This window comes from Streptopelia decaocto (assembly GCF_964273445.1).
Source record: "Streptopelia decaocto genome assembly, chromosome: Z".
Lineage (NCBI taxonomy): Eukaryota > Metazoa > Chordata > Aves > Columbiformes > Columbidae > Streptopelia > Streptopelia decaocto.
Genome location: NC_138657.1, coordinates 70,111,433 through 70,399,790, shown reverse-complemented (window position 1 = coordinate 70,399,790; position 288,358 = coordinate 70,111,433). Strand labels below are relative to the sequence as shown.

General features: G+C 38.0%; 4 protein-coding genes across 9 annotated transcripts; 3 read left to right on the top strand and 1 right to left on the bottom strand.

Annotated features, from left to right (window-relative positions):
• The first annotated feature begins 48,693 nt into the window (after positions 1 to 48,693).
• RFX3 (regulatory factor X3) lies at positions 48,694 to 168,301 on the top strand. 3 transcript variants are annotated; one of them, XM_082075705.1, is made up of 17 exons: positions 48,694 to 49,075; positions 104,658 to 104,782; positions 112,708 to 112,805; positions 124,407 to 124,665; positions 133,788 to 133,862; positions 138,676 to 138,857; positions 139,386 to 139,505; positions 147,031 to 147,152; positions 148,362 to 148,474; positions 149,274 to 149,389; positions 149,880 to 150,034; positions 155,260 to 155,357; positions 155,657 to 155,806; positions 157,316 to 157,524; positions 158,486 to 158,639; positions 160,603 to 160,645; positions 161,467 to 168,301. In XM_082075705.1, exons 2-17 carry the CDS (start codon positions 104,666 to 104,668, stop codon positions 161,703 to 161,705), a joined length of 2,250 nt encoding a protein of 749 aa, XP_081931831.1. In that variant the 5' UTR covers positions 48,694 to 49,075; positions 104,658 to 104,665; the 3' UTR covers positions 161,706 to 168,301. The 3 variants fall into 3 exon arrangements, with proteins under 3 accessions (XP_081931831.1, XP_081931832.1, XP_081931833.1); XM_082075706.1 differs by lacking the exon at positions 133,788 to 133,862; XM_082075707.1 differs by lacking the exon at positions 158,486 to 158,639 and having other exon boundaries at positions 161,467 to 161,540.
• Positions 168,302 to 176,036: 7,735 nt separating this feature from the next.
• LOC309451394 (histone-arginine methyltransferase CARM1-like) lies at positions 176,037 to 229,093 on the top strand (the record flags this gene model as incomplete). 3 transcript variants are annotated; one of them, XM_082075029.1, is made up of 12 exons in its annotated part: positions 176,037 to 176,255; positions 193,991 to 194,116; positions 199,621 to 199,724; positions 199,957 to 200,034; positions 209,212 to 209,322; positions 217,356 to 217,533; positions 218,575 to 218,665; positions 222,346 to 222,427; positions 224,241 to 224,326; positions 225,702 to 225,791; positions 227,288 to 227,425; positions 229,000 to 229,093. In XM_082075029.1, exons 1-12 carry the CDS (start codon positions 176,087 to 176,089, stop codon positions 229,091 to 229,093), a joined length of 1,347 nt encoding a protein of 448 aa, XP_081931155.1. In that variant the 5' UTR covers positions 176,037 to 176,086. The 3 variants fall into 3 exon arrangements, with proteins under 3 accessions (XP_081931155.1, XP_081931154.1, XP_081931156.1); XM_082075028.1 differs by having other exon boundaries at positions 199,930 to 200,034; XM_082075030.1 differs by lacking the exon at positions 199,957 to 200,034.
• Positions 229,094 to 238,968: 9,875 nt separating this feature from the next.
• Positions 238,969 to 265,352, top strand: PUM3 (pumilio RNA binding family member 3). Of its 2 annotated transcripts, none has more exons than XM_082075801.1 (18): positions 238,969 to 239,037; positions 239,417 to 239,523; positions 241,406 to 241,588; positions 243,560 to 243,695; positions 244,419 to 244,494; positions 245,236 to 245,329; positions 245,565 to 245,631; positions 246,158 to 246,332; positions 248,392 to 248,495; positions 248,990 to 249,068; positions 250,766 to 250,864; positions 251,985 to 252,038; positions 253,641 to 253,721; positions 256,381 to 256,523; positions 257,307 to 257,529; positions 258,467 to 258,554; positions 260,491 to 260,581; positions 265,113 to 265,352. In XM_082075801.1, exons 2-18 carry the CDS (start codon positions 239,427 to 239,429, stop codon positions 265,240 to 265,242), a joined length of 1,920 nt encoding a protein of 639 aa, XP_081931927.1. In that variant the 5' UTR covers positions 238,969 to 239,037; positions 239,417 to 239,426; the 3' UTR covers positions 265,243 to 265,352. The 2 variants fall into 2 exon arrangements, with proteins under 2 accessions (XP_081931927.1, XP_081931928.1); XM_082075802.1 differs by having other exon boundaries at positions 239,000 to 239,025.
• A 10,645-nt stretch (positions 265,353 to 275,997) lies between these two features.
• KCNV2 (potassium voltage-gated channel modifier subfamily V member 2) lies at positions 275,998 to 282,128 on the bottom strand. Its single transcript, XM_082074668.1, has 2 exons — positions 280,685 to 282,128; positions 275,998 to 276,793 (listed from the first exon to the last, which is right to left on the bottom strand). Exons 1-2 carry the CDS (start codon positions 282,122 to 282,124, stop codon positions 276,518 to 276,520), a joined length of 1,716 nt encoding a protein of 571 aa, XP_081930794.1. The 5' UTR covers positions 282,125 to 282,128; the 3' UTR covers positions 275,998 to 276,517.
• Between the last annotated feature and the right edge of the window lie 6,230 nt (positions 282,129 to 288,358).

The following is a 288,358-nucleotide window of genomic DNA, read 5'->3' as shown; positions in this document are numbered from 1 at the left end:
GAGGCTTAATCCCCTTCATCTGACTTCAGCAAGAGGAGAGCACTGAAAGAAGTGACATCAGGTTCTGCCTAGGCTTTGCATTTGGTGAAGAAGGATCCAGGCCCCATACCTGTCTGTTTCCTTGGCGTCATGGGTTTCCAGTGTGTTCTTGGGAACCACAGAATCACAGAATGTCAGGGATTGGAAGGGACCCTGAAAGGTCATCCAGTCCAATTCCCCTGCCAGAGCAGGAACACCCAGATGAGGTTACACAGGAAGGCGGCCAGGTGGGTTTGAATGTCTCCAGAGAAGGAGACTCCACAACCCCCCTGGGCAGCCTGTTCCAGTGTCTGTCACCTCATTTAAGTGGAACCTCCTGTGTTCCAGTTTGCACCCATTGCCCCTTGTCCTATCATTGGTTGTCACTGAGAAGAGCCTGGCTCCATCCTCGTGACATATTTATAAACATTAATTTATAATGAATTTAAAAACATTTACATATTTATAAACATTAATGAGGTCAGCATGTCAGGGAAAGTGTCTTCATGATGTTTGAACTTCAGGGACACTTTGTTCTGTAAAACAACTTAAAAAGCATTTACAACAAAGAGAACAAAAGCACCTTCTGAGCTGAGATTTGCCACTGAGTTACTTCAATACTGTCTTGAAAACAAAAAGTTAAATTAGCAACAGACATGTTTCCAGCAGCAGATCAACTGTAAGCACTTCTTTGTTCTAGTATTAAGGGATTTTTTTACTTTGTGTAAAAACAAGAAAAAAAAAAGATGTACACATCAACAAAACGGCAGCTAAGGCCCTGGCTGTTTCAGAGTAACAGCGCTGGTAACAAATGTGGCAGTTGCACAAGACATGTAAAATGCATAGAAATTATTACAAAAAAATCCAACCTTATGCCAACCTAAATAACCTTGCTGAGTTATAGGATTCCAAGAAACCGCTCCGTCTCTCCTGAAATTGGTGACGTGCCTCATCTAACTGGTATGTGATCTTTCTAGATTTGCTGACCCTCTCAGTCCTGAGTGCTCAACAGTGCCGATTTTGTTTGCTGACTGCCTCTCTTTATGTGTGATGCTTCTGCTTTTGAGCTAAGTTACCCTGCTTTTGGAGTGGTGTCACTCTGCTTCCAAGGACTTAATTCTATGCATACACTGGTAAGACATGGACTGCTTGCATTGAGCAGAAATGGGCCGTATGCCTTATTGGTGTTTGAAATATTGCACTGACAAAAAAGCTTTGGAAAATTACTGTGATAGTTATGTGTACTGACAAACTGAAAGATCATTTTCCTGGAGGTGTTTAAAAGGCATTTGAATTAGGTTCTTAGGGACATGGTTTAGTGCTGGAGTTAGCTTCGGTTGTGGTTGGGCTTGATGATCCTGAGGGTCTCTTCCAATTGAAATGATCCTATGATTCTATGATTCTATGAGCATATATGTACTTACTTGCTTAAAGAGGGTGGTTATCATTGCACAGTAGTTTATCTGAAGTCCCTGGAAATAAGCTGATGTAAATCAGTATTAGCAGAGTGAGAATCAGGCAATGAGCCTCAGAAAGTGACTGTGCTGGAAAGCGAGTGCAGATCCACTCCCTTGGAGCACTGACACTAAGGGCTCAAAAGCACGTTCTTTCTGCTGTAAAAATATTTAGATGGATTTTGATCTTTAAGATGGCTGGTAGCAGTTTTATTTTGCTCTGAGAATCTTCTTTGTGATGTTATGAGTAAAAAGTATAAAGTATGGATAAAAAGTATAAAGAAACTTCAAACTACATGCAAATGATGTGTAGAAATTTGTCACAAATGTCATGTTCTTCACTTTCCAAAAGAACACCTGCCATAGGAACACATAGCAGTGTAAGATGACCTAAAAGTGAATGAAGTGAGAAATGTATTTCTTAGCAGCCTTGAAAAGTCAGATGAAGTGGGGATAAAATGGGATCATTTCCACAGTGAAACTATGGAGTCTACACTGATGTGATTATGTGCTCCTACATTCAGCTGAGAAAGAGAGCACATAGCAAAACAGTTAGTAATTTATTCTCAGAGACTAAAACATCTCTTACTGCTCCTTTAAGAAAAATCCTTACATAGAGATCCCTTACACTGTATTTCTTCTCATAGGTTACACCAATGGAAAACAGATTCTGAAGTGAGCACCAGAAGAAAGCTTCGTAACTCGTATACTTCATGACTAATCATTAATCCCATTTTTGTGATCACCATATGATAATAATGGTACATCTAAGTAATCCTTTTGAAAATGCTGAGAGAAACTCTTTGCACTGGGCATCTTTCATCTTTTTCTACTATCCATAATCTATATACTAAATGGATATGAAAATGCAGATGTCAAATCTGATGGGTTCTCATTGTGCCAAAATCTCTGTAAGAGACATTTAGAAAGAACCATAGATGCTTATGAATATTCAATTCACGCATCTTGGAGCAGAATTTAACACAATTGTTTTTTCTGAGAGCTGTTTAGATTTAATTCCAGGCATATTCTTGTACAGTTTGTACTGCAAAGCAGTGCGAACTGTCTGTATGTATTTGTAGGATGGCTGCAACTGGAAGAGAAGGCAAAGATAAAAATCTCCAATATGACAAGTGATGGGAAAAATATATTTTTTTTGTGAAATTTCTGGCTGATTTGAGTCATGATTAGCTGTAGTAAAACTGGGTCCAGATTTCATAGTTCTTTCGTTATGCATTCTGAACCTACTCCAAAACTTCCAAGAAATGCTGGCTTTTTATTTTATTGTATTATCTTAAAACTAGAAGCCTATTATTTTTCTTCTTTGTTGTAGTTTTTTAACAGTTGTAACTATTCATGAGCACATTTTTACAAAAATTGACCAAGCACACTTAATATGTTTTTCTCAACCATGAAGGATATCATTTGAGCTGCAATTAAATATTTTTCCTTTTCACTGTAAAAATCCTTGCAGAAACTTCTGAGGTAGTTCACTACCACTGGTCTGAAAGCATGACTCATGTTGATTAAGCCCCAAGACTAAATCCTACCCTAGACTTGGTCTTGTTTAATTGCAATGGCCTTTCCCATATGTTAGTTGCTTTCCCTCTGCTTCCTATACCATATACACTTTTTTAATGTTTACTCATTTAAACCACTCGAATGTAATTCGCATCAGTTCACTGTTTTTCTTAACTGATTTTCTTGGTGCAAAAGCCACAATCGTAATTCCTTCTCATATTTACAGTTTCCAATGGAAGAAGACTATTGAAACCATAGAGAATGTGTGTAATAATGGATCTTTGGATCAAACTTTCATACTCTGCTCTTTCACTCGTCTCTTAAACCCTTTAACACCTGATCTTTGTGATCTGTCCTTATAATACCAGACTGCTCAATTTTCTTGTGAGAAGAGGACATTTTTATTTGAGAAAAAAAGATATTAAAAAAAACCCAAGTCCCATGCTATTGAAGAAACTTCACAAAGAAGAAAAACAAACAAACAAAATTATAACTACTGAGATCTAAATCCCTGAAAAGAAATTCAGTATTGGAATGCATCTAAATATTAAATAAAGATTCTTTCCAGTCTTTGATTTGCAGAATCTTTTACTTCATGCTAGAAAATTACAGCACATCGATGGTTACTTGAGACGCTATTTACTAATCAATGTACTGGCATTTTTTAGTGACACTTGACTTTACACAAAGAAGAAAAACATGAGAAAGCAATAGAACTTTGTCTTTTCACATGAAACTTATTTACTGATTGTCTTTTAAATTTACTTTTCTGTTATGATTTTATACCTTGCAAAGTGCCAATGCCCTGTGGTTTAGTCTATGGTTAAGATACTAAAACACATTGGTACAGATCTCAGTTTAATGTGTGAAGAGCTTCAGAAGGAAAGCAAGCTGCCTTAAATCTGTGTAGGCTGTAGGTGCTTCTACCATTTTACCATAAGTTGAAAAGTATAGTTTTTCCTTTAAAAAAATAAACCAAACAATCAGCTCATCTGGTATAGCTCTGCTCTAATATCTTTGTAACTACAACAGGCCCAAACAGCCTTCTAAGCGCGCTGCTTACTGCTAACATGTTCTTCCAGCTGCTGTGTAGCACCTCAAAGAGTGGCCCTGCAAACTCCTTCAGAGTCCAGGATGGGCCTACCTGCTGACATTGGAATTCTTTGCCCACTTGTCAACCCCAGGATATCAAGCAACCTTTGGCAGGCAGATACCACACTGCAAGGTCTTCCCTGGACATTCCCTGAAACGAGCAACCCATGGCAGAGAGGTTTGGTCAGGATGCCAAAGTCAGATAATATTCATGCTGCATCACTATTCAGAATTATTAAATACAATCTGTATCCTAAAAATATAGTGGTCTTAAAAAACCTTTACTGGATGTAAGATGTGCCCTAGTCTTCAAGACACTCTCAAAAGAAGGCAGGATAGACCCAGTGTAATCAGAAACAGATGACAAAGTGAAGGCTTTTCTGGTTGGTTAAACTGGAAGCAGACAGCAGTGACAGATAACAGAGGTACAGCTTCTTCTGGATGGAGAAACACATAATGTGGCTAGCACACTCTGACAAAGGTGCCAAGACCTGTTTTTTCTGTGAATTGTAACTTGCCGTGTTGTGATTTTCCTTCCGTTTCTGTGAAATATAACTGGATGACAGTTTTCAGGCAAGCAGGCGGCTTCCTCCCACTGAACAGCTTTACAAGCTTCACTCCTGGTTGTGAGCTGGTGACTTCAGCTGAAAAGTGTTCACCTGCAACCTCATTCTCCAGAAGCTGGAGTTTATCATGTTTTTTCCTCCATTGTATCAATGGGGGAAATGTCTTTTAATTTTTTCTTAAATTCAGTTTTCTCTTTCTTTGCTGAATGGAACATCTCCTGGAGGTACATTTGCTGAAGAGATTACAAGTTTTGGCTGTGAAGTTGTAAAATATTGCTTAGCAAGTTTTAATGGGCAAGCTTGCACTATCCACCACACAGAGAAGTCTGGAAATGCCTTAAACAAGAAAGAAACAAACAGATTTTTCAAGTAATAGTAAAAGGCCAATGTAAAAGAAAAACAAACAAAACCAACCAACCAACCAAAACCATAAAAGTAAAAACACCCCGGAAACATCACCCACAAACAAACAAAACTAACCTAACACCCTGTGATCCCTCTGTAAAATAATTTAAATATGCAGAACAAACCAGTGCATTGTCTCAAGTCACATGGAAATAAAAATAGAATGTTAAAATCTGGGAAAGCTGAAGGTGAAGATCAAGATTAGGGAAGCAATGAAAACTTTTGACAATAAGAACAGGAAAATCACTCACTTCTTCTAAGTATAACATCAGGAAAATTCTTTAAAGCAGAATAAAGTAGCTGAGGTGAACAGCAGGCTAGATTTTTGATGCAGAACATCTTCTACTCTAGCAATAGTAGTAACATGGAGCATTGAATAGTAAAAAATCCTCACCACAGATATTTGGGATTCAAGAAAGCATTTGACAACCTGTATCAAATCTCTTATCATATCCCTGGCACAACTTAAAATGTTATTACATGCTAGCAAAACAAATCAACAACATCAAGGCTTGCATACAGGTACAGCAAGTACTCTTAAAGTAAACAAAATGAGCTTCAGTATAGTGTTTGGTATCAAACTTCCAGTCTCTCACTTCTCACTTCAGCCATTTGTTTTATTGTGAAAAACTTGCAGATTTAACACAAACAGTGCTTGGCATTATAACAGAAAATTAGGAATGACATTTTGAGTTACTTGATTAACAGCTTTTAAAAATAGAGATTCCATCAGCTAGCAAGCAAATAAGAAAGGACCCTGCAGTGCTGGAAAAATCCAGAACTAATAAATGTTTATTAAAAAAGCAATTCTAATGGACACTCCAGCAGATTCTAACTAAACCACCACTTAAAATAAAAGAAATACCATACGATGCCAAAGAAATACAATATAATGCCATACCTTAACAGTAAACTATCAGTCAAAGAGGACATTTGGGAGGGAGCAACAACACAGGTTTGAAAGGTACCAGCTACACTGACTATCTTAAATTGCTACTTAATGAATAAACTACTAATCTTTAATTCTAAATGCATTCCTGCCTCGGAAGTCAACTTGAGAAGCAGATAGGTCCCTCAATGTTTTTGTCAGCAAATGCCTTAGAAAATTACTTTTAAACACATTATGAAAACCCAAGATTTGTCAGAGTTCAGCACCCCTTATTCAAAGTTATCGGGAAAGGAAGGTAATGATGCATGATGCATGATGCATGTGAAAATGTGCTGCTGCACGTTTTCCAGGTGACAGCAGTCAGCTGAAGGAATTCCAGTACTGTATAGCACTTAATGAGGATAATTATACGGCACTTCAAGCAAAGGACATGCAAAAGATAGATAGCAGAATCCAGATTTACAGCACAAAAAATCTTCTCACCCTTTCTCTTTCTTTAAACCTTAAGAAGAGACTTTCAAACCAGAATTATGGCTTCTTAATGCATGAAATTAAAAGATTTCACAATTACTTCAGAGAACCTTGTAAATTTTTCTACAAATGACATAGGGGAGACAAAGGACAGAACAAACAAACAAACAAAACAAAACAAAACAAAAAAAAACCCAAACAAACCAAAAAACCCAACCAAAACCTAAAAAACAAACAACAACAACAAAGCTAGAGGGTTTTTCTGTAAGAGTCAGCAAAGATTGTGGATGAGAAGTGGTACTACGACTGCTCACTGTGTTTTGCTGTTATACTTTCTAGCATCATTCCTTACTTCTGACAAGAAATTTTATCTGTTTTGTCCTCTTGTATGCTTCAAAATGTTTGGCTTTGGTATATTTACCTGTGCCTCATATGCTGAATCCATATATAGAGTTAATGGTCTACTCAGTTAATTACTTTTAAAAAGCAAACTTCTACTCTTTTGCTTAATCTGACTTCCACATATATACACTCGTTTGCATAGAATTGCAGCGATGAATTTAGAGATTGCTTTTAGCCTGATTCCTTGCACTTAGGGTTATGTTGTTTCCCCAATCAGAAAAATTATGTGTATGAAAGGTAAAGTTGAATAATTTTAAGCCAGCAGTTTTCTAAAGGCAGTCAAGGAAAAGAGTCATGTTAAAATCAATACACTAACTGCTTTTTAAACAGAGCTTCAACTAAGAAAGCTGTAACAATTTCATTAAATAGAAGAAATAAATAAAAGCATACAAACATGTCCCGGTCTCATAGCATTGTTCTTTCTGCAAAGTAGTTTGAATTGCAGCATTGCTCTTCTGCAAAGACATGGCAAGGTATTGTGAGACACTTGCTTAGTCAGGGAGAGGCATTTATCATAGCAAGTAGTAGTCTGTGTTACTATCATAGTTTTCAGATTTATGTTCTAGTATAAACGACTGTGAAAGAATGTAAATGTTACTCAACTTTTTTAACAGAATTCAAAATAGATTGAAGAAAGAAATGAATCCTGAATCACTGACATCCATTCTAAAGACGGCAATAGGTGGTAAAGCCCCAAGCTGGAGCATCCTCATGCCTCAAATTGTCGACTTCTGTGTTATTGCACTTCAGATTTAACAGGTAATTTAAAAGTCAGAACACATTGTCTGCAACATATCTCATTGTCACAATGAAATAAATTTGAAAACCGATAACACTGATAGTGAATCAGTGTGCTACTTTTGACTTTTTTTGCTTTTTCATAAATGAAAGACAAATAAAGACAAACTTTCTGCCTGTCAGGAAACAAACCAACAAACAAATGACCAAACATGCCCTCCCACCACCAAAACCCAGATAACCTGCGTATTTGTAAATCAGGAATGTTTTGTAGATGTCCATATGCATATACATTGCCTTTAGTTCCTCTTAGGGCAGGGGTCAAATTTTTTGTTCCAAATTAGCTGTCTCAAAGATCGTTCCAAAGAGTAATATGAAGTCCTCACTTTGCTAAAAGAAAGTTGTTCCAACGAGTTGCAATTTTTCATTGAATTTGAATATAAAAGAAGGTGAGAAAGGAATATTTTGCAACTAGACTCAGAGACTTTTTTTGGTCATTCATTATATTTCTGACTCTGAGAAAAGTTTTTCTACAATATGTATGTCAAAGAATTCAGTTTGAGCTTTGTTAGGTCCAACAGAAGAGGCCTGACAGTATGACCCAAGTTTGGCAGACATACCTGTTAAATGATGCAATACGGATTTGGTTCTGCCAGAGACTGACACTATGGTAAACTTGGCGACCCTGATTCTGCAGACTGGCATGCAGGTATACATACTCTTTTTCTGTAGAAGCTCTTCAGGCATAAAATGAGGCAGGCGAAGATCTGAACTGAGTGCAGATACACCAACAGCTTGTTGCCTTGTCCCTATCCCCAACTTTTGCAACTCAAAGTTGCAAAAAAAAAAAAAAATTATAAGCAGTGACTTTCCATGGTTGGGCTGAGCAAGGCCTGCTTACAAAACATTAGACTAGCAGAATCTTCAGGTATCTAATTGCTGCTGTTACTCCTCAAGAGACAAAATTGCTTCACAAGTGTATAAGGAGTATTGACACCATTTTCCTTAGTGTTGCCAAGTAAATATTCTGAGATCTGAGATGTGAAACCAGGTAAGAAACGGCCGGTGAAACACTTTTTCCCGGGTGCCGTTTTGGAGTATTTCAGTGGTCTTTGCTCAGGGTTACTGTGGAAAACACTTAAGCTTACAAAGATAGCATTGTCTATCAACAATATCGAAGAAGGTGACCACCAACTCCAGACCATTAAAGGTATTAAAAGTACATTAATTAGTGTTTTCCTGTTTGGGAGCAAGAAACTGTATTGGTACCTTTTGTAGATATACACAGCGTAAGAGGGGCATTCTGAGCAGGTAAAGATCAGAGCATATGGGAGAAACTAATGGGAAATTCTTAAGGTCTTCTTATACACACTCAGTGTATTTCATGACAGCTACTCACAGAGACTGTATTTGCTGAAGCCTTTCTTGTTTATGTCTCTGATTACGTACATAGTACACACTAAGACAAATAGAATTAGAATCAGGAAAGCTCTAAATTTGTATTTAAACTTTCAATATATTTTAAAAAAACCCCAAACTGTTGGAAAAGGTATTGAGATGTGACAGTATCAGTGCTGGTATTTCACTCACTGCTGTATTCTGCCTCGGTTCTCTTATTCCTAGTCTAGCCCATTAAATAGATGCTTCTGTCTTGAAAACTACTTAGCACACTGTCCAGAAACAAGCAGTTAATAACATTCATTAAATAGACCTAAGAATCCTCTATTGAATTAGGAATGGTTAATCAGCTGGCCTAAATCAACACTGTTGCATTGATCTCAACCAAAGTATGTAAGTTTTCTGTCTGGTTACCTTGAGCCTGTTGTGTTCATCTTGATGAATCTTCAGTATATAATCTTATATAATCAAACCCCTAATCATAAAAGCATTTGAAGATTTTAGTGATATGTGTAGACAAATATATAAAAAAATAGCTAGATAAGGACAGAAACCTGAGGTGGTGACAAGCATTTATATGGTAATTGTTATGAATATGTTAAAATGAGAGCACAGAAGTGCCAAAAAGATGAGTGTAAATATTCCCTCTTGAGCAATGTGTGGCTGTGTTAGATGTCTCTTTCTTGAGGCATCTTTATGAGAATGATGACAACACTAAGTTTTACTTTTCTAATTTATCTATCTGTAAATGTTTGTGTCAGTAAAATCTACCTTGAACTTTTTTGGACTCTGTTGGTCAATTTCAAATGGATGTGACATAGCTACCAATGATAAAAGATCTTGCAGATGCACTTCAAATAATATGGAGAAAACATATCAGTGCACAGGATATGGCATGAACTCAGGTTGTATTTTAGAAATCAAAAATCTACAAAGGAGAGAAAAATTATCTTTATAGGACAAGTTTTAATATGAGTGCATCTCTTACAAGATATATTATAATGCAAGCATGAAACAGAAACATGAAACAGAAATAACGACTTACCACTCGAGGAACTGGATGCTTTAAAAGTGGGGACATTTTAGATGTGGCTGGTATCTCAGGAGGAAGACATGATTTACAGAGAATTTAGAGGTCCTGTGAAAAGAGATTAAACCATGTGACACAAGTTCTATATTTAGTCTTCTGGAAATAAGGTGATGACTAAATACTCTTATAATGGGAAGCAGTGGACAAGGTTTAGAGCAACCAGCAGTAACCTTGGGCTTTAAGGCATGACAAAGTAATGCCAGGACATTTATTACATTCTGAACACGTCAGGAATATTGCATATTCAACATGGTTTATCTACCTGACATGCTAATATGCATCCTTTAATTATACTACTTATCTCAGCCTTTTAAAAATAATTTCCTGTACAATAGACCCTTGGGGTAGGGAGTTGCCGTTACTCACTGGCAGAAATGGAGAGAAAAGCACTTCAGACCCAGTGGCTGGAGCTGCTGGTTTTGGTCTTGCCACCCAGCACTCACTTCTCACTGATTCTGTTGTCTGGCTCAAATTAGAAGGTAGATCCTGAAGCGCCAGGCAAAGTGAGGTAAACGGTTTTCAGTTTATGTCCAAAAGTCTTTGAAATTGAGGGAGGGCATATTTGCCCTGATATTTCATCATTGACAAGTTTTGTCTAGCAGAATAGGCACTTCTTATAGTGTTATAGTGACCTGAGCCTATAGGTAATGTGACTTACATTATACTGTATCTTTTACTCCCATCAGTAAACATTTTACCCAATGCTGAAAAAATAGTTATTATTATAGAAGTGCTTCATTAGGAAAATTCATATCTGCTTTCTTCATTGTTGCTGCCTTTGTGAGAGGCTATAATGCAGGCAGGTCTGTAAAGTTTGATTTCTCTGCTGTGTAAATAGTCCAGAATTCAGAGGAAAAACAGACTTGTACCTAATGCAAGTTTACTTTATCCTGTATTCGCTTGTACAAATATCTGCAAGGGACAAAGACTTGTTATTGCTCCCACTTTTGCTAATATTTTAACTTAAATATTATGCAGGGGAAATTTAAACTTACTAACAGGAAAGTAATAATATGTTAAAAAGTGACTCTCAAGCTAAGTTGTCTGCCTAAACAACCACTGTGGTCATAAATATTTGAAGTAATTCTTCAGAGTGCATTGTCTAGTTATCACAGACTGAGCAATAGGACTGTAAGAGAGTTCACAAACATTTCCAAATGCCAAGTCGTGAAGAAAGCTGTGAAATGTCATCGTTCAGTTCATTTCAGTAGACAAAGAAAATCCAGACCTTTGATGACCCCTGGTGAATAAACTAAGCACTGCATTGAAATGATAACTGAAGATGTACTTGGAAGAAAAGTTCAGTCAAGTCTCACTATTAAAAAAAAAAAAAAAAATCCCATAAAAATCAGAAAGAAAAGTACAAAGCTCTTTCATGGCATGCCAAAGAAAACAGCTCTTCTGTGGTCATCCCCCAACTTATACTGGAATTTATACTCCTCACTTCTTGAGGAAGCTGAGCTCACCTTGCATCTTTATTCTAGTGAGCACCAATTGCAGGAGAGCGGGTCTAGGGAACACGAGAATCTCACATTTCTGTCAAAAGTTCATTAAAATACAACATATTTGTATCTATCCTAGATACAAAAGGTTTCAGATTCAGAAAACCATGACTCCAAGAATTAACACTGAAGCCATTCTCAGGCATAAAATAAACCTTTCTAGATCAAGCTAGTCTGTTCAACTTCGATTAACCATTGAGTGTTCTCCAGCTGTGAGAGAAAAATAAAAGACATCCTGTGACGCATTGTTTGTCACTATTATTTTGGGCTGTAACTTGAAATTTTAGGTTATAGTTACAAATGATCCAACCCTATGTGTAAAATTGTTACAAGAAACCCTGCCAATGTCCTGAAGAACAGATCAGTAACATAATATGGGTGATGAAGAAACCTTTTCTCACTATATTTAAGGATTTTTTTTTTTTCCACCTTTAATCAGTTACATTATGTGACTAACAGTGACCTACTAGAAGTGGTACTGACATACCTAAAGGGCAATAATAAAGGCCTTGGAAAACTACCTCTTCAGTCAAAACACGAGAACTGCATTATCATCTGGCCAGTGGGTTAGGATACAGATGCACCAATGACCAATGAGAATATATTGTCCATATTATTATTTAACATGGATAGGCACTGAGCCATCAGAGGGTGATGGCAAAATCAGTGAAGATACAGGTCTTTGCAGTTTTTCTAACCAATAGAGAAAAGACAGAGGGATCCCAACCAGATCTCATTGCTGCCCTCACCAAAATGTCTCACCACTTTTAAATTAGATAAGCATTGCAGCCCAATGCCATGAGATAAGGTCCTAAAGGCTGGGTAGTCTTCAACAAGAAAAACTTCTCTATTTTTAGATTTGTGTCTATCCATACATGAGTTTTCTTTCATGCACCAGACACACTGTGATTTTCTACTTATACGCACTGTTTGGTATATATAAACACCAAGCACTGTTTTCAGTTACTCTGAGAAGCAATTTGATGCTTCTAGCAATAGGTATAAATATTATCTGATTGCTCAATAAGGCAGACATTACCCTGAATAGATGCTAGGCCACTCTTACAGCTAGAAAGGGTTTTTCTGTTGTAATTTGACAGAAGGTTTATTGTATTAAACATGTTTAAGATGCAATCTATTTGTATGACTTCTATATGACTTGTGTAGATCAGCTATAGTTTTTGCTTTTATAACCCACTGTAAAAAGAACAATTGTGTTCTCTCAGTTTCTTTTATATTGTGCTCCACTCAGTGCAGAAAAGTAAAATGTAGTATTTCAATCACATGGACGGTTCCTCTCCCTGAAACTTCTGGAGAATCATATGTGGAAAACCATTATTTCTGTAAATGGAAATCTACTTATCTTACCAATTGTCATCCTTCAGGACAGTGTAATTTGTGCTGATATTTATAAGGATGTGTAGGTGTAAGAAGTATTTTTGACTGATCTCACAAACTGAAAGGGCGCTGTTAGACAAAAAAAAAAAATAAAACAATCCTTTGTAAGGAAGAAAATATCTTCTATTTACATCACTTTTGCTGGCTTTCTCTTTTTCTTTTTCATTCAATTTGAACAATAAAAGCAGACCAGGCAGCCTCATTTTTGTTTGTATGCATTTTAACTTGCTGTATCACATGTAGTAATATAATATTGTGGTGTTTGAGCTGAAATGCCCTGCAGGAATATGTTTACTTTCAATACACTCCACTCTTACGAACTGCTTTTCAAACACTTTATACATACAAAATATAATGAATGCCCAAATGTTAACGTAAGTTTTTTTGTTGTTGCAAGTATCATCAAATATCTGGTAAAATAGCAAAGTAAGAAAGAATCTTTCACTATTGTGAAATATTTTATCCTACTTTGTTAGGTTGTTTCCCTCACTATTGGTTTCACTTTCCCCAGCTGATCGTACAGAACTTGTACAGACCACTTAAAAATTATAATAACTTGTTACTACAAAACTATAAGAATTAGTGGTGTGTTTCAACAGCTGCTTGTAGCACCTAAAACTACTTCATGGTTTTTCTCTCTCTTTTTAAATCTAGCTCTCTCTCAGGTTTTTTTAATGCATCTGGAATTTTTCTACATACTACTTAAGTGACAAGAAGTTTTTGACAAGACCAACAACCAATGCAATTTCTTTACTTTTGAGATACCACGATAAGGTGATGATATTTTTTATTTGATTGTCAGCTGCAACATTATGCATGCAGCTCCAGGATGAAAAGAAAAGTCATTCCAAAGTGATTGCGACATTCACATGTGCCAAGCAACATGGTTTCTATTATGAGGCCATTGCTCATGCAGAGGGCACCTTAATATTCACATGCAATGTTCTTGGAATACAGATAATACATGATCTTGTATCTCTCTGGGACATTGTTGTTACATACCCTCAGGGAGAGATCATCAAATATGTGTTTTCATGTGATGCATGCCAAAGTCTAAGCCAGGACTTCTATACATTATCTAAATGCTTTTCAGAAATCAACGTCAAAATTTGAAGGGATTTTTTTTTTTTTTAATAAAGAACATTCCAGAGATGCATAACACTGTTCTAGATAGATGTTTGTTATTTAGAAAAATATCTAGGTTCAAACTTAAGCCTGCATAAATTTTTCAGTGTGTATCAAAATACTTTTTAAAGTTTGGATTTTTTTCCTGTCAGTTGCTATCATTCAAGTTTGTTTTCAAGTAGTTTAAACATAAAAGTGTATGGTAGGCTGTAAGCCTAGTTCAAGAATTCACTACAGGCTACAGACTGCAGAATGACTCAGGTGCTATAGGTATAATTTACGACTGTCACTGATGTACAATGTATTTAACAGTATTAATTTGCATAAATTTCAGCTGTAGAAGGATCGTGCTGTGATAATAGAATAGGAGGATCTGAAGACAGAAGGTATATCTGATGGGTGGGGCTAAACGTATTGTTAGGACTACTGGGAAATTCTGCATCCTGTCAACTATCTTTATTAATGAAAAAAAAGATCCTTCCCTTCCCTTCCCTTCCCTTCCCTTCCCTTCCCTTCCCTTCCCTTCCCTTCCCTTCCCTTCCCTTCCCTTCCCTTCCCTTCCCTTCCCTTCCCTTCCCTTCCCTTCCCTTCCCTTCCCTTCCCTTCCCTTCCCTTCCCTTCCCTTCCCTTCCCTTCCCTTCCCTTCCCTTCCCTTCCCTTCCCTTCCCTTCCCTTCCCTTCCCTTCCCTTCCCTTCCCTTCCCTTCCCTTCCCTTCCCTTCTCTTCCCTTCCTTTCCCTTCCCTTCCCTTCCTTCTTTTTCTCATGTATCATTTTTTTTCATCAGTTTTTTGTTGGAATTCCCTCATCCTGAGTTTCTACCATAAACCTTTTATGATTTTTTTTTTTTAACTAAACCTGATTATTAACAGCTGATTATCAACTGTTGTGCCATGTGCTACCTGGACTTCTCTCATATTTAACATTAAATCTGTATTGCAAACCACGTGCTTTAATTTTAAGTGAGCTAAGATAAATTAGCTGCCTAAATGTTAAGTCCCACAGGAGACATAGCAAAGGCTACCTTTATCACAGTTTAGGTAGTAGGTTAAAATGCCATGTCTCAGGTAGGATTTATATTTAGATGGTCAACTTGTGGTGCTTCTTTTTAATACAAAATGCACTCTTTTTCTCAGTGAAGACAGTCTCACTCATCAAATATTGCACTACCAAGCTTGTATATATGCATGTATTTTTATTTATAAAATACATCAGTTAATAATTTACTGTTGTGAGAGGTGACAGACTGTACTCCAAAAGATGTAATATTTGTGTCTTCATTCTTAACAGCTTTCCTACACACAGCACTTTGTACACACATCAGCCCTGACTTGGAGGGGGTGATCCTCACTGCAGGATACTTTGACTGTAGACTGTTTGAACTGCTAGCCTTCAGGTATAGGACCCAGACCAAGACTGAGTTTTGTTTATTGAAGATTGGCACTTCTGGATTTGAAACAAATGTCACCCAAACTGCAGGTGTTAAGATTTAGGAGCAGCAGCTGGTATAACACATGTGCTGCAACTGACTGAGGTGGCAACCCTACCTGGTTTTGTTAAAACAGTGGAGAGCACAGTGAGTTTCTGTCCTCCTGTAACAAAAGACCCAATGGCATCTAGGCCATAATCACCTCTTCTCTTGGTTCAGGTCAACAAAAGAAAGAAGGTCTAAGGAAGACACTTACACAGGAGTTACAGTATCTAATTTAGTAATGTCTGTGTCTTCTGAAGGCCAAATATGAGGTGGAATAAGCATCTTAAGGTCAGGAGTCATGTTAAAGAGAGTGAAGAAATACTAGCACAATTGCTGTGTTTCACCCTGCAGACAATATGGCCAGATGTCACCATTTTGCCTATAAAAAGAATGAAAAACAAATTCTACCTTCTTGTTCCTCTTTCCTCTGGTCTCTCTTGAAGTAAAAGAAAGTACTTTACCTTATCATGTATTTTAATCTAGACATTCTTACCACTGTCTTATCACTTACAATTACCAAAACAAGTGTTTTCTTTTAACACTTTCATTTAAATGGTTGGAGAAATGGGCCAACAGGAACCTTATGCAATTTAGCAAAGGGAAATGTCAAACCCTGCACCTAGGGAGGAATAAACCTATGCACCAACATATGGGCAAGCTGCACAGACAGAAGCTTGGCAGAGAAGGCCCTAGGGCTTCAGAGGGATGCCAGGCTGGACAAGAGCCAGCATGACATCAGGAGAAGTGCTGCCAGCAGGTTGAGGTGATCCATGCCATTTTCTCAGCACTGGTAAGGCCACAACTGGAGTGCTGTGTCCATCTCTGGGCTGAGATGAGAAGCTACTGGAGAGTCCAGCAAAGAACAACTAAGATGTTGAAGGGACTCTCAGCATCTCCTCTATGAGGAAAGTCTGAGATAGCTGGGACTATTCAGCCTGAACAAGAAAAGGCTCAGGGGCATATTGAATAAGGATCCAGAACCTTTTCAGAGCATTTGTTTTACACACACCAAGGCTGCTAAGAGAGCTGGCTTATGTCTTGTGAGGCCACTCTCCATTATCTTTGGGAAGTGGAGATCAGGGCATGTCCCAGAAGACTGGAAAGAGGCTAATGTCAGCCCCATCTACAAGAAGAGCTTATAGGAGGATCCACGAAGTTATAGGCACATCAGTCTTACTTCAGTCTCTGGGAATGTTATAGAACAAATCCTCCTGGGGGCTACCATAAGTCAGACAAAGCACATGATTTGAAATAACCAGCACAGATTGACCAATGGTAAGTCGCACTTGACAAACCTGTTCACCTTCTATGACAAAGGAACCTGCTCAGTTGATGTGAGGCGAGTGGCGGACGTTGTCTACGTGGATTTCTGCAAGGCTTTTGATGAGGTTTACCACAGCCTTCTCCTAGAGTAACTGACGTGTTACAGTCTAGGCCAGTGGTCTCTGCAGTGCATGGGAAACTACATGACAGGCTATGGTGAATGGTTCCTTTTCAAAGTGGCAACCTGTCACAAGTGGAGTCCCCTACGGATCGATATTGGAGCCAATGCTGTTTGATATCTTCATAAGTGATCTGAGTGATGGCATCAAGTATACCCTGATGAAGTTTGCCAATGACATCAAACTGAGTGGGGAAGTAGACACTTCAGAATGGAGAGCCACCCTGCAGTACGGCCTGGATAGGCTGGAAAAGTGGGTTAACAAGAACCTTATGAAGTTCAAAAAGGACAAGTGTAAGGTCTTGAGGTGAAGGTCTTTTTACAAGGAGTCAGATAGAAAAGACAAGGGGCAATGAGTATAAGTTCCTCCTGGGGAGATTACAATTGGACACAACAGGGAAATTTTTTACAATGGACAAGCAGCCATTGGAATAATCTCCCCAGGGAAGTAGTGTATTCCCCAACACTGGACAGTTTTAAGATTTAGCTGGACAGGGTGCTTGACTAACTTGTCTAGACCGTGCTTTTGTCAAGAGAGATTGGATCAGATGATCCTCAAGTTGCCTTCCAACTTGGTATTCTGTGATTCTAAGATTCTATGAAAAACAAAGCACAAGCCACTGCAGGCAATGCTTTCTAGCAGACTCTCAAAGGTGTATGAAAGCAAAAGGGGAGAATGTCTAGGAGTTTGCTGTGAACTTCTTCAATGTATATCCTGCAACAGAGTCATTTTCACTCACATTCTCCCAGCCTCCCCATTCCAAGCACCAGAGTAAGGCTGTCCAAGTCCCTTTTCCATGAGCGGAGCTGCCTGTCCAGAAGCAAAGCTGGGTGTCGTGGACAGAGGTGATGCTGACAGCCCTATCCCTGCTGGGGCCTCCTTCTGGTGCCTCCACACCCAAACAGCCCCTGAGCCGTTCTCTGACACTTCTCTACAACAGCAGCACAGCTCTTCCAGCAGCGAACCATGTGGTCATGGCTGGGAGGCAGGTATGGGATTGCTGTTCTCTTCTGGGAAGAAGCTGCCTGCTTCCCAAAATTCACTGCAGGGGAATGACGCCCATCTGTTGATCTGCATGTCTTGGCTTGGTCTCTGTTGGGACACCAAAGCACCAAATCCCAAGCAATCTGGGATTTCAGGGACTGCCTTTCAAGCAAAAGACATTTGTGCCATGGGGTGAAAGACGCTACTTTCCCCCTCATTTTAATTGTACCCATCCCAGGCTCTGATTTTTAAGCCTTTCCCCAGTCATGCCAGCATGAGTGTTGCACATTTCCACAGCCCCCTAAACAGCATCCCCTCGTAACATCTGGGCAGCCCCATATACTCTTGCCTTGCATCCCACAAAGACCCCCAGCTGTGCTGGCAGAGACCCCTTGCAGCCTGCAAGGCCTCTGTGCAGCATTTCTGCAGGTGATCCATCTCACCTTTGCAGAAAGGGACCTTGGGGTACTGAGGGACACCAAAATGCAAAACACACCAGCAGTGTGCCCTGGTGGCCAGAAAGCCAACAGTCACCTGGGCTGCATTAGGAGGAGTGCTGCCAGCAGGTTGAGGGGAGGTGTTCCTTGCCCTCTCCTCAGAACTGGTGAGGCCACACCTGGAGTGTCCCGTTCTGGCCTTCCTAGTACAAGACAGACATGGAGCTACAGGATGGAGGCCATAGAAATGCCACAAACGTGATCATAGAATCACAGAACCATTTTAGTTGGAAAAGACCTTTAAGATCATCAAGTTCAACTGTTAGTCTAACACTGGCACTAAACTATGTCCCTAAGAACCTCATCTATGCATCTTTTAAACAACTCCAGGGATGGTGAGTTACCGATATCCCTGGGCAGCCTGTTCCAATGCCTGACAACCCTTTCTGTGAATAACGTTTTCCTAATATCCGATCTAAACCTCCCCTAGTGCAACTTGAGGCCATTTCCTCTTGTCCTATCGCTTGCTATTTGAGAGAAGAGACCAACACCCTCTATGCTACAACCTCCTTTCAGGTAGTTGTAGAGAGTGATAAGGTCTCCCCTCAGCCTCCTTTTCTCCAGACTAAATAACCCCAGTTTTCACAGCCACTTCTCAAAAGACTTGTGCTCCATATTATTCGCTAGCTTCATTGCCCTTCTCTGAACTTGTCCTAGTCCAGTTGAAGGACTCACTTCAGTTCCACATGGAGCATGTCTCCTGTGAGGAAAGTTTGAGGGAGTCAAGAGTGTTCAGCCTGAAGAAGAGAAGGCAGAAGGATTTCATCCATATTTATAAATACCAGATACAGTAAGTAAAGAAGAGAGACTACTCTCCATTGTGCTCAGTGACAGGCACATGACACACAGGCAGGCAATGAGCACACTGTGAAATGCACAAAATTCCATTGAAGAAAACTGTTTTACTGTGAGGATGGTCTTAGAATGGTAAGGGAAATTGTTGCATGAACTTCTATACATTTAATCATCATGTCTATCCCTCAGTATCATGAAGAAAATGACAAGCAGAAGGTAGGTCTTCTCTCTACAACATCACTAGGTAGATGGTGGGGAGGTCTTACACTGTCAAAATAAGCCAGGAACCAAGTATCAGACCCCTTACACTTCAAACAACAGCTTTGATGAAGTTATTACTAATTTGAGATTACCTATAATAAAATCTGAGTGAAAAATGCACTAAAACATAGAATGAAGTCAAATTACAGTTCTTAGATGGTGTGTTGGCTCTAAGCCAACATTACTGAAGCAATGCAACTAATCCTGTGTGGGACTCAGCACCAGTTCATGTCTTCACTCCTCAGATTCATGAGAAATTCACCCCCACAAAACTGCTCTCCAAAGTCAGTTTAATGCTGCTCTGTCTCAGCAGAAAAGCTCTGTACACAACTTAAGATAGGCAAGTAATAGAATTACTATTTTGTGCTTTAGGCACAGTGAAAAACAGTTTTGCCTTACAGTCAGGAACTCTTATGCAATAGCATAATTAGGTATTATTTTCAACTTTAAAATAGCCACTGATCTCTGCATGAAGATTCAAACCTAATTTCCATCAAGTTAATGTTATGAAGCTTCAGAAGATTTAAAAAAATCTTCAAAAATGCCCAGATATGTTTCTTATGTTTTTTTTTGTTTGTTTTTAAATTGCAGTCCCCCCATGTAGTTACAAGATCAGGAGAAAGCATGAAAGATTAAGTGGCAGATGAGATAATAGGATAATTACAGAGCATTAAAGCCTCAGATTTATTTTTAAGATGTTCAAGAACAATTTAGAAAAGCCCTTTGCTAACTTCTATGAATCTAAAAAGAATTATCCTCACATATTGAACAATAATGTGACTAATGGTGTTAAACCTTCATCATTCCCTATTGTAAAACAGTCTATACAATAACTGCCCACTGTTTCTCCAGCACAAAAAGAAGAAAACAAGGCTACAAGGGTTGTAGTGCAGCAAAACCTCAATATGCCACAAAAAGAGATTTGTCGTGCTCTGTTCTTTCAGTGTGGGAAGTGACAAGGGAGTCCTGAGTTTTCTCAACGAGCTAAGATGCAGAGGGAATTTAACCACACTTCCCCCTGGAGGCTGCTCACAAGCTGCCATTTTGCTGCTGTGGCAGAAGAGAGGTGATGCTAACTCAGGGTGAGAGCTGCTGTGAAAGGCAGGTAGATACTTCTCTGAAATGGACCTGCACCAGTCTGATAAGGAGAAAAGCAAACATAAACATGTGCTGGAGAGTTTGCAGGCAAGTAAAGTATGTGGCTTCACAAAGAGACAGAAAACTGGCTTCTGTATTGGCTTGGTTTTGAGTCTGTGGAGCTGTCTTGAGACTCCTCTGGTTTTGTTTCACCTTTCTAAGACAATGAATAAAGAAAAAACTGCTGCCTGTTGTCAAAGCCATCTGCACACCTTCTGGTGCTATTACACTACTGAAATCATCACCTCTTTTCAAGAAGCTTCTAGACTCTTCTGTTTGGGAATTCTTCTCTATTCTTTGTATTTTTATAGAAAATTATAAGATAATCATCACTTTCCTCCCCTTACGTTTAAAAAAAGAGTATACTTAAATTAGAACTTAAAAAAAATTAAAATAGGTATATACACATATATTTTAGGTATATACTTACATACACATTTATTAGTAGATATAATTATATATATGTGCGTCCATACATTACACAAAACTAGAAGGCTTGTGCTTGACTAGCCACAATAGATTACAAAGTGTAGGCAGCAGCACAACATATGAGGTGGTTTGTTTCCCTTCTCTTATTTGATGCCTGAAATAATGCCAATTAAATATATTAGCATTTAATTGCATTTTTAAAACCATGAATGACAAGGGACAATTCTACAGAGGTATTTGAAGATGTCCTTGGTTTCTATCACTACATTTGCAATGGAGATTAACCTTACATGCTTACTGAAAGTTCTTTCCTAGAACAAGGAAGTATGCGAAAATGTTTATTTGTATGGAGAAATAACAGACAACAAAGGCTACTACTGTGGGCAGATTAAAGGAAGGGGCTGAATTCCTGAGGGTGAACAAGTAACATAGGGGTTAAGACTGGGAGAAGCAATAAAAATGAAAATCAATATTTTATGGTTGGTGAAAGAGAGAGAAATTTCCAGTGCGGGAGGCCGCAGATAGGTGGTTAAACTGCAAGTTAGTGAAAGTGTGTTTGCCTAACACAAAATGCTGAAGAGGTATTAGTAGAGAGAAAAGAGTGTTGACATAATTACAGTTGAAAATTAGGATGGCTCTGAGCCCCAAAAGACATTTCTTATCTGTGCGGATAGATAAGAAAGGCCTTACCTTAGATATTATTCAGGAAGTATATACAAGAATTTGGGGATCTACACAGAAGACTATGTTGGAGATTATTATAGACCTTTATAGCAGTCAGTATGATCATTTGCTCTACAGTAATTAAAACAGGTATAAAGAAGGGCTTCTCTTCTGCAAAGCTGTAAAAACAGTAAAAAGAAATCAATTAGAATTACCATGGCAACAACCAGCAAAAATTACGTGCAAAAATTAAAAAAAATAAAACAGGAAAACAAAACAGAAAATCAAATGAGAATTTAAACAATGATGGAGTACACACTTTAGAGTGTGATTCTCAGTCACCTATTTCAAATATGAGTTCAGATTAAACAAACTAATTTCATGTTCTTGGTAGTTTAAAGATTCTCAAGAAACTGAGGCCTGGTAAAGTTGAAGTACAAGAAGAAGCCACAAAATCTTATGGTTTTTAGAGGTGAGAAGAAGAGAAAACAGAAAAAAACCTATTTTTACAAACCTATGTAGAAATAATTTTTACATGTTCATTTTCTTGTCATGTCATAAAATAACCCACACAAGATAAACTTAAGAGTTTTAGTCTTCATTATTTCTCTGTGCTGAATTCCCACCAACTTCAGGAATTGTTCAACAGCAAATGATGTAACTTTCCTGAGCTTTTCTGAAATTGCTGAATCAAATTGCTGTGGCAAATAGACTGCTGTCCTCATTGTCATTACAGTCCCTAGCAACGGCTCCACACTTTGTTTTGGAGCAGTGTCTTCCAGGGCTCAGTGGACCTATGGTAACTTACTGTATCTCACACTGTGGCTTAGTAATAACACAACATAAGCCAACAGCAAAATTCAAGTTCTTAACTCTCTTATCAAGACAGAAGAGAGGCCGTCCAGAGGGACTTTAACAGGCTTGACATGTGGGCCTGTGCAAACCCCATGAAGTTCAACAAGGCCAAGTGCAAGGTCCTGCATATAGATTGGGGCAATCCCAAGCACAAATACAGGCTGGGTGGAGAATTGATTAAAAATATCCATGGAGAAGATGGCTTGGAGTAGTGGTTGATGAGAAACCCACCGTGACATGGCGATGTATGCTCACAGTGAAGAAAGCCAACTATATCCTGGGCTGCATGAAAAGAAATACGACCAGCACGTGGAAGGAGGTGATTCTGCCCCTCTACTCTGCTCTCATGAAACCCCATCAGGAGTACTGCATCCAGCTTTGGGGCCCCCAAAATAAGAAGGACATGGACCTGTTGGAGAGGGTCCAAAGGAGGACACAAAAATGATCAGAGGGCTGGAACACCTCTCCTGTGAGGAAAGGCTGAAAGAGTTGGGGTTATTCAGCCTGTAGACGAAAAGGCTCCAGGGATTGGCCTTTCAGTACTTAAAAGGGGCCTATAAGAAAGATGAGGACAGACTTTTTACCAGGGCCTGTAGTGATAGGACAAGGGGTAATGGTTTTAAACGGAAAGCGGGTAGATTTAGATACAACATAAGGAAGAAATTCTTCACTATGAGAGTGGTGAGGCACTGGAACAGGTTGCCCAGAGAAGCTGTGAATGCTCCATCTCTGGCATAGTTCAAGGCCAGGCTGGATGGGGCTCTGAGCAACCTGGTCTGGCAGAAGGTGTCCCTGCCTGTGGCAGGGGGGTTGGACCAGGTGATCTTTGAGGTCCTTTCCAACTCAAACTAATATAGGATTCTATGATTCTAAAAGGAAATAGTAACACTGCACGAGACGAGAAGGGATAAAGAACTGGAAGAGATATAAGAGGCAGGAACCCAATGAGAAATTAATATGAAGGCATTCATTACATCTGATTTTTCTAAAATTAGTGTATCTCAGAAAGCATTTGTTAATATTCATATCCTTTATTCACATGACAGGAAATTTTTAGAGACCTGCAGGACAGTTTTCTGTTTTGATTGAAAACGAGTGACAAAATTTGATAAGCCTTGGTGAAAAATATTAATAAAATATATAAAAACCGTATTTTGTTGAGCAGTGGTGCTAGCAGACTTTACACAAATGACTCTTCTAGGGAGAAGCTGATTTTATTTTTTTACCTGTAGCTCCATGTTTTTATATCATTTATAATCTTACACAATCTGTTTGTCTGCCATCAAGGTCTGTCTTCATTCCTGGCACCCACATTTAATCCCTGTTTTCTTGAGTTTGATCCATTCTGAAGTTATTCTGAACAGCAGCCTTGCTTCTGTGAAACTGCTTAAAAAATTTGAAAAAACCCGCAATGTTGTTTTATCCTTCTGAACATGAATGCTTTAATTCAGTTAATCAGTTGAATGCATTTATTGCACAGTGACACAACTTCATTACAGAGGAGTTTTAACATTATTGTGTTTAATCACCTGAAAAACAGTAGACAAAATTGTTTTGCCTTTGGGAGCTGCAGTATGTATCTTCCAAGGCTTTGTGCTTACAACACGTGTAGTCTGTGTCCTAGAAAACAGATGGAACCACATCTGCATAACAAACTGTAAGTACCGAGCATTAATGTTATGTTAACACGTCCAACCTTGGACCATAATGAGTTCCTCTTGTGCTGAGCACTTGGTAAGTTGTATTCCAGCATGATGACGAACTAATACATATAGAGCTACTCAGCAAACAAACATCAGCAGAGTCCTGTGGCTCTGAGGCACAGAAACAGGATGTCTCTTTCAAACTTTGCTTTCAACAGCAGCATAGTTGAACCATTCTCATGCTAACCTGACAACACTTGTGATACTTCCCTGGTAGAAGTGCTGGCACATTTATCTCTTCAGTGCTCGAATTAGTACTCCTACAACTGCCACTGGAGCGCTATATGCACCCAAAACAAGCAGTGGCAGTGGCCTCTCTCAGGCAAGAGCTACCTATATATAGTCTCCAGCAGTGCTACCCTGGCAGGGCTGGGTCGCTATGACCCTGTTACTAGGAGGGTGAGACAGCCAGAAACAGGCGCCCCCGTATTCTGCCTGCTCACTCAGCATCTGCATCACTCTTTCACTGTTGCCCTTCTCCTCTTCTCTCCCTGCCCCACAGTGGGAGCAGCCAGGAATCCCAAGGATGGGGGGACAAGATGAAATTATGCTGTTGATGGTGCCAGTTCTGACAGGTGACATTCCTTCTGCTCAGGGGTTCAGGTCACCAGCAGCATTTTCAGTGAAAATGAACGAGTCACTTCCTCCAGTGACACATACTCCAGTGGGCTGATGCTCAGCATAGAGTCCCCATCAGATTCCTGATTGTCTGCTGTAACCTGCTCTCTTAAACAGTTTTATTTCTGTTTAGTGAGTTATTACCTTTAACCTGTTTCCCTGGACTCACAGTTGCTCTAAGTCTGCAAAGACTAGACGAGCTCCCTAAATCTAGCCTCCCAATGTTTTATTTCTCCTTATCCCCTCTTTTTCCTCCCTCAGAAAATGCTTCAACTTTCAGTAACTGCAGACTTCAGATAACCACAGCTAGAGATGTGCTGCGCTCTGATTTCTCAGACATTGGCTGAAAATGCTCCTGTAGTAAGGACACCTGCTGATGGTGAAGCTCTCAGGCATCTGCCCTCAATCTATAGGACAGTTTGCAGTTTTGATCTTTACGTATAGATCCAGTCTGAGAACTTTGTTTCTGCCTGGAACTGGGCCTTATACTAGTGGAAGACACATTCATAGCTACAGATTTTTTTTGGTGGTCTGTCAGGCACTGTTGTTTTTCCAGCTAACATTTACACCACCATATTTGGCACTGGGATACTCTCTTCTTTCCACCTTTGCAGTTCTTCCTTTGAGCAAGCAAGGTTCTAACTATTGGAAGCTGAGATCCATATGTCACTACTAATTGTCTGTTTAAGCTGAATAGCCACCTATTGGATATTTTATGGACTGACCAGAGTAGACTTCATCACTAATGCTGGATAAACTTTTTTCATCTTTGTAAGTGTGAATCAGACTCTGAAAGAAAGATTGAATTATTGTAAGACACTGCACAGGGAAGAAAAATCAGCAAGGCAAGCTTGGTTTGACTTAAAAGTTAACTTTTTTGAAGTGAGTGATTTAAGCCAAACTATTCAAAATTCAGCAAAATCCAGGGGCACAGCTGTGTCATATAGATTTTTTTTTGTTTTTTTTAAGATTCAGGTAAGTATGTGTATTTGATATCTGTAACAGTAGCCCTCTTCCCTACCCTCCCCCAGAAAAAAGCAGAATAAAGTTTGTATAAGTGCATTTTCTATCCACTCACTCAGTAGAAATCAGGTCAGCCCTATTTACAGCTACATTAGCATTCAGATCAAGCTCATCTAACTCTCATTCCCACCCAAACATCTTATTAGAGCGGTCCATCTAGGATCTTCACAGCACAACAGATTTTCTCATCCTTTCCACATTTGGCTGCTCAAGAGGTGTGTCAGCTCCTCTGACTTGCACTACAGGAGCCAGAAGCAGCGCTCGCAAGGTTGTGGACCAAGTCATGTGAGTCATCCGCATCCAAATCCTGAATCCACCCAAGCAGAGAGTTATCCTCCCCAATGGCATCGAGCATGCATATAGGTATCAGCCCCCCAAAACCCTGATGGACCAAATGCAGTAATGTTGCTTTGGAAATAACCATGAGAATTTTGCAGCTTGTGAAAAAAAATCCTTTGAAAGGCACTGCATGCACTAGATTCCAAAAATAAATGTTTAAGCACCTGCAACACCAAAAAATATTACTTGATCAGAAGTGAACAGATAGACATGTTATTTCAGGACAGAGCATGGTGAAACTCAAATCAATAGCTCATTTTAAATGCACTAAGGTACTGGTAGATCTCCTACTATTAGAAAGTTGTGTTTTAAGAAATTGTGAACCTACAGAATGGCTGAGTCCACCTAAGATAGAAAATGTGGACCTCTAGCTTTAAAGCTTAGGAATGCCCTCTCAGCGTTTTTGGGAACAGCATTTCCACCGGGAAATGACTAGATGCCACCTCTGAGTAATTCCTCCACCCTTTAAAGAGCAGACAGAGAGAAATGTCAGTAGGTGGAGCTGCCTTTCCCGCAGCCGACAGAGAAGTTTCTCTGCAGAAAGAAGTTGCATTTGCAGATGCTCAGTCAGCTCTTCACAGTCTCTGGCAGATGGTCCTCAAACAAAACATGAACATGCAAGAATGTGGCTTTTACATCATGGTACCGAAGTGCACAAGGCAGGAGAAGACAGAACACAGAATTGACAGTGTTTGTCAGCACAAGCTGTTTGTTTCTTCTTCTTCTTTTTTTTTTTCTTTTCCTCTTTTCTTTTTTTCCCTAGTCATGAGGAATGGTTTTATTTTAAAGCATTATGCTTAGCTCCAGAGCATTTTGTATGCAACAGTAAAGCACACTATTATTCGTGCATGGACTGGAGGTAGTGCTAATGTAAATATGTCTATTTTCATCGTCTTCAGTGCTGAGATGCATGAAGTACATCTTCGCAGATGACAAGCAGGCTGACAGTTTTTTCTTTCATTGTTGTTCTGCTGAAATATATGTGCAGATCGTTTATTTATTACTAAAGAGTACTTCAGCTTAGTCTCTCAACTTGAAGTTGTACAGCATATATAAGAAGGCTGTGATCAATCTATTGTGTTTATTTTAAAAGGGAGATTTAGGAATCTGATTAACTGAAAGAATGCATCTGGTATGAAAAATGCTGAGAATCCTTCATATAATGTGAAGAATAATCATGGCAGGAATTTATGACACCTGTCTGAATAGCAGTTTATTTTATATGAAGAATGTCATATCTGCTTTATTTCTGAGGTCCTGAATAATTATTGTAAACAAGCTTCTCTGACTACCATGTTCAAGTTTGGCTGAGTGACTACAGTTCAGTTTTTTCACAAGTCAGGCCACATGCCAAAACTTTAATATTAAAATGAGTAATTTTGGCTATGACTAAAGAGGTGATCTGGCTCTGGGAGTCATGAATATCACTGTAAAATCAGCTCCTCTGAGTGCTTACAAGGCACATAGAATATACGTCATCTTCTGATTTTATACATCTCCATATGGCCTTCTCCAGCATCCTCATTTCTAATTGTTTCTCCAATATGCCCATAAAATTCAGAGCGGTTGATGACCACATATGTGTCCATCTGATATGCTGTAAAAAGTTAGTCAGTCAAAATATTTGAAGATTTTTTATTGCTCCATGCAAAGTGTTTAATTGATGGCTATGGCAAGAAAAAATATACAAAGCATGCTACTTAATTTCGCCACGCTGGTTATGCCTGCAGTTCCTTTGGGCTCAAGTCCTCTGATACCTTTCTCAATCCACCATTTCCAAAATAACCAAGAAAGACACTTTTAACGAGGACCTGGAATACACACCCATGCGACAAGAGGTGGTGCTTGGAAGCAGCTCTTAGCAGTAAGGCTTTGTGGTGTTCAATAGACTGTGGACATGCAGGGTCCTCAGAGTGTCATTCAGCAGTTCATCTTCCTGGTCTTGGGAATGTGGTAAGCCACCTTCCACATGTTCGCTGCAATGAACACTAATGTGCAGCACTCTGCAGAGGATGGGAAATAGGAGGTGCCTGTGCTAGGCACTGCAGGACAGAATTGAACAGCACAACAGCCAGCCAGGAACCTGAAGGTTCAGCGATGTAGTGCATGACTGCAAGGCCATCAGCTAATACACCGCGCATCCCCAAACTCTGGCCATGTCAAGATCAGAAGGTGGGGACAACAATGAAAACTCTGCAGCTTTGTTATTTTTTCCTATAGGTAGCCTTGGTGAAAGGAAAACCTGTGCTCCTGATCTACAGTTGCCTTTGCTGTCTCTTTTGATCATACCAGGTTTTGGTTTCTCTTATGAATGCTTCAGAGCTGGGGCACCTGCTTCTTTCAGCCAAGAGCCTCTAACTAGCACTGACTTCACTAAACATCAAGATCAGCAGTTAGATAGCTGATCATTCATTCCAGCCCACGAGGTAAAACTTTTATTTTTGTTTTGGTGGATACACCCAGAGTTGCACACTTCTCAGAAGTAACTTCAGGTCCACATTTAACCTCAATCCAACTAGTAGTTACTAGAAAAGCTTCAAGAGGCCAAGGTTACTGGTCAAGGCTGCTCTTTGAGGCTTCTGGCTTAACACCTTCAGTTTGTTTGGATGGTTATTTAATTTACATGGATAGCCTGCAGCTAATACTTCTTTTCAGTTCCAGATGTTACTTGGCTATTGTTTAAACGTATCCCTGTGAACTGGGTATCCTGCGACAATGTCCTTGCAGCTATTATTCCAAATATTGGCAGCAATTTAAGAGAAAAGCACAGAAGATATTTGTCTTCATCTCTCTCTCTCTCTTCTGCCAGGAAAAAGCTGAACCTGGCCCCACAGCTCACCAGCTGACATTAGGATCTTTGGGGGATGTTGCCCAGTCATCTTTGTTATGCTGTGATAATGCAAAGCCATGGGCTTTATTTAAGTTTCTGCCAAATAGCACCTTATTATTCATGACTCAAGAAAATAAAAATTGCAGGATGGGATCAGCACTGAGGAAGATTTCAGATAAAGAAAATTTAACAACTCCAAAAACATTTGTTGCAAGGACCAACATTGTACAAAATAACATTTTCATTCCCACTTAGATTTGATATTTTTATTTTAACAATTGGAAAAGCAGATGGGGAAATATGTGGAGCTCTTTATTCATCATTGTTCAATACCCAAGTCTCCCTTGTAGACCTGCTGCTTTGCCAAAAGTCAGTTTTAAATGTGTAAATTAAATGCTTCAGTTTTGTAATGATAAATTTCTGGGGAAAAAAAAAAAAAAAAAAAAAGTGAAATTTCTTAATATCATGATTGATTTGCCTTCCTTTCGTGAGAGTTTTAGGTATGATATATGAAGACAGGATCAAAACTAGTATACCATCATACTGGATAACTTCAACATTTTATGTAGAGATCACATATTTTTGAGCAGCAAAGAGAGACAGAAGGCAATAGTCCCATGAGGTTTCCATTTTAGTTGGCTAGGTTAACTGCATTAACATAGAAGCCTAATTTCTGAACTTATTGTTATCTGTTTATGTTCCATGTTTTAACAAAAGCTCTACTACTACTTCTTAAGGTAAAGAGAACAGATCATGACAGAAAATGAAAAAAAAAAAAAAGAAAAGAAAAAGAGAGAGAGCGATAAGGCGGATAGAAAAAAATAATGTTTACTCTTAATGAAAAATTGTTTAGCTTGAAGACCTAGAAAGCATTGTGCATTCCAACCTTAGCCATACTTTAATTATTTTATTTTATTTTATTTTATTTTATTTTATTTTATTTTATTTTATTTTATTTTATTTTATTTTACTCCCAATTCATTCATTAACATGTGTCAGGAATTTACTTTGTTCTAATGTTTTTTTACCTTCATTTTCCGAATCTTGATGTCCAACTCAAAAGAGAGATAAAAATGTGAATTTCAGCCACTCAGTGTGAATATGATATGTGAAAGGTTTGAATTATTTCAGTTGCTATGCACAATACAGTAATTTTCATGAAGGCCTAGGCAGATTTCACCTAACCTGTAGCTGAGGAATAATTTGCACTAATGACAAGCTACTAGTTAATTTCTCAAAACAGTTTTGGCCTGTAGTTTGATATGTATACATCCTCCCAAGCTCTAAGGAATTTCCTTAAATACCCATAATCTATTAATATGTTCTAAGATGCCTTCTTTATTTACTGCATAGAATCTTTGGTAACTTAGGAAAGGCTGAAACGTTTCAATATCCTCATCACCGCTCTTCAGAGGTAAGAATAAAGCGTGATAAACAGAAATGAAAGAACAGAATTCACCTAAACGGCCAGATTCCAAGCGTACTCAGACTTAAATAATCCTTGTTCTGTAGACTATACTTTAGAAATTATGCATGTATCAGTATATTTAATGCATACAAGACTATCACTTTACCTTTAGGTCCTTTGGAACAAAACTCAGAAGCATTATAATATCTTACATGTGAATCTAACCCGCACAGATTTGTTTGGGTCTTAAATACCAATTGTCTATAAATCTGCTGAGGATTTTTGCACTTCATTATATTATCTTTTTGCAGACTTGCCTGTGTTCAGTGTGCCTTACTGTAAAAGGTAACTCTTTCCTGTATGTTAGAGAATAGGTTGCCTTAACTTATTGAATTATTTGGTACATCGCTTCTTGTAAAACTTGTTCAAAAACTGCTCACATAGAATTTGCTTAGCATAAGTAAGTTTGCATAGCACAACTTCTGCAAGTCATGAACTTTTGATACTTTCTTCTTTGTTAAATAAAAAAGGCCTCAGAGTCTTCAAGACAGAAGATAAGGGGAGATGTGTCCCTAGAGATAAATAAAGGAACAGAATGGCAGCGAAAAGAAGACAAAATAGAAGAATGTTTTGGTTTGTCAAGAGCTTACTTTTCTCTAGCTGCAGGTGAAAAATAGCAACTAGAGGTCAGGACTTCGACAGCACGCCTGATGAAAATGAAGAGATCCAATGAAGAATGGGGAGACCCCAGACTCTAATTTTGCAAGTGGCCCAGAGTGATGCATGGGGGGGTGGAGGGTATAATTGTCTACATTTTTTTCTGATGAGGATCCCTCTTCAGGAGGCAGCAGCTGAAGCTGCTCTATGCTGTATCTTGCAAATAAATCATTTATTTTTGAAGAATTTCTGAAACCCATACCTGAGTCTTTGCTGCAGGAAACCTAGAGAAAAGGAACTTCCCTGACACATATTTAGGCTTGTTTGGGGATGGCTGTATGATGTAGGAATAACAGCTGTAACAGTGTGCTATACTTCCAACACTGTTGATAAATTTGATACTATATATTTAGAGAATTGAAGATTACTATAAATACTTTGAGGAAAATTCTAAAATCAATTACAGGTGTCCAGGAATGAAAAGAGCTGTACTAGCTATATTTAATATATATTTAATACAATCTAATTTACCTTTTTCACACAGGAGGGCTGGATCTTGCTCTGTTACAAACAAACCAGCAATTCCAAGACAAGGTGAAGATGCTATTCAGCCAACCAAGAAGGTTAGTAAAGATTAAAAGACATATATATTCATTTAAACTGGTGAAGTTCCCAGTGACTGGAAAAGGGGAAACATAACCCCAATTTTTAAAAAGAGAAAAATGGAGGACCCAGGGAACTACAGGCCAGTTGATCTCACCTCTGTGTTTGGCAAGATCGTGGAGCAGAACCTCCTGGAAACTGTGCTAAGGCACATAAAGAATGGGGCGGTGATTTAAGACAGCCAACATGGCTTCACTAAGGGTAAACTGACAAATTTGGTGGCCTTCTATGATGGGGTTACAGCATTGGTGGGTAAGGGAAGAGTGTCTGACATAATCTACCTGGATTTGTGCAAAGCATTTGATACGGTCCCACACAACATCCTGGTTTCTAAAATGGACAGACATAAATTTGTTAGGAAGACCACTTAGTGGATAAGGAATTAGCTGGACAGTCACACTCAGAGCTGTGGTCAACAACTCTATGTCTGGGTGGAGATCGGTTATGAGTGGGGTCCCTCAGCAGTGTGTGCTGGGACCAGTATTATTTAGCATCTTTGTCAGGGACAGGGAAAGCGGGATCAAGTGCACCCTCAGCAAGTCCACAGATGATACCAAGCTGAGTGGTGTAGTTCATACTCTAGAGGGAAGGGATGCCATCCAGAGGAACCTTGACAGGCTTGAGAAGTGGGCCCATTCAAACCTCATTAAGTTCAACAAGGTAAGGTCCCACATGTGAGTTGGGTCAATCCCAAATATGGATATGTGCATTCAGCTCTAAGGCCCCAGCATAAGAAGGACATGAACCTGGTGGAGCAGGTCCAGAGGAGGCCACCAAGATGATTAGTGGCTGAAGCACCTCTCCTATGAGGACAGGCTGAGAGAGTTGGGGTTGTTCAGCCTGGAGAATTTTCAGGAAGGCTCTGGTGTGACCTTATTGCAGCCTTTCAGTATTTAGAAAGAGCCTACAGGAAAGACAGGGAGGGACCCTTTATCAGGTAGTGTAGTGGTAGGATGAGAAGTAATGGATTTAAACTGAGAGAGGGTAGACTTACATTAGACATTAGGAAGAAATTCTTTACTGTGAGCATGGTGAGACACTGCCCAGAGAAGCTGTGGTTGCCCCATCCTTGGAAGTGTTCAAGGCCAGGCTGGATGGGGCTTTGAGCAACCTGGTCTACTGGAAGATGTCTCTGCCCAAGGCAGTGGGGTTGAAACTAGGTGATCTTTAAGGTCCCTTCCAGCACAAACCATTCTGATTCGACAAGTGTACAAGGAAAATTAATGGATTTTTGGATCAGTCCTAATTAAACATTTGTATAATTTTCATTTTAAAAAAAGGACTCAGTCACACAGCTTAAAAAAATTTTGCAGGCTTAGTTCTGAAGCTGTGATTTAAAATATATATATATATATATTTTTTACTTTAAATACAACAGTCATTCCAGTGGATTTAGTTGAACTGTTCTTGTTCTTTAAAATACGCTTGTTCATGTTTTTGCAGGATTGATGACAGTTTCGTGATGGAGTTCTTCTGCCATGTGAGCTCACCAGGTGTGATGCCAGCTAGCTCACAGGTCTCTGTATAAGACTGCAGAGGTCAGGCTCCCTGGTGACAGCTAGTGCTTAGTTCAACTAGTTTCCCACTCTCCATTTTAATATAAAATCATGGCCTTTACTCTCAAATACTGAACTAACATTCATTTTAATACTGTGAAGGAAATGAAATAATGTCTCTGCTAATTATTTCATTATTAATTTCACATCTGTGGCCAAACAGTTTCCTGGCACAGTAAATCCAATATTAACTGTAACACAGAAGTAATTGGGAAAGATCAGACTCGCCAGGGCTCAAGGCCTCCTCTTTCACAGCCCCTATGGGAAATAATAGGAGCTGCTTGAAGGAGGGATTTTAGCTGCCCCTTGGAAGCTTCTCAGCTTCTTCTATGCACTCAGGGCCAGCGTGGACAGACCACAAAGGCTGTAAATTACAGCTTCATCTGCCCCCTTCTCCATGGTCTCTCAGGCCTCCACCTGAGTCCTTTGCTATGAAAAACTGAAATGCCAGTGAGAAATCTCATCATTTAGTGAACTCTGACATGCTGGTTTTGCTGGTTGTGTTAAGATCTCTTCTACCTCTCTCCACCCTTCCTCACTCCTTCAGTAATTTCCTATCATTATCTCCTCTATTGCCACAGAAGGAGAAAAATAACCATGCTTAGTTTAAAATTTAAGGGAAATTTATATCTAATTAAATGTGTGTATTGCAAGGGTAATAAAATGACAGTATTGCCAACGTTATGTAATTTTGCTTTGTCTATCTCCCTTCTCATCTTTTGGTTATGATTCGCCTTGTTTAGATCTTTGTGCCAAAAGGATTCTTTTAAATGCTGTGAAAAAACTGTGGTTGCATCTTACTGCAGTAGCAGTTACAATCATGGTAGTAGGTTTTGTTCCAGTCACTCCAAAAACTCTTATTTATTTCTTGGGAGCTAATGGCATTTAAACTAGTTAGGAGTGGACAGTGGGCTCCAGAGCAGTCTGCTGAGGCCCAAGTCAGGCTCAGCTGATGAGACATTCCTTTTACACATCACAGCTGGTAATGGATGACACAGATCAAGTGCAAAGGTAAACCCTTAGTGAGCTCTAGCAGGGCCTCCTCCAGCATTAATTTATATAATCTTTCAGCATGTAGAAAACCCTTTGTAATTTTTTTTATTTTCTGAACTATTTTCACTATTTCAGTGTTGTCCTTAGGCCTACATAAATGCTCTCATTTGTCTCCTCCCTCAGTCAATTTACATAATCCTCTTTGAAAAGATATGGTTAAATGCTTCTTAGTTCCACCTTGGATTGAATTTAAAGTGCTTTTATTATTATTATAATGCACCAGGTTTGCACCTGGACAGGCTCCAGCTTTTTTCCAGGGCATCCTAGCTCTTTACCTCCATTCGTTCATTTATGCATTGCAACCCTAATGACGAACCTTGGTGCATGCACTTTGGAATTTAACAGGTAATTTTCACCAGTCTCCTTTTCCACCCTGCCCCCACAAATGTCCACACATTTGCATTACTGTCTGAAGGGCTGAAGTCAACTGAATGGACAAGTTTTCTACACATTTTTCCAAAAGCGAAAACATTTGGTTTTTGATTAAGTTATGCAAGCTAATACCATCCAGCTGAGAATTCAGACTGCAAAAAAGCATGCAGGTTACATATATGAACTGAACTGAAAAAGATATCGTTATCTATGTATTATATCAGCAGCTTTTGAACTTTATGTCCTGATATAGATCTTTTAGCTTAAAAGCAAAGCATTGCTTGTCCTGAACCAGATCATTTTCATATGGACACCTACATGCACTAAATCAGTGTAGAGTTAAATTTTCAGTAAACAGGCCATTTTAGAAGTTGATCCTAAGATGCTCACTACCATTTTTTGGTTTTAATGAAATGAGAACCATAATTACTAGCACAGGCTGTGATTTTGTGCACAAGGGAGGACAAGGGATATGAACAGCGCACTGTGAAATGCTGCTAAGAAACAGGAAGTGTGAGGAGCAAAAGAGATGTTGGAAAGTGTACACTGGAAGCCTAAAGTGAGATGAACAGGTGAGTAAATGAGATACAGGAGCACGAAGAAGAAACGACTGCAAAATTATTAGAGGCAACACCAAGTAAAATGTTGTAAGGGACTAATCACGTTTAGGAGGCTGGAAAGGCAGATGAAAATTTTGTCTTGAAAAGGCTGAGAATTAAAAGAGTTGTCCTTCAGCAACATTAGGAATTATCTCACATGTATTTAAGGCTGTATGTCAGTCTTTAAAAGTTACTCCATTTTAGGGAGCATGTGGCTCAGGAAGAATATTTGCAAAGGTAAACTGAAGCTGCACAAGCATGGTCTCTAAAAATCCTAAAGATTTGAAACCCAGTATTTTTCAGGGGTGCTGATGAGTTATGTTCACTCGCCTAGGTTGGCAATATTGTTTTTTGAAATCAGCACACACTAATGCCATTATAGGGACAAGTAGCGTGTAAAAGATCTGAAAAAGCATTTTTTAGAATCTGTTTCCTTCATGTCACTTTGTCTCTGGAGTGACATGCTGTTACTTCTGTGAAAGTGGAAATATTACTACTAAATTAATGTTCTCCTGTTGCAGACACCTTCTGGCTCGTTAACTTATTAAGAAAAACATAATGATACACCGTCATGCTGCTAAATATTTCTTCCTACATTAGCTTTCCAAAGGTAAAAAGAGATAAAATTGTTCTAGCAGCATCAGGACTACTGAAGCTTAATTTCTGGATTGGTTGACTGAAAGTGAGTTAATTTTCTTCATGCAGTTAGAAACTTTTCTTTTTCATAGTTAGCATGGTCATTGCTTAGATTTAGTTTGAGAATAATAAGATAGCATCCCTGGACAGAATTAATGTTTTTTCTGCAAGTAACTTTCCAGTGGTTTTGAGGTGGAACAAAGAGAACGTAAGAGCTTGCTAGTATCTTAGTTGTTTGGGAGCTGAAGTCTTTCTGTCTCCAGGTGTGAGAAAGGGGGGCATAGACGAGACAGATTTTGACTGCCATCCAGACTGATCAATGAGAATATTCCATGCCATTAGCATCATGTTTCGAGTTTAATGGGTGTTGGGTTTTCTGGCTGGGAAGACCCACTCCACTTCTGTGGAGTTCTGATTGGGAGTTCCTTTAGTTTGACCTTTTGCCCTGTTGCTGTTTTGCGGAGGCCTCTGGGCCTTTCTGCCTCTTTTGGCTTTTTCTCTCTCTTCACAGAATCTGCTGTACAAGACCAGGGTGCTCTCTTTCTGTCTTCCTGGGACTGACTGCTCAGTGCAGATGGAGTGTCTGAGCAACTGCATTGAGTATCACTCATTTGATATTCTACTCCCATTTTATATATGTTAGTAATAGTAGTAGTGGTAGTATGTTAGTATTTTATTATTTTATTAAACTGTTTTTATTTCAATTAAAGAGTTTCTGTCTTTCAATTCTCTCCCCTATTTGAGTTGGAGGGAGGTGTGGGGAGTGAGCGAGCTGCTATAGTGGTTTTGATTGCTAGCTGGGGTTAAACCATGACAGTTTCCTATGTTGTTTTCCTGGAAGTCTTTTAAAATCTCTGCCACTAGTTATATTCACCTCATGAGGCTGGCATACATTTTTTTGATGCTGTCTCCTACAAATGCTGCCATTAGGGGCAAACAGGTGGCTGGTGGGCTGTACAAACACTGACCTGCCAGGCAGCTGGTGTCTCGTGGCTGCTGGTCTTGCCAAATGGGAACAGTCAGGACTGAGTTTCCCCCAGTTTCTCCCAGTAAAGGGATACAGTAGAATCCGCACATCCATTTTCTGAAGCTATAAGACCCTTATCGAGCTACCCGTTTTGATTAGTTCCATCCTCTGTCATTTGATGGCGCTGATCCTGGATACTGTAGCAGTATTTTTTTGTCCAGCTGTAAACCAGGTGTTAATTACAGCTCATATATGTTCCCAGTAGCGTTTTTGCATGAAACTGATACCTCGGCAAAACTGCAACTATGATATCTCAAAATGCTTCCTTACACCCTCCCTGCATTTTCAGCACTAGCTGGTGTTCAGCACTACCATTTCTTTAATGCCTGTATAGTACTGATATTTGCTAGTTACATACATCCAGCTATACATATAGATGCTGAAAATAACAGAAGATGCATTATTTCCTTCTTAGCCCACACAGAGAAATTACAATATGAGTTTTTGGTGAGGGGCAGAGGGGAAAGCTTTTCAATGTTTTATAAACAGCAGAGGCAGGACTGGCAAAAACCACCTGCGTCCTCAAGGACAGTTTTCCATGACTGAAGCTTCACATGCTATGGAAGCTTGATGCAGAAGGCTTTAAAGTTTTATGCCTAGTTTGCTTTGGACTGATCTAAGAACTCCAATTTTCTCATATTTGAAAATCAGCTCTCAGATCTCAGAACAACTTTGAGAGAGTATTAGAGCCCCCTGGGGAGGCTTAATGAAAGTGCTGAGCTGGCTGTTCTCCCTTTACTATTCCAACAACTACTGATTAGAGAAGGACTTGTGTGTCAGGTTGCAGTCACTCTCTGTAGAGATTTACTCACACAAATCCACCTTACAGAAAAAAAAAAATCCAGGCTACTTGCAGCATTATGCATTCAAAATTTCACTGCAAGTTTTTTATTCTCCAGTACTAACAGACAGACACAATAAGGCAATGGAGGGGGCTAAGAGAATAGCGCTTTCCCTAAAATAGCAGTCTGCAGGGGTAGCAGCATGCTACCATCCACAGTCCAGCTGCTCAGCCCTGCAGCACCACAGGTATATTCCTCTTCTGCTTTCAATTATTTGTGATAGCTCTTAAATGCTACCCAGCCTCTGCCTTCCTGCACTGTAGTCACTCAGGCTTTAGTTGCCATTGTCAAAAGGTTTCCTAAGAAGGCATAAACACATGCCAGTAAGGACAGAAAGCCAAGGAGCACTGGAGAAAGTCAATGCCTGGCACATTCCCTTCTGCAATGCCTAAATGCACCCGGAGCTGGCCCCAAGCCATTTGCTTCCTCTTGAAGCATAAAAACAAGCAAACACTGAAAAACCTCAGGCTCTCCCTTTAATCCTGTTCTCTTTTGGGGCAACAATCGCTGGGCTCTTCTTTCAGTGAAAGGACAGGAACCCCTACAGTGCTCACATGCACCTGCGAATGCTAGTTTTACCTCCTCTCTTGTTAAGTTCTTGCCCAGTCTCTGTGCTGCTTATGAGCTCTTCAGGGTTCACACCACATCTGTGTCTTGTCTGTACACAGAGCCTTCCTCTCATTAAAAAGGCTCCATATTATGTAGTCACTTTTCAGATTGGGTTGTACTTTAATTATCAGTATAAACTGGAATTTTATTTGGTCTACAGTGAAAATATCATACTTTGAAATTAACTATGGTGCTAAGTAAACTAATAACTTCATAGATTTTCTAGGAATGAAGCCTTGAGACTTAATCAAAAGGACCAACACTGGAGAAATTACTTTTTACATTTTGATTAAATCTATTTGAACCAATACAAGGAAAATGAAATATATATTGAGGGAAGAATCCAATAGAATAACATTGCTTTTGCATCATATATTAAAATAAAAAATAGAATATGTGAAAAATTTATTTTCAGCTGAAATTGGCTGAAAAGGAATAATCTTGAGATCTCCAAGGAATTCATCCTACCTACAACCCCCCCCAAAAAGAAGTGAGTGAGAAGGGAAAAATGGAAAGTAATTATAAAGGGAGCACTATTGTGTGAGAACTTGTAAAAATAAAACATTCTAGTATTGAAAACATGATGCTTTATAAGAAAGTACATAATAGAATTAAGGTATATTTAAGATATATTTCTACAGTACGTATAAGGTATATTTTTACGTACATTCTAGAATCCCACTATTAAGTATTTCCCTCAGCTACTGGGAAAGTACATAAACATGTAAACCTCCTGGCTCTTGGGGTTTGCAGACAAACAGAGAAATACATAGGATCATATGTGAGCATTTTAAAAACCAAAGAGAGCCTAGCTGTCAATGAATATACATGACAACAGAGTTATATCTAATGCTTATTCTTTTGACATTCCCTACTTAACCAAAAAAAAAAGTTGAAAGAATATTAAAATAATGAAGTAATGCTTAGAATTCCAGAAATGCCTGAATCAAACTTTACTTTTAAACTTAGATCTGTCTCAGTAGCTCATGTGTTATACCAAAATCTTTATATACAAAAGGTGGTGTTAGAGATACAGCAACAACCCCACACTAGATCATTTATAATCACCATAATGATGTCGCTGTTCACATCAACAGCAACATGCAATGTCAGCATCCTGCAACTAAAGGTAACACACAGCAGAGTAGTACCATGTACCAAAAGAGGCAAAGGGTAAGAAGCTTCAGTAAGTAAAACACCTGTCATAGGTAACAAAATTTGATTTTTTTTTTCCTTATTTATTGTCCTTGAAGTTACACATGCTACAAAATTATCTGCCAAGATCCTCACCATTTGAAAGCATTAGACCTGCTGCTGATGAGTCAATTTGTTGCTTTAGGGCATATTCTGTCCATCCCCCTACAGACCTCTTCATTCTGACCTGCAGAAACTCATATCTTAACGTCGCTTTTTCTCCCCTTCCCAGGATTTTGCTCTCCAACACCCAGTGAGTAACATGAGCAGGGGGAATCAGTCAAGTGCCTCATGGTTCTGCTGATCTATGTTGTCGCCTTGCAGGGATGAAAGACTTCAGTGCACAGCACAGTGGACTGTGCACAGGCTGGGAGCTGCATGAGTTTCAGCCTTCAGGAGGGACAGGGAATCCCTCCTGTGGCAACTAAATCTTCCTGTAAACTCTATGGGCGCTCCAAATGCAAGCTAACTCTAGATTCTGCACGCTCACTTTTGCAACACCTTTATACCTGTGTGGATCTAACTGCAAATGTCTTTCCTTCTACCACGACTCCCTTTCCATTGCCTAGACATGAGCTACCCACAATTTCAGCCAAATTCCTTCCTTATGTCCTCAGTGAGACAATGAATGTCCTGTAAAAGTTGAGGGGTTTTGGACTACATGCTAAAATTCCTTCTTGTCTCACTGCAGCCACTGAACACAACTCGCAGATTGTACCCTGTGAATGGCCATAGAGATGATAACAATGCCTGATCCTTGATATCATGAAACGCCAGAGGTGAAGTTTGCCATGAAATGTCTGCTTTTCGGTAGTGCCTTATAAACCGGCGTAATAATTATCCAGTTACAGGAGAAGTTAAATATTATTACCAAGGTGCAGAATACAAGAATCCAAATTTCTTTATCTTCTCTTGTCTTAATGCATGATCCTGGAAAAACCTCTGCACTTCCTCATGCTTCTGTTCTCCTGTTTTCAAAAACTGTGTTTGTTCTTCTTTGGATGATAACACTGTATTTGAATAGACACTGAAGTTGGCAGTGAGCAACTTGCACAGTCTAGATCTTACTGTTCCCCCTACATCTTGCCAAAAATAAAAGATAAAGCATGCTACAGTTACTTGAAATAACTTCTAATTCGTGATACGTGCACTTAATCACGGTCATTTTAAAATGCATTTATCTAAAATCTTAGATTAAATTCTGTAGAAGGGATGTCTAAATTCAGAAATTATTCTCTTGTTTTTATTAAAAGCCATGGAAAGTAAGACTGCATTCTTATCACATCTATTGCATTTAATATCTTGTGAAATACGGTCCAAGTACTAAAGTGTAATAGAATTCATGTGATTCACAAAGATGAAGAATATGCCTCAGCCATCATGAAAGTGACAGTTACTTGATGCTCAGAAGCACTAATAGGTAGTAAATATAAGGCCTGAAACAAGAACTGGTGCTCAGTGAGAATGTTGGGACAGCTCACACAACCAGAGTGCTGCAATGGGCAGAAACAGGGCTTGAAAGAAGGACAGACTGGACAGGTCAGACAGGGACATCACCTTTTACGTGAGAGAGCAGTGGGGATGCATGGATCTCTGCCTTGGGCTGGATGATGAGGTGGCTGGGAGCTGATGGGCAAGGACTAGTGGGCAGACCCTAATGTTAGGAAACGTGTTTATGAAGGGTTAGGAAGATTGACACTGATGAGGGATGTGGGGAGAAAAAGAAAGCTTTCTATAGGTAAAGGAAGGAAAAAGAAATACTGGGGAATATGTGGGTCCACGGCTGAATGGGTCAGGGATCTAGAACTAACAGACATGGGAATGGCCAAAGTAGTCAATGCCTTCCTCACTTCAGTCCTTAGAGATAAAGCAATCCCAGGTCACTAAGACCAGTGGGACAGACTAGGGCAAGGAATAATTAGCCTTGGTTGAGGAGGATCAGGTCACAGAACATTTAAACAGACTGGATACTCATACGTGCACAGGACCTGACCAGTTGCATCCACAAGTGCTGAGGGAGATGACCCATGTCATTGTGATGCCATTCTTAAGTATCTTTGGAAGGTCACTGCAAATGGAAGAGGTCCCTGAAACCTGGGGAAAAAGCAAATATCCACCCTATCTTCAAGAAGGGCCCAAAGGAGGATCCAGAAAACTACAGACTGATCAACCTCACCTCAGTCTCAGAGAAGGTGACTGGGAGCAAATAATCCAGGACACCATTTCCAGGTATTTTGAGGAAAAGGTGACTGGGAATAGTATGCATGTATTTATGAAGGGCAAATCCTGTGTGACCAACCTGATAACTTTCTATAATGAAATGACTGGCTTGGTGGACGAATGGGAAGTGGTAGTTGTTTATCTTCACTTCAGCAAGGATTTTGACACTGTCATCTGTAAAATTCTCAGACAACCTGACGAAGCATGAACTTCAAAATGGAGGCTGATTGACAGCTGCCTGAACTGCCAAGCCCAAAGGGTTGTAGTCACTGGCACAAGGTGCAGCTGGTGTAGGGTCATCACTATGGGTATGCTACAAGGATTGAGACTGAGTACCGTGCTGTTTAATAATTTTATCAATGGCCTAGAGATGGTGGGACAAGAGTGCGACCTCAGCAAATGTGCAGGTAATTCAAAACTGAGATGAGTGCTGATACTCAGAGGGACCTGGACAGGCTAAAGAAATGGGCCAATAGGAACATCATGATGTTGAAGAATAGAAAATGCCAAGTCCTGTACTTGGGGAGAAATAACCTCCCACACCAGCACAGGCTGAGGTCTGACCAGCTGGAAAGAAGCTTTGACAAAAAATGCCTGGACGTCCTAGAATTTGAGTATGAGCCCGTGACGTGCCCTTGCAGTAAAGGCAAACAGCCTCCTGCATTAGGAAGAATGTTGTCACCAAGAGGTGCAATGTCATCGTTCCTCTCTGCTCAGTGCTGGTGAGAGACATCTGGAGAACTGTGTGCACTCCTGGGCTCTCCAATGCAACAGAAACACAGACATACAGTAGTGAGTCCAGCAAAGGACCACAAAGATGATTAAAAGACCGAGGCTTCTGTCATACAAGGAAAGGCTGAGGGAGCTGGGAGTCTTCAGCCTGGAAAAGAGAAAGCTCAGGGAGATATTATCACAGTATATAACTACCTTATGGGCAGACTAAAGAAGATGGACCCAGACTACACCCAGTGGTACCCAGTGACAGGTGAAGCAGCAACAAGCACAAATCAAAATACACAAAATTCCATTTAAACATAAGAAGGAACTTTTTTTTTTTTTTATTGTGAAGGTGGCTGAACACTGGAACAGGATACTCAGAGAGGCTGTGAAGTCTCTATCTCTGGAGATAATAAAACTTGGGTGGATACAGCCCTGAGCAGTCTCCTGTGGCTGTCCTGTTCTGGGCAGGGGTGGGACTGGGCACTGTCCAGAGGTGCCAGCCAGCCTGGATGCTTCTGCAGTTCTGTGGTTGGAATCTTGGTGAGACCCAATGGTAGCACAGCACAGCCTCAGAACAAAAATTGGCCATGCTGTGCTACTGACAATGGGGTCTCAGCAAGAAGGAACAGCATCTGAAATCTGTGTTAAGAAATTATCAGCATCACGTGCTTTGAGCAAACTCAGACACCACCTGAGAAAAAAAAAAAAAGCCTAAAGAGGGATGAAACCAACATTTATTTCTGTCTCTGTTTTCTAATGGCAGTCTCAGCCACTTTTCTTGACCATCCATGTTTTGGCTTGAGTTTTGGCTTTTGCCTTTCCTAGTTGCTGTGTCAGGGGACACAGTGTTGAGGTATCCCCTATGCCAGCTTGGCTGCTGAGCTGCCACGCGCCATTTCTGCCCTGCAGTTCTGTGGCCAGCAGCCTGGTGAGAGGGGTCTGCGCACCCAGGGTACCCCTGCTTACTGTGGTCCACAGGCACCCACATGGCTGGTCGCTTGCTGAGAAATTGCATGTGGTGCTCCCAGTGGGGAAGGAATTCACACCCATGTTTTTCAAAGCACTGGAACCTGCTTCATCCCTAGGAGGATGAGCCAAGCTTATGGAGCAGGCTGCTGACCTGATTATCAGGCTCTTGGAAATCTTACTTCTTCTTGACTCCACCTGATTGAAAGAAGCACCAGGTTTGTTGCAGTTCAGCAGCCCAAGTCCCCCGATCAGCCTCTTGGGACAGCCCTTTCAGGCAGTCACAGCCCACCTTGTTTGACCACTGCTGCTGCGACAGACGTGTCTGCCCCCATTTCACAGCCCTGCAGCCACCACCAATAGGCATAGCCAGCATCTTCACCTGCTTCACACCTCCATGAACAAAGACATGCTTGGTTTGCTGGGGTGCAGCTCAGAGCCAGCAAGGAGCTGCAAGGGCTCCACAAAGACTGATGTCGTTGTGATAACCCAAGTATTTGCATGGCAGCCCACACGCCTGTGGTTTGCACACAAAGCAGTTGTGCCAACTGTGAGGGCTGTGTAAGATCATCCTCCAGAAGGTTACCCAGGACAGTGACAATGAGTTGAGGAACCCCATAGAGCCTCAGTCAAGTAAATGGGACTGTGCCTGTGCAGAAAGGGCCATGCACTTTTGAGTCTTTTTACATGCTTGTAATTTTGGATGCTGCCAAAAAGAAAAAATAAATCCCAAAATAGCCACAGATTTTAAGCTCTAGTATATAACAGGTTTTGACAGATTTGATTGTACCAATTAAGAAATAAATGAAAATACACATAAGAGGCTTGAATAAATGTTTTCTCTAGTCTCACTGTAAAGGGGAAAAAAATGTCATGTGAAACCTTACATATTTATACCAAAAGCAGGCCACAATACCCTTTATTGTATATCACAACTCCCACTGAAAATTTGTTTTTCCATAGCATTGTATGTGTTTCGCTAACTGACTCAATATGCAAAGTATTATATCACAAACAAAATTGTATACAAATGTCAGGCCTTCCTGGACCCTGGACTGGTCTACTCTAGCCCAGCCTAGTGACGAAGTATCCCCATTTGACTACAGCAGAGAGGCCAAATCTATGTAAACAAGGGGATGATTTTGTTTATGATTGCATGCTGAATTTAAATGAAGATCTACTAGGCATATATTCTTGAGGGTGGATGGTTGTATTAGAGCAGCTCTCTATCAGATTTTTAAAATTCATCTACAAAATGAACCACTCATGGGGTAGGTACCACATTTCTCACAGAGAGTCCTGTTGTGTGATGCGTTCTCAACAAATATTCATTTACTACTTCAGCCATCTGAACTTTTTTTTTTCCTAGGAAGGGCAATGCTTACTTGGTTTTCACAGCTGTTACTCAGTCCAGCCACAATCTGGTGAAGGCAAGGACTTGCACTAACCCAGCAGGACATCAGGGTGCAGAAAGTGACAATTAATTACTTTATCCTTTGTCACTGTCTTGAGTGGATTGATTTAATCAGAACTGATCAAGGGGATAATTCCATCTAACCCACAGACTTTCATGCCATGGCCTTTGAGCACAAGGGAGAAATTTTAAAGCCTCATGTGTGGCCAGACAGCTGAACACCTTCCCTGGTGTCTGTACAAAAGACAGTGCTTAGACTCCAAAACCTCTGGCATTGCCACATCTGCAATGGTCATCAATTCAACATAGTTCTCTGACATCAGAAAGTAGGGAGCAAAATGATTTTTTGTAGAAATTGTTTAAATTACTGTCCTAACTCTGATTAAACAACTACAAACCCTGAATTCAGTAATAAAAGGGACTTCTTCCATGATTAGGGATGGAGATTTCAGACATTTTCCTAAGGAGAAGTGGATTCTCAGTGGCTGGTATAATCTCAGATTTCATATGGCAACAAACAAATCTGTATCTGTTTATTTAAGATGCAATGTGGCTTAACAGATGCCTACTCACTGTTTTTTACATTTGTTACATCAGACACTGAAGAATGATTAATTTCTTTTATATTGGATTTTTACTCATTATATAGGTAAAACTGTTCTAGGAATATATCTCAGTGTGATTTTTAAAATCATGACTGATACTTCTGGTTTATTACAAACTCAGTGTAATGAAACTGTGAGAGACTTTAAATACCAATTAACACATCCAGCTTCTAAATGAACTATGGATATGCCTACTACAGCATTTTATTTCATATCTGCAGTGCATTGTCAAGGGAAATGTCCTATCACTCCCACTTATCACGTTTGGATTCTCTTCATGATACAGTCTTGGTGCCTGCAGACATCCTATGCTTTTTCACAGTACCTTTCCAATGCAACCAAACTGGAAAATGCATTCCTCTTTTCCTACAGTATCCAAAAGAACCATCACAAGCAGACAGACAGTGTAGCCTCCAGATGTGCACTAAATTGCCTATCCCTTAACATCAACATCTACATATATCTTTTTTGCTTTCTCCCCCTTACTATGAGCACTCACAAGAATGGAATTCAGAGAAAGTAAAAGGGCTTGGTTCTTCATATAACAGTTGCTAGACAGTTGGCTCTTTCTGACAAAAGATGTTGCAAATGCAAAGCTCATACATGAGTTTAAGGGGACACTGGGCAAATTATTGGAACCGATTCTCTGAAGGTTATAAAAAAGACATATCGGTCATGCAGGGTTCAGAAAATCCCTAAACTGAAAATGGTCCTAAGGTGGCAAAGTTAACAAACAATTGAAATCCAGGTACATGCTTGTTCTTGCACTTCTCTAGGCATAAACTCATACTAACTGGGCCAATAAGATTTATGAGATGTACCCATAGTCTTAATCAGTTTTCCTGTTCTCACACACTTTAATATTGTGTATTGCCTTTATACTGTTTCATAAGACATATAGATATGTGTTCAGTACAACACAGCTGATAAGAATGCCTTATTGTACATTTCAGATATGCTACAAATGACAGAATGTATCTGAAAACCATTTGGAAATGCCAACAACCTACAAAGTGGATTTAACAAAAAATGGGCTAAGTTGTGTGAAATTATTAGACAGACTAATTATGACCTCATAAGAAATACACTAACTCTATAACATTCTGTATTTTGGAAAAGTCCTGAGGGATGGCAGCATAATTTTCTTGAAGATCAAAAACTGAAAGCATTACATATCCTGTATCAGAAAAAAAGAGTTCACAGGAATAGCCTTTCTTCCACTGTCATTCTCGACATAAAAAAATGAAGGATAAATTCCTGCATGTGAAACCAATTATCTTTCAGAGGTGTTAAATTTTTGATTCTGACAACAAAAACAATACTTTTCAAAGTATATGAGCAACTTCCATCCAACTCCATTTTTGTTCAGTGGTGAAAAATTTCGATTATATTTTGATTAAGAAGAGGGCATACATTTTTTTTTTTTAGATATACAGTACATTCTGCATCTAAATATGAAATACAAGGCTTTTAACAGTACAACCACTTTTAATCAATAGCTTTTTCATATTTCAATTCCACATATTTTTTAATACTGCCATTAATTACAGAAGTTCTGTGATGTGACTGAACATTTTTATTGATTATCTTGCAATGGGTAAGTGCTTGCAAGTTTAAAAAATATATAATTTCTTCACAAATTAAGATGAGACATACATTGATAAAGACCAAATTGATAAAATATTGAGAGGAAAAATTGTAGAAACATATTTAAAATTATTTTGTATCCTTATTAAATTTCTTATGGTTGTGTATCATCTTACTGTTTCTGGCTCCTGTTGCAGGTGTGAGCTCTTGAAACACCCAGAAGCTGAAGATCCCAGCAGAGCATCTCAAGATTAGGTTCCACAGTGAGTAGTAAGACATAGCTTTGGCTTTAGAAGTGCTGAGTTTTATTAATTCAAAATTGTTGCTATAGGCCTAAAGCTTCACCAGTTAAGGTATTATTTTTATATACTTACAGATTTTTCACTATTGTTTTGTAAGTTGTTGCAGCTAGAATTGTTACACGCAGCCTTGAAAACCACAGGAAGTTTATTAATGTTTTGAAAATGCTTCAGTGGTTTGTAAGAACAATCTACATCTGTTCCTGTAGGGACAGGTGTAGTGGTGTGGTTGTAGGGTATGCAAAGCAAATGTCAGGTGCTTATAGCAACAGGCATGAGAAACATATCAACATTACCAACCCATGTGTTGGTAACACTTGTGATACAGACCAGTACACTGGAACAGTCATGAATGAACTATGGGGTTTAGAGACTATGGGCAAGCATTACTGGCTACACATGCAGCAACAGCGGAGCACGGAGCTGCAGAGATACTTGGCAGGTTAGTGAAGAGCTGCAGGTGCGAATACAAAGGGGCAAGAGATGCACTGTAGTGGCCATGGGATGTGCGGCCATTGTACACATGCAGAAAAACACCTGTGCCTCGGAGTCACAGGCCCCGAGCCCACACGTAGAACGAAGACTCAACGGGCCAGGCAGCGAGCAGCTGGTTTTCAGCGCTGTTAGCACGGCTCGTCGGGCAGGGCCGGTCGCTTGGCAAGGCCCAGTGCACCCAGGGCACGCTCTGCGCGCCCCAGGCCCCTGGCTCGGCCACAGCGTCGCCCAGCGCCTCCCGCCGGAGGGGCCGGGGAGGACGGGGCCACGCGGAGCCGCAGGCCCGGCTCCGCCGTTCCTCCCGCCTTAAAATGGCGGCAGCCGGACAGCACCACCAGCGCCGACGGCTCCTCACTGCCATTTTCCGAGGGAAGGAGGCGTGGGGGTCCTGTGACAGGCTGCGCTGGAAGGGGGAGGGCGGCCGCCGCCGAGCCCAACTTCCTGCTCGTCCCGCCCGGCGGCGGGGGCTGTGCGACCCCCGCAGCGGCCAGCGCGCCGCGGCCCGGCGCCCTCCTCCCGCCCGCCGGAAGTGGCGTCAGGCGGCCGCGGGCACGGCCCAGGCAGCACCCGTGCGGCCACGCCCCTCGCGCGGGCCTCGCACCGCCTCCCGCTCGCCCCGCCGTCCGTCCCGCCGCCTGCCCGCCGCCCCGCGTGCGCACGGACCCCCGCGCGGCAGTGGGGCCCGGACACCGCCCGGTCTGGCTGGAGGAGCCGCCCCCGCCCGCCCCGGCCTGTCCGTTAGGGCAGGCCCCGCCTCTTCCGGGCCTCTCAGGCTGGGCCGCCGCCTCCTCCTCCCTCGCTCGCTCTCCCTTTTGTGAGTTATAGCAACCGTTGCCTTGTGAATCAAGCGCCATAGTCACCGTAGTCCTGGCGACTGTTACCCATCAACAACAACCGCTCCTCTCCTGCTCCTCCTCCTCCTCCTGCTGCTGCTGTTCCTCACCCCCTTCCTCATCGTCACCCACAACAACAACAACAACAGCCACCTCCAGCAGCAACGACAGCGGGAGCACCGCCGCAGCCCGCCGCAGCCCAGGTGAATGTCCGTGTCGGGCGCACGCCAGCCCTCCCTCCGCTCTCCCTCCCCCTCCTCGCAGCATCCGGGCCGGGGCTGCTCCCTGGGGCTGCGCGCTTGGTTGCGGTGCAGCGGGGGGAACGTGGGTCGCCCTCCCGGGTCCCCCGCTTTCCCCCGCGCCTCCCCCACTTCGTCCCTCTTCCTCGTTCTTCTCCCCCCGGCTCCCCTGCACCCCGGGCCCGCTGCCCGGCCCCCCGCCCCGGGGGTGGTTTGCCGTTGGGTGGGGAGCGGCGTGCGGAGCGGGGCGGTTGGGATGGGGGTGTCTGTTGGGCGGGGAGGGGAGCTGGCCGCGGTACGGAGTGAGGAGGAGGAGAGGCTTGGCGGTGATGGGGACGGCGGCACGCTTCTGGGACCTCCAGACAATCGCTTGAATGCGGTGGGTATGCATCTTCCTTGGACTCTCGTTTGCACGGATGAGGGAGTGTGGAAATCGGGGAACGAGGCTCTGGCCGCAGTCTAAGGTTGCTGACTTTAAACCCCCAAAAAACCGTGGGGGTGGGAGGGAAGATGCAGCCAGAGACGGGTCCTCTAGCCCACCGGGGAGCAGGGGCTGTTTTTCCCCTTTCACTTGTAGGGGCCTTGTTCTGATTTGATGTGACTGCTGAATGCTGCAGATATTCGTGAACTCGCTATGTCTTTTAATGATGCTCTCACCATGTTGATCATATCAGTCACATTTCTGTGCTTTAAATTTTTCTTTTATTCATAATTAATGTTGCTGGTTATTTTAGGGCAAGCTGTATTTTCTTTGTACTGTGTTTTCTTGTTTACCCAATGCCTCCACCCGTACACACACAGAGTATCAGGGTTTTTTTCTTGCACTCCTTCTGCAGGGGGTTATTTTTTAAATGATGCTTTCATACTGCCAGTGTAGTATGGAACAGTGCATGTGTAGATCTAGTTTGTGCACAGTGAGTTATGTTCATGTGGAGAGAATCCATTTCCGTTTCCTTAAACTCTCCACAATGAAGGAAATCCAAGACATGGACTGTCAGTTTGTGTGCTGAACAGCGAAGAAAGGAGAAAAAAAGACATAGTATTAAAAAAAAAGTCTTTGTGATTTTGTTGTTACTACTATATTTCGAGAGTACATTTGGGAAAGAGAGAAGAGGCAGATCTTTACCTATCAAGGAGCTGTAGTAGAAATTTTATTATTAATGAGGATGTTTTGCATTTTTTTCATCAAAAATGCTTTTTTTTTTTCATCTTTTTGTGATTGCTTATTATGATCTAAAGATTTGTGTTGTCAGCAGTGTCAAATCATACTTTATATACTTTTAAAATTCTTTCAGCTAAAGTGAATTTTTGGCATCTGTTATGGGAATGGAATTCTCTTTTAACTCTCTGTATCCAGTTGCACTCTCCCTTTTTGACTTGTCAAACCATCTGTCATTGTGGCAAGCTTTTTTTCTTTTTGAAGTGATGACTTATTTACTCTCTTATTGCCTTATTTATTAAAACAGTTAGGAAAAAAGATATTCTTGTTTTTAATCTAAAACCTACATTTTAATGGTATATATGTTTTTTTTTATATCTGTAGAACCTGGTGTAAAATGCAGGGTTTCTCATTTCAGCAACAATATATTTGTCTGTCTCACGCTGGAACGACCAATGAGTTTGACAGGGACAATTTTTCCAAGAGGCTGTCAACTACAAAATGTGCTAAGTGTGCACTGTTAATATTTCTTGAGCTAAGGCATCTTGGCTCTGTTTTGGTTTGTTTTTGTTTTTTATTTTTTTATGTATATTTCACGGGCCAACAAAAACTTAGAAAATACATTATTTTGAATAATGACCAAAGGTCTCTACATTGTAATCTTTGAATGATTTTGCTCAAGATGAAACCACTGAGTGCTAATTTTCTAGGTCCTGCTGTCAAATAAGTTCTGAAGACATTAAGAATTTTCAGGGTGAGTTATAGTGCCGTATCACTTATATGGCACATTTAAATCTTAATGTATTTGTTATTAGTTTTATTGAGTAGTTTATGAGATTCATTGGTTGTGAAATCATTGCTGGCATCTTCTGTTGTTGAAAAGAGAAGATGTCAGTTCTGCACCATGCCTTTCTTGAGTAGCCCTCTTACAGCAGGACAGAGTACTGCTCGGGATTGAATCCTTCCTGGATGTTGAAATCTGTCTGTTCAGAACAGGTATCCTGACCCCTGGTAGCAAAGGAAAGTGTGTCCATAGGCTATGAGACAAACTTTCTGTTTTAACTGTGTGAGAAGACCTACAGAAGTTTCTTAAAAATTGGATTAAAAGTACATGATTCTGTCCAGAAACAAAGGCTGGTTTAGTACTATTTAGCCACATTTTATTTAGGCAATGACTGCAATTTGGAAAATAATAATGCGGCTGTAATCACCTCTTTTAAGAATATTGACTGTACTGAGAAAAGTATTGACTCTTTATTCTCTCTGAAATACTGTAATGATCACAGATGAGATCTGGATTATGCATTGTGATTCCCTGATGCCTTCAGCTATCAAGATAGTTGGTGTTTGTGATGGTAACCAGTGTTTGAATGTGAGGTGGCTTCTGATTTTTTTTTTATTCCTTGGTTTTCATGACTTGGACTATGTAAATATCTGATTGTGTTTCAGCATACCCTAACAGGCCTTTCAAGATCATATGCTCTGTTGTGGTGTTTGTGAACTAACCTAAATTGTGCTACTGTGGAGAAAGCCATTCCAGAATGTAGTGTAGGTAAACGAAATGGGAATCAAAGGCACAATGCTGTTAAAGAGTTTAAAGTTCGTGTGCTTTATTTGAGAATAGGTTCAGGTTTGTTAGCACTAACCCATTTCTTGTTCCTGTCTGGTAGAGTATGTTAATCACAAAACTATCTACAGAAATAGATGTTACTGTTTCTTTTTGTTTACTAAACTCTACATTGAGAGGGAAAGCTGTTACTGTTTTCCTCTCTTTTTAGTTAAAATGTAAGCAAGTATCTAAAAGGCAACAATCTTTTATCATTGTAGTTCCTTTTGGTGTTCTAGCTAGTATTGCAGGTTTTCATGCTTTACTTTGTCCTCCTATGAAAGGCATCCTTCACCCTAAAAATATTCCATATTAGTTGTATTTTTACCTGCAGTCTCCAAAAGCATATCAGCTGCAGATATTGTCATGTAGAATACTTAAAAAAATGAGTAGGTTGTTAAAAATATAAGATACATGACTCCTAAAGCCTTTAAAAAAAATTGTTTTCACTTGAAATGACATGTGAATGCATCACAAATACAGACAGCTTAAAAAATAAGCTTTCGGTGGTACTGTAGTGTCCTTGTAGTTGGAGTTCCATTTCAAAATCAAACTTTGTCAAATTAACATATTAGGATACCAAAAGCAGTGTATTTTTAAATTATGAATGAAACTACTTACTTTTTTTACTAAAAATGAGGGCTGAAAAATTAATGAGGCTTTTAAAATGAACAGGCTAACATTTAAAATGATGTTTTTCTGTTAGCCACAAGTTTATTATTTATGTATTGCTGGTAAAGTTGGTTGTCAATTGTAACTATATTTCTCTTTTCTCACAGATGCTATGTGTACCTGTATTTTGGAAATTTGAGGAGCAGTACATATATTGATTTGGCTCAATCTAGTTTGTTAGGGACAGATGGCTGATTTAAACAGGTGTCACTTTCATTTCTTGTGCATTGTGTTGAGACTTCCAGAGGTTTACAAAAGAGCTGCCTAAAGCAGGTGGTGAGCTCTGCTTCTGCCATTAGCAAAATGTACTTTTGTAGGCAATTATTTTCCCAGTAACTAGGTGCATTTTAATAGTTAACTTGTCATATCAGAGTTTGAAGTGTTCTATATAGTACAATCATGTTATTTTTTAATTCTTTTCTCACTGGACTTTTAAAAGAGATGTGACTGTTTGAGTGTAAAATTTAGTGCTTTATGACTGTGTGGTTAGCTGTAATCCTAATACTTTTCATGCTCACCCAGAGAAGATTCATTGCTTGATGAAATATTTTGTTTCACTAGATTACTTACCTTTATTTTTTTTCTTGAAGAATATTTAACTTAAGAATATTTTAATAAGAATAGCCTATTATTTATAACATGGGATTAATGTTTATTTTTAGTTAGTTTCTTTAAAATACAAAGAGGAAAGAAAATCCTAAAAATTCTGTCTTTGAAATACATTGATAATGTATATGGAAGTTGTTTAAATCTTATTGAAATATTTCTACTTTTTTTTTTTTTTTTTTTTTTTTTTCCTGCACATTGCAATATAGCAAACTTACTATTTTGGCAATATTGTGCTAAAAATGTTGAGATAAATGAGCTGCTCCATATCTGAGTATGTGTGTGTCTGTACACACATACACACTTAAAATATAATCTCTGAACATATAGTTACATGTAAATTGCGTAACTTATGTCTGTATAGCATATAGCTGAAACAGTTTTTACTGACTGAAATGAATTTTTGCTGATCTGAAAAGCTAGGTGAACCTGAGAAATGCATGCATTTTGGAGTGGTGTTTATTGTATGTTATACATTCTAGGAGATAAAAATATGCACCCCTCAGAATAACCCAAACCATCCAAAAACAAATAAAACCCACCAGTTTAAAAATTGTATCCTCTACATACGTATGAGTACCACTATGTTTAATTCCAATAATTTCTATATGGCTATACATGAACCCGACAGATTAGAAATTCATTCTTGTAAGTTCTGTAGTTTAATAATATCTATTATTTTGCCACACACTGTGAGGTTAATACAGCAATGCTTTTTTCGTGTGTATGGGTGGATAATAGTGTCTAGTTCAGTGTAGTTTCCTTTTGGAAGTATTTGCAAAGGTGGATGCCAGAATTGGGAGAGTATACCTAAATTGCTTGGTTTTGCACACTATATTCGATTGCTTTTCCTGTTCCATTGTGGTAAGTTTTTTGTCTTTGGTCCCCTAACTATCCAATATAGTGGCACAAAATCAAGAGGTGGTGGACTATATTGTAAGTTGTATTTAATAAAGTATTTTCCTGTTTTACTATGTGCATTTTAATGAGACTTAAAAGTTTAAATTCTAGCAATTCAAACTTCCTTTGTAAATTCCTAACTTAGTTCTAACTCTACTTTTTAAAATTCTTACATGACATCCATAACAATACTATGGGAACACTACAGATTGTATATTATTCACTAAATTTGAGTGTACTTGTAGCATTTGGAACTTTTATTCGTGAATTACAAGAGAAAAAAAATATCTAGCACTATTTTTAAAGGTCATTTCATCCACCCACGGACCCACTACATTGAGTATAGCTTAGCTTCTTGGATGTTCTCTGAGTAAATAATTTCTTTAGTTCTTTCATGTTGTTCGTATTGAAGTCTTATTTCAAATAAGTTTATAAGGTCTTTAAGACAAGAACTGTGTCTTTAGATTGTGTTCAGGCTTTGGATGCTACCACTACAACTTATGACTCAAAGCCAAGTAAATGGTTTCTCTCTTCTATTACTTCATAGTAATTAATCTGTGTTTTCTCTTACATACCACTTCAGGGATATTTTCTAAACACTTAGAGGTGTAGTTAAGTCATGTGACATTGCAAAGCAGAAACAGAAACAACCAAATCTGTTAAAAGGTACAGTATGTTACTTTGCAGGTATCATTGAGTCAGTTTATTCTACTTCAGTGAAGGTGTTCTCTTTTCTTGGCGGATTAATCATTTTTCTGCGTTGTTAACTATATTATCTTGAGAAGAATGAAAATGTTTAATACGAGCCAGAACTACTTACAGCACAGTTCCTAAGGCTATAGATAGTTATTTATTATGTTTCTGTGGAGCTAAAATTAGAAGATACATTTTTATCTCCAATGAGTTAGTTCATGTCTGCTGAATTTTGATGCATTGTATAATGTTTCTGGAGTACCCTTGGTCTGATTTTCTTCCCCCTCCAGGATAGCTAAATTCTGGAAGGGAAGCAAGGGAAAGCAGTCTTGCTTATGTAGCTCCCTTAATCTGACAATTATATTGGATGTTAATAGGCTATCTGAAGGGTTTACTTGCTAGTGGATTAGATGACCAGGATTGTGAATTTGAGTTAATGTCTTTTGGTGTGATCAACATTATCCACAAAACATTTACAGAACTTGCTATCGATCTGTGTAGCCTCATCTAAGCAAGAAGAGATAGTATCATCTGAGTGTTTTTTTCCTTATCCCTTGGTAGTGTTTTGGACTTTGAACAGCTGAGAGTGCAATTTGACAGTGCAAGTCTTTGATGACTGGAACTGCAAAAAGGAACTGGTATTTACTAAGGAGGACTAAATCTACTCATTATAGGTAGGTGAAAGCAAAAATAACAAAATAATTGTAGTTCTCTTACCATTGGAAGAAGTGGTAAATATCAGGATTTCTGTCTTATGTTAAAAGTCTCATAAATTTGAAGATTCACCTTCTATTTAACTGCTGCAAAATGTTTTCAGAATTCTCCACTAACTTCTTTTTTTCTAGAAAGGTGTGTGCTGTATTCCTACCTCTGTATTGTTCTGTAACTTGATGTAAGCAGGAGAGACAACAGAGTTACAGCTTTAGTGAAGGAAGAATGTTTCCCACGCGACATTGTTGTTGACAAGATGACCACTTCCTCCTGTACACTTCCATCCTACATTGATAAGGTGTAGTTTTTCCATATGAAGGACATGTGGCTGTACACAAGGGGTTTTTAATTTGTATTTCTATTTAAGTTTTTACACACTATGTTTATTATTAGGATTCAATGTTAATTGCTTTGGGTCTCTTGGAGAATTTGGAAAGATACAGTAATGAAAATTTAGAACTACTCACCTTAAAAACCCATGCTTGCTTTTTAAAGTGCGTTTTAGGAAGAGTTGTTCCATAATCACCATTGTGAAACTAAATTTACTTGAAATTTCTGATTAAAAAAATAAAATAATTTAATTATCAGATCATGCATTTTACAGTTATTGAAAGTTAACGTTTAACTAAATATATATAGCTCTACGGACCACTGTGCTCATTTATAAAATTAATGTAGGATTTATGAATACTGTCGAGATTACTTCTGCAGAAATGTCTGGCTGTATTCAGAGTTACATTAGCCTTTGCTGGTGAGGAACAGTTGAACTATCTGCATAGTGGCTGACTTATCAAATTGTTAGACACGAGGTGGAATTGACATGCTACTTTGTTGAGCATGTTGTAGCTAAGGTAATGTCAACAGACAGGTTTCTGTTTAGTATTTAGTTCACTCCTATTTTATTTGGTCCACTCTTTGTTAAACCACTTACACTGAGTTGCTGTTTGCAAGGTAGTTGATAAATAACTCTTCTATATGCATTTTATTATTTGCTATCAGATTTAGTGAATGGAAAAATGTACAATCCAGGATGTTTTAAACTCCTCAGAGTTGATGCTGGGAAATATTAGTAGCAGTTCCCTGTAACTTCTAGAAAGATTACTCTTTGGACCTTCGGAAAGGCGCAAAAGCTCTTCTGTGAACTATACCATCCTTATGGTTGTTTTAGGGACTAGAACATGCTTAGCTTTAGAATGGAGATATGTTGTACGGAAATGTGGCTCCATTCCTGTATTTTGTGGAAATCCTTTTGCGTTCAGATTGTGTTTTGAAGTGAGGCAAGTGTAAATGAGCTAAGATAAAAGCACAATTTTTAATGATGTTGCCTCTCCTTAGCTTTCCAGGTGCTTCCTAACTGAAGGTTGTCCTACATTTCTCTGTTTTTCTACAACTGCTCTGAAACTTCTTTGTACCGTAAGGAGCGTAGTCCTGACAGAGTATTGCAAGGAACAATAGTGAGCAGGTAAATTCATAGAGGTTTTGGTGTACTAGGTCCGTAGCTATGTGGAGATGATAGAGGCTTAGGGTTTTCTCAACCTCGGATGGGTTTACAGAATTCAGGTTTTGTGACTGGAGTTCACTTCACTAGCAAACTTATGGCAAACCCAGGGAAGGTTTAATTGCAATAGACTGAGAATTAGAGCTGGTCCTACAAAGCAATAGCATAATTTATCATGCTGGTTTATGGAACAGAGATTCTCTTGGTGGTTTAAAGGTTGTGTTTTTATGCTGGTTTGGTTGCAGTTGTTTGGTGTGTTTTTTAAATGGTGTTTCAAGTAAACCAGATGGTCCGTAGTGTAAGAGTATAACCTTACGAGCTGGTGCTGTCTGGAATGTTCAGCTTTCAGGTACATATCAGTAGTTGTTCAGGGAGGCAGGTCATACTAAGATTTAAATTTCAGATACTAAGATTACCTGCCATGATTCTGATAAAAGCTGCTTCCTTGACTCAGTTGAGGGATTGTGATGAATTAATTAACATCTGGTACTGGCCTGTATTTTTGATCACGGATGATCCAATTCCAGAAATTTGTGAGGATAGAATTTTCTTATCTTTTACAGTCAAGGCTTGAAGGTGTTCAGGATCTTCACTGATTGTCCTTGCCTTAGTATATATATTCTTCCCAATTTAATTCTGAAGAAACTGAGATTTCATGACTAAAAGGAAGAACTAGACATGGGATCATGATTTCAGTGCAGTGACCACCTTTCATGACCTAGTGAAGATACATTATTTATGTCATGTGTATGACAAACACATTTCAGGCAACTGAAATGAAGAGGAAATTTAGGATTACTCTATGTATGGAAGACTGCCTTTTAGGGATTCCCACTGCTTGATTTCAAGATGACATACTAGGTTGTATGGTGGGAATCTGCAAGAACTCAGTGCTGTAAATGTTAACACCCCGTAATGACTTGTGTCCTGAGCACAGTCATAAACTTGGGATACTCAAAGGTTCTTATGTCAGCTTAGTTGTGCTCTCACTTACACGTTGTGATCCAAGGACAGTAACTCTTCAGACACAGCTGAATTTCTTAAAAGCTCAACATCGACAGGCAGACCATCTGTAGCCTGCTGAAACAAGGTTAAGCTGTAGCCAGCAGTTCATTTTTTTTTTTTACTGTAATTAAAATAACTAATGTTTTTAATAAAGTGTAAGATTTTTCTTCGCACATTCATAATATAGGAAAAGGTATAATGGCAAGGCAGAAAAACAGATGTATCTGGTGGATAGGAAATTGGGAGTTATATTTTGGTCATCTGTGATAAAGGTAGGTCTGTGTGTGGGAAGTTGGGATCAGAAATGCTAAAGGAATTTTTCCAAAGTTTGTTGTACAGGAAGGGCAATGTAGCAGGGTTTCGCCACTAAAAGTGGCTTGAGAATGTAAGTGGGTGTTAACAGTGGGGATTGAGATGTTGATTGATAATATGTTAAGCCCTTTAATAAAATTAGCTGTGTCATCTCCATAAACTAAGCTTCCTGGTCACAAGTATAACTTTGTTTTATAGCTGTGCTTCTGAACTCACAACAATCTGCTCTCATTGGCTAATATTTATGTTTTGCTTTTAAAAATATGTTTGTTCTACATGGAATACTTCTGCCTTTCATGTACTGATTCAAAACCTTTTTACATACTCTACAGCATTCAACCTGCAAGTATGGAAGTGGTTAAATTTGCCATAAAACCAAAGGAGCAGAAGGTGCTTAGGGCACTCAGTGCTGTGTGGTGTCCTGTTTGTTTGTTTTTCCTCAAAGAGTGAAAGAAATGTGGCATATAATTTCATGGGAAGAAGAATGATATAGCAGGCATCTTTTTTTAGTCTAGGTGGCCCAACCTTTTCAAATGGAGTTACTTGTGTTATGGCAATGGATAAAACTGTTGATTTTGACATCACTCACTGCTGTCGTGCTGTTTCTATGTTACGTATGTTTTCTCAAACATGGTTGACTGTGCTTCACAGAGTGTTAGAAAGTGCATCTTTATTGGCTATGAATATGGTATTTTTGTGCTACTTAGTGAAATCTAGTACAAAAGTGGTCACTGAGAAAAGGACTCTCTTTTGACCTGCTTCTACAGTAATATACTGGCCAAAAGGCAGAGAAATACCGCTCCTGTGCAGCTGTCTAGATCTTCAGGCCCTCAGCCAATAATCTGTAGACCATGGGCTGGGGAGAGTGTGGCTGGGAAGCAGCTCAGTGGAGGAGGTGCTGGGTTCCTGGTGGCAGTGAGGTGAACATGAGCCACAGCATGCCTTGGCAGTAGGGAAGATCAACAGTGTCTCATGGGCTGAATGAATAAGAGTATAGGCAGGGAATTGAGGAAAATTATTATCTCACCCCTCTCCACACTTACTAGGCAACATCTACATCCATATCTAGTTTTGCCTGCACCCTCATGCCATTATGGGAAAGATGTTGGTAAACTGGAGTAAGTTCAGCAGAGGGCCACTGAGATGGTCAGGAGCTGGAGCACACGTCTGTGATGGGACACTGAGGGACCCGGGCTTGTTCAGTCTGGAGAAGAGAGAGTTTCAGGGGTCCTAAGAGCAGCCTTCCCTAATACCTACAAGGAGGTAATCAAGAAGAAGCAGCCAGGATTTTCACAGCAGTCCAATGTGGGAGCATGAGACACAATGATCATAATTTGAGACAAGAGAAGTTTAGACTGGAGATACAGAAAATCTTTTCCCCCATGAGGACAGCCCAGCAATGCAGCTTGGGCCAAGTGAGATTTTGCCATCTCTGTCCTTGGAGATTTTTAAGCCCTGACTGGCTAAATCCCTGAGGAGCTAGTCTGATGCCAAGTCTGAGCCTGTTTTGGGAAGGAAGTTGGACTTGAGAGCTCCTGAAATCTGTGGCAGCCTGAACTATACTATGGTTTTATTTGTGATTCTCACTCTACAGCAGAAGTTCTAGGCTGTGCTCTTGTTTGTCTTCTTTTTCTTGTTAGCCCGTTCCATTTCTTATGGGCTGCAACTGAATCTTCATCTCTGGAGGTAAATGAGGAGGGATTGTTGTGGAGTCTCCTTCCCTGGAGACATTCAAAACCCACCTGGACATGTTCCTGTGCGACCTCACCTAGGCGTTCCTGCTCTGGCAGGGGGATTGGACTGGATGATCTTCTGAGGTCCCTTCCAATCCCAAACATACTGTGATACTGTGATTGTCTCTAGAGTTAAAATCACAAAACCGTTGTCTTGAGATATATCACAAAGACATACTTTGAGTACCCAAGAGACTGTCTGCCTAACAGAACAGAACTCTTGTGTTCCTTTTTCCTTCAGTGCATTACTACAGTTGTGTTATTTGGTCCAACACTTAATTGTCTAGATTTCACAGACTTAGGACTCGACATTGACTGAATTCCATGCATTTATTTATGAAGTATTTTACAATGAAACCTTGAGAGTTTTCACTGGAGCCCTGCAGAGGCAAAAATAATAACAGTAGAGAGAACTACAATAGAAGGAAAACAAATTTCTTAGATATCTTCAGGAGAAGACAACTATGAACAAAGAGATTTAAAAAACAAGAAAGGAAGACATTGAACACTTGGCAAAACTAAATCCCAGTTGTTGATTTCTGTGGAGTTTTTGTGCTTATTTATTAGAATCTTTGTTTGCAGTTCTTAATGCTTCTGCTGCAGAGAAAGAGGAAATTAAAAAAAAAAAAAAGAGGAAAATGAGCAAACTTAAAATTTTTATTGGAAATTATTTAAATGTTTTAAATAAATTGGATAATGTCCTTGCTTTATTGAGACAAGTTTATGGGTGTTCTGTATATGGCTAACTGCCCGGTGATTGGTAAGTGGTATTCAACAAATATAATGGCCAGAAATCTGAAGAGGGTTTTTGCTCTGACGAGGATATTTCAAATATTTTTCCTATAACTAACCTGTATTCCTATTAATTTTGATAAGAACTGTATTCTGTCCAAAAAAGGATTTGGGAGTCGAGGATGATAGTTTCTGATTGTGGGTAAAGAGATGTGTGTTTAGAAAAATGTTTGGTTTATCATATAGCTGCAAATATGAAATGAATGGCAGTGATGGAGATGAAGAGCAATGGTCTGAGGAAGAGGATATGGCAGTAACTGCTATTGGTGAAATGAGAAAAATAGTTTCTATTGATTGAAGTGGTTCTGTTTTAGATTTTTTGTTTATGTGCTTTGGCTGGGGTTCTATCATTGTGGCCATTCAGATACCGAAGTCCATAGCAAAGTTAATGTCTCTTGTATTCTTGTTCAGCACTGCCTGAGGGACAAGCAAAGGCTTTTGTACAAGTTACTAATATATATAGTCTTGATAATCAAGGCAGTATTAGAAAGTAATGCCTTTAATTAAATGCAGGTGTTTCATTGTTAGCTGAATCAAATTCAATGATTAAGGCATAAATAAACAAATACATTATTCAAAACTGCCATTTTGATTTTATTTGTAACTTGTTAAACTTACCTCCCTCAAATTTGAGGATTTTAAGTGGAAGAGGTACATAAGGTTTCCATAAAGTGTTTGCAGTCCATTTTTTCTCGAGTAAAATATTTTTGCTTCTTGAACTAAATAACTGCATGCACATTGAAACATCCTAAGGGATCTAACACCATAACATAGTCAGTACTTTTTTCAAGTATCTGTATTTTACTGTGCTTGTCTTTAAGAACTTTCCTGTCAAGTAAGGTTACATGTCTGATTTTTGCAAGTCTCTGATTAGAATTGATACCAAGAAAATTAAAGTGATATAAATTCTGATGAGCAATACAAAGAGTAAGTAGTGTTTAGTGTTGGTGGTATATGTGTCATAGTTTAGATTTTTATGTTCCCACATTATAAATGGGATAGCTAATGGTATCTATTTGATAGTATTAGTTTACTGTCACTTGCCAGTTATGAAAAACAATCAAATGATTTAAGTTACGTAGTCTTACATCCTTATTTTAAGACTTACAAGTAAAATCTGCTTTCTGCTGTTCATGGCGTATACCTGCAATACATATTGTCACTGAATGTTCTTTATATTTGAATTGTTTTCTGATCCTCTATATGTGCAGTAGGATAGACCCTAATAAAACAAATCTTACTAAACAATTATAAAAACTATTCAAAATTACCATTCTTCAAACAATCTTTTGACAGTAATGGTCTCTACATTACCTGAGCATCAAGGTTTTTGTCAGATAATATGAAAATTTCTGTTAGGAATGTTCTATAAACTTAGAAGCCAGGAAAAAAGTGAACAAACGTGCTTTGGATCCAGTTGCGCAATTCTCCATATTCCATTTGTATTTTAAGTACAATGACTGTAAACACAGAGATTTGTTAAGTATTCACTATTGTACAGTACTAGCTTGATTAATGACATTCTTTTCTTCTTTGTAATTAGTGGATTACCTTTTTTTTTTTAATTTCTGTGTGCTGATTTGTTGTTCAGTATTTATTACTTCAGTTCGGTTTTATGCTGAACCTCCTATTTTTTTCTGTCTTGGTGTCTTTGGTTTTGACGAAGAAAGCCATGCTAGGTAATCCTAGCTAAAGTACTGTTATGCTTGTTTTTTTTTTCACAATTTCATGTTTTCACGTGCTTTCTAGAGTCAGTCTTAGCTAAGAGCTCAGAGAACTGTTTCTCTGAGTGAAATGCAGTGATAAGTAAGGAGGACTTAATAATTTTAGCATGTTGTTTATAAATATATGCCTGTAATCTAATATAAATGTTGAAATGATAGGTTTTAAGTCACGCAGGGAACAACAATAACAATATTTATATATGTCCAGGAGATATAAGCTGAGACTTGTTCAGATCACTGTGTCTAAGGTGCTGAGTACTGTCAGGTTGGAAAAGCGGAACAGAACACACTATTTACAATTCAGTGTGTTTCACTAAAGGTAGACAAAAAAACATGTAGGAGTTTTTTGGAGTGTTTGGCTTATGGAATTTTTTGGTTTATTTCTGTGTGTATGATTCTATTTATATTTTTACAATAAAATTTTTTATCATTTCTGGAGACAACAGAATCAAACACTTTTTTGGAAATATATATGATAGTAACAGTGTCTTGTGAGTAAATATTGCTTGTGAAAGCTGAGTTACTAGGAAAAGTCACATGAGAAAGCAGGCATGGTTAATATAAATACCCTAAATGTTGTCCAGTATGATACTGAATTTCAGACATGTTTGGTAAAATGATGTTGTTACAGTGGGAGAATTTCTTTGTAGTTGCTTCCAACATAACATAACATATTTCTTGATATTTCCTATAGAATTGCTGCTGCTGGATTTGCTCTTCACTTGAATATGTTTCTTAAAAAAAAGAAAGATCATTATAAACTCGGTGAAATATTAGTTGCCTCCTAAAACTATACCCAGATGTCAAAGGACATGAATACTTTTATCATCGGTTACCATCTGTCTTTGTGTGTTGTTTTTTTTCCTCCTTTTTTTTTTTTGTATGCTTTTATTGAAGCTGAATGAGATCGTTTGATTTCCTTTTGAGCTAACTTTAATACTGTATTAGGAAAATGATAATTTAATTTTACAATTAGTGTACTTCAAATATGTGGATACAAAGCTAAGTGGTAGATTTTTAAAGAGATACTTAAAATTCTTGTGATGGGGCAAAGTGAAGAATATCTTTAGGACATGAAACAGTATTTTAAAATAAGTTAGCTTTTTCTAAATGTACCAAATTTTGTAATTTCTCTGCGAATACTTGTTTGAAAATTTTATGTATACCTAAAGATTGATTTTCATTTTCTTTTCTTTCTTTTTCCCTAGACAGGATATAAAAGTTTATACCACTATTTAAATCTTCCTTGATGTCAACATCTTTTTTCCTTTGCAATTCACTATTTAGTCCTTTTTTCGCTATCTTATTATATTATAATTGATGGCAGTGATATCTCTTTATGTATATTTTGTAATTAAAATTATATTTTCATTATTTTATAACACTTATTTTTAGTTACTATGCTGTGCAGTTCAGTATTTACTGTTTTTTCCTGTTCCTTCTTGGATGCCTGACTTGCATGTGGTTTAATATTTAACAGTTTACCTGAGATGGTGGAGTGTGACAAGGCTGCTAAGCATCACATATTGCTCACATATATGTGGCTGGGCTTTAGGGGTAGCCTGCAGCTACTGGTCTCTGCTTCCAGGGGTTTCATGATTCTTTTTTTGCCAGCCTTCACTTAGCTTTCTTGTTTGGTAGTGTCTAGCTTTATTTCAGGGCACTTTAGCCTGCTTCATGTCAAGGTACACTTCAAAAATATATTCTGAGGAATATTCTTGTAGCCAATTTTATATAAATGGAAAGAATATGTATTGAGAAGTTCAGAATCTGTTTCTCTTACAAGCAACTTGAGAATATGAAAGTCTCAAGACTTTAGGGGAAAAAATCATACTGAGGAGCGGGAAGCTCTGAGATTATCTTAAAATCAGATTTTCTGTCGTTTGGGGTTTTTTTTGTTGGGTTTTGTTTGTTTGTTTGTTTTTTGGTTTTGTGTGTGTTGTTTTTTTTTTTTTTAAGGTGTGCTCATTTCATAGCTTCTAAAATTTCTGCAGAGCCTGTTGATAACCTTGTGGACCGACAAAGCCAAGCTCCCAGAGTTGGAAGGGCTGTCTGAGGAGCTGCTGAGGAGGAGCTGCTGATGATACTTCCTTGGGGTTGTCAGAATGTGTCCTGGAAAAAAAAATATATACAATACTCCAAGGCAATTAGAGGCTAACTATTGAAAAATTTGTCTGACTAATCACAAGGTATCATCATAGTATTTACAGCCATAATTTTCTACACTTCTTTCCACACATAGTTGCTTCTTGGTCACAGTTTTGAGCAGTTCATCCACAGTAGTTTTTAAACATTTAAGTGAGTCTAATCATATTGATCAGCTTTAAGGTGCTAGCTCGGTATTGCTTAGTTCAGGAGAAATGGGGCTTTAGGATTTGAAATGTTCTGATTGCATAATTCTCTTTCAGTACGAAACTCATTTTTATAATGGGATGAGAAGCTATGCGTGTTTAGAGATCCATGTTTCTTTAAGAGTTGTTCTGGATTCTTCCAATCTTTTATATTCATATAGTCATATAGATATTCATAACAATTTATGTCCTTTATATGTGATAAATGTTAATCTGTGTTTTCATATTTGAGTGCACTAACCTAATACTGAGGTCTAAAGATAGTTTTTCTAATTTACAATCATAATTTTCGTTTTATGCCAATTATTGTGATAATGTTACATTGATAATTTAGACTATGACTTTTATTAGTGTTACGAAAAAGTCAAGTTTTCAGGGGAACTATAACAGATTAAAATTAGCTTTCTCTGTTATTGATTGTTTATAGAATATAAAAGTCTTATTTAAGGCCATCCTTTTATGTTTGGATAGGTGAAAAGAATAGTATCTTGTTTCCTATAATTGGTTTTAATATTGAATTGTAATTTAGTTTTTGCCAAAATTTGTAATAACAGAAAGACATTACTTTTAAAGCCTCATATATGTTCAAAATTAAAAGGGCAAGTTTTTATTTCACTGTGATCACTGTTCTTGTAGTGCATGGTCTTACATCTAATTCTGTTTTTTTCTGAATATGAAACTTCTAGCTCTTATGGTCATTAAAATTTAATACCTACTGCAAATGGTAAGTGATATGACTGAGCACAACAACGTAGTTTTCATAAATGTAGTTATTGAGAATGTATTACATTTCAGTAAAAATTATAAACAATTACTGAAACACATCTAGTCTTGTTTATTCTTAAGTGAAATATAGTTGTATTATTGTAAATTTTGGACACTTCTGACCTCTCTGTATGGAAAATCAAACTTGTGCCTGCAATGTGCCTGTTTTTTTTCTAGTATACATTACACCAATTTTACAGTCATTCCAAGGATATATGGATAGTGCCTTTCAAAGTATTTTACCTTCTTTTTAGCTTTAAAGAAGGAAAGGTGAGATTTTTCAGAAAGCTGAGAACTATTAATGATATGCATTAATTCCCACTGTTTTCCCTGCCTTTCACTACTAGCTTTCACTTGCATCTCACCTAATGACTCTTCCTCTATCCTTCCCGCTTCTCCTTATTGCTCTCCTATGTGCTTGGCCTTTTACTGTTACTTATCCTGCCTTTGTTCTTTTGTTTGTCTTCAACTTCTTTGTGCTGCTTCTGTATTAGCTGTGGGAGTGTTGGAGATACAGGAACAACAGTTTCTAAATCATTGACTTTAGGGCTAAACACCTTAATAAATTTGTAGGAAGGCAGTTTGGGAGAAAATCATAGCTTCAGCTTCAGCGTGTTTACTCATCTGAGGGTGTGGTGTCAGTAATCTGTATGTGGAAGATGATTATTTGAGTGATTTGTACATTGTTAAACGGTGTCACCAGAGAAATTTAGCAGTTTAGTTGAGTCACAGATAAAAGCCTGATATTGCCAGTTTCTGGTAATGAAGTTTCATGGCTATGTAATTTTTAAATTACTGTTGGAATTTCTGCATTTACTAAAACTTAGTAGTGAAGTAGCTGGGTTTTAAGTATCATAAAATATGTATGTGTTTAAATACATACAAGTAAATAACTTTTTCTCCCCCTGTACGTTATTCTCAGCATTGCTGAGAATTTTAATCTTCTGAAACTACTTATCACAGTATCACAGTATCATGGTATGTTTGGGATTGGAAGGGACCTCAAAAGATCATCTAGTCCAATCCCCCTGCTGGAGCAGGAACACCTAGGTGAGGTCGCACACGAACATGTCCAGGCGGGTTTTGAATGTCTCCAGAGAAGGAGACATTATGTATGAGAGGAACTACGTATAAAAATTATTTTTATTTTTTTAAAGATAAAATGAAATTAAAACAATACTGTAATGGAAAACGTTCAAAAATGTGAAGTATGGCTAACAACATATGCCACTTAGTTTGGATGGCTGGGGGTATATGTATTATATATGGATGAAGCAGCTGTTTTGTATGTTTAGACGTGTATGTTTATGTATATATATTTACATGTAAAATATATGTGTATGCAGAGTGACAGTGTCTCTGTATATGTCTCTCGTTTGTGTTTATAGAGAGTGTGTAAAACCAAATGTAGTCCATCTACTTTACATGATTTGACATCTGGTAGAAACGAGTGGAAAATACTTTCTGTAGGACTGCTACCCCGTACACTGTTTCTGAAGTCTGAAATAACCTTTCTAAGCACCTAGCACCTTAAACGATACAGGGTTGGTTTGGTGTTGTGTTTTGTTCGTTTGTTGTGTTTTTGTTGTTTTGGTTTTGTGTGGTTTTATGGGTTTTTTTTTTTTTTTTTTTGGTAGGTTGTTTGTTTGTTTGTTTGTTTGTTTAGGGGTTTTTTGCTTGTAGCAATAGCCACAGCTATTGTCATTCATTACAATTTTTTTCTTCTGAACAGAAAACATAAGGAAGCAGTTCTGTGTGCATTTTCTCTGGTATAACTGTGGTGATAGTGAATTATGTAGGAGTTCTAGAGTTAAGGGAGACAGTAATTAACTTCTTAAATCAGCTTGGTAATGTGAAATTGTCTCCAGGAGCATATTTGCTACTTGCCAAGTGAAGATTCAGCTTGCACAGCTTCCTTGAATGGCCAGTCCTACAGGTGAGTGATCTGTAATAAAAGGATGGAGGAATACTGGGCTAGGCCTTAAGCTCATTTTGGCCAGATTCTGGTCAAATTTTTTTTATTGAGCTGTCAATAAAGACAACCAGGGTGCCTCACTAGATTTAATTAATCAAGACCCTATTCTGTTTTGTGTAAACAAAACCTTGGTGTCTGCAAGCTTCACTTGCTTCAGTGACATTGAACAGAATATCATAGTTAGGAAGGGTCCTTCAAGGAACAGTGGTACATGGATCTCTGCTTTCTTTGTCAAAGTCCTTCCTGTGTCTAATAAATCCTTGAGCAACACAGAAGCACTTAACAAGCTTTAACAAAATGGTGGCTATAAAACTTAGTTCGGATAACCGAAATCTAGTTTGTAATTACAAACCAGGAGATAGTTTTACAGTAAAACATGTTTAGACTGTTCTAGCTATACCTCTGTTGATGTTTTCTAAGCTGCCTGTCATCTTTTAGGTCATGATCACTAGGGTTACCTAATATTACAGTGATCTTTGCTTCATAAAATTATATAAAGTAAATTAGGAATGGTGATCATATTCAGTAAGTGTTTAGATCTATGGTTTTGGCTGTACAAATTGATGGAGCGTGCTTGATTGCGGTATTTGGTTGTGGGCTGTACTATAGCAGTGAGTGTCAGCTTTACTAGTCTAAATCCCTCAAGTGCAGGGATTGAGTCTTATCCTAACATAGGTGAGAAGTTTGGCTTTGCTTTAGAAAAGGATTCTGCAAATTTACAAGTTCTGGAGAACCAGTGAAGTTCTAGTCAGGAGAGTTTATATTAATGAATGCATTCTGATGAAGTTTGCTGTCTTATCCCCAACCTTCTGAGATTTTTGTCCTCAGAACAGTCTTCATATTTTTTACCCTAGCATTTCCTTATCTGACTTCTGGAATCCATTTTGTGGCTCTGGCTATTACAGCTATTGTATAGATAATCTTAGCATTTCCAACAACTTCTGGGACAGTGTGTTTCTTTCTTAGCTTTGTACTTTTAAGGAAACAATTTTCTTCTGTTATGGCTGTCCAGGTTATTCAAAAGGGGGATAGCTGTTTGAGAAAAACAGATACCAACAAAATAATTAGTTTGGGAAGGTAAGCAAAATAGCATACTACCACTGAAGAAAAGACAGTTATGACTTGTTTTATACTCCCAGCGTCCTGTTGAGTCAATCAGCAAACACAGCCTGTGCTAGTGTGCTGTAGTATGGATCCAGTTAAAGGACCAAGCTGTAGATTTACAAGCTGGAGAGAACACGGCTTTCTTAATTCTGGTCCTGTATAACAACTTTTTCTTTGATGCAGGCTGGAACGGCCTCAGATTGTTAGAAAGAGTGAAGAAAAGCCATAGTATTAAGATTTTCTGCATATCATTTTTTAGCCATTCTCCAGCTGATTTGCAAAAATATTGCCAAAAGAAATGCATCTGCAGACGTGTATGTAGATGTGAAATTTGACTTGCATAGTCCGTAAAGATGACAAAGATGCACAAAGGCAGAACTTGGTTTGATTGCAAAGTCTTAAAGCCAAGTTGCAGGCCATCATCTGATATAGAGAATAAATACTTAGTTTTATTCTGCCATTTAAAAGTTACTTTTAGACATTATTTTTTTTAAAGTACTGCTTTGTGATCCAGAGTAGGAAACTTAATGTATTGTTCTGTCAAAGTTTATTATAAAATATCTGTGTAGACCATGTTGTGCAACTCCATTATACTAGCTAGTTGAAGGTTAAACATTGAAGGATTTTGAAGTTTACAGATTTTAACTTTCCTAACTTAAATGATGAATTAGAGGAAGTATTGCTGTGTACTTTGCTGTAGCATGCAATAGAGATCAGATATATTGCTTTTGTGTAATTTTTCTGTTTTCATGTTTTTTATGTTGTTCAAATCTGTCACTAACTTTTTTATTAAGGGTATGCTCGGAGTTGGGAATTGACTGAGGAGAGTGTTAATCTATTTAAATAAACTGGTTAGAGCATAGGAGGAGGCCTGCCGTGTTTTCAACGCTTCTCAGCCTGAAAGTGCTGCATAACCTTTTTAGGTTGCATAGCAACCAGCTCCTAGCAACAATAATAGATTGAATTTCCAATAGTGACCAGGCCGGATGTAATAATAAAGCAAGAGTACAAACAGTTGTCATGGTTTTCTTTTCATAATAAACTAGTCTGAATATAGGGAGATTCTCAAAGCAGCAAACCTCTTTGCAAAATGAAGGTACTTTTGAAAAGTTGTGGTACTGAAACCCGGACAAAGCTGATTAGAATTAGTGACTTTGAAGCCTAATAGTCTGAAACATAGGAGAAAACAAAGAAACATTGAATGAGTTATCAAAGAAAGAAGGTATTTAATATCCATGTTAAATGGCTTGTAAATCTCAACTTCTTTTATAAATTAATCTGTCCTGGGACTTCATCGAAGGCCCTTGCTGTACAGGTAGGTGCGTATTATGGAAGGAATATGGTCAGTCACACTTGAATTAATGACGTTGAAAAGAGGCTTCCCTGGAGGAGGTTATTCTGTAACGGCCTACTATTTGGATTCTCAGTGTGTATCTTTGGAGCATATGGTATCAGCTACTGCTGGAGAGTGGTTGCTAGTCATAGTTGGGCTTTTCCAAAGTTAGTATTTGTTCTTTTATCTTGCCTTGATTCAGCTTTTGGGTACTATGCAAAGTTCTTGTTTTGTAAGATGCACAATAAAATAGGTAATTTTAAATCATTAAAATTCTAACATGTTATTTAGAAAAGTTTGCAAATGTCTTGTAAAGAAACTGTAAAAAGGGGTAGTGAATAAAACAGTAGCTGCCAGACAAGTTTATCTTAGATCATGCCAATGTGTCAGTATTTCATGTTTTCAAGACCTGCTATATGTAAAAGGTAGAAATATGTAGGCAAACGGGTGATTTGGGCTGAGAGGCAGAAAATTTATCTCAAAATAGTAACAGATGTGATTCTGGATGGTTATATTTGAGTTTAAATGTTTGGACCTGGCTAACTGGTTTGAAAATTGGAACACTGGTTGTTGGGTAAAGAAGTAGATTTACACTAGATAAACAGTCATATTTGGTTCCTATGCCTGCTTTTGGAATGGTGGTTGAAGTGTCACTATAGTAAAGGACAATTACTTCAATAGAAAGCCCAAGTTGGTTATTTGTGAGCGGTTGTATTCCATTCAGATGGCACCATTTTTTTTCTGAGGAGATGAAAGCTGTTCTAAGAACATAAAACTTAAATTTTTAGTTACTGATAAAAGGGGCAACTCTAGTGGCTATACAGTGTAGAAGAAGAAAATTGTAAAATGTAAACAACTAGATGTTAGAGACTTGTCTAGGGATGTTTCACTGGATTCAGCTGTTTCAGTAGATACTGTTGTTGATCAATAATGTTTTCTTTTATCACAGGAATCTTAAAAATTGAATTCTGAAAAAAAATTCTTTTAAATTGACATCTTAGGTCTGACTCTGCAGATAGTATCCTGCAGCTTAACTGTTCATCTGGAAATGTTTTTCCTCAACATCATTTAGCACTGGAATCCTCACTGCAAAGGATATTATTATGGTGATGGAGAGGTATTTTGGATATGTTCAGTGAAACAAGATGGTTTTATACAATTATATTTGAAAATTATATTAAAATGTAGCATATATAAATCCAAATCTAGAAGAATATCTTTAAATGTAGTTTGGTTCATCTGAGCCATCTTCAGGCAAACTGCTCAGCTGGTGCTAAGTTTCAGGCATGTGAGGTCTGTTAGTTTAAATTGGAGTTAAGTGCTAGTCTGAACAGCATTCTGAATTAATATGAAGTTTGTAACTAATTTAAACCCTGGAGTTTAAAAAAAAATTAGCAGCATGATCTAGTCTATGATCTACTGAAGAGCATTTGAATAGCATTTGTGGATTGCCAACTAATTTTGTGCATTACAAGGGTATTTATATGGTAAAGTAACTGCTTCTGCCACAGCTGCAGGACTGGGAGAGTTTGAAAGATTTAGGAAAACTAGAGGTTTGTAATTTAGAAAGAGGCTAAAATCTGATAATGAAATTTTAGCTAGTATATAGAAAGCAGAAATTAAGACAAAACAACACCCCCCTCCAAACAAACAAATAAACAACCACAAGCAAAACAAAACCAAAAACCACCACCACAAACCAAACAAAACCATCATCTTTTATAGGTTCAGATTCATAGATTATACCTTTTTAAGGGTTTTTTACTAAGAATTGTTTTATATAGTACAGTTGTGACATTTTCAGAGGAGACTGAAACATTTTAATCTTACAATATAAGAAATAGTGTCCAGTATTACGGCAAATACATATTCCCAAATCATGTAGACTACTTTCAGAATTTCTCTAAGGATGTAATTTACTTTCCAGTACTGCAGTCATTATCTTTGTTCAACTCCCCATGCCTCTTCTCCTAAATAGCTGGACTTCTGTATTTTTTATTGGTACTTATCTTTATTTCTAGACCAGAAGATGTTGCTTAGAATAGTTGCTTCCCAGTATTTTTCTTACTGAACAAACCAGAATAACTATATTTGCAGGTTAATTGCTTTCATTGCATCTAGTCCTAACTTATTGAGCTGCTTCCTTCATGATTAAAAACCAAAACAAAACAACCAAACAAACCAACCCCTTCCCATTTAAAACAAACAAACAAAAAGGCAGAGGTTAGATAATGTGCTGTGCCAAATATGATAGTAATGAGTGTAACTTTGATTCCTATGTTTTTAGTGGAGTTCAAGTAGAAATTGCATCTGAAAGGATACTTTGCATTTCTTAGAACTTTACCATATTTATAAAAACGGAAAAAACCCACAGTATTTAAAATGATAACTAAAAACTGAGAGGTCAGAAAAACAATTGCATGTAGAGTGTTGTAGCATGTAAAAATGGAAAATCTTGGAGACTGGGAAACAAAAAGGAAAGTAAGCAAACAAGAAAATAAAATAGGCTTATTCCTGATTTTATTTAATTGATTATTTTAAAATATAGCTTTGTACATATAGGAAATTTACTTAAGTGTTTGGAAATGTAAAAAAATGGGCTAGGATGAAGTAGACCACTGAAGTTTGAGGGACAATAGAAAAGAAGTTTGGCAAAAAAATCTTTGCAGTCTGTTTGCCTGTTTGTCTATCCCTCCAACTGAATTTCCATGCTGTTCAATGTGTTGTGGCATTGCATTATGTGCTCACTCCTAATTTTTTTTTTTAATTACTGCTGTTCATATGCAAATTTATTTCCAGAATTTTCCATTTAATGTAAACATGTTGTATTCTTATATTGATTTAGTCTAAGAACTGTTGTGTTTAAGTTGAAACAATTATTTATCTCATTTTTAATTTTATATCTGTATATTGAAAAGCATAGCTTGAAAAAATAGGCCAGGCACCAGTTATGAAATGAACTTTTCATCTGCTTTCTGTTTAATTTTTGTAGAGATGTCTTCCTTTCTTCAATACACTAACCATTACTAAAATAACAAATACAAACAATGTTACTTTGTGTGTTGTTAGTGTAATGCTGTGTAAAATTGCAAGATGTTTAAAAATACAGGGGGTTTAATGGGTAAAGAAAGAGTTTTAAGTAGTGAACATTTTTCAAGCAAAAGCCTATATTGGCATTAAATGTACTTGTTATATGAAGGACTACAAGATGTAATAAATTTTCTGGGACCTGTCTGCTATTTATATGCTACTAGAGCATGTATGCTATTCTTCTTGAATGAATTTACCAATATACAATATTCACTGTGGGATCATATACTGTATTTATGGCACAATTATCTGCCAAGAAGTGCGAAGAACGTAAATGAGCTCTTTTTCTGCTTAATTAAATACTTAAGACCAAACTTAATGAGCCTACATCACATAAACATAGCATTTAATCAGATGTAAGTACAGAATGCTGTTTGCATTTAAGCTATATTTGTGTATGTCTCTCTTCTCAATATGCCCTTGAAGATTTTAAAATGACTTGTGTGGGAAATGCAGGCGTAGGAAGCTAAAATGCAGTATTCTTGTGAATCAGCCCTGCTTTTATCTAGAGCGGACAGAGGTGTACAAAAATGTTTGCTGATGACCCTTTGAAGAAGTAGCTGGAATTTTCAAGTTGGTAGATTTATGTCTGTTAGTTCAGAAACAATAATATTGTAGGAAATGGGCAAAACAAAATGAGTTTCCTTGTGAACCTGGGAGACATGCAGAAAGAATACAGAATTTTCAGAACACTGTTGGACATTTGTGCAAATAGAGAACTATTTGAAAAAATATTTCTGAAATTATTTTAGTTTAATTTTTTAAACTTCAAAGAAGAAACCTTTCCATTGGATGAGGGTATCTTTCTTGGCTTAATGGAATGTGAGCATTATGTGAGCACTCTTGTTTTCTCTAGTATGTGTGAAGACAGGTCATCGTTAGGTTCAAATTCAGGACAGCACTTTATGATCAGAAAAGTAACTTGCATTTAATTGCTAGAAATGCGTGTTTGTGTATGCCTGCTTTCTAATTGTTGGGAAAGCAATCTTATTGTTTCTAGCTTTTCCATTGCTAAGAAATGACCACATATTTCAAATGCTAATGAAGCAAAAAAATTCTGTTGGATTATGATATTAATAAAAAAGTATGAAGAATCTTCAAGTATAATGTGGGTTAATTTTTAATATTATGTATTTATATTACTGACTTTAGAAGGGCATCTGGCGGTTTTGTATGTCAGTTGTATTCTCTGAAAGAGAAACAGTGATGACAACAGTGGTCTCACAAGGCTTTATCTGTGCACAAGTAGAAATTAGAGATGGATGAGAGTTCAAAGGTGCAAGTGAAGATTGACATGCACCCAAAAGTTGTAGGGTTTCCTTTGACTCATTTAGGTTGAGCAACCTGTGTTCAACTTTGAGTAAGTGTTGTGAAGTTTGATTGTGAATGGTGTTTATTCAGATATTTAAGTCCTTTTTGAAAACAGTGCTAGGCGTGTATGTTTTACTGGAAGCCAACAAAAACTTAATTCTTCACTGGGTTTTTTACAAGCACCAAAAAATGTGTGGCCCATTGTGCAATGCCTGATTAGATATACTAGCCACCCCAGCGTGAACTGTAGTTGCAGGAAGGAGTTGTGACTTCTGTCAGACGCACAGTCCTTGTTCAGGCCTTTGGCAGTGTAAATCTAAAGTAGACAAGATCAGCTGCTTTAAAGGAGTAGTTGCCATCTTAATCCAACTGTTTCCTTGAGTTTTGTGCTGAGGAGGGCTATCTGTGGTTATGTGCCCATATGATTGTGCTTGTTGTTTCCTGCTGTCTGCTCACTCATCATTCATGAACTTTTGGCAGTGATCACCAATGAGCTAGTATATTATCTACTGTTCATATTAAATTATTGTTGTTGGATTCTTTTCCATTAAATTCCTGTGTTTTGAAAGGCATCACCATGGGTTTTCTGGGAAGTATTTCTTCAGAATGCTCATGTTTTACTTTTATTACAAGGGTTTTCATTACTGGAAAGTTCTGAGGTGCCCAGTCTTTAAAGATTTTCTTTGGTACTTTCCTGTATTGCTGACAATTGAGAATCTCTCAGATTCCTTTAAGCTTAATGGAATGAATATATTAGACATTCAGAAGCCAAATGGTGAAAGAATACTGTAATAAATAGGAAGATATCTAAATAATACTAAGTATTTTGTATAACTTCACTTTCATACTTGTACTAATTCATTGCATTTCATTTTGTTGATGTTTTTTAATAGAATTCTTGATTATTCTGAAAATGCTAACTGTGATGAGACAATGTTAAATGTAACTCTTATGGAAAAATAATATTTGCTGCTACCTATTTTGCTTTAGTTTATCAATGAGAAAGTCACTTTAACGTGTTTTCCAGATACAGAGTTTAAGTTGCTGTCTTTCAGGATTTGATTTTTCAGACTTACTAGACCAAAAGTCCTGTGTTTGGAAATTCGGTAATTTGTAGATCTCTTTAGAAGCACAGGAATTTCCTGTTTTAGTCATTGAAGGTACTGACCTATAAGGCAACCTTTACTCAGTTTTCTCTTAGTTCATCATGGAATGTAACATCCATGCCAAAATCACAGTCCATAACACGTGGTTATTCATGTCTTATGAAAAATATGCCAATCAACTATTTTAGGTGTATGAGAACAGCAGTGATACCACCTTACAGTCATGTACATTGTTGAAATTTAAAAAAAATTAAGCGTGCAATCATTAGAGAAATAATATTGTAGTTAATTGAAATGTCAGTAGATAGGAATGTTTTTTCCTTTCCTATAGAAGATGCAATTGCGTTTGAACTAGAAGGTTGCATTGATGTGACAAACGTGACATTAAAATAAGTGTAGTTCTTTTTAATAATAAGTTGGCGTGCCACTGCTCTTATGAAAATGGGTGAACATAGCAAGTATCTGCTGTTATTATTTTAAAATAATGTTATTTTATGACTGGTAATGCTCAGTAAAAATGTTAGTGTTGGAGATTTGTCCATACATCAGTCCTTTTAAACAACTTCCTCTTCCATAGATGTTTGGCTAAGTTATTTCGTTACAGTTTATTGTCAACTATGCCATGTGTTTGAGGATTTTTTTCCAAATAAGTTCCAATACTATTTCAGCTTTCCATGTTATTGCTGATTTTAATATGTGAAATGAAACCATTGTAGTGTTGAAAATGAAATCTTAGGCCAGGTAATGATGCCCAGAATATTTAGTGTTTGTCTCCAAAGTTTTAGTTACTTCTGGCTGCACACTACAGTTCTTTCCTACACTTGTCTCATTCTGTATTTCTTCTTCAATATGTAAGGTAAATGTGTAATGGGTAAAGTGCATTGTTTAGTTTTGAGTTGAATAAACAAAATATCATTCAAACTGTGGTAGTATGACTAAAATAATTGCCATATCACAATCCTATATACCCTGCAATGAGTTTGATAACAGGAGAACAGCAGATCATTATAAGAAATAAGTCACTTTAAACACTCTCTTCAGGGACTACTTAAATATTGAAGTGTATGGAAGGGCGAAGGGGGAATGAAATGTCCAGATAATAATTGAAGATAAGTTCTGAGGGTGCAATTTGGGGCAGATGTGGTGGAAAGGAACACGGAAAAGACCAAGGTATCCAATGCATTCTTCACCTTGGTTGTTATGGGTAAGACCTGCCTTCAGGAGCTGCAGATACATGAGAACAGTGGGAAAGACTGGATCAAAGAAGGCTTACCCTCTGTATTGGAGAATCAGGTTATGACCATTTAAACAAATAGAATATACTTAAGTTTTTTGGACCTGGTAGAATGCACACAGAAATGCTGAGGGAGCTGGCCAGTGTCACTGGGAGGTCACTCATGATTATTTTTGAGAGGTCATGGTGATCAGAGGAGGTTCCTGAGGACTGAATGAAAGTAAAGGTCATGTGACTTCAAGAGGAAGATCCAGGGAGCTATAAGCGAAACATCTTCACCTTAATGGCAGAGAAGGTGATGGAGCAAATAATCGTGGAACCAATTTCCAAACTGTATAAAGGAAAAGAATGTTACTGGGAAGTAATCGTATTTGACCAACCCGACAGACTTCTACAATGGGATTACTGACTTGATGGATTAGGGTAGAGAGATCAGAGGATCTTGTTTGTTTTGATTTTAGCATGGCTTTTGACACTGTCCCATTGACAAGCTGATGAAGTATGAGTTAGATAAGTGAATGCTGAGGAGAACTGGAAGCTGACTGGCTCACAGGGTTGTGATCAGTGGCACAAACACCAGCTTTGAAGCCAGTCATCAGCAGTGTGCCCCAGATATTGATACTGGGTCCAGTATTTTCAGACATCTTCACCAGTGATGTAGACATGGTGTGGCAGAATGCACACTCAGCAAGTTTTTGGGCAATACAAAACAGAGGAATGATTGGTAGATGAGATGGTTGTGTTGCCATTCGCAGAGATCTTGGCCAACTGGAGAAATGGGCTGACAGGAACGTCGTGAAGTTCAACAAAAAGAAATGCCAAGTCCTTTCCTGGAAAGGAATACCCCTATGCAGCAGGACGTGGTGGGGACTGACTGGCTGGAAGGCATCTTTGCTACAAGGGACCTGGAGGTCCTGGTGGACAGTGGGTTGACCACAAGACAGCAATGTGCTTTTGTAGAAAAGCAGACCAGTGGCCTTCTAGGCTGCATGAGGAAAAGCATTGCCAGGGAGTGGAGGGAGGTGATCCTTCTTTTCTTCTTGGCTCCACAGTACAAAAGACACATGGACATACTCGAGTGACTCCACGAAGATGATGAAAGGTCTGGAGCATCTCTCCTACAATAGGCTGGGAGTGCTGGGACTGCTCAACCTGGAGAAGGGAAGGCTCAGGATTGTTCCTAAATAACTGGTAGGACTGTGTAAAGAAGGGGAAACCAGACTCTTTTCAATGGTGTCCAGTGACACAGAGTTGGCCGTAAAAAATTGAAATACAAGAAGTACCATCTGAACATAAGAAAACATGCCATACTGTGAAGATGGTAGAACACAGGAACAGGTTGCACAGAGAGATTGTGGAGTCTCCATCGTTGGAGATATATTCAAAGCCTGTATGTATGTAGTCACAGGCAATCTGCTCTGGTTGACTACTATTTGTGGAGGGGTTGGACTGGAGAAACTTGAGATGTTTCTGATTCTCTGAGTTATTCTTTTAAAGAGAGAGGAAGAGCATATGAAGATTGAAATCTGCTGGTGTCTCTTGTATTTGCTCCCATGACATATCTCTTCTTTTTCTGATTTTATTTGCAGTTATATCCAGAGCTGATGTTTGCATCAGCTGTTTTCTTTTTGGACTGTAGAGAGAAAGAAAGAATAGGACAGCCATCTATCTCTGTTCTTCTTAAATTTCACTCTAGGCAGAAATGAAGGAAGATATAGCCTTAAGAAAGATGTGACTGTTCTTTTGAAAATAAATCTTTCCTGCAGTTAATTACCCATAGTTCATTGTTGTATAAGGATAAACAAACTTTTTTCTACTTGACAATTAGAAACTTTTTAGAAAATTTAGGACTTTTTATGCAGACAGGTGTAATATATATATATGTAGATATATATATATAGTATTTTGTCTTTAAAATATTTCTGTTTCCTCTGAAGGTGTGCTAGACTGGTCAGATCCACTGTCATTTGGCAGACAGTATTGATTCCTGGACCTGCAAAAGGGATGAGATTTCTTACTGCTTCATTAAAGAGAAGAGAGTGAAAGCCTTTTCCATCAGTTGCATGCAAGTCAACATTACGTTTCGGAGATTTGTTCAATGAGATGTAGGTGCAATCTAGTTCTTTCATTTTACCAGTTCTACAGATCTCCAGACAACCCTGTCTGATTGGTGAAAATACATAGTAACAAAGTATTGATCCTTGGTTATTTTTAGTAGTCTATTCTGAATACTGTTTCCCTTCTATGCGTTCTAATGGTTGCTTCCACATGGATGTGGTGTTGCAGGTAGCTCAGTATGCCTGTTCTGACTGATTAATGAGTCAGTCATCGACAAAAATCTGTTTTTTATGCACTTGCTTCCTGACAGTAAGTTTTAATATACTGGTTTTGTTGCAGTCCAGGCCTGTCTGTTGTCTGGACAATTTAACAGCAGAACACAACCCATTACTGTCCAATGGGAAAGCATGAGGCATTTCAAAGAAGTCTTGGTATGTATGGCCTGAAGACGGGAGAATGGAGTGGGATGTGAAGACAGGCATGCAGTCATAGCAAAATGATGAATTCTTCTGGGAAACTGTTGAACTGTGTGCTAACATTTCAAATCTGTGTCAAACTCTGAATGTCATCTCTGTGATTAATTTACAGTTTTTCACATTGCAAAATTACCTTCATAATATTGAAATCTGGAAGGTATTTTTATAAATGAAAGCTGTAGTTTTGGAGCATACTCTCTAGTGAATCTGAGAGTCATGCCTAAGTGATTTAGGTATATAATGTCAAACAGCTGCAGTTGGTATAAAGAACTGACTTACCATTTTGTCTGTATCTTCAGGTTAGTCAGTTCACAAAACATGCAGTGTGGGGATAGGGATATGAGTGTTAACTTCATTTTTGGTCCATGCTGCTGTTCTTGATCATTTATCACAGAAACATAATTGTTTTGTGTATATTCTCATTAAAAGTAACTACATCTTCCTCCACGTCTTAGTTTATTTTATTAAACTTCCCTTACCCCTCTCTCCCAGTTAATTGAGGTCTACCTAGTGTTCACTTTTGCTTAGGATCATATTTACTTTCCTGGTATGACACTGACTACAGAGGGGTGCTGGTAACCTTGACTGTTTCTCTGTTTAATTTTCTTCCATGCTGGCTTAGCATTGGATAAATGAGCTATTCAGTTATCACAGTTTGAGAAAATTGAGGTTCATTCTGGATGCAATAAGATATTCTTTATTTAGAATATTTTCAAAGCTGTTTTTTGTGATTTGATTCTGGTTTATTAAAACTGCTTTATGATAGTTTAGATTCTGCTAGTAAAAGACTAATATAAGGAAGTAAACAAAGTACTAGGGTTTTCTGCAGTGAGTTGGATTTCATTAATTTAGTCATTAAATAAATCAATTGTAAAACCTATTGAGATAAATCTGGTTAAATGCCAGAGCCAAAGCAGAGTACAGTGACAGTATAGATAAAAGTAAGTTTTGCAGGAACAGTCTGTGCTTTTCTGCTGTTTTGATGAAAAAGATCCCTGAACTTGTCAACATACTTGAGGCTTTGTCACTGTATATCTTACCAAGTGATCTACTGTTCAGCAATGAGCTTATTCCTTTTGCTGATGACAGGACACGTGGAAATTGAATTATCAGTCATAAGCATTACCAGAGCATATTTTGATAGGAAATATCTGTTAGAACTCATTTGTTCCTGTTAGCAGTTTCAGTCCTAGAAATCTGAGAATGATCTACTTTGTGCTCTATACCGCCATTTCTTTACTACTGGATCTCAATGGATCAGAGATGTCACTATATTTCCTCTTGGGACATTTCTGTGAGGCAGAGAAACACATCTCTCTCCATTTCAGAGACTGAAATGGTGAAACTCAGGCAGGCAAAGTGACATACCAAAAACCATGAAAAAGAATGTGGGAAAGCAGGGTACTGCATTTAAAGATCCCGACTCTTAGTCAAGAATCTTCACTGTATGGAGCAGGACTCTTATGAGAGTTATTTTGGTCTTTGTAACCTAGAGGTTACATAGAGAATGAAATATTTTCTACTGGATATATTTCAAATTCCTTTTCTAACCTTTAGTCAGTGAAATATGTAGCATAATGTAAACCATTACATGATTTATGGACATAGATATTGACCAGTGTTGTATATATTACTAGAGTGTAGAGCTGAAGAGACTCTTCTGCTGTTATTTCAGAATTCAACCACTTGATAAGATGCATATAATCTCTTTTTTGCCACCCATTAGAGAGTTGAATTCTAAACTTTCTAAAAAGTGACTTTCTAAAAATTGATGAGAAAAACAAGTGGGTTAGTACACCCATTACATACCAAATAAATTGGTTAAAATAATCTAAGTCTTTGTTAATTATTTATGTATTTATTTTTATCACGTTGCACAATGCACCCCTTCTGTAATGGTCTTGCAGTTGTCTAAATTAGCAAAACTACTGAAACAGCATAATAAGCAACCACAGTTTCTTCTAAAATGAAGTCAGTAAGCAGCCAAAATACAGTTTCCATGGACTAGAACTTCCAGGATTAGCTGCAGCTTAGCTACATTCTTAGTGTATTTAGGTCTGTGTAATTCACATGTTCATAATTAAATTTCAGAAGTGAATGTAATTAATGAAATTTTGGAAACCTATCTTTGTCACTGGTCATAACATAATATAGGAAGAGTTAATCAGTTTATCAGCTTGTCTTCAGTGATATTGGAGTTGACCTATTAACATCTTCATTACCTGAATTTTAAGAAATAAGCTTTACATGCTTATTCACTGTAGGGGAACATTTAATGTCATAGTTTTTCTTGGTGGCCAGATAAGTGATGTATCAGTGTGACCTAGTGAGAGGTATACCTAATGAAAAGCATTTAAAATTATATGTAGGTAAGAATGAGCATAACAATGCTCATTAAAAAAAAAAAAATAAAGGTATTCTATCATATTTCATTAATATAAACTATTTCATGTTTTAAAGAAATTTCTGCATACTACCACAAGGAAAATCAATGAAACAATCCAGGTTGAATAAATATTTGTCATATGGCTTTGAATTCTGTGTAGGTATCAATGCTTGGTAGATTTCATACAGTCATGCATATGGAATTAAAATCTACTGTATGTGTGTAATTTCCCTAACAGATGCTAGTCTGTAATGTTTCTGTGCACTTCATGTTTAAGGTTTCAGGCAGTTTAAAGACTTCTTTTGAGCTTTTCTGCCATAATCTGTTCAGGGATGCTTGTCTGAACAACTGTTTTCCTTTCTTTGTGCTGCTTCTGTAGCTGTATCACTTAGTGATATGAGGGTAGTGATGATGGGGATTTTAGTTAAGAAATGTTAAGTTCCTTTTCGTGTGTGTGTGTGTATTTTCGTTTTTTGTGTTTTTTTTGTTTGCGTTTTTGTTTGGTTTTGTGTGTGCGTGTTTTTTACTGTGCTAGAAAACATTCAGACTTCAGTCCTGATTATTTTTAGGCTGAACTGGAATACCACTATACCAATGCAAAACTAGAACTAACAGTAAAACTCTGGAGCATTCACTGTAATAAAAAATTATCAGAAACCCTAGAATTTAGGAAGAAGTGTTCTCATTTTAAGGGGAAGACAGAACACACTTCTGGAAACAGATGGGCTTACTAAACTGCATGTCTAGATACTACTCTATGTAGAAAATGTATAGGAAATATTCATAAATTGTGTGGTTACTACATTATAATATACTACCTGCCTAGTTATCCACACTATAATGAATCTGTTAAGTAAGCTATATGAATACATTGGTACCTTACCTCATTATTATTCCTAACCATCTTGGGTTGTTTGTTTGTTTGTTTGTTTGTTTTTGTCAGGCTACTAGGTGAAGTGCTACTAAAGCTAGATGATTTTCTTCAAATAGGATTCAGGAATTTCTCTTGCATATTTTTTATTTTGTGTATGTGTGTCTCTTTTCTGCCACCCTGTGGGCCAATTTATTTTATTTCTAGAATGGATTTCCTCTGTTTCCTGGAAAAGAATAGTTATGGTTTTTTTTTTTCTTACAAAGACTTTTCTGCAGTTGTCTTTTACTCTTTTCTGTTTTCAGAGCTGAAGTTTAATAAAACTCTTAGTATTTTAAACCTTGGGTTAGCTGTCTTGGGAAGGTGATCAATTCAACTTCTGTTAATGGCCTCATGTCTATCTTTTTTTTCCCAAAAATTTTTGTAAGCAAATTAATGAGAGGAAAAAACATAATTTGTAATTACTGTTCTTAAAATATATACTTCAAGACATCAGAATATATGCAGTTCAGTTCCTTTATAATAATAACGTTACTTTAACTTGTTCTCATAAAGCAAAACCAGCAGAAATCTTTGAATAAGATACAAGTTTTACCAGGAAAATACGTAGGCATAATATAGGAATGAATTTCAGCTTTTGACTGGAAATATTCTGTACTCATAAAATTCTTTAATAAGAAAAAAACGTTACAGTCTGCTTATACCATTTGCCTCCCCTTAATCCACTATAGAAGTAAACATTTTAGTATTTGTTCCTATTGATTCCCATGAAGATTGAGTGTTCTGGCAGGAGCTGATCTAGTGAGTTTAAATTATGTATGTAATTTCAGAAGGTGAAAAAGCATGGGTGTTTATTTTCAGCTGTCTGTTCTGGAATCAAGTTATTGTCCTGCAAAAGCACTGAAATTTTATTTCAGTATGTGTTCCAGTGGGACTCCTGACTATCACATTTGCATTTAATGCAAGTTTACCTGCTCTCTATCTACTCATGTAAACTAATCTGCAATACATTCAATAATCATTTAGTTGTTAATTTTAGATCGTCCTCATATTTTTTTTCTCTGGATACGTAAAGATTTTAATTAATTTTTTCCATTATGGAATTCAGAAGTTTAAGCATTCCTCACATATTTAGTGTTTAAAATTGCTTTGAATTTGATGTCTGAATGTGTATGCCATTAGATTACATCTTACTGTAATCTCACTGTGAGGTTTCTGGACTGTTGCTGATGAGCTGGCTGAAAAAAAAAGAAATGTATGGAAGTAAATGATTAATATTTTAGCAGAGAAGTGTCAAGTGGAAGACCTTTAGTCAACATTCCTTGACTGTGGTAAGACACCTGATTGCTGGAAGAGGTCATCTTAATGATGGAATTGAGGAAGTCTGCTGGTTTTTTGTTCCTGCTATTTTTGCCTTTATTGGAAATAAAATGCTAGTACTAATGGCTGGAATTTCAGAGGATTCTAGCAACATGATTTTTCTTCAAATAACTTAGTAGCAAGTGGTGTCAATTTAAGAATGAATGTTTAAAAGTAGCCAAGTGTTTGAATTCTCAGATTATCTGACAAAAATGGTCTGTTCACTTGTTGTCTCATACTTGGAGATTTTCCTCTTTAGATAGTTGATTGACTGTGGTGGCAGTTTGAAAATATAATATCTTGTTGGAAAATCAAGTTTGGTACAGGGGAATCAAAGAGTTTGTGGAAGAAGACATGAGGGAAGATGGGGCCAGTTCACCAGACTTTTAAAACAGGGTGGAGAACTGAGAAAGCATGTTTTGATAAGTACATGCTATAGTTGAAAGTGGGAAAAGATCAATACATTCAATGTAAGACTAGGGAAGGAAAAGTTTGAGAACTGCTGTAACATAAGTAGATTCTTACAAGTTCAGTAATTCTTTGGTTTTGACAAATATGTAGGAAAAAATAAATAATGTTTCCTGAAAGCTCTAAATGCACCAAATTCTGTAGTTTAACTGGTTAGAAAAGTGAGGACAGAAAGTGTACTTGTTGTCCTTTTCTATTCCCCCTTTCTGTCCTCCTTCCATTCTTCCCTGTCCTGCTTTCTGACCTTTCTTATATTTTGCTGGATGAGGAATTTTCTAGAAGAAGACAGGAGAAGAGAGTTTTTAAAGCCATGGGTGAGTGTCCGTAAAACTTTGTAGAGGGAGTATTCTAGATACATTTCATAGCTCAACAAGATTTTAGTTTTCTCTTTGAAGTTTGAATTGATATATAAATGTTAATATTTTCCTTGTTGTGAGATACCCAACCTTTTTAGTCTAAAAATTGAACAGTTCCACATAAAGTTTAAATTACTAATCACAACTCTTCCTGTGATTATTAGACTATATTTTAATGTATGTTCTTCACAACTGTCAAAATTCTAGATGTGATAATGAAAAAATGAGTATTCTCATTCTGTATGGCATATATATTTTAAAATAATATAGGGAATTTTTGTTTATGTTTATGGAAATAAAATCCTTATGAGTTTTATGCCTTGTATGTCTTTGTTCACTTTTGTGTAGATACTTAGTGTTTTACAATAAAATCCTGCTTTCCAGAATGAGGGAGAAAAAATGGGGTTTAAATGTGAAAAATACTTTAGCTTGTCCAAGGCTTATGTTGACTTAAATAGGTATAGGTCTTCATTGTTCATAACTGCAGATAATTAGCTTTTTCTTCCTTAGTAAAGAGAGCAAATGGAGCTGCAAGACATTCCTTGCCTTCTCTGTCATCATAATAATAATGTATGTATTCATCTTCTGCAGTTCCTTAAATTGTTTTGGTGCTAGGCTGCCTACATTACATATAATGGGAGTGACAAGTAAAAGCTGCAAAGCATATTTATGTTGCCAGAGAAGAAATGATTGACAGCTACATTCCTCTCTACAAGAAAAAGCTGTGTTGCAGAGCCTAAAAAATATCCTAGATGTATAATCCTTAATATTTCAGACCTCAGAAGTTAATTTTGAAAAGTGATTATCACTTTTGTCACTTCTAGTGTGGAAACAACAATGGTTAAAATATTACTTTGAAAATGAGCTCAGCATTACCAGTGATGGAAATTATAGAGTAAATAATATGTATTTTATAGTATGAAATAGCATTTTTACCCCATTTGAAAGAAACAAAGCAGCAGTGTCAAAACTAATCCAAATACGTACTCTGGAAGGCACAGGGACATAAACTGATATATTAAAAACATACTATTTTGATATGAAATAATTTAAGATTTATGGTTTTATTTTGTGAGAGGTAGTTATGATTTACACTAATGTATTTTTGTAGTTTGTAAGCTTAGCTCTAGTATATGTCAATTCTAGTTGAAGATGAAAGAAGATCTAGAAATAAGGATGCCAGTCTAGAAACCTGCAAACTGTTCCCTGTGTTGTTGATTCTCTATGTGTTGTCCAGAACAAATTCTCTAGGTCTGTGTACCCAAAAGTATTTAGGAATCTGATTCCTCTTAGCTAATCCTTAGAGGTTTCAAGTATTAGTTTGTGGGGTGGGATGTTTGTTTGTTTCCAAAAGTGTGGTGTTTTTTGAGTTTGTCAATACACTTGACATAATTTCATACCTTGATTTTGCATTTCATGTATGTTGCTGAATTTAGAAGGGAATTACTAGGATTTAAGATATATGAGTGTTAGCTCACCATCTTTTCTTTCCTCAGTACTTATTCCATGGAATTTTCTGATTGGATTTAAGAGCTTCCATTTGAGGAAAAGAATTTATTGTTACAAAATTGACAATATCCTAATCAACAGAGAAGGCATGAGGCTAAATTGAGGGTTGAAATTGTTCATCATATATCAATCTCTAAAAAATGTTTTGGAACTGGAGTATCAGTGTGGTGTTGTTTTTGTTTTGTTTTGTTTTTTTCAATCTTATCCATTTATTTCATAAAGATTGATCCTTATCATTGTGTGTCAATGCAAGTAAGTGAATTTTTAAAGTAATTAAAAAATCAAATTGATTGTATTTTGGCATTGCATCACCTACATGCTTGCTAAGGTGCACTCTGTTCCACTATTGAAGTCATTAATTAAAATGTTAAACAGCACTGTACCCCGTACCAATCCTCACATGTACTCAACTAAAGTCTGGGCTCCAGATGGACTTTGTGCCACCTGTGACAACCCTTTCTTGCTAAAACCCAGAACTCTCATTTTGAAAAACATGTACCACTAAATCCATCTTTCAGAATTTTGCAGACTTGAACATGCATGCTTCCTGGTCATAAGAGGTCATTAGTGGTGCAGGATTCTCTCTCAGGTCTTACTGCAGAACCTGTGTGCTTATACAAAATGCCTGTCACTCACAGAGGATACCTGAAGGTGTGTATACCCTGGTTCTGTGTTTAGTTGATAAGGATTGTATGACAGGTCTCTCTATCAAATTTATACAACATGTGTAGGCTGATCCCATGAAGAAAATCCTTTTAGCCTCCAGTGGCATAAAAACAGTACACTGCACAGCCATCAGGGATTGTAGCATGAGATGCTTCAAATACATTTAGGACTACTTAGTAAAGAAACATGGCAGCTATGATATTTGTACCTGCAATTTGTAACAGAAGATTCTGAGCTACAACTCAAAAATTAGGCTCCTCTTATCATAAACTTCTCCAGTAATATTTGTCTCTCTTAAATACCACAGAGATGTTTATTCATACCTGTTCTTAACCTGTTATGCTTTTGATAACAGACACATTTTATCTATGCAACACAACAGCTGAAACAGCTTTATAATCTTCATTGCTCTCTTTTCACAAATCTCATATTTGAGCTTATTTTTATTTTCCTGTAATGATGGCTATGGTACTGTGTTTCTGATGATATGATGGGACCGAATTTCAGATGTTTCTCCAAGTAATTCTATTTCTTTTTTGGGCAGGAAATGAGGGGAGGGTCCAAAATCTTTGATATTTTTTGACACATAAGATTGTAATTATCTAAATCCATTTCCTAATCATATTAGACCTAGTTCTTTCATTAACTTTCACTTCCCTTGCTTATGTTCTCATCAGTAATAGTAGTATTTTTCTCTTTGCTTTTTATTGCTTTATTAATTTATTAGCTAATTTTCTCATTTACTTAAAAATCATGAATGGAATTAAATTTATCTTTCTCAACCTTCTTTCCTCATTTCTTATTTTGAAGCTCTCACTACATCATGTTGGAGTGAACCTCAAATTCAAATGGGATCTAAGCTTTGAGAAGAGCCCAGTCTCAATGAATTGCTTGTGGTGATTGGACATCCTAGGAACTTGATGATAGAATCAGCTCTTAAGCTATTATATTTTGTTGTGCATTTGTTCTTCCTGTATGAGCTGGAATAATCTGAGTAAAGCTTATTTTTTTTTTTTCTCAAATACATGAGGCGTACTGCAGAGGATACCATTTTTCCTTGCCAGTTTCAGACTCTGTGTTTGTTGTTAGTTACTTACCTTCTCCTCCATTCTCTCAGTCTGCTTTCTGGCTCCAATACAGTAATGCTTCAAATAATGTACTGCTTATCATAAACTAATAACCAAAGTTTTAAATAATTTGATTATCATAAAGATACATCAATCCTCATACAGAAGTTAGACAACTCTCAAAAAATTGAATGATAAAGTATTAATACATTGTGACTTCAATGTAATATATTAACTCCTGAATGTATTTATGATGTTTATTGCAGTGTATGGTAACAGTAACCATTTAATTTATGATAGCTTACTAAAGGAAGTATAGCCCTGTTTCTTGATGTCAGATTCTGCTTTTGCATTTTGTATACTACTTGTGTACCTCCTGTTAAAATGCTCTACTTCCCCAGTGATTCATCTTTTTTATTTTTCCTTGCTTAAATATACCTAGAAACTTCATTTGTTGGAAACTTGCTTAAACCGGAAACAACAAAATCCATCTGATGGCTTTTTAAACTGTGCAAATTATCTGCATGCAGCAATCTAATACAAAGCAAGGATCATTTGTATTTAGAAAAAAAAAATAAATTGCAATTTAAGTACAATTTGGTTTGGTGTCTGGAGGTCATAGGAAGTTCTTTTCAGAAGTCAGACTGAAAGTCTTGCCAAAGATTAATATATTATATTTTCATACATACATACATATATATATATATATAAAAAAAAATCATTCGGTTTTACTCCACCTGGCCTTTTTGTCCCTGGGAGCCCCTGCTTTGTCATCACTGTCCCCTTGCATGTGCGCAGAGCACCCTGGGACTGGCTGGAGCAGCAGTGCACACTGATTTGCCCAAAGCAAGGTAGAACTGGAGGTCCCCTCCTTCTTCAGAGTCAGGGCCACTACTTTGCTTTAGCCATCATCTCATGGCAGGAAGCCGTCATCTCTGGCTGCTTCCTAACCCATGTGCTTACATATTGCCCCGCCACTGGCCGCCAGTACTGACAGCAACAAAGGCACGTGACCTCAGCACACTCTCCAGTTGGTTGCTTATTAATCTTGGAACAGAAAGATCCTACTTACAAATGTATGTCCATTTATATGTAAGTATATACATAGTAAACCTAGATCTAAAATGCTTTACAAAGACATAAAAATATTTATTTTTCCTGTATTTTGATACATGTTATATATAGTTTTATGTTAATATTGTATACAGTATAGATAAACATACTTTATATAGTATGAAGGTATATAAATATATATATGTAGAAGTGCATGCCTCAAATGTGTAAAAACATTTGTTAGAACTAGTGAAATGAATTAAAATTTAAATGTGAGTGGAAAGTAATTAAATAATAGTATAAAGTATGTTGGGAACCCCCCACTTCACAAGTCCAGTGAACAAATCCTGATATGTTTGGGGTGGAGTCAGGTACCAGGAGACAAGTAGCGGGTATGAGGAGGGCAGGGTGGGGAGAGGGGCACAGCCAGGTGGGAACATGCCCAGGGGCTACTGGCCTGTCCTCAGAGGTGGCCCAGCAAGGGGCCTCAGAGCTTCCTCTGCCATGTGCGAAGAGAAGCCCAATTCTGGAGCCCCACCTCTGGCACCGAACTGCCTGCCAGGATGGCCATGCACTGTTTATTACTGGGGCAACTTTGGGGCTCCCTGCAAAGGTGGAAATCCAGAACAAAAGACCAACTTCAGAAAAACATAGATGTGGAGACAATAAGGACAAGCCTCAGCAGGACTCCTGAGAAAAGACCACATGAAGTAGAGGAGCCATCTGACAGGCCTGCAAATCAGGAAGACCATTTCCAGGTAGGTTTCACAGAGGAAGGGCAAGTGCTGTTGGGAGCTGCCTTTGCCTGCTGTTTTGGTGGAACCTTGCAGTTCCTTTTAACACCACTGTGAGGTACAGGCTTGTGCTATGTCTGTTTCCTTATCCTTAGGCCGATGTCCTTACAGAACGTTTTAAAAAGCTCCAGCTGACTGACTAGCTGAGGAAGCAGAAGACGGAAGTGTTCCTATCTGGGCCTGCAGCAATCAAAGAACGAGTGAAGAAAAGACAGTGGCTTTCACAGAAGAGCAGAAAAACCTGCAACAAGAGCTTGGAAAGGCCTGACCAGTGACTGGCATCCATCATAACCAGTTAATAAAATATCTCTGTGCATTAATTAAATTGTGGTGAAGTGTTTTATTTCTCATATGTGTGTAGTAATGGCATGTCAATAGAAATGTTCATGCTGCCGCTTCTCTTTAAAGGCATCTGCTGTGCTCCTGGGGAGATGGAAGGCTTGGAGGATATAAATCTCTTTTTAGAAGCTGCTAAAGGGCCTGACTTGATATGAACTGGAGCCAAGTGCCAACTTGACTTGCAAACAAGGATACCTGGACCTTATGCAAGCCACCAAGAAAGCCTGTGAAGAGAAACAAAGTGGTTGTGGTGGTGATGGATGCTCGATATCAGGAGACTTGGTGGACGTGCAGTAGTTTTCCAAACATGACACTGCTGCTAAGTACAGCTTAAGCGTGGTGCTAGACTTATTACGCAAGCATGTCTTTGTTGTTGGTCTGCCACTCTGAGCCAAATTGCTTTCATGGGTCATTACAGTAGCTAATTTCACTGATAAAATCTATGTATTTGTAAACCTGGTTTAACTTATGTAACTGCTTTGTTGTAAACTTCTCATTCAGAATAGACAAAATAAGGAATGGAGTGTATGGAGTTGGCACAGTGTAGTGTATCTCAGCAGGTTGCTGTGTTACAAGCACAAGGACTGTTACATGTGTTGATTCTGCATTTTATGGCTCATTTTAAAAGGTGCAACAGAGTTACACTGCATAGGATGATTTTTTTTTTATACAGTCTCTCTTGGCATAGTAAATGACAGCTTTTTTATGTAATGATTTATGTAGTGCAAATTGAAATGTTATCTTTAGAGAAGGAGGTAAAATTACACCTACCCCCACAGCCAGTTTAGCTTATTCACATGCAGTGTACCAAATGATTTTGAAAGACACACACTCTGAAAAGCCTTTGGATCCTTAGTCAATGTCCACAAAGCAAATAAGCTGAGCTTGCAGCATGAGGACGTTGAAGTGTGAAATAGGTCCATGGGCAGGGCTGGCTGGGTGCTCCCTGCAGCTGCCAGGGCAGAGGTGTCAGAGGTCTTTGGAGCTGTGTCCCCCCAGACCCCACGGTCCCTCCCCACAGGCCCCCTTCTATCAGCAGTGACGGGCTCCTTGTTGATGGGCCTTGGGCGCAGCGGTAGTGCCGCTGCAGGGACATACTGGGCACCCTCTGACTTGCCACGGTCCTCTGCCAGCAGGGGGATGATCCGACCATGTATTCCAGGTAGTTGCCATCCACCCTCACCCTGTGCAGGTTGCGGCTGAAGCACAGCGGGTCAGCAGCTCTCTGGGCAGCCCACTGCCGGAGGCAGCTGAAGCAGAAGGCATAGGGGCAGGAATCAGCATAGGCCGCGTTGTCCATGTAGTCCAGGCAGGTGGGGCAAGGGCTGTCTGCTGCTGCCTTCCACCGCCCTGCCTGCTGCAGCTGGTTCGTGCTGGCTGTCATGGCAGAGCAGCTGTCCTGCAGAGCCTTCTTGATGCCTGACACCACATCCTGCCACAAGATACGCAAAGCTGTTCTGGTGCCAGGAGCAGAACAGCAAAGTAAGCCCCACAAAGTGGTGAGAGAGGGCAGGCAAGGGCCTCCCGAAGGGCCTCCTCACGGGCTGGAAAGTGGCCAACCAGCCCAATGGGCTGCCTTCCATGTATGCCTGCCTCTTTTATCTGCCATAAGCATGCTGCCCCAGAGCCAGGGACCCTGCACCCCCGCACTGCCACCAGCCAGCTAGCATGACCTGAAACAGCACAGGGCACCTGCAGGAGATGGCCAGGGAAGTCTAAGGAGCTGGAAACCTTCAGTGGTACCTCAGGGCCACCACTCTGAAACAGCTGCCACGTAGGACCTGTCACAGCACCTGCACCAGCCAAGTCTCTGCAGTAGAAGTGGAGAAGGGCTGCAGTCCGGCTGGAGGTTGCGCGCTGTACATGTGCACTTGCAGGAAGCCTGGACCAAATGCACCAGGACACAGCAGAGAGGTTGCGTCCATCACAAGTGACCCCTGGTGACAGCACAGGAATTTCTGGGGCCATTGCCCATCAAGAATATGGATATTTGATCTAGCGTGGGCCTGCATGGGCAGTGGGAGGACAATTTGCATCACTATGGTCTTCACCACAGGCTGCAGTGGAATCTCTGCTCTGGCACCTGAAGCACCTGCTCCCCCCGTCTTCTTCGCTGACTTTGGTGCTTGCATAATAGTTTCACATTTTCTCAGTCTTCTCTGTCAGCTGCTATTGCATAGCTTTTTTTTGCCCTTTCTTGAATATGTTATTGCAGTGATGCTACCACCATTACCTCAGCTTTGGCCAGTGATGGCTCCACCTTGGAGCCAACTGGAAATGGCTCTGTCTGACATGGGGGAGCTTCTGTTATCTTCTCCGAGATCTTCTCTTCTCTGTAGGCCCCTGCTACCAAAACCTTTCCGTGCACACCCAATACAGGAGCTTAGAACTGAAAAGAGCACTCCAGGTGTGGCCTCACCAGTGCTGATGAGAGGGCAAAGATCATGATGTCCATTGACTTGTATTTAATACTTTGTGTAATGCAGCTGAGGGTCTTTGCTACAAGATAGTTTCTTTCAAGAGAGCTTGTACGGGGGGTGTTTCATAAATTCGGGGTGGAATCTGTGGTGTGTATGCACATACATGTCAATAGTTTAAACACGGAAGTATTTCCTTTGCATGCTAAAAGTCTAGGTTATGTGGCATCCAACTCTGCCAATGTTAAGTTTAAATATTCAGTATTATATAGGTGAAGATGGTTCTATTGTGAATAACTGAATTATCTTAGAAATTGTTTTAACTTAGTTGGAGGAGGCAACTTTTAAATGACTTTATAAATTTTTGGAGGGGTTACATGGTTTCATGTATATAAATGTTCATGTTCATTCTTTCTGTCCTGTCATTCAGAAATATATTTTTATTATTTCTGCACAGAACTTCTTGTCTGTTGTTGTTTGGTGTATTTTGTTTTATTTTATATTGTTTTATTTTTTTATTTTATTTTTTAATATTTAACTTTCTATGTAACAACTGATTATATTTATGATATATAAAATAAAGGAAATTTATTTATATTTTAAAGCAAATTCCTGCTTCTGGAGCAAAGGCTGAGAGAAGGATTTTAACTTTGTCACACACAACTTGCAGTGAATACTGTAGACACTTCCTTTCGTCCTAATGTGCTGTATCTGGTTAGGTGATAATTGCGTAGTACTTTCTTTGTGTGCACCATCTCTAAATGGAGACCAGAGAAAGAGTGAATTATCTCTGTTGATATAAGATGTGCCACATTTCAGACACATTTCAGATACCAAGTGGGAAAATATACAATGGATTGTTTTTCAAAGTGCAGAACTACTGGATTTTAGAGGTTTGAGTTGGGAGCAACATGCAGGTAGTTTCCTGCAGAGTAGAGAATTTTTGTCCAGGAACCTGAGAATCTTGGGAAGGTGTGCGGAGAGATGGGAAGGGAAAGAAGAGAAAAACGCTGATTCTTGTAGGTATCACAGAACTTTGATAAGGATATGATTGTGGCGTACTCTTATTTTAGAAGATGCACTGTGTCCCTCCTTGTAAATAAAGAAGGGAAGGGAATTTCATCAGTGTTTTGTTAGTGTATTTTCTTGTACTGTGTGATAATAAACTGTGCAGTTCATCCTGGTGTTCTAGATTCATGTAATTTGCACTTCGAAAGAAAAATTCTGTTTTGTTTGAAGTACTTAAATACAGTAATTTAAAAAGTAGCAGATATGACTGGCTGCTTCTTTAAGAAGCAACCCTGACATTTCAAGTGTGAATAAACCATTTAGATTTGACTTCTTTGCAAACATGTTCATAATGAAAATAAAATTAACAGGAACCAGAGCATGAATCTGTCCATATGTTAAACTCCTTCAAGTACTGTCACTTAACTTATTTTATATATTATATCAGTTGAACTACACTTATTTCTCCTGCCTCCTCAAAGCAATTGAGGTAGTTGTGTCATTATCTTGTTTTACCAAAAATGGAGAATCATTTGGGAACATACGAGGTTCTGACATTTTAATTGATTGTAAGTATCTTAATTATGGTTTCAGAGTTCTGTGTGGGTTTTTGTTTGGTTGGTTTTGTTTTTTTTTCTTAGAATAGAAAAGGGAATTCTGTTTGGTTGACATCATAATACAGGGAACTGTTTAGTATTTCCCTTGGAAAATTAGAACAAAGACAAAATAAGTATTTGGTCTGGCATTAGTGTTGTTTACTTTGGAATAACACAATGCAACACAGCAAATCACTATTGATTCTCCTAAGCTGAAAATAAATCTTGCAGTAGCACAGCACTTTTTTATACTTTGTAGAAGAAACTTGAGTCACACTCCACAGAATTAAAAGAAAGCTGCTCTTCACCAGAAATCAAAAATCATCACATTTCTAGGAATGATGTAGACAGTGTGGTACCTGTCAATTGATCTCAGGTATGAAAATATAAACATAATAGCTGCATTGGCATATATACTGTGAGCAGTAACACTTCAGCAAACTTGTTTAAAACACATAGCTAATCATGTGCCGTCTGACAGGCAAGGTTTGTTTTGCTGTCAAAGAACTCCTTATATAATGACTGATAATTTTTGTATACTTCATTGAACCTTAGTAGAATAGGCTGTGGCGTTTATCCCTCTCTATGCTAAATAAGTGTACTGTTGAGAGCAGTTGGAGCATCATTTTGGTGCCCACTATTCTTTTGTGTACAGCACAGTGCATCTGATGCAGACAAACTGTTTTAATTCTTAAAGTGCAGTAGAATCTGGAACCGAAGTGTCAGTAACTTCTTTTAGTTTTATTTTGAGTGCATTCTTTCCTTAACCAATCTTGTTGGCTGCTGCAGCCCATTGGTATTTTTCACTTTCTATGTATGGACTTCTTAAATGTAAGTGAAGCTATCTATAAGAAACAAAAAAATTCCAGATTTTCTGATTAAATCTCCACTCTTTTGATGCCTAGAAAATTGCAGTGGCTAAGCATCAGAGTGGCTAGTTAACCTGAATATAGGTTAATGTATTATTCAGTAGCTACTGATTTATTTGTTTGTTCACCAAGATATGAGATGAGTTAAGAAATAAATGAGTTATGGAAAGAATGTCATTAGCATTGTTTATGTTGGATTAAGAAATCTAGGCAGTCTGCTTAAGTGCCTCTGCTTTTTTTTTGAGTTGAAGTCTAGGTTGTCTAAGCAAAAATACTGGGTTACTGGTATACTTGAGAATTAGAGTCACTGTGTTACAGCATAAGCATAATCTTTACCATTTAGAATACACCTCATCTGGAAATTGGTACCTTTCAAGACTGAGTGTGTGGGGAGTCTATCTCAGAGAAATTCTGGTAACCGTACAATAATCTTATTTACTGCTAATAGTAGTTTGATGCATCTTTTCTGAAGTTATAAAGGTATGTCAAGAAATGTATGAGGCAAACAATTTACCTGTGCATCTTTTCTTCAAGAAATTGTGCATTATGTAGACTTCTCAAGGCTGAAAATCCAGTTTGGTCAACCTTTCCTCCCACATCAAGTATTTTTGGCCCCTTACCATCTTGACCCTCGGCTAGACTTAATTTTGTAATTTATTTTTCTTACTGGGGGTCCAAAACTGGACAGAGCATTCCAGATGGGGTGTGAAGGTGCGGAACTGTGGCACTTGCTGGCTATACCTTTCCTAATACAGTCAAGGCTGCTTGCTGTTGGTCTTCTTTGCTGCAAAGATATATCTATCTTTTAATGTCCCATTTTCTTTACAGAGTGCTAGTTGTATCTAAATACTTAGTAGTTTTTAACATCACAGCACTCAATACATGTTACAACGAGGTTGTTTGGGGAGATCAGAAAGACTTCAATGTGTATGTGTTTCAGTGAAGCAAGTTAATGTCATGCATAATTACAGCTACGAGCACAAATAAAGCATATGTGAATCTTTTTATCTATGATTTTTTTTAATCTATGATTTACATTAGAATAGTACCTTTTAAATTGTATAGAAATAAATTAACAGATATTCCACTGTCAATCCATTAAACAGTTCCGTCTTTGCAAATTCTATTTGCAATACAAAAGAAAGCTTTCAAAGTATCTTGAGAGACAAATGCTCTACTGCAGTAAATGCTCTCAAGCCAGGGACAAATTTTCTACTATAGCAAATGCTGTCAAACCAGGAACAGTCTTAAGTAGTCTTAAAAAGAGAGAAGGATGCTGTCCATTGATAAATGGCTTAAAAACCTACAAGCCACCTGATAAGTAAGAAGTCCCAAGCCACCAGTTTGCTGTTGGTTTAGGACCTGAAATTATTCAAAATACCAATTTTTAAAAATTCTTCTGTTTTGAATTCCAAACTTTTGGGTTCCAGAGCTTCTTGTGAATTATTTGATCAGGTCTTTACACCAAAAACTTTTTTTTTCCCTTGAGATAGTTAAAAAAATGCTTTTCAGTTATGGTGGTTCAGAGGATACATTTACATGATAGAGCACAGAGATCAGGAAGCTATGCCAGTGTTCAGGGCTAACTGAAGCTCCAGGTCTGAGTTAACTGCTCTGGTGCGAAAGAAGAGTTCACATGCTCTGCCCACGGCATTCCAGATAATTTGTGTCTGAATGTGGTTAGTAAAGAAGCTTTGCACTGAAGTGATTTCAATTCACAAAACTTTAGCTCATTCTGTACCTAATTCAATATAATTTTCACCTTTTTTTCCAGTGCTTTTTCTTCTTTTTTGGTTAGTGTGTCTGAGCAGAACAGATTTCTATGCTTTGGAATGCTTTTAATTTCAAGTATTAGGTTGGTGCAAAAGTAATTGTGGTTTTGAACTGTAAATTTTAAATCATTATAACTGGTTAAAACACATCTTTATTAATGAAAATAGGAACTATTACAGTCAACACATTTTTTTGCCACTGAGAAATGAGTTTTATTCCTGTAGTGTAAAAATCCATGATTTGGAATTTGATGAACTCTTTGAAAGCATTTTCTGCATCCTGCAGGTCATGGAAATATTTTCCCTGCAAAAAGTTGTCAAGGTGCTTCAAGAAGTGGCAGTCAGTTGGTAAGAGATCAGGTGAATATGGCGGATGAGGGAAAACTTTGTAGCCCAATTTGTTCAACTTTTGAAGCATTGGTTGTGTGACGTGTGCTTGGGCATTGTCATGGAGAAGAATTCGACCCTTTCTGTTGACCAGTGCCAGCTGCTGGCATTGCGGCTTTTGGTCCATCTCATCGGTTTGCTGAGCAGATGCTCAGATGGAATGGTTTTGCGGGGATTCAGAAAGCTGCAGTGGATCAGAGCGGCAGCAGACCACCAAACAGCGACCATGACCTTTTCTTGCTGCCCGTTTGGCTTTGGGAAGTGCTTTGGAGGTTCTTCTCAGTCCAGCCACTGAGCTGCTCATCACCAGTTGTCATATAAAATCCACTTTTTGTCGTGTGAGAAATTGTTTGTTGTTGTTGTGTAGAGTAAGAGGAGACAACACTTCAAAGCAACATTTTTTTTAATTTTTGATCAGCTCCTGAGACACCCACCTCTCAAGCTTTTTCACCTTTCCAGTTAACTTCAAATGCCAAATGACTGTAGAACAGTTGATGTTGAGTTCTTTGGCAACTTCTCATGTAGTTGTGAGAGGATCAGCTTCAATGATTAGTCTCTGTTGGTCATTGTCAGCTTCTGATACCCGGCCACTCCACTCCTCATCTTCAGGGCTCTCGTCTCCTTTGTGGAGCTTTTTGCACCACCACTGCACTGTATGTTCATCAGCAGATCCTGGGCCAAAGGCATTGCTGATGTTGCAAGTTGTCTCCCCTGCTTTAGGACCCATTTTGAACTTGAGTAAGAAAATCACTCTAAATCAATTTTTGTCTAACATCATTCCTGTAGTTGAAAATAAATATAAAAGAAACAGCGAGTAATAAGTCAGTAGCAAAAAAACATAAAGCAACAAAGGCATATTAAAATGATGTATATCATAACCACATTTATTTAAGAATATATTCCAATATCAGACAGCAAATTTCAACAATGTAAAAACCGCAGTTCCTTTTGCACTAACCTAATATTACATAACTTTAACCTTCTTTTGGTTATTTTGTTTGGTTTTTTTTGGTTCAGATGCTCTTTCAGCAGAAACACAAGCAAGGGTAAAGGTAATCTAGAGTAGAAGGGTAAGTTAGGAAGAAGGTATAAGGAGAAGCAAGGCTTATTTGGCAAGACAGCTGTCAGGTGCAGAATGACAATATATAGGTGAGTATGATGAAGTTACATCTGGACACAACTAACTATGTGTCATTGCCCCTTCATATTCCCTGTGTGTTGACATCTTAAGTCTGTTTAGTTGCATTGTAGTTCAGAGTTATCTTGCATTCCCAGTGCTTTCCTCTCCATTTTGCGGTGAGTTGGCACCATACCAAGCAGATTTCCTGGTACAGCTGTGGTGTGAATTGTTGCAGCTATTATTGCTGGGTAATTGGGAACTGCTGTAAAGGGAATATTCTGAGAGGCACCAACCAAATCTCCAAATTTCAGGCAAGCATTTATATATGCTCAACTACTAGCCAATTAATCTGTTAAAAGCTAAGAATCAAGCATTAATCAAATACATTAACTAAGCCATAGGCTTACAGTACTATAAATCTGATGATTATTGTTGACTCTGATGGCCATGGTCTTTGATGGTTCCTAGTCTCTGAGATCAAGATGACCAGGCTTCTGAGCTCTTTGACACAGAAAGTTAGAATGAAACTGGGCACTTTTTCTCTTTCCCCAGGCTCCACTGGTTGTCACTGGCATTTGAACATTTCTGTGTGGGCCAACATAACTTCCATGGGCTGGGATAAGCATGTACTTGATCTCCCAGAAATAATTCTATGCATAATGATAGTTAATGATAGTTACAATACCTGTAATTATTTTTTCATTCTTTTGTCAAAACTTGTTTCTGACTAAACACAACAAAATACCCATCACAACAAGGACGTTCCTGTGTTGTCTTGTCACAACAAAAACTCTTCAGAAGTTTTGTTTTGTCCTTTCATTGTGAATGTAGTCCTGGTGCTGGTGTGTACTGATGTGTAGGGCTGATGTGTAATATTGATATATTGTCCACCAAGACTAAATACAATTTTGAAGTTTTTGCAGGTAAAATTAGTAGGTAGGTCACAGTGGCAGAGTCATAAAGTAGTCATTGGCCCTAACCATCCATGTTCTGTCTATGATCTGCTGGAGATACAAAATTTAATCATGACAATTGTTGACTAGTACTGTTCTTAGGTACTTAATAATCTGATTGTCAAGACATTGTTTTTTGATGTTATGAACTTTCTCTGCAGGAGTTACCAAGAGTTGCCACTTACATATTGGTCCCTTCCAGTGTATCTCTCTTTACTTCCCCTTTTTGTTCTGCTATTGTAGGTTTTGTACTGGAAATGACAAGTGAATCCAGAGAATCAACTTATATACTTCATTCTGTGCCATTCAGTTAACTATTATTCCTTCCATAAATCCATGAAAAGTTGAACAAAACATAATGACATTCACATTGCTAACTGGAATATTTAGCAACTAGTCCTTTTATCAGCAGAGTCCAGCTGCCTACAGTGGTATACCTGAGAACCTTGGCAGGGGACAAACAATCAAATAGTGTTCAGTAAGAAACTGATGTTGTGACATGAAAATACATTAGTATCTAAAAATTACTTACAGTATATATTTTTTTTCCTGTGAATAGCATGTATAAACTGCCTTCTGCTTTACTGCTAACACACATCAGTTATTTCTTCGAATTCATAACATCACTTGTTTGAAGGCAATTGTTCATAAAATTTTTGTTTACACAAAAGTTGAAAATGAATTCCTATCTAAAACTCTAGTGTATTACTGAAACTTGTTTCCATTTATACTATTGTTCAGGAACCAAGCATTCTGCATTATTTGTTGAAACTTTATGTTCTGAGTAGTTTTCCTTTATTGTGAAACAAATTATGTTGCCCGAAATTCTTAATGATTGTATTGGTGATGCACCATTATAAATAGATAAAATCTTAAGATTACCCTTTTATTCTGACCATTAAAGCCTGCTATTACTCCATGTGATTATGAAATCTAGTTCACTTTACCTTCTGTGATGTTTTATTTAGGCTTCTAGAGGAGAAAAAAGAAATTTCCTGCTGCACTTGAAAGTAAATTAGAGGCTTTCATTTTCTGCATTGAATTAAAGCTTGCTACATTATTTGATCTAGACAATAAAGCATATGAGCTGAACTAAACTTTGCAAACACTGGTAGCTTAAAAAAAGTAAATTAGTTCGGGGTGAAGTAGTCCAGGAACAAAATAAGCAGTAATCATAAATCTGACACATTTGATAAGTAATGGATCAAGTTAGACTCTTTAACCATTCAGTCTTGATATTTCACATCTAGAAGACAGAAGGATTCCAACTCAGAATCTGAGTGTATTGAAACATCTTTAGGGAACTTAGCAGACAACATGAAATTACACAGAATATACAGGAAAGGGGTAATTTTCAGCATAGTAGCTTTGCCTGTGTTCTTCCCATCAGACTAAAGAATTACTAATCTTGTCACATTCAGCAGCTGGGTTTGGGCAGTATCTTTTTCCCACTTGGAGGGGTTAATTAGCCTTCTTTCAGAGTGTGGCCTGTTTAGCTTACATTCACATACAAAGCAAAACCATTAACAGATGGGTGTGTCCAACTGCTTAATTAGCCAGAGTAAAAAGAATCTTTGTCAAACATTTATCTGTTGCTGGTCATACACCTGACAGTCCCATTAGGCAAGGATGATGTCTTTTCTGTTGTAATATGCATGTTCTTTACCTATATGCAGTATCCCTGAAAGAGACTTCGTTTAGATTATAAAAATATATTAATGTAATTGCTCAGTATTGATACTATGTAAAAGAATTACACTGACTGCTTCACTAACATGGTGCTAGAAAAACTTCCAGTGAATAGGAAGATGAAAAAGCTTGATTATCAAACATATTGTATGGCATCTACAAGGAAAAATCTATACTGTGTATTGAGCTATAGTGAAGAACTGCACTTAGGATAGAGACTTAGGCAGAATAATGGAAGCAACCTAAACACTTTTGAATAAATTAATATTAAGTCAGTTAACCTGTCTCTCAGATTATTAATAAAAGTGTATTACAGTTCTGAGTTAGAGAAGCATGTCAGATTGTATACTTAAACATAGGGTCTCACCAAATTGACAGTGTGGAGGTAAAATGCACTCAGTCACCGAAAAACTTTAATGAACAATGTACATGCATGTTACAAGTTGCATGGCACCCCATCCTGTGTAGTCTGAAGTTTGGTAGGTCAGTGTAGCAGTGCCAGCTGTACTGTGGATAGTCCCAGCCTGTGCTGTGGGGTGCCCTGGGATCTCTCCATTTCCTTCTGGGTGTTCTCTCACCTAACCCTGGATTTTCTGTCATGTGTCCTGACGTGTCTTGGGACATGGTGACTTCCAGGACTGGGTAGAGAATATCTGACTCCTGGCTATTCCTGTTCAGCATCCCTTAGTGCCTAACAGCAGACTGCCGGCTGGCACTGGCGCTTGCAGTCTGCTCCTCCCAGGGCTTCTCCACAGCTTCTCTGACTGACAGCTGGTTTACAGCCAAAATGAAGCTGCTCCCTTTCCCTAAAGGGCTGATGTGAATGTCAGCCAGGCACAATCCATGACAACTGCCACAAGGAAGTGAACACATTATGTTCCTCACTTCAGTGAGAGTACCTGGCTCTGGTTTCTTGAGCATCTTGAACTGCAGCTGTAGTGATCCCATGCTGCCTGAGATGTAACATAGCAATTAACAGATAAATGGCAATACAGAGCGGCCTTTCACCAGTCAAAACTCTGTTTGACTGTAGTGGCATTCCTGCTCTCTTCCAGTGATTGACATGTTTATAAACTGTTACCACAAAACCAACATATAGCCAAGTAAAGCTGAGGGCTGGTATCAAATAATGTCTTTTAATTCTATTCAACTGTTCACTTTTGTTTCCCATTAGAGTTGCAGTATCTCAAATGATTGTTGGAACTGGTGGCTTAAACTGACCCATTTAATTGTGCTCAGAAACTGACTCGAAGTACTTTTACAGCAGGGAGGTGATTTAGGAAGCTGCTCAGCACTTAGCTTTTGATTTCCACTATTCTGCCAGCTTCTCGGTGTTTTTGTCTGGGTTATGTATGACAGCGGGTGCAGGCTTGCTCAGACAACCTGGTGCTTTTTTTTTACTTCACTTTTGAAGAAATTTTCCAAGTCAAGGGTCACAGGTTGAGGACTAAGTAAAAATGATTAATACCTTAAGGTGAAGGTACATCCCTAAGTGAGTAGACATATCCATAGGATTATTCTGATGCTTTTGAAAAATTTTTAAATTCTGAATTGGCAGAACTGTTGTTTGGACCAATCACAACAGGCCCTGCTAGAAAGTCTTTCCCCATATTTAAGTGTTGAAAAGCTGCAATAAAGTCTCTGTGGAGCCTTCTCTTCTTCATGCTGAACAACCCCAGCTCTCTCAGCCTGTCCTCACAGCAGAGCTGTTCCAGCCCTCGGATCATTTTTGTGGCCTCCTCTGGCCCCTCTCCAACAGGTCCATGTCAGTCCTGTGCTGAGGGCTCCAGAGCTGGACACAGGACTCCTGATCAGAGTAGAGGGGCAGAATCACCTCTCTTGATCTTCTGGCCACACTTTTTTCATATGCAGTCCAGGATACAATTGGCCTTTGAGGCTGCAAGCACACATTGCCAGGTCCTGTCTGTCTTTTCATCCACCAGTACCCCCAAGTCCTTCTCAGCACGGCTGCCCTCAACCCCTTCATCCCCCAGCTTGCACTGGTACCAGAGTTTGCCCTGGCCCAAGTGCAGGACGTTGCATTTTGGCCTTGTTGAACCTCATGAGGTTCATGTGGGCCCACTTCTCAACCTTGTCCAGTTCAGCAAAGTGATTCAGGGGTAGTTGGAGGGAGCGACTGCAGAATCCCAGCTTTAAATCAGATTAAACTGCTGTGGATCCTAGCCTTGAAAGGAAGGTCTGTTGTTGCAGCTGGTTCAGTTTTCAACCAAGGAGGATGTTGTATATTCTGAGAGGCTCTGCATTTTTTTTGATACAGCGATGAATTCCTCCTACTCTATGTTGTTAAGCCCGTGAATAGAAAAATTTTTGTTATGGTTTTGTCTCAAAAAATATTTTAAGGTTTTTTTTGGGGAGAGGTTGTTATTTCCTTGGGGGAGTGGGTAAAGGTGGAATTAATTAGTTTCTTCTCTGTCAGCCATATGGGTTTGTAGAGTTAAACTGAAAAATCACTCGATAGTTCATTCAGTACTTAGAGTTTTTTTTTCACATAAACCTCTTTTATTATGTATGGCAATGCTATTCATTTTTAGTCATACAAGTCCTCAGGTTGCCAAAGCATTCTGTAGCCAATATACATTAAGGGCAGTAAAATTTTTAGATCCCAGAACATTTGGTTTACAGACTAATAATTTGTATTTGCTCTGGTTCTTCACAGAAGCATACAGCCTTCTGTTTTGAAGGTACCAGGTGAACCTTCCTTATCTGGTTATTATTTTCACATGTTAATTATCCATTCCTTAAACGATTTTTTTTAAAATTTAATTCCTGATTTTGAATTAACTTTGGTTTTGGTTGGTCACCCAGTCAATTGTATTGTTATTTCTGCTGTGCAAAATGGAGGAATTTTGTAGTTCCCAGTCTATGTTTCGTGTTTAGGTAAGGTATAAGTCATCTGTGGTTGTCTTTCTGATTAAGTTTTGTTTGTAAGGCATTTTGCTTAATTCTCAAACCATTTCTGTATTCTGCGCAAATTTCTATTGTTCCCTTTAAATGTCAGGGCTCCGATGCAAGGCACTTTTCCACTGCGTGTGTATTTCTATATGGTTTTAGCGCCGAAACATTTATTCTTCTCAGATTTTAAGTACAGAGGTTGCTTTAATACTTACTACTGAAAAAGGTTATTGGAGTTGCTTTATCACTGTGACTCATTAAATGCTTTTCAGAGTTTGCTGTCCAGATTACAGGCCTTCATTCTGTGGCCTGCGACAAGTTTGACTTCGAATTTGAATGTTTAGAGTTTTTCGTGTAATTCAGTAAGCCAGAGAAAAAGCAGTTTTGAATGATGACCAGGTATTTTCAAGCTGAGAGACGATTTGCTGCTGAATTTTCTGAGTTATTCCTGAAGTGACAAAACTCAGAGAAGTGATATATATTTCTGAACATGTAGATAAAAGATATTTTGAATATAGGTAAGATAAATGTAAAGTAAAAACCCACTCGTACTAACTCATATGCTAGTAAGGGGAAAAACCTTTTGGCTCATACCAATTTTGAGATCCAAATAGAGATAAGTATCAAATTAGTGTGCTAATGGAAGTGACAAAATTAAAAAAAAAAAAAAAAAGAAGTAATGAAAGAAGAAATGCACTAACATTTTTATTTTATTTATTTTATTTCTTAATTTTATTCAGAGATCACAATGCAGACATCAGAGACTGGGTCGGATACAAGTTCGACTGTGACTTTACAGACATCTGTGGCTGGCCAGGCAGCAGTGCCCACACAAGTAGTACAGCAAGTACCGGTTCAGCAACAGGTAGGTGACCTTAAGTTTTGGGAAGATTAAAAAAAAAATCAGGAAGGTTAGTTCTTCACAATGTAGTGGAGAACTTGATTTTGTACAAGACTGCTAAATGAACTCTTTTGCTTTACTTTTATCAATTTTATTTTGCTGGAGTCAAAACAGCTGGAGAAAGGCAAGCTGTTTTCAGGATCTGTTCCTTAACTAGAGCATCTGACAAGCACCAGTAGTACACATACATGTTTCTAACTGAAGGTTATTAAGGAATTCATGTAATAGCTTGTAGAAATATAATTTATGTTACTGAACATTTACAATTTTTTGCTTTAAATAATGAATATATTTTTATATTATTTGCTATATAATTTCTCCTTTCATTTGGACATCCAAGTACAAATGTAAAAATTAAAAGTACTGTTCTTTGCATCTCTAGGCTTGACTCTCTGCAGATCTTTGCACAATGTCATGAAAGTATTTTTGATATGACAATAGGTAATTAGTGATGTGCATTTGCCAGGTAAGTAAGAAGACTTTTGTAGCAGCCAGCACTGTGCACATCTCTGCTACGTAAGACAGTCACGCACCGATGCAGCACACACAAGCTTTGAAAGGAGTGATGGCTGAATAAAATAGGGAGGAAAAAAGGAAAAGTATGGAGGTAGTGGACTGCATGTGAAAGCCATGACAGCTGTACAAGACCTTTTCGGAATACACAAATGAGCTGTCCATGTGACAGGTACTCTGGGTGACACCTGATGCCGTTTTTCACCAACAACTGACTTCACAGTTTCAGAATCAATAATATGAGAACTGAATATAGTTTACTAAATAGCATAATTTGTGCCAGTGGAGAACATTTCCCTCAATTAAATTCTTCAGCATTCATTTAGTTCTAAAATTCCAGGTGGTGCATTTTTATATATGTATTCCACAGCCATGTACCTTTCACTGATATTTGTTTCCAGATGTACAGACTCAATTTATAGTGCCTCATAGTTCCATTACTATTATTTCTGCTTGTATCTTCATGTATCTTTTAGGATTCATGCTTTTTTTTTAAAAAAAAAACTGATTCAGAAAAGCATTGAATTTCGACTCGTAAAATTGTATATAAATGTTTTTGTGTGTTTGCTTAGAATTCACCACTTGTGCAACAAGAATTTTTTGAAGTATTTTCTCCTGAGTTCAGACCGTTAAATAATTCTCTCAGAGGCTTCTGAATACTATGTTAGTTTTTAATTGAAGCTTCCATGATGCTTGAACATAGCTAACCATTGTAGATTTTGGCTGGTTAACTCTTTTATTAGGTTTGTGAAGCGCAAGACTATTCTTCTTTGTGAAATAAGATCTGGATAATTTGTGTGATTTTTATATTATTTCATGGTGACAGATGTTTAATAGATGTAGTTCATGTGATCTCTTCTTTGTTATTCCTTTATTTCATCTTTTCAGCTAAAATATGGCAATTTGGTAGTGCTACACAGTTGCTTATTTTAAGCAAACAGGATATACATACTATGGTCTAATATTACATGCTGAATTTTATCCATATGAAGTACTTAAGCAGTATGAGGGTTTGAAGATTAGGAAGCAATTAGTGGCACATAGAACACTTTATAGTGTTGCAATTCTAACCATTGGATTGATTGAATTGTAAAGGTAGGGTCTCCCATGCATTTCTGTTCTCATTTTATTGTAAGCAAATGAAGAATGAGCAGGGCTTTGGTGTTCATACACTTTGCTTCTGCAAAGTTTCTACCTTTCTGAAAACTTCTAGAATAGAATTGGCTCCTTATTTTCCCACATAAATGATACATTAATCTTTGGCACTGACTGTATCTTTTCTGAAGTTATTCCAGTTATCTTCTATTAATGTAATACTCGTCTCAAAACACAGAAGTCCAGGAGTAGTTTGCAATTTTTTCCTGCTTGATTATACCTTAATGAGAAAAGGAAACTGATTTTTTTTTTAAATTGTTGCAATGTCTATGTAGAACTGTCCCTGATCAATTTTACACACATCTCCTTTAGTACTGCTGCTTTTGAGTATTCACTCCGTCATTATTTTGGATTATTTTTCTCTGTGGAGATATTAGATTCTATTTTTCCACTTGACTCTTTTAACACTTGCTGTAAGGATTGGCACAATGTTTCAGAAAGGAAAGCTAAGGGATCAACCCAGTCAAGGAAAAGGAGTTTCTCCAAAATTTTGCAGGGATTGAAGATGTAGCAAGGATGTTTGGAAATCCAGTACAGACTGTATTGCAGTGATTAAAACATGGTATGGGTGGAAGATTTGTGTAGAGAGAAGCTACATTATGGAAGTGGATGTGAGGTGAGAAGAAAAGGAAGAGTAAAGATGTAAATGTGATGTGTCAGCAGGAAATGCAATGAAGAATGTAGGTGGGGTAGGTAATTTGAACTGTAGGGTTAAAAAAAGAGTATCAAACGCAAACACAATCATTGTGTTGAAGAAATTTTAGGTATGCTCTGCCCTGAGGAATTATTTGTCTACAGATAGCATTTGCTTAAAGTTAATTTTAGCTTTATGTACATTTGACAGGAAAATTATAGAAAGACTTTTAATTTCATAAAGTCATACTTTCATTGGCAGAGTGAGTGCTTATTATTTCTGCAGATTTGAAGTTACCAGTGTTGAAATTTGGAGGAAAGGTTTTAGGTGCATAGTATATGAGATATCGTTTGGGTTTTTTCCTATGGTTTTTAAGACGTATACTTAATACTGTCAGCTGTATCCAAAATAAGTGCAACAATTGGTGTAGCTGAAACGTCTGTATTATGTTTACAGTAATGTATTAGTACTTGTAGTGAATAATTCTGAATAAATGGAAGGATGGACTAAGAGCCTTTTTCGTACAACTGTTTGTACTGAAGCATCCTGTCTTTTGAGCAAACAGCGAAATAGTAACTTTTGATATTTTCAGCTAAAACAATTCCCTAATTTGCATATAACTAGTATAAATATTGAGCTCATGAAACTCTGCTGTGATACTCCAGAAATAGGAAAAAAGAAAAGTACCTTTGGTGGAAACTTCGGCTTCCCATCTGGTAAAAGCGGCACTGTGGCAGCTGGTTTCATGCAGCGCAGCAGCTGTCACTGTTGAGTTGGGATAGAGGGGAATGGTAAGGGGACAAAAAGCAACAAAAGTAAAGCCGAAAAGGCTGGAGTTTAATCAAATTCAGTTTTAATAGCCTGAGGAATTTTCTTAGTCTTTTGCTTCCCCCGATACAGGAATTTTTCACTGATGTAGCATAGTTTTTTCAACAGGCGTTTTTTACCACAGTGCAGTAAGCTTCTGAGGATCCAAAATTACCTTCATTTTGCAGTTTATACCAGGCAGTGTGGAAGGATTGGAGAAATAAAACTGCAAATATAATCTATTTTATGAAAGTATATCCATGCATCAGAAGTTGAACAAAGCGTTTCTGCATATTTACCATACATCATGGCCATTGCATTCACAAAGCATTGTATCATTAACTGGAGATACAGACTTCTGCTGATCAAAATTGCTCTTAATGCAAAATCATGTTTAGCATATGAAAAGCATAATCATGAACTGGCATTAGCCTTTATATAAATATGAATGTGCTTAGAATATTACAGCATGTGCTATTTATATGTTGGTTGCCGAAAGTAATCCAGACTAATGAACATACAAAAATTATTTTTATCTCTGAGAACAGAAAACTATGCACATTCAAGTTGTTTGCTTAGGCACTGTGGATAATTACATGTTCTTTTTTAAATGGCATTTTAAAATCCTTACATATTTTGCCCTATTGTTCTACTCTTTGCTTAGTAGTACTTTAAGCATAAGCAGTTTTTATTGGAAATCAAAATTGTCTCTTAAATTTTGTTTTTATTCCTCAGTGTAATTTCTCTATTTCAGTATGCTTTTATGGACTTCTGTTGGCAAACTCATAGATACAATGTAACTTAGTCCCTCATTTGTTCCTTTGAGGTACTGTAATTAACGATATAATTTGTTTTCCTTTTTTTTCCCCCTTGAACTGGTAGTTATAATTACATATGTATTTTGAAATAAGTTTTCATTAGCCTCTTGTTCTCCTGGAACATTTCAGATGCTTACTTCTAATCTTAGTTCAGTTACTTATTTCAGGCTAGAATCACTGAAGCAAAAGGAGTGAAAGATCTTCTGTCTGACCCTACTTAACTCATTATTTCCTATACAAGTCAGTTAATTTTCTGCTTTATAGCCAGACAGTAGTAACAATTACCATGACTAGCTCACCAGTCCACCCTGATGAACCATAACATTTCTGAACTTGCCTATTGTCACTTTTTAATAAATATTTCATTGTGTTCTCTGTTTTCCACTGAACTATTTGATTCTTGGAGTACTTTTAAATACAAGAATGCCATTTAGGTTTAGATCTCTATTGAATATTCTTTCTATGATCTCTAATTTCTGCTCTGCCACAGAATCTGAAGAACATAGCTGATACAATTCCTTTAACAGCTTAAGAAAAGGTACAAGAAAAAGATAAATAGAAAAGAAGAATTTTTTATTCCACAAAAGCTATGTTTGGTGGTCTTTTGGTTCCTCATAAACAACCTATTCACAAATAATTTTGTGCTTTTAGAAAGTAGATATATGCATTTCATTTCTTCCTGTTGTTGAAGATTAAAAATATAATCCAGACGCACTAGATTTCTCATGAAAACATTTTTCCCAAAGTGCAATAAAATAGGGAATAAAATTAGTATTGGAGATATATAACAAAGATTTTCAGCATGGCAGAATTTTTGTTAACAAGTCCATCGTAAAGGCTACTCACTTATTTTATAATTCTTTGAAATGAAAAATACCTCTAACTTTCTCTACTTTAAGGTTGCTATGTACATTGCAATATGATGTAGTGACTAAAGCTTTCTTGGTCCCATAATCAATTTAAGTATAGCAGTACTGAGTGTCTGAGAAGCTGAAGCAAAATAACTTCTTTAATAAACTGTCTTTTTTATTACCTTATTAGGGAAAAACTAACCTAATACAGTGACCCTTTTGTATTGAACTTCATTGTGAAAATTTAAAGGAAAAACATTTTGATCTACAGATGTAGAAAAGATGTTTTAATAGCAGTGTAGTGTACCCATTCTTAAATGCTGATTTAAAAAACAAGTTTCTTTGTTTACTCAAACAGTAATGACTTATCTAGTAGTGCTACATAGTAGGCTACTAAAGAGTTTTTATAAAATTTGTTGAAAATTTGAAATTAATCCATGAAAAATTGAATTTTACCAATTTTTGATATTTTGTTTTATGGTTAATTGTTTTTTGTTGTTGTTCCAAGTCAGAATATTGGAATTTTTTCGTTTCCTGTCCCATAGACACTGAGCTTTGATATACTATGTACCACTTTGTCACTGCAGTATCCTCTCAATTCTATAGTAAAGGTGTTGCACTGTGCTGATCTGTTGTTTTTGAAATGGTAGCAGCTTGTATCCAAGAATAATGGGAGAATATAATACCTTTTATAGAATGGGAGTGTGACCTGCATTTACTGATAGGAAGTTTTTAATGTTGTGTTTGTACATACTGTAGAGTTCCATTTTATCAGTATGCAGGTTACAGGGACAAAAATCACATTTCCTTTATTAATAGAAAAATGGTGTGGGGTTTTATATAGGGATTAAGACATATCCAGTGTGTGTGAATAGGGAACAAAGTGCATGTTGTGAGAGGCTGGACAAGAACATGGAATTCATACTGACAGCAGCATCATCTCCGCAATGTTTCCCCAGCTATGCTACTAGATCAGAAAAAATGAGCATATCCATCACATGGCAGGTGACAGATGACTGGTTTTAAAAACAAAGCCTGCTTTCAAGATGTTTTCTCACTGTATAGGTTAAGTAGATCAGTTTGGTGTTCTGTAATATACTTATCAACAATGACTCCCCTTCTCCTGTTGGTTAAAGGTCATAGAACTTGACTTACTCAAGAGGAATAAATACTTCTAGAGTCAAACTTAAAAACCTATAATAATATGTTGAATATGTGCTTTACTGTGAAGCATATATGCATTTTAGCCAATAATTGCGTGAGTACATAATTTTGTCACAGATTGGCAAATGTGAATATTGAGAGACACTAATTAATTGCAAGCTTGCAGGCGTAACTTTCTTATAGTGGATTTGGGTCAAGCTCATTCCATCAAATTATAATTAGTTTAAGTTATGAAGTCAAAGGTGATGGAAATAGAAGTAGTTTAATTCTTTGAAAGAAAGTTTGCACAGTACAGCTATTTATGGTTTTTAATTCAAAAAAATGTTCTGAAGCCTAGTAACGTGCATAATTTGGATCAGAGTGTTTTGTGTTGACTTTGAGAACTGAATCTTTAAGTTAAATATCTAAATATTATTAGGAGAGGAAATGTACACAGCAGTAACATACCTTATTAATTAGAAAACATCTTTAATTTTTTTTTTTGAGGTTGAGAAATAGTATTTGAGGTATATTTGTCAATGTATATAATGTTTCATATAGGAAATCAACAAACCTTGGATTTTAATAGATATTTTAACCATCGTGTTGTGTCTCATTGCTGTTAATAGGCAGAAACATTTGATTTTTTAACATGGTAGTATAGCTGCACTCAAAACCTTGAGTATTTTATGTTTTTCAGAATTCATGTTTTCATGTCAACCTAAGGTAAGGTTTCTGTGAAAATCTAGGTTTTCCTTTCACAGTCTCAGACAGTGCTATGAAAGACTGGCAAAACTGTGCTTATTTACAGAACTTTTAAAAATACAGCAGAGTTGAATGTATTAGGGTATTCTCTAAGAGCTCTTGGTGATGATCCATCAAATGCAGGAAACCCAGATTCACCTGGGATTATGTTGTTTGCAGTCCTTAGGACCAACTGGATCACGCTGAATTTGCCTCATAATAAAATATCTGAGAAGAATAAGTTACTTAAAAGTAATTTATATTAAATCTGTTTACTAAATTTGTACACTTTCTTTATCCAGTTCCTTAGGTAAAATTGTGCCAGTCTGTGAAGTCTCTAAGTCCTTTTGCGTCTTTTAGATTCTGGATAGCTCTTGAATCAAAATATGGCTTTTCTAAATGATTACAGGTGTAAAATATGGAATTCTTAATCCTTAATGTGGTAGAAGTCAAAAAATGAAAACTGGAGAGGAACTTTGCATAATAAGGAGCTTCCCTACGTAGTATGTGACCCGTGGGAACTGATCTGTGTTGATGTGATTTTACAAAACAGGCACTCTGTCTCAGCAGTGTCTGTGAATATAATCCGTGCCTTACTGTCTGTTGCTTAGCTCATTGACGTAAACCCGATTCTGTCAGAGTTTGTCATAGCAGATTAAATTCTGGAACAGGGATACTCTGATGGCTTTAATGCGTAATTCTACATTGGGTCAAAGCATTACTGGGAAAAAAACTAGTATCACTGTAGTTTAACGCCAGTTAAACAAGAGCTAAACCATCTTAATGTGAACCTTTATTTCTAAACTTACTGCAACACACTTGAGCTGTGATTTTAAGGTTTGTACTTTTCAGGGCTGAAATGGAATAAGAAAAGGCATACATATGGCCAAATACTACTTTCTTCCATAGTATATGTAATTCTTCAGCTTGGTGCAAAGCATAGTTACACTTCATTTCATTTTTATTACCCTTTCCTGTTATTTCTGTCTTTGGCACTGAAGGTGTGCATGCTCCATGAGCATGCATCTTCAATGTTAGGGCTCCATTTAACAGACTAACAGCACAAATATTGTGTAAGAACAGTAACTATCTTTGCTGTCGTTATAACATACCTTTAGTAATCATGAGAACAGAGAAATCCCATGTTGTTTTGAAGCCATTAGGTGCACTGAAGCATGGGTCCTTCTTTACAATATCCCGAATTTCTGGTGTTCTTGTTTTCAGGTTCAGCAAGTACAGACTGTGCAACAGGTACAGCATGTCTACCCAGCCCAGGTTCAGTATGTGGAGGGAAGTGACACAGTCTACACGAATGGAGCTATGTAAGTTGGCAAATGATTGAAATTTGAATGTTTGTTAAAATGTGAAGTAAAATATATGTTTTCACTTAGAAATAAAAACTATTCAATTGGAGCTCTGTTTTTTAGAATTTTTTTTTTTTTTTTTTTTATGAGAAGCTGAACTCATGCTATTTTTATTAAGGCAGAACTCTTTCATGTGAATAAAGTTTTTGTGATTGTTTTAGTTGAATTTACATGAAATTACATATACAGTGTAATGTTGTTTGAAAAAGTGCTTTTCAGTTTATGTGTAGGTTCTGTGCATAGGACATACTGTGTAACTTCTGTCCTCAGGACAGAAGGCAGGGCTTCTGTCTTCCTGGCTGCAGTTCTAGTGGCAAATGCATAGAAAGGTGCAACAGCTGTCATTTTTATTTAAAGAAAGTAGCAATGTGATTTCATGCCTGTGTTTAATGAAATAAGTATTTTTTTCCAAAGGAACGAGGAAAGGCAAAAGAGAGTAACATTGTCTCCTGCTGCTTCTTTAGCCTCTTTTCTACATATTATTGTGTATTTCCTGCTTTCCTGAGCATGCTTTTCCATCTTCAAGTTCCTTTCTCCAATACACAAGCTGAAAAACATAGAATAACCTAGGTTTGATGGGACCCCTGGAGGTTACCTCGTCTAATCCCTGGTTTGGCGTAGCATCAAACATCAAAGTAGGATCATGTTCCTTGGGAAGGAGCTTCTCTGCCTCTTTTTTCATTCACCTACCTTTTGCCATTTTTTCTGTGTTACTGGCTTTGGCAAGAAGTACGATTTTGAAAACTTCTTCATTGTCTGAGGTTCTTATTTGTTGATGGTAATCTGAAAGTGAATCAGAAGAGCAGTATTATTTGGATCAGAAACTTCTGATGTTAGAACTGGCCACATTCTTTGGTCATCACTACTAGCATATTGTGTTTAATTCATTTTTCACATACTGCCTTCTCTGTTTTCTTCTCACTTGTAAATCCCAAACAATTGGTCTTAAATATGCATTAGATTTTCCTGTTGTACTGGTTTTGGCTGGGATACAGTTCATTTTCTTCATAGTACATGTTCTGGTGCTATGTTTTGGGATTGTGCTGCAAACAGTGCTGTTGACACAGGGATGTTTAGTTACTGCTGAGCAGAGTTTACACAGGGCCAAGGCCTTTTCTGCTTCTCAGACTGCCCCGCCAGTGAGTAGGCTGGAGGTGCACAAGAAGTTTGGAGGGGACACAGCCAGGACAGCTGACCCCAACTGACCAAAAATATCCCAGACCATGTGACATTGTGCTCATCAATGAAAGCAGGGGGAAGAAGAAGGGGCGAGATTTAGAGACATGGCGATTGTCTTTCCAAGTTACTGTTATGCACGATGAAGCCGTGCTGTCCTGGAGATGGCTGAACACCTACCTGTCGTTGGGAGGTAGTGAATGAATTCCGTATTTTGCTGTGCTCATATGCACAGCTTTTGCTTTACTTACTAAACTGTCTTTATATCAATGCACTTTTACCTTCTGATTCTTCCCCCATCCCATCATGGGGAACAAAGCAAGTGGCTGTGAGGGACTTCATTGCTGACTGAAGTTAAACTATGACAGTCCTTTTTGGCAACCATCATGGGACTATAGTCCCTGGCTGTGCTGTAAAGCTTATTTTTTCGCGTTGTCCTCTCCAGACTGGCCCAAGTGCTATGGCATGAGCTATCTTCCAGGAGACTAAGGTGCCAGGCCATCGCACCCACCCAATCCAGTAAACCCAGTTGTGCCTTTCCTCCTCCTGGCCAAAAGGCAGGGCCCCTTTATTCTTGGTCAGAGTATTCATTACTTGATTTTTGTAACTGCAAAAAAAGCCAAACATGGTCCTTAGCGTGTACAGCAAAAAAAGGAGTATGGCAAATATTAGGGCTGTGTTTCCACCTCTGCGGCAGTCAATTCCAGGTGCACTAGATACCCCTCCAGGTGAAAGCAAACCATGACCTGCACTCTGATGTTAAAGGGATCAGGAAGAACATGTTACAGGTATCAGTTGTAGAAGACTGCTTGGCTGTCTTTGACTCCAGTTCGTACTGGAGTTCTAGCATGTGCTGTACAGCAACACTCCGCAGGAGTATGACTTCATTGCAACCATGATAGTCCACTGTTAGCCTCCAAAATAAATCATTCTTAAATAGGCTATTATTCAAGTTTCTCTTTTCATTTATCACTTGTAAATTCTTATGTGAGCTGTTGGCACATGCACTTTTGGCAGTGTATGAGTCGTCCAATAGATGACTGTGTAGAGTCCTTGCAAAAAACAGAACCAGATGTTACTGACTGCTTAGTACAAACCTTTACATTTCCATTATTTTATTCTGTTTCTGTATCTGAATCCCTCTGTCAGTTTCTGCAAAATCAATCAATGGGATATAAAAGACTTCCTTAACACAATCACAAAGCTCTCCTTAGGAAGTAAGCCTAATCCAGATCGTCTTTCCCTCCTATAGAAGAAGAATTAAACCTATGTTGTTGTGAAAAACAGCATTGTGAACAGCCAATTTGTTATTCAATACTTTTAGGAACATTAACCTTTCTAAAGATTTTTATTTCATTCATGGAGAACAGGACCAGTCTGGTTCTGCTCAGAATTTTAAAAGATTATATATTGTGAAACACCTTTTCACACATGCACTTATACTCCAGATTAAGAATGGAAGAATGTAATATTTGTAAATTAGAGTTACTGAATATATGTATGACATGTTATAATGCCATTTATTTGATAGGTGAAGCTAATGGCTAGCTTTCTTCAGAGATTAAAGATTTGTTTTTCTGTTTGCTGATTTTATGATTACCTAGGATCTGGGTTTTGTTTCTCCTCTTCTTGTTTTGCCACTGGCTTAGCTTGGTCAGAGCTGTATCAATATGTGAGTGACATTTCAGAGTATTTGGAATTGAACAAAAAACTTACCATATCCCTAAACGAAGCTGGCATAGACTGTGTCAAGTTCTGCTGTCACAGAAAACACAGAGATGAGCCTCTCTTGTTCTAAAATATTTACGCAAGTGTTCAGATTGCAGGTTTGGTTTTTTTTTTAATTCTTCATACTGAAATCTGTGAAAGAAGAGCCTTGTGGATCCTGAAAGATTCACAAGAGTGTGTTATGGCCAGTTTGACCACTTACTCCCACTCTGGAAATTGTTTCAGAAAATCACCTGTTTCAGAAAATAGGATTAGGTTTGTAAAGGATGCAACTGATTAGAGTGATTGATCACTGGTTTGTCTTTTGGGTTGTCTTCCTGTGGTTATATGTTTTATTTATTTTACGACCATGCTAAATCAAAGTCTTAATTCTAACTCAAAATCAGATATAGGATGATTTCATAGTCTATCAAGTAGCAGTACTGCTCTAGCAATGGAATACGAAGTTTGCAACCCATAGTTAGGGTGAAGACATTAAATCTGTGTACAGGCATCTCTGGAATAGATGTTACAGCATGTCTGATGAAAGAATTATTCTTTGTTTCAAAATAAGGCTCTTGTAAACTAGCATAGATAGCAACAAAAGATGCAGCAAGAATATATAGGAGGAAAGAGTTATCTGATTCTTTTGATTCTAAAGATAAGTAAGTAAGTGCTTCCCACGCATTTTATATCATGATTTGTCTATGCTTAAACGTTATTTGGTTTTATTATAATTGGAGGCATAATGATAATACAATGGGTGTAACCTACAACTTGTCACATACATTGTATGAGAATATTTGAATTATATTATCTACAATTGTGTCTGCTTAATAACAATTTTTCTTGTCAAGCATGTCACTCTATTGTGAAACAAAAGTGCTTTGTTGTTGTGATGACATGTACAGACTTACCTGGCAGCTTAGAATAGAGAAAGAATATCATGGCTGCACCCATATTAAGAAGCCATGTGAGTCCACTATACTGGACATGACCTTTCTTCTTACCATTTGCCTGATAATTCTGGTTTGGCAAAGAGGATTTTAATTGCTGGGATTGTCCAAGAATTGCTGCTGTGTCCAAACCTAATTCTTAACCAGTGTATTGTACTGCAAAAGCTGTGTTTTACATGGGCAAAACACACCTTCTATGCAAAAGTAAGAATTTATTATTACTCTAATTGAAATCTTAACGGTCAAACCGAAGAAATACTATCAATACAGTTAAAGTTATTTTCCTCATACTTCCTAGTATCCATCCCTTTTTCCCTGGTGTTATGCTTACCCTTTTACCTGCTGCATACAGGGTCAACGGCTTCCATCTGAGAAAGTGTTACAGTGAGTTACCATCACCATAGGTCTTATGCTTGGAGAAGTATAATAGGTGGTGCGGGGCTCTCTGCTCACACTGGGTCCACTTGCAGTGATTTTTAATATGTTTTCTAGCCCAGTCTACAAATTATTCATTCTTCATTGGTTTCCATTTCAATATTACAGCTGAATTTACTATATATGGTGTGTTTTACAATTGCTGGATGCTTCTTGAATACTGGCATCCCATACCCGTGATCCTCTTTGCTACATTTTTAGTCTATGTTCATGGATTGTTTATCCTATCGCAGCCAAGCTGAAATGGAAACATATTAAGTGACCTTTGTCTGGTTGTTCAACAATTACTGTTACAGATAAGCTAGAACAAAGCTTTAGGCTAGCACAGACAAGTCTAGACAAAGGAAGCCTGACAAGCCCAAGTCTTGAGGTCTTGCAGATTTAGTACAACCCTTGTGACATGTTCCTAACAGTGTCAATAGCATATTTCTTGGAATATAGGTGTGCAGTACTTCATGAGACTTTTTAGAAGTCTGTAGCTAGGGTTTCCTCATCTGTCTAACTTACAGGTCCTGAGAATATTATTTTTAAGATTTCTCCTCTTTTTTTAATTTACTTTGTTCCCTGGTTCATGGGATTTTCCTGCAGTTGTGCATTATGTGTGTGTGGCAGGATGCAAATCCCCCTCTCTCCCCCTCCCTCCTTCATCATGGAAGGAGTAGACACATCTCCCTCTCTCTCTGCTGCTTGAGGCTAACAGCTTCTTTTGTTTGGCCCCAGAGCCCCTGGCCAGGGCCGTTAGGAGAAGGGAGCGCCGAGGCGCCAGTGAGCTGCTGGGCACCTGCGGCCAGTGTGGGGGATGTTTGGAAGCTTCAGGGGCACCCACAGCCATTGTGGGGGTGCAGAGAAGCTTCTGGAATGCCTACAGTCAGATCTGATCAGCCAGTATAAAAACGGGACTCTCGTCAAGACTCCCCTATTGTCGTGGGTCTCTCGGAGCAGGAGCGAGATGCAGCTGCCGAGAGCCCCCCGCGGGAAGGAGACTCCGCTTCTCTTGACGCCATGTGTGTGAGTAAAACTTCTCCTCGCAGGACTGTGAGTGTATTTATACTTTCCATGCACATTTGCACGTGTAACTTTCCGTGCTCAATACGAGCACGTGTATAAATTATTTCCTCGCACAACTGTGAGTGTGTTTTCCTCCCGTGCTCCCACATAAGCACGTGTAATATTCCGTGCATATTTGCACGTGTATTTCTCCTCGCAGGACTGCGAGTGTATTTTAAATTTACCCTCGCACAATCGCGAGTGTACACTTTCCGTCCTCAATACGCGTACATGTATCTCTTTAAAATAATCCCACACCATGTACAGGCAAGTGTGTACTCCTCCCGGACTCAGGGACGGCTCCGGCGTTGTTTTGGTGAAACCACGTGCACACACTCTGTGGATTGCCTGTTGTATTAGTTGCTGCCCCTTAATAATTTTCCTCAACTGATATCTGAACCTGTATTTAAGTCACTTTGGAGTGCTAAAACCCTGTTTCTCACCGGTTTAATAAAAGTTGTTTTGGACCTTTTTGTCCCTTAAACTAACCTCGGGGTGCCTCTGTGACAGTGTGCTTTTATTGCTTTATTTCCACGTGGAAAAATTTTTGGACTGAGTGTTGAGAAACTTTTTTATTGATAATGAATGTCTCTTATAAACATTTACTTTAATTTTTGAATGTGGCAAATAGGATTTCTTTATATGGAAATTTCTCTGGTAAATTTTACAAGGCTTTTCCTAGATGGTATATTTTAAGTTGTGTGTATAGATAAACGTATATGTATACAGCAGGGCAATTATTCACTATTATGGTGGAAACCTTTGCATTTTTGCTCTCTACTTATACATGCATTAATTACCCTTTCTTAGTGTCGGTTTTGATCTTCGGTTTTAACAGTTCCGTTTGATAAAGGGAGACTGGTGAAAGGTAACGATGTCTTACCAGGTCTTCCATTTCTATCTTTAGATCAATTGAGAAGGCTTTTGTGAAATAAGGTTATGGCTTCTTTGGGATTTGATCTGTAATTAAAAAGCCCTGAATCAATATTCTGGTTACAGGAGTAGATTTCTTTGTGTAGAGACAGGAGATTGTATGAGACAAGGTGAGATAGATGATTCAGCCCTCTCCATTGTCACGTGTTCTGTTGGTCATTGTCAGGGTATATGTGATTCCCTTCCCCTTCCCCTTCCTCCTGGTGCTCATGAGGCACCAGCTCCAGAGGCTGCAGCAATGCACTGGCTGAGGTCAGACCTTCCCTCCGTGTCAGACAAAGGATTCCGTTCTCTCTAGTTTCTGTGAAGCTCACTATCAGTCTTAGGACTGGAGGATTATACTGAAATCTTACAGGAGCTTGAGGATATTTTTTGGACATGAAATACTTTTTTGGCTTTCATGCACAGAGGTTTTCTACCGTATTGCAATACCATAGCATTGTCATGAGCATTATCTATTTTACATATAAATGAAATTAATTTTTTTTTTTTTTTCCATCTAGTGTTTATAATATTTATATCCCGGGAAATAAACCTTGTTAATTAAGTACTGTAGAACATGAACTGTCATTACAGTGAAAAATACATACATGCCTGCCTGCTATGTGGGTAATATATAGCAAAACAGAGAAGACTAATTCTGAAGTTATTACTTGATGAGTAAGATAATAGCTATTTTGTTACCTGTTTGTTTGAATTAGAATTACAGAAAAATTTAAAAAAAAAAAAAGTCAGGGGTTTTCTTGTTTGCATTAAGATAGTTTTCTTCTACAGCCACTGTGAAGGGATGCTGGTATTTGAAGTTACCATATAAAAGGTGTACATCTTCAAGTAAAAAAAAAAAGGAGATTTGTGTGCATTTTAGCCAAGATTTGAGTTTTCCAAGTCAGTACGTACAGAGAGTGATAGGAACTCAATAGTTAATTACTTTTTTGCAAGACACAGAAGTTACTGGAATATAATTTCAACCTAAAACCTGATTTGAGATTTTTTATTTAAAGACACTCTAAATTTCTCAGTTTCCAGAAAAGGAAATAAATATGTTCAGATTTTTTTACTAAAACACAGAGTGGTGGAGAAATCTTGCAGCAAGGCACACATTTCTAAGAAATTCATAAAACCAGTGTAATTCTGTAGATGATGTTTTCTGGGCAAATATAATTATGGGAAAGGTAAGTCTGTCCCATCAACTATTTGCCCCCCAAAAATCTGGGGCTGTGATCAGCCTATGTAAATTACTGAGACGTGATGGCATGGCAGGAACACTGATTTATAGTAGTCAATAGAACAGATTGTTGAGATTTACATAGAAGCAAATCATAAGTGCAGGTGGGAATAAATGATTTCCCATGTGTGCATGTGCGCACTGAAAACTAAGGGGGGACAACAGCATGTTTTACTCTTTCTATACCATTGCTTTTATTTGTCTTCTTTCTTCAAACTGTCAGTGTCTTTGAAGGAACAAAAGTGTCTTTGAAAGTGAAGTTTGGTAACATTATGTCAGTGTCTGTAATATATTGCAAGGCATTGCACTTAATTTGTGTGTTAATGCTGAGACTTACTGAACTTAGATATTTTCTGTTTTCACGTGCCAGAAATACTTTATTAACAACTTTATAGCACAACTCCATGTGTTTTATTCCTAGCATTATATTTTGCAGATCATTGCAAAATGTATATAAGCAGTAAGGCATAATAGACAATGCCTTGAACTGTTGCACCTTGCATTCTTAGCCCAACTCATGCTGGTCTTATTAATTCCCAGTTGGAAACTTAATCTGGGTTTGCTTAATCTAAATTGAATTCATGCAGTGTCTTAATATGTGTGACTTGCTCTCAGGGCAAACATCATCTAGTTTGCACAGCCTTCTGGAAACTAGGATTGTGCAGCCTAACTACTTCGACTTCAAACTTATTAGTAACTATGATGAGCTTTGTAATGCCACATTCTAGTAAATATTGCATTGCCAGTGTTTTGTTTGGAGGAACTGTTAGATTCTGTTGCCTAACTTGTATCTCAAGCCACAGTATATCACCAAGGTGTTCTCATAAAGAGCCAGAAGACTTCAAGTTAACGCTGAGGTTAGTCCCTAGAACATCTTTATATTCAGCTGTTAAAGAAAAGGAGAGCTAGGAGTTCTTTTACAGCCTTTGCAATGGTAAAGAACTGATTGTATGATATATGTCAGATTATTTGAGAAAGTGTGGCATGTTTGTGCCACAAATCCTATGCAGAGAAGATCACTTCCATATTTCAGGTTATCCCTTGTGTGTGTCTGAAAGATATAACATCGTATTTTCCTCTTTGCTACAGCTTTATGTGGAGGGGTCATGTTATTGTATGCAATGACTTTAAAACTTTTAAGTCACTGCTGTTCAAAACATCATCTCATCCTGCTGCATTTTTAATTTCCAGATGAATATGTTCATATTATGGCTAAGTTAAAAGGCTCTTTGCTAAGGTGCAGTTATTATTGCATGTAGTAATAACAATGATTTATCTCACTTTTAATTATCCTGTTGATCTCTACTGCTGAAGGTTTGCTTAATCATCTTCAATAATCAGGTGTTCTATAAGAACTTGCTGGTTATTAGAACAAAGGCAAGAGTGTGTTTATCTTGGAGTGTGACCCATTGGTGTACCCCAATGATCGCTCTTGATCCGTTGATATGAAGTACTGTTATAAGCAAATGTAAGTGTTCTGACACAATCAGTCCTTACTTAGAAACTATACATGATATACAGATCTAAACAAGGTTAAAGCAAACAGGCATTTCCTATTTTCTCCTTATTCCACACCTAGCCTGTGACTTAATTTTCCTGTGAAATTTTGAGTGTTCTCTAGGGTTTGCATAGCTTCAAAATCTGCTTCTTGAATTCCACTTCAAGTGAGATTTGTTCTCCTCACATCTTTTGGATACTCTTTTTCCTCTAGCCATGTGTATTTTTACTGTCAACAATGACTTTGTCCTTTTCCTCCTTTCGTTACCGATACCTGATACTGATACCAAGTTTCTCTTTTGGGAGAAATTACTGCGTTCAATCCCTTGACAGTCTTTTGCGTGAACTGTTTCCCCTGAGCTTCCATCACTACATTTTCCTAAATTGTCCTGTGACATTCTGTAAATTGTGTGATTCTGAGACAGAGCAGCACCAGCTCTGCTAGTGGTTATCTTGCTTGTCACAAGATAAACAATGTCATGGTGGTATCACAACATGTCACAGTGATACCTTGGCTTGATAAAACAGATCAGTTGGGACCTGTATGGTACCCAAACACATGTGCAGGTTACTATTAATAATGCAATATAAAGACCAACTGATTTTAGCTCTCCCAAAGAAATGTTAATAGATTAACTGTCTGCTTGAACATTAATATCTAAAAGAACTATTTTGCTTTGTTTTCAGTAGACCGCAAGGCATTTATTTTATATTAAATTCAAGTTTCTTGCAGCTGATCTTGAGGTTTTTGAAATATTCAAAATAAAAAGGAAAATGTTTAAGTAGCTTAAGGAGGGGTGTGAGCAAATAATGTAGTATGAGCCATATAAAACATTTACGATTTTAAAAGTAAAGTTTTAGAGTTTCTAAAGTCTCTGAAGAGGACGGGGTAATCTGTTGTGTCCATAATTAATATGACAGAAGTTCTGACTTTGGTTGTTGATAAGGTGCCATTTGTTCTTCACTTATTGAAAAGTAATTATTTTCTGAGGCTAAGTCATTCTTACTCTTCTTACTATTTTCTGACTCTATTGTTTACCAATTAATTAATCTTGTGTAACTTTTCATAATTAAAAAATGACAACAACAAGCAGTAAATTGCCACAACCTTTTCTATACATTGATGAGAAACTAATCCCTGCCTTGATAAAAGGAAAAAAATAAGTCTGACTTCAGGTTCCTGGATAGGTGTATTAATCACCAGCTCACTGCATAAAAACGTGGATGCTGCTTCCTCCTCTTGTGTTCTTGGACAAAAATATTTTTGTTGAACTTCCTTAGTTGCATGGTGTGTTGCATGATTTTGTATTTTGGTTGATTATAGTAAATGAATTGGAGACTTATGTGGAGATTGGGCACCTCTCTGTTTTCTCTGAATCATAATACTTTTACAATATATTTACTTGGACTACGTACATCTCAGCATATGAAACTCCAAGTTAATGGAGAACTTTGAATTTCAAAATGGTGTTGCCTGTTGATTACAAGCAATATTACATATTTTTTGCTTAAATAAGAAGATAAATTGTTGGGTAAACTGAGTAGGTTTTATCTTTTTCACCTTTCTGTTATCATGCTTGCCAAGATGCAAAGCTTAGCATTCATTAAACAGGATAAAATTTCCAAATAGACTTTTCCAAAATGCGGAATCTGGCCTCTGAATCAATGAACGCTGTTTACTTAATGATTTTGAAGATCAAATTTAGTACATGGGAACAAATACGTATTCAAAAACTATAAATAAACTATGAACAGTAATGATTCAAGATGGTGATTAAGAATGTGAAACATATGCTACAAAGATTCAGTAACTGAATAGTTTGATAGAATAAACTGGCTGGTTAAAGAAGCAGGAATGGTTCAAAGATGAAAGTAATGTTTAAAATGTTACTGTTGCATACCTTAACTTCTTTCATCTTTGTGACCTTTTTACAAGTCATAGTTCTGTTTTGGTGTTATTCGTTAAATATTTTTTTAATCGTAACGTGAATTCATGTCAAATTTTGAATTCACCCTGTAAAAATAACTGCACTTTGCAAAATATCCATGAATTCAGAATTTCAAGCTTCAACCAAGAGGTTTAATGGTTTAAGAACAGTGGATAACATTGGATTCTTGAACTTAGGACTCTCTTGGCTGACATTTATATGAGTTGTTTGGAATTTTGCAACATGCTCAATATGCAAAATATACAACGTCAGACTAAAATTCAAAATTTTACTGTCATATTAAAAAAAAAGTGAAAGCAGATAGAGCTGAATAAATTTCTTTGCAATATATTAGTAATTGGATGAGCTCTTCTACCCGTCTGCACAATTCTTTGTCATACTTCCCTTCTCTCCTTTTCAGGTAAGACTAATTATTTTTTCTTTAAGGTTTGGCACATACTTGGTTTGCCACCATCACTGAATTAGTTATTTAGTGCTTTGACTTGATTAACTGTTATTTTCTGTGGAGGCAGGAATTGTTTCCAGTCTCATTTGATTATAGCTATTTTACACACACTTTTAGAATTGTAGCATTTCCCTCAGCTAAATGAACAATACCAATAATTTTTTTCCTTTTTGTTTTCTTTTCTTGAAGCCGATCAACAACTTATCCTTACACAGAAACCCAGATGTACAGCCAAAACACTGGGGGAAATTATTTTGATACTCAAGGAAGTTCTGCACAGGTGACAACAGTGGTCTCGTCTCATAGCATGGTGGGCACTGGAGGGATTCAGATGGGTGTCACAGGTGGACAACTCATTAGCAGCTCAGGAGGGACCTATCTGATTGGCAATTCAATGGAAAATTCTGGTCATTCAGTGACTCATACAACGCGGGCCTCCCCAGCGACAGTAAGTATTTCAGACTGATGCAAAATCTTTGAGATTAGTTTCTTAGTCACTTAGATGTTCCTGCAGACTGACACTTTTTTTCTGACAGAATGTATAGCAATATTATGCTGTCAGGCTAAGTACTATATAATACTTTTTATAAAATAAGTAATATATATATATATCTGTAAGATATAGAAGTAAGAATAGTGTAAAAACAAACTTGAAGGCAGACCTTTCCCTTGACAGCTTGCAAATATTTACATTTCATACGTTAAATTTTTGCATTCAGCTAATATCAGTGAATGTTTTGGGAATGCTCACATAGTAGTTTGTCTGAGCTGAATATTTGTCAGGTTGGGAACTAAACCAGCCTCTTTTAACATTTTGTATTTTTCCTGAAAACATAAGAAGAACTCAGTGTTGTCAAGTGTAACTATGTTAGATGTAAATGTTAAATAATGTCAGTACAGAAAGGTATCTGTAACTTCTGTGCATGTGTTTGATTTGTTTTCTCAATATTAGTGTAGGTTTGTTCACTTATTTCAAAATACTTCAAGTTGTTCAGTGTATTGAGATACTACCTTTTAACATGTTGTTCTTACTCATCTCTAATATATCTCCAAAGTCTGCTCCAGATTAAAAAGCTAATTATGGAACTGTCTTATAATACTATGGGAAGATACATTCTGTTATAACTATGATAGATAATATTGTGGACACTTAAACACGGAACTTTCCCTCAAGAGCTTATTCAATAAGGGTTTATACCTTTTCTAGATTTGCTGCGTAGCCCTCATGAATACTTTAACCTAATTCTGTGTATTCTGGTCTCTATGCAGAGATTTGGAAGTAACGGGCAAAAGAAATGTGAAACATAGAGTAGGAAGAGCTGAAAAATGTCGTGAAGGAGATAATGTATCATTAATACAGATTCATCGGTACTCAAAAGGGCAATGAAATTAGGAGGCTTTATTTTTAGCAACCAATATAATAAGTAAAAAATCTAATATTATTCTATTTGAAATTGTGATGAACATTTATGATAGTGTTGGATAATTTGGGTGATCTGATGGAATCTCGTAATTTTTATTATTAAGGTGATTGGTATAGATAAACAAATTTTTTTGTACAATGGAAACAATAGTTAATCTAAAAACTGTAGTTTTATTTTTTGAGGATAAAAATTGTAAAGAATCGTTATTAATGGATAGTATAAATATCAGTAACGTGTGAGCTTTCAGCTGGCAACAGAGAATTTTGTGTTTTAGTTGCAAAATGAAAAAAGGTGTAAATTAACGTTTGCCTGTACTATATGTGACTTTAATAGAATAACAGTTTCCTCTTAAGAGAAGAACAGCATTCCTCTTTTGATTCTTTTAATTAAAATAAAGTTAACCGTTTTGCTTTCTCCTTTAAAGTACTCTCTCATTTTACCTATCTGGAAGATATTTCTTGGAAATTTTCACCTGACTTTATGATTGCCAAGTACAGGCAAAACAAAGAGTTTATGATAGGCATAAATAAGGAATAGGTCTTCTAGGCAAAATGGAATTTGAAAAGTGATGTTTCTTTAAATACTTAAATGGTGATGATATTCATGTGTTTGTTTTCTTAGTTGTTTTATATTGTTCTGCCATTGAACCCAAGTATTGCCTCTTTTAGAGATCATGCTAGATTTCTCCTTAATCAAATATGAACAAATGCTTTTTTGTTTCTTGCATATCGTGCTGTAAGTTTTGTTTTATTCACTGACAATAGAATTCAGTTGGTAGATATGCTTAACTGAATGTGAAGTCAAGTGAGGCTTAAATACATCCAGAAAACATAAACGAAAAGTAGCAGCCTTACTTTGAAGTTGGATATCCTAGAATTATTTGAATGATATCATAACTACATGCTATATTTTGCAAATTAAAAGATTTTTTTTTTATTTGCCCAAATTGGAAGTAAAATTTGCCAAAATCTAAGGGTCATGCCTTCAGCAACCTCTTTCTCTTGCTTCATGTGTCAATAAAATAGCCTGTTTCAGTCGCTGCAAGTGACTGCTATACTGCTGTATCACTTGCCTTTAGAAAGAAGTTTAAAAAAAATACTTCCAATTAGATTACAATTATTAAATCGGATTTTTAACACTAAAATAGTTTCCTCTGTATGTTTAAGGTGCTGTTTATTATGTGTAGTGTAGTTCTGTAAGAATGAGACTTTAGAATATACTAGCACTACTTTCCTTACAGAGGAAGTGAGACACAACATGATTTTTGATTTTATAATTTTAGACTCTTTGGTATGCATGGTACAGCTGAAATATTCAATAGTCTATTGAAACACAAAAGGTTCCGCTTAAACTGTAATTTTAAAAGCACTAACTCTGTGTTAGTTTTACTAGAGGGCATAATTAAACTGTGCAAAGTAGACCACTGTAGTATTTAATTTAGATTGCATGTTATATAGGTAGAGCTTGTTTCACTTGTGATCCTCATTTGATCTTTACCATCATGACCTTTTTCATTCTTGTGTAGAGAATTTATTTGAGATATCAAAATAATATGTGTCCAGGCTAGTTTGCTAGTATAATTACTCAGAAAATATTTCTGAATTTTGAATTGGTTTGGAGAAGTTTCATATGGAGACAAAGGATATAGAAAAGAAGAAGAACTTACACTAACTTGTGGTTGTCACAAGCTCTCTTTTCTTTTGCCATAGAGGTACAAGTTCTATTTATTCTTTTCAACTGATAACGTCATTTGTTTTGTTGTTATTCACCCTAACTGATGAAATCATTACCTTCTGTAACAAATGAATTAATTGTATTACTGATGTTGTCTATTTCTGATAGATCTAGCTTAAGTTAAAAGGAACAAAAAAACCAAACCAGTTTCAGGTTAAAATTAAAAAGTATAAATTAAGTCCATTATATTAACTAGATTTTAGATAAACAGAACTTTAAAATCTATTTCACTTTTCACTAGATATGTTATGTGGTTTATAAAAAATTCAATAAAAGAGGCGTAGATGCTTTTTACTTTCAGTCTGTCTTCAATTTATTAGCTTTATGGTTTATTGTAATTCCGAATTCTGCTTTGGGTTTAATGAAGAGCTAATATTTCATTTGTAACATTTCATTCATTTTAATTTCTGTTGAACATTGATTCAGGAAAGGTATCCTGCAGCTGTAGCAGGCAATAGCAGTGTTTTAATAGCCAAAATATTAAGAACTGTGCATTGTGAAAACTATTCAAATGTATCTACAGTAGTGGTTTATGTTAGTATGCATGAAGAACATTTGTTAGCATGGTCTTTACTGTTTTCGTTTCCATCAGTTTCATTGCTTCCTCCCATTATATCCTTTGCTGACCTATTAAACTACTTGTCTACCTACTAATAAGGATTTTTTTTTCCCTCTGAAACAGAAAGGGATTCAGATTATAAGACCTTCTATATAAGACACTAGGTACATAAACAGCTTTCTAAAATGGCCATTTTCGTGTGAATATATGTGGATTAGTCAAGAATAAATTGTGATTGCATTGAAAAAGAAGTGATTTAACCTAAATGGATGTGTATTTGAAATGAATTTGCATGTTGAAACCGGTATGAAAGAGTTGTCTGGTTGGCTTATTGGCAGCTATCATTAAAAAAGGGGAAGCTATAATTAAGAGACTAACTAGAAAATTGTATTGCCCTGTTAACAGTGAACTCTAAATCACCTTCCATTTTTTTTTTTTCGATATGTAACTGCCTGAGGACTTATCTTGTGATAAAACAGGATTATCTAATCATCATATTTCATAATATCACAAGCTTAAAAAAATCATATGGTTTCTTGTAATAAGACTGTTTTTCTGCTTGTCAGCCAATGAGAGGCTCCCATCTATTAGTCTTGGTTTTTAACAAGTTTTATGACTGATCTGCAATTATAGTTGTCATTCATCAGTCATTTACAATGATAAGACCTACGCTGTTGCATAAATTTGTCCTCTTTCAGTGCAAATCTAACTGTCCATGAAAATAAAAGTAAAATTAATATGGATATAATGTATCACTACAAATTATTATTTCTGGTAGTAAGCACAGTGTGCAAAATTTGCTCTTAACTCTAAAGGAAAGATGGTACCTATGCAAAGTATGTCATAATTAATGGAGAAAGAACAAGAAGAAGGCCTAGTGTAAATATCATATCCTGTTAATATGGTTTCAGTGGAAGTATAATTATTTTAAGAACAAAAAATAACACATATTTCAATCATCCATTAAAGGTGGAGGGGTTAGAATGTGGAAAATAGTTTGAGATGAGATTTTATTCATTAAAATCTTTCTTGGTAGAGGAACTTTTTCCTCTCACATTCCCCAACTTTTCTTGTAAATTTTATTTAGCTGGATCCATCTTAGTGTAACACAAACCGTATCCAATCCAATCAAAGACGTACAGATTTTTATGCTACAAAGGATTATTAGATTATTTGATCTGAACTCTTACACTAGCAAGACATTTACTTCAATTGAGCACGGTGACATCTTCAGTGAAAAAAGCCATCCATTTCTGGATACAAGTAAGCAATTAATGGGGTTTTTTAGTTCTTCTTGGCTTTTTTCTGCTTTTAAATGAGCCATAAGAGTGGTTAATCACTACTGCTGCTAAAAACACAAACAAAAACTAAAACCCAACATTTCTGTAGTATGAACTGGAGGGGTGGGAAGTTTAGAGGATTTGCGGACCTGGTGCTTTTATAAACCTCTGCCTCCAAGACTTTTCCTCCTGCTTTGGTTTATCATCCAGACCTGTGGAGCATCATAGCTTCTCCTTTTCTCTTCCAGCCCAACAGAGGGATTTCAGTCTAGCTCTGTGGCCAGAATGATTTATGTGTTTCTTTGCCACTTTGAGTGCCTTGCTGCTCCACTGTGATGTCTTAAGTGGAGACTTTGCCCTTTTCACAAGCCAAAGATTGTGGGGAAAAGGGAGAATGAGCCTAGAAAGGTCAGGCATACCTACCCTGTCTGCATTCTGCCTTCACCTGCCTATGTTCCTTGTTTCTCTTTTGATACAGTCTGGTTTCAGCTTCCAGTTCTGGGCTCATGGTGTGTTTTCTGCATAAAAAGCTCTGTAGCATCTCATAGGTTGTTGCCAGTTTTGGCAATTGAATATTTTTTTCTGGTATTGATGTATCAAAAATGAAGATGTAGTGTTGTTGGAAACACAGTTTATTCCATTGTAGCATTCCCATTACCAATTAAAAAATAGTGTAAGAAACACATATTTTTTTCAAATCATAAGATATTAAAAATAGGCATAGTTGAATTTATGAGAAGAATTTCTATTAATGCCTTTTATTTGAAAATGCGTAGGCTGGATGCAAGGTGACTTGCCACTGATGTTCTTATAACGGTTTGATTATCATTGGTGTAGAGGCATCACATTTCTAAAGGACTGGGGTTTTTTGTTTCTGATTAAATACACTTTTGTTCTTAAATGGCCACTCTACATCTCTCTAAGGCTGTCTTGCCATGAATGTTTTCAAATGCAGTTTTAAGAATAATCTGAACTAAACTTTACTTTTAACTTCTCGACTTCATTTTTCTGGTGTAACTCCAGTGCATTTCCATGTGTTCTTCAGTGGTAGGTGGAATATATATGTTCTAGAAGCCTGTACAATCAGCTTAACAAGTGTCCTTTAAGTGTTTGTACCAAATATGGGGAAAATAACTGAAGAAAGGAAGTTTAGAATCCGTTTGAGTATGTGTATAATAGAGATGAGGTATACAAATAATCCAGGGGAGAGATGGTGATTTGACTGTATGTTTGAAAACGGTCAGCAAGGAAGACAAGCACAAGCAGCAATGTTTCATTCAGAAATTTGGGAAGGAGAAAATAATCTGACCTAAACTACAAACACTTTTTATTTTTCCAGCCTATGACTGTTAAGTGCACTATTTCCCCAACATTGACTTAATATATTATTTTGTAATAACTAGAAAACATACTATATTCACTGGTCAGTATGTGTACCTTCTGTGCATGCAGACTGCTGGAGGTGTGCATTTGCAGCAGATATATTGACCAACATCTATTATGTATATTAAACTTGGATGTTGTAACTAGAAATTAATAAATTTTAGGAGAAAAAAGCTTTTTTCTAAGTTTTTAAGGTTTATCAGCATTCTTTTTTAAGTCAGCATACCACTCCTATTTTACATCTTCTTGTATTCTTTTCTGTGTATTTACATTTCTTTCATTCTGGAAAACTTAAAAGTGTATCCTGCCTTTTTTATAGTACTGTTTCATTCTCTTGAGCAAAATTTTGTAGAACCTTTTTAAAAGTGCTGCTACAGATTTGTTGTGAGGCATGCAAATATTTTAAATATAATTCTTCCAGCTGTAGACCTGAGTTCTCTTGATGTGGTCAATACTATTTCATTTTTCAAGCTTCTTTTTCCTGGGTGAGCTTGTCTGCCTAACACAGCCCTCTGGCATAAGTTTCAGAAAACTGTATGACATACATGAATACTCTGTCCTGAAACAGAATTAAAAGCCACTGTAAATAATGTTTGTGGCATCCTAAGAGAGAGTGTCACATTTTTGAAAGCCCTGAGTCCATTTATCCTGTAGCTTCAGGTGACTTCATGATGTATATACACCTTTTGCAGGTAAGCACAGTTGTCACAAATACCTAGGACTAGAGGTAGCTGCACCACATTAATCTTTCTTGTACATGTATGATGAATTAGTAGTTCCTTCATAATTGAGTATGTGATGTAAGCTCCCTTAGAATTTCACATCCTGTGGTGATAGACAGGAGCTGTCTTTTTTAACATGATGCAACGATAAATTGGATTTTAAGATACCACCTAAAGTTGTCTGCTTTACTGCTGGTGGAGGGTGGTTTGCAAATGCAAGCAGGGAAAGAAAATAAATTGTGGGATATCCAGATTAATAGCAAAACCTTAGGGCTTAAACTTCTGTAGATTGTTTCCTTTATATCCTGACATCCTCAGAACAACTTACTATAAATAATCTGTCATTAAAGAGATAGGTATATGTTAGATAAAGCTGAAAGTTCATTTTATCAAAATTTAGACTAGAAATACTGAACAAAATACTTAGTAGAAAAGTAATTTCTCTTGAGAAGATTGTCATATTAGAATATGGGGAAGACTCATTCTAAACAGATCACATGTCTTTCGGAGCTTGATGAATTAATTTAACATGTTTTCGTGGTGACCAGCACTGCTTGGCTTATGCTGTGCAGCAAAAGTGAACACAGATTCGTCATCTTTGTTGGCTGTAGTGATGAAATCTACTTAAAGGAACCCCAGGAACAAAAATCCCCCAAATGGCAAAAATGAAACAAAAGGCATTGAAACAATATGACATTGAATAATATGTGTCATTTGTTTAGCCACTTTTTCAAGTACAGTTACGACCACTTTTTAACAAAGTGGTTCTCTGAGCAAACAATGCCACAATTGCGGTGACAAAATGACAGCCCTGCAGTAGGGGAAGGAGCAGCAGGAGGTGTAACTTCAGTGCTAATGTACTGCTGTGGGCTGGGCATGTTGGAACAATAACCTAAGATCCAGAATTCAGATTTAAATGTGTATGTGGTCTTTGTTGTTTGATTGTACCATTATGTTAAGAAGGAAGATTCTATGGCTACAGTGTATAGGAAGTTGACCATACTATGATGATGTTTAAAGCTTGTAGTTTTTAGCATGCTTCATGCTTCTAAAATTTGATCTTTCATGTGTGGTTGAATACTTTTACCACACAGGATTTTCCACTGAAGCAAGAAGAAAACAGAATATTAAAAGAAAACATTATTGTCATGTAAAAATGTTTTGTTACATAGTAATTGCCTATTTTCAATAGCATACTTTTTATAAAAAGGCTTGTATAGCTAATATTAAACAGTTGTAAGAGAGAGACAGAAGTGATCCCTCACAATTATTACAATAAGATACTTGGCAGTTGCCACATAAAAAAGGGAGAAACTGATTTGATATGTACAGTAAATTCAAATATCAAATGCAGTATTTTTCAGTTTCTGCTATACAGAGTGTGAATTTAGTCAATATTGGTAAATTGTGCCAGTGAAATTATGGGTAATATTGTGATATATGAAGTAGGATAGGGAGGTGTCATTAAAAATATCTGTGTGGAGCATGATGAGTGTGTTGAAAAGTACAGGTGGTAGTTTCCATTGCTTTCATTTTGGCCATTTAATGTAGCTAATTAATTGCATGCCTTTTCTTACTGTGCATCCCGTTGTCATTTTCATTGTTGTTTTTGCCTGTCTAGCTCTGCAGTTAAATTACAGTTAGCTTCTAATTTTTTTTCTTCAATGCTGTTATTATCAAACTGATAAAAATATCCATTGATATTAAAAAGGAAAAGAATGGGAAAGGATGTGAAAGTATTTGCATGTTTTCATTTGAATAAATGAACTACTACTTTGTATTTTAGTAGGGATGTTTTTTCCTTTTAAAAGGCAAAATTATTGTGAACAAATCATCTTTTCCGAAGGCTGGATCATGAAGTCTGTATAACTCCTGACTTTCCATTTACTTTAACAGCTTGGGATATTCAAAGAGTGTTGCCAGGAGTAAGGGTGATGTCCTGTCTCAGTGAAGCTCATGGTGGAAAAGCTATTGAATTATTTTGGTTTGGGATTTGATTCCAGAGTGCTGAAGTTTTGTTTCTAATTCAATACTTACTGCAATCTGTGCACGTCTCTTTATGATATAGTTGGAGGGAAAACATATGGAGGCTTTTCTTAAAATTCTCTTTAGGGATGTATTTATTTTTCTATTTTATTAATGATATTTTTGTTAAATCAGGGTTATTTTTGTTACAGTGCAGCTCACCAGTTATCTACTTATTTAGTTTCCTGAGCAGGTTGGAAGGTAAAGCAGACTTTGAGGCTGTGATCTGGCAGTATATATGCAAGCAAAATGCCTTTCTGTCCTCATTGGGGAGGTTTGTGTCCACTGAGACTCTGGAACGAGGCCTTTTAGTAGAACATATACCATAGCCAGGGATAAAGAAGGCATTTCTATTGATCTGTAAGCAACCTGTCAAAACTTCTCTGATCAGGCTTTTTTACTATCTCGTCTTGAGTCCTTTTTTTAATGACATCTATTATCAGATTGAAATGGCGATTGAGACACTGCAAAAGTCTGATGGTCTGTCCACTCACAGAAGCTCTCTTCTCAACAGCCATGTAAGTTGTCTCTTCTTCACATACACTCTCTCTTGCTTGTTCTGCATGCTTAGCCTGCCTCTAAATGTTTGTTTTATTTTTTTACTACTTTTTGCTCTTATTCTTCTCATCTTAGTTGCTTGTAACCTTCTACTACATCTCCCATGGCTTAATTTTGTCAGATGAAATGTCTTTATGGTATCTTGCAGAGTGTTACTTGTTTCAAATGCTCTACACCTCTGTTAAGAGAAGTTAACACATTTGACTGTTTTGCGGATTGCAGTGTAAATTTCAAGATAAAGTTCAAACAATTCCTAATTATCTGGCTTGTGACATTTTAAATAAAGTTGTCTACAAAGCAAAGTCAATGTACTCTATATTAATTTTGGGGCATGTGAAGAGGAAGAGAAGAAATAAACAGCATGCATAAGCAATATATTTAGATTATTTTTCCTTGTTTCTTCATATATTCTGAATAAATGAATTTTTTTATGTTCATTATGAAATTACTTAAGAATCCTAAAGATCGTTCTGATGACTTGGAAAAAAATGAAAGCAATCTCTTAGCTTGAAGTACACAAATATGTCTTACTCAGCTGCCTTTTCCTTTGTTCTTACTCTGCAAATCTTACAATTAAGAACTTTCCATTGTGAAACTAGAAGATATTTGGGTAAAAACTTGATCTCAAAATGTATTGATAAACCCATCGTATGTAACTTTAAAGGAAAAAGGCCAAAAGTTAATTTTAAACTTATTACATAACTAATAATATTGCTTTGTAAGTTCCTAGATTACTAGCCTTTCTTGAAATGTTTGGTTGGTTGTTGTTTTGTTTTTTCCCCTGTCTACATTTGTGGCTTTGTATTTTGTATTTTTGCCATGTTGATTAGTTTGTATTCATCTTTATTTTTTTTACCTTCTCAGCCTTATTATGTTAATTAAAATTTGTTTATTGTTTTAGAGAAGAAATTTAAGTTTTATTTGTGATCCTAATGTAAGAATATGGCAGTAGAAGCTGTCCCTCAGAAATCAAATTAAAAATGTATGTTTTAGCAGGTTTGGGTTTGGCGTTTGGATTTTTTCTGTATGGCTCTGATTATGTCCAAGGCAAAACTAGAATTATTTTGTGGAAATTTTAAGCAAACTTTTTTCTTTCATTTGGAAAATGCCAATATTGAAAGAGGAAAATTGTATTACAGAAATTATACAAAATGTTTTACAGAAGATTCCACCTCGGATGTTTACAAAATAATTGTTTTGAATAATAGAAAGTATCAAAATTATTACTTAAATAATAGTAGATAGATAATATCAAAACTATCATTTAAGTGTCATTTATTAAAGGCACTGTAACTTTTTTTGTAAAGTGTCAGAAATACATGTTAAGAGTTGGAATACTTGAACTATTTATAAGTTTGCATTTAATCTCATTTTGAAGTTCAGAATCTTCATAAAAAAACAAGAAAAATTACAAGATAAGCTGCTGGGCCCCAGTAAACTATGTTCCACTTATTCCTGGTCCTATGTACTATTCACAATTTGTCGTAATAATGAGATTCACATCCAACCGCTAAGTCTTGTTGTAATATTTATTTCTTGCCTGTGAAGGCTTTTTCAAAATTTTTCTGGTATCTTTAACTCTGTGGAAAGAAAAAAAAAACCACATATTTTTGTGGCAATCAGTCTTTCCTAGCCTTGGTCATTTTGGAAAAACTTAATCTAGCTCAAATGTAATGGATGTTTTACCTGTTTTTAGAGCAATGCTTATTGTCTTTGAACTCAAGGGCAGTAGGAAGAAAGTTCAAATTTAGTCTTAATCTGTTCTTGATTTTGACTTCTAATGGTGTAGCATTTATTTAAATAATTTGGTTTAATAAGTTTTAAAATATAATTCTAAATTTTGTGTTTAATTAACTTTCACTTTACAGATGTTACATTAAGTAGTGGGAAAATACTCGTTTTGGGATTGTGATTTTCCCCTTTGGTACTTCCATGAGGTTTTTAGAATTTTTTCTTTGCCTAAATTCATGTGTGCTCATTTTAAGGAGTTTGTCATTTCTCCTCTGTTTTCTGTTATTTCCTGATTTATTTCTGCATGAGATTGACTTGTTTAGTTAATTGATAGTTGAATGCTTTATAAACATTGCAGCTTAATTGCAGTCACAGTCAATTTAACAGGTCCAACTCTGTAAATATTTCATACGTTTACCCATCTTAACCCATACAGTATGGTCAATACTACAAACTACAAAGCCAGGATTCAAACCTGAACAACTCAGTTTTAGAATTGTATTTCAACTTGGTAGAGAAATAGTGGGGGGTTAAGTTGTTTACAATAGTTTTCTAATGTTTGGAGATAATTTTTCTTTTAAAATCATGTATTAACTGCACTTTTTCTTTCAGGCTATAATCTAGCAAGTAATTACTTGAAGCCTTTGCTACTAACTAACTCCACCCAGGGCCAAAATTATTATATTCCCCTTATCTTTTGATTTGTTTTGTTTTGTAGGGGGGGTTTGTGGGCTGATTGGTTGGTTGGTTTTGTTGTTTGGGGTTGGGGTTTTTTTTGAAGTTATGGTTGAAGTAACATCTGTTAGAAATTCATATCATTAACGAAGTGCACTTAAAGTGATTCATAATAGGTTAGAAACCATCTGGAGGAAAATGTCTTTAATGCTACACACAGAACTTAATTGGAAAGTAATTATTTTTTGTTTGTTAGTCTTTTGGGATTGACAAAGCTTTTCCCTTTAGGGAAAACAGAAATACTTCACATTCCATGTCTGTTCTGATTAAATTAGAGATTTAACAATATATGACAAATGTTATATAAATATGTATTATGTAAATATAGATGTAATAATAGACTTTAAATATACGTATAATACAACAGTTGAAATATATAATTACCTTTGTTTCTAAGCCTAGACAGGCTTACATCAGGTCATTAGTGAAATAAGTTTATTACATTCAGATAAAATTTAATGTGTACAATTATGCTTTTTCTTCAGCTTTATTTCGAAATGTCAGATACTCAATTTGAAAGCAGTTGTGAATGTTAAGGCTTTTAAAATAATGATATGGTAAATGATATATAGAGGACGAACTGTACTTTTTCATTTTGATTATTTGAAATGAAAAATTACCTGCAAAATGAGCTAAATATTATATGTTTTGGAAGCATTTGCATCTTACACCTGTGTGATTTTCTAGAGCTTACGTTTGAGAACCAAAAGTTATGGGCATATTTTTCAGTAACAACCAAATATAGAAATGGGGTTTGAATTGTCTAGACTAAAAATTGTAGGAAAGTTTTTTGAGTTTGCATTGGTGAATTTCTCACTGTGACTATAAATTCAATATACTTGTTATCATCTGTACTGTAGTACGTAACAGTTTAGTAATAAAGAAAAGGTCCAGACCGAAACATTTCATGACTGTTGCACACAGATATATTCATGTTCTCTGCATGGTAAGTTACACTGAACATGGATGGAACAGGATTTGTGCACTGTTATAACACAAAATAACTCTGCAAAGGAATTAACACATAGACCATGTGTATCTTTTATTGTCGCTTAATGATTTGTGTTTTAGTTATACTAGTTGCTGCTTTGCTGGACCAAATTGAAAATTATTGTGCATCTCTGTGAGTATCTAGCTCAGCAAAGTTTGTAGGAAGTCTTGAAGAGGCAACGTCCTCAGTTTGCATTTTCACTGGATAATTGAATTAAATCCAGAGTTTTGGTAAGAACTCTGATCTTAGCAAGCTTGAGTATTCACATTGTAATATTTTGGTAGAAATACTTAGGAAAACAGGGAAATAAAATTTAAACAGAAGATGAAATTTGTGAATCATTCAAGCTATATCTAAAGGAAAATTTGAAGGAACTGAAGCCATGGAAAGTACTGGGGAAATACAAGGAAAACAGTAGCATATCCAGAACAGTGGAATTTAAATGTGTCATCAACCTATATTATTTTTAATCTATTTTGTCATTCCCGTGTAATGTTAAAGCTGGGATATTAAACTGTCCTTTCTATCTTTTTGTATATCAGTGACAGCTAGAGGTGTTTCGTGAGTGTGCACTGCTTGGGAAGTCCCATGATCTTACATAAAAAGTCTTTCCTTGCATGTGTCTAGAATTAACTACCACAATTACATGAAAAAGTTAATATTTTTTCAAGAATCTCTTCCTCCTGAAAGTCAAAGGCAAACAGGCTACAACTGAATAGGATTGTACCCCTTCCAATCCCAACCATACTGTAAAATGTACCAGTTATTTTCAATATTATCTAAGTTGCTCTTTGACTTACATGCAATAGCCTTTTTTGTGTGTGTATTTGAGAGTATAAAATATTCTATTTGGATAAGTGTCATAAAGTTTCTTTATCATCAGGCAAAGAAAAACAGTAACATATTCAAGGTTTACAAATACATTAACTAATTATTGTTAGTCCAAGTAGTTTGTTTTCTGCAACTGATTTAAATTACGCTCACAATTACTTCATTTCTTTGCAGTACTAACAGTTTGTCTCCAAAGCATAGGTATCTTTATCAAGTATCGGTGTGTGGTACTGAATCAAAAATATTTTGAGAAGTGGACACTTATCTGAGGTCACAAGTGCAATGAGTTCTGCTGTTTCCTGGTAATTCTGAAGATCCTAAAGTGCTATGGTATACCTAGCATTTAAGGAACGTTTGAAGAAGAAAGTAATTGTTTAATAGATCTGAAAAATTGTTTTAGAGCTGTCATAAGTTAATGCTGTATGGCTAAGAGATTTTTAATGAAGTAATAATGATTTGTTGTTGTTGTTTTGTGTGTGATATAGCTTCAGTGGCTTTTAGACAACTATGAAACTGCAGAAGGAGTGAGCCTTCCAAGAAGTACCCTTTACAACCATTACTTGCGACACTGTCAGGAACACAAGTTGGATCCAGTCAACGCTGCCTCCTTTGGAAAACTCATACGGTCAATCTTCATGGGGTTACGGACCAGAAGGCTTGGAACTAGGTTTGTGTAAAGGAAATCCTGAACTATAATAGAAAATATAAGTAATAGTTATGAGTAAGAAATTTGTGTGCTAGTCAAAAAATCAGTAAAACCTGTATTTAAATATTACAGTGGTTTCTGTCAGTTTTGTCTGTTGAACAGTTTTTTGCTTTTCCAGATGTTGTTATACTTCTCCTGGTTTTGACTGTTTACGTGTTTACATTTTGACAAATACACTGGAGATTTTCATCAACACAAATGTAGCTTCTTGTTAGGAAATTACTAAGGATTGTGTTTCTCCATGACTAGATCAGTCGTATTTACTTGCACTTTTCTTACTCAAGTGGATTGTAAGTTAAAATTCTGGATAATATTTGTTTAAGACAGTGAATTAATTTCCCAAAGGTGGTAGATTGACACCCATGTAAAACAGGTAGGAGAGTCATGCCTGATTTGTGGATTTTATTTTCCAGTCAATAGAAATCATAATGTAATGTAGTAGCATAAAACTAGTGTGACTGTTCTTTTGATTCTTGTTCTTTCATAAAGGGGAAACTCCAAATATCATTACTATGGGATTCGTGTCAAGCCAGACTCTCCTCTTAATCGACTACAAGAGGACATGCAATATATGGCTATGAGACAGCAGCCCATGCAGCAGAAACAGAGGTAAAGTGTGGAATGAACATTATAACTCATTAATATTTCTAGTTCATAAAGCCTTAATTTTCTTTATGTGGAAAACTTGAAATCCTTATGCAACTTTTGTTCAGCTTCTCTGTTGTGAAAAAATAAAATTTCGCTTAGATATCCAGTTAATGTCACTGAAGTTAGGTCAACATGAAACAGTATTTGCCTAGAACTTGTCGTAATTTGCGAAAAGTCATAATAGTTGAGATATGGGATAAACAGACTTTTCTTAACTATCTTGTGTTCTAATCCTACAAGCTGAATAAAAGTAGCAAGAGTATGAATTTCAAATTTATCTGTTTTTTTCATTACATTTTATTTACAAGCTGCTTATAAGAAAGCACATGATTAAATTAAATTTGATGAAGAACAAATGTGACCATAATGGTTCATCTGTAAGTTGATTGAAGTGTTCTCCCTCAGCATCTGTTTTTCCTGAGGATCCTGTGAAATCTCAGCAGTATTTGAAAGCACTGGCACAGTGACCACAAAGGGATACACTGGTGGTGAAAGAACATGTGAATATGCATATGAAAACTATCTTGAATAGAAAACTTTAGGAAAAAAAAGGAAACCTGTACCTTTCTTTGAAATTAATTTTTATCTGACTGATCTCACTAGCCTTCCATGTTACCCTAAAGTCAAATATCTAAGATGTGTGATTTCATGAAACTCACAGGTAAAACAGCACCCTATCAAGCAAGGGATCTTCAGAGCTATTACCTCCCAAATAAACAGTCTACTAAGCATATTTTGTGGTCTGGAACACAACTGGAACATGGAAAACACCTTTAACTTTAACTTTAACAAACACAGATATCACTTTAATTTGAAATTATTTTGCTGTCACTTCCAGAAGTAGTAACAGCCCTAGTATGTATTAATGGTAAGACACATGGTCTTAACTGTCTTGTTCTGGGCATAATACAGAAGTGTGAGATGTCTACCAATACAATCACATAGGAAATATTTGTTACAAAAATCATCTCAGGATTGCATGGTAAGAAAGGGTGATAGATCTTTACAAAATCTCCAAGCAAGTTTATTTTACCCACTCAAGCTCATTCACTAACATGTTCATTTCACTCATAATCACATGTATACACGAAGACATATGCCACATTGTTCTAACTGGGATTGTTTCACAGTATCACAGTATCACAGTATCACAGTATGTTTGGGATTGGAAGGGACCTCAAAAGATCATCCAGTCCAATCCCCCTGCTGGAGCAGGAACGCCTAGGTGAGGTCGCACAGGAACATGTCCAGGTGGGTTTTGAATGTCTCCAGAGAAGGAGACTCCACAACCTCCCTGGGCAGCCTGTTCCAGTGTCTGTCACCCTTACTGAGAAGAAGTTTTTTCTCAAATTTAAGTGGAACCTCTTGTGTTCCAGCTTGATCCCATTACCCCTTGTCCTATCATTGTTTGCCACCGAGAAGAGCCTGGCTCCATCCTCGTGGCACTCACCCTTTATATATTTATAAACATTAATAAGGTCACCCCTCAGTCTCCTCCAAACTAAAGAGACCCAGCTCCCTCAGCCTTTCTTCATAAGGGAGGTGCTCCACTCCCTTAATCATCTTTGTTGCCCTACGCTGGACCCTCTCCAGCAGTTCCCTGTCCTTCTTGAACTGAGGGGCCCAGAACTGGACACAATATTCCAGATGTGGTCTCACCAGGGCGGAGTAGAGGGGAAGGAGGACCTCTCTCGATCTACTAACCACCCCCCTTCTAATACACCCCAGGATGCCATTGGCCTTCCTGGCCACAAGGGCACAGTGCTGGCTCATGGTCATCCTGCTGTCCACCAGGACCCCCAGGTCCCTTTCCCCTACACTGCTCTCTAATATGTAATTTCCCAACCTATACTGGAACCTGGGGTTGTTCCTGCCCAGATGCAAGACTCTACACTTTCCCTTGTTAAATTTCATCAGGTTATTCCCTGCCCAACTCTCCAGCCTGTCCAGGTCCCACTGGATGGCAGCACAGCCTTCTGGCGTGTCAGCCACTCCTCCCAGCTTAGTGTCATCAGCAAACTTGCTGATAGTACACTCTATTCCCTCGTCTAAATCGTTAATGAATATATTGAGTAATACTGGCCCCAGTACTGACCCCTGAGGCACTCCACTAGATACTGGCCTCCAACTGGACTCCGCACCATTGACTACCACTCTCTGGCTTCTCTCCTTAAGCCAGTTTGCAACCCACCTCACTACTCTATTGTCTAGACCACACCTCCTCAACTTAGCTGTGAGGATGTTGTGGGAGACTGTGTCAAAGGCTTTACTGAAGTCAAGGTAGACCACATCCACCGCTCTGCCATCATCCATCCACCTTGTTACATTCTCATAAAAGGCTATGAGGTTGGTCAAGCATGACTTACCCTTGGTAAAGCCATGCTGACTGCCCCTAATAACCCTCTTATCCTTGATATGCCTTGAGATGGCACCAAGGATAAGCTGTTCTATTACTTTCTGTGAAAAATATTGTGCTGTAGTAGAAAAGTTGGTTATGCGTTGTATTCATTTGAGGCTACCAGTAAGACAGGTGAATAGAAAAAGGAGAGAAGTGGTAGCCTCTATCACCTGTCTGCAATACTGATTGCAGGAAAGACAACCGTATTGTTATATCTTAATAATGATGATATTGTTATTAAATCCTTAAAAGCAGCTGTCCCAATATACCTTCCTAGGTGAAGCTTTATGTCTTTGCTTAGGAACCTGCATTACTTACCTTCTTGTCTCTGAAGACAAAATACAGGCTCCTCTCTTTACATCCTTGAAATCTTGAGATGTCTGGTTAGGTACCCTAGAAACAGAAGTATTGTTCACGTAGTCCTGCTGGTGTACTGTTCATATGAACTAGTTCTGAGGGTCTTTTTTTTCATCTCTTACTACAGGGTGCACAGATCTCAGTAAAATATTTTCTGTCTTTCTAGAATCCCAGCATCCTAAATAAATAAAATGCAGAGATCAAGGAGCTAGCCAGACTTTGACAACTGCACAGTGAAAAATGTGTATTGTCTCTGTTCTGCATACCATCAAACATATTAGCAATGCTGAATAGAATATAGAAAGTTTCAGAATGAAGATGTTTATCCAACAAAATATAGTAAATTTTCATTGAAACTCATGAGCCACTATTACTTTAACTTATTTATACATGCTTATCTAAACTGGAAAAACTGCAAAATTTTTTAACAGAGACAGGCACTTTTAAAGTCAAGTGTGATGATTCCAGAACATTTTTGTCTCGTTGTAACATGCTAATTATAATATATATACATATAAAATTATTCCACAATCTAGCCTGTTTACTTCATTACAGACACTCTCTAGCATGTGACGATCATGAGCTTTAGTCTATTTTTCCCGATTTGTAGCCTTACTTTTTAATTTTAGCGTGGTATTTGGTCCTACAATGTCAAGCTTTATTCCACATTCTTGAAATAGAAATGTCTGTATATTTTGCTTCATTAATTTTAAGTGAAGTTGAGATATGCTTGTCTTTATGACATTTATAACAATGTATGTTTTAAATTGTATTTCCAGAAGTAAACCTCCATCTTTCCAAGATAACTTCAAATATGTATTTCCGTTCTTGCACACAACAATTATAACTTCTTGCTTTCATTTATGGGAGCTGAGTGTTCAGCTTTTTTTTAAAATAAATAATAACTAAATTGTTATCTACTGTACACTATAACGTACAGCTAACACATATATTGTTGTTCAAACCAGGAATTGTTAATCACTACTTCCTATAGATGTTTAGATATTAATTTTATGTAGAAAATAATATGTATTTTTCTACTGTTCTCTTTTCTGTATTCTCATGTTTCCTGGCTATACTGTTCAGTGAAACATGACATTTAAACCAAGGCACTGAGAGTCCAAAGCATCAAGTAGATATAGATCTTTTTAAAAGGGGTTTGGGTCTATGGACAACAAAGAAGTTATGCATTTTTATAGTGGTGTTATTTTTGAAGATAGAGAGCAAGGTATCATAGTCCAACAAATACTGACATCTGCAAAACTGGGCTACAAATTTGTTAAGATATAATATCCTAAAATGATAATAATTGAACATATGTAATAAACTACTAAACAACTTCCTAATAGAGTAGTTCAGAAAAAAATCATGGTGTTTTTCTTGAACTAGCACAGATATTTTGTCTATAGTATGGTTATGATGCTGAGGTGGTTGTGGCTTAAATTAGGAAGTTCTGCGTAGCCTTCTAGATAAGTCATATCTCAGCAGTGCTTCTTGGACCAAGGAGAGATGTTTTGAAAGCACACACATGAAATCTACATTCCTTAAATTTCTTCAGAGTTTTACCTTATTTGATTTCAGATATCCATGCTTTTATTGAAATATAGCCTCCACATTATTTTTGAGGCTTAATGATGTATGCACAACAGTATACTTGGAAGTATTTTTATTTTTTTCAAACATTTCATCTATACACAAAAACTTTCTGATAGCATACAAATGATTCTCAGGTATTTCTTTGTTACTTACAGGTTTTGTGTCCTCAACAGTTTTTATAAGCATGTGAGATGCTTCAATTTTCCTGTCGTTAACGGCTTTAATATGTATTGCCTGTGGTATTGCAAGCTGTTTGAATCAACTCTTGCTTTTTGCTAATTTTAAAAGCTGATTTTTTTCCCTTAGTAACACCAATGGCAACATTTTATTTGCAGGTAGTAGTAAAATGTTTTGACATACTTTACACATTGTTATGCATAAGGTCACCGTTCTTTTATGTAGTTTGGTACATTAACTCACTTCTCATGCGTGTCAGTGAACTTCTAATGATAAATCACAATATAAAGTTAAAATCAAATTGAAGTGAATCCTTAGAGTCAATAGCATAGAGCCAGTTTCTTTCTAGGACTTCTATAGATTGTTTTCTAGCAAACCAGAAGAATAGAAACCTTAGTTTTTAAGAAAAAGGGAGTATATTATAAGTTGTGTAATAGCATGAGTTTGGTCTTTCAGAAAAATACTAACTTCTGAGACTTAGAGTAAAATCGAAATAGTAGCCGTTTCTAACAATTTCCTATGTGCATTTCAAAGCAAGCAGGCATTTTATTATAATTCTCCTTCCTGCTTTATCTTATTAATCAATATGGATTGTTTGCTGCACATGAATTTTAGTCAGGAAGTTATTAATCTGTTCTGCAGTGAGAAACTTCCTGTTTCTGTTAATGAACATATGTCACAGTTGGACTATAGAAGTCAGTGAAGTTGTATTCTAAATTAACTGCAAAGTGAGACCAGCGTATCATTCAGTGCCGTTTCTGAATTACTCAATTCCGTGTTCTAATTTCAGTGGTTCAGTGTTTTGGTGGGTTGGTTTGTTTTTTCTTTGTTTTGGGGTGGTTGGTTGGTTGGTTGGTTGTTTTTTTGTGTTTCTTGTTTGGTTGTTGTTGTTGTTGTTTGGTTTTGTTTGTTTGTTTTACTTTCATAGATTTGCACAAATTGAGAAAATGTCTGTTGTTTACTTAAGGCTTCACAACCTTTTACTGTGTTTGTGCTAACGTCTATGTTCTAAAGTCTGGAGAATTTTAGAAAATTTAACTCTTACCAGTTAGGAATTTGTAACTATTTTTTCCATACACCAAAAGTGGCTCAAATTCAGTTAAAGAGTTGTGGAGAGCTGTTCAATGTCTAAACTGCCAAAGTTCTACTTCTACATAAAAGACAGCAGATTTAAAGTAGTTCAGTAGTTAACCACTGCCTGCTAGTGCTTCATCTGAAGCTCCTGAAAAATATTTTTTTTTTCTTTTTTTTCTCTGTTCTTTGGTTTCATTTTGCAAGTGATTTTCTAATGCTGTTGAAAGTAGCTAACTCTTGTGACAACTTACCTGTCACAGTGCCAGAATTAAGAATTTTGCCCCATGTATTTTGTATAAAGCACAGTGGAGTAAGTAGGTGCATAATCATGATTCCTAGCACCAAAAGATTAAGTTTGCTTTTATACTTTAATTAAAAAGTTTTTTGCATAACTGAAAAACTCTTAAAGGACTGTTGTTTTATGTATTCAAATTATTTTGAATCCTGTTTCAGGAGCTGAAGCATCTGTAAGGTAATACATTTTGCAGAAAATATGGGTCTCGATTTATGAATATTTCTGGAAGTTGATCTTCTGCCTGGTATTTTTAATTACAAGGTGTAATGAGAGAGAAGTTAAGAACTCTTCCCAGATGAACTGCCTGGATTGCAGATAGATTTATCAAGTAATAACAAGTGCATCCAGAAGAGTTCAGTGCTGCCATGATACCAGATGTGAAATTTTATTCTTTATTAAAGTCGATTAGAGTTTCACTATTGACTTCAATAGGAATACAATTTTACAGTGGACCATTACAGAAAGTGAAACCTGATGCAAATGTCCTAGAGATAGGATAGGCATAGGTGTCTTTTTTCCCAAGCACTGAAATTCTTCAAGTGTTAAAACTACTTGTTATTTAGGACAGGAGTCTTTCTGTTGAAAAGTATACTTTCTGACTGGCTTTCCTTATTGTATATTCAGGTTCATGTCTGGAATGCCCAGAATACTGAAGGGATTTTTTTCATGGGAACTTTCTTTTGAAGTGAAACCTAAGTAATTACATGAGACAAAGCTGGTTTGTTTTTACTGGGGGGGGGGGGGGGGGGGGGGGGAAGTGAAAAAAAAAAGTGAAATGTCTTGTTGCATTTCTGAAGTTAGCATGGAGTTTTGCGGTCTGCACAACAATACCAGTTTGAGTATCGTTCAACACACTTCATTGAGCTTTGAGTTTTCTCTTATTTTCTTTGCCAGTGGCTACAATTATTTTTCAGAAGTGCAAAGTGTCCAAGATGTTACCATTAAGACCCAGCACAGAGTAACTTCTCGGTTGTGTTGGAAGTGACAGGCATGAGCTTCAACCTGTCAGACTGATGGTCAAGACAACACTTGACCATCCAAACCAGCATTCCCATTTGTAAAATTGGGTGATTTTTGTCCTTTGTAAAAGGTTCTGAGAATTGACTAGTGAAGAGCTCAGATTTCCAGGTAGGTTTCTCAGGCCTTCTACGTTTATGAGAGTTTGTTGGATTGCAGCAGTCTTTCACTGTCCTCAGACAGTATTGTTGTTTTTTCATAAGGTAATGAAACATTATTTTGTAATTATGTAACTATTGGGAAGTCAATCTGTTTGGAAAGGGAAAGATTTGATTCCTTTTGGTGTAAATTAGCTGGTCTTATGGTATGCTGTTCCTAAGCTAAATTCCACAAGAAATTGGTAGTGGTGCTATTAATATCACCTTTATGAATTCTGTAATTCATTGTTAATGTTCTAACTCCCCTTAGTAATTGTTTCTTCTGTTATTTACAAAATAAAAATGTGTAAATTCTTTTCTTACATTTCCACAAATTTTCATTTTGAGATGGAGAAATCAGTTAACATAGGTTATGTGATCTTATTTATGAGGAAGTGAACAGAAATGATAATTTTGTACTTGATATTTTTGTAGGTATAAGCCTATGCAGAAAGTGGATGGAGTTGCAGATGGCTTCACAGGAAGTGGTCAACAGACAGGCACATCTGTTGAACAAACTGTAATTGCCCAAAGTCAACATCATCAACAGTTTTTAGGTATGAAAGCAGGTTGTATACTGCTCTATAAATAAATAAGATGAACTTCATTATCAGTGTGAATATCAAGTCACACAAGGACAGTAGTTGCTTATAAAGTTATCATGCCCTCTTTACAAAAAAAGACTTAAATTACATGTTCTGTGTTGTAAGCTTTATGGAATATTTACTATGCGTCATGTAAGTATAAAGGGAAAAATATGAAAATTCTGTATTTGTGTGATACATTTAATATTATATAAATCACAATGCAGTTGCTGTGCAAAGTTATATCAGACACGCATATTGAAATTCGTGCCATGAAAGTTGTTCCCTGTATGTACATTACAGTGCATTTTATTTAATAAGAGGGGAACAGTGACATTGGATTACCATTGCAGGTTAGTCATCCAGTGGGCTGATCTGAAGGTGAGCTGTAGTGTTATAAGTGGAAAGAGTGAAATAGTTTCAGCTAGTACCCCAAAGTTCATGTTTAAAAATGTCCAACTTGTGGATTAATTGATCCAGCTAAGTATATATTCTCAGAAACAAATGGTGATTCAGTTATTTATGTATTATAGACAGACTGTGTTACTGCAGAAGATGTAGGCTTATTTGGTTGGGATTTTCAAGCACCAAATCCTTTGGCCTAATTTTGCTGTTATTGAATTATTGCAATCATAAGTGTAGCATTGAAATGTTTTCAATCTTCCTTTCCATGTACGTTTCAGTTCAGCATTTTTATCTTATATCAGCTTGTGTCTTCAAAACTTTTGTGCCAAATAGTAAAAGCACACATTGGCTCTACTTAAAAGAGTAGTCAATTTCAAATAAAAATGTGTGTTGAGGCTACTAAGCCACATCATACCTGGCTACAGAGAAACTTTTCAGTTGAATGAGAAAAAAAAACCTGTTCAAGGATTCATCTTTCATACACTGACATAGACGTTTTCCCTCTTCCTGTAATATTCTGAATATATGTGTGTTTGCTTTTCTAAATAGGTATAATATGTACACAACCTCCTTTTAATAATTTTTTTATTTTGTTTTGGTTAAAAAATACTGACTGAATTTGTTTACAAATTTAACTTGCAACAGGTATTAAAGACTTTTCTTTGAACATGATGAGCTTTTGGAATCTATTTCATTGCATCATCCTTAAATTTATTCTTAATCTGTAACTTGCACTATTCACAATAGCCCTCTTTCATTATGTTGTCATGGAAACAGATGCATCTCGAGTACTTCCAGAGTTTGGAGAAGTTGAAATATCTTCTCTACCAGATGGTACTACCTTCGAGGACATCAAATCGCTGCAGAGTCTTTATCGAGAGCACTGTGAGGTATTTCCTAGAAAACATTTATTTTTTAAAGTTCATGATTTCAAGTGAAGGTCAACACAAGACGGTAGTGTCAAATACATTACCACCATTTTAGTGGTATGTGACCTTCCTCCAGGAAATTTTGCTTATTTCACTGGAAAAAACGTTAGTAAAAAAGTTTTTCTGGAGAGTCTCCTTTACAGTGAAAAGAAGTAATATATAATAGACACTGAGAATGAAATGTAGCTATGTGTATGTTTTCAGAATGTTAGAGAAACTAGACTTCAGGTTGTACATGCAGGTCTTTGGTTTAGTCAATAGGAAATGTAAATCAGGTTAAATTATGTTTTTCTTACATTAAAAGCAGTAACTTTTTCACATTTTAAAGAAACATTAAGATGTTTTAGCAACATTTGATATTGATAATATGTCTTTAAAAATTATCTTTGAATGTGCTTTCAAACTTATACTGAATTATGAAAATGAACAAAATGGCAGGTTTACTTCGTGTTTGCAGTAGCATTAAATATTTTCTTTCGGTGAATTCCTCTGGTAGGTTTACATAGACCGTGCACATTTCTGGAGGCTTCCATGCATGTGCACTTAGCCTTACTCAAGTATCTGTGCCTCATACCTGTTTACAGTGTTGGATAATTTGTGGATATCAAACATATTTAAACAGATATTGTTTATAACTTGAGAAATGTGTAGTTGCCTTTGCTCCACTCCACAATGAAGGAAAAAAAGCTATAGATTTAGTTCAGTTGGGAGTGGGGGGAACTGGGTAGAGGGTGATCTGTACTTGTGTTTTATTTCTCAGGCAATACTGGATGTGGTTGTGAATCTTCAGTTCAGCCTGATAGAAAAATTGTGGCAAACTTTCTGGCGCTATTCTCCCTCTGCTCCACCTGATGGCACTACTATTACTGAACCAAGGTCAGTACACGTTTCTCTTTGTTCACTGCTTCTCATGATAATGCAAGTGTCAAATTAAAAAAAAAAATAATTTTGGTTTTACTTGCAGGTAATATTTTTTCCATTTTCCAGTTTTTCAAATTAAATTTATGTTATCTGGAATTTTTGTATAGCCTGGGTGTATGCCAAAGTGCAGTCATGAAAGGATTGTGTCATCCATTTTATCTTTGCTTGGATGACTACAGCGACGTGTCTTTTCCCAGCATACAATCCAGTTTTTCTAAGCCAAAAAGGTCATTCACACCTCTGCATGATTTGTGAGAGGTAGCAGAGATATGGAGGCATTTTGTAAATCCATTTCCATGTAACAGAACGTGTAAAGAAGTTCTGTTGCATGTAGTTGACACATCTATGATATCTTCCTAAAACAGTACATTTAACACTCATTGCAGGTTTTTGTATTCTGTAAATGCATTATCACTTATTTATTTGCTGTGTTTTTTCACACTAGCAATCTGAGTGAAATAGAAAGTCGACTTCCAAAAGCAAAGCTGATTACTCTGTGCAAGAATGAGTCTATTCTGAAATGGATGTGTAACTGTGACCATGTGATGTACCAGGCTTTGGTGGAGATTCTCATTCCTGACGTCCTTAGACCTATTCCTAGTAAGTTGAATACCTGAAACATTTTGTAAAGATTTTTGTGCATACATGTGTATAGTGGTGGTAGTCCTGCACCGCACATAGCAGCTTTAAGAATAGGTTTGTAAGTCAGGAAACTGCTGTGTATCATTTAACTTTAATTTTGTTGTGTAGGTAGTTGTGCTGAGGGTTGATGTATGCTTTGTATCTTAAAAGTAACTGAGGATTTTAGCCCAGTTGGAAAATCTGGTTTTCAAGGGATAGTTTCATGTTAAAGGTACTTCTTTCTCTGTGTGTTATATTTTCAGATAAAAATGTTTCTTTTTATCCTGGCTCTAGACTACCTGATAGACTTAAGACATCTAAGTCCTGTGGCTGTGTGCCAATATGCACTAGTGTCAGTCAGTCTTTCCACTAAATTTGGTAGTTTTTAGTTTAAACATTACATATTAATCTTTGATCAGTCTGAAGAAAAAGGGTATCATCTTTGCGATTCCATTTTTGGACAGTTAGTGTTTTGTTCCTTATCAGTGGCTGCTGAAATCAATTTTAATGACTCTTAGGGCAGTAAAAAATTGACTCAGAAATTTTTAGTCCAGCTTATTGTTCCAATCTACTGGTTTTTCTGTTATACATCCTGCACGAAAGAGTCAGTAACTGTTTGGCCATTCAACCATTACCCAGAGTACAGCTTTCTTTTCAAAGTTAATTTTACTAGAATCCACTGTTGTTCCAGCAGTGTGGTTTTTTGGGTATTTTTGGTAAAATATGAGTTCATATGAAGAAAGTTGAACTTTAGAAAGCATTTGTTGTCTCACATATGTAGTATTAAATATTATAAAGAAATGATGTCACCAACCCACTATAAAACATGTAACTCCTATGTACTGTGTCCATTCTGTGAAGAAAACAGTGCTGACTTTATAAAGTAGGATTAATGTTTTTTAAAAAAATTTGGGCCTTAAGTAGCTTTTCAGCTAACAAAGCTGTTCATGCTGTGAACACTTCTCCTGTAGTGATTCCAGCAGTATTAAGCACTCCATAAAAACATTTGCAGGTACTGTCTTGCAGAAAAGTTTTATTGACTTTTTGCTTGTCAGTGACATAAAATTAGATTTTAGTAAATTATGCATGATAACAAAGAGATTTTGGAACTGGAAGCCTATAAAATCTGAAGATCATCCATTTACAAAGGCATGTTTTATTTCTTTCTTTCTTTCTTTCTTTTTTTTTTTTTTTAAGGAAAGAGCAAGTTATTGGTAGAGATTCATGTAATTTATCTTTTCACCTATGTAGCAGAATAAAGGAAAAATGTTTTCTCAGATACATACAATTATTGACAACCATTACTTTTAGAAATTATTTTGCATTAGCTTACATTTGATGTTTTGCTTTTCTATCTAATGCCAACGCAAGTAGGTAGGATAGTATTTTTAGAGTATTAAAGTCTATCACAAGCAAATCGTAATGATTAAAAACAAAAAACAGAAATTAAATTACAAAGTTTAATATGTTGAATTAAAGCTGTCTCTTCCAAAAGCACATTATTTTCTGAATAACGAGGTGATACAGACATGGTTTTTCATGAAACCTGCTTTTTCTTCATTTTTCACTTGCTTATCCTGCAATGCCTAGCAGTCTCTAAAGAAGTTTTTACATGATAGGTCTTTAGCTTGTGTTGTCTTCCTGCCTGATTTCATAAGATGCATTGGGCATTGGCAGTACAAGGTTTAAAGAAAATCAGACACAATCACTTAGCATTAATACCTACAGGCATCGGGTCTTTTTCATGCTATTTTTTTCTTTCTAGTATTACCTGTAATATTTGAATAATTGATACCTGCTGTGTTTGAAACTCATGTTTTGGGGATAGTTATCCAACTTCTTGATGCGAACACATCATCTAGTCCTAGGACAAATAAATCCCAAGAGACTGCTCTCTCTATTTTGTAAATATTCCAGTGGTTTTCTGCCCAGAAGTCCATCCAGTGAGCTACCTTCAGAACACAGCTAATGTATTTTAATAGAATCATAGAATACTTTGGGTTGGAATGGACTTTTAAAGGTCATTGAGTCCAACCCCCCTGCCATGAGCGGGGACATCTTCAACTAGATCGGGTTGCTCAGAGCCCTGTCCAGCCTGGCCCTGGATGTCTCCAGGGGTGGGGCATCAACCACTTCTCTGAGCAACATGGTCAGTGTTTCACCACCCTCATTGTAAAAAAACTTCTTCTTCATATCTGGCCTGGATATCTGGCCTGAATCTCCCCTCCTTTAATTTAAAACAATTACCCCTTGTCCTGTAGCAACAGGCCCTGCTAAAAAGTCTGTGCCCATCCTGCTTATAGGCCCTTTTTAAGTACTGAGAGGCCACAAAAAGGTCTACCCAGAGCCTTCTCCAGGCTGAACAACCCCAACTGTCTCAGCCTGTCCTCATAAGAGAGCTGTTCCAGTCCTCTGGTTATTTTTTCTGGCCTCCACTGGACCCACTCCAACAGGTTTATGTCTTCCTTACTTTTATCTTCAGGACCAGCTAACTAAATGGCTTTTTTGAGTCAGCTTTCCTATAATGATGGTCCATACAAGTTCTCTCTTCACTGTTAAATATTTGAAATATTATTAATGTTTAAACTCCTGCTTTTGAATTAAAATACCTCCAACCATTACAAGAGACCAAGAGGAAGGCTTAACGTTGTGCTTCGTGGTTGACTATGACAATAATGGAGCTGGTCCAAATAGACATAGACAGTAGTTTATATGAAAGTTTGGATGCTGTAGACAGAAGGGGACTAAAAATGCTTCCTTAAAGCATGTTTATGCCTTTTTTTCCTGAATAAATGAAAAGATACCAACAGTAGCTGCTCAAAATAGGAATATAGATTAATTTGGAGAGTACTGAGGAAAAAATTGTTTTATTTTTAACCTCTATGTTAAATTTGTCATCTGACATGTTTAGCACTCACAGAATGAATGAAGAATTGCTGTGTATAAAAGAGAAAAAATCATCTTCCTAAGAAACCTGAAATGCTGTCCATTTGAGTCAGGAATAAAGACCACAATTATCTAATGTCTTTGACAGTGGACCAGAGCTATTATGTTTAGAACTAACTTTTTGCGGCTTCACAGTGGCACAATGGATAGTAACAAATTTGCCTGTGATTTAGGATCATAGGTGGAGAATTTGTGCTAAACAAGTTTCCACACAGTATTACGTGATTTCGGGCAGACAAAAATTTGAAGTACTGGAAAGAATGTAAAGCCTTGATTTTATGAGATTTGCATGTCAGAGGCTTTTCAGCTGAGAAGCTTTTTAGGTGCTTATCCAAATGAAACTCTCTATCAGTAACTGGCATTGCAACACCATTTAGTGTGCGTAGGGTATGTCTAGTAACACTGAACTAACTCAGGCCGTTTACTTCACACCGTTCTCATGATGCGATTCTTTGAAAGGGTTTTCTTGTTTCTAGGCGGATGAACTTAAAAGGTGGCTTTGAGGATGTAGGTGCTTCAGCTTTTGGTAATGGCTGGATATGTACTTAGCAATGGAGTATGAGAAAAATTCTGTATTTAAAATTATGTCCCCAAAGATCATTAGAAATGCATGGTTATTCTGTACAATGCTGATGCCTGATTAAACTTCAGTTAATTTCTTCAGAACTTAGAATTCCTTTTATTTTCTTCTCTTCCTATTTAAAGGCCTTTCTTAACAAGAATGTGCTTGTCCATATTTATTTTTAAAGGAGATCAGCAGTATAGTGATGGAAATAATTTTGTGATATATAGTTGGGTGAAAAAGAGTAATTAGCAAATTAGAGGTGAAAAAGCAGTAATATTTTCCTTTAATATCTAAGTTTCATTCTTACAATATTTACATTATTCCTCCCATTTTGCATTTTCTTGTTCGATAGGTAAGAAAATGTGAGTAAATACATAGTTAATTAGCAAGTGCACAGAAATAATTTACAAAGCAGCACGTGATCTAGGTGACTGACAGCATTGAAGAAAAAACCTTGTTCTTCATCTGGAAACCTCAAGGGAGAAAAAGAACGGTTACCATAGAGTGTTCAGCTAATACACATACTTTGTAAAATCAAATTGTGCTCAGCTAAGCATCCAAATGTGTGGTCAGTTATATAAATCACTGGTATGCATTCTATTGCTTATCACAGCAAATCTGAAGACATGAAAAAAAATGTCATGAAGAATACATTTTTTTCTTTTCTTTCATTCAAATGGTTGAAGAGGATTTCTCAGAGACAAGTTCTATCGGCATTAATTTCTCACTCGACCAAAGTATTCAGCCTTTGCTTGGACTGTTTCTTCTCACACGTAGCTAAAATAGTTTGAAAAGAAACTGTCTAGAATTTTCCTCTTCACTTTTGTAGTTGCATTCATTCTCTACTAGTCTTAAGAAACCTGTATTTTGTAATATTTGCCTCTTCTTTGCAATCATTTGAATGCTGTTATGACAACAAACAAGTGATAGGTATGGGAAAGTGAGGTTTCTGCTACTCAGGAGATAGAATTTTCTGTTTTCCAGGCACAGGTTCTTGGGAAAATACTTCCTCTCCTCCAGCTTTGAGAAATTAAACCATATTTTGAGTAGAGCAGATTGCTGTAAGGGCTTCTTCAATTTCCCTCAAAATCTCTAGTCAGTCACTCAGCAGTTCTGTGAGTGCTATAGTAAACAAAAAAATGCACATAGCCGTTTGAATAATACCACTTTTTGTCAGTGAAACACACTCCTGCATCTTGCTTACTGATGATATCCTTAAGGACTGCATGTTGGATTTTGTTCTTTAAAACTGAAGTAAGCAGCATCATGACATGGCCTAAGGTTACTTCTTACTTGAGGAAAGTGCAGTACTCCCATAACTGGAATTTTTCCAGAGATTTGCTTTTGAAAAGAGGTGTTTACATGAAATGTGAAGCTGAAAGTTTGTGATGGAAATTTCCATCACAACAACTGCTGCAATTACTGATGTTCTTCTGTAGGAGTGCCCAAAAGAACACTGCTGGTCACAGACTTCTTGAAAGATTGTCAGGTGAGGAGGTCAGAACTGTTTATTAAGCCAAAACTAAAATGGTTATTGTGCAATCTATATCTGAATGAGGCATTTTGAACCTGGGCTGGATTTGTCTTTTAGTCAGTAAAAGCAGCAGACCTGAACGTTGAGTACGTAAGTAGTGAGGATGCGAAACGTTTCAAGATAGGTACTTTACTTCTGTTTTTATTCTTTAATGCACAGGTGCCTTGACCCAAGCCATTCGCAATTTTGCAAAAAGCCTTGAAGGTTGGCTTTCAAATGCCATGAACAATATTCCACAGAGGATGATACAAACCAAGGTAGACAAAACTGTTGCAGTATTATTCTTGCAATGGCAAACCAGGTGGGCAGTAGCATCTAAAAGCAGTAGCATTTTGCCTTTAATACTAAATTTCATGTCTAGCATCAAGAATTGAATATTGGGAGAGGAAAAAGCTTAGTTTTTCCAGAAATGATAATGAAAACATGGTTTGATCTGCTACGTGGACATATGAGGGCTCATTAATGCAGAATATTAACATGAAGGTAAAGACTCAATCTGTATAATTAATCTACAGTTAAGAGTAAAATATTTTAAAATAAATTGATTTCTTCGTAGGTTGCCGCTGTAAGTGCCTTTGCCCAGACTCTGCGAAGATACACATCTCTTAATCACCTGGCTCAAGCAGCTCGTGCTGTGCTTCAAAATACTTCTCAAATCAACCAGATGCTCAATGATCTTAACCGTGTTGATTTTGCCAATGTTCAGGTAAAGCGTAGCTTTAAATAACAGTTTTTTTAAAAAACAAAACCAAAGCAACCTAACAAACAAGGTTATTTCTTCTTTCCTCAATGATTTTGTACTTTACTGTTACATGTTATTATTCCATCAAAAAAGTGAAGTGAGAACATTTTGCTGATTCATATATGCAGTGATTCAGACAGTTTATACTTCAGGAATGTAAGAGCTCAGAACCATTATCCTTTTCCATTTACTGTCTTAAAGTGCACACATTCTTCCAACTTCTATGCAAATGTAAAGCAATACATTCTTAGGATGGGTACCATGAATGATGTCTTAATTGTAGCATGAATTATATCTTATAATTAGATCTCAGATAGCAGCTAGCTTCTGAATGTCTCTAAAAGCTATGAAATGCATGTTGTTTTTATTAGACTATTTAATTATTTGAAACACAAAACCATCATTATATTTTATCTAAGTGCATATGCTTAAATTTACAAGATCTCCTGAGTAATTGATTATGTTCATACAGATTAGAATTAGTTTCCAGTTAGCTGTAGCATTTAAGTTTATGTTTTCACGAAGCTTGATTTCTCCACACGTTTCTGCTCCTCCAAGGCAAGGTATTTTTCTTCCTTTTGCCCAGCAACACGAAATGTTCCAGACTACTGGTAGTTCTATGTTTGTCTCTTTTCCTTGTGAATGGGTGTTTTAATGTACTTGTTAATAATCTTAACAAAAGTCATTCAAGAGTGCTTGACTGAAGATACCATATATTAAGTATTGTAATACGTTAATATGGATACAGAGTCTGTGAATGTTGCGGTGTTAACCTGGCATAGGATATCCAGAGTTTAAGCACATAGCTTGCAGTTAGTTAAGTCTTCATTTTTGTCTCTTACTTTCTGAATTGACTACTAGTCTTATTGAAACTTGGTAACACTGACTAAACTGCTTATTATTCTATGCAGAGTGTGTTTCTCCATTTGCATGTAGTTTATATTCTGCTTTAAGTAATGTGTAATCTATTACTGCCTATAGTCAGCAGACAAAACAGTATTTGTTTACATACGAAGCTTTCCTTTATGATATAGCAGAAATTGTCTTTAAGCTTAAATTTCTTCAGAACAAAAGGAACCTTGCACTTGATTTCTTGCTACTTCTTTTATTACTTTAGCCCCCTGTTTAACTGTTCTTTCTCCTTGCGCTATCTGTAGTCCCAGAAAAGGTGACAAATCCTGAATATTACAGTAGAAAAATGATGAATGAGGAAAGTAGAAGCCTTCTTGAAAGTGAATGTGGAAAACCGCAAGATACTTGTGTCATTTCCATTGTTTGTTACGTGTTATGCTTTTCTCACCCATTTGCTTTCAACAAAGTTATGTTAGACATAAAATTAAAAACTACTTGGTTTGTCTAGTAAGTGGGTTATGTCCATTTCATCAATTGAATTGCTTAATATTTGAGAAAGAATTACATTCTGTGCTTTGGCATATGTATTGTTAATTCAAGAGCTGCCATGTGCTCTAACAGGAGCAGGCTTCCTGGGTGTGCCAGTGTGACGACAACATGGTTCAGAGACTAGAAACAGATTTCAAGATGACTCTTCAACAGCAGAGCACGCTGGAGCAGTGGGCTGCCTGGCTTGATAATGTAATGATGCAAGCGTTGAAACCATATGAAGGAAGACCTAGCTTTCCTAAAGCAGCACGGCAATTTCTGTTAAAATGGTCTTTCTACAGGTAGTATTTAATAGACTTCTAAAGGATTCTAACTATTCTATTATTTGCTGAATTGTTCACTGTAGTAAAGCTGACAGATGTAACATCAAACAGTGGCTTGTTAGGTCATGAAAAATGTGGGGGTTTTGTCAGAAAATTATTGTCATTAACCTTGAACTCAGGGCAACTTGCAAATCAGCATGGACTTAAATGATCCTTGTTTATTTTTTAATGGCCATGTGCAAATGAGTGGACATGGAATTTTGTCCCGAGTTTCAAACATAATATGAAATTTTTTAGTTGAATAACTGCAAAAATATTAAGCCACTATTTTTAACAGTATTTATTAAACCACTGTCTATTAGATGGGGAAGACAAAACCTATTTTTAATGTGTAAATGAACATTAAGACAGGCATTCCATGTTAGCTGCTTATTGACACAGTTATCAGAGTAAACCTTGTTCTTTGAAAATGACTGTAGTAACTACTTGCTGAGGATACCAATATTTGTCAATACAGTATGTAATTTTAATTTTCAAAGTTTTAAAACTGTGGCAATCAAAACTTTCATACTGTGAAGGTGGACACAACAACAAGAGACTAATTTAAGCATTATTTCATTTAAAATCGAATAGTTTTCTTGCCATTTTAGTTACGTTTTCAACACAGTTTTCTTTCAAGTTAGGTTTTTAATATACGTCAAGTATTAGTAGTTATGCATATATCAAAACAAAGAAAGTTTAAACAGTCTTCTTATTTCTTATGTAATATGGTGTCCACAATACCTTGAGAGAAAGGAGAGAAGCAAATAATGGCCTTTCCTGGACATCTCTTTCCAAAGACACCATAAATCAGACATTTGCTGATAGCATTACTTTTGAGAAAAATGGGTTTTGAGGTGAAATGTCTACATGGATAAGTGTTAAAGTGACTATGACATATAATACATAAATATATATATATTTTTCTATTTTTGAATAGCTCAATGGTGATTCGAGATTTAACCTTGCGCAGTGCTGCTAGCTTTGGCTCTTTTCATCTGATCCGCTTGCTTTACGATGAATACATGTTTTACTTAGTAGAACATCGTGTTGCTCAGGCAACAGGAGAGACACCTATTGCAGTTATGGGAGAGGTAAGATAATGTGTAAGGGATGAGTTTGATTTAGTGATGAATTTGAATATGTGTCTGAAAATTTTTTAAACATTTATTGGGAGCTGCAAGATGTTCTGCAACATAACAGTACACTGGATTACAAATACATACAGCAGTTTCAAACTTGCTTCATTGGTTGCTTGTCAGAGTACTAAAACCACATTGATTTCTAAGAACCAATTATTTTGAAATGAGCCTGCTCCCTTACAAATCTGCATGCAGATTCATGTGCACAATTTGAAAAAGCAGAGCGCTGCTTACATGGTTCTGTTTACAAGTATTTGCACAAGTTTTTAATTTCCACACAAATGTTAACACAGTGAGCTGGGTACCCTCACTAACTTGGGAATAACAGCTTACATGACGAATTTTGGCTTGTACAGTACTGTTCATGTGCATGTAATAAAAACAAATACACAGAGGCTTGCAACACAATCAATTTTCATACGTGTTTTTCAAAGATTATTGGTTTAAAAACCAGAACAAGAGTCTCAATTCATAACCAGTTTTTTATACTCATCTATGGCATCTAACCTTTTATTTTGAGATGGTGAGCTATGCATGAATTGTCGTCAAAGGATTGCACTTCGAAAGTGCTGGAAAACGGATACGTTTGAAAATACACTAGATAGTTAATGGGACAGGTTTGTTACATTTTTACACTTGGGAGTCACTCTATCATATTCTATGTTACTGTGAAATTGCAAGTCATTTTGCAAGTTGATTTGGCATCAGATATCTTTCTTCCCTCAAGATATAGTGATAGGTTCATTAAATACTATAAGTAGATGCTATACTTTCAAGAGAAATTGGAAATGCCCAAGATTTATTTGTGAAATTATCTTATATCATATGGCATGACGTGTTTCAGAAAAACAAAATTTCTGCTTAGTGACCTACCAACAGTATATTTTCTTAATCTCTGCCTTATATCTGCAGTAATGTACAAGTATACAGTTCCTACATTCTTGTCTTGTTAACAGACATTATGTATGTTAGACATAAATGTAGTGTAGGAACTTCTAAAATTTTATGTAAACTGAAGATGGAGATATTATCAGGAAGTAAGTAACCCAAAACTTTTGGAGGTGAGAGGGGCAGAAGTATTAAATACTCACCAAATGCATGTCTTTTTATGTTTCTGTGTATTTAATGATTGTGATTGAAATATAGTGAGGAAGTCTAAGACTATGGTCTGACAAGCACCTTAAAACCAGTATAAACTGGTTTTGCAGCTGAGAAAAGCATTCTCATTTTTCTCCCTCTTCTCCCAGCTTTGAACACAGGTGTTGGCAAAATTCTTATGAAAAAGACTGGTATCATAATTTATGTTTAAAAATTCATTTATCTAAATAAGGTACTGCTTTAATTTGAGATTCACTGATGCCATTTTGCTCTGCCAATTCTTGTTTGAAATTTACAGGATTCAGGGAAGGACTTTTTTTGGTGTGAGTGAATGAGTTACCAGATAGCACACTCTTTCTTAGTAGTCCCTTTCATCTGCCTTACGGGTAGTTTTGCAACACTGTGACACATATTCATTTCTGTTCCAGCACAACTGAAGTTGTCTCTGTGAAATTTTAAAAAGAGCTCTTTGCTAAAATATTTGCAGTTTAGAACATATTCCATCATAATTTATGGCTTTATACAACACAGAAATGGCTCACTTCAAGCAACAAAGGCCCAGATGAAGTAATCTTAAAAAAGTTTATACTTCCTCATTTTATTTTTTTAGGGTTTACTTAGTGATAATTGTCTTAATAAGCACAAGACTAGGATGGAATGGAAAATGAATTGGTGTACTGTGGATGTGGCTGCAGCCAAGGTCATGCACTTGACTGTTATCCTCAAATCATTGGAGCACAGATCTGCTCTGTCACAGATAGCCCAAGTTCACATTTGCTTAAGACTGTGTCCAGTTTTTTTATTGTTTATTTTGCAGTTTGGTGATTTAAATGCTGTGTCCCCTGGAAATATAGATAAAGGTAAGCATTTTAATCTCTCCAGTGCATAATTCTGTATAGACCTAATGTGTCTCTTTAAGCAAAATAAGTCCTTAGGTTTTAAAAATATGGTAAAACAGGATTTAGAGCTGCCTCATGCATTAAAATGCATGTGTATGTTATATGAATACATATTCCAGTTTTTACACAGAGTTTAGTTGTATCTGATGGGATAGAGGAGGGTAACAGCTGTGAGAAGAAAAACAGGAGTATGCTTGAGTACGTTTATCTGTAGTAAATGTTCTGCTGAGTGAAGGAGGATGAATTGCATGCAAGTAGTTGTCAGATAACTTGTCAGTGGAGAGGACAGAAAGAAATTAGTTCCTTATAACCTCTTCATGCCATATTTGACATACATTCTTATACTGACTAGTTGAGTGATTTGGGGTCAAGTCACCCCATAAAAATATATGTCAAATTCTGGGGTCAAGTAACCACAAATCTCTTCACCTCGGTTTCCCTATCTGTAAATAAGAGTTAAAACTTTGCTGTTCGTTGTATCTTAGAGAAGAGAAGCATTTTGCAATATGAAGTTAACATTGCTTGAGATGGTTTCTGAGGTTGCAGGTTTTTTTCCACGTACAGTAAGTATGTAACTCAAGTAATTAAAGCTGAGAGTCTGTTAACTTATTTAAGATAATCATTGACATTTTCCATTAAAATTTTAAATTTCCAGTTTGTGCATTATCAGATTGCTAGTTTTCCCTGTAGTTTTGTATTTCAACTATTATTTGCAAAATAAAATCACTTGTATTAGATTTGTTTTCCCTTCATGCTAGTTTCATGGTGGTTTGTTTGTGCAGATGAGGGCAGTGAAGTTGAAAGTGAAATAGATGAAGAGCTGGATGAAAACGGAGAGCCACAAGCCAAGAGGGAGAAAACTGAGCTAAACCAGGCGTTCCAGGTGGGCTGCATGCAGCCAGTGCTTGAGAGTGGAGTGCAGCAGAACCTCCTGAACCCAATTCATAATGAGCACATTGTTGCAACTACTCAGACTATCAGACAGTGCAGTGCTACTGGAAATACATATACTGCAGTCTAATATGAAACCTCCTCCCTTGCCCCTGACACACCCCATTACATTAGCCCTTTCGGTTTAATATGAAAAAAAATAAAGATAATAAGTTTGAAGGTTGACTGTTGTCAAATTTTAGCTGTGCTGAACGTTATTTTATTGGAGTTGTTAAACGGAATGGGTGTATGTATTTTGCCAGATCTGTTTAAAAAAATGAGATTTTTTTTTTTTTTTTTGTAAACAGAATAATTTCACATTGGCCGCTCAATATGAAGAGTTTTCTTAGTATCAAATGCAAGTAAGATATTTGCAAAGCTTAATGTTAATGTTTTGTCCTCTTATAATAATTTAATTTTTTTTCACAGTTAAAAAAAATATTTTACTGTTAATTATTAGTTATGGTGATGATTTCATATAAATAGGTTTGTATGTAGGTGCACTTCTGTGAAATATCAAAAGAAGTATTTTCTTTGATTTACACTGGAGGCATACTTGTTTGACAGCAGATGTATCAAATTTGTTATAAAAGGTGCTTTTCATTGGACAACTAGAAGACACTATTTTGATAAAATTGTGAGCATTCAAGGGGATTTTTATAATAATTCTGGAGGGTTGGGAAGATCTAGTTTCTTTCTGTGAGAAAGAAGCGAGTTTAACTGACAGAATAGTAAAGGAATGTGGTAATGTGTACATCATAAACATACCTAATTATCTGACCATCATGTAAACAATGCAAGCTTCCTATAAAATCAGCAATTCCAGGTATTATTTGCATACCAGTTCCTCTGTTTTGAAGACTACTGATTTTATATGTTGGGCCACTGAACAGGTGCTTTAGGCTGTTGAGTGGTACTGTAGTTGTTAGAAACTGAAGCTAAAAAAGAAGTGACTTGATTATTATTATTAATTTTACGTGTACGTGCTACTTACGCTGAACTGGACATACAGGAAAACATTCCATTTGGATGACTTTCTTCTATTCCAGGTCTTTTCCTACTAGTGGTTCAATCTGCTGCTCTTAGAAAAGATGATTTATAGAATGCAAGGAATGTAGCAACCCTGCATCATTTTCTTTTCAAAAATATTTCCTTGTTGTTAAAGTGGATTTAAATTTTTACAGAAATTAGATAAGGCAGTGTAACTGGCACACCTCACTTGTACCTATTCCCAATTGTGTAGAATTTGAATAGGTGGCTAGATGGACCATTGCCATTTAAGAATGTACATCAGGGATCATTGTACCTCGGCTATTACATGGTGCCTTAAACAGAACTGAAGCTAAGACTTAGTAGTTTTTGTTATTCTTAACTCTTAAATTAATTCAACAGGTGTGCCTGTCATTTTCAAATTCCCTAAGAAGTAAGGACAGGTTACATAGCCTTCAAAAGAATAAAAGGATTTTTTTATTATTAAATGATTTTAATATCCCTCTTAGAATGACAATAAACCTATTTTTTCTCATTTCTAGCTGGATTTCACTTTATTACTAATAAAATTTGCTTGGGAATTTGGAAAGCAAAACTAGCTTTAATACCAACTTCAAATGTCAAAATAGATTGACCATAGTCCTAAGCATGGTTATGTATTTTCTAAACCCTTGCCTACTTTTAATTTTAAAAACTAAAAAGAAATAAATGAGCAGGTACATAACGCAGTGCATGTTTTCAATTTCTATATTTTGTGAGGTATCAGCCAGATTTGCATTTTAATTATGAAGTAATGACAGTTTATAGAGACCATATTAATTGACATTAAACAACTCAATTTTTTCTTCTTAAACATTTCATTATGCAGACACATTAATTTGCTACACTAAAGTAGTGGAATTAAATAAGATAAAAAGCCAAAAAGTGAAGGAGAGCACAAAAAGATCAACTTTATAGAAAAGACTGTGTAAGAAAATTAGGGCTTTTATTTTGGTTTATCTAGTGTGTCTGAAAATGACTTTACAGTCATATATACCAAATGGGAGAAAAGCATGTAAAACAAACAGCATATTTATAGCAGACAAGTTTGTTGCTAGAGTTTACATATGCTCAAAATACAGCTGCACATTAACTAAAATGTCCTAACTTTATTGGTGTACAAAATTAAATTTTCATTCCTTTGCAGAATTAGGAGGTGAACCCATTCTGCTCATTCTATGTAGGTTTAATTCCTACTGATGTCAGTAGATGGCTTTTGCCCCAGTTAAAAGTGAAAGTGAGGTTTATATTCATTATTTCTAAACTCATAAATGCACTGAATCTCATTATAGGTTTTGTTCTCACATATATTGCTCAATGTGTCCTGATTTTTCCTTGGAAATCAGCACATCTGTACCCTTCACCAAAAATGCTAAAACTAAGCTGTGATAAATATTTACTCCCCATCATTGTGCATTATAAGATGTTTACAAGTAAAATAAAGTGAAATAATTCAACATTTTTTTCATTTTCAGCTTTTTTTAATACTGTAGTACTTGTTTAATTTTTGTGTTGATGGAACTATAATGTTTTCTTCTTATTGTCCTTTCTTGGTTTAATATTGGATTTGTTGTTGCTGAGAACGATTGTAATAGGCAAATCTAAATTGCCAAAAGAGGTGGGACCTGAGTATCTTTCATTATTTAGCTCCACGCTCCACTCAGTTGTTCACTGCTTACAAAGTGCAAAACAAAACTGAACAAAAATCTGAATACAAAAATGGAATGTATTTCATAGCTTCTAATAAAATAAGTTATCAAAACAAGTTGGAACTATCCCAGGTTCAGAAAACTGAGTGGAGTTTGTGTTCCTTAAATTCTAAAGATTTTACCAGATTTTTTTAGAACAACTATGTTACTGTAAGCTGTGTTGTATACTTACAGTTTTGGGGGGTCTTATGTTTTGGTTTTACATTTACTGACATTTTAATCAAACACTTAGATAAAATATTTTGCACACTCTTGCTACTTAATAGTTGGGTTCTAGTAATCATTGAGCTACAGAGATACAAATACCTCAGGCCATATTCTATAATGTGTAGCATGTGCTTGCATTGCTGCACCAGCTCTGAAGTCTATTTTTTGTTAGTGCTCTGGAGAGGTGTAGTGTGTAACCACAGGGTAGACATTAGGAGAGTTGATATGGTTAATGTGTTTTATCTAATCTTGACACAGAATCTGAAACAGTGGTTTTAGAGGCATTTTCCCCATTAGCACAAATAACACAGTGAACAGTGTGGGGAAATGGGTGTTGTTGAACTACCTTTTCAGAACACAGGGCCCAATTTTCAAAAGTTATATGTTTATTAAAATTTGTTGATAGATTTTCATCTTTCTCATGGTAAATCAGTTTTAAAGCTTTCATTATTTCTGTGTTTTGCTTTTGTACTGTAGCATGCTGAAAGCACCTTCTCTTAAAAAAAAAAAGTTCCATACAAATTTGGAAAATAGATTTTAAATTATTTACCTATAAATACATGATTCACAGCATTACTGCCTTTAGTTAAAAAATAAGAAAATAGATAATAGTCTGTCATTCAGGAATGTATAGGTCTATATACAAATTTAATTTAAAACGAGGTATTTTTAAACATCTAAACCACTTCTTTTGCTCACCTTTGTTTTCGTTCTGATATCTTTGGCATTCACACCATCTGCACTGTCTAGAAAAAATCTTTAATAGAGATGCACTACACTTGAATTTAATTCAGAATTTTTCGCCAAAATAGAAACAACCATTAATAGCCATAAAAGAGCTGAGGAAAAATATATAAGCATACAACAATAATTGTAGAATTTAAGACATTAATTTGAGAGAGCAGTATGAATTTCTGAAAATTGGGCCCTTGTCTCTCGAACAGGACATCCTCTTTGTATATGGTTTAAAACAAATCAATAATGGAATTCTAGTATCTCTGATAATTCATTTGGTGATTATAGACAAACAAATAATAAAAACTGGAATAGAAGCATAAACACGCAGTGCTTAGTTCTAGTGTTAGAAAATTAATTTGATATAATGCCTTGCATTAACCCTTTGAGCATTGTAAGTAACATAATGGGAACAAAGCTTTTTAGATAATTTAATTAGTCCATTGAGGGGATATACTTTGAAATAGCTGATAGTGTTGTAGATTTTTTAAAAATTATTTCTAAAGTAAATACTTGCATACTATACAGGAATGGTTTTGTTATAGGAGGCTCAATAGATGTAGGCAAAATATTCACTGCCATTGATGTAGTACTGTCCAATAGAAAATGGTACTTCAGCTTCCTTGTTTTGTTAATTTCATAAATACATGAAGAAAAACAAGCATATGTTTCTACAGACATGAAGTTGTCTACTTTAATATGCCTTTAGAAGATAAAGGTTTAGAAAATATATTCAGACTATTTTGAAAATCTGAGGTAGGTTAGTATAGGAATACTGTGATACTGTAAAAGAGAATCTTAAGACTTGGAAGAAGGCTTAGTGAAAAAAAATAAATTTTGCAGAATATTTGGTACATTTGCATTGAAATTTTTGGCAATGTTTTTGATAAGAACAAAAATTGCATTATTATATTGATATTCCTTTTAAAACTCCATCACTGCAATAATAACTAGCAAAAAGATGAAGGTTTTATTCATCTACAGGGGCACAGTTTGGATGGCCCTTATTGAATGTCAGAATTTTAAAAACAACTTAAAAATTGCACAAGCCTTTTGCCATTTTAAAAAGCCCCTTTGTTCTTACAAACACTGCTTACAAGAACAAGGGGACAAGTGTAGTAGCAAGTAGATATTCTTTGAACTTAAAGATAGAAATGCCACCTTACTAAATGAGAGTACAATACATTTTCTACTGATTTCTTGCAATATCAATCAGTCAGCAAACACTAAGTGCAGCTGCACTTACTTAAGTCTAGCTGAGGAAGAAAAAAAAGGGTCTCTTTTAAGTTATTTAATGGAATTACGTCAGTAGTATAGTGCAAGTAAGTTGTAAACATTTTTAGTCAGTTAATGCAAATTCATGCATAATTAATTAACATAAATGCAATACTCAAAGGGTTTTAATTTAACAACTTTTTTTATTCATAATTTATTGTAAATGCTTCTGAGTTTGCATGCCTTGATCATTGCTGCTAGTGATTTTATGTGCCAGTAGACCTGAGTTTAATTTACCAGTTTACCTAAGAAATAGTAAAAGCCACTTACAAAGTGACTGCCTAGTGTTTCTTTGAAGTAAAATATGCCTTAGTTTGAAAACGATCATTTTAACTCTTGTTTATTCTGATTTTTTTTTTCCCTTTTCCTGTTGAAAAACTAAATTAGCATTTTGGGATTGGAAGCCCTGAGTAGTTAAATATTTGGTAAGAATTGTTCTTGTAAATTGCTCATTAAGGCTGAAATTCGCTGTAGGGACGAAGGCCCAGAGCAAGCCTGTGAGCGTCAAATGAGCCTCACTTAAATCTAAATCAGGAAAACGTTCTTTGGTTGTTCTTAAGCACTTTCTTGGTTATTGTGCAAAACATCTTACAGCAGTTTTCAGTTCTGGATGGATTTTACTCTGAAATAATGAACGTCTTTGAAAGAGGAATTTAGACTTCAGAGGAACAACCTTGTGTGGATTGATATTTACCAGGAACTCAGCTCAATTCTTTTTAACTCACTGATACCAGCAAGAGCTTTTTACACAAAGAGTGCTTAAATGGTTCCCCAAGTTTTCTTCAGTACAATATTTGAAGTTATTGCCTTGTATTTAAACATTAAATATCCATCTTTAACACAATTAAACAATTTAAAATATGCTAGGAAAATATCACTTTGTACCAAAGCAAGTTGCCCATCTCCACTCATCTTCACTAAAAATTTGGATTTACAGTTAATAACCAATGAGGCTGTTAAAGAAACTTTGAGTGCCTTTCAAAAACTTGGAAAGTTGTGCCTAAGGTGGTAAACTTTAATTAGGTTAATTCTAGAGCTATCAATCAGTGATTTTGCCATCACTCAGGGCTTTCTTACCTTCTAGGAAACTTCCTTTGTTGTGTTTGTTTTATACTGTATTTTTTTTAGGTGCCATCATTTAAATTTCACTTAGTAAGTGGCAGATTACATTATTCAGTCCCACAGCACAGAAACATCGTAACACTAGGACATATTCAAACTTTTATTTTCCAGTTGACTGAATATATTATGTAAATGAGGTAAGCAACTTTTTGTAGATTGTATGTGTGAGATAATGTAATGTTCTTTTCCAGTTTTTGGACTACAGTTGAATATACTTTTTAATTATTTAAAGAAGACATCTTTACAGAATAACGTGATGGTTTTTTTGTATAATGTATTTGATTTTGTAAATACGTATTTCCTGATGTGATTTTTGTGAGAAATGCTAAATCTTTTAGTATATCATGTCCTCTCAAAACTGCAGGAGCGAAATAATAGTTTGTGGGCAATTTGTATTGTGTACTGTACAATAACTGGGGAACTTTTATAATTATAAAAATATATATTAACTTTTAGTGTGTTGTTTAAAAAAATGACTGGAACATACTAAAGACAGTAGGATTTTTCTGAATATTTCAGACTTGAACTCAGGCTAGCTTTCTTGTGTTTTTCAAAACAAAATTGTGTCTTGTCTTTTAAAATCAATAAATTTGTTTTCTTGTTACAAACATATCTGAATTGCTTAATTTTTTTATAGCTAGATATTTTGGAATGTGGTACTATTGATTTTGCAAGAAAAAATATTTCAACTTAGGCCTTTTAAATAATTTTGTATTTAGCATCAACAGAACTAAGTAAGAAGAGTGTTTCAGACTGTAAAATAAACTAATATTTTGAAGTGTCAGCTCAGTTAAGTAGCTGTGACATTCCCAGTAAATACAGATTGTAATATACTTACTAATTTCATCACTAACAATAATCTCCCGTTATACATTTAGCTAGTTAACAGCTATGAGTGAGGGGCATGCAGACTTTGGCCTCCAGGAGTTAGTGATGTCAGTTCATTACCAGCAGAACCTACTTCTGCAAGTTTTGCTGTAAATATTCTGCAGTATGATAATGCATTGGATGTTTTGGCATTTTTAGAGGCCTAATCTGATCAGGTCATTGTCACTGTTTACTGCAGAGCAACAATAAACCATGGCAGATGCTCTTTGTTAATCCCCCGCCCACTCAACTAAGGAAAGGGAATAGGAGGAAAAGGGAGGGAGACTTGCAAGTTGGAAAAGTTAAAAATGCTTTACTAATGCTACTAATAAATAGAGAAAATAATACAACATACACAAAACCGATCTTGAATTTCCTGGGTAGGGCAGTGTTGCTGCGGCAGAGCTGGCGTTGCTCTGGTAACTGCAGGGCAGGCACCCGGAAATCCTGGTCTGGACTCCACACTAAACCGGAACTGGATTCAGGGATGCAGGCTCTGGAACCAGGCCTAGGATCGCAGGGACAACAGGCGGTGTCCTCTTCAGATGCTGGCCATGGCCGAAGAGAGCGAGACCCTCGTGACCTCCCACTTTCTTAGGGTGTATGATGTGAATGGGATGGAATACTCACTTGGTCAGTTTTAGTCACCTGTTCTGTTTGCCCCTCCTTGCAAATATGCCCCTCTAACTCATGCAAAATGTATCAGTAACACTGGGTGCCATAGCAATAAGTCTAAGCCTGAGTCTCTTCTGCATACCACTGCTACTGTTATCCACTCTGGAGCTAACAGTGTCTGAAAAACATGCAGCCAAAATCAGAAAAGTACAGTTACTTAGAAGAACTTAGCTGAGAAGAAAAAACAGGACATTCCTCCCTTTATTCCATACCTTTTATGGCATGCTTAGGCACCAGAAACTGGTAATGATGTAATTCAGATGTAATTCATCATTCCTTTAGTCCATGGATCATCCTTTTGAAAAGCTCATTAAGTACATTTAGTTAATGACTTTAGGCTTCATTAATCACAACAGTCTCCCAGGGCAGGAAAAATGGTACATCTAGTGCATCTCATGCCCACGGTTTGTGGGTTAAAGACATCAACTTTTGAGAAGTTGTCAGGCGCCACTTATTGAAGCCAGCTCTGGTTTCATCACCACTGCGTTGATCTGAAAGACACTTACTGAACACTGTTAGTATGGCATAGAGCATCATGTAGCAATTAATATCATGGAGTTCAATATTGAATATTCTCACCTAAAATCAAATCCCTTGAGGTACACATTGAACTTTTCCAGCCTTCTGCATTACCCACCAGGTGCTTCCAGGTCCTGGGGCAACAACAATCCCACGAATGGGCTTGCCTTTGCCTGAGGCAGGAGTAACCCAGACTGCCTTTCCTAACATATTTTTCATGTGTACTACAGGGACTTTACCTCTTTCTACAACACGCAGAATTTCTGATTGGCCAGGCCCAGTTCAATTGGTTGATCCTCTAGTGTTGACCAACCAAGTGGCTTTTGCTAAATGTGAATCCCAGTTTTTAAAGGTTCCACCACCCGTTGCCTTTAGTGTAGTTTTTAACAAACCACTGTACCTTTCAATTTTCCCAGAGGCTGGTGCATGATATGGAATGTGATATACCCACTCAATACTATGTTCTTTGGCCCAATTGTCTACAAGACTGTTTTTGAAATGAGTGCCATTGTCTGACTCAATTCTTCCTGGCATGCCGTGTCACCAAAGGACTTGCTTTTCAAGGCCCAAGATAGTATTCCAGGCTGTAGCATGGGGTATGGCATATGTTTCCAACCATCTGCTGGTTGCTTCCACCACTGTAAGTACATAGCGCTTACCTTGGCGGGCTTGTGGAAGTATAATATAATCATATAGTCATATATCTTAGGGGTCTCTAGTACATGTTGCAGGCACTGTTTCATATAAAGAAAGGCAGAATGTTGTTTTAACTGGGAAGGAACCACCAAGTAATATGTGCTAGAATATCAAAATGAGTATTGGATACCAAGATTGAAACAGGTATTTCACACAGAGCTGTGGTAAAGATAGAAAAGCCACATCCTAAATTTTATTTTCTCAGGAAGTCCAACCATTGCCTATCCTTTAATTTCAAATAAAGACCAAAAGCTTAGTAGAGTACAATACTGTCTCCCGCAATGCATCCTGTCAAACCAGACTATAAATTTTCTGCACCAGTGCCAGCCACATGTATGTTTACAGAATACTCCTAATTGATTTGCTCATCAAGACTAAGATTTCATTTCCTAGCTGGTGCCCGGTGGACACTAAGTCGGTCTTGCTCCAGCACACATGCACAAGAAAACAGCGTGTAAGGGGACATCTCCCTCTAGAGGGATCTCACACACCGACAGCTGATAGAGCCAACAGCCTACATTACTCACTCCTTTTCCACTGACAGCGTAACCAGTGAGATCCTGCAGAATTCAGCCTCTGCTACTGTTGATATTAATTACAGTGGTTTAATTGGTTAACCAATGGAAGTTTAGTTCAGCATTCCAAAATGATCCAGACCTCAAAGCATGAAGCATAGATGAAATGGAGGAGAAATTCAGAAATACCGGGTCCTGTAAGAAAACACAAGTATATGAAGGGCTGTAAGTGAAGCTCATTTTTATTACTTCTGTAAGGTCATCTTCTTTACAATGTTAATTATATCAAACAAGTAAGATACATTATTAAGTTATTTTAAGCATATTTATTTTGACTTATCTAAAGCATTCACTTCAATTATGTAAAATGTCATACAGCCTGCAGCAATACAATGTGTATCACTTGTTTAGTTCCATATCAAGGTCTATGCCAAAAACCACCTGAAATATAAGTCATTTATTTTTATACAAAGGTGTCTGACTGAGGCAAGGAAGAAACCTTGATCTGTCTTTGGCACTGTTAACAGTATGCTAGAGAGAGTTTTTATTCTGACTTGATTCTGAGGAGCTCATTCCAAAATTTGCTAAATCCCATTGTATATGTCCCCAATACACGAACTAACATAACCAGTAGGACTTTCCTAACAAAACAACCCCTCCTTGACCACAATGTGCTGTTGATGACAGTTTATTCCAAACAATTTTATAAGAATGGTTCTAGAAAGAATCACTCTTCATATAGACATCTTCACTGGCACACTGTCCACAAAATCTGCTGCTGCTTTCATTATCAGAGTTTAGGGCATAGTAGGTTAGTACGTATTTAGTATCTAGTAGTTAATAAACCCAGCATACGTTCAAAGATCTATCTGGTAGTGGTTTAGAAATGTTGTTGCCTCAAGCTGTTCTCTTTGCAGCTGGCTGTTACCTTTCCCCACAATGGAGCCACAGTAGTAGATGGTGTCCTGGCGCCGTTCTGATTTAGCCACCTTTGCTCAAACTGCTACTAAGAGTTGTCTGTACTAATGTCTCTGCTGCTGGAGACATTTGTTGGTTAGAAAGTCCTGAGAACTTGCTGATAGCACAAGAATAGTCAGATTCTTTGTCTTCTTTCATAAAGTATTCCTGGCAGAAGCCTGTTTACAATACTTGAGTTGTCAAAGGACAGTTTGAGCTACCAGGGATATTATTGTGAACAGGAATATCTGAATACCCTTTAGTATGTACTTTATAAGAAGGGGGTGTGAACTGGCCCTTTGCAGAAGCTGTAATTTGAGGTGATATTGTCTTCCACTAATATTGAAACAGCAGAAGCAGCTGTAGAAGCTGCTATAACACCACACTGGTTGAAGTTATGGTCATAAAGGACTGTGTGTAAAGCAGCTTTTGTTAGTAGTTGCAACACAGGGATTGAATTTACTGGCCCATATGAGTGTCAAGGTGACTTTTGCTCAGAATGGTAGCAATCACTCCATCCTTTTGTTTCCCTGGTTTTCAACAGTTTCTGGTGCCTAAGTAAAGTTTAGACTCCTTCCTCTACTTTTGCTCAAGAAAGCCAAACAGCAAAAAATCAAAAGGAGCAGTAAGTAACATAGCAAGGAAATGGGACTGCCCTAGCCTGGACAGCCGACATTCACCAACCACGAGAGGCGTGGAGCTGAAGTACCATTGTGTGGCAGTACACTCTCCCCCAGCCCGCCTCCTCCGCTGAGAACTGATGTGGCAGCTGCATGTGTGCACACCCCCCCATCTTCACAGTATCACAGTATCACAGTATCACAGTATGTTTGGGATTGGAAGGGACCTCAAAAGATCATCTAGTCCAATCCCCCTGCTGGAGCACAAACGCCTAAGTGAGGTCGCACAGGAACATGTCCAGGCAAGTTTTGAATGTCTCCAGAGAAGGAAACTCCACAACCTCCCTGGGCAGCCTGTTCCAGTGTCTGCCACCCTTACTGAGAAGAAGTTTCTTCTCAAATTTAAGTGGAACCTCTTGTGTTCCAGCTTGATCCCATTACCCCTTGTCCTATCATTGTTTGCCACCGAGAAGAGCCTGGCTCCATCCCCATGGCACTCACCCTTTACATATTTATAAGCATTAATAAGGTCACCCCTCAGTCTCCTCTTCTCCAAACTAAAGAGACCCAGCTCCCTCAGCCTTTCTTCATAAGGGAGGTGCTCCACTCCCTTAAACATCTTTGTTGCCCTACGCTAGACCCTCTCCAGCAGTTCCCTGTCCTTCTGGAACTGAGGGGCCCAGAACTGGACACAATATTCCAGATGGGGTCTCACCAGGGCGGAGTAGAGGGGAAGGAGGACCTCTCTAGACCTACTAACCACCCCCCTTCTAATACACCCCAGGATGCCATTGGCCTTCCTGGCCACAAGGGCACAGTGCTGGCTCATGATCATCCTGTTGTCCACCAGGACCCCCAGGTCCCTTTCCTTTGTGCTGCTCCCTAATAGGTCATTCCTCAACTTATACTGGAACCTGGGGCTGTTCCTGCCCAGATGCAGGACTCTACACTTGCCCTTGTTAAATTTCATCAGGTTATTCCCTGCCCAACTCTCCAGCCTGTCCAGGTCTCGCTGGATGGCAGCACAGCCTTCTGGCGTGTCAGCCACTCCTCCCAGCTTAGTGTCATCAGCAAACTTGCTGATAGTACACTCTATTCCCTCGTCTAAATCGTTAATGAATATATTGAGTAATACTGGCCCCAGTACTGACCCCTGAGGCACTCCACTAGATACTGGCCTCCAACTGGACTCCGCACCATTGACTACCACTCTCTGGCTTCTCTCCTTAAGCCAGTTTGCAACCCACCTCACTACTCTATTGTCTAGACCACATCTCTTCAACTTAGCTGTGACGATGCTGTGGGAGACTGTGTCAAAGGCTTTACTGAAGTCAAGGTAGACCACATCCACCGCTCTGCCATCATCCATCCAACTTCCCCAACACCTCCCCCCTCTCCTGCAATGGGGCAAGATAATGGCTCTTATTGTGAGACCCAGGCCAGAGTTGTTAGGAGAGAGGAGGGGGCGCACCTGGTACAGTAGTGGGGTGCAGAGAAGCTGCAAAGCTTCTAGACTGCCCACAGCCAGATCTGACGAGACTATAAACGGGGTCTGCCGAGGCTGCCTTTTGTGTGGTCCTTTCGGAGTGTGTGCCAAATGCTGCCACCAAGAGCCCTCCCAGGACTGGGATGCCGTCTAAGGTAACCTTCCGAAAGAAAAATGGGACTGCTTCATCTCCCCGTATGGGTGAGTGATAACTTAGATATTTCCTCGCCAGATAAGCGAGTGTATTAAATAACTCCTCACCACTTGGGCAGGTGTTTTCCTCACTCGACATGTGAGTGTATTCCGTGCTTAAATATAAACACGTGTATTTTCTTTAATAATTCCTTGCCAGATTCAGGCAAGTGTATATCCTTAATATAATTTCTCACTAAACACGTGGGTGTATTTTTCCTGGAGTCAGGGATGGCTCTGGCATTGTTTTTGGTGAGCCACGTGTATGCACACTGTGGATCTCCATTATTCTTATTTGCCATACCCCAATAATTTCCTCAAAGTTGATATCTGAATCTGTATTTTACGTTACTGGATTGTATAAACCCCATTTCTAATTGGTTGTTTTCCCAGACTTTCCCGGACAGAATAAAAGCCTGTTTCGGACCTGGTTGTCTGCCTAAAACTAACTTCAGGGTCCCTCCGTGACACATGGCATGCAGCCCAGGCTCCGAATGGATCAGCCAGTGAACAGCATGATATTGAAGTTGTTTCAGGTTGAGAGCATGACATAGCAAGTAGGAAAGCTGTCACTTCTATGTTGTTCAGTGTTGGAATAATGCTCCCACATAACTTGCGGATCTCATCTCTGCGTGAAAGAGACGTCCCCAAACGCTGCTTGTTTTAGAGCTCAGAGAGCACTGCCTGGTGCTGTCTTTCACATTTGGTAGGTGCAGCTGTCTCCTTGCTATGGGATCAAGGCAGACTTCTCTGAAAGGTCTTTGAGAGCATCTATTATGGTCACAGATGTGGCTCACAGTAGCTCTTGCAATTATACTTGTCCTCAGAGCTTTCAAAGGTGAATTTTTTCCACAGGAAGTAAATGCTGAATAGTTCTGAAGTTACTTTGGCTGTATGTGTTAAAAACAAAACCACTTTATCCATAAATATGGCTAATCATCACCACATAAGATGTAATTCCCTTCATATGGACTTCTGGTAGCAGGTCCGTTATGTGTGTCTTTGGAACGCGTGATCCTTCTACCTGTACACTGTACGTCCATCCACTTACCTTGGCAAATCCAAATGAAATTCATGCTTCTGCTGCACCAACTGCATCGCAGGTAGACAAGAAAATGTCTTGTTGTAGGATGTTTCTGCTGACAAAATTGCCAAAAGATCTAACAATATCTATGCTGAATAATGTAACACATTTAAGTTTTTTTTATCCTTTTCCTATTTAAGTGAATTTAATTGGTTTTAAATTCCTGAAAGTTTGGTGGACTTTTCTTTTTTTAAAAAATAAAAAAAGTGATCAGGCAGCTAATGCATTATAGACAAAGATTATTGCGATGTCTGGAAAAGAAAGAAGTTTCCTTTTTTTAACACCACCAGTTCCTATAGCTTTGAACTCACTTAGCAGGATCATAACTGTAGTTGCCATTTTGCCAGCCTGGGCCCTTTGCCAGCCGCCGCGGACCGTGGGCAGGGCCCGTGGGCAGGGGCCGTTGGCCGCCCGAACCGGCGGGAGAGCGGGTGTCAGGGTGTCACCGTCTCCCCACAACGCGTCCCCGCGTCCTTCCCCGCGGGACAGCGCCGGGGCCGCCGGAGGGCGCCCGCTCCGCACCGGCAGCACCGGGACCCGCCGTCGCGGCCGGGAGGGGTCGCTGCCCGGCGGCAGCCGCCTCGGTCCCCGCGCTGGGGCGCCGTGCGGCGGCTGGGGGGCTCTTCGAGGCGGGGTTTCGGTGCGGATGCCGCGGGAGGCGTGTGAGCCGTGGAGGTGTTCTGCCGGTGAAGGCCCATGAGTGGCTGTCCCTCCGCCGCAGCCGTTCTCCCGGGGCTGGCGGGAGGGGCGGCAGCCGCTGTCGGCGAAGGGGGGCGGCGGGATCATGGCCGCTCCGTCTCCGCATACGCAGCAGCTGCTGCTGTGCAGCGTGAAGCTGCTCCTGGCCAGGGAGGAGCTGGCGGCGGGGCTGCAGCTCACCAGCCTCGGTCAGGAAGCCCTGCAGCTGGAGGTGCGGGCGAGAGAGGAGGACGCGGACGTGGCTGTGACAGACGGTTAAGTACCGAGCCCCGGCGCGCCTCTGCCGGTCGCCCTCGGCCTCCTCCTCCCGCGGGGCCCCGACTCCGCCGCCCAGGCGGTCCGCGCTTTCCCCCTCCGCCGGGAAGTGGCTGGTTCTCGCCGGGGCCGGGCATTTCTTGACGGCTCGGGGAGAAGCGGGTCTGTGGCCCGCCCGGCTGTCAGCTCCGACAGTCACTGCAGCGCGGTGCGAGGGGCTGCCTGCGTGGCCGGGCGGCGCGTCCCGGGCCGTTAGCGGCCGTGAACAGCCGGGGTGCGGAGCGGCCGCTGTACGGGTTGTGGGCGGTGGGACCGCGCCTCTCCCGACGGGGCACGGCTGGGGGTTCGGCACCTGCCCCGGTGGGCGCCGGGCTCGGCAGCGGCTGCCCTGTCCCTGCCGGGCTCAGTTCGGCTCATGCAGCAGATGGCCACTGTAGCTTCTTTCCTCGGGCTTGCCGGGCTCTGGGGCGGCCGGGGAAGTGGAAAAGCGATGAACTGCCTGTGAGGAGCCGGCTCGAACTCCAGACGGGTGTCGCGCCGGCAGCCGGCGGGAACTGGTCCCGTCTGCACGGTGGGCAAAGCGCTGCCCTGTGTGCCGCTGTGCCAGCCTCGGCAGTGAAAGGTTGCTTTATCGGGGAAAGGTACAAACTGGAATGTCGGGGTCATTTTTCCTCTCTGTTTTTAAGCGTTACAGAGTTTGTAATTGTAGCCAGGGACGGTCAGAAGATACTCCCCCCGCCATCTGAAGGACGACGTCTTGGTTTCTCCTTAAGTAGCCAAATCAAAGAGATAAAATAACAAAACTGGAAAGGGGGGGAAGTAAAGAAGCCACTCTGTAGTTGTATAAACAGCACTCTTTGTCTTTCTCCTGCTACTGACAGCTGGGCAGCCGTGCTGTGCGAGTAGCGGGGCAGGGCAGTGCCTCGGGTGTGCTGCGCTGCTGGGACAGTCCGAACTGGTCCAGAAGGGCAGCGCTTAGCCCTGAAGCCTCTCTGGCTCTGCTCCTGATCGGTAGACTGTCCTAAGATGCACAGGTGATGTCAGCATCCACACACTTTACTGATTTTCTCCAAAGCAGTCATTCTTTTGGATTTGTATATTTACAGGACAGAAGCAGAGCCAGTATTTTAAAATAAAACAACAAACTTGAATCTGGGTGGTGGGAAGACCGGGGAAAACTGAAATTGCTGTAGATATAGGAAGTAATTAGAAATGCTCTCAGTGAGATGGGTGAATATGAGACCAATCCTGAGCAGGTCTAGGCACACGATGCCTGTTGTGACTTTGATTTTTCAAGAGCGACCTCAGTAACTTCTGAAAGGATTGCTGGAGTAGATGGATTACAGTCATGTTCATTTTTCAGTCAGCAGTGTAAATCGGTTCAGATGCCAGTTGATACCGAATATTTGCTTGTGTTATCAGTCATTTAACATGTCATCTTAGAAATAATGAGTGATGATGCTTAATCAGCTGACATGTGCTTCTGTCTTGCATTGTATTAATTTGAAGATTGGTCTGTGGTTCATTCTTGCATACAAGTGAATGAAAGACCTATTGGCAGCAGTGTGAAATTCAAAGTTATCAGTGTTTTTTGGTGGTTTTATTTTGTTTTGATTTGTTTGGGTTTTGTTTTGTTTGTTTGTTTGTTTGTCTGTTTTTATTGGAAGTGCTCACGTGGGACACAACTGGAAACTCTGTAGACATGGAGGTTTGGTTTTGTTTGTTTGTTTTTGTTTGGTTTTTGTTTGTTTTTTTAATACCCAACAAGACTAGAGGGTCATTTACTAAAGTGCATCAGTGGGCATCAATGTATTGTTGCCAGGGGAGGAGAACTTTGCAGACCTGTTTTGAGGTGCAGGCTTTTACTTCTTTCAGTAACTTGATGTTTGAATACTTTTGTGTGGTAGGTGAGAGGAAAGTGGCTGTAAACATATAGATGACATACCCTATTATTAGCGCTGCAAATGCAGTGTGCTTTTCCTAGCATTAGTATCTGCTCATTACAGTGATCTTACAGTGATCTTGTCTCACCTAGGATGGACAATTTTGCTATGAAGAGAAAAACTGTTTTACAAATCTTGAATAGAATTGATCACACCATGGTGCCTTTTGTTCATGTTGGTAAGATACAGGTTATTTAAGCAATAAAGGAATTGACGTAATTTGAAGTGTTGACTTTTTTTTTTTTAGGTGCATACTTCACATTGAAACAATAAAAATTACTTTTTTTCAAGCTTTGTACCTGAATACATCTCCCAAAGCTATGTATTGGTTATGTTTGGAAAAAATAATTTGTTGTAGTTATTGTGATTCTTTAAACACATCTTGCTGTATTTTCTGATTATTAAAAAAAAAAAAAAACCACAACAAAACCAAATCAAACAAACTAAAACCAAACAAACCCACAAAATCACACAGAAACAGCCCAAAGAACCCAAGCAATAACAACAAAACAAAAAAAAACAAAAAAAACCCCACAAACAAGCAACACCAAACAACACAAAAACAAACAACCCCCCGTTCTAGTTGAGGATACCTTTTACTTTCTTCACTGGTAAGGGAATATTTATCAGGAAATATTTTTCTGGAGAACAAAGCATACACTTTTAATGTGCACATTCAATGTGCCCCTGGTCAAACTGTCTGTTCAAAAGTTACGCTGATTTTAAAGGCAAACGTGTGAGTTCTGCTGTGGTTGATCGACTGCTGGAGTTCACGCTCCTTACTGGCAGTGTCAGGAAGAATTACACCAGCTCCAGCCTTAACATTTCCCTTTCATGTGGATGCACATGGGGCAATACAGCGTCTAAAGTAAAGAGAAATCGATGCAACCACTCTGTTCCCCAGAAACGAACCCAAAGCAGTAGAATTTCTCCACAGGTGAAACAACTGGTTATGATCCTGAGACATGTAGAAACTGGCAAATAAATGCAGGATGTTAAAGAAGAATGAAGGATTATGCTTTATCAGGCAATGGATCTGTTTTATATGTGGGACAGGGGAATGCAAGAATCTTCCCAATGTAGTATGAATATGTGTAGAGTGGGAAGCAACACTGGACTTTCTAACGTTCGGATGCCCAAGGCAGCAAGCAGGTGAGTATGTTGAGTGCTGTGCAGTGGGGCAGGTGCTGAGCTGGGGTTGCAACAGTTTGAGAAAAGCATCCGTCAGGGAGGCAGTGCTTTCTAGTGAGTTGTGAACCCAAGGAGAACTGGAGACCAATGACTCTTGTGGAGCAAAGGTGTTGTCAATAAGATAGATCATCACCCGGTCCTACTGATTTCCTTCGACAGTCCTTCACCACTGATTTCAACATTAAAATGTAGTCGGCAAAGCTCTTCTTGAAAGGTGGCCTGCTGCAGCTGAGAGAACTCTGACCTTGGGTCAAAATATTTTTGAGAGTGCTTAACAGAAGAAGAAATCCTGTTGACTGACATAGTGGGAGGATGGGATATTAAAAATGTAATTTATAACTGGTTCATGTAATGATCCTAACAGAGTTGCAAAAGTCCTGGTATGGATAGTGAGAACTTCTCAGAAGAAAGTAGAAAATTGCTGTCCCGGAATTGTTTCCAGGAGATCAAGGGAAAATCCAAGGGTACAACCTACTTGGCTCAAAGGAAGCCTAAGAGCAGATGGGTGAGAGTCATAAGACACAGGTGTGGCAGTATGGTGGCTTCTCCAGGGCTGGGAGACCTTTTGGATTCCCCTTCCTGTGACAATTGGGAGCTAAACAGGTGGTGATCTTAAACCAGGACCAGTGAAGATCGAACTGGAGGTTTCAAAATTTGGCAATGTCTGGAGGTTTCTCCTAGACACAGCAGCTCAGCTTTAATGCTGTTATATTGTTGTTTAGTTGCTCTGAAATACCATTAGCTACTGTTTCTCTGAAGTACATTTTGGCTCGCATTGCACAGATAGTTCTAGCATCAACAGCCTCGTTGTGCTGGTAGGGGGCAATCATTGCCAATAGTTCTGATCAGCAGAACTGATGTAATTCACCATTTCCTTTTCCACTGTGAAAATCTTCATTTTCCTAGTGGGGGAAAATCAGTTGCTAGAGGAAATTAGAAAAGACAACATAGTTAATATTTTATACATATCATTCATATAACCTCTGACATGCAGGCGACATGGATGCTCTTAGTTGTCCTTTTCCTCTTCTTTCTACATCTTTAGGGCAGCACAAAGCATTTCAGAGGGGGATAAAAAAAGCACTATTTTTTAATTTTATTTTATTCTATTCTGAGGGGAAATTGCAGGTCAGACAGTTGTTGAAGTGGAATGGTTTGTGTGAAGGAATAGTAAAGTGGTTGAAGGAGGTATGGTTAGAAACAGTAATCCTGCAATTTCCTGTTAGCTGTTTCATATAGTACTAAGCATTCCAGTGGTTAGTTGACCAGATAAATTCTTAAACTTACATTTCATAAGGTTGGTAGTTTTTTTTTAAATTATATATCAAGTGCTAGGGTTTTTTTTCCATGCAGAACTTTTGTAACAGGTAAGCAGTTTGCTAGTCAGTCATGGCCCTTTTTTTACCTTGGAAGAGTGAGCAAGTAAAACAAAAAGTGCAAGTTCTGCAGTAGGAGCATGCCTCACCTTTATTGTTTGGTAATTATCATTCATTTTTGGTATTTGTATCAATACAGATAGTGTAACTATATATGCACATATATGTGTTTATATAGGCAGGTAGATTAATACAGAGATAATAAATTAAAGGCTGAATCAGGAAGCTCAATAATTACCTAGAAAACAACTACAGTGTATACTGCATAGCTTAGTTGGTTTGTGATGGTGGTTTAGGCCTTTTGTTGGTTGGTTGGTTTTGCTTCTGCTTCTTTTTATCCTATCTAATTCTCCTTGTGTTCTTATATTGTACCATCACATTGCATATACTGTGTATTATGACAAATGTGGTCCCTCGGCTATGCATGCAAATGTGAGATTTGAGAGGTCTAGATTCAGTTCTGTGCTCTCCAATGAAGTGTATGCATGAATAATACACCTAATCTTTCTGCAAAATGTGGTGATAGGAATTCCTCACCCATCAGCCATACGGTAAAGCTAAATGTTTTAAAGTTGTGAGGTACTTGGATACTGTGATAAGACCATCTATAGATGGGTTGAAGTAGCTTTATAGTGGCTGGGGCAAGAAGCATTGAAACTGAGTTTATGGTAAATAGTGTTGCCTATAATGCCTTACACTGAGAAGCCACTATATATCAAGTATGCCGACATCTGCTGGAAAAGTACTAGGGTGAGCTGCAGGCTATACCAGGAGACTGCTGGAGTGCACCGAGGATAACTTCTTAAGCCAGGTAGTACACAGCCCTACCAGAGGGGGTGCGTTACTGGACCTGTTGGTCACCGGTGCAAGTGAGCGGGATCAGTGACACCAAGATTGGAGGCAGCCTGTGCTGCAGTGATCATGCACTGGTGGAGTTTTCATTCCTGAGGGATGTGGGATAGGCAAAGGGTAAAGTCAGAACCCTGAAGTTTAGGAAACCCAACTTCCAGCTCTTCAATGAGTTAGTCAATAGGACCCCCTGGGAAACTGTACTCAGGAACAAGGGAGCAGAACAGAACTGGCAGATTTTTAAGGGTGCCTTCCATAGAATGAAAAGCTCTCAATCGCCGGTTCTAAGAAATCTGGAAAGGAATACAAGAGACTGGCGTGGGTGACTGGAGACCTGCTGGTCAAACAAGAGGGCAAGAAGGAAATGCACAGGTGGTGGCAGCAGGGACAGGTATCCTGGGAAGAGTATAGGGATACTGCCCGATTGTGTAGGGATGGGGTCAGGAAGGCCAAGGCACACCTGTAGATGAACTTGGCAAGGAATGACACAAGGAATGGTGAGAAGGGCTTCCATGTGTGCTTCAGCTAGAAAAAGAAGGTCAAAGAAAGTGTTCCCCCATAATGAGCGAGGCTGGCAAACTGGTAATAGCGGACGAGGAGAAGACTGAGGTAGTCCACAACTCTTTTGCCTCAGTCTTCACTAGCAACCATGCTTCCCACACCTCTTGCTTGGATGGACTGCAAGATGGTCACTGGGGGAGCAAAGTCCCTCTCACAGTTAAATAACATCAGGTTCAAGACCACCTGAGGAACCTGAACATTCATGAAAGAAGGGTTCATTCTCTTGTACTAATTAACTTGCATTTTAAGGTACGGTTTGATGGCACTTATAATAGTACTAGTAGTACAACTTTCTAGGAAGGTTTTCGGAGTTAACTTTCTTTGCCTGGTTTGCAAAGGTTTAAAGCCTTCTTGAGTGAGTTTGTAAGATGACTCCAGCTCTCTCTGAATAAGGGCCTTGAAGAAAGAGTGCAGAAATTTCTGAGACCTAAATATGTGCTAGTAAAATGAAACTGCTGGAAATCTTCTTTTTGAGGCAATAAATTAAGAATACTAAATGAACCAGAAGACATTAAATGCCTTGCTGAATAATGGTACTTTCGGATTTTATTACTTCTGCTGTAGCTTGAAATGAACTAAATTAGGACTTTGAACATCTAGTGCTTATGTCAAGAAGAGATAATGTGGATGGAAATAGTTATCATGGAAAATGATGCATGATTTTCCATTTTTGTACTTTGTACACTTTTTTTCCCTTACTTTCTAGGTAGGTGACAGATGTCAATGAAAATTCCTACTTAGCTTGTATGTGTTTGCTTTTAAATGCTTTGCAGTGCTGCTGAGATATTTGTAATAAACGCAGTTGTTTCTCAAGGATTTCCCAGCCTAACTAGAGCATAGAGGTGAATGAGAGAAGAAAGAAAGAAAGAATGAAGAATCATCTTTGGATTTTAGATCACAAAGCTAAGGAAGAGGACACTTTACCAGGAAGATTTTAAATCTAGGAGTCAGCCAGTACATGCTGCAGTAAATATTTAGATTGAGTTTAGGATATGCTTTTAGTTGAGGGAGGAGAACGTACTTCCTTCTGAAATAAATTTACTTTTCTGGGTTTGCTTTGGAGGAAAAAAAAAAGGAGGTTATTCAGGTTTGTAGGGGCATGGGATTGTTTTGCTGAATTACTTAAATTGCATGCACAGAGAAAATGGATGGATAGATGCCAGGGGAGTTTTATTTAAAGGCAACTGATATTAGTGAAAAGGTTCTTATCGGCTTCAAGGGAGCCTGGATCAGCTCCTGCCTGTCCCTTTTCTCCAGCCAAAGCCACCTAAAGAGATCAGTGTATATAGTCAAGGCAACAACATGGCAACTGAAAGCTGGCATCACACATACGTTTTACTAGCTGTCAGAAGTTGTACGCAACAATACATTTAGTGCATTATACTTGCACTTCTGTCTCTTATACCCCAAAACCCAGTACTGTTTTGTTATGTTTACTATAGATGATTGAATTAGGGTTTTTTTTAATAAGTAGAAGGATTTACATACAGTAGTAATGTCACAATCCTCTCAGAGGATCCTTGCACATGTTTGTGGTAGCATAGCAGGAGTCCTGTTGCTAGCTCTGTTGTTTTTATGATCTTTTCACGCTCTGTCTTGAATTTTCTGTGGGTGCATTTTAACTTATTTAAACTGCAGGGGAAACTGAAGCTATGTTCAAATATATTTGCATCTTTAGGTAAATGTCAACATAAATTATTTTCTCCTTTCAATAATCTTACTTGCTATCTATAAATTAATTAGGAACTCTGCATCTGAAAGTGCAATGTGAAAATCTTGCATCCATTTGTGTTTAGCTGTATAACTTCGAGTGAGTCAGGCACAAATCTTGATCCTGCAAAAATGTGTACTATTAATAGTATTTTTTCCCTTGTGAATTATTGCCATTGGCTTCAGTTGACAGTATTCCTGGAAGTAGCATGGGTGGCATTACATCTACATCTGTCGGTAGGATCAGGTTCTTTTTATCTGGAAAACAAATTGCAACTATTTAATAACAAACATCTGGAAAACAAACCATCTGCACTGAGGTCATGATGGACTGATCATTTCACTGCCAGCTGCTTGTATGCCAGGTTCTTCTGGTAGCTAGAGAGTGTCTACTAGAGAGAGGCTTTCCATTCATTTCACACTGTCGCATGTATGGAATGTTCCAAATATGTCCTGGACTTTACATTCACTTCCAAAACTGTAGCAGAAATCCTGTGTTAGGAACTTAGTTTTCCTATAGGCAGGTCTGCTTATTTGATTTCCATAGTAGCGTGATATAAAAGGAATGCAAGGGAGTGTTGGTGCAGACAGAGTGATACTAGGGTCAAATATATGAAGGGAATATTTAATGGAAAATTGTTCCTTTTTTTTTCTTTTTTTTTTTTTTTTTCCCTAGAATTCTTCAATCTTTATTATTAGTTAATATGTTCTGGTTTTAATACTTCAGTACTCTGCCATGTACAGTGCCTGTGTGTTTCTGACTAGAAATGAAGTAACACTGGTGTCTGGTTAAATGGCAAATAATATGTTAGAAATATTTGTGAAGTGAAAAAAAGCATTCTTGAAGTAGGAAAATTATATCAAACATATCAGCTATAATTAAAGTACAATAAAGCAATAAACTGAGATATTTCTGCTGTTTCGTAAGCAGCAGCAGGAGATGGCTGAGAATTACAGCCTATATGGCTACTGCAGGGTACTGAGATAAGGCAGTACAGATCAGTGAGGACTGAAGACTTGTCTGCGTCTTTTGTTTCTTTCTTTGCGGCTTCAACTCACTACTGCTTAAAAAGATAAATACATCTGACTTGTTGACTAAAATGTAACAAATCTTATACATGTATTGGCCAGTGACTACAATTTATTGATTTCCCTCTTTTAAAACTGTCACTCATAATCAGAAGGCTTGTTTCATTAGAGATCCATAGATAAGAGATTCTTAATTTTTAATTCTTAATTTACTGCTCTCCTCATTTTCTCTCTGATTTTTAAAAGATAATGTTTTCAGGAAACAAACTTTATTTTTTAAATTGACATTTAATGATGCTTTGTAGTAGCCGCTAAGTATTTAGATATTAAATGTAGCATGTTAGTTTAGTCTTGAGTGAAAAATGAAAGAAGCTTGTATCTCAAAGGATACAGTGTAATTGCTGACGGCATTTTTTACTGTGCTGAACCCACCAATTCTTTAAAAAATATTGCTTTTAATTCACATTAAAAAAATACTACTTTTCTTTGAAAATATTGGGCTTTCCAGTCCAGAGAATATTGTGGTTTTTAAACCGTTGTTTTTTTGTTAGGATTTAAATGCAAGTAGTCAACAGTCATGTATCATCGCAGCTTTTCCTTGATAATTTTATGGTAGCTTATTATTTTTAAGTCTTCTTTTTGTAAAACTTGAAATATATATAGTTTAAATGTAATGATGCTCTCAGAAATGTATGGGCATAAAATTTGCAAAAATAAAAGTGTATCTATATTGTAATTAGAAAAGGACTTGGAAAGTGACAAAAGAAGTGTGGGTGCCTCTTTCTGCAAATCTGGTAACTTTACACGAGGCCTGTCCTCTCCAAAGTGTTTTTGTACAAAGAAGGAGATGCACTGAAAATCTCAAACTGAGTAAACAACAGCAGTATCAAATCAATTTATGAGTAGCAGTACTGAGGTATTATGATATTCTATTCTTGCATTTCTTATGCTAAGTCCTTTAAAAGTAAGAGGAGGTAGCTTATACAGTGCTATTGTATTCCTTTATCCCATTTTACTTGAAAGCCCAGTGCTTTGTTGGTGCAGCATGTCTAAACTGCAGTGGTTTACCACAGTTATCTGAGACTAATACTTGCTGATTTCAAGTAGATAAAATTGTGTCTGTTTATAGTAGAAAATAAACTCTTTCATACATTTACAGATATTAGTGTATAATTGAGAAATAAATTTCTCAAACTCAGTTTAATGTCTGTCGGAATAAATATTCATTTTTTTTTAAAGTACCTGATTTCTCTAAGGGTTGCTGTAGTACAATTAAAGTAGGTCTCCTATTCTGTGTGTCAAATCATTTTCCCTTGGTGGTTATTTCAGAATATTTGCTTGATCTCTGAGTGCCTTAGAAACTACATCCCAGACAGTCAGGGTACCAGGAGGGCAGTTGTCCTAAATGGCCACCATCATAAGTCTATGTCACAGAGATTCTTTACACCTTATGGGTGCCAGTTTTAGTCACATATGAGGTTTTAAATGGTTCAGTAAATACTTAGAGGAGGTATCACTATTGAGATTACAGGCAGAGGTGGGTGTTTGGGTGAGGTGGCTTGTGTATCAGAAAAATTTTAGAGCCCATGATTCTAAATCCCAACTTGTCCTTCTGTCTCCAGCATTTTTTATGAACCAAGTTATGCTTTTGAAACCTGGATGTGTCAGTTACACCAGTAATTAGAAGTAACTTGTTCTAGTCTCTTGTTGTTATTGCAACATGACAATCTTCTTGAGGCTGACCGAATAAATAGGAACACTCTTAAAATTGGCACAAATTGTTCTGTACCGTGGTATTCTTCTAACACTGCTTGCAACTGGTGTCTCTTGATCTGCTTGTGATGCCATGTTTTATTCGTTGAGCTTCATGACTGCAGGCAAAGGCAGAGCTCTATTCGGGGGCTGTCACACCTGCACCTTGACAGGTGCACCGTAAAAACCAGCTTTGCCCGCAAAGCTTGGGTTACATATTAACTCAAGACTGTGTTGCCTGTAGATAACTTCCAGGCTTGAGTCAGTGTCTTTGGAAGATGTCTTTTGCTGTGTGAGTGTACCAGCTGTGGTTAACTATTACTGGGGGATGTTTACATTACACTTAGTTGTGGGGGGTAAACATTCTTTGTGGTGTTTGGTGTATTAATGGGCATCATGAGTCAGCTGAATGAACAGGCAGTGTGATACAGGTAGTTAGTGAGCAGGAGTATTTGAAGCCCACTGTTGGTAGGGCTGTGTTTCTTTCATTTTGTGTTTGCATCAATGGCAAAAGACAATGTGATGTTGAAGGATGTGAATTGCTTGGAAATCTCTTTTTGGCATTAGCCTCCTACATGCAGTTGGTGCTGACCTGTATTCAAACTGGGATTTATAGTACATAAGTGTGTCAAATTATCTCTCTTCTAAAGCTGATTAGCAGTATTTTTTAAATTAACGTAAGCATCATCTTCTTCTTAACCATAAAGGCCAGGAAAATCTTAAAGGAAAAATATTTTGTCATGGGAGACAGGATGAAGAGACCTTCTAGGGAAACATCAACAACTGTTACATTTTCTATTCCCCGAAAACATACTTAGGAAAAGTCATTCTGTGTGGCAAATGCCTTTTCTGGTGATGAAATGTTTTAACTTTTTTTAACTTTAACAGTTAGTTTCAAAAAGTATGTACCTGGGGAAGTATTTAAAAAACACTTTGGTTTTTAAATAGTCTTCAGTAGTTCACGTAATATCTTAATAGGAGAAAGACCAGTACAAAAGTAAGTATTTACTGCTCAATTCTGTAGAAGACATTTATGGGTAGAATAGATGTATTTTCCAAGTAAACAGCCACTGCTTAGAAATATTTCCAGCAAGAAGATAGGGGGTTTTCAATTCAGTTGCTCCTCTCCTCTCCTCTCCTCTCCTCTCCTCTCCTCTCCTCTCCTCTCCTCTCCTCTCCTCTCCTCTCCTCTCCTCTCCCTCTCCCTCTCCCTCTCCCTCTCCCTCTCCCTCTCCCTCTCCCTCTCCCTCTCCCTCTCCCTCTCCCTCTCCCTCTCCCTCTCCCTCTCCCTCTCCCTCTCCCTCTCCCTCTCCCTCTCCCATCTCCCTCCCCAGAAGGCTCTGGGGAGACCTTATTGCAGATTTTCTATACTTACAGGGGGCTTGAAAGAAAGCTGGAGAGAGACTTTTTACCAGGGCTTGTTGCAATAGGTTTTAAACTGAAAGAGGATAGATTTAAATTCGATATAAGGGGGAAATTCTGTACTATGAGGGTGGTGATACACTGAAACGGGTAGATCAGAGAAGTTCCGGATGCCTGGAAGGTTGGATGGGGCTTTGAGCGACCTGACCTAGTGGAATAATACCCCTGTGCATGGCAGGAGGGTTGGAGCTAAATGATCTTTAAAGGTTCCTTCCGACCCAAACCATTCAGTGACACTTTGGAATTGTGTGCTTACTGTGCAAAGCAGCTGATGACTGGCTGTAAAAGCCTAGGTACATTCATCAATCTACACTGAAAGTAAAATTGAAGTAAGATTGTATTACAGGACAGTACTTGTATGTCAGCATAAGTTTCTGGCTAAAAGTACCCTGTAATTACTGTACGCTAATTGCCCTCTGTGTGAACTGCTTTGGTAGCAGTAATGAGATGGTCCGGAGACATGTATTTTTTTATCCAGAAAAGGGTAGATTGTATGATTCAAAATATGTGTTCCTAATGCCTAATAGGTTATGCAATAGCGGCAACCTCTGCATGTGTTTTGTTTCTAATATTAGCTTCTGAGGAAACTAACACTTGCGGGGGGATGAGAAGTTATTTCTTAGCCATACATTTATAAGCAACTTACAGTAAGTGGATTGGTTTTCCAAAACTGTTTTCTGAGTTAGAAAAGTGCCCTCATGGTGTGCAGGATTCATGCTGCCTAATTCTAGGCAAATGGCTTTGAGCTTTCTGCAGGAGACACTTTTGCCATTATTTGAGAAAGTTTAGGGTCCTGAACATACAGACACAGAATCAATAAAGCAGGCGAGCTCAAAGTAAACAAGTAGATACAGTATAAATACCTTTCTCTTGTAATGAAGTTGTGTTTTGAAGTTGGGTTTGACTTGGAGATGATCTTGTGGTTGAAGTACATGATTAACAGACACTGAGTCTATACGTTCTCCTGTTGCAGAATTTCTGTAAGGGGCCAGGAAGGTTTTAGGCTCTCTTCATGGTACAATATTCCCTGATGTAGTGAATGCAGAGGAACGCCATGACACTGAGTTCATGTGTTATCATAAAGACTGTTGAGAGGATCTCTTGGCTAAAAAAAATATTCCATGAACAGCAGAACTGATGAATCCTGGTGTTCCTTCAGCTGGTTTACGTTGTTCACATCTGTCGTAGTGTCTTCCTCATCCTTTCTCATTCTGACATCAGAGCTTCCTTCTTTCTGTCCCAACCCTTTCTGTGATTGCTTAAAGTTACTCCACTGCTATGCATGACTATGAATCCCCCATGTCCTACTTATGTACAACCAGCAGTGGTTGACTCTGGTGTTGACTCGTGCGTGAGCTGAGAAGAAAAAAAAGCATGGTTTTGGCATGTCAGCCAAATTTTATTTTAGTCAGCTGGAGAGTTCAAGAATTAGGAAAGATGGGATTGCCAATCAGCACAGCTGCATAAACCAGCTTCCTCAGAAATGGGACTGGAATAGGGGCCGTGTAGGAAAGCTAGGCGTGTATCTATTTAAGTAAATTCTGCTTTATTCTTTGAGAAATGCCACATCATGCTGTCTGAGTTTAATAGTTCTTAAATCCTCTTCCTTGACTATTGTCTAAACAGAGTATCCATTGGTCAGTAACTTTAAGTGAAAGAACACAATTTCCATCCTTCTCCCCCTGCCACTCGGTATATGACTGACCTTTCACCCTCTTGCATTCTTGTTTGTGAATAGATTTCTTGGAAACTTCAGCCATTTAGGTTCACTGTGTTTAAATTTTGGTGGAGTGACTTCAGGCTTTGTCCATTAAGTCTGTTTTGCTTGGACAAAATCTTTGTACAAATTTTCTTTTTGTTGTTAGTATCTATCAGACAAAATGCTCGTCATATGCTTGGTTTTCTTTTGAACAGCTATTCTTGACTTTTGTAAAGCTTTTTGTAGTGTTCTGCAGGTGCTGTATGCAGTAGGCTGTGACATAGTTAGAAGAAGATGTGCTTGCTTGATTTTTAGACTTGGAAACCTAGAATTTCTTTGAGAGGAATTGTTCAGAAATACTTGTATCCTTGAACACTAGTGAGTCAAAGCTGCAAAAGATGGGACGGGTTTATTATCTGTTGTTTGAATATGAGCTCTTATGAGGACTTTAAAACCAAACCAACAAACAAAAAGCCAAACCAAGCAAACAAACAAACATCAGCAAGTACCAAGGTTTGGATTTGTTTGTTTGTTTGTTTTGGGATTGTTTTGTTACTTAATGTAATGCCATTTTTTCTTTTCCATTTCATTTTCTTAAATTCTTTCTTAAACCCTGCTGAGACAACTTGTATGAATCCACAGATTTTGAAATTAATGTGTTCATGACACATTTCTCATAAATCCATTTTAGTTGTAAGGTTATATCTACATGCATGACAGCATAGTAGGAAGAGACAAAAAGACAGTCCTTGCAGTCGACTCTGGTAAAATCTGCTTCACATATTGAATAAACATAAAGACTTGTGGAAGGGAACTCATTTCTCTCACCACAACGGAAGGTGCTGTATGTGACCTGTTCCCATAGGCTTAGGAGAGAATAATGTACCTTTTTTAAATACTGACTTCTGAGACAAGGGTAAAGGAAATGTCCTTGGGACCCTCCTTTAGTAACCTGTTTGTATTGTAAATAAAATTAACACTTGGACATGGAATTCCCAGTTTGGGGTCTTATTTTAAGGAGCTGCATTGAAGAACGGAGTGTTACCACCTTATGTTTGGTGCCACTGTACCACTGTCCAGGTTATAAACAGTGCCTATTGTAGTTTACGAATTTTGTCTTTGTTTATGAATGGCAATACTTTGGCTTACCATCAGCTCTCTTAGAGAGTCTTCGTTTGTTTGTTTTTTAAAAAGATGATGCAGTAGAAGAAGCTCTTCTCATTGTTCTTGACATCATTTTCTAGTTTCAAGTCTAGTTGAACTTTAGCTTTCCAAATACCAGCCCTTCATGGCTGGATAGACAGACAGATTAATTATTCATGGATTTGCTTTTTTGACAATAAATATGTGAAATGAATGTACGATATTTCTGTAGAGATTCTGAATTGTATATGATGGCTGTGGCTTTAGGGGTTTCAAGCAACCAGCAAAACTTGAAGTACTTAATACTCCTATGATATGACCTGTTTGGTGTGGTCTTAGTGTGATCACTGTTAACTGTACATTGGGAATTTAAAGTAGCATAAATTTATAATTGCCACTTATGCAGATAGTAAAATTTAATATATATACATATATATACACATATCATTTATATAAACAAAATAGATGCATATTTCAAGAAGGACATAAGTAGAAATAAAAGTGAAAGCATTTTAGTATGTCTATCTGCATTTTTAAATCAACTCACAATTGTTTGGGTTTTTTTTAATCTCTCTAAGATATTCTCAACTATTAATTTCTCATGAAACTTCCCAATGACACATCTTACATTCTTTAGCAAACTCTGTGTACCTTGGTTTCCTTATCAGGACAGGAGTCAAGGTCTGATGGTGGTTTCTTTTCATACAGGCATCCATGATCAGGGTGCTGTTTAACTCCAGGTCAGAATCATCTCCAGAGGTTACCAATCATTTACTTAAGGAAGAAACAGCCTTGAGGCCATTGACAGACTTTTGACTACTTTCTGCCACTTTGGAAGTGCTGCTTTTTCTGAGCTTGGCTGGGTACCATCATCTTTGCCATGATTAAATGTAACCTGTGAATGACTGCCCTACAGTTTGACTATCCCAGGAACAAATTAATATCCATTCTGGGATAAAGTTTTCTGTGCTTTGCAGGGTGGTGTTCAGCTCTCACATGCTGATAATCATGTTTCTTTAGGATGACTGGCTGTTAACACAGCTATTGAGCAATACTGTGCTAACTATTGAAGGATTTATTTAGTCTGAAATAATCACCATGAAGAGGCCATGTATAACATAATCTTTATTCTTCTGATGCAGCAAACTTTTGAAACTCCTTTTAATGGATATCTTTATAATGAGGATCTATCAAGGTCCTGTGTGTGATCTTATGAAAAATTTGGACTGTTTAACAGGTGAAAAAAACACCAAACCAAACCAACCAAACACACACAAAACCCACTCAAAATTAAGACCTGAATAAGAAAAAAAAAATCAACATATTTTCATCCTGCTCTGTAAAGACTTCTTCCATGTTACATATTCTGAATTTAAAATGTATTCTGAGAATGAATACACAAATTTTTTCATTTGAAGATTTTATTATATTTGTGTGGTATGTTATCAGGCAGGACTCATTCCAAACCTATTTTGTGCACAGTTTTCTGCATAACAGTCTCTGTCTTTGGACCTCACACATGAAATGAGGCAGGAATTTATCCTAATTCTTCATGCAAAACGTCAAAGATTTTAAAATCATTCCCAGGTCTGTTTATGTGTGATTAAACTTTGCTTGGTGTGTGGATAGTAGTCCTTCTATCTGTTCTGTTCACTTCTCATCACAGCAGATGCTGTGAAGTATAAGGCTTACAGAAATGCACGGGGTGCCTGTGTGGTATATGCATATGTATGCCTTCTCACTCTGGTCTGTGAAATTTGCTAACAGAATAACATAGCTCAGCTGTGCATAGTTAGATTTTTAGTAGCTTTTAATAATAATAATATATTTATTACATCTCTTGCTTTTCAAGATGTGTATTTTCTTCCCCCTCATCCTGGCTTTCCTTCAGTTTTTCCTCTTGCATGCTTTTTAGTATATTGCAGTGTATAATTTTTCTGTGTTACTGCCAGTTTGTGAACTTTTGCTTTTAATTTTCGTTTCTATTTTGTCCTAAACATTTTGTTGTTTTGTTTTTTTTTTTCTGGTTCTGTTTTCTGGTGGTGGTGGTTGGTTGTTGCCATTTTGTTTTGTTTTTGTTTTGTGTGTGTGTGGTTGTATTGTTTATCTCCAGAAGGATAAAATGTGTGTGGGAGATGCATAATAAACAGTTGTTGTCAGCAAAGTAGGCTAAAATGCATGAAAGAATGATCCAGGGGTATTAAGTCCCAAAGCTTTGCTGCCTGAGTGATGAAGATATCCATAACACAAAACCTTGATAACCTAAAAGCTTTACATATTGTATACCATGTCCATAACTGCTATTTGCATGAAGTTTCCTTTCAAACCTCTGTCAGGTTTCTGAAAGTGACAATGTGCATCTTGCTTGATGTGCTCACACAGTTGCCTCCTGAGAGCTGCAAGGATGATGGTGAGACAATGTGTGCTGATGTACCGCTCCATGGAAGCCTCTGATTTTGGATCCCCCTTCTGAAAGAGCCCAGCATACAGGCTTGCCCTCTGCTGTGCCTGTTCCTAGTACTTGTGTGTTCATCATTGTCTGAAAAATTGCATCATTTTTTTCTCACACAGTAGATTTATTGATAGTTGTCATACATGGTGTGGTCTGTAATGTGTGTTTGCTGGACAAAGCTAGTTTACTTCTCCTCATTTAGTCAATGTAATTGATCCCCAACTCTTTACACTGCCATTTCATTTGCCAGAGCAGCATCTCTGTTATCACGTTATCAGTACATCAGCACATACGATTGCAGAAGCAAAAGAAGCATTAAAAAATGTTAAGACCTTGTTAGGATTCAGGTAAAAATTAATTCAGTCAACTCTCTTTCCTTCATCTGAGGACAGGGCAACTTCAAGAAACTATGGATGATGAGTGTGATGGAAACTGTAGGTTGCTGGAAAATTGCCTTAAGAAACGTCAGAGAAAGTGTATTTTCGCCAAGTTGTGTACTTCAGACACATGCTTATGTATATATTTTTAATCAAAAGGGACATCTAATTCTTTATATAGTTTTGGTTTTAATTGCTAAAAGTTTTCTAAAGTATTTTTTTCCCTTCAGCTGATGGAGTCTGTGTGTTTAAATGCTTGGTTAACAGAGACACTGAATACTGTCGTGTGGGAAAACAGTCCGTGTTGATTACATTGGGATACAACAGTGCCTTGCTTCAGTTCAAGTCACAAGCTGGTAAGTACATCTTGGACTTCTGAGTATCTTCTCCTCCCTGTGTTGGTAAAATTCACGTTAAAATCTGTTATCTTCTATATCTGTTTCATATTTAATTATTATTTAATTTAAATATTTAATTTAATATTTAATTTAAATATTACTTTTTGTTATGATAATTTGTGCGACTTCATTTGCTACTAGCCCATTCCAGCTGCCTTTTGTGGAGTATGGACCATTCATGTAGCGAACGTAACATTTTTGCAAACCAAATGCAGATTAATTTTCTGAAGAAAGGAAGAGCAGACAACACATTCAAATACCTTTGTAAACTCAAATAACTCACAAATGCTTTTTGTGGGAAATCTGCCACTTCTTGCTCCCCATTCAGAAGTTGTCTTGCAGATCTGTGCATCTGTATAGTTAATTGAGGTAGTTTAGCATACACCTGCAGTTCTTAGGATAAATATTTTGTGTTTAGTGATGCTGAAAGAGAAACTCACTCTGTTGTAGAAACGGGACTGTATTTTAGTAGAATGTTGAGATCTGTATTTTTATAGTTCCATGCAATGTGCTTTTTTGTAAATCCAACAGCTGAGACTTTTTAATATGTGATATCCTCATGTCCTTGTATTGGATTTTGGAAAAGCATTCTTAGTTTTTATGCAAGCGTATTCTGAAGGCTGCATATCTCTTCTGAGTAGTGTGCAGCATGGCCACAATTCATTTTGAAATTGTGTGACTATAAGTAGCATACAGCTTCCTCTTTAATAGTAAATACACATTCTTATATAGCAGCCTACATCAGTAGGCCTGGTGATTTCCAGGAGGCTATTATAGTTATTTTAATTTTATATTTTGTGGAAACTGATGCACAAAGCAATTAGATTTTATTTTTGGCAGCTTATTTAAAGACACATACATGTTTCAAAGCATCAAAGGATGAGAATTTGGATTTAGATGGGTTTATTTGTGCAATGAGTTGCTAGTCCTCTATCATGTAGACACAATACGTGAACTCTTGAGTCCCATTCTACTAGAAAATACAGATTTTAAACTAACTGTATTTTTTCTTGGGTGCAAAATCTTGGTGGCCTTTGAAGTCCTACGTGGTTACAGCTTTTCATCTGTATCTGTCAGGAAAAAACTATTAACATTTTCAACCTCTTGCCTTGCTAAAACAATATGAATGTAAGCTGAGAATGACTGTGAGTTTCTGTTTTGTTGTTGTTGGTTTGGTTTTTTAAATGTATGTATCTGAATGTTACAGATCAGTGTTATGCTTCCATTAAGTTATTATAATTTCTTTTGAGACTGCAATACAATAATGTTTCTTACAGAAACACACATCATAATTGAAGCAATAATTGAGATTAGGTTGTTTAGCAGTTTATTAGTTCACTGTTCATAATTAAGGAGTCAGGCAAGTTTGTCAGTACTCTTTGGTCTGCAATCTCCACTATGTCCTGCCTACCTAGAACAGTTCTGATTCCAAAAGGCATTGATAGTTTGGGATCCCAAGGCAAAATAAGTTTCTCTTAGTGCTCTTCACCACCTTTACAAACAAGTATTTGTAAAAAATCCAGCTGATTTCTGTACAGTCTGCTATTTTTCCGAGAGGAAAGTGGTAAGTGGTAAATTCAGTCCTCTCTAGCTTATATTCCTTCATGATTTGTGTTTAATTCATTTATATAGCTAAGTATTGTGAAAAGATAATAACAGTATAGATAAGTCTCTTAATGTATCATTTCTGATTTTGCTTGTTAATGTGAAAAAATTGATTGCTTTCTATATTTTTCCATCTTTAAAACTCAGCAGAAAATAAAGTGAAATGGCCTGTTAGTCCATGCAAGAACTCATGGATAAAATGACAGGAATATAATGGATTGGTCAAAGTAAAGTCTGTTCAGATTAAATGACAAACCTGTTGATATTAAATGGAATGTATTGGCTGTCGCATTAATCTGAAAGTTACTTGTAGAATATTATTTCCTCATGCCATAGAAACAGCTTGTTGGTACCTTCTTCTACATGTTGGGTAAATCAAACATTGTCTAGTCTTGAGAAAGTTTATGTTTTTACAAAGAAGTCGAAGCTAACCTTTTGTTGTTTGCTGTGTAGAAGTATAGGTGTTACCCTCAGTTTTATGTATTTGCAAGTGTGCATGTGTGTATAATAAATAAAAACAATTCTGTTATTCAAAAATGGACTGAAAGGTCCTTTATCATATGTTAAAAGTGATAGTTAGGAAAATGCAATAAGGTTTTTTAAGTCTTCTGTCTGTTAGAAACATAGAGGAAGATTAGGAGTGAGCAACGGGGAGAGAGGGAAATTCGTGCCCTGCTTGTGCCCACACAGAGAATTGCTGTTCTGGTTCCAGCATGTAGACAATCAAAAGTCATAGACTGTATCTTTCACTTCCTGCTGAACATATGTTAAACATCTGAGTATGATCGAGCAGGCAATAAAAATGAAAGTTAGTAGCCTACAGGCTTTACTTTCAAAAACAAAGATCATCTATCTGTAATACACGAACCAAACAGTTTGTAACTCATCTGTGACAGTCTTGGTATGCAGCTCTCTGCTCCTTAGTGGAAATAAGCTGCTTAATTTAGCATGGAATTAGTTTGTGATCATAGGATGAATTGTTGTTTCAGGTTTGTGGTAGAAGGCAGGTTCCTTTCAAACCTCATAACACTGGTCTCCAGCCACTTTCACAGTACATCCAGGCATTTGACATGCCAATGGCTGGTGTCTGTAGGTGTTATTTTTCTAGTTCACCTCACCTTGAAAATTGTGTGCCAGCTCTAATACCTGTGCTACTTGCATAGAAGCACAGTACAGGTGGGGAAAAGGGTGTTATTCACTGTTTTCTGTTATTTCTCACATATAGTACTTGTGTATCTCCGCATACAGAACTGACCTAGAGACATATGCGTGTGGGTCTGTAGATGTATATATATATAGGTGAAATATATTAAAGGTATACATTGAGTTTTGTATGTGTAAACATGCAGGCTGTTACTGCAGTTAATTCAAGTAAAGGAACATGGTATGTCTTGCTGTGATTTTCTTTTTTTCCCCAAATTATTATTTCATGTAATGGCATATGGATCTAATGAGCTATGATTGCATTAGCAAGTCACACAGTCCAGACAGAACAAGTTTGTAGAACAGAACAATTGGTGCTGGGGCCCTGGTATGCAGACTGTTCTCATTTGAGAAGGAGGGAAGGAGGCAAGAATGGAAAGTGTGTTTACTTTGGATTAGATATAGTCTGGTCACATAGACTAAATGACTATTGCCTGTCAAAGATTATTCCTGGAGTGCATAATTTGGTTTAATTTCATCCAAACAAATTCCATTTAGCGTCCACTGAGACTATTCGGTCATACAAACCAAAGCAGTGTACATGGGAACAACTGGTTGATATGCCTCAAGACCCACAGGTTGCAAGGACGCTGTTCAGCAGTTTACACCTAGGAATTTGTGTCACATAATAAATTTGGTGAAGTAAAGGACCAAATGGCTCCATGGTTGCTTGCTAGTTGCTGTCTAAAGTAGTGATTTTGTTTTTCAGAAAATTAAAAAAAAAAAAAAAAAAAAAGAGTTTGATTACCTGAATCTTGTTTTATTTGAGTTAATTTAGAAAGCAGTTAAATTCACAAATGTATTTAATCTTGCAGCTTGAAACTCTTGCAGAGTTTTATTGTGTAAACAATGAGGTGCAACTTGTTGAGAGGAGAACTTATTCAATGCATTAACTATAATTACACCTCTGCAATTTGCAGCGATTGTGAAATCCAGCATTTGCTAGTCTCAAAAGAGTGGTAGGACGTGCTGCTTCTGGAATGACTTAAAAAAGCAGGAAGGTTTTTACTTCTGATCACATTTGTAATCCCTAACTTCTTACCTCTGGGGCAGAAACTGGTTCTGTGTCATACTCCAGTCTCTAAATTAATCCACTGTCATGAAGTGGCTCTGAGATTTCTAGATGCTTTTCCTGTGTTAACTCATTTATGTGGCTGTTGCAAACACTGGTGGGCATTGGACATGTGCAGCAATCAGTTTGACCTGTTCAGCTTCAACAGAATTGTCTGATAATAATCAAAGAAGAATTAATTGGAAGACAAGTCATTTGGTCATCTGGTGAAGCCTCCTTTGCAAAATAGGTTCAGCCCCAAGTTGCTCAGAGCTTTGTACAGTAATGTTTTGAAAAGTTCCAAGGACAAAAACTTCTACAGCATAACCTCTCTAGGCAAGCTTTTCCAGGGTTTTTTTTTAGTGTTGTGATTTTGAAATTCATTGTCATTCCTAGACAACAAGGACTAAAGACAGTCTTCTGGGTTATCAAATAGTCTCTGCAGAGGCATGAAAATAATGTTGAAGATTGACTAGAAAATAAAGGAGTCAAGCATGTCACTGAATCTGTAACATCATCTCTTACCTTCAGATAGGAAAAAAAAAGGGAGAAGATTAAGAGAATGTGTAATTACCTGGAAAAAATCTCCACTGTCCAGTGTCAGACTTTCTTCTGGTTTTGTCTTTTCATGCAGAGAAAGAACAGAAAGACTAAGCTGTTTTAAGCTGATTTTTGCATCTTCCAGGAGAAGATTGGCACTGTCTGTAATTTTGACCACTCCTCCTTGTCATGAACTGTTGTAGGAGTTTCCTGTCTCTCTGGTTTAGCAAATTATAAATGTTGTGTGGTCTGCTCTCTCTGTCTTCTCTTGTCTTTGTATGAACAGAAGATGCAAAACTTCCATCCCTGGTTTTATTGTTGTAAGCTGTGTTCCTTCCCGACAATTTTTCCTTATAGTGCTTTTTTCTAGATATTTTCTCCACTTACTGTCATGTACCTTTCTTTTAGACATCAAGGAACTACTTTTTGCTTGTGGAGCTGGTTTAATCTTAAAAGCTGGACACAAAAGCCTCTGTGTTATTTGTTTTATAGGTCCACATGATTTTTCCTGTTACTTACCTAATGTGAGAAGTGACCTTGTCTACAGAAGCCCAAGGGCTATACCTGTCAGCTTTTTAGCTAGATTTCTTCCAAAGGAAGAAAATGTCGTCCTCAGCCTGGCTTTTTAGGCCATTGAATTTGAATGTTTTGTTCTTGGTTATAAACCTCCTCACTCAAATCCACATGTTTCTCAATAACCCTCAGTGGTTCTCTGTGTGGAGCTTGGATTGGTTTGTATAGATTAACCTGAAACAGCAGGTTGAGGCTTTATGTTCAACCACTCCTCACTTAGAGTTCACCAGGAGTTAGCTAAACTGAATAGAGATTCCTTGACAACACTGTTGCATGCAACTGGGTGCTTCTTAAAATCTTTGCAGGAGTTCTTGCCTGTTTAACAAAATTTGAAACTGCTTACTGTGTATTTATGAACATTGTAAGACAAATGAAACATTCCTCTCAAGCGTGACTGAATGTGTTCTTATCTTGTCTTTGGATGTTTATCTTTAATTACTATCCTTGTAATTTTTGCTACATTCATGTCTTTTCTCTTTTTCTTTTCCAGAATACAACACATTTTCAAATGCATTGCAGAGATGCTGTAGCCAGCAGAAGTACTCTGTGTTCAGTCAGCGAACAGAGGAAGCATCTGCTGCTCAGTATTTTCAGGTAATGAAACTTCAGTGCCAGTTAGTGAAATCTAAATTACTGTTTGCTTGGCTTTAGTAACCAGGTCAATTAGGTAGCTGAGGTTTATTGAGAGGGTGCTTAGGACTTTGGTAACTTAATTACTAAGTAATTTAAGGTAAGATTGATAGAAGATGGGCTTTATCTTTTTTTTTTGTTTGTTTTTCCTTTCCTCCTTTCCTTTTAGTTTTATGGCTGTCTGTCTCAACAACAGAATATGATGCAGGATTTTGTGAGGACAGCCACTTATTACAGAGCTATCATACAGAACCACATAGATTTTGCAGACAAGGTAAGGTCTGTTAAAAGTCTTAAATGTTCCAGTATGCTGCTGAGACTCTAAACTTCATCTTGCCCTGATCAATGCTGATCAGACCGGAGCCCTTTCTCACTTCGGACTTTGTGCATGAATATTCTAATTCATGTCTGCTTAATATATGGAATATTGTGTCCAGTTCTGGGCCCCTCAGTTCCAGAAGGACAGGGACCTGCTGGAGAGAGTCCAGCGCAGGGCAACAAAGATGATGAAGGGAGTGGAGCATCTCCCTTATGAGGAAAGGCTGAGGGAGCTGGGGCTCTTTAGCTTGGAGAAGAGGAGACTGAGGGGTGACCTTATTAATGTTTATAAATATATAAAGGGTGAGTGTCATGAGGATGGAGACAGGCTATTCTGGGTGACAGCCAATGATAAGACAAGGAGTAATGGGTTCAAACTGGAACACAAGAGGTTCCACTTAAATTTGAGAAGAAACTTCTTCACAGTGAGGGTAATGGTATATACTGGAACAGGCTGCCCAGGGAGGTTGTGAAGTCTACTTCTCTGCAGACATTCAAAACCCGCCTGGACACATTCCTGTGTAACCTCATCTGGGTGTTCCTGCTCCGGCAGGGGGATTGGACTGGATGATCTTTTGAGGTCCCTTCCAATCCCTGACATTCTGTGATTCTGTGAATATTACTAATGCATTTTGTCAAGCACATGGATGACAGTGCATGATGGTGATGGTACATCCTCAGGATGAATGGCGCCAAACATGGATCCAAACATGAGCTATACGTTCCTCTGCTGTCTTCTGTGGGCAGTCTGGGAACCTACACATGTATGTTTCTTGACATTTTGGGCTGTTATCATTACATTTGGCATCCTGTAGTTCATATACAATGTTAATTTCACTAACTGTTGATTGTGTATTTCCTATTGTGCCATATAGTCTCTTGCAAATATCTGCAAATGTATTCTAGTTTATATCCCATTCATGGAGGTCTACACTGAATGTTTTTGCACCTCACAGTCATTACAAAGTTAACAAGCACATAAGTGGCTGGTGTGACTCCATTTGTAGAAGGCAAAGATTTGGAAACAATGCAGAAACTTACAACTTCAGATGCAAAAGTCATCTCCAAAATATGTATTTAGATCTTGAAGACTACTGTAACGAGTATAATGGTGTTTGTTACTTCTTTATCTGGTCCTCTCCCTCTCACATTGTCTAAATCAGATACTTCAGCAAAAGACAAAAGAAAACTTACACTGAGGAGATCAGGGATAATCTGTCTCCTAGCCACAGATGAAGTAATTTTCTAATTTCATTTTTTAGGGCTCTTGAAATGCAAAGAATAGACCTAGTATATTTTACTTCCCTCCACCTCCCCCCCCATTTCAATCAGTCACACTAGCTAGAAACTGTCTGACCCTCTCCAGGACACCAGTCCCCATGCACACTCTTCTCTGATTCCACCCTTAATACAGCAACAAATTCTATAAAGTAATTACATGTTGTTGTTCAGAAAAGTATATAATTTAGTAAGATTTTTAATTTATCATCTTTCTAATGCTGTCATTTTGCTCTTATGTTGTGAGGCAAAGGAGTATTGAAGTTCTGATTTTCTTTATATCATTCCTCCATTGTGTCATTTTTTCTTGTCTCTCCTTATGTAGCCTGACTTATGAGGTCAGTGTTCCTGGTCTTCTCTGTTGTCTTCTGTGTGAAGAAATTGCACATGCCCTGTTGTCATCCTTGCCATATTTCTCAGTGTCACCATTAATTTTGCAGCGCCTGTTTCGAGCAAAATTGTCAGTAGTTATGTGTGGTAGTGTAGACGGTTCCATACAATTGATTTATATTGCAGAATTCTAACTCCCTAGTTACTTGTTATTGTACTTCTCATGATTCTTGACTTTTTTTCCTGGGACTGCATCTGTCCATTGAGCATCGATCTTCACCAAACAATTCAAAATGCTGTCTAGGCTCTTTGTTGTTGTTGTGGATGATGATTCATTTAGGATTTGGATTGCACAGGAACAGTTCAGATTTTCCACAAAGTTATATTAATCAGCACTGAGTTCTCCAGTGGATTACCTTCACTAGCTCACTCTGCTCTTTAATCACTAGATACTGTGTCATCTTCATTTCTTGCTATGACACTGCTCACCTCTCTTAACAAATTAATAAAAACAGCAAAAAAGTTGACTACATGTGACCTTCTGTAAGGAAATAGGTAGTTTGCAAGCAGCAGCCTAGCAGAAATGTTTTCTAGGTCTCAAAATGTCAGCTGAGACCATGGGAGCTCTGTTTGTGATGTTTGGCCATCAGACTGCAAACAAAAACAATGGTGAAAATGAAGCTGCAATTATTTTTCATGCTGTTGTCATTCTTTTGTCCCTTCTCCTTTCCCCTTCCTTTCTCTTATCTTTCTGTGTGCACTTCCTATGAAAAGGAGCCTCTGACTTCAGCTCATGCCAGTACAAATGGCTTTATTACATCACAGATAATAGTTTTTAATAACATATAAGCAAATACCAAACAAAACATTTTTCTTTAATTGCGTAGCATATTTATGGCCAAAGTGAGGAGAGTCGTAAATGTGAAATTTATCTGCATTGTTTTAAGATCATTATGTTTTAACTATTAAGTTTAGTAACAAAACCAAGTACAGCTGATAATTTTTCTTTGCCATGCAACTTAGGTGAACTGAGCATGTTTCAGAACTACACGTAACTATTTACTTTCATAGAAATGAATAAAACCTTTTATAGAAATTAAACAAATATGTTTCAGTCTCTGTAATTTATTTCAGACCTGAGACAATCCTCCTCTCTTACTTAATTCGATAAGGTTAGTAAACTAGTGCTGTGCTATGAGCATCATAGAATCATGGAATAATTTTGGTTGGAAAAGACCATTAAGATCATTGAGTCCAGTCATTGACCTAGCACTGCCAAGTCCACCACTAAACCAAGTCCATACGAACCTCATCTACACATCTTTTAAACACCTCCAGGGATAGTGACTCAACCATTTCCCTGGGCAGCCTGTTCCAATGCCTGACAACCATTTACATGAAGAAGTTTTTCTTAATATCTAGTCTAAACAGAATCAAACCCCAAAGCATGTGGTATTGGATGATACCAGCTGGGTACACGGAGCTACTATATCGTTAATGGATTATATATGTAGTGGAATAGGTAACTTGAATATATGGGAAAAGAAACAGAAGAGAGGATATGATTTGCCATTGGCTTCTTGCTAAATAGGATGCTCCAATGTCATATTGCAAAAGGTAGATTTATCTCTGTAGGTAACATATCCATTCCGATTTTTTTGTGCCTGCAGTAAGGAACTGAGGTTTTGCATACTCTTTGCCTCTGTAGGAAATCTCGCTGCTGTGTAGCAGTACAGCTTGCTTGCCTTAGCTCTTGGTTTGTTTATTTTCCCAAATGTTGGAGGTGCTTTGGCTTCTCTTCAGCGCACCTAATAGTAGGACTATTACAGGCTGGGTGGTGTCGACCACCCACCTAGAAAATGATCTCTCTTTTTTCTGATTCTGTTGAGAAATGGCAATTTTTCAGGATAAATGTAGCTGAAAAAACTGAACTTCTACATTGTAGCAAAATGCTTTTCCATGAGAATGTGAGAAACCCATTGTGCTGAGACTTGATCTATTGGTAACATGCAACTTTATTTATCCTACATAAAGAAACTATAAGGCAGGCAGAAACATTTAATAATGGCAGTGAGGAGATAAAAAAAAGCAAAAGGGAAATAATTATTTTTATTGGAAAAAATTTTATTCAATTGCTATTTATCTTTTTTTTTCCTACCTACTCTGCATTCCCCCCAATATATTTCTTCACCTTTGCTATCTACTTCCCTAAATTCTGTAGTAATTTATTATACAACTATTATTGCATATAGTGGAAGAATATGAGGTGATAAAGTATTTTTTTTTCTTACTCTAAGCTTTGTTTTTGAAAAAAAAATCTTTATGAGAAAGTTCAACAGGTTTTCTAACTTGTGCTGGACAAAATTAATTCTGGAGCCTTTGAGAAGGATCTTGGTGATAAATTCAAATACTCTCTGTGAGAGGTAAACTACTTTAGGACAACTGGGAATAGTGCATGGATTGACCATTTATATCTATAGAAGCTTAAAATAATAAGCAGAACTCATTCAGAACCTAACGAATCTGAGGCTGGATTCTTCACATTAATATGGTAATTCTTACCCACAAATACTCCTTTGTATTTTCTCTTGGAAGGATTCACCTTAGAGGTTTCAGTAACTTTTTAGTAAAACTTTGTCTTAGATTTTGAACTGTTACAGAGGCAAAAGGGAGAGTTCAAAGTGTTTTCATTAGTTATGCTAAAAAAAAAAAGACTCATAAATAAATTTTACAGTAGCAGCGTATAATGCTGTTTCAAACTGAATAAAGGCTGACAAGATTACGCTTGAGCCTTTTGAATTTTTAATTTGTAGTCTATTTATGATAGTTTACTTAAAAGTAAAGCAACTAGAATTAGAATATCTGCAATGATCCTGGATGAAGGATCACACAAATTAAACATTCACAATGTGCAGCCAAAGGGAAATGCTAAAAAAAGTGTATATATATATTTTTTTTTCTTTGTATAATCTTGCTGATATATAGTAATTTTGAATGAAAAATGTAATTGTTGATATATGACATTTTTGCTTTTGGTTTTGTGTGTTCTCCCTGTTGTTGCTCTTCCTTGTTTGACCTCTGCCCCCAACCTATCTATTCAAAAGTGCTTTTCAGGACTCTAATCATGCACGTACTCAAGTATACAAACATGTTTGTACATGTAGATAATTCCCATTAAATTCCCATTACGAAAGTTATTCATCTATGTAGATGAAAGCAGGAGCAGCACAGCACTGTGGACAGGAGGGCAGAGTATAGGTTGTTCCTGATTCTGATTTCTGATAATCAGTGAAGTCGCTGCATTCACATTTCAAAATAAATACTGAAGCACATACAGTCTACCACCTTTCCTCTCAATATGCATGACATTATAATCACCCAAGTATCTGTTTAAAATTCTGCTTTCCAGAAAAACACATACTAGTACCATGTATTGTTATTTCACAGCACTTTGTCTTAATGGCTGCTCCTACAGCTCTGTTAGGATGCTTTTCCTGTCTACAGGTAGCAAAGCTTTCTGTAGGAGATGCCAGCAATAACACCAGTGCCACTTGGAGAGCAAGGTATGCTATTACAGGTTCAATTAATTGAAGTAATTTAGGTCAGAAAGAACCTCTGGACATCTCTAGTCCAAACCTCTACTGAAAGCAAGGCCAACTAGACCAGATTGCTTAAGGTCTGACCAGTTAGATTTTGAATGAATCCAAGGATGGAGATGCCACAGACTCTGTAGGAAACCTGTTCCAGTGTCTGACAACCCGTACTGTGAAAAGTTTTACTATATCTGTTGGAATTTCTTGTGTATGACTTGTCTGTTGCCTCTTGTCCTATCACCGTGTGTCTCCTTCAAGAAAAGACTGTCTCAGTTTTCTCTGAAATCCTATTAGGCAGATGAAGAGAGTAGTAAGCTCTTCCATTAGCCTGCCTCCTCTTGTTAAAACTAGACAAACTGATTTCTCTCAAGCCTCTCTTCATGTCATGTCCTTCACTCACCTATTATCTTGGTGGACCACCATGAGACTGCACGTGTCTGTATGTGTCATTTGCTGAGGAGATCAAAACTGCAGAGACCCCCAAGTGTCATCTTAAAAATGGCCTTTCCCTGACCTCTGCTAGTTGCACTCTTATTAATACAGCCCAGTAGGCAGCTGGTGGCCTTAGCTGCAAGGGCTGACTTGTATTCAGTTTGTTGTCTGTCAGGAGGACCCTTAGGTCTCTTTTTTTACAAAGATGCTTTCTAGAAGTTGTCCTCTCACTAGAGGCTGGGAATGTTTGTTAGCAGCTCAGCTCATTGATCACTACTATCAGGAAATCATCAAGATACTCCAGAAATCCCCTGGATTGGTTGTGCCCCACCATACCACCCTTCCAGAAGGAATTAGGGTGGTTGAATTTCCCAATAAGTAATGGGCTTATGATCATGAGGCTTCCTCCAGAAGGCATCATTTCCCTCCTCTTCTTGATCATGTCCTCTTCTTGATCAGATGCCTACCTCAATAATATCTGTATCCCTGCACTGTCTTCTCATCCCTACCCATAAACTCTCAGCTAGCCCATTGCCTGTTCCCAAAGCTCTGTGCACTTGAGTCATTCTTCGCACAGAGTACAACCCCTCCTCCTGACCTTGTCAGCCTATCCTTTCTGACAGCCTTTAGCCATCCATTGCAGCATTAGCTGTGCAAGCTATCCCACTATGCCTCTGTAACCCCAGTGAGATGAAAGCTTATTAATGTTTACAAATATATAAAGGGTGAGTGTCACGAGGATGGAGACAGGCTCTTCTCAGTGACAACCAATGGTAAGACAAGGGGTAATGGGTACAAATTGGAACACAAGAGGTTGCACTGAAATTTGAGAAGAAACTTCTTCACAGTGAGGGTAACAGACACTGGAACAGGCTGCCCAGGGGGGTTGTGGAGTCTCCTTCTCTGCAGACATTCAAAACCCACCTGGACACCTTCCTGTGTAACCTCATCTGGGTGTTCCTGCTCCAGAAGGGGGATTGGACTGGATGATCTTTCAAGGTCCCTTCCAATCCCTAACATTCTGTGATTCTCTGAAAGCTGTGCATCTGTGCATGGACTTCAAATTCCTGTTTGTTTCCCATGCTATGTGTGCTAGTATATGTGCATCTCAGATGGCTCTGTTGTCGTGCTGCTTTTACAAGGGTTGCATTGTGCTATCTTCCTGAACAGTTCTCCTCATGCCTTCACTTCTCTTGAGGCTACGATGACCTCCAACAACATGTACCTAGTTTTTCAGCCCACCTTGTTAGGTTGGAAAACTGATACCAAAGATACTCTCACCCCATGGTCTTGTCTCTCCCCATCAGTCTTAATTCCTTAAGAAGGTACTGTGCTCATAAAAGCCAAATTTCTATCTATGATACCAGCTGCACAGCCAGGTGTTGATGCTCAAGGCTTTTGCCTCTAAAAAGTGCCTGTGATGATCCCAACTATCTCCTGTTCAGCCTCCCCACTGAAATCTTGGAAGATTCCAGTTTCAAGTGGCTTAAGTCACCTAACAGGTTCATGAATTTCAGATCTTGAATAAAAAAATTAATGGGAATTTCAGCCACAGGGACAGGAAAACCATCGCTTCTTGTTTTCAGTCAAGCACCAACACACAGGAGGAGCCCGAATGGTGAGCTGCTCTGTGTCCTGTCCTAACAGATGGGATGAGCGATGAGTTAACTCTGAACGCGACACATGCCCTGACTCAACAGATGAGATCAGGTGTGAGTTAACTCCAGGTAATTCTGTGCGGCAATGTGAAGTGAATGGCAGACAATCACTTGGGGGTCCAGTTATGAATTTACTAAAAGCACATGGTGGTATACAAATTACAGCAATTAGTGACTTGGCAAAAGTATGTTATAGTACCACAGAACTTATCAATACATTGACAGCAAAAGCCTTTCTAAAAATGGTGGATTGGCAACAATTAGTAACTGTAATGCAAAACTTAACAAGACTTTAGCAGCAGAACTTACAATGATATTACTTTATATGTTTAAGAAAAAGGAAGAGAGAGAGAGAAGAGGAAAACTAAGATATCAGAAAGGGAGAGAGAGACACAGAGAGGGAGAGTAAGATATCACCACTCCACAGGTACATCAGTCCCACAACGACCTCTGGAGGGGGGGATGCGTTGAAGATTTACAAGCCACCAACCTGTATCATACGTGAGGTTGTTTTATAATCCAGTTCATTTACATGCGAGATAGGAGAAGGCGGTTCATCTCCTCCCTCTGCTTGCTCTTCATACTAATTAGGAAGACTCTTCTGGAAATGGGTCTGGGGTCTTCAAACTAGGGGAAAGTTCATGGTACTGACCAGAAGTGAGTTGTCTTTCCCGTCAGGGGTAGCTGTTGGTTCGTGGTTTCTTCTGGTAGTTGGTTGTCCAAGAGATGGTTCATCTCTATCATCCCAATCAGGCCATGAGACCTTTTACAGCAGCACTGTTAATTGTCCCTATCTTCAAAGGTGTCTGCCTCCATGGCCATAAAACTTCAGGAAAGATAAGATGAGGTGTCATCTATCTCTTTCTCCCAAAGTAACAAGACCCAGGTCTTTGTTCTGCTAAGCATGAGGGGAGTGCTTCAAGGTTGTCACACTCAGTGAGATTTTTCTCAAAGTTGGTATTAAAATTTTGAGGAAGCAAGGTACTGATTCTCTCAGGCAGTGTAGAAGTCAGCTTTGCATCAAAGATCACATTAGTCACGTCATTGTAACCATTTCTCCAGCAGCTAGCCTCTCTTTACATGTACTTATTTACGTCTCTGCAGCAGTGTTCAGCGACCGGTACAACAGAAGGAAGGTAGGAACTGGGGGCTTGTATGGACTGTTGCAACAGCCACTGGCTTTGCATTAAACTATACACTGAAACAAAAATTTTGACCCTTTGAAACATTTCAGTCAACATTTTGGCTTACAAGTGAGCCACCTGACTGATGGAGAAAATGAGGCTTTGGGATTTATATTTAACTGAGGGCCTTTGTGAAACTCCATATCAAGCAGTGCAGTTAAAGGTCTAATAGTAAGATCAGCATGCAGAACCGATATTTGAACAAAGATACATAGTTTGGTTTTATTCAGGATACTTCCACATCAGAGAGTGATTCAGTAAGACATGACTCTGCAGTCCTCCAAAGAATTATTATTTTCATGCGTTCCCTTCTTTCCCAGTGTATTCAGACTGCATTTGTTTTTCTTTTTTTTTTCTCCTAAAGGAATTTCATTACAAAAATCTATTTCCACCAAACCATAATGATGTATTTACACATAAAAATAATCCACGATCTTTTAAATATATATGCTGTTGCTGCTAAAATAAATAGTAAAGGCATTAAAACTCTTCATTAAGAAGCTTTTTCACTTTTTGGAGTAAAATTAGTAATATTTTTACATAATGCCAGGTTTACTAAATGCAGGGTACAGCTGTGAAAATTCAGTCACTTAAAAGAGGTGTCAGGAAGTGACTCTTTGATTATTTTGTTTTTTTTGGTCTGCCTCTTGTTTTCAAGGTTGTCCTAGATGTTGGCTGCGGGTCAGGAATCCTTTCATTTTTTGCAGTGCAGGCTGGAGCTAGAAAAGTCTATGCAGTTGAAGCCAGTTCAGCGGCAAAATATGCAGAGGTAAGTGTTTTTCACCTTACTGAAGTGTTAGAATGGTGTAGAGTGAAAATGTTAGAACTGTGCCTGAAAAAGGCTTCCGTTTGATTTTCCTAAGAAGTCAGGTCTCTAATAGCCAACACTTTTTGGAAGGTAATTGCTGAAGGTGCTCTAAATGTTCTAACATGTGAAATAAATAAAGCGTATGATTGTCGTTTCTGTGAAAAAAGGTGATGTCTTGTAACTGTGATTAAACTTTTTACTTTCAGAAGGGGAAAAAAAATTAAACCAGATGTTGTTTTCATAGGTTCTGTGCAAAAACGTTTGGGTGGATTTTTTCCTAAGGCTCTTGGACATCTGTGTTATCAGACAGTTGAGTTAGTTTCCCGCTAAGCGTGACTGGTTAGGTCTCTTAGCCTTCTTATGGAACTGTGTTCTTAGGGTTTGAAAAGAACATGTCCAAAGAATGCACTTGATTTTTTTTATATTGTTTTTCCTAAGCATGCTAATGTGATTAAAAAAAAAGTTTTCATAGTGATATTTGTAACGTGAAGGAGAAGGAGAAGGAGAAGGAGAAGGAGAAGGAGAAGGAGAAGGAGAAGGAGAAGGAGAAAGAAGGAGAAGGAGAAGGAGAAGGAGAAGAAGGAGAAGGAGAAGGAGAAGGAGAAGGAGAAGGAGAAGGAGAAGGAGAAGGAGAAGGAGAAGGAGAAGGAGAAGGAGAAGGAGAAGGAGAAGTTCACTTCCTAAAATGTGCTAATCCTAAATAGTAGCAAAATTCTCAGTGTTTTTTCTCACAGTCTCTACTTATTTAGGTGAACATCAGAATGTGTGGGGAGAAGTGTGAGCATTATTGTTATAAATTTTGTTTACACTGACCACCCCTAGCTGAGTTTTAAAAATAGTTTTAATGTGGAAGAGGGTGAAAAGTGGTGAAGTGGAGGATTTTTCATCCCATACCTAGAAAAAGTTTGCAGTATCTAGATGTTTATTTTTCTTTTTGCTTTACTGATCTATAATATAAATGTTCATGAGCAACTTTGGGAGTTCATAGTTCTCTAAGCCCACAGCATGCAGCAGTTCAGTGAAAGCTCCCATATGTCCTGATGCAGCAATCCAGCCTTGCTCTTGGTGAAGGCTGGCCAACACCTGCTGTTGACTGTAACACTGTGAAGGAAATGCATTAGTATTGGAATGGAGATAATCTGTTCAGGTCTTAAATAAGAAAATGTGGATATTATATTTTTTTATTTCTCTTCAGATAGAAGCGGTTATTAATGTATAAATTTGTGGTGGTTTTCATTCTAGGGTAAATACAGGACTCCATAATCTTCCCATATGCATTTTGCATTGACTTATGTATTGAGGAATGGTGTTGTTTCATACAAGCATTTTCCACTTTCACCTAATTTGTGCTGCTATTGACAAATGTTTTCTTATTATGTGCATTTTACTTTTGGAATTGGCAAGAATTTACTAGTCAAAACTAGCATGTACATTCTGAGAGAACATATATATTCTTATTATAATTTGAATAATTAGAAAGTTTCTTTGTAATTAAAGGCAATTTTTTTCCTGATAACTGTCGTTTTGTCAGATTTATCCAAAGCATTGAAAGTGTTAATACACAGAAGGTATCTCTCAGCGGCAAGGATGAAGAGTGGTTCTCATTTCACACAGGGTTTTGAAGACAGATATGATTTTGAACAATATATTTGTTTCATGATAGACAGAAGTTTTATTTATGAAAGCATAATAAAAAGGCAAAAAGACAACTTGCTTTTCCCAGTAGTAGTATAATATGTAGCAGTGAGTATAATGGATATGGGTTTTTTTACCTTTTGGCTGCAGCTTTGAACTTGACGCCAGTTAGAAGTAAGCAAAATCACTAATTGTGAAACAGCACATGCTCCATCTGCAGTGTATCAAATATTGTGTATTTTTTGGAAAAGTTAAAAGCCTTAAGCAGCTGTAAATACTGGGGAATACTGTCAGAGTCTGTTTGATAATTCGTAGATTTTTGGTAATTTCTTTCTCCTTCTTCCCCAAATGGGATTAAAGTTTTCATAAGAAATATAATAGTCATATAGTCATAATTTCTTCATGAACTGTATTGCAAATCAGCTGATCTATTAATGCGTAGTATATTTTAAGAATTTAAGATTATTTGGTATAAAGATGCTTAGCCTTAGGTATATATTTATTATCTCTTAATATTGGACAGTGGGATTTCATTAGTATGGTGTATCAAGTATCTGGATTAAGAGAAAATCATTACTTTCCATCCATTTGTTATCTCATTTGTATATGGATTTATTATGTTTTTCTTCTGTTTCAGATATGTGTGGTAATGTTGAATGTGAGATTAATTAGTCTTATTACTTTTTTTTTTTCATTTTAATACAAAACACTTGAAACCAATACAATGAACTGCTTACTGAAGGGAAACAATATTTGAACAATGCAAATTAATGCTGTCATAGTTTTGACTGAGAGATTTCTTGGATTTACAGTAAATACCTCTTTATGGTTGGGGGTTTATTTTGAAAGAATGATACCAAGCAGAGTGGTGCAGTTGGCATGCCTGGGGGACAGGATGCCATGCAGAGGACAGGGGGACAGGATGCCATGAGAAGTGGGCCTGTGAGCACCTCATGAAGTTCAACAGGCCAAGTGCAAGGGCCTGCAGCAAGGCTGGGGCAATCCTTAATATCAGTCTGGACTGGGGAATGAAGGGATTGATAGCAGCCCTGTGGAGAAGGACTTGAGGATTCTGGTGCATGAAAAAATGGACAATGTGCACTTGCAGACCAGAAAGCCAACCATATCTTGGGCTGCATCAAAATGAGTGTGGCCAGGAGGTCAAGGGAGGTGATTCTGCCCCTCTGCTCTGCTCTGGTGAGGCCCCACCTGGAGTCCTGTGTCCAGCTCTGGAGCCCTCAGCACAGGACAGACAGGGATCTGTTGAAGCACATCTGGAGTAGGCCATAAAAATGATCAGAGGGCTGGAACAACTCTGCTGTGAGGACAGTCTGAGAGAGTTGGGCTTGTTCAGCATGGAGAAGAGAATGGTCCAGGGAGACTTTATTGTGGCCTTTCAGTACTTAAAAGGGGCCTGTAAGAAAGATGAGGACAGATTTTTTTATCACAGCCTGTAGTGAACAGAACAGAGAGTAACGGTTTAAATGGAAAGAGGGTAGGTTTAGATTGGACCTAAGGAAGAACATTTTATGGTTAGGGTAGTGAGGCACTGGAAAGAGAAGTTGTGGCTGCCCCATTCCTGGAAGTGTGCAAGGTCCAGTTGGTTGGGGCTTTGAGCAACCTGGTCTACCAGAAGACATCCCTGCCCACAGCAGGAGGTTGGACTAGATGACCTTTAAAGGTCCCTTGCAACCCAAACCATTCTATTACTCCTTGTGTTCTTTGGAACTAGTGTAGGATAAACATCTAATTCACAGACTCCTAGTTTACCTCTATATTTAAAAGGCTTGGCAGTTCACCTGAACTCTGAAGTGTGGACCAAGCCTTATATTTTAACTTCTGATGTAAGTGTAATTAGTTCTGAGACCTCCTGTTAGGTGAGGCTGGGAAAGTGACTTAAAATCTTGGATAAATGCAGCTGCTACTGAAGTGCAGACTCTTAGAGGCAGAGATGTACAAAGCTGCCTGATAAACTAACCTTACTAATTTGACTTTCTTTTGCACGTGCATAACTGTACTCTTACCTATGACAACTGACGATTACAACCAATTAAAGACTCTTTCACATTTTTGCATAGGGGCTTGGGTGGGTCATCTGTCATTCTTGCTGTTTACTTTTGAGAGATCTACAGATAATGTGTATATCAAATTAACTTCGCAATTTTGTTAGTGCTTTTTGAAGTGTTGCACAAAGGCATGTTGTTAACACATATATATGTTTACACCTACATCAGTCTTCTATGTAGTGGGAAGAAGTTATGTTTTCTCTGTATCACCCAGCATTCAGTATGTTAATAAGTTTGATTACAGAAGAGCTTTCAAACACATAGTTCTTAAGCATCTCTAAAAAATATATAGTTGCTCAATCAGACAGAAAGCCATTGGACTATTTCTATTTCAGTATTAAGGGTGATGTCATGCTGTTTAGTGTTTTGTCGGAGTTATATATATATATATAGCAGTGCTTGCACAGATTATCTTTTAAATCTATGTGAAGTACTTCGATCTGTTTGCAGCTTTGAGATTCCTTTGGGAGTCAATTATTTCGTTTTCAGAGTTTTGTTTTTGTTCCATGAGGAATTTTTGCAGACTTTTGTTTGGTCTCCACAGAAAACAGACTCTTTATTTTATTTTGGGTTGGATCTCGGTGTCAAAACGTAAAACAGTTAATAATATTTTATAGAGTTTCATGATATTTCTAGGGGAAGTCATATAGAAAAGGCTTGAATTATTCATAGCTTTGTATAATCCATGACATTGATTATCAGGCTTGCAGAACAATTAGGTATCTTTTTGTGTCTCTCTTTCATTGGGTGAGAGATCAGCTGTGTCTGGATATAAAATGGGACCTTTCATGAGGAGAGAGATATGTGAGAAGCTTCTGCTTACCTGAACTTATTACAGAGATCAGTTTTGATCTGGTGCTGGTGTTTGGTTTTGTTTGTTTGGTTTTACCAAAGACTTTTGAACATTTGATTTTTATGAATGCTGCGTGAAAAAAGGTAAAGGAAAAAACAGCCAGACACAAGTAAGACCACATGTGGTGTCAGACTGACACAATTCATTTGAGGTGAGTGCATATACCAGATACAAATTTAACTGTGTTCTGGTTTGTGGTATCAATTTTATCCCCCATCACTGTAATCTTGCCCTGCTTTCAAAGTCTCCTGAAATCCAGGAGAATCATGAGAGCACGCAGCTGTTGAAAACAACACACTTATTTCACTCATTGAAAAAATTATAAGGTACTGGGTGGAAATTTTTTTTCCTTAGTAAAGCTATGAAATACTGAAAGTACTTCACTCCTTTTGTTCACACATATTGTGCTCCTCATAACTTGGTGATTTTAGGAATTTATTAAATACTGTGTGGGAGTCGAAAACATTGTCAACACACCCACTCAGATATACCTCTTCTTGTGCCACAGATTTGCTGTTGATTCCCAAAAGCACTGAGTCAAAAAGCTCTACTGCCATCACCCTTAGCTGCTTGTTCTTCGTTTGCCCATAAGATTTTTAAGAGGCACAAAAATTGCTGTTATTTAAAAAATAAGCTTCAATTTAGATGAGAAAAAACAGCAAGCTGTCAAAATGAAGATATGGCTTGGGAATTTCAGTATAAGAAATGAAGGAATAGTTTTTTTAAGGCAAGTCTTTTAAATTGCTTGGCCAATATTCCTGCCTGGGCAGCAAAGCCATATTGGTGATGGCAGAAATAACTTTCTTATGTGTAAAACCCTCAATTCATTAAGGTGCTGCAGAGGGTGAATTAATTTTAAAATCCTGTCGAAAATAAGGTTAGTTTGAAGAAGATGGAGGTAGTTGGGACAAAGAGTTAGTTTGTAGCTGTTAGCTTATCACCTCTTCAAAATGATTAGTTAATTTATTTATTTTTACAGCTCAGTTTTGGGCTAATATTGCCTGGGAGTAGACGGTAGTATTTTAAGTGCATTTGATATAAAACATTTGTGTTCTGTATCTGTTGTAAATTGGTTCTGTTACTTCTGTAGAATCTTCCTCTTGTACAGAAGAGATGCGTGGAATTTGTGGCAGACTGTAGCTCTCCAATATTTACTCTGAATTAATTGATTTTTGCTTCTGTTCTTGTAATAATGAGCCACTAATCAGAGTTTATCAATGCAAAATTGCCTTGATTCTTCACACCACTGTTAGAGCATGTTAGTGGGACACTGAGAAGAATCTTGTGTGAATAAGCAGAGGTTTCTCTTCTGTGAGACTTTGTCGCCAAAACCCAACATCAGCTAAACTCCTTTTAAAAATGAAGTTTCCATCTCTGATAAGGTTCAGAAGGCCAAAAGCGCAGGAACTTCAGCTTTCCCAAGTCATACTACACTCTAAAGGAAAGGATTAGTACTGACAGTGTTTCTTTGAATTTTTTTTTGGTTTTGCACTGTCTCAGGGTAGAAACCAAATAAAAATTGACAATATTTTTTAAGGTTGTATAATAATAATAATAATAATAATAATAATAATAATAATAATAATAATAATAATAATGATAATGATAATAATAATACAGAATAGCAATGAAAAACTTTTTCTAAATGTCTCCATGCTACTTCAAGTAAAAGTAAACATTTTTATACTGTAAGCATCTCCACTGGATGTGATATTGTAATATTCTGCTGCCCTCTAGCCAATTATGTGAGTAATGTTGCAGTCTTTGAGGGTCTCAAATGATTTAGGCTTCTTGCCTTTTGTACATTCATGCTGCTGCTGAGCTGTCATTCGACAGTTTGTTATTTTTAGATTCAGAATTCACCTGTGAGCAAAGATGTTAATTTCATTTCCAAAATAAAATCACATAATGTGTCTTCTCATGCATTATCTGGTCTAAAGGACTTTTCAAATAAAATCTGTCAACCTGTTCTTGGAAACAAATGCTTGTCAGTAAAAGAAGCAGCAATGATATTTACCTAATTGACAGCATATTAATGTACAGTGGGTTTTGGTTTGGTTTTGTTTTCTAGTTTTATTATCATATTAACATGCAGTTTATATTGGCAGGTTATGGCCGAAAATCCTTAATTGTATCACTCATTCAAGCTTTCATGCAAGTCCTTCACACAGATGTTATATTTATTAGATTAGCTATAAGCAAAAAAGTGTTATAACTCCACTGCAGAGTGTTGAGAAGGTATTTAATGGCTAGCATTTCACTTTGTTTGAAGGAAGCTAAATAATTCAAATATTTGTTATAGGATCATGAAATTATTAGGACTTTATTAAGTATTCTGGTCTGTTCTATAAATTATTCTGGGCTGGGTACCAGCAGTACCAATGGCTTTAGCATATTCACATTTCAGTGAATTAGCTAATAACAACATGAGTCTGTCTTTCTCTGGTTAGAACAAGTAATAAGTTTCATCGCTGTTACCTAAGGCCCAGGCTGTTTTGGAAAAGATTTGCTGAAGTAATTATGTACTTCTGCTGGTGTTACAATTATACCAGTGCAAGTACATCTGTGATGGAGTGTTTTCTGTTGCTTACTGGATTGTGTATACTTCTTTTCCCTGGTGTATCTGTAAATCAATGTGTACCTCAGATTACTGTGAAATAATTGCTTCTTTATAAGTTTGTGTCAGAAGAATCCAGATTCTACTCATTATTTAAACATTAGAGGTTTAGATATTTCCCCATATGTCTGAGTACAGTACAGCTAAATAGGATACACAACCATATGTAGATATACAGAGGCTTTGAAAAGGTTGTTATTTTCCTTAAAAGCTTGCTGTATTGAACATAAAATTATAGGTAAATTTCTTCTGTTCATTAAACGTTTTGCTCTGAGGTTCACTATGCACACAGAAATAGATAAATCTTCAGTATCCTAGCTATAAGTACTGGCCCATTTGAATGTTTTTATGTGAATATAGTGCTTTGCTCCATTTATGCTTAGACATTCCTCAATGCAAACTTTTCAGCTCTTGATTTTCTTTATCTTTTCATGACTATGTAACTCACTTAAGACAGTATTTTTAAAAATTTGGAGAATTATGAAGACCCTTTCTTTATAATCTTCTGTATTGAATTGAAATATCCACTTTTTTCTGTTAGCTATTTTTTCTTGTGGATATTGATTACAGTTCTCTCTTACAGGACAATAGTACTTGTACTGTCAGTTGCTGATTCCACACAATACATTTCTCTGAGTTTGCTCCAGTGACTTCCAGTCTTTAGAAATTTTGATGTAGAAAGGAAGAATATGCTACCTTTCTATTTTATTGTGATTAATAGATGGAGGTAATTAGTTTACACTATAGGGAGTTTAATGCTAATTAAGATTTCAGATATAAATTCTGCTAATCAGAATTTTGTGTGCTTTTGTTTTCCCTCCAGCTGTTGGTGAGAAGCAACAACCTTTCTGACAAGATCACAGTTTTGTTTGGAAAAATCGAGGAGATCTCCCTGCCTGAGAGTGTTGATGTGGTAATTTCTGAACCGATGGGTTATATGCTGTTCAATGAAAGGATGCTGGAAAGTTACCTGCATTCCCGAAAATGGTTGAAATCAAATGGTGAGTGTGGCACCACAGTTAAACCCTGCATAGAGAAAGGAATAATTGTCTAAGAAGTGAGCTGAAATTGTGACATTTTGAGTAAGTCACTAATATTTAGTATCAGTTAGGTTTGGAAAGTTTCTGTCCCAAATTCTCTGCAAACATGTTAATATTGTCCCCACAGCCAGTTTTAAACAGCATATATTTTGTGAGTTGGTATAGGTTTTATTTCAGTTCCTGTAGACTCTTTCCACAGGATGTATTTACAAAAGGAAAACTGTTTCCTTTTCGCTTCTCTTATCTGTCCTCCCATTCAACTACGCATTATGTTTTATACCAGATGAAAAAAGGTAAAGAAGTATACTGAACTGCAGCTCAAAATGACAAAGCTTTGTTCCTGCTTCCATTGGCACATGCACAATAGAACACAAGGGCTTTTATTTAAGCTGCTAGGCAGTCTGATGCACTGTCCATAGAAAATAATGGAAGGTAATTTCTCTGGCTTCCTGAGCCATTAGAGTGTGAGATTCTACTGAAAATGCATTCTTGCAAACTAGTAGATCAGGATTTCATTCCATGCTCTGTCACTGATTTGCCACTTCGTGCAAATAAAATTGTGTTTCTTAACTTGAGCATCTGTTAAAAAATAAATAATAAAAAAAGTGTAATATACATTTTTGTGTTTGTAAAATTTTCAGTATTTACTCTGAAGTAAGTATGTAAGTTTTTCTGGGCTGAGTTTTTTACTAACTGCTTTAGCATATTCACATTCCAGTAGCACATATGTTAATTAAACTAAATGTTGAGATATCTGAAGTGTGTGGCAATTACTGCTTCTGAACTGCTGTTTTTTCACTAGTGAAGACATTCCTGTAGAGATACCTGTGGGACTAGAGAATCACGGAATATCCTGAGTTGGAAGACACTCATGGTGATTATTGAGTCCAACTCCTTACTCTACACAGGGCAAGCTTAATGTTAGATAATTTATTTAACAGTGTTGGCAAAATGCTTCCTGAACACTTGCCTTTCTACTTTGTATTGTCATTTGTTTACTAGGAATGATGTTCCCAACATACAGTGATTTTCATTTGGCTCCTTTTTCCGATGAGCAGCTGTACATGGAACACTACTCCAGAGCAAATTTTTGGTAATGATTATTTACATTATTTTATTTTTATCAAAGATTCAGGAGAAGGCAAAAATTAAACCAGTTATTTGATTCAGCATAAAATGTCTATCAACACTGGAAGAGAATGCATTTATGTTTTCCATGCTCACTTCTGCTCTGACCTACAGTCATGTTGTTTATTGTACAAGTCTGAAGGATGTCTCAGAAAGTGCTAGACCTGACTGAGTCTCTTTTGAAAGAGAAATTGACTCCATGGAGTACAAGAGAAACAGCTGAACAGGTGCTAGTGTTTCCTTTGCTGCACCAAAGTGTAGTATGCTGTGGACGCTGATGGTTGTACTGACTCAAGTCCCAAGGTGCATGAGCACAAGAAAGATTACTTGGCAGTCTTTACAGAGAAAAGGTATTAACTCCCATGTCCTGAACAATTCCTAATTTGGTAGTTACTTTATCTCCACCTACACTTTTCATGCAGCTTTGACTGGAAGTTGTACCCCTTTTGCCTTGGAGTGTCCTCCTGCTACTATCCACTGTTGAGCTGTTGCAGTGTTCTATATAGGAGGAAACATTTACCGCAATATTCTAATGGCAAGATTGACGTGATACCTTTTTAGCAAAGGGCAAGTTTGGTTTTAAACATTTCCAGTCCCTTGTATGATACAAATCCATTAATTTGCAGATTAGCCTTTTCTAGATTATTATTTAAAGGTTTTGGATAAAGGGTACTGTGGAACTTCAGGGTTAACTATTTTAAAATCTTCTGGAAGATTATAAATTTAGCCTTTCAACTGTTCTTTCAGCTTACAATGTGGAATGCTAATTTTATGTAGTCTTCATCAAACCTATTTTTTGGTTTCTCAGATTAAAGGCAACGTTTTCTTCCATGCCCAAATTACAATATAACTGAAGGTTTCTTCTGGTGTCTCTGAAGTAGAGTTATGATGAAAACTTACTATTTCTATACTGATTAAAGGAGTGACAGAAATTTGAGTGATTTACATGTAATAAATATAAGACCCCTGTGGAATACCTGCAGGGTAGATACAGTGTATGAGTGTGTATCTCCGTGAACACTGAGGTATATGGGCATGTTATTGGTGGTGGGAAAAAATCTGCTCCCTTTCATTCTTTAAGAAGTGTACATCTGGGACTGAATAGTCCAGCTAGATAAGTTTCTTATACCTTGTTAACACAAATACACCATCTGCATTCTAAAAAAAAAAATAAAAATGCTGACATGATTTGATTCCAGATGTTCTACACGCATGCTTTTAACAAGCTGAATTATCTGTCAACCACTGCAAGGCTTCCAGAGAATTGCATTAAGGGGAAAAACAGATTTTTCAAGTCTGCTTTATTAACTAATTTCTCTTTGCACCAATAATGTTTTTGTGATTGACATTATTATCACAGACTGTAGTAATACTCTGTAATTATGATGGCAATCAGGTTGGTATCTAAATCACAACATACTACAGCCCATCATCCACCCATCTTTGCTAAAGGATGTCTCTCATTTTTGACAGATCTTTTTATTACCTACTTTTATTTTTTTATATGAGAATGTATCAACCAAACTAACCACAGAAATGTCACACAAATACCCTTCATGATACTTTTTGTAATATCAGGTTCTATTTGACTTATTCCTAGACAAAATAGTTTGTGTGCTTACAACGCAATTCATTGCTGTCTTGAGACATGCCCTGACCAGAGGGATATAGTATCAGTCTTCATATTGGTCCACATAGTTGTAGCTTTAATGGATGTATGTTCAGGACATTGATTGTGCAAGAAGATTAAGTACTCTTGAAGTTACTGAGTGCTCTAGAGACCAAAAATTTAATGCTTCTAATGTCTTTAACCAAATGTGGGATCAAAATATTCTAAGAGTGCAGTACTTCCGCTTCTGCACCACTCCAGGACATTTTTGTTCTTAGTATTAAAAGGTCTGGATATCATGATAGATTGAGAGCTATAAATGTTCTATTTCAGACAAAGCGTTTTCTCAGGGCTTTCTTGGATGTTTGAAGTAAATGAGCAGTAAATAGTTGGTGACAGCCTGTGATTTGCTAAGCTTCAAATTCCAGGCCTCAAGAAACAGCTTTCATTCATTGTCCAGCTTTGTTACTTGAAACAGGAGATACATTTTGTGTGTAATTAATCCTTTCTTATTTAGCTAAATCTACGTCCTGTGTTTTAGAGATTGGATATGGGTTTGGATCCAATTGGGTGATAGTAGTTGAGCAAAAGACTGAAAGAAATATCTAGATTTGCAGCTTGAACTTCCATCTGGCAAAGGCACCAGGACTTTAAAAAACTTTCAAAATGCAATAAATCGTGCTGTGTGTTCTAACATTAGATGCAGCAGTTAGCATAGCCTGCTTACTATATAAAGGAAAAGCTACATGTTTTTCATACCTGGGAATTATTGTCTTGGATCTGTACTGTAATAACAATTATGAGACTGTGTAAGAATGCTTTGTTTCTCCTCAAGTCTATAGATTGGCTTACTGTTGAGCTTCAGAGTTGCATATTAATTTGCATTTACCATACATAAAGAGATGTATCATCTGCCACAGAGGAGCAGAGTACTCTCTTTGTTGGTGAAAAGCTTGTAAAGTTAGAAAGATACAAAGCATAAATACACAGAAAGTAGTTAAAAATAGTGTGCATTTTGTCTGTTTCTCATCAGTGGTAAATAACCAACTCAATTATACAGTACAGCAAACATATGGAAAAGGGTAAAAGAGCTCTTGCAGTTATTGGTGTCAGATCATTTCCTCTGTTGTGCTTATTTGAGTTCTCTCCTGAAAGATATGTTCACAGATGTATGTCAGGCATACAGTCTTCTGGGCATCTTTCCTTTATGCAATTAGCACAGAACTAGTAATGCAGAATTTATCAGTATTCAAGGGATATTGCCAGATTGGTTTAGACTAAGTCATCTACTTTGAAAACAGTTATGATAGTTTATGAGTTGTATGATGTTGTAACAATGAGGACAAACATTTGAAGTTTCCATCCCAAGGAGCTGAACTTCCTTGCCCTCTCCCCTTTCCATCCCCTTTTGTTTATATTATCTGGAAGGCAAGGTACCTATTAAATTTTTCAATTAGTTGATCAGAGGGTTTTATGCAGGAGGAAAATTACAGCAAGCATGTATATTTTCATTTCAAATTTCATACTGAAAATACTCTGAGTATACATTAAATACACATTTACATAATTTGGCAAGATAAAAATACTATCTTCTTCTCCACTCGGTGTAGGATGACCTTTATTTTCCTCTTTAATGTCAATAAAAAGAACAATAATTGCAATACAGGTGTCCTCATCACTATTTTGATTTATACAGGGTCCACCCCAGCCTTTGAATAGCTCAAGATTACAAAAGGAACTTGAGTCCCTCAGTCCTTCTCCCTATTCTCTGCTTGCTATGTGAGTTCTTTCAGAGGCATGGCATGAAATGTCTCTGCATGTCCATTTGAGGTGACATGATCCCCTCAGTGCTGTATAGGATATCTGTGGGGAAGGTAAGCAAAGGAGACTGCAGTTTGGCTTTTTGGCAGAGAAGAGAAAGGTTAAAGAGGTGCTTAGCCATGCTTTGCCTGTCATTTACAGTTATTGTGACTGGGCCTGGTTGGAACCCAGAAAAACCATCTTTTCCTAAACATTTTATATGTTACTGTTTCTAGGTACCAAGAATCCTTTTATGGGGTCAACCTGTCCAGTCTGCACAATGCAGCTGTGGATGAGTATTTCCAACAACCTGTTGTGGTAGGTTTTTATGTCTGGGGGTTAATTTTTGCATTTATTCCTCTCCCTATCTCATTCCCTCCACAAAATCGTACAGGTACAGTAGCCTCCTAGTTTAACAGAGCTCTGTCTCTGTTCAGTAGAGATCCAGGAACTAAGCCTGCAAGTGTGAGCAGAGCAGCTGTCAAAGGTTAACTACTATATGTTATATGCCTGGTTTTGCTATGGATAACAGATCTAGAGATATGCACATATTAGGAAGCCACAGCACGTGAACAACTGTCTTCCTAACATGCAACTATCTTCCCTCAGTGTTTCCAGTCACTTAAACAAGTGACTTGACCTTGATTTTTCCCTTCCCATCTCTGACCCACAAATTAAAGAAAAAGAGAAAGCAGCCAAGCAAGCAGGTTTCTGTACCATGAAACAAACTTTTAAAAATATGTAAATATCCTTGTTTTATTGGTAACATGGATCTAGCACCTGCCATTCCCCTTCCTTCTTTTTAGTAGAAGTCTACATGATACCTATTTAGAAAGAATGTGGGAGAAATTCTTCTCACCTCTCTGGGAAAAAACCTAAACAATTCCCACCCCCTGCCACAGTGTAGAGCTTCAGTGTAGGTGCAATGAAAAGGTTTGCTCTCAGAAATTTCACTGCAACAAATCTTGGGTAGCTTTAAGCTAACTAGTTCAAGTAGAGACAGTGTACCTGCTGTTGCACGGAGACTCCAAAACCTGCCCAGAAATCTGGAGGGGTCACCAGACAACTGATGTGACCTTCTGCACTCAACTGCTTTTAATACTTGAAATGGATAAGAGAATATTCTCATTTTTCTTCATAAATTTTGGCCATATCTTTGACTATAGCACGGTCATTCTCAGTACTAGCTATTTAGCTTTCAGTTAGACCATGCAGTAATCCATAGGACTGCAGCACATACTTGCATCCTGTGTTTTTGGCTTTGATTTCTCAGCTGAGATTCTTCCTTCCTTGAAGATCAGAAATGTGTTGCTCAATAAAAGACATATTAAATTGTTATTTCTTTTAAAAAAATCACATATCTCCTTGGCTTCCCCTTACTCTGTAGACAGATTTTAGTCCTGAGATGCGTTCACTGGCGGGGAATGTGATACAAGGCTTTATGTTCAGTTTGCTTTACTTATGAAAGAGCTTGTGAACAGTGATAGAATAGGATTAGCACATGTGATTAAAGAAAGAAAAGAAGCTAAAAGTTTTCTTTTGCTGACTGACTACTCTAAATTTTTCTAGAGCGCAATCTCTACCAAGTAATTTTGCTTCCTGTACTTGATAATTTAATTTTCAATTATTTCCATACTGTCTTAGTTTGGCTTACCCAACCGTGCAGTGCTGCGGAAGAGGCCATTAAAATGTGTGTAGTTTAAAAAAAACAAAAAAACAAAACACAAAACAAACCAAACAAAAAAATAACTAATAATAAGAAAACAACGCTAAATAAACCAGCCAAGTAAAACCACCATTCTTACAAGTGATCAATTTCTGTACAACTTTTTTCTTTCTAGGCTGAATAAAGCAGTCTTTGGTAGGTGTGTAAGCTATCAAATATATTCAATCCTGATAATATTGCAAAATCTAACTGTGTTCTAAGGGATGTCAAATAAATGAAACACTTCAAGTAAGTTTCTTGGGGTGCAGGTTCATTTTTGTCATTTTTTTCCCATTTTATTTAGCATAAAACAAGTTTATATTCTGACAAGACAGAATAGTAACACTTTCAACTCTTTCTTTTTTTTCCTTTATTTTTCCTTTTTTTTTTTCCTTTTTTTTTTTTTTCTGTTTTTCCACCCCATAGGATACTTTTGATGTGAGAATTCTGATGGCCGAGACAGTGAAATACACCATTAACTTCCTAGAAGCTGTTGAGGAAGATTTACATAGGTCAGCAGATGCCAGCAACGTACTTTTTAATTTTTGTAACTGGCTGTTGATCGTTGGTGCTCAGAGAAGGAAGCTTTGGTAGTGAACGTGGAGGAGAGAAGGTAGCTTGCCAGGATGCTTATTACAACACTCGTAATGGACCGGGGCATTCATCTGCATGACAATTTGTCTAGTATTAACAACGAAGCCTATTTATGAGCCTGTAGAACACCAGAGATCAGTCCACAAAATTTTCCTAGAGGAAGGGATAAAATGGGCTCTGGAGGATAGTGTTTTCTTCTTAGCATTATGTGTTGTGACACACTTAAATCTAGTTACAAAACAATTTTTGTTTTCCTGTGTAGACATCCTAAAAGACCTTGTCAAATGGTGCCATCACAAGCTGCCTTGCTGGACGCTTGTACATTTTATTTTAGAAACATTTTCCAGTCTAACAGGAGTCAGCTGCATCTCTTTACTTCTCTCCAGAGCTCCTTCAAATCTTTAGTTGTAAAGTCTTATATATAAACCAACCCACATCCCTTGTGTCCCAGAATGACAGTAGAGAAGACTCCTTCCAGGACATCTGTGAAATAAAATGTACCAGATGGGAGAAATTGAGGAAGTACTTCAAGTCCTTGCAAGACACTGTCATAAGGGGAAAATATCACGTACTGTCTTTGAAACTCTGAACCCTTATTGTTTGAACATTACTCACAACTAATTGTACGAAAGACATGGTCTAGTGAGAAAGAATAATTGCTTTAAGAGGGATGAAACAGCTGCAGAATGGCTTTCTAGTTTCAGCTAGCTGGCATTGACTTCCTTCAGTGGTTCTCAGAACTAACATGTTCATACCTGAATGCTGATTTTATGACATGTTTCCGCCAAACTGGATGAGATTTAGGTTCAACTACATAGCCAGTAATAGGTCTTTTGGAAGGGAAAATATTCCAGCTCTTGTCCAAGCAGCTCAATTTTTCCTACTGGTCCAGTAGTAGTTCTGTTTGTCAAATTTGTAGTGGAACATTTTCCTGTTCAAAATAGCATTTAAACTAAATCCACGTTCTTTACTGGGAATGGGAAATTTTCCACTGGGAAGACTGAATCTCCATATTTATAACAGTCTGCAGTGTTGCCGCAAATTATGCATTAACAGTTGTGTAGTGGCATATTTGATTCTACTATTGAATAAGGCACATGAAAAACTAACACCTAAATTGGTGTCTATTGGAACAGAGAAAAAGAGCATATCCTTTTAAATATGTGGAAAATTGAGACATAAATTGATACCAAAGGAAATGAAATACATAAATTATTACAAGGTAGGTTTCTGGAGGAATTTCCAGGATTTTTTGGAAATTACTTCAGCAACATATTGTTTATTCTCCTCCAGAGTGGAAATCCCTTTTGCTTTCCAAATGATACAGTCTGGACTAATCCATGGCCTGGCCTTCTGGTTTGATGTGGCATTTATAGGATCGCTGTAAGTACTTTTTCCTATTAAATACTAACTACAGGGGAAAAAATTGCATCTTTCATACAAATTGTGCCAGAATTAGACCTTTATCTGGTGCTGACCTGGTTTGTAATGTAATTCCTTTGTATTCAAGAAATTATGCCTTCTAGAGGCAATAAAAAGTGTGACAACCTGGTGCTATCAGTATGACTAGATGGTGGTGATCTTGCTTTCAGGGTGCACTGGGGTGCACATTATCTCTGGTAGACCACATCCAGGAATTATGGAAGATCAAAATGCACTGTTCTGCACAACACTGATTCTTTGTAGTATTATATACCTTTCTGGTTTACATTGTAAGTAAAGCAGCAGCATTTGAATGTAAGTTGGATTTCCCTATTTGGGCTGGTCTTGTTTGTGGGCAAAAAGGAATGCAGGTTGCAAGTTCCAGCTAACAAAATGAAAATGCAGAAAATTTCACCAAGCCTGGGAAGATTTTTCACTGTAGCACCAGACATTTATTTCAAAATCGGGACATTGGGTGGAATTTAGATGAACTTGCTAAGGTAGTCAATACATTGACTTCAGGTATCTATATTTAGCTCTTAGATAGGATTTGTTGATTTCCCCGTTAAATTGATGTAGTTTTAGATGAGGTGATGTTTTTCAATAAAATGTAGAAAACACTTCTATTTATTTGACAAATGCCCTTTATTAGCCTTTCAAATGAGGATTGACAAGAATTCAGAATAGTATATCCATTAAAAGAAAATTGACATATGTGCATTTGTATTTAACAGCTGATAGTAAAGTTTTTAATCTTAAAAAAGGAACCAGAAACTCCACATCAGTTAAAACAGTAGAGAAAATTGCAGGCTTGTAGGAACTGACTGAAGTCCTCCACTGAGAAGGTCTCCATTTTGGAGCAGGCAGTTGCTTCACCAGCAGCTCTTTCATGTTTCTGCAACTCTGTAAGTTCTTTGTCTCAGCACTTGGAATCTCAGTGGATCAGGCTCATGGTATTACTTGCGCTATCCCTTTCTTCAAACCTTCAGCCCCTTTCTACATATTATGGAAATACCGCTTGCAGGTGAAAACTAGGGACTTCTTGGGGAGTGTTGTATGGAGGATGAAACTACCGTTGTGAAGAATCACACTGCCACATTCAGGACAAATGTTTCCTGTGATTTCTTGAAATTGAGTGAAATGAGTATTCTCTGTCCTGGAAGTGTGGAAAGAAGAGATGATAGGAGTCTGAAGTCTCTTTTTCAAATGTCCATGATTGGCTTAGGCTAACAGATCTGGTGGTGAGAGTCATAGTATAGATAAAGAAAGAAAATGAGGCATATTGTCTTGATCTCCCGACATAAGGTAGAATCACTCTCTCAGTTCACTTGAAGGCAGTTTAAGGTTTATTTTATGCAGTGAAGGGCTCACATACATAAAGGCCTAACAACTTAAAATTGTTTCTAAAAAGAGAAGACGGGAGAGAAAGTCTAGATAGTTTTTCTCATTTGTTTTAGGGTAACCGTTTGGTTGTCCACTGCACCGACAGAACCCCTCACTCACTGGTATCAAGTACGCTGCCTTCTTCAGACGCCTCTCTTTGCTAAAGAGGGGGAAACGCTCTCAGGGAAGGTCTTATTTGTTGCCAATAAGCGGTAAGTGTAAAAGCTTCTCAAGCAGGTTTTTTAGTGTGGCTGTTCTTATTAGACCTACCCAAAAGACACCAGTTAATTTTTGGGTACACTTGTACTAACATTTGTTATGTCTGGTAGTATTACCAATTCATATGGCATCACTGACAGTTACACAGACGGTTGAGGAAAAAATTCTTCACAGAAATGGTTGTCAGGCATTGGAACAGGCTGCTCAGGGAAGTGGTTGAGTCACCATCCCTGCAGGTGTTTAAAAGGTTTTTAGATGAGGTTCTTAGGGACAAGGTTTAGTGCTATAGTTAGGTTAGGTTATGGCTGGACTCAATGATCCTGAGCGTCTCTTTGAACTGAGATGATCCTATGATTCTATGACCTTGTGAGACTGCTTACCAAAATGTCTTCATGTTCCTTCTCTTACACCTTCTCCTTAACCACCTCTCACATCCTGCCCTTGCTCACAGTTCTACTTGCAGCTTTTTGTCAGCTTTCCAGTCTGCTGTCTTTCACGCACAGGTTCTCAGGTCATGTCCGGTGATGTTCCACACCTTGTTCTGGTAGTGTAACCTCTGGCCATGTCTTTGTCAGCAACCTGGTTGTTTGCCTGAAGATCCGTTGTCTCTCAACAAGTCCTGTGCAGAGACAAGGACAAGCAGGGTTGATGCCAAATCCATTACATTTTTAAATTCTGGAATATAATCCTCATGGATGTGCTCCCCTGTTTAAGAATAGTGCTTTTTCCGTGTTGTTTGTCCTTCCACTGAGGCTGATGAAGATGTCTACTTTTGGAATGGCGTATTTCCTCACTAGAGTGCTCTGCTGTTCCTGCTGTCAGTCAAATGTTTGGTAACTCCATTCCTATGCTTTACGTTGAAAACAGTCCTCAAATGACTGGGTAACAGAAGTTGCGGCCTGGTTTGCTTATGTGTATGTGTAGCTTTAACAGAAAGGAAACCCTTGTCACTGCAGGAAGGTGAATTTTTTCTTTTTTTGAGGGGGGCAGGGAGACGGGGGGGAAACACACTGACCAGTCAGGTGATTCCAGTGACACCAAAGCTGTCAGTAATTCTTCCAGGGTTCTTTAACCACATCAGCAACAAATACTTGATTTGGCATTTGTCAAATTTCCAGATCTTCTGCTTAGAAACTCCTCATGGAGAAAATAAATAATATAGATCTTGATATGTCTCTTTTAAACTTAAAATGTATTGATATTTTAATATATTAAAAAGAACACTGTATACCACGAAGTGATCCCACAGCCACTGCTGTAAATACATGAATACATAAGGCATATCTACAATGGAGCATATCTCAGAGACACCTGAGCTAGCGACCCTGCCAGACTGAGAATGTGGAGCACTTGAACCATCTCCTAGCACTGAGCTAACAAGTCCTACCACAAAGCTGATCTGCTTTTTGGATCGACATAGCACCTCTGTTCTTTGCAGGAGGACCTTTGCTTGTTATACTAAGTGGTTATTATTCTGACAGTCGCTACACTGCTATTTTTTTCACACAAGATGTTATAGTTGGTTTAGATCCATTACCTCTTTTTTATATTTCTCTTTCTGATGCAGACAAAGTTATGACATTCAGATTGTGGCTATGGTGGACCAGACAGGATGTAAATCTGGTAACATTCTTGATTTAAAAAATCCAATTTTTAGGTAAGAAATGCTTTTGACTAAAATAACCATTGTAGACTGGTAACAAGTTTCTGACCTCTTACAGTGTACTTTATTTCTATAGGTATAAGGGAGTAGTTATAAGTAGTTATAAGGCAATAGGCTGTTTAGGCTGTGTGACAAAGAGCAAAAGAAAAAAGCTTCATTTAAGATGTCTAATGATTTAGTGCTGTGACAAAACAGTAGACATTTACTTGCTTGAACTAATGTATATTTAAAATCTTTTGCTTTTTCCTGTTATGTGATGTGCATCATTGTGACTCACGGAATCAGCAATATGCCGAGATGCACTCTGCTAAGTACATAAATTGCTCTTACTATTTGACATGAAGGACCTGTCCTTTCTGTGTTAAATGTGAGGGGGGGGGGGGGAAAACCTACCTGCTGCAATCCTTTCCAACCAAGCAGAGACCTTCCTTTGGCATTGCTACAGCACCGTATTTTGGGAAAAGCTGTCAATTACAGATTGGAACAAGCAGGAGGAAGGAGCCAACAGCTTTTCCAAAGGAGAAAAACAGGCTGGCTGTGTTCTGTTCTCATTCTTATGCTGTATTTGGTATAAAAATAGGCTAATACAGCTGGTGAAATTTATTTTTTCCAGAGGTATACATGGAAAATGCTTCCCTTGTTCACTTTGTGTTTCCTGTTTCCTATTTTTTTAACTTACACCTATATGACAATTCCACAGTAATCCTCTAAAACAAAAATGTCCATTGTGCCTGATGAAAATTGACTAATTTTCATTTGTACATCAAATGTGCAGCACATCAATTCTTTTGGCCTTAGAATGGGGACCTTTTGATTTAATTCATAAAATGCTTTTTTAATAAAGACTGTTCATGGAAGACTGCAATAATTGTAAATAAAATAATGCACTGGAAAATATTTATTCTCTCAGATTTGAACTGTGACATGGACAGTGTCTAGCTTGCTTATGTTTTTGGTTTGGCTAATGCCAGTTTCAAATCTAAAAGCTTTTTGTGAAGATGATTATGAGTATGTTTACTGGTCTTCTAAAATCTCTCCACTTACTCTTAGCACAAATTGCATAAATGTGAGTGACTTTTCAAAGCTGATGTAAGACTACTCATTTAGAAGCACAAGCAGCTTTTGTTAAAAGAGCTTTTAACCTACATAAAATGTAGAAATCACTTTTGGAATACTATCACTCATTTGCAAGAAAGCCGGGAGGGAAATGGTCAAGTTGTGTGTTACACAGGGAAGTACTTTAGGTTATATGAAGCAGCATTCTAGTTTGGAAATTGAATGTAAAAATGTCACTGTGTGATTTCATGGTTGCTAGCCAGTTTGCCATATTGAGTTTGATAATTTAGACTGTTGTTCTTTTGTACATTAATCCTGAGAGTGCTTGGTTGTGAAATCCTGCCATAACACGCTAACCTTATTTAATAGGCTTCCCCTGTGATGTTAGGATTTTTTGTTGTTGTTTATTGATCCTATTCCATTCTGCCCCTGCCTTCCCATAACAATTACCAGAACTCTAAAAGAGTTGAAAATCAAAGGCAAAAAATACTTCCCTAATTAAAAATGCTTATTTATAAACACAAGGTAACTTTCAAAGTGTTCATAAGGTTTTAAATAAACTAAATATAATCCAGGTTTTAAACTAGGACATTGAAATTACTGTGCATGGTGGAACGTTATGCCAACACATCCAGCCTAGCTCTCTTCTACGTCACTGCTTCACCGGGTCCCTGATACAAATATTTATCTCTGTACCACAGGGATGGATAGCAGGGAAGGGGCAATTCTGGTGGACATTTATTCTCATTTACATCAACTCCACACTAATTCTATAGCATAAGGTAACAAAAACAAACAAACAAACAAACAGACAAACAGCTACACTGGGAAGCCTTTTATTTCTGTGAAGGCAATGGCCTGAGCTGCTATATGTAAAAGTGAAAGAAAGCCTCGGCCTTTGTAAAATACGCTACAGTGAATTTGGTAGCATTTTACACTTGCTTGCACAGCTGCAAGTCTAAATAAAAAAGACAATTTAAATTTGAAACCACTCGGTATTTAATAAATCCAGTAACAGCAAGGGGACTGATTTCTTAGCTTTATTCCAATGAGACTTATCTGACATACATTGGGTGAGTGCTTACACAGAAGTCATTAAATATCAAAAGCTATCAATTGTTTTTATTCCAGAGTAGAGTAAGTTACATTAGAATGTATTAAATCTGCTTATTTCAGCTAGTGCTGTAAGCTATTGAAGAATTGTATATTTTATTGTAACTATTTTATTCTTTCATCCGTTTTTAGGTATGCCTAGAATATATTGTAGTATGACATCTGAAAACAGAAGTGAGATTCTCACCAAGCTGAGGTGTTAATCTTCTATCTTTCCAGAGAACTGTGTTAAATACTTCAATTTTATCTCAGTGAACTCATTAATTTAGTTAATTTTAGAGACACAAACCTAAAGTTATCTTGCATATACTTTGCAAATGTTCTGAGATTTCCCTACCCCTATAGAAGTGTAAGAGGACACATTTGTAAATAACTCCCAGCCTAGTGTGATGATATGGCATGTGTGACTTTCACTTTTTCTGTAGGTTTCTGTATTGATAGTCCAAGGTATACAAAGAAGTATTTTTGGCTTGGGTACCCAGCAAATGAAGAAGACTAGAAAGTTGTAGCACAGATTTTAATGAGATCTCTCTCCAGACAATGTTACCCATAGAGACCACGAAGTGACTTCTACAGAATAAGTTTATGTCATTCAAAGCATAATAAGCTGGAGTCACATCAGAAATGTATACATCATTTCACTACCAAAAGCATAACTGCAGTGATACCTCCAGCAAGACATAACCAGCCTTCCACAGAGGGGCAAAGGCTGGTTTGAGTGAAAAGCCCCACAAAAACTGATCCTTTTCTCAGGAAGTTACATACCACTTTTGATCAAAAGACCAGCTAAGGACACCTGCTACAAGGAACTGAGAAACAGCTGTAGTTTATGAGGTTCTTCTCCAAGTCAACAGCCATTTGCAGCTATTTAAAGACAGTGGAAGGAGACTGTAGAAAGTAGTCCCTAAAACTGTGAAGCTGGTTGAAGTAACATGAATGTGAAACCATTGAAGTGTCAGAAAATTATTGCCTTGTTATTTCCAGTATCATTTAGTACAGCAGGTGAGAGACTTCTAGTATAAAAATGTAGATTGCACAATAAAATACTGTTTTGTTACTCAAATATATGATATTTATTTTTAAAATGTATTTAATGTGGGTTGCTGCCTCAGAAATTACCATTCTAACCTGTACAAGAAATGTAATGAGATTTCTGATGGCTGGGTATCTATCCTTCTTAAATTTAGCCTGTACAGTGGTTGGTGGTTTTATATGAGACAAAAAACCAAATCCTGGAATGTCTAAATCCAAATACCAGGCAGCTGCAGTTCAGAGTTTTATAAAGTTTGGCAGGCTTTCCTCAGCAATTATGAAAGGCATATAATAAATTTGAATCTGAATTCAGCTTATAGATTTGTAATGTCTCCTATTGACCTGCATGTCTGTCTGGATCTCTCATTTCAGTTTCAAACGTCTTCTAAAAAGTGTCTGTGTATCAAAGACTACTATTTTCTATAGGGACAAATCTTACATTATGAACTTCACGTGGCAACTTCAATTCTTTTTGAGGAAGAAAGTACATAAAGAGGAGGAAAAACAACAGCAGCAGACAGCAGCGTCAGGTTGTGCATCTTGTTTTATTTCCAGAGCAAAAGGTGTATGTATCTAATAACCACACCTTCAATATGTATAGAAAAGATTGTTTCCTTACACACTAACAAGTATAAAGAATATTTCACAGTGATTGCTACTTTGAAGTAATTTGGATGATCCAGGACTGGTGTTTATATTTCTCTGTACTTCTGGAATTCACTTTATTCCAGATTGTATGCTAAAACCAAAGAGAAGATTGAAATCAGACACTGTACCATTTGCAGTTTGAAATAAGGTCCTGTGACTGTCTTCATTTCCTTATCATTTAACATTTTCTTCCTCTTTCTGACTTTGAAACAGTCCCTCAACGACTACAATGTACTGGTTTCACCTTACAGGACTTTCTGGTTATAAACATGAGAATATAGTTGTAAAGTATTTTTGAAAAAACATGTCAATGAAAATATTTTATTGAAAAAAATGCTGGTGTTTTGTTTTGATTTTCTATAAAGGCAACATTACTGAATCCTAGAGAATATAGGAAAACTAAAGCAGAATGGTAGGGATGCTGGAGCAAACAGTGATGATGTAGTTTTATAACATAAGACACTTGAACAAATTTGAACACATCATAAAATACAGCGTTTCCTCATTTATAGTTCAAGAGGCTATGATAATCTGTTTGAAAAGTGATACATTGCCTTGCATCCAGTAGACTCAAAAGCCACAGTAGGAAAGACAATGAATATCATATTAAGGAGCTATAAATTTTCATGCTTTGTTGTATCCATGGTCATTTAGAAGATTAATCGTCAAGAAAGAAATGCTTTTAACAGCTTATTTTTCAACACTTGCAAATGGTTATTTTCTTTTACCATCACCTCAGAGAAAAGCATTTAAAGTTTTGCAAGCAGTGGTGATTAATGATAAATTGCATTTTCACTAGTAAAGACTCCCATTTTGAAGGTCTATCTCTACAAATTCTCCCGTCTGAATGGACGATTAGAATATTCGTTTCTTAGGAACAGTATAGGAATTCTATTTGGTTACTGTTACTATAATGGTTGCTAGAAGTAGTGTTTTACAGCATACCCTGTGGACTAGACCCAGAGAAATCTTTGTGATAACAATTCTTCATACTTACAACAACTATGACATCCAAAAGCAACCTTGATGCATCTGGATCTAAGAGCAGTGAAACACAATGCAATTGGTGTTAATTTATTTAGCTAAGTTTCTACGAGTTGTGCTTTTTTTCTCAAGATGTAAAAAGAAAAAAACAGAGGGGGGAAGAAAAAGGTATTTAGAGGTTGGAAAACAGTCTCCAGGTGGTTTGCATTTTATTCTTCCTTCAGCTTTGACACGTGGTATACAGGGTTTCACTCTTCTTGATTAGATAACACACGTATTGACAATTCTCCACTGATCAAAGTTGAGAGATAAAACTGGGGAAAGATACACTATCAAGATGCAGATGAAGAGTTGATAGAATGGAAGTCAGCAGTTCAACAGGAGATTGCAGGCAGAAAAGTTCGTTTACTGCTGGAAGCACCCATGAGGGTATAAAATACCTGAGACTAACTGTTCAGGTTCAGCTCACCAGGTTTGACCCACACTGATTTTAGCAATATTCAGATGCACTTGTTTCCAGAAGAAAAAGAAACTAATGTAAAGTGAAGAAAACCACAGACAAAGGAGAGGGAAGTACAAAAATGTCTTTCCTGAAGTGGCTGTGTCTCCCTAGGTTGGCCAGCTTTCAGGCATGCCATCTTACAACATTGCTGGGCCTTCAGCCTGATTTTGCTGGAACTTCAGCCTAATTTACAGGAGGCTTTAGATGTCCCTTAGTTAACTGGTCAGTCAGTAGTCAGAAATCCAGTGGATCATAATTAAAATCTGCTGTGAACAAAGCATTGCTCAATAGCACTGGAACTTACAATAATAAATCTTATGTTTATTGGCCTCTGAACAACAACCAGCATTCATGTTTCACTTCAGATCACTGCCTTTCATTTGAGTTTGATGAACAACAGACATTTTTGAGTATCTGTGAAGATACTCAAAGCAATCTTTAGTCTTTTTCACTAACACTTCTTCAGTGGTGGAAGAAGAAGCCAAAACTTTAGTTTCATGGGTGTCTTTCTTTGCTTAAGTGCTACAGCTAACAAGACAGAAATCCTCTAATGTACATTAATCCAGTAACACTCCTGTGAGTAGTAAAAGAGGATGGTACCTCAGAACACTCTTGAGTTCAGGAAATAGCATAGAACTAAAACAATACATTGAAAAAATCACCATCACCCAAAATCCCAACAGTACAAGTTTTCCTTTGCTAATATATGAGATAATTGGTGTGTACTGAGAGCAGGAATATGGATCCAGTTTTGCTAGAATTCAGGTGGAATTTCCAAAGCATTTAAAGTGAATAGTGCCTTCCCAAGATCTGCTATAAACACAGGCCTTGGTCTGGCAAACCTGTAGATCAAAGAGCACTTATAGTCTTTATATGAAAAACAACACAAGAGAAAATGGCCCACCTTCACTGACTGTTTCGCAGGAAACAACAGCGAGCATATCAAGATGCTCAGGAAGCCTGCCCTGTGTTTTGCTGAACATGTGGCCAGATTATTTTCACTCTGTCACTTCTGCCAGGTATCAGTGAGGGTATCAAATACTTTGGAAAATGACTGGAACTTCAGTCCTCTGTCACTGACTGAACTCACCATATCTCTCCTCAAGCTGGAAGCCAGTGCAAGGAATGTGCTGCATCAGGGACTGGCCCTAAGTGTGAGTCTGCTAGCACTGCTTTCTGGTACTACTGTAACAAATTCATTACACAGAGAAATCAGAATGGATGAGGATGCACCGTGTGAAAGACAAAAAGGCTGTACGCACTTCATGATGATCTTATCTAGCCTATGACTACTCAGTGACACATGCTCTTGGAATTCTTACTGCTCATTTTTGCTGCTCAAACAGCATGATCCTTGTTTTGTTTTGTTTTGTTTTGTTTTTAAAAAGTTGTCAGAACCACATTTTCAAAGGTATGAGAAAAAAAAATGCTTGGGATACCAAGTTGGATACCTCATGCTGAGGGAGTGACACACAATTATGTGAGCACAACACAATTTTAGAAGAATCTGAAGGTAGATCTGGATCTTGATATGAGGCTTTCACTAGAGAGACAGACTGATAATACTGAATTTCAACATCACATACCTTGTTCACAAATTGAATTTTTGTATTTTGGTTTCTTTAGTATCTCCATGGAATAAAATCAGCATCCAAGAGAGACATAAAACAAATATAAAAATAGACATTAAAATTTCTGTGCTGACACATAACTCTGAACACACTTGGGAATATACTGGAGACATGATTAGGTCAAGAACTATGTCTACAATTACAGCCTGTTTTAAGGTACCGGAAGATCTTTAAGAAACCCTTAATTATTTTTCGTCAAGGATAGATGCTTGGATCTGTAAGCTGCTAGACTTTAAATGTCTGGCTGACATTCAAAAATTTCATTGGTTTACTCTCTGTGAGATGTTTGCATTATATCAAACAGGCTGAGTATGGCAATATATTTTTTAATGTCTTAACTGGATGTGGTCCTGATTCTTAAAAAGAAAACACACAAAAAATTGGAAAATGTAATTAGTGTGGACAATAGACTTATCTCAAGTATTTACAGAGGCTATTCCCAACACTTGGGCTGCGAAAGTGTACAAGCTTGGGATATTATGGCCTTTAAGCCAAGCTTCAAAATACACACTCTTCCTCCCCCCTTTTAAAACACATGCTTTACATGTAATACTGACAGGCAGAATCTCAACATTTCAAGGAGTGAGAAAACTAAGCACCATAATCCTGTTCCCTCTATCACCTATGCCTGCTCTATTTTGTTAGTTACTGCCAAGTGCCTCCCAGGAGACAAATACAAGAAAAACAGTATTAACACCAGCTGTACTGAAGAAAAAGCTTTACTCCACCAAATAATTTCCCTCTACATCACTTCTGTACTCAAATATATTACAGGAGGTATTACAGAAGTATTTGCTATGCTCTGACTTTGTGTCATTGCTGGTGTAATCACACAAACCTAATAGTTACATTTATGGTTATGGGTCCCTTTTCTATTTGGAAGCGATGACTTTATTGAAACACATGGATGTGAAAAAAACGCTTCTGCTGTGAACCGTTCCATCTGGCGTTCTCCTGCATCAGTGCGGCTTAATCTATACCGTGGTACGCTGCCTTATTTTTAAGTCGGGATTTCACTTGTGCAGGGTGCTGTGCGGGCTGGGCTCCGGACGGTGTGTGGGAGGGGAGGCAGAAGGCAGGAACACAAGGAAGGCACAGCAGATCGTCACAAAGTGATGCCATGACAGAATGAAATAACAGTAGGAAAAGGCCCCATGAGTGCATACTTTTAAATGGCTGCGTACAACTGAACAGTGCTGAGTAATGTGGCAGTGTAATTGTTGAACCAAGATTGCACGTAGTTTCTTTCCCTGGATTCTGCTAACAGTTACTATGGAAATGTAAATTAAAGAATTGCCAATGTGTCGAACTATAAATACACCTGTCTGCCGTGCCCAATTTTTAAAGCAAAAGAATTTTGCATTAGATGTAAATGCAAGAAAGGTTTTCCTGAAACAAAACACAAGAGATCTCCTGTCATCTTTACAGACTTGCTCCCCAGAGAGCACTCCCGGATCTGAGCGAGAAGTTATGCTGATTTCGGGAGACAGTAGTAGATGAGTGTGAAAAATGCAGTTGTGATTCGTGCTAAAATGTTTAATGTTTACAGGTATAACCAAATGAGGCACGGACTCTGAACTTGGAAAAGGGAAAGGTGGTTAAGTTCTATGTAAAAAGTTATGAAACTTGTTTAGGAAGTTATATTGATAGAGGGAACTAACATTTTAAGGGTTAAGCAACTATATAATACGGGCCTACTAACAAGCTAACATTTTAAACCACGTAATTAATATCTAGTTTAGAGCTGAATGTAACTAATTGTGCTAAAAAAAAACAGGACTTCATTAAATGCCGAGATAAGAAGTTTTACAGCACCAGCTGCAACCTTGAGGAGACAAGATAGCCAAGATTTACAGCAAAAAGGAGGCGCCAGTCTGGTTTCAGTCGGTTTGGTAGCTTGGGTTCCAGCCAGTTCCTCCTAATGAGCCAAAGGTAAAAAGTCCACTGTGACGAAGCTGAAGGACCCTTCATGCAAAGACCCCTAAAGACCCTTCCTCAAATTCACCAAGTGACATTGCACAGGCGCAACAGGGGAGGGTCAAGGCGGGGAATATGTAAATGGTTATCTGAGACTCATTTTAATAAAAAGCGGGAAAGGTCATGAATATGTATAGGCGTTTCTGGGTTTATTATGAATATGTAATACCATACTGTATTTAAGCACACTTCTTATTGTTAAAAGTGTGCGTGTTGGGCGGAGTGAATCCCTCGCGCACCCAGCGCTGTTTTGCTTATGTCTAATGAACACGTGTTTAAGGAATACAAGGAATTGGATTAAATGTTGTTTATCCATAGAAAAAACGTAAGCTATTTATTTCATGAGGGTTTCATAATTGTTTTGGAGGGAAAGAGAAAGAAAACTTTGACTGAAGAAGGCTCTTTATGTTGACAACACAGAACTCCAGAGACAGCTACAGCGCAGTCACTGCAAACCCACTTGTTTTACAAGCAAAATATGTTACAGATTCTAATTATAAAACCAAAAATATGTGCTTTAATTTGACATACAGACAGAATTTCTCTATTTTCCTAAGTCTTGAAACTGCCAGGGATTATTTCTGAAATACTAGTTATTCAGCACACACAACTGCTACTGTCAAAAATATATGTCAAAAATAGATGTCAAAAGTAGATGTCAAAAATAGGTGTCAAAAATAGATGTCAAAAATATAAAGTGTGTTTGATATCGTGTTCTGGCTCAAGATATGTATCTGTCCAACACTGCACTGTGATGTACATGTAAAGTGGTCTCAGGGAAAACATTTGAGATTAAACCAAAACAAGCACCGCTTGCTGTCTAACTCCCTCATTTTCTTAAATGGAGAAACGGACGCCGCGGGGAGGCGCTTTACGGCACGCCGCTTCGGCACTGTCGCGCGGCAGCGGCCAGGCGGGCCAATGGGGAGCCGCGCCCGCCGGAGGAAGCCGCAAAGCGCGGGCGGGGCGGCACGTGTGGAGCGAGCGGTGGGTCCGGCGGTGGGTCCGGGGCCCGCGCTGCGGGGCGAGGGGGCCTCAGGGGATTCCCGCGGCCTCATGGCCCCGCTCCCGTGTGCGGGCCGGCGGCGCGCTGCGTCCTCCCGGGCGCTGGCATTGCGCTCGGTCCGGGGATCCCTGGGGAGCGGGGTCACGGCCGCCCAGGCCCGCGGAAGCGCGGTCTTGCCTGGCCGAAACCCCGCGCCCACCGGGCTGCGGGCGGCCCGTTCCCGGCCCGCAGCCCCCAGCAGCGGCCACTGAGAAGGGCTTAGCCTGCTGAGTGTGTTAAGGGGTGTTGAAGGAAGCGCAGGCCTGTGTTCCACACGTCGCTAGCCGGGGAGACACGGCGTCCAGGTAATGCTGACTTTTGCTCCGTTTGCAGTGTTGCCACTATGGAAACCAAGGGGAAAAAGAAGTTCGTGGGGAAGAGTGGAAAAACACCTCGCGGAAACGTGCCACACGGGAAAAGGAAATTTAAAAAGGATAAAGGTAAGACGGCAAAGGCTCCCAAACGGGAGTCCTGGACAAGTGATTGTTGTTTTGCACAGGCATGCTTGGATTTCGGTTTTTATCTTGGTAAACTTATGTTATTAAAGGATTGGCTTGGTAGATGAGTGAAGAGATGTGGATATTGTGTACCTGGACTTCAGTAAGGCTTTTGACAGTGTCTCCCATAAGATCCTCACAGAGGTGCCGATGTATTTTGGTCTGGATGAGTGGACAGTGAGGTATGTTGAAAACCGGCTGAATGGCTGCGCCCAAAGAGTGGTAGTCAGTGCAACAAAGTCTTGTTGGAGGCCAGTAACTAGCAGCATACTCCAGGAGTCCAGTCCTGTTCAGTGTCTTCACTGATGATCTAGATGAAGAGGCAGAATATGCCATCAGTAGGTTTGCTGATGACAGAACTGGGAGGAGTGGCTGATGCACCAGGGGTCATGCTGCCCTCCAAAGGGACCTCTCTGGGCTGGAGAAACAGTCTGACAGAAGCCTCATGAAGTTCAACAAGGAGTGAAGGGCAAAGTACTGCAGCTGGGGGGACACAATCCCATGTGCCAGTACATGCTGGGGAAAAGCAGCTTTGCAGAAAAGGCTCTGGGGCTCCTGGTGATCACAAAGTTCAGCATGAGCCAGCAGTGTGCCCTTGGGACAAAGGCAGCTAATTGAATCCTGGGCTGCATTATGAGGAGTGCTGACAGCAAGTTGAGGGAGGTGTTCCTTCCCTTCTTCTCAGAACTGGTAGAGGCCACACCTGGAGTGCGGTGTCTGGTTCTGGGCTCCTCAGTACAAAAGAGACATGGGCATACTGGAGAGACACCAGTGAAGGGCCACAAATATGATGAGGGACTGGAGCACCTCTCCTGTGAGGAAAGGCTGAAAGAGCTGGGACAATTCAACCTGGCAAAGAAAAGGCTGGGTGGGATCTTGTCAATGTATAGAAATATGTGGAGGGAGAGTGCAAAGGCAAAACCAGGTTCTTCTCAGTGGTGCCCAGTGACAGGACCAGGGGCAATGGGCACAAACTAAAACACAGGAGGTTCCCTCTGAACATCAGGAAACACTTTTTTACTGTGAGTGTGATTGAGCACTGGTACAGGTGACCCAGAGAGATTTTGGAGTCTCCCACCTAGGATACAGTCAAAAGCGACTTGAACATGGTCCTCGGTAACCAGTTTTGGGTGACCATCCTGGAGCAGAATGGTTGGACCAGGAGACCTGCAGAGGTCCCTTCCAGCCTCAGTCATTCCATGATTCTATCTTGCATGCAAAGCTATGCTGATGGTATGATGAGATAACCTGGAAAAAGTAAAGTTGAAATGCTTTAAGGAGATTGTATTACAAGCCCTTCAGCTCTATTTGTTTGACCTAAAATACTCCTTAAGTTAAAAGTCTGAAGTTGATAACTTTTTGATTCTAGACTTTGCTTTCACACATTAAGAAAAAGTTTATTTGAGATGTGAAGCTATGGTGTTATGAAGCGCTGTAGGTTAGGATTGAGAAGATACCTTTCAGTGTTTGATCTCTTCTGCTTAGAACAGATAATGTCAAAACAGCTCTGAAGAGAAGAGATGATTTAGGGTTTGATGACTTCCATGTCAAGGGTGGTGAAATTCTTAATTTAGAATAATCCTTTCTGTGCTTGGGCCGTTATACTGCTGTCTGCAAAATAATGCCTCAGCAAAAGTTCTCTAGGGAAAACTGACATCCAGGGACCGCAATGAAAACCACGTCATTAAGTAGCATGTAAGAATTATTGTTACATATATAACTGTTATTACAAATTATTTCAATTCTTGACTCAGTAATAATTTGTTACTTTGAAGCAACATTAGGTCCAGGATAACATTTTAATTTCTGTTTTGTTGGTTAATAGATTCGGGTCCACCAAAGAAACTTCTTAACAAAGGAGATGAGGAGGGAAAGCCTAAAACCATTTCCAAGAAATTCGTGAAAGGACAATTAAGACCTGGAAGAGGTAGTATCAAACAATTCAAGAATAAACAGCAATCAGAAAGGTTTGCAAAGAAGAGGAAGCTCCAGGATGGCGAAGAGGGAGGTGAGCAGATTTTTAAGCCTGGTTATCAATGGAAAAATAGGTTTTGGGAAATACATTGTTCATCTAAGTCTTCCTCTTTTCCCTTGCCATGTTATCATCCTTCAAAATTGAATGACTCCAAGTTTACTTCATGTGTAATCTTTGCTGTGGAAAAATTTACTTCACGTGACTAAGCTTGAGCTTGCAGTCATGAAAATCATCACTTACACATTTTCTTGGAAGTAAAAAGTAAAGGTGCAGTAATAAATCTAAATAATTGGTGTGCCATCGTAAAGCTATGATTATTTTGATGACAGTATGAAGTGGGTAGCTTGAAACTTGCTGTTTTCACACAAATTTGGAAAATGCAGAGTTTTTCATAGACTGTTTTAGAAATAATCTTCTATTCTAAACGTACTGGCTATAAAATTTGGAACATAAAAATTCATGAAACAAAGTTGATTTTCATATTTTTTTTCTGTGGTCCAGACTAGTTAGCGCTTCTTTTTTTTAAAAAAAAAAAGGCGGGGGGACGGACGATATAATTGATGTTATCACAGCATTTTACATTTTACAGCTTATTTTTGTGTTTATACGGAAAGGCTAAATAGGTGTCTGGTTTCATCAATGTTTACATGGGTTTATTTTGTAACTTTGTTTCTGGTACATGAGAACTTCATGTTGTTCCTTCCTCTGCTGTGAAGCAAAGCTCTACTGGCACAGTTAAACAGCACGGTAAAATGAGAAAGGGAGTCTTATCTGAGGGATTCTGAGGTTCTGCAGAAAAGCGTTAGTTATTTGAAAAACAGTAGGAGGTGTTGAGTATTTTGCTTTTGTTGTTGCATGTTTGCAGTAGGGCTTCACAGGGAATAAAAACTAGATGTCTGGAAATTTAATAGCAAGAAAATGTTCATATTAAGCTGCTTTAAAAAACAAACAAAAACAAACCCAAACAACAAAACAAAAAAACCCACAAAACAAAACACCAAAAAAGCGCAACAAAACAAAACCAAACAAAACGAAACCCCAACAAACACCAACCCTAAACAACACAATGACAAACCTTAAAAGTTGTCTGTAAGAATAACAGAAAGCTGGTGTGTATTGCACAGGGGCACTGCTCTGAAAGCAAAGTGTTACTGGTTTGGGGTTTTGCTTGTCACTATTACTTTAGGAGAGTGATAGAAAAAATTGTTAATAAACTTTGTAAAAAGAGAGCTTTGGTTTTGGATGGGTAAGACAGTTAAGTGCGTGCTGCTAAATACCAACAAGTCGTTTGTTAAGGTCTAAAAATTGAAAGCTGGATCTTAATTGTTCCATGTAGAAGTAATGGTTAACATGACTTGCTTTTGCGAAACTGTGTAATATAAGATGATGGTTTTTGTTAAGGTATGAATAAAACTGAGATAAAATACTTGAAGTTTTTTCATAAGTCATTTGTGGCACTTTCTATAAAGTTACTTTAAATGAGTTTGTTGTGTGGCAATGCATAGCTGTGGTGTCGTAAAATCCCATGCTTAAGGGATTTCACTAAATAAAAAGATAAAGCATGTAAAAAGACTTCTTTTTCTTTACCTTCCTCTGAGATTTGAGATATGTACTTTTTTAGTTAGGGTTCTTTTGAAAGAGGGAGAAGGTATGCATGGGTACAGGATGAACTAATAAAGGAGAATTACCTGGGCAGCCATAGGCTGCTAGGTTCATCTTGAGGCAATTTCCAAGCTATTGAAAGGTTTGTGATGCATCCTTTGACAGAGCTTTGAGGAAAAATCATTGCTTGCCTTGTTCTTCCAGTATTCTTCAAGTAGAAATTGCTAGCTTAGCATGTATATTAAATATTTACACTTTCATACTAGCTAGCTGGGTAACTTCAGGCAAAGCTCCTGGATTGTTAACGGTTCAGGTTACAGAGCTGCCATGGTTTATACTATTAAAGGATTCCAGTGCTTCTCTTCTGTTGACTACAGAAAATGTATTTATTTTTGTCTACAGGGTCAGAGTCTAAGAAGCCGAAGTGGAATGAATTCAAAAAGAAAAGGAAGGAGTTAAAGCAAACCAGGCAACTTAATGATAAAAGTAATTTTGACATAATTGTAAAATCAAAGCAAATATGGGAAAGTGTGAGAAGGTAATAGTAATATTTTTTTTCTTTCATTCAGTGGACTTCTAGTCAGAAGTTGCAAGACACTCTCTTTCTCCTCATGTAGTTTTATGAAACTGTATTCCCACTGTGGGTGGGAAACTGTGGGTGAATGATAACATTACAGGCAATCAATGCTTAAAGCAGAGTGTGGTGATGTGCTAGAAGTGTCTGGATTGAGCTCACTTGTATTTTAGGCTAAAATTGTAAGTAAATGCTTATGGAGTTGTATTATTTTTGAATCCTGAAGCACAGAGCACATACTGATGCAGCCTGATCGTGCAGAGGGATCACTGCATGAGTTTTTTGTGGAGGTTTATATATTCTCTCTGGGCAGGTGTAATTCTAGAACTGGAGCCCCACATCAGGAGGAGGAGTTGATTTTACTTACTCTGAGTGTCTGTGCTTTGCAGTACTGGCTGATCTTTTGATCTGTAAGCAACTCTGGCTGCAGTTTTAAGTTTGTTATTTTTAATAGTCCTGTTACTCAAAAAATAGCGATTCTAAAGTGTGGAAATCTGGTTTGGTTTCTAGGAACCAAAGCTGCTTAATTGCATCTCTGTACAGGTTTAATGAATTACAATGTAAATTTAGATTAGCAGGAGCTAACTTTGTTTTGTACTATCTTCTTAATTTATAGATATAAGTGAATCATACTGCAAAACATGTGCTTCCTCACTTAAGATTGGTTTACTTTTTTTTTGCTTGTAGGAAGAAGTGTGATAAGGAGAAGCGAGAAAAGCTGATGAATGAACTACAGAAACTTATCCAAGGAAAAATTAAAAGTGTAAGAAAAACTAATGCCATAGTGCAAAAATTCACAAAAGCTCTAAAGAATGGTGAAATATAAATTAACTTATAATATAGTACTCACCTGTTTTTCCAAAACCTATAGGGAATTTTTTTAAACTGTCTAAAAAAGAATGAGGACAAGGTTGAAAAGCGACATTGTACACCTGGATTTCATGGCAGTAGTCCTGGATGCTTTGTCTGTTATAAGACTGTTTTGCCAGGCAGCTTTAGTTCAGTGAAATTCTTTGTTAACTGAAGTTCGAAACTTTGCAGCTTTATTTTAGAGAAATTAATGCCCTGATACTTAACTATACTAAAGAGTCTTTCCACTTGATTATTGAAATATATAAATTTGCAGTGGAATACATGTTGGATTTTAAGGTGATTCTTGCTATTCCATGCTGATATGGAGCTGCATCATCAGACTCCCTCTGAAATGACAAACACATGAGAGAAAACATGATACTATTTCATGGTTCTCGTTCAGTATTAAAACCTTGATGCATATCTGTAATTGTCAGCATCTGCAAGTATTGTCCATGTTTTGTTTGACAGAGTGCTTATAAAGCAGTAAAAACCCCTAAACCTTAATTTGTTATAAGCTGATAACTTTTATAACTGGCATTACGTGCTACTTGTGGCATAGAACTATATCAGAGAAAAAGTGCATTAAAATAAATTTAGTGCATAATGCTGTTTGAACAGTCTAGGATAATGAAATATCTCTGTCCTGTAGCTGGCATTTGCACATGATTCAACTCGAGTGATCCAATGCTTTATTCAGTATGGTAATGAGGAGCAAAGGCAGAAGATATTTGATGAGTTGAAAGGTATGTTATTTCCATTTACATTTTACCTATATGCTTCTGCATTGTTGTTAGGGTACATTAAAACAAGCCATATTATTTTCTCTTTATTTTTAATTTTTTGAATATTTTTAATTTTCTGCTGAAATGATGCATTGTTCCTAATGAGATTTTAAAATTTACTTAAATAATGGCAGCTGTTTTGTAGAGTTAATGTAGTGAAAAATTAAACCGGCTGAATGTTTTTCCCTTTTTCTAGATAGCCTAGTTGAATTAAGCAAGTCAAAATATTCCAGAAATATTGTGAAGAAATTCCTTATGTATGGGTGAGTATGAGGTGAACTTGCTTAGCTGTGTTGCATTGTTTCATTTCCAGTGTAAATGCTGCTTTTAATCTATAGTGCATGGATCATGAATGAATATGCCTCTGGAAACATTTGTATAATGTTGATGAGACAGGAGAGTGTCTGGTATTCCTAAAAGCAGTTTTTCCTTTGCAGAAAGTAAAGCTAAAGCTGTACATATTGAGGAGAATGGGCATGTTGATCTTTGCTTATACAATAAACTGGTTCTTAAAAATTTTCTCTGCTTAGTGTTTTAGGAAGGCATCCTTTATTCTGTAGAATTTATCCACTGGTTTCTTTTATTTCCCTCAAAATGCCTTGTGATTCTAGATTCCTGGCTTCCTCACCATGTTTTCATAAATGCCATAAGGCTGATCCAGATGCATATGTTTCCTGGTTTCTGTGCTAAAACTTATCACCTAAGTGTGATTCCAAAAATCATACTATTGATAGGTCAGCTTATCCCTAAAGTTTTAATTCTTGCTATCTATCCTTCCCTGTGAAACAGGACAAAACCACAAATTGCAGAAATAATAAAAAGTTTTAAAGGCCATGTGAAAAAGATGCTCCGTCATGCTGAAGCGTCTGCTGTAGTGGAATATGCATATAATGACAAAGCCATTCTGGAGCAGAGGAATATGCTGACCGAAGAACTATATGGGAACACTTTCCAGGTGTACAAGGTGATGTTTCGATACTTCCTGGTGTAAGGTGTTTTAGCATTTAGGATGCTAAGGTGTTTTAGGTTTAGTAATACCTATCTCACCTACTATTTCTTTTGATTACATGTCTTTCTGTCAGCTGTCCAAATGTAGTCAAGTTTAGCATGTTTAAATGTTACAATTGCTTGGACATTTCTATTATAGATTAAGTTACTTGGTTTTGTTTTGTTTTCAGTTAGAACTCTAAAATATATTTTGTTCATGTATGAGTATGCTCTGCTCATCAAAAGCAGTCTGATATCATATAGTGGCAGTTATCATAGTGTCTAGCCTGAGGTTGTCATCCTGGCTGAGATAAGGTTTAGGCTTAATTCCCAATGCTATAGAAAGCTTTTGTTTCAGAACTGCCTAATGTCTCGTGGGAGCTGAGTGTGGGCAGAATGTGCCTGTATCTATATAGAGAATGCCATTTAGGCTTTGTTTTTTTGTTTGTTTTCTATTCCCATGGAGACTATAAGACTTGAGTCCAAACTCTTTTGAAACCATTTAGTTGTAGATCCTCTCCAGGCAGTAGGAACCTTTTTAAAAAGTACAACCTCCCTTCTTTTGACTTCTGTTTTACTTTCTTTCTTGCTGACTTGGAAGGTTGGATTCCAATAGAGGCACAATTAGTTTTGTTTGCTATAAAGTACAAAACACAAAACTGTGTTTTACACAGTTATTGACTACACTAGCGTGGCTTGTGCACCCTGGTATACAACATAGCACACTTTTACCCAAGATTTCTGTTATAGTTGTATAAGAAATCAACAGCTTATTTCTGAACTGTATTGCTGTTTTTTCTTTATAGGCTATTTTTAGTAAAGCATTTTGTAGCACTGTAATAGAAAGACATGTTTGCTGTGTTTGTGGGCTGTAATTTGTGCTGGAAGTAAAATAGCCTGTGAAATCAAGCACAGTGTTAGCTTCCATCATTCTGGCGTTCTTGGTGTGAGTGCTTCAAATAGTCTTACACTGAGGTGCAAACCTGAGATTCAACAGCATATGGGTTTATAAGAAATTACAATGTAATCCTTAACAAGACATGGAATTTCTTAGAGGTTTGAAATGTGTGTTTTACTTTTCTCCCTCCTGCTTCCAACTCTTCATTCCCCATTTGACCCCCAAACAGACTGTTCTAACAACAGGTTATTTTACAAGACTTACCAGTGTAATTGTTTAGATGAAATACCAGGAAGTACTTATGTATTTAAGGTATATGTTATATATTCCTCCTTTCTGCTTTATTTGAGCTTGAATTTCCTGGGCCTTGATTAACTTCTCAGTTCATTGACTTGTTGCACTATTGCCCCCTGACATGTGCATACTATCATGCAGGATTTTTGCTGTCTCAGGAATCCCTTAGCACAATGCCAATTTTGTGTATTTTACCTTGTATTTGACCGTCTTGTGAAGAGCTGACCATAACTGGCAACAAACAGTTCAAACAACAGAAGTATCTTTTGTTTGCTAATTATGTGTCGCGGTTGAGACGGACAAACGACGTGGACCAAGTTCTTTCAAGATGAAAGTAATAGGTGCCATTTATTGTTACAAGTGCATTTTTATACAATTCTACCAGTTCATGTGTCTTTTCACTATTGGTTACAAGTTACAGCACTAACATCTCATTGGTTAATTTTGCTATCATCCATGTTATTCTTCTATCCCCTTCTCTCTCACGGGTATATCTCTCCTTTCTCACGGGTACAACTCCATACCTCCGGATACTCCTTTACTCCCATCTTTCTCAAGGGTAAATCTTAATATCTCAAGGCTGATCTCTACTCCCATATTTTCTGTCAAGGATTCCACAGACCCGCTGCAGTTTCCCACAATTATGAATATAACTTAAGTACACAGCTTCTGACATACTCAAAGTAGATAAGCTTTTTACTTTTAAAATTTTAAAACCAGTTTTGCAGAAAATTCATTTTGTTTGTGATGTTGTTTACGAATTTTAATTGAAAAGGGGCTAAATATTGTAATTTTAACTCTGATACTTACTGGGAACAATTAAACCTCTGTGTGTTTATTTCAGACACCAATTGTCTCAACACTGGATAAAGTGTTAGAAGCTCAGCCTGAAAAGAGAGAGGCCATCTTGGATGAAATGAAACAGATTCTTACACCAATGGCACAAAAGTAAGAACAAAAATGTATTTAAAGTGTAATGATCTAGCATTCATTGGTTTGTTTCTGACATATGAACAGTAATATTGATACTCTTTTCTGCTGTAACATTGCTGGGTTATATAGTAAGTACCTATGGTTTTGTCCAAAGTGTCATAATGAGTGTCTTATCTTAATTTTGAATGCCCTTTTTATAAACTGAATTGTCCATTGCCCCAGTGGGACAGTCAGTTGAAATCTCACAGTGTGATTTTCTTCCATAATGCATTATTTGATAAGCTTCTCCAGTGTTTTTTGCAAAAATGTATTTTGATAGGTTTTAGAATTCCTGAGTTTTCATAGAATCTTCCACATATTGTAAATGCTAAACATTGTTCCAGAATGACTGTATTTTCTGCACAGCACACTGCCTAACTTCATAAAATACAAATGGAGTATGGATAGCTTATGTTAAAACCATTACTTGTGTGGGACTTTTTGCATTATTTTCCTCTTCCCAAATACAGAGAGGCTGTGATAAAGCACTCGCTGGTACATAAAGTATTTTTGGACTTCTTCACTTATGCTCTTCCAAAACAAAGATCTGTAAGTATGTTTTCTTTGTTTTTTGTCTTCTTTTGCCTTTCAGTGGAGTGCTTTAATCCTGTGGTGAAAGTGTAACTAGTCAAAAATATGCATCTTACATGTATAGATTTTTACACATCTGGTGATTCCAGATAGGTGACTGGGGAGTAGTGTGGTATGTAGGTTTACAGTCACAGTGAACTTTCACACTAAAGCCATAGTGTTTGTTGATATTTGAATTAAAAAAAATATAATGGAATTACTTCCATGTCTCCTTTCTCCATGCTAAATGGCCCTTCTCAATAGCTGGAGAATAATTAAAGCCAGGGCTATTGCTTCCAGTAGTTTAGGTTTCCAGCACATAGTTTCTTAACCATTTCTAACCATTGCCCAAAAACTTCTTGACTAAAATACAATGAGATTGGGCCCTTCTGTCAGCAGCCAAAACTTTGTCTTCTGCCTCCTCCTGAACCAAGCATATAGCTTGTATCACTGTCTATATTAAATTCCACTTTTAAGCTTACCCCAGCCATTCTTGCAAAAACTAGGCCTAAATCTGTCTGTGTGATGTGACATTGTATAAGCTAGTATCCTGTTGGACTTCAGCTCTTTTAGGCTGTGTCCATCAGCCTTGCCCTGGTTCTGCAGTTCAGCACCATCTCACTCCAGGCCAGGTGGAGCTTTCAGACCTGCTCTCCCTTACCTACTTCTGCCGGACTGGACTCCTGAACTCTTGTTACTGTTAACAAACGCAGAGTGAAGGGTAGTGAGGTGGATTATTCATGGCCTGTTTTGAGTCCAGATCTTAGCTAATTATTTCTGTGCATGGTTTCGTGTAATGCTTTGTCAGAGGATGTTTCTGTATTCACAGTCTTTAGTGAATCAGGGGAGTAAGGGTATATCTCTTCCTCTTTGCTTGGCTTTTGTGCAGATGTGGTAGCATATGAATGTTCTCTTTGGGGGCTGGAAACCCCTTTTGTAGATCTGTTCCTACCTGTGGATATATCTAGTGATGCCAATTGTATTGTGACTGAGCAGTTTCTAAATAAATGGTAAAATGCTTGGAACCTTTGACTAGGGAGTGAGGAGAAGGTAGGGTTAGAAAGGGGTTAGGTGGGAGCTTCATGTCAAAGAAATCTATCAAAGAGTAACAGAAGTGGTATCTATTATGATAACCCAGGAGGTGGCTGTTTGGTTTGGTCTTTCTTTTTTGGCTGGTGGTGGTATTTGTCAGATGACTTCAGAACCTTGTTCCTTTGATATGAAGATTGTTTTTTGGCTGAATCTTGCCGTACCTGATTTATATCATAACCTGGCACTTAAATGACCTTTTAGTTCTTTTTGTTTTCTGGCAAACACCGTGTATGTATAAACAAATTGCATCACTTTCAATATTTTTCTTCCTAAACGATGGTTGTCTTTGTCTCTTCTTCTGATTTCTGTCTCGGTTCTGAGCACCCTTTCTTGAATTTTCTGTAATGGGACAAGTGACAAGCTTCAATACTGTTCTCATCTCACAGGATGAGCATGATGGATGTTGTAGTTTTGAAGGGAGAAAGCTTTTATTATTTACAGATTTTTGGGTCCGTAGATGCAGTGGTGCTCTCCATAGTATTGTGAGCAGACAGAATGTCCTCGTGCATGTCCTTGCCCACCTGCTTTGAGATTTCTCAAGCCTTTTCTTTCACTTTTTTGCTTTATCACCTTTTCTTCTCCAGGAAATGATAGAAGCTATCAGAGAGGCTGTCATCTACCTGGCACACACTCATGATGGAGCCCGAGTAGCGATGCACTGCTTGTGGCATGGTACTCCCAAGGTATCATTTGGTTTCTGTCTACCCAGTCCTCTTTAACAATAGTCTAGTCTGAGGCTGTGAGTCTGATTGCTCACATGTCCCTCTGCCAGGGCACATTTTGATGCAATTAAGTATTTGAGAGCAAGGTTAAAAAGTGGCCCCACTGTACCTAGTAGCAGATATAAGCAGTAGTTTTTCATTAATCAAGTGCTTTCATTAGAACTTTGATAGTGGAAGCATCTCCTTTTATTTTTAGCAGAGTTCTTGGAGATGACACATAAAGCTTTTCCATTGTAGAATTATTGGCCATTCATTCATCCCATAGATTTCTTAACGCAGGTGGAAGTGACAGTAGGGACAGGACAGTAAAGAAATTCTAACGTGGAACAATGTTTGGCTGTGGCATGAAAAGACTTCAAAAATGTTGTAGGAACCGTGCTTTAGTTTTTTCTGCTAATACAGTATTGTGAAATACTTGAGGTGTAACATATGCCATCATCTTTTGGAAATACTGTAATGCCTCCCCTCTTTTTCTCTAATTAAAAAAAAAAAAAAAATTATTAAAATAGTCTGCTCGTTAAAGAGTGAGAAAAAAATACAAAGTTGCTAGGATCTAGGGGTAGTAATGAGTCTAAAGAAGACTGAGCAGTGATTGCAAGAGCCAAGAGTATAAGCACTGAGGAAACTGCCAAAAAAATACTGCTAGTGAAGAGGTTTTGCAACAGGCTAGAATACTTGCTACTTTAAAGTTTCAGGTTCTCTTGAAGAAGTTTCTCTCTCAATGAAGAGCTGAAGTGCATTCTTCTGTAGTTAGTGAACAAGATATAGGTGAACATACATGGTTGATTGGTTGGTTTGTTGTTGTTTCTTCAAGTTGCCCTTTTTGGCATCTCCCGTTGCTGGGCCGGACTTATCAACATGTCACAGAACCTCCCTAGGATTGAGTCTTTCACAGTTCAGGTCTAGCACTTCGCAATATTTTTAGGTGTTGACTAATAGTACAAATGTAAGATTTTGGCAAATAGCCTTTGCTTTAGTAAGCAGATTGACAGTTATCTTTTTGAAGGTGTAAGTAACAGTTTAGTTATTCAGTATATTGGCCCTATAGGCTCATTTGAGTTTTATGTTTTCTTTTGGATAGGACAGAAAAGTAATTGTGAAGACTATGAAGACATATATTGAAAAAATAGCAACGGTGAGTGTTCATTAACTACTTATTTCATAGCCTCTGAAAACACAAGTGATTTGATAGAGGCTAATTTAAATGTGCTTTGATACTGAGAATATCTATGAGATCTTAATAAAACGGGGTTTAAAATAGTGAAGGTGTACGAGATAATATGAAATATACTGAACTTTATGGAATATTTGGACACATAGTGGGAAGCTTCATTGTGGGCACTACATGTAGTCTTAGCCTTTAAAGCAGCTGAATTACTTATAAGTCCTAAATTTTTTTTCTACCTTTTTTTTTTTTTTTTTTTTTGAGTCCAACGTTATATTGCTTTTTCATGTAGCTCCTTGGTTAATTCTCCTTGGTTGGGAGTAAAATAACATGTGTGCAGAAGAGGAACAAAAATTATGATGAGGATGTAATTGGAAAGGCCATTTGAATGTGCATATTTCTTATAAGATGCTCAATAACTTTTTAAGTCAGGAAGCTTCAGAATTAATTGATGCTGAAGTGACATACAGTGGAGGAAGCCTGTATAGATATATTTTTTTTTTCTGAGTAACATGTATGTTTGGAGAGTGCAACACCAATAGAGTAACAATTGCAAACAGATTTCATAGTGCTGGGCAAAACTGCAGCTTTGAAGAAAAGATTTTTAAACTTCTTCCTTTCCTGTTTCCCATGTTGTTCTGTTTACGAATAGTTGACGTTGTCTCTGTCAGTGGTTTCCAGACCTTTTAGATCCCACGACACTGAGCACACATCCGCAATATATGTATATTTATGTATAAATTATGTGTGTATAATACTGTACTAGTATATGGTATAAAACATAGCAAGAAATAGAAATTTTAAATGGATGAGATAAAGATAACCAGTGGTTATTTTTATATATTTATAAATGGTGCAAAATAATATTTTCTTCCTGCACCACAGTGGATTATCTTGTGCATCCCCCTTTGTAGGCCACTTGGTCTAAGTAATGTTACTCTCCATAATCTTCAAGTACCAGAATAAATTAGTTGTTATATTTTATAAAACATATAGAAACCCGAGACAGTGGGTGGACAGTAGCTAAAACACTGGAGCACTGAAGGTCTGTCTTCACTGTGATGTAGAATCTCACTGACATATAAGTGAATTGGGTTGTGCCTTTTTGGGTGTGCCAGAGACTTGCTCCCCAGCAATGCAGCAGAGTCTGTATGGCTCAGTGCAGAGACACGATCTCCAAAATGTGGTGTGTCATTTATCTCAGTTTTAAGCAAAGCCACCATAGAAATAAAATTTGTAGGTAATGCTCCTGTAAGGCAAATCCTGTTATTTCAAATGATGATTAAACAATAGGACTAGGTTAATAGTTTGGATGTGATAAAGCAGTATATCAAGTTATAATGCCAAATAAACTTAATCTACTTTTGTTTTAACAAAATGCTTCTTTTAACAAGCTTTGCTTTCAGGGAGAGCCTAAGTGTTTGCCTTCTTATTGTGTGAAAGTAGACAGAATGTGTTTGTGGTTCATGTTGTGTCATGTTTCCAATAAACTTTCAGAAATGTTGTTTATAAGTCAGTTAATATATTCCTAGAACTTGACTGCATGTGGTTTCTCATGTGTCATCTTTGCAGGGTGAATTTTCTCATCTGGTCTTGCTGGCAGCATTTGATTGCATCGATGACACTAAACTTGTGAAACAGTTAATTGTATCTGTAAGTAATTGATTTTTTCCGACGTAGCATCAGTGTGTTTGTCAGGGTATAGGAAGATGAGAATAGGAATCCATCTGCTTTTCTCAAACTATTTAATCCCTTTCCATCATTTCTGTTTCATTATACTTGTGTATCAGGATTATTCTTTCCGTGGAAGACCTTGGCACCATTTCATATGTTACCTTTAGTTATTTACTTGAATTAGTTTTCAAGCTAGATTCAGTGCTTACTGAAAACTACCCTTTTTGTACATGTTCATTCTGGCAAATGGATGACTGGAATCTCTGCAAAGTCAACATCTTTGTCATAGAAGTTCGAGCTCTGCTAGTATTTAAAGAGATTGAATTGGTGGAAAACTTTAGAATGAAGATGTCACCTAATCCATTTTAAAAGGAAAACCTAAAATGTCAAGAATGTCAGTGCCTAGAATGTCCTTACTGTGCAAGCTTGTTGTATAAAAGACTATTTAGCCTATTTAGCTCATTTTCAGAAGTAGCATCTCAGAAATTGATACTTCAAGATAAACTATAGTAATCTTTCCGGAACATGGCAACAGGTCTGAACGTAGTATACCATGACTTCGAACAAGAAAAAGTACTTGGATAGTTGGGGCTGGATGCTGAAACCATTAACTCACATATAATTCTCAAAATTTGACATTTTTACATAGTATGTTGATAACTAAACAATAACTAACATTCTGGATAAAATCTGTGTAATATTTTTATTTGCTTCCAAAATGGAAGCACTCTAGCTGTTTTGCTCCACCAACATGTAATTGCAGAATGAACAGTCAGGATAGTACCATCTAGTTTGCATCTGCTTCCTTTTGGAATGCCCCATTTCCCCACCTTGCTTGCAAAAATTATTAAATAAGGTTTCATGAAGTGTTTATTGTTAAGATTCTGTTTACATGCAAATTCTATCACTTCTAAGATGTTTTAATCTGTAAATTATCATGAAGTTACATTTTCACACTGATAAAAGAGACTTCATAGTGTACAATTAGTTTTCACGCAAGCAGGATAATTAACGATGTATAGGTTGTAATGTGCTCGTAGCAGTACTCATGCTATAGCTTTTAGGACTAATGGGTTGAGATACAGTGTTAGGGATGTGAAGAGGAGGCAAATACTCTCCATGTGGAGAAGGACTATGAGGAGAAAGTGGTTATGATGAGGCCTGCTTTAAAAACTATGACCACTTCTTCCGCTGAGCAGCTTTTGAATTTGGTTTTTGAACCCCAGCATGGAGATCTGGCCTTAACACTGTACCTCTCTGATAGGTGTGGAGAGTTGAAAGCATCCCAGTGTGGAGATGGCTTTTGTTTGTTGGGTGTATTAACTGTAATCACAGCTGTGGGTTTTGTTTCCAGAGTCCAGTCTGCAATGCAACAACTTCTGGGCAAGTCCCAAGCAAATAAAACCTGACAGATCAGAGCTGTCTTGATATGAGGTCATTGAGGTGTGCCCATACTATGTTACCAACAATTTGCTTTCTGGGGAGTTTATTGGTTCAGATAATGTGTTTGGCTTTAGCTGAGCTTCCAAGGTGTCATTTAATTCCTGAATCATCTGTGTTTTTCCACTGTCTGAGATCTAAGATAATGGAGTGTTTACTGTTTGGTCATCTTACCTCACCAATCTGGACAGAAGAGCAAAGGACAATAAGGAGGAGTGGCCTTCACGTATACAGAATTGGCCTGTCTGGGTTTATATAAGGTCAATAACAGGGAAAAAATGTCAGGGAATAGGAAAAAAGTAATGAGAAAGATCAAAACCAGCTTTTCAGGTGGTGAATGAAAACGAGTAGCAGAGAATAAGGTAGAAGCATCTAGAAATTAAGCATTGAAGCATACACGATAGAAGACTCCAAGCCTCAAAATTATCTTAAAGAGCAGCTAGACTTCTAAAACACCTTATATCGATTATCATTCTGTCCATACTAAAATTTAGCTTAGGAATGTAAGGAAAATAAAAAATATTTTGTGGGGAGAAAAAGCAGTGTTTGAGCAAGTCTTGTCTTTTTTTTTTGTAGTTGTGATAAAACCAATCACTTATGTGGATTGGCAGAATGGGTGGGAATTTTTATGTAAGGGAAGGTTTTAAGCTCTTTCTATCCTTCAAGAAGACTCTTCTCATCATCTCTCAGTCTCCACAATCCAGGACCAAAGAATATTTATAGTGCCTTAAACTTTCCTTTGTGATGGGAACTGTACATCATGAGCTGGCATGTGTCAGGATTCAGGCAGATTTTAGTGGGAAATCCCTCTCTTTCATGAAGACTCTAAGTAGGCAGTGCTAAGGGAGATGTTACTGACAAGAGTGGCAATGCCTGTGTTGTTTATAGTTTCTCCTGGTGTTTTTTCCCAGTGACATACCAGAATGTGTGTTGTTGTTTGTACTTGCATGTGTCAGTGAAAACAGATCCTGTCCTTGTGTAGGACATTGACATCAGTGACACTGATGCATCTGATGAACACATTTCTCCAAACTTCCATTCCGATTAGAGGGGTTTTACTGACTTTCACAAACAGATATGAATCTTATTCATAGTATGTAGTTTTCTTTTCCTAAGCTTTGCATTTGAAAAGTAATCAGTAATTACTGATGGCTCAAAACTGTTACTTCATTAATGTTTTGTTGCTCTTTATTTGCAGGAAATAAATTCTTCTTTGCCAAATATGATAAACAACAAATATGGAAAGAAGGTCTTGCTGTACTTGCTAAGTCCTAGAGACCCTGCACATTTTGTTCCAGAAATCATTATGCTTCTGCAGCAGGGAGATGGAAATGCCTATAGGTAACTCAGATATGAGGGTTAAGTTGTTTTTGCTAGAGTCCAGAACAGTTCACACAACATTCTCTTATGATCAATGTACTTTCAGCTTTTCTTCATAATATATCTAAGTAATGTAAATATATATGAATAATACCTAAGATATGTCAGTCTGTAGTCCTTATTTTTGTAGTTTTGGTTTAAAATTTGTATATGATGATTGGTGACCAGCAATGTTTTGGTGATTAGCAGTTTACCCACTTTGTTAAGGAAAAAGTTGTCATGTATTTTTTGTTTAAGCTCATTTGTCAAATTTGGCATAGCTGAAGATTTTAATATGCATTATTGGTGTTTTGAGTTGCATAAAAATATATCTCAAAATCTAGCAATAAATATTGAAATTTGTTAATTTGAATTCAGTCTGGTATTGACACTGATGCTTATCAGGTTTTGAAGAAGGAGCAATTTTAGATGTTTAGTGAGCTGTTTGGGAAATACGTCTCGGTAGCTGAGATAATTTAACCTCTGTTTATTTTCTCTTTATTCTGTTATTGTTGTTAACAGAAAACTCTTGAGGTTTACTGTCAGTTAGCTTTAAAAACTATATGCTTTCTCACTGTATGTGTTCTTAAAATGTGTGTCCAACGTGTGCTTAATTGTGTGTGAAACAGAGGGAACAATAATGCTTTATTTTGATGTTCCAGTAGTTTATGGCTGCCTCAAATAGCCCATGTGTTCTGAGTTTCTTGTTGCTTGATGTGTGTACAGAGCAAGGCTTCCACAGTAACATGCTGTCCCTTTCAACAGTAAGAAGGATACTGAACTCCGCCGCCGTGAACTGCTGGAAGCAATTTCCTCGCCTTTGCTAGAATATTTGCAAGAACATACCCAAGAAGTGGTGACAGACAAAGCTGCCTTTGTCTTGGTTGCTGATATCTTAAGGACAGCTCTTGGTGACATCCAGCCTGCACTAGATGCAATTGCTAGTTTAGCAGCAGAAGAGCTGGTTCCAGGTGGCCGTGATGGGCAGGTAATGTAACAGAGGACAAGGTGCTGAGGTCTTGCACAGGGTTTGCTTATTTTGTATTACTAAAATGAAGTCTGCTCGCTTTTTCCTTTACGTGAGACATCAGTGTACTGCCCTGATGGCAGTCGTACATTAGACATGGTTTCTATTTTGTGCCATTTGCCTTTCATCGTGTATTATTATTGCTTCCGGAGCGGTGAAGGTTTGAGCCAGCATTTTGTCATAATTGTAGAGCAAGGTACTTCATGATCTTGAATCTTCAGAACTGCTTAAACAGTTTGTGGGAAGGTAGCTGACAGTCATGTTAGAGTGTCTCTTTTAACATTACCACTATGCAGTCAAGCAGTTAGTAAATTTTAATAGTTCATTTGACTGTTTACGCAGAGAGTGATAGGGTCTCTTAGCTTTCAGGTATGTGTATTTCCATGCAAGGAAAGATCTTAGATAATAGCTGTTTGTCCTACAGTAATAGTTGTTTATCTTTATAGTATGACCTTCTCTTCAAAGTCTGCCCTGCCCTATTTTTTTTGGATTAAGCTCTGTCAGATATGTACAGCATACTGTAGTGAATTTTGAAGTCTGTGACAATGTGGAAAGTTTGGAAGCTCTTGTAGAAGCAGGTAGACCTAAATATTCTGCTCAGTAAGCATGAAGTCCTTGGAGGAGTGGATGAAACTTCAATTGAAAGGATTTATATTACCGAATGTTAGATTGCGCAGGGAGGGTCATGAAAAATAGACTAGTCAGTTTAAATAAGAACTCACATACTTACATTGTTGATATTTGCATAGGTGATGACTAGGTGGATCAGTGTGACGTGGTATTTGAGGGCAGAGTGGATAAATCAAGCAGGAATATTTATGGACAGACATGTAACTGTATTTTGAAATATCATCAGTAAATAATTTGGTTTTGTTTTGGTTTCTTTTTTCCCTTAAAGCTTCACATTGCAGAGCATCCAGCAGGCCATCTAGTTTTGAAATGGTTAATAGAGCAAGATGAAAAGATGAGAGAGAGTGGAAAAGAAGGTAAGTTGGAAATTCAGCTTTATTTGACTGATTTATGACTTCAGAGTAATCAGTTATCTGACCAAAAAAAAATGCTGCATTTATTTCTTTGAATATACTAATATTTGCAAAATTTGACATATCCGTTAAGGTTATTGCTTCTGTCCTTTTGCTGTTGTGAGCTATTATATGAACTGAATGCCATGGATATGTTTGCCTTTTCTGCAAAGCAAGTAGTGGTCGGTTGTTTTGGTTTTTTTTCTCAGGGTTTTGCTGTGTGTTTGGGTCAGGGTTCATTTCTGTGCTTAAAACGTCTTGATAGCTTTGCTAAATTACACAGCAATTTAAAGGATAATAATAGAAAAAGTAAAGTCTTTCTAACAGGAAGATTTCTTTCATTAGTGCTTGTGAGCCAAACGGTAATCTTTACTGTGTTCATTAGTGCTGCTGGGTTGGTCCTTTGTGACCATTATTACAATAACTTGTGCACAAAAATAGGACATCTTTGCCATTTTATATCCCAGAAGGCAGAGATTGGGCACAGATGTTCTCATCTTAATTTAGCTTTTAAAGTTATTTTATTACATAACTATAAAATCTTGTTGTGTGAATCACCATATCCTAATAGAGATTACTTCTTCTTATACAAAAACCTCAAAAAATGAAAGGAAGTGGGAGTGACATGGTATAATCTGGAGGGAGCTTCTCTTCTGTGTGTTTTGTTTGTAGAATTATCATACCTTGTTAAACCCCTTTTTTTTTTTTTTTTTTCTTGCTACCTTCAAGTATCTCCTGTTTCCTTTAAAAATAAGAGTTAGTTGGGCTTTATTAAATGGGTCTGAAAGGAGGCTATTTTGCTACTTCTCAAGTGAATGACTAATAATGTGCCAAGGGAAAGTTTTACTTGAGTATCTTTCAGAGACTAGCCTAACTGAGACAATGATAGTTATATGGATTTATTTCTGCTAGAAATGTGCAATTCCCATTTTAAGCACAAGCTGTTTCCTTTAGTTTCTTTTCCTCCAAAGAGTGCACTGTACAGAATTGTCCTGAGTTTATGGAATTGGCATTAAAAATCAAACAAATTGTTGTCATGTAGGGAACAAGTTGAATTAAAACTGACCTGTTCTTCAGATGGAATTCTGACCTAAAGTGACAGTGAAAAATAGCTTCATTGTTTGTTTGGAGGTTGGAGTTGTTAGGGTTGGGTGGGGATTTTTCGGAGTTGCTTACTGATAACTTTGCTGATCGTGCAAGTTATAAGAGCAGTTCTCCTGAAGTTCAGTTCTTCAGATTCAGCTGGGGACTTGAGGTCAGCCTGGGTTCTTTCTTTTGTATATGCCGTTAGTGCAATGAATCTGCAAGGCAACTTAAGCTTTCAAAGCTGCTGAAGAAATAGAGCACTGTAGCATGAGTACAGCTGAAAGAAACGAAGTTCCTAGTGGTTTTCATGCATCAATAAAAGATTAGCTCTGAAGTTATAAGTAACTTCATCTTCGCAAATTCTGTTTCTTCAGTTGTAGAGTCAGATGCTTAAACCCAGAATTTTTCAGCAGAGGTGTGTATGTATTAGTATGTTGCATATAATTATCTTTTGTGTTGTGTTGTTCTTACTAAGTTATTTCTTTGGAGTGAATGCCTTCTTTAAGACATGAATAGCCTTTGACACTGTTTAAAAAAAGAAACTGCAAGTTTGCCTGCTTTACACTAGTAAACTGTCACACAGTGCTGATATTGTCTAACTTAATTTTAAGCAATACTTGGAAGTAGTTAAACATCTCTAAAGGTATTCATTGCACTGAACAGTCAGTTATTTTCAGAGCACAAAACTTTGTGATGGCTAAAACCGTCAAGCTTAATTTTAATTAAATCACAGCTGCAGAGAAATTTTAACAGGCTTTTTTGCATAGAGATACTAATTTTTTTCTTCTCCCTACCCCTTTCCCACATTTTACAGTTTGCTTTGGAAGGACATTGGTGGAACGTGTTGGTATTGAGAATATGAAGACCTGGGCAGAAGTAAATCGCGGTGCCATTATTCTTTGCTGGTATGTAAGGCACATGGCTATTTCTGAACAGCTAAGAGAATATCAGTTGACAACACCAAGTTGCGTGGGAGTGTTGATCTGCTGGAGGGTGGGAAGGCCATACAGAGGGATCTGGACCAGCTGGATCGATGAGCTGAGGCCAGTTATATGAGGTTTAACAAGGCCAAGTGCAAGGTCCTGCACTTGGGTCACAACAACCCCAGGCATCCTGGCTTGTATCAGAGTGACCAGCAGGACCAGGGCAGTGATCATGCCCCTGTACTCAGCACTGGTGAGGCCTCACCTTGAATTTTGTATTCAGTTTTGGGCCCCTCACTACAGGAAAGACGTGCTGGAGAGAGTTCAGAGAAGGGAACAGAGCTGGTGAGTGGTCTGGAGCACAAGTCTGATGAGGAGCAGTTGAGGGAACTGGTGCTGTTTAGCCTGGAGAAAAGGAGGCTGAGGGGAGACCTTATTGCTCTCTACAACTACCTGAAAGGAGGTTGTAGCATGGAGGGTATTGGTCTCTTCTCCCAAGTATCAAGGAATAGGATGAGAGGAAATGGCCTCAAGTTCTGCTAGGAGCGGTTTTGAGTGGATATCAAGAAAAATTTCTTCACTGAAAGGGTTGCAAAGCACCGGAACAGGCTGCCCAGGGAAGTGATTGAGTCCCCATCCCTGGAGGTGTTTGAAAGACATGTAGTTGAGGTCCTTAGGCGCATAGTCTAGTGTCAGAGTTAGGTCATGGTTGGACTTGATGATCTTGAGAGTCTCTTCCAACCAAAATGATTCTATGATTATATGAAATTTCTACCAGCAAAATGCTTTTTTTTCCTCAGTGTGTTCTCTCTTTCATGCCAGTGGTAAGTCTGCGATGGAACAGGGTACGGGAAAAATTCAAACCAAAGTTTCCATAAGTTGTTTCTTGAGCTCAGGTCTTTACAGTACTAGAAAGTAGCTTAGTGTTGGAAAATCCAAAGATTAAAAGTCAAATTTATTTTTAAAATTGTGCTTACTATGTCTTGTTTTACAAGGATAAAATTCTTAAGTGAGCACTGCACAAATAGCAACATTAAAATAATTAACTCTGAAATACCTGTGACTGGTGGCAGCATAGAAGAATCCAGGGGGGTTTTTTGGGTGGTTGTGGTTTGGGGGTTGGGGTTTTTTTTGGGTTTTGTTTTTAATAACACTGCTTTGTGTTGATGCCTTAACTATGAATCCTAAGTATGTCTCATACTGAAGTGGAAAAGTGCTCGGAATAGACCATGCAGAGGCTTATGATGAGTTAACTGGCTCAAAGCTTCGGAGCAGTGAACTGTGCAACTAGTGAGATTAAAAAGACCGCACAGGAACTGGGCTAACATTAATATTTTCTTTTATCAAATGCAGACAGCTGCGTTAATCATCGCTGTTTTCACTGTGTAACTACCTGTCAGTGGCAGGTCATAGAAACCCAAGATTTTGTCTTCAGCTCGCAGTGTGTGGGCTGTGTTCTGGAACTGCTGGGTCAGCATCGCACTGCTGGCTCCTCATAAAGAATTGCACTGAGCCAAGATCAGCAAACAATTCAGACAACATTATTTTAAAAAATAAAAACCTCATCTCCCTATTTTCCACCCCACTTCTCCCTCTCCTGAAGTTACTTTAGACTCCTTGCTGTTTGCTTTCCTTCTTTGCTCTTTATGACTTTAGAGTGAGGCTACTTTGACGTCTATGCTCTTTTGCAAGGTGAATCAAAAACTGCTTTCACTAGTAGGACTTCTGTTAATCTGAGTTCAATTTAACTTTGTTTAGTATTACCATTCAGAGCACTAGTGAGAAGAATTGGTAGTAGAAGAGTAGTTGCAATCCAGATATGAAACCAGTTTACACAACATTGTAATAGTCATATGGATCTGGTTGTTAAGACTGTTCAGCTGCTAAAATGATAACACTTTTTTTTTGCCTCTGATAACAGGTCTTTAGAATTCAATAAATGCATCTAATGCCTTTAAGTTATCTGATCCTGCTCACAGATGTTCAGTAGAGATTTGTTATTATATAAAGGCTTGTTCACTGACAGCGTATTAATGCTTAGACTTTTTCCCTGAACACAAAGTTGAGGAGATTCATTTAATGTGGTGTTGCTGGTTTATGTACCGAACTATTATATTTTGATTGTTCAAATAAAGTTGCAAAGTAAATGAGTGGAATTTTTTCCCTGTATAACACTTCAATAACTGTTCAGCTGTCACTGTGACAACAGTCTCTTAGTTGCTTTGGAAGACTTATAGAAATAAAAAAACACAACAGAAAACTAGTATTTGCTTATTGGCAAAAGCCAGCACAGGAGAGGTGTATTTTAGGATGTGTCTGTAAGGAATGCGAAGCTTTCGCTCTCTGCTATTACTCATGTCACTACAGGGCGGGCCTTTGACAAGTGTGGTTTGTTACCAAGCAGGGGAGCTTATTTCCCAGATTGTCAGTCAAACATTTTTCACCAATACTGAAACTCAACAGGAAAGAGAGAGAAAAGTACGGGTGAGGAGCGTGTGTTTGCTGGAATTTTAGTTTTAGTTAGAAAAAAAAAAAAAATCCTTTGTAGATTTAACTTCTCTTGATTGTTGAGGCATGATGCCCTTCTGTTCAGTCAGCTGAGAACACACGAACGTAACCAGCTGCTTTTGTTCCATTTCCTGTGACACCTGCTTACCTTGCTAACACATAGTAATTCATCTCGTCTTTGTTTAGCTGCATGCATTGAAGCCTGAGGTTACCTAAATCATACAGCAATTATAAATTTGATTTAGTTTGGTGTGCATAATAACTGCAATATTTTTAACATGTAATAGTTGTTGAGTCTCAACTTTCTCATTTTAAAAAAACATTCAGATACTTCTCTTGTCATAAAGGAGCTCAGATCCCTCAGACAGAAGTAATTTTCAGGCTCTACCAGTTCTCCCTGAAGCTGTGAGTGATTTTTTTGTTGTTGCTTTCAGAAGCTGTCACTTGTGTGCAGATCTGAAACTCAGAAATTGCCTAGACAGTCCATTTGAGATTTTTGTCTTTCTAGTTACTTAAGGTTATTCACCAGCTGTGAGCAGTTCATTGCATGTGCTTGTTTGCTTGGTTACCTGGTATCCTATGGACCCTCTCCTTTCATTGACGCACTTGCCTCTCATTTGATTTGTATAAAGAAATTTAGAGCCTGGTTCTGACCTAGTGCAAGCATGGAGAGTCCTAGGGTAATGAGAGGGCTCTTTGCAGACATTACAATCGACCTTAGTGTAAATAAAAGTGTTGTAAGTACTTGAATGTCATGGATGCTGGTCTACTTAGGTTTCTACACCAGACCTCTCCTCAGTATTTTTTAATTTGGCAATAATGTGTTACATCAGGGTGGCAAATGGATAAAAATGTACCTTGCCAAATGACTAATTGATTTGTGTATGTAATTTCTGTAACACATAAAGTTGTATTTTATATCCACAAAATACATAGGTGCCTGCTTACCATTGCACACATCGGCTGTAGAACACATTAAGTTTCTTAGGCAGTGTTTACACATCATTTTGAGGTAGTAAATTAAGTGTGCCATCACCTGTACTGATTTTGTATTATAATCCAAGAACATTTCACTGTTAGCCAAAGGAAGGGGAGAAGGGCAATCACTGTCTAGGCTGATCTGGATAGTGCAGCAGCTTTTTCTTTCCTAATAGTATTTTAGAGCTTATGATTAATTATCTTGTTTCTAGGGGAGAAAAGTTATCTGGGAAAGCTCGTTTGTTTTCCAAAAGTAGTGTCTAAAAAAGAACACAACTGGTAAGGCTCTGTAGTCCTGCTCTGAATGAAGCATGGAAGTACAATAGCGAAAGTATTACTACTTTATATGTATTAGATGTACTTCCCTGCATCCAGTTTTAGGACCCCTGTTGCAAGAGGGGCATGAACAACTGGAGTGAGTTTAATGGAGGGTGACCAACGCACTCCTGGGGTGGATCCCTTGGCCTGGGAGGAGAGGCTGTGGGACCAGGGCTGGTTCGGCTGGGAGAAGGGACGGCTTTGGGGGCACTCAACAGCATCCCCGACACTGGCGGGGATGGATAAAGCTGGGCTCCAGAGAGCAGTGTGTGTGTGGTGGGAGCGCCGGAGGCAGCGGCAGAAGCTGAAGCACAGAAGGCCCAGGCTGGATATAAAGCGAAGCCTTTTTCCCATGAGGACAACCCAGTGGTGGGGCTGGGGCCCAGGGGCGTTTTGCTCTCTCCTGCATTCCAGGGTTTCAGGCTTGAAATGGGCAAAGCCCTGAGCAGCCTGTTCTGACCCAATGTTTGAACCTGCTTTTGAGTAGGGATCTGCAGTTCCTTCTGGTCTCGTTTAACCTGTGTTTGTTCTGTTCTCGGTGTTTCAGGCTTTCTGGGAAGTTTTGCATCTTGTTCTAACAGGAAGTGATAGACTCTGCCCTGAACTATATTCTTCCTAAATAGTTACTGTTTCCTTACATGGGCAGCGTTTCCTATAACCTACATGCTGATGTTTGACATCTTTGTTGTTTTTCTTCTTTTCTTTGTAGCCTTCTCCGGAGCAGTGATCAAAAAGTGGCAAATACAGTCAAAAAAGGGCTGAAAAAGCTTGTCCCAAAATTGAAGCTGAAGAAAGATGTAAAAGGAATAGAAGCGTTACTGGAGAAATTGACTTCCTAGTGTAAATGAAGCTAAAAAGACAATTTACATCAACGCAACTCAGAATTTGTAAGATTTGCACCATGGTTGTTTAAAGAAGCAGTGTCTGCATTTGTAAATTAAATAATTTTTAAAACAACTTGTCTGTTGTATTTATTTTGTTGTGTGTGGTAAATGGTTGTTCTCAAAGATTGAAATCTCAGGAAGATTTAAGAGCTAGTGGAAACTCCTGATGTAATCAAGAAGTTAAATCTTTCCTGATAACTTGCAAAAAAATCTTCCGAGTGTTGTGAGTATTTGTGTGTATGTTGTCACAGTTACCATAGAAAACAGAAGCATCTGTTCTGAAGATATTCTTGTGTACTGGGCATATACACTTGTTCTTAATCCCCTTCCCTCCTGATTTCCTCAAAAAACAGAGCAGAAAAGCAGGTCAAGTCCCATTCTTACCCTGAGAAGGAGTGATGGGAGGCTCTCATCCTTCAGGAATTAACAAGAATAGAACGAAAATAGTGTCTCTGACTTTTTTCAAAGAAGATCCTGAAGGAGAGGCTGACTGTTTCAATGGAACACAGTTTGGTTTTTGTTTTTCTTAAGTCTTCTGAAAAGCACAGACTTTAAGACCCTAATAAACCAGAGGGATTTGGGGGGCAGGGGGACGGCCTTAGGTCTTCCTTGTAATAGGAGAGGGATAAATTTACTTCTGCATGATATCAAATAAGTGTCTGCTTTATTTCTACTGTATCCTCTTTTGATTTAGAAAAAACAAGTCAATATTGTTTGGGTTTTTTTTTAATTTTAAGCAAACAACACAAAACCTTTTCCTAGTAGGGCATTCATACAACACCCTGGTGGTGTGTAATGCCGTGGTGACGGACTGATGCAGAGGATCACATTAATTAAATTTTCAGCTGTAGGAGTCACTTTCTACTGTTGCTTACCCTGACAGGATGGACCTCCACATCTAGTAGCCGATAGTTTCCCGTTATGTCTCCTAAAATACAGCTTCCTCAACATAAAATACAATGCAACTAACTGGAAGTTGCCAGTAGTTAAGTAAACTGGCTTTAAGTTTCTGTGTTTCATGTATTTCGGTCTTCTAAATTACTGATTTTGTTGTCAGAGGTCATGGTGATCCACAGCTGCTCCTACAGTCCATGGGGAGCTGGGGTTCTCAGCACCGGTGAAGACCAGATCTGAGGCTTTAGACTTGCACCCATAGCATGAGGTGAAATACTCCGGTTCCTTGGGAGCTCCTCTATGTATACAGGTGCGAAAAATGTGTTTTCTAGATGTGTATGTTCAAGTATAAATAGTTTAGCCAAAGGAATGAAGTGCATTGTTTCATCTTGATAAGTAATGTCTACCTTCTCAGTGTCTAGGAGGAACATCTTCTCGTATTTAAAAAAAAAACCAAGATACCTGAATAGGCAATTTAAAAAAAAAATCGTAAACACAATTGTAATTCATAGTTTACTTAGGTTAATTCAAGCAATACATGAACATCACAGTTAGGAGAAATGTTTCTAATGTTCGTATCTGTTGATTTACTGATACTTTGCTGACTGTGCTTCCCTCTAATTCCACCTAAGCTTATGAGTAGTACTGAATACTTTAAGGTTAATCCCAATTAGATGTGATTGGCACTGGCATTAAGTGTTCGTGCTTGTAAACACATCTTCTCAGTTACTGAAGGTTGCAGCTCATTAGTTTCTGTAACAGGATTTTCTGTTGTGGTAATAAAACAGATCATTTTAATTAGCAAAAGTTAATGAATTTAAACTGTAGTTAACTGTTTCTAAAGAACTCTCAGTTACTTCCAAAAAACCCAACCTGAATGAAATACGTGATATATTTGTGACTGAACAATTAAGGGCAGAGTAAAGCAGTGGAAAAAAAAAGGTTATCTGATAAAACCCTTCTCCATTTTCAGGTTATTGAAGGGAATAAACTACTAGTTAGAATCTGGCACTTATTTCCAATCAAGAAAATTCAAGGGGGCAATGAAAGTAAGTCATAGCTAAAGATAGCTTTTTGCTATTCAGTTTATTAATACTTATGTGAGAGTGTCTGCTTAGGTGAATCTGATTTGAGGCTTTGATGTGTGCTTTAATTCCCATTACTTCAGCTGAATGTCTACCAGGCAGTGTATTTGCATTTTTGAGACTGTGTATGTGATTTATTTTAAATTACATGTAGTAATTTAGAGTGACTGACTACTGATTTTCCTTATCACAATTTGAGAGATGCCACTCTTGATTAAATAGACATCAGTTAAGGTTATGCTGATGATGCTACGATTTTCCTATCAGGGATAAAGCATAAATTTTACTGTTAAGGTGTGTCTTCAGTGTCAGTTGAAACCGAATTCTGAAATAACCTTATGGAAGGAGAGGAGAAGGAGGTTATGGGAGGTACTAAAGGTACTGAAGGTTTTAAAGACACCATTCAGAGGTGAAGTGACTGTCCCTCTGGCCATCCAGAGCCAACATCTCTCACTGTATGCAGCAGAAGTTGGAGGGTGAACAGTGAATATTTAACCATTGTGAATTTTAGGGCAGAAATGGTGGTGATTATTATTTTTGGTTCTTAGAGGACCCATTACTTTGGTAATAGTGTATATTAGTGTGTAATAGTGTATTTCCTATTCGCTTGGAAATACAGGTAGTTACTATTGCAACTTAATACTTCTTGGTTTAAGGTATGAAAGGACCAGCTTTGCCCTTTGTTTCTAACAGCAGGAGTTACAAAGAACAAGCAGTGTTATATTTTTCCTCTGACTCCACCAACTTACCTTTTCTTCAAAAACAGAAAATGCACACAGGGCGTTGTAGATTTGTCAGAGTGAACACAAGGCCATACTCTCATATGCTCACCACTTGGCACTTTAGCTTTCCTATCTAAGCGTTCTCACTCTTCCTGCGCTATGTCTAAAAAAAAATATACATGGTACTAAACAGATACTAAAAGTAGAAGGATTTTTGTTGTTTGTTTTTTCCGTTTCTTGTATCTTTAAAACAGATTCATTTCAATGTCCATTGCACAAATCAAATTCCAAGTCTTTTCATAGTATACAGTGAAAAGAACAGGCAGTACCAATTCAAAGACATTTTTGAGAAGTGTCTGAATGATTTATCTTCAAAAGAATTAGAAATTGTTGAACTTGCAATTTTACATGTCAAATTTCAGGATATTTTATTAGCCAAGGCCTATTCATGAATGAGCTACTGGGGTTGGTGCTGCTCACCAGCCTCCATGAAGCACCAGTGATTTCTCTTTTAAAATGTCCTATTTTAGACAGCACCATGGCTAATTTGGAGGACATTTGCTCTCACAGATGATGATTCAGCTTCACACTGTCTGAACATTTGCCTCTTTCAATTACTGCTTGGGTGTTCAAAGTGCACATTGGAACCAGCCCTGGAGGCACGCAGTTACTGACAGAGCAAATGGAACAAGCACTGTAACAGTGCATCTCAAATCACCTGTTTTCTTCTTCTTTGGGTGCACTTCGAGTGTCTGCTGTCAGTTGCACTTTGTCCTTTAATCTTGGTGTGGTGCACTAAAATGTAAAATGTCTGCATATGTTGTCTGCTCTTAGGCAGCGTGATGCCCCTCAGAATGTAATTGCTGCAATATGTAGGCTTTGCTTTCTAACAAGTAACTTGTGCCATGTTGTTTTTAACTCTCTTCCCACAAAATGATCTTTTTGTTTGTGAAAACGAAATGAGATAAGCAATGTAAGTTTCAGTAAACCGAGCTTATTTTCAGCTTTAAAAAAAATAACATAAATATAATAATAGAGACGGGTACGACTGAAGCCAAAACCATTTTATTTTTGCAAAAGGAAAGTGTTGTTCTTGAACTGGACTAACCACTGTTTTACTCAGAATTCTGCATGATGAACTGAAACTGTACATGAAAATTTGTTTTCAGATAGTTACTCAAAATGCCTTAGGATAATGCGCTAACGTAGTGAATCTGCATCTGTAACAGTGAACTTTATCACAGAGAATTGATCTGACTTGATCAGAAGGTGAATTTTGTGGTAGAATTTGTATTAAAAGCAGAGGGGACAGTGTGCAGAGAGAAACACAGGGAGAAGGCAGGCAGGTCAAAAAGAGGTCTCCTGTGCTGTACCAACAAACTGAACCTGTAAACAAGCAGGTGTTTGCAGATTTCTGAAGGAGAAGGGATTGGGGAAAAAGGACTTGTTGCAGAAGGAAAGATGCCTTTGAAAAGCAATGCCACAGCGTATTGCAGCGGGACAATGCAAGTGAATTAGCAGTATTACAGCTGTGTAAGTGTAGTGGAGGCCTGTGGAAAGACGTGAAACAGGAACAGTCTGCTTAGCGCCTTCTGTGTCCTTCTCTCTTCTCCAGCCCCTCAGCTGACCTAATAAATGCAATTTTGAATCCAGCAGCTTGCCTGCTGCAATGAGAGTCAGTGGTGTTTTTCCTTCTGCCTTTGAACAGAAGATGCTGCAGCCCTCTCATTAGGGCGGCTCATAGAATGTCTGGCTGGTATAGTGGTATCTTGACTTTGTGCATACTCTTTCCTATTGAAATGCACAGACTTAAGCTTGTCACCCCTAAACTAAGATTAGTTAAACCACAAGGCAGAAAGCTTCATAAGGTAATCCAGGAAGTAAAATGATGAGTCTTTGATTGAAACAAGGCTATCCACTAAACTGGTTCAGTTCACAAACCTGTTAGAGATTTGTGTGTGGTGTTCTGCATAGAATCTTGTTGAATTAGTTTCTGTTAGTGAGCTGGTAAAATGCACTGAACAAAGGGGAACCTGCTTGAACACCACAGCACAAGCTAAGCAGCAGTGTTGCATGAAGTCTGATGCTGGCCAGGAGCAGACATTCTCTTTGCAGGGGATCAAATTCATCTTTTAGGTTTATTGAGCTGTATGATCAAACTTGCATTTCAAATCTGTGTATAAAACAGCCCTGTTCTCTCTTCGGTGCGTGCAGATTTAGAGGAACATACATTGCATTGCATGGAAAAACACATCCAGGAAATCAGTATTGTTTTAAACCTGCTGTACCACAAGGTAAAATGACAGGTGGTTGAGACCTGTGTTTTGACTGCTTCTGTTAAATCCCATCAATAAAAACCTGGACAATCCTCCCTATTTGTCTAAAACAATCCATTCAATCTATTGTTAAAGTAACTTTATCTTGAACTTTGGTGTTCCCTGACTCATTTTCTGGTGTTAAGTGATGATTTTTTTAAACTGTTCTAGAAATATGCAAACTGAGTATTAAACATATCCTGGTGTCATCCAGATCCACCTAGAACAGGAAGAATGGGGAAATGAATCTCCAGTGTGATTAATGCAGCATTAGATTGAAGATTCATTTAGTTCACAGTGATGATAATATAGACTTTGCAATACAGATTAAGTTTTACGTTATTCTGAACACTCTTGCTGACAGGACTCCAGGCTTTCGGTAGACTGTACCTGAGGAAGATGCAGCAGAGTAGAGCCAGCCAACAGCAGGTAGCAGCCACTAGATTTATTCTTTTTTTAAGGAAAATAACAACCTGGCAGCCTGTAACCTCTGGGCGGCAGCACTGAACAATTTTGCATGAAAGGGACTGTCCCCAAGGAGACCCATTTTTTCCTCACGAGGTGTTGTGGTCCCCCATTACAGCAGGACGTGCTGTCGCAACCTGTGTGTGATTGCCTGAATTTTCCTGAATTTCTGGAACTTTTTTTTTTTCTGTTTGCTTATCCAAATGAAACATTTGGATGTTGAAATATTTGGATGTTAAAGTATTTGGAAGTCAGACCAGCCTGATCCTCAAGCATTGGCTGGAGGAGACTTGAGGAATGTGGAGTCCCTTTGATGTCAGTATCGATCCATCTTATGCCAGGGCTTGACCACAAAGACTTGATCACCTCAGAGCCCAGCCTTGATGTTACGGGTGGACTATGGCATTCATCTGCAGCCCAAGGCTTTGCCTCCATATGTAGTTTCTGGTAATATAAAAATAAGTGTCCTATTGAGCAAGGCTCTTCTTATATGGATATTGAGAAGTTCCTCTGAAAACGGAAGTTTTCAGTGACAGTGCTACCTGTTTTTGGCCATGTAGAGCTATGTCAGCTCGGCAGCCAGAGCAGGTTCTGCCTCTCTTTGCCAGCTGGCAGCCCAAGTGCTTCTCAGGCATCTCCTGTGCCAGAACCAGTGGAGGGAATAGTGCTGCATGGGTATGTGGTGGCCTGAAGTACAGTGATTACTGGAAGTGAAAGACTGACTGTTAAGTGTGGCACTTTTTCACCTTGTTACTAGCAAGGAGGAAATGCTTTTGCTTATAAATGGAGCAAATCTGCTTCAGAAGTTAGAATGACAGTGCGGAGTCATTTTGTAGGGTAGAATTAGACTCTGACAAGTTTTATTTAAAAAGCTTGATAATCTCTACCTCAGAAGCTACCTGCAGAATGCTTTAATTTTTCTCAGCATATTTCCATTAAATTACCTAAGTACATAAAAAGCTAGTACCTCCGACCTTTCCCTTTTTCAACACAAGATAAGGAGCTGGATTACAGTCAAATGCCATGTATTTCTCTACTAGTGAATAAAGAAGTTAATAAAGGTTTCATAAATAGTGGATAAGCATGAATCAAATATTTTTACATAACATAAAAACAGAACATGCTAAACAGTTGAAGCTATTTTTTAAGCAATGAAACCATTTTTCCTTCCTAGGCTTGCAGATAGTAATTATTTTTCTCCTAAAACACTGAAGTATACCTAGTTTATTATCCCCAAAATTATGCATATTTAAAGACTGAATTTTGCGCTTTACCTTAGAAGCCTGGGAATAGCACCAGATGCCTGTTAATTTGTGGCTGTACTGTAGCGACCCCTTTAAGTGCTATCTTTCTGAATGAGGAAAGCAAACAGCTGCTAAATTGCATTGAAAAAGCGATGTTCTTCTAAGACAGGATTTGTGTAAGCATATATTCTAATTGGAATTCTTTCCACTGCCTCATGTAGGGACAGGCTCTTTAAATTTCTACCCCACTCTTATTTTTTTTCTCTTTTTTTTTTTTTTATTTTCTCTATAGTTCCTAGGCCTGAAATGAATAGAAGAAACAACACGTAGTTGTCCTATAATGAAGCCAGGCCATCCACATAAACTGACTGGTTTTTGTCTACCAAAGACAACATATTTGCTAAGTCTGTAGTGAAACATAATTAGAGAATATACTTTATTTCTCCCTCTGGGGCTCATTAATATCAGCAATTAGTTAAAAAAGAAGACTTCAGCACGATCACATTCAGAGAAGTTTCTAATTTCTCAGTGGCTTGAGAATCCTCCACCCCGTTTCCCCAATAACTTAGCTATGCCAAATTAATACCTCATAAAACAAGCAATATCTACTTTAGCTTTACTAGTATTGCCCATCTTTGTCGTGTTCAAGCACATTTTCCCTTGATGTGGTTATTTTGAAATCTTTTGATTGTCAAAGCCCTGTGGCAATCAAGTAACCAAGATAACCAAGGCTCTTCTGCATTAGTTTTGGATATCATCATATGAGCTTCCTTCTTCTTAGCTGGCTAGAGGTCCTCCAGCCTCACACAGGCTCTCATGGGAGGAGACGACCTTGTGGGAGGACCTTGCTAGTATCCATCCACAGAGAAGTCTGGTACTGTCAGACCTTTGGGCATTCAGAATGTCTGGCTGGTATAGTGGTATCTTGACTTTGTGCATACTCTTTCCTAATGAAATGCACAGACTTAAGCTTGTCACCCCTAAACTAAGATTAGTTAAGCCACAAGGCAGAAAGCTTCATAAGGTAATCCAGGAAGTAAAATGCTGAGTCTTTGATTGAAACAAATAAACAACCACAACCACCACCAACAACCAAACAAAAAAAACCCCAACTTTCAGTTTGCTGAAAAATGCCTTACTCCACTAAGGACCTATTTAACTGCTGAATGCAGCAGAGCAGGTGAGCCAGGGAGTACAAAGCAGAAAAACAGCAGCTTTTTGTAGCCTTCTGCTTATTTTTCATGAGGCAGTTGCCAGAGGTCTGTCTTCCAGACTGCACACTTCTACCATGGATCCTGTGTCAGCTCTAGCACTTGTCAAGAGCTAGGTCAAGAAACAACCAAGGATCCCCAAAACTGTCACATTTGTGTGTTGAGTCAGAGCACAGAAGAATCAAAAAGGTACCAAAGCTGCCATCAGCAAGATGGTTGGACTGGACAGCAGAGGGACGAGGGGGCAAAGTGCACTGAGAAAGAGGAGAGTGGGGCAGCTGCTGAGCTGAGCTGCCTGAGGTATGATGGCCTTGGTGTTCAGAGTACCCAGATGGGACCTGGTGGTACTGGTTACAATGTGTTCTTCTCCTGAGGGGACAGAAATTGGTCTCATCCATATTGGGAAGTGTTTTGGCCCACGGCCATTACCCTGCAGGGTTCTCTAAGTAAGAGTCTTACCTTTCTGTGGCAGCACGGTGCCAGGGACTGACTCTGGAGTCTTCCTGGTCTAAATCCTTCATCCAAGATTGCTTGGGCCAGGGCAGAGTGAGTGTTCGGGAAGATTTTGCTGCTTGGTCAGGGTATATTCAGAGCTCTTTATTGAAGCGGGGACTATGACCCTCAGGTTTTCCCCCAGCTGAGTGCTGCTAACACCAAGCTGTATAATCTTTCTCTGTCACTGGTGGGTTGTTACTGTTACTTGGTGCAAAGTGGAACAGCTTCAGTTAGAGGCGTGGGAGAGACCCACTCCAAGCTGTATTTGAATGGTTAGAGCAGAGCTATGGGACTTGTGCATTAAAGTCTCATTGGAGAGATAAGAAAGCACTTGCTGAGAGCATTCAATTCTGACTCCTGGTTAATAGAAACAGTCCTTTTCCTCCTGCTCATGTTTTGGGTGGAAAGTCTTATATGTCTGGAAGAACATATACTTCAGTGGGTCCTGCATGTCAGGGACATGGGGTGGAAAATGAGGCCGGTGGTTTGTGTCAAGTCGGAGGCTATGAGGAAATCCAGCCTCAGCAGAGAAAATGCTCAGGCTCTGGATTTCTCCAGGTGGCAAGAAGCTGCTGATCTTGCCGTGCAAGCCTGAGCGTCTGCATCCTATCTGTGTGGTACACACAAGTACTGTTTCCTCCAGACAAGGAAATTAGTTTAGGGCACCCTATAACTTGGAAAGTTGAGTAATCACCAACGTTTAAGTCCTTTAAATGAATCTAACCCAAGCTGCATGTTGAAAATAACACACAGTTGTGCTTTTGCATGCTTGTAACCTGCCACCTCACCGAACTGCGGTGGGGGCCTAACAGAGGAGCTTCCTGTGGCTTCAGAAAGCTCCTCATCCTGTTGTTGCTGTGCAGAAGGGCCATGCAAATTCAAACCATCCCTAGAGCCAAAGTAAAGCAGCTATTCTTCTCAGTGAGTGCCGGGATTGCGCCTGCTGCTTTGTGTGCAGTCCTGAACAGCAAACATCTATCACATTCAACTCCCATGGCTCAGCTGTGCCTTAAAGACATGGTTTAGCTTTTAACAGAGCTGATCAGCACACAATGTGCTGACTGTCATTCCTAAAGAACAAAATGACAGATGGGCTTATGATACATTTGTCTGGAGGTAGAGAATGAGAAGAGCAACTTGGTTACTAATTACCTTCTCACCATTGAAAGGACAAATGTCCCTATGCTTGACACAATTTGCATGGACATGGCAAAATTAATGAACTTTATCACCCTCAGCTGTCCAAAGAGTAAGCTTCACACTATTGTCTCCAGTGTGGCTCTGAGATTTGAATGCAGCCATTTGCATTCTGCAGGGCAGCACAGCCAACATGAGAGTTCAATAATTTTAATATGCGTCCCTGCCATCAGGCGTTTTTACAGCAAGAGTGCTGCTGACTATCAGCCATGGGTCATATCAGTGATGGTTACCGTTGGTTCTTTTTGTTACCCCTTAAAAAATTCTATTTGTATCTGCGTATCAATAAAAGAACCTTTCTTTCAGATATGTTATTCAGGTCGGTATTTCTAAACTGGTATGACTGTTCCTGATATGCCGTGAAACTGATCCTGAAACTCTGATTCCCTTTAATTGTTGTTGTTATTTGTTACATAGGTTTTTGGGGTGAATTTCTGATGTGTGAGAAATTGCATCCAGCTGTGCAGGAAGGCTCAGTAATCCAAGGAATTAAGGTACTCATGGTGTGAGCTGCAGTGTCAGAATTGCGTCCTCAGTGACTGTGTGTACCGGAAAAGTATCCTAACTTTAAATTATATTTAAAATTGGTTACAGATAAATGCTGATAAGATCCTTTGTATAAAAAGTCTTTATGAGATATTATCCGTTACACGTTTCATTTGATTTTTTTAAATGCTGCTCTAACATTTATATCCTGTGATATGCCTGTTATTATTCTAACTATTCAATAAGTAGATACATTAAATGCTGCAAAAGAAATTTAGTTTATCACTTAATCCTATATCTAACAAAGGTTTTGGTTTGGAAATGTTTTCAAAATTGATCAGTGACATTTATCAACTCAGCCTCCAGACTTATTCCCTTGTTCTTGGCATAATGAAAGATGATAATGGAGGTGTGTGGGGGGTGGAAATACTAAAAGCAGTGTGTTACTTGCCTAGGTATGAAAATGGGAATAATTTTCAGGGCTGCATTTGGAAAATAAAAATAGAACTGTGAAGCATAGCTATCTGACAGTGGAAAGAGAAGCTGAAAGCTTAAGGAGTATAGATTCTGCTAATATTAAGGTAAATGCTCTGGGCTGTTTTCCTGTTTTTGAAAGCTGGTGGAAAACCAATTTCAGCAATGCAGTCAATATATTGAGTATTCTATTGTTTAATTTTTGAGACTGCCTTGACAGCAGCAAGGTGGCTGACGCTTAATGGCAGCAATTTGTTTTCCTTTTGTTTGATTATTGTGGGTCTAATCAGTAGCAGGGGCTTACATTTTCATGTGGGTCTAATTCAGAGTTGCTGGGTGGTTAATCTGAAGAGTGTCATTCAGTTGAGGAGCATTTAAGTGCTGTTTACAGCCCAAAAAAAAGCCAAGAAAAATAATCTGTTGTTCTATGTTGTAACCTAAGCCTTTAAAAAAAAAACAAACAAAAACAAACAACAAAAAACTAAAACAAAAACAACAAAAAAATCCCCTTTAAAACAGATCTCACCATCTACTTTTGCTACTTTTGGCCTTCTCAGTTTATCTTCAGTTAGCCTGGCTGATCTGTTTCTCTTCATCATTCATCTCCTCTGTTCCCTCACAATATCCAAGCCACAAATCGTATCAGTGGTGTGACAAATGGTGTGTTACATGTTCTCCACAGCATTCGGATAATTTCTTTATGGCTCTCCGTGTAAACTCCACCTTTCCCCTTTCTTTCTTGAGAGCTGTGTACTCGTAGGCCTTCAGCTTGCTGTAATAATCTGAGAATTTGTTGTAGAGAATGGAGATGGGCATGCCGTTCAGGATTATTCCAAACGCGATGCAGAGGAAAGCAAACAAGCGGCCAAGGTGAGTTTCTGGACACATGTCTCCGTATCCCACTGTGGAGATGCTGACCTACAGGCAAACCAACATTCAGCTTATTAGAAGAAGCGCACAAACAGGTATGCTCAGGTATCAGGGACAATTTTAAAGCTAGCATTTTTGCACTTTGAATCATAAATCTGAAGTATCCTCTGCTGCCTTCTTTTCTGTACTGTCCATCGTATGCAAAAATCCCCAATTAAAAAACCTCCCTCTCATGCAGTAAAGAAAGGCAGCAGAGCAGTTTGATGACATTCAGGAGGATTTTTAAAAGCTCTGTCCTGCAGAGGGAATTTGCAAACAATTTCTGCACCAGCCTGTGCAGAAGGTGCATTTGCCCGGCTGCGAAGAGTGGATAGAGCTGGCTCCCCGAGCGCGCAAATCCAGATAACCGCAGCCCTGCGCCCTCATCATGTTACTTGGAACAGATGTTCTGTGTTTAAATCCGGTGTGCTTATAAAACTCAGTATTTTGTGACTTATTCTGTGGGTTGTATTTTCAGTATTACCTTTGTTTATCATATATATTTTATGAAACAATGAAAAACACATGAAAAGCTTCAGCTGATTTGAAATATATTTTTATAGTGTTTACACTAGAGGAAGAAGTGAGCCAGAGCAGTGAAGTTTCTAGATAAAATCCCTTTTAATAGTTACATACCTACAAGGAGATCTGGAAAAAACAAAGATCTTTCTCTGTTGCCTGGAAGATTTTGTTCACAGTGTATGCTTGCAACATACATATATATATAGGGCTAAATTGTTTGATCTTCCTATTCAGCTGTATGTCAGAGGTTACAAAAGTAAGATGTATGCATGCCTTCAGTAGGGAATATTCCCCTTTTTTTTAGCTGACAGGTACCCAGGTGGTAAATTTTTACTGAATTCTCATTTGAAGAAGACTTTGGGAGGGTTTTTTTTTTGTTTGGTTTTGGTTTTCATTTGTTTCTTTTTTTTGTTTGTTGTTTTTTTAAGTATATCCGCTTTATATGAATCTGTATATATTACCATCATATTGTCTACATAGTTTCATAGACTTTTTTCTTCTCAGCCATGACCATTTTATGTTTTTAGCCTGTGGATGTATGAAGGAACTGTGTTTTATATGTACCTGGTACTATACCAAATACTGCAATAGCTTCTTTGTAAAATTTAGTTTCAAAAATTCATGGATGTTTGCTTATGTGGATGATATATATGAATGATGTACTGCCAAATAGTCAGCATACAACAACTTTATTTATTTACTTCCACTGCAAAATTCTTGATTGTTTAAAACTTTTACATTTAGTAAATACAATGTATTTTTCTCTGGCAGGTAAAACTTGCATGTTTCTGCCATCTGGCACCCTGTAGTCTGTGCAAAGGATCTTTTTCAGCCAATTCATTTTTTATTTTTTTTTTAACAGTGTCTCGACACACCCTATGTATCTGTGAAACAGATACAGAAATAAACCACAGGCAGTAGGACTTTCACTGTAATATCCCTGTGGCTTTAGCACTGAGATAAGTCTTAGGAAGGTCACAGTGTGCAGCCTGCCATCCACTAACATGCTATATAAAATGTTATTTCAAATGAAGAAAGCATTAGGGTATATGAGACAGCACTGGGTAAGCACATTTGTAGGATGCACCTGGTGCTTCCTGTGGAATAAAAAGGATTAGTCACTTGGTTTAATGGAAATTAAGTCACTGGATTTGAATGATAATACAGGATAAATATCTCCAAAAATAAATACTGAGATGAAGGCAAGATGTTTATCTCTACCAGCCAGGACAAAACCATTATCCTGTGATAAGGTTCTGTTCCACTAGCATAGTCTTCTACATCACCTGTGACAGTTTGGGACGGATACTTGTCCTCCTGTGTGTGTGAGGCAGTGAACACTGTTAGATTTTAATGAAATTAATAAAATCTTAATTTTCACTCTCAAAGAATGAATAGGCTTTAAAAGAGTTTTATGCCTTGGAATTGCAAAGTTCATGCTACAGTCATAGTCCTATAGGTTTATTAGAAGTATCTAAATGATCATCTTACTCCTTTTCTGTCCATTTACATGGGCTTCCTTCCCCAGTGAAGTGACTGGGACATAGCCAGCCCCATAGCCTGGCCCAGGGGTCAGAAGTGCTCCCGGGGCCCTGCCATAAACATGGATTATAGAGGCCAGCATCAGCTGCTGCAAAATCACATGTATGTGATGACAGACTAGAAGAAGCCATAGAGTTATGGACAGTCAAGATACGGGCCCTTTGCCTTCTCTCAGCACCTGCACTGTCTACCTGCCCCATGTTTTGATCCAGGCTGCTATATATCCATACATCTTCTGCAGCATAAGAGAGTTGTTGTTTTCCAGCTCTGAGATACCATAGGCAGCAGCACAGGCTGGGATCAACTTTCCCCTCTCCCCAGTGTCTGTCATAAAACCACCCCCCTCCTTGCCAAAAGATTGCTGTAAAAATGATGATTTTGAAACTGCCATACTTGGGCATTAAGATTATCTGTTAAACATTTACTATACTTAGAGCCTGCATCATCTTCTCCTTTGTCTGCTAGTCTTGATAAACCCAGAAGTGTTTTGTTTGCTGTTGTGGCTCAGCTTGAAGGATGTAACTATCATTTTGATCTCACAACAGTTTGAGAAGTATTGGTTGGCCTTCTGTAAATGAATGTATGTCTGTCCTTGGGTATTAAATGCAATCCAAGCCTGGAGCTGAACTGCTTCCTGAGCCCTTTAGAGGGGCATTTTGAGTTTAGGATGCTGTAACAGTATTACCAGGACAGTGCTAGAGCCAGAAGGCACTTAAGCAAGGTGGAGGACTTAAAAATCTCACAGCTCTGTGTTCCTGTCTAAATCTTCATGCCCCTGAAAGATGTAAACCAAACAGCCCAGAAAATGCTGCCTCAATTAACACCCCTCCACATAACACAGCATAATACAGGTCAGTGATAGTTCAGACCTCTCAACGAGATGTGTCTAAATACCTTAGAGCACTAACCCAGTGACAGTCTCTAGAAACGAGGTCATTCTGTCTTCATTTCTGAAGCTTGTCAGCTGAAATTCAGCCAGTTATCCTCACTCCAAGTGCTTGGGATGGGACTAAAATCACACTCTTTCTGGCAGAGGTTGCAAAAAAAGATTCAAGGTGACATTAACCAGCTCTCAGTATTGACTGATACGGGATTCAAACCAGTGACCTAGATGTAGAAGGCAGTTTATCCCATTATCAGCCCCTTGAGCCATTCTGTTTCTTTTTGTGTTTGTTCCTCTGCAAACCTGGAACCATATAAATAACCACCAATGTTTTGTGTGTGTGCAGATATGCACCTTAGATGTGCCTCATAAGGAACAGAACACAATCTCTTGTCTAAGACAACTGTTGGTTCCAGTGCATTTTTAACAGCCAGAGCTCTGCAACAGCTTCAGCTTTGCAAGTTTCCATGACCAGACTGTAGTTAATAAAATATGATTTATCATCTTGCAGTTGTACGATGGGTCAGAGCAGATCTACAAAAAGGATGAGAATGAAACTCCTGTGTCCACCTCCAGCCACCTAGGCCAATGCAAGCTATTATTATTATTATTATTATTATTATCATTATCATTATCATTATCATTATCATTGTTCCTGTCTCTTTGCTCACTTCTTCTTTAAAAGTGCTAGTAGTGTCTACATTTGGTCAGACAGGAATTTCAACACTGTCTGCCTGATTAAGGCTTCATTTCAGCTTACAACAGAGGTGAATGAGTGCTTATGTGTGTGTGCGTGAGTGAGTGCATATGTCCTGTAAGCTCAGAATTCGGAGCAGATGTTCACTGATCTGAGCCTGCTGTTTTCAAGACTGTCAGTGATTGTAGCAAGGAAGGGGAGGGGAAGAGGGAGAGAGATCTCTGGCTACCCAGAAAGGTGAGATGTGTTTACTTACGGCAGCCCACCACCAAGCATGAGGGATGCTGGTGAAGTTGGTACTGGAGACATCGTGCTCCACGGTGTAGACCATGGCAGAGAAGGCGAAGATGCCCATGGCAATGAAGAGCAAAAGGCAGCCCACCTGCTGGTAGCACTGGCGCAAAGTAAAGCCAAAGGCACGCAGCCCTGTGGAGTGGCGGGCCAGCTTGAGGATGCGGAAGATGCGCATGAGGCGCATGATGCGAAGAACTTGTCCCACCTTGCCCACCCGTCCCACCTTCTCGATATCGTGCTCATGCTGAGAGCCCCGACCTCGGGGCTGGTCATCATCAGCAAAGCATTCAAGCAGCAGCTGTAGGTAGAGTGGCAGGATGGCAATGAGGTCTACTGCATTAAGGGCGCTGCTGGCAAAGCGGCGCAGGTCTGGGGTAGAAACCAGGCGCAGCAGGTACTCCAGTGTGAAGAATGCTATGCACAGGGTCTCAATGTGCTCCAAGACAGGACGGCTCTCCCCACTCTTCCGGTCTACCTGCTGCATCTCCTCCACTGTATTGAGTGCCAGGGCCACCACAGAGATGAGCACAAAGAAGCTGGAGGCCACTGCCATCACTTTGGCAGTGACAGAGGAGAAAGGCTTCTCCATGAGGTTCCAGAGGCGCCAGCGCTGGGGACCATAGTAGCGCATGTGGTGGAAGAGCTGCTCGTTCTCCTGAGCTTCTGCCTGGGAGCGCAGCTCACGCTGGACCTTCAGCTGCTCGGTCAGCTCATCACGGCGCTCCTCAAAGCAGATGCGGCAACAACGAGGTGTGTATTTGAGCCGCACGCCCCAGTAGCTCAGCTCCTCCAGGAAGCTACGGGGGCACAGCTCATCCCGCACACGCAGCACCCCTGAGGCATAGAAGTTGTACACGAGCTGGAAGACGGCTGGGTCCCGATCAAAGAAATACTCATCTACCTGGGCAGCATAGTCATCACACAGGCCCAGCTGGCAGCGACGGTCAGTGGAGGTAGCCAGGCGGCCCAGGCGGGTCTTGGGATAGATGGCCACTGCCTGGTAGGTGAGGCGATAGCTTTGGCCGCCGACATTGATGTTCAACACGGATGAAGTGTAAGCTTTGGCTGGGCTTCCAGGAGAAAGGGCAGGGGAGCAAGGAATGGATGATGAGGGCTTGTTTTCTCCCTTAAAAGCGTCTCCGCTTGGCCATTTTCCTTGTTCTTTCTCTTCGTCTTCCTCATCTTCATCATCCACATAATAGTTGTAATTCCCTTCAGGTCCCAGGAGAAGTAGGGGCTGGGAGTTCAATGGAGCAGCAGCAGAAAAGACACTCTGCTTGTCTACATGCATGCCTTCCGTATCCTTCCCCTTGTCGGTCTGCGAGAGGACATTTGGTCCTTGTCTTTCTCTGCCTTTATGTTTTAGGAAAGGAAACTGTCTCTGCATGTTAAACTGCAACATACTATTTTTCCTTACTCTTGTCCCTTCTTTGCATTCACCTGATCAAGGAACTGGCACAGTCCTTTCCAACACTACAAAGGCTGACAATCCTGTTTTCTTCTCTCTTTATCTCAGTAGTATCACGCACAGCAGAGGTTCTGCATTTTTCTCCCTGCCAGCCACCACTCCAGTTGTTGTGAAAGCTCTGTGTGGGATATAGACACATGAAGACTGCTGTTGACCGTTTTAATCTTGCTGACAGGGAAGATCTGAGTGCTTAGAGAAGGGGATTTAAGGGCTATTATCCTGTTCCAGCCTCATCTCCCTCAGGCTGTGACGTGAATGATTATGGATCCATAAATCTATGAAAAATCAGTAGGGGAAAAAAAAGCCTAAAGTTTTATGGTAATAAAAACCATATGTTTTCCTAATTCAAGTATATATGGATTAAGAAGAATCTCAGAGTTAGAATATATGAGCTGCAGGTGGGGGGCATGGGGAGAGGGACAGAGAGAACATTACAGATTTCTTTCATCCACATGAGCCTATCCTGTCTTTGTTTTCCTTAATGAAAATAATGAAGAATTGATAATGCAGCTAATGAGTAGGAATTCATTACAGTAGCTATTAAAATGTTTTCCAAAGTTGAGCAAATAAAAATTGTCCCTTTTTATTCCTGATTAGAACATCTCCATCTGGCTAAGGGCCGAGGAAAGTCACAGTCTGTGCCTGAAGTTCTGGCTGTGCTCTGGGAGTGTAGGTCTCATGCTCCTCTGGACACAGCAGAAAAAAGTGATGAGGGTGTTAAGGGGTTTCCAGCATGCTACTTCACTTCAAGCTCTTCAGTTCAAGAGGGACAGTGAACTGCTGGAGAGAGTCCAGCGCAGGGCAACAAAGATGATGAAGGGAGTGGAGCATCTCCCGTAGGAGGAAAAGCTGAGGGAGCTGGGGCTCTTTAGCTTGGAGAAGAGGAGACTGAGGGGTGACCTTATTAATGTTTACAAATATATAGAGGGTGAGCGTCACGAGGATGGAGCCAGGCTCTTCTCAGTGACAACACAATTCTGAACTCAGACAAGGGGTAATGGGTTCAAACTGGAACACAAGAGGTTCCACTTAAATTTGAGAAGAAACTTCTTCTCAGTGAGCGTAACAGACACTGGAACAGGCTGCCCAGGGAGATTGAGGAGTCTCCTTCTCTGGAGACATTCAAAACCCACTTGTACACATTCCTGTGTAACCTCATCTGGGTGTTCCTGCTCCAGTGGGGGGATTGGACTACATGATCTTTTGAAGTCCCTTCTTATCTCTGACATTCTGTGATTCTGTGATTCTTAATAAGCTCCTGAGAAACAGAATAAAGCTGCTCTTATTTCTCTTGCAGGGCACATTTAATATCATAAAGCCGAACTAGGCACCTAGCAGGACAGGAGAGATGCTTTCTCTTTGTTTTGATGGAGCTTTCATCCTCAGCTCTGGTTAAGCTGGCACAAATATCTCCAGTAACACTTGAGCACACTGAAATCCAGGCTTCTTCCCTTTATCACTGGGAGCACTTCAGCTGAGCTAGAGCTCCTGTAAAGTGGGGGAGACACAAAAAAAGAGGATGGCTTCTTCAGTGTGCTCTTAGCCCTTGAGTTACAAGCTTCTTAGCATCAGCTCATTATTCCACGTGTACCTAGGCCAGTGCAGGAAGGGACAAGGCACTAGAAAACTCCTGGCTTCGGCAACATGCTCGCTGGTCTGTAAGGCCTCCCATCTGCAGCCCTGTGGCCTGCTTTCCTCTGGCAGCTCCTGCCCTTTCACACGAGCCACTGTGATGGTGTAACCCAGAGGCCATGAAGCAATATTTTTCCTTTGTTGGCCTCAAGCTCCTGTTCTTGTGTCATTAATCTCATTATCTTGCAAACCCCAATACTGTTGTTTCAGTGGCATCCCATGTGAAGCTGTTGCTGTGAAAATCACCCTTCTTTTCTCCCTTTTTCCTATTCCTTGGTTGTAGCTTTTGTTTACTAGACTTTGGCAAACAGAAAGACGTTATAGCTGAGCAATTTAAAATAGTTTTGCTCTCAGTCTGCATCCTAATGGGTGCATCACACTGAATAGTTCAAGGTTTCTTCAGGTCACACTGTTTAAGGCCTGCATTACTGGCAATTCATATTTAGCTGCTTTTGGGTGTGGTTTGCTTCATGAATTTGTCTCTTTTGTGATAAAAAAAAGGAGAGGCCCCTACTGGTGGGAATTGTCAGTGCCTTATTACAGATACCAATCTGCTTTGCAGTTTGCTTCGAACATTAAACCATGCCATGGTGAGTCCTTGTTTATCAACCTTGATGCAAATTAATGTCCGATATCAAGGCTGTTTCTTTCTCCCAAGCAAAGTAACTCAGAAGTAAGAAGTCAGTTCTGTCATTTGATGACCGATGACAGAACCTGAGGGAATGGCAGGAAGATGTGCCAGGGGAGGTTCAGGTTGGACATTAGGAAAAGGTTCTTCACCCAGAGGGTGCTGGAGCAGTGGAACAGGCTCCCCACAGAGCTGTCACAGCCCCAACCCTGACAGTGTTCAAGAAGAGACTGGACAATGCCCTCAGACACGTGGTGTGAACTGTGGGGTTGTCATATGCAGGGACAGGAGTTGGACTTGATGATCCTTGTGGGTCCCTTCCAACTTAGGACATCCTGTAATTCATCCTATGATTCTATGAAGAAACAGTCTGCAATGCTATCATTTTACAGCCAAAAATTCTTGAATGTTTCTCAGTCAAGATTCAGGCTAGACTATAACTATATTCCACTTGCCAGCCTCCACTGTGGCATTCAGTTTTGCTTTTTGTCAGGCTCCTTGGTCTCACTTATGAGAAACATCCACTAAAACTTATTGCTCACTACTCACAAGATCATTTATCATACCATAATGCAGTAGCAGGAGGTTCTACAGGGTGAACTTCATGACTGTCAGATGCCACCACCTCATGTGCTTGGACTAAGATGTTGAACATCACTACTAAGCAGAGCAAGAAAAATCACTAGCTTTGCTTCTGCTTAGAGTAATTGCTTTGACCTAGATATTGTTTGGACCGTAGCTTTCAGGTACCCAGTACTCTACTCAAACCTGCCTCTAACTGACAAAAAAGGTAAAATAAAATTGCTTTATTTATGTTTGTTACTTTGGGGTGAGTCTTGGGTCTGAGCTGCTAGACTCCCAGCCCAGATAGATCAGGAAATGAAGTTACTAGAGTAAATTTTTTTCCCCCTTAGCTACCTTACTCAGTGTGCTGCTTATCTTCCTAAGTGTCACTATGTCCTGGTTTTGTTAAAAAAAAAAGATCAATTCCTCTTTTGGTGAATTTTCCTTTCAGCCAAGTTCTTCTTAGTAACTGCACTTTCCTGAACTTGGCTACATGTTTTGGTAGACATAACAATGGAGTGCAAGGTCATGGATAAGAATGCACGTTGCATATTTGCAAGGAGGAGCGAACTGAGCAGGTGAGTAAAACTCACGAATTAAGTATTCCATCCTATCCATGTCATACATCATATAAAGGTGGGAGATCATGAGGATCTCGCTTGCTTCAACTATGGCCAGCACCTGTGCGTGTCAACAGCAAAATGAGGATCAGAGATAACATTGGTCTGTTACTTGATGTGGTCAGTCACCTCACAAATAAGAATGTAGACAAAGCAGAGAAGTTTAATGCTTTCTTTGTCTCTGCCTTCAACACTGATGGGCTCTGGGACCCCCAGAACCCTGTGTTGGAAGACCATAACTGAGGGGATGATAAACTTCCACCTGACCCTGAATTTGTTTGAGACTTGCTGCTCCAGTTGGATGCACATAAGTCTATAGGGCCCAATGGCATTCATCCCAGGGTGGCCAGTGTTATCACAGGACCTGTGTCCATCACTTTTTAATGATTCAGGGAGTCTGGAGAGGTCCCCATCAACCAGAAGCTGGCAAATGTTTTCCCAGTTTTCAAGAAGGTTAAGAAGGAAGACCCTGGTAATCACAGCCCTGTTAGTCTCACTTCAGTGTCTGGTAAAATTAAGGAGAAAATTACTCTGGGAGTTATCGAAAAACACTTGAGAGACAACTCAGTCATTGGTCATAGCCAGCATACGTTCATGAGGAGAAAGGCCTGCTTAGCCAATTTAATTTCCTTTCATGACAGGGTCACCCACCTCATTGACCAAGGCAAGCCAGTAGATCTGTGTTGTTTTGTTTTGTTTGGCAAAGATACTTTCTTTGACAGTATCATTCTGGACGAAAGGTTCATCACATAGATAGACAAGTCCATAATACATTAAGCAATGGACTGATGGATTGGGCTCAAAGAGTTTTAGTAAATGGGATTACATCACACTATTGGCCAGACACTGGTGGGGTTCTCCAGGGCTCAGTTTCAGGGGCAGTGCTCTTTAGTGTTTTTGTAAGTGATCTGGATGCAGGAATCAATCGTACATTAAGTATGTTTGCAGATTATACTAAGCTAGGAGGAGCTGTGGACTCCCTTGAGGGAAAAGAGGCCTTGCAGAGAGATCTGGCTAGACTGGACAGCCGGGGAATCACCAATCATATGAAATTTAACAAGAGCAAGCACAGTGTTCTCTATCTGGGATGGAGTAGTCCTGGTTATATGTGCAAACTGAAGGACAAGAGGCTGAAGAGCAGCGCCATAAAAAGAGATCTAGGGATCTCGGTTGATGGCAATTTGAATATGAGTCAACAGTGTGACCTGAGAGTCAAAAGGGCCAGCTGTGTCCTGGGGTGCACCAAACACAATACAACCAGTGGGTTGGGGAGGTGATTGTCCCACTCTACATTGCACTAGTGTGGCCCCACCTCAAGTACTGTGTGCAGTTTTGCGTACCTTAATATAAGAAGGACATCAAACTATTAAGAGTGTATTCAGAGGATGACCAAGACGGTGAAAGACCTCAAGAGCAAGACTTAGGAAGAGTGGCTGAGGTCACTGAGGTTTGTTCAGCTTGGAGAAGGCTGAGTGACCTCATTGCAGCCTACAGATTCCTCAAGGGGGGCAGCAGAGGGGGAGGTGCTGATCTCCTCTCCCTGGTGACACAAGGAGATGGAATGAAGCTGCTTCAGGCAATGTCCATGTTGGACCCAAGGAAAAGGTTCTTCACTGAGAGGGTGGTTGGTCACTGGAACAGACTCCCCAGGGAAGTGGTCACAGCACCAAACCTGTCAGACTTCAAGGAGCATCTGGATTATTCTCATAGTCATGTGATTTAGTTTTAGGTAGTCCTGTGTGGGGCAGGGAGTTGAGTTCAATGATCCTTATGGATCCCTTCCAATTTGAGATATTCTATGATTCTATGGGTTGAAGAAGAAATGTGAAAACCTGGTGGTAAGTAACAGTTGAGAATACTGTCCAATCAACCAGCCAGTGCTGAGAACAGCATTTTCACAGGAGAAAACTATCATTAAAATGGAAGAAGGTCATTAAAAGATGAATCTTTGCAAGACTTCATCTTAAGGAGTACTGACTTTTTCCCGATTAGGGGACTGAATAGGGGACTGCAATGCTTTTTCACTGTGCAAATCAGCTTCAAAGTTAGGTATACTTGCTTTGTCTTTGATTAAAAAAATGATAACTTTTTAATTAAAAGTACCTTAAAGAATTTATATGTCTCTGTAAGGACTCAGTGGATTAGTTCCTACTTCACTGGAGGAACTGTTCATAGATTAGTAGTGTTTTAAGGTCAGGAAAGGCCTGTAAGATCATCTATACTGACCTACTTGAACAATGACCCTAGAACTTACCTCAGTAATTCTGCCATTGTGTTAAAAAGAGTGGTTTAATCTGTGTTAACAACTTGAAATCACAGGCTCAGTTCTCCACAGGGAATTGCACTGAAAAATTACTTCAGGGTTTGTTTCAAAGGGTCCAGCCAGGATCTTTCATTAACCCCCAGTGACCTCTCAAGCTATGTTGACAAAGTGGAAAATACTGCTAATGGTGATTAGTAATAACATGGTAATTATTAATGTCCTGTTTATCATAGTTGAGCACTCAAAAAGCATAACAGGGCTGAAGGTAGACTGACTGGCTGCAGTACTTGCTGAAACTGTGAGGGGTGACTTAGGGAACAGAAGAATTAGGATTCTGTTCTCTCTACCTCTTCTTACACCAGTTCTTTACAAAGAGTGATTGCCAAAAAAAACACCCTAAAACAACAAAAACCAAAACAACACAAACAAAATTAACAAAAAACAACAAAACAAAAAATAAA

What these genes read in the sequence shown, in the direction of transcription:
- RFX3 (XM_082075705.1), top strand. Translation starts at nt 104,666, where the DNA reads ATGCAGACATCAGAGACTGGGTCGGATACAAGTTCGACTGTGACTTTA. An exon ending in GCTCTCTTCTCAACAGCCAT is followed by an intron (nt 133,863 to 138,675) that starts GTAAGTTGTCTC and finishes TGTGTGATATAG; the next exon opens with CTTCAGTGGCTTTTAGACAA. An exon ending in TTAAAATGGTCTTTCTACAG is followed by an intron (nt 157,525 to 158,485) that starts GTAGTATTTAAT and finishes ATTTTTGAATAG; the next exon opens with CTCAATGGTGATTCGAGATT.
- PUM3 (XM_082075801.1), top strand. Translation starts at nt 239,427, where the DNA reads ATGGAAACCAAGGGGAAAAAGAAGTTCGTGGGGAAGAGTGGAAAAACA. An exon ending in TCCAAGGAAAAATTAAAAGT is followed by an intron (nt 244,495 to 245,235) that starts GTAAGAAAAACT and finishes TCTGTCCTGTAG; the next exon opens with CTGGCATTTGCACATGATTC. An exon ending in GGAGATGGAAATGCCTATAG is followed by an intron (nt 256,524 to 257,306) that starts GTAACTCAGATA and finishes CCCTTTCAACAG; the next exon opens with TAAGAAGGATACTGAACTCC.
- KCNV2 (XM_082074668.1), bottom strand. Translation starts at nt 282,124, where the DNA reads ATGTTGCAGTTTAACATGCAGAGACAGTTTCCTTTCCTAAAACATAAA. An exon ending in ATGCTTGGTGGTGGGCTGCC is followed by an intron (nt 276,794 to 280,684) that starts GTAAGTAAACAC and finishes GTTTGCCTGTAG; the next exon opens with GTCAGCATCTCCACAGTGGG.